Source organism: Carcharodon carcharias, chromosome 14 (assembly GCF_017639515.1).
Source record: "Carcharodon carcharias isolate sCarCar2 chromosome 14, sCarCar2.pri, whole genome shotgun sequence".
Taxonomy (NCBI): domain Eukaryota; kingdom Metazoa; phylum Chordata; class Chondrichthyes; order Lamniformes; family Lamnidae; genus Carcharodon; species Carcharodon carcharias.
In genome coordinates this window covers 143,939,325-144,227,682 of record NC_054480.1, presented here as the reverse complement: position 1 = coordinate 144,227,682, position 288,358 = coordinate 143,939,325, and the positions used below count along the sequence as shown (strand labels likewise).

The following is a 288,358-nucleotide window of genomic DNA, read 5'->3' as shown; positions in this document are numbered from 1 at the left end:
ATGCGCCTGCTGCCCCTGTCCTTACAGGTGCTCGAGATCGCAGGTTTGGGAGGTGCTGTTGAATAAAATCTATAATGTATCAAAACCTTGCCTCAGAAGTTTGTTCACGTCAGCCTGCCAGTGAGAACTGGGTGCTGAAAACATGCCCTGCACTGGAATGGGTAGGCCTGAAGCCTGCATGGTCTGGGTGGGGTGCAGGGGGGGCGTCAGCGGCAAGTTCCTCGGGCCTCATTTAAATCAGACTGGTGAGCTGCAGATGTATTCTGAGAACTCCCGCACATCTTGCCGGCAAATCAACTTTGGATTTTAGGCTGCTGCATCCCCAGCAGTAACTCCCAAACATGTTCTGGGAAGTAAGAGGATGGATCCCATGTAGGGCAAAGTGATTGGGAAGTAGGCCGGTGATTGGGAGCAAGAGAGACAATCAGAGCGTGTTGGAGATTGGGACAGGGCTGAGGGAAGGGCAGTGTCTTCACACTGCTGTGCAGATGATAGAATCACTCCTAGTCATTCCACTTGTGGACTGAGTACATTCATGTTGTGTGGCGCCACCACCATGCTAAATGGGATGGATTTCAGACAGATCTAGCAACTCAAGACTGGGCAACCATAAGGTGCTGTGGGCCATCAGCAGCAGCAGAATTGTACTCAAGCACAATCTGTAACCTCCTGGCCCAACATATGCCCCACTCTACCTTTACCATCAAGCCACGGGATCAACTCTGCTTCAATGAAGAGTGCGGGAGGGTATGCCAGGTGGAGTACCAGGGTTACCTAAAAATGAGGTGTCAACCTGGTGAAGCTACAACACATGAGTACTTGCATGCCAAACAGCCTAAGCAGCAAGTGATAGACAGAGCTAAGCGATTCCACAAACAATGCATCAGTTTAAGCTCTGCAGTCCTGCCACATTCGATCGTGAATGATGGTGGACAATTAAACAACTCACCAGGGGAGGAGGCTCTACAAATATCCCCAACCTCAATAATAGGAAGCCAGACACATCAGTGCAAAAGGTAAGGCTGGAGCATTTGCAACAATCTTCAGCCAGAAATGCTGAGTGGATGATCCATCTTGGCTTCCTCCGAGGTCCCCATCATCACAGATGCCAGTTTTCAGCCAATTCAATTCACTCCACGTGATATCAAGAAATGACTGAAGGCACTGGATACTGCAGAGGCTATGGGTCCTGACAATATTCTGCAATTGTACTGAAGACCTGCACTCCAGAACTTGCCCCACCCATAGCCAAGCTGATCCAGCACAGCTACAACACTGGCAGCTATCCAGCTATGTGGAAAATTGCCCAGGTATTTCCTATACACAAAAAGCAGGACAAATCCAACACGGCCAGTTATCGCCCCTTCTGCCTATTCTCGATCAACAGCAAAGCGATGAAAGGGGTCATCAACAGTGCTTTCAAGCGGCACTTGCTTAGCAATAACCTGCTCACCGATGCCCAGTTTGGGTTCCGGCAGAGCCACTCAGCTCCTGATCTCATTACAGCCTTGGTTCAAGTATGGGCAAAAGAGCTGGACTCCAGAGGTGAGGTGAGAGTCATTTGCCTTGACATCAAGGCTGTGGGAATCAGGGGGAAAACTCTCCACTGATCGGAGTCATACCCAGCACCAAGAAAGATGGTTGTGGTTGTTGGAGGTCAGTCACCTCAGCTCCAGGACATCACTGCAGGAGTTCCTCAGGGTAGTGTCCTAGGCCCAACCATCTTCAGCTGCTTCATCAATGGCCTTCCTTCCATCAAAAGATCAGGAGTGGGGATGTTCACTGATGATTGCACAATGTTCAGCATCATTCACGACTCCTCAGACACTGAAGCAGTCCCTGTCCAAATGAGCAAGACCTGAACAATATCGAGCCTTGGGCTGACAAATGGCAAGTAACATTCTTGCCAAACAAGTGCCAGGTAATGACCATCCCCATCAAGAGAGAATCTAATCATCGCCCATTGGCATTCAATGGCATTACCATCGCTGAGTTCCCCCACTATCAACATCCTGAGGTGTTAGCATTGACCAGAAACTGAATTGGACCAGCCATATAAATATTGTGGCTACAAGAGTAGGTCAGAGGCTAGGAATCTTTCAACAAGTAACTCACCTCCTGACTCCCCATGATCCTGACCTGCCCATAATCTACAAGGCACAGGTCAGGAGTGTGATGGAATACTCTCCACTTGCCTGGATGAGTGCAGCTCCTACAACACTCAAAAAGCTTGACAACATCCAGAACAAAGCAGCCCGCTTGATTGGCACCCCATCCACAAACATTCACTCCCTTCGCCACAGACACATAGTAGCAGCAGTGTGTACCATCTACAAGATGCACTGTAGGGACTCACCAAGGCTCCTTAGGCAGCACCTTCCAAAATCATGACCACTACCATCCAGAGGGACAAGGGCAGCAGACACATGGGAACACCACCACCTGGAAGATCCCCTCCAAGCCACTCACTATCCTGACTTGGAAATGTATCGCTGTCCCTTCACTGTCGCTGGGTCAAAATCCTGGAACTCCCTCCCTCCCTCCCGAACAGCACTGTGGCTGTATCTACACCATGTGGACTGCAGCGGTTCAAGAAGGCAGGTCACCACCACCTTCTCATGGGCAATTAGGGATGCAGAATAAATGCAAGCCTAGCCAACGATGCCCACATCCCATGAATTAAGAACAAAAAGCTTTCAGCTAAGTATTTATTAATAAATTTACCCTTTTGGTGATGTTTTCCAGTGGTCCTTTTGAGCAATGTTCATTAGGCAGAATGCAGACCACGTCCAATTGTCGCGCAGTCTAAATGAACCTGAAGCCTTGAAGGTCTTGGCATCACCTGAATGCAGTAAAAAGTGGATGAGGATTAATGAAAAATATAGATGAAAATGAATAGGTGAATGAGAGAATTAAATTAGAAAGTTTTCTTAGTGGATAAGTTCAATGAAGTTGTTGCGAGTAAAGAAATAAGAAAGTTGTAACTGATTTTCCCACTTTATTTACTGTTATTTAGTTTGGTCCCATGCTGAAATGTGTTTCCAAAAGTTAGCTCACAGGAAAATGTTTGTTAAGCGATGTGGCTCATTAAAGGGCAATCGAGGCAAATTGCAGTTTTTCTCACTTTGGAATAAATACGTTAATTTATGAAGGGAAAGCAAGAGATTAAAGTTTATGTGGGGCACTGGAGATATAAGGCCAATAAAACAATGGATGCAGATATTAAACAAACTTAAGTTGCCAGAGTCAAACTCGCTCTTGATGGCGCATCTCACACTCCAGCGAATGATTTTATTCATTTACCAAGGGCAAAATGCTGCACTTGCTGGAAATCTGAAATATAAACACAAAAAGCTAGTTAAATTCAGCAGGACGGGCACATTTATGGAGGAAGAAAAGCAGAGTTAACATTTCAGGTCTGTGATCTTCTGACAGAACTGGAAAAAGTTAGCGATGTAACAGCTTTTATGCAGATACAGAGGCACAGAAAGTAGGGAGGGGAAAAGAACATTCACATAATCTTTGGTTGTAAAGTACCCTCCTCAAGCACCTTACAACCAATGGGTTACTTTTGTAATTCAGTCACTGTAACATTCGTAAATGTAGCAGCCAATTTGCACACAGCAGGTTTTCACAAACAGCAACTAAATGAAAGGCCAAGTAACCTATTTTGGAAGTTGTTGCTTGCGTCAGGAATGTTGGTCAGGATGCCAGGACTCCCTGTTTTTTTTAAAATGACAAGGGATCAATTGTGCCCACTTAGGCAGGCAGGTTTAACATCACATCTGAAAGATGGCATCTTTGACAATGCAGCATTCTCTCAAAGTAGTGCACTGAAATGCCAGCTTAGTTACAACATTACAACAATCCTTCAAAACAACTTCATTTAGCCGCAAAGCACTTTGGAACATTGTGAAGTTGTGAAAGGCGCTATATAATTGCAAGTCTTTGTTTTTATTTAGATTAGGCACTAAACTCTGGAATACACTTCCTACACTTTGCTGCTCCTCAATCTTACTGGCGTCCTTCAAGACACTTCTTAACAAGTACCTCTTTGACCAAGCTTTTGGTCATCTGAGCTAATTCTCCTTATCTGTTTGATGTCATACTTAGTTTTATAACACTCCTTTAAAGTGCCTTGGAATGTTTAATCATGTTAAAGATAATATATAAATATAAGGAGGTGTTGTTCTTTTTGTTTGATTATGTGCTCAAGCCTGTAGTTGGCTTATAAAGCCACAACTTCTGACTGAGAAGGGATAGTGCTATGAAACGAGCTAGGTTGACACTGCTTTATGTTTTTTTGGTTATCAAGTTTGCTTTGTCCTGCGAACGTGAGTTGTACCCTAGATATTAACACATTGGCTGGTGCTTGATACAATATAGGCAGAGAGATTGATTGGCTGGACAAACACTGGTGGTTTATTGGAACTAAGAACAGAGCACCGACACATTGTGGGCTTTTCAATCACCTCCAGCTCTAGACTTAGTTACCAAAATAGTCCGTGCTGTATAGCAACAGGTCAATGCAGTCATGTGGTCAATCAACTACATTCTCTTAAAGGTACATAGCACTCCACTTTACCACACACTGTTAAGTCTGATATTGTGGTGATGTCAACTGTTATAGAGTTGATTCTATAGGCAACTTTACTTGGTGGAAACATTGAACTTTATTTACAAGACAGCATCAGCAACTATGGGCGGAATTTTGCCGTCGGTGAGCAGGGGGCGGGGCCCACTCGCCGACACACAAACTGATGGGGGATGACGTTGGGGGGAACTCCCGATGTCATCCCACCCCATTTAAATATTCAGGAAGGCGTGGGCGCAGCAAAATCTGCTGTCCGTCCACCAAAATGTCAATGGCCAACTGAGGCCATTGACAGCGTAGTTAAACCAATTAAAGGACCTGCCCGTCCAACCTTAAGGCTGGTGGGCAGACCAGGAGCCCCAGCGGCTTCTGATAATACATGAAACCTCATCCACTGGCGGGATGAGGTTTCATGTCGGTTTTAAAAAACTTCAATAAACTTTTAGTGAAATTTATTAACATGTCCAATCTCGTGTGACATTGTCACATGAGGGGAACACATTAAGGATATTTTTATTTTTCTATTTTTAATGTTTGAACAACTGTCAGCGATCTCACTGAGGCTGCACTTAGCCTCAGGGAGATGTGTGCTTTTTCATGCTCATGCATGAAAGAGCGCACTCTCGCTTTTGGGGAATCCCCCCACCCACACATGGAGCGCATAGCGCTTCCTGTCGGGCGTCACGCTGGGTGGGCCTTAATTGGCCCACCCACTTAAAATGGCGGCGGGGCCCGCTTCTCCCATGGGGATTGGCTCCCTGCCCGCCGGAGATTGGGTTGGGCCTACCATCCCAGTAGGCAGAAAATTCTGTCCTATATGTAGACATCTAACTCTATAACTAAAGAAGAACTCTCCCCTAGATGTTCCCTGCACTGCTAACCCATTGGTTTACACAGATCATGTGATCTTATAACATTGGCTTATTCTTAAAGCTACAGTCCTATGTTTATCCAAGCCATAATTACTACATTCCTCCCCCTTTAACTTTTCTGTACATTTTGTATTTACATTGATATTTATCTCAAGACATTACAATATTTACACAGGTCATGAAGTTACAAGCTCGGTCTTTCAGATGGTTTCCAGATCCTTGTGAAACGTCCTAGCTCCATGACTTCCGATTCTTTGGCATTTTCTGGAACTGCATTTACATCAGGTACCTCCATTAGGCACAGGCAGTTCAGTGTTGTCCACTCTGACAGAGACATGGGCATGTCTATTTTTGGTTGAGCAACTTCAACAGGAACCACAGGTTCAGCCATGGTTACAGGTGGAACATCGTTTTGTTGGGCTAGCTCCCTTCTCTTTAAATGATCCGGGTGATGCTTATGGGTGATCCGGCCCTCTATTTCTATGTGGTACTACAATGGCCCAGTCACAGAGCTTACTTTACCAGCTAACTACTTCAGTCCTCCACCAAAATTCCTTACATATACTGCTTCTGCAACAGTTAATTGTCGCTCACGACTATGCCAATCGTGAGTTGCTTTTTGGCTCCCTTGACTTCTCTCCACCTCCCCTCCAAATTGGGAAGTATCAGATTTAAACAGAAACAGAATTACCTGGAAAAACTCAGCAGGTCTGGCAGCATTGGCGGAGAAGAAAAGAATTGACGTTTCGAGTCTGTTGAAGTGTCAGGAGGACTCGAAACGTCAACTCTTTTCTGCTAGGAAACGAACTAGTTTATTTTCCAACAATTCACCTGTTAACTTTTTCATTCCCGCCTTAAAAGTTTGTACTACTTTTTCCACCAGTCCGTTAGATGACGGATGGTATGGTGCAGTCTTCATGTGGTTGATGCCATTTAGGCTGACAAATCGCTGAAATTCAACACTTGTAAACACAGTACCACTATGGCAATCCATGGGCAGCAAAGCTTTGGCGTAGTTTTTCTATAGTAGCACCTGACATTGGTGACTTAACCTCATAAACATCTAACCACTTGGAATGAGCATCTATAATCAATAGAAACATGGTTCCAAGGAAAGGACCGACATATCTATGTGCAATCTCACCCAGGGTCTACCAGACCATTTCCATGGGTGTAATGGGGCTGCCACCAGCAACTTTTGTAGCTGTTGACATTGCACACAGTGTTTTACCACCTTCTCAATATCACCATCTATTCATGGCCACCAAAGATAAGATAGCACTATCGTCTTCGTTCTGGAGGTTCCCCGATGGGCACTGTGTAACTCTACAAAGAGTGGTTCCCTTCCTTGTGAAGGAACTACTACTTGTGCACCCCATAATAGAATACCACCTTCAGAATCACAGAATCACAGTGCAGAAGAGGCCCTTCGGCCCATCGAGTCTGCACCGACACGTGAGAAACACCTGACCTACCTCCCTAATCCCATTTACCAGCACTTGGCCCATAGCCTTGAATGTTATGACGTGCCAAGTGCTCACCCAGGTACTTTTTAAACGATATGAGGCAACCCGCCTCCACCACCCTCCCAGGCAGCGCATTCTAGACCATCATCACCCTCTAGGTAAAAAAGTTTTTCCTCACATCCCCCCTAAACCCCCGCCCCTCACATTGAACTTGTGACCTTGACTGCTCATTTCGTGTCTTCGATTGAAAAATGGCTTCAGTTCATCAGAGACTGGTTCCGGGAACCATCCGTGTAACACTTGGCCTCTCACTTGAGACGGGACTGGATCATGATTCGTCCAGTTTCCTATCTGTCTGGCATAGATTGGTGAGGAGTCTAAGAAATTCATCATTAATACGAGCTCTTGGGGAATTGGGACATAGTTGTTGGTCTCTTGCAAAGGAAGGTGATTTAGGGCATCGGCATTGACTACATGAATCCCTGGTCTATGCACAAAGGTGTATGCGGACGCCACCAAAACTAGGGCCCACCTTTGTATTCGTGCAGAAGCCAAACAGACCCAAAATTGGTTTGTGGTCTGACACTATCATGAAGTGTCGCCCGTGCATGTGTTGGTGGAATTTTTTTACACCAAAAATAATCAACAGACCTTCCTTTTCAATCTGAGAATATCCTTTATCTGCTGTGGTAAGTGTCCTTCTACACATGGCCTATCAGCTTCTCTGTACTGTCGTCCATCTTGTGTGATAGTACCGCTCCCACTCCATAGGAAGGGCGCATCGCAGAGCACCAATTCTTTTGTTGGGCCGTAGCACACTAACAAATTTGAAGAGTGTAAGAGCTGTTTTACTTTCATGAAGGTTCCTTCTTGGGGTGACTTCCAAGCCCAGCACTGGTTTGTCTTTAGCAGTGAATGTAGTGGGGCTAGAACCGTTGATAATTTGGTAGAAATTGGCCATAATAATTAACCATTCCTAAAAATAATTTAAGTTCAGAGATTTTCTTAAGTGCAGGCGCCTCTCTGATTGCTTTAACCTTCTCTTCAACAGAGTGTAACCCTTGGGCATCTACCCAGAGGCCCAAATAAATGACTTCATTTGCCTGAAAAGTGTATTTTTCCTTCTTTAGGAGCGCTCCCACTTCTAAAACTCATTTCAGGTCTTCCTCTAGATTAGCCTAGTGTTCCTTTTCTATGAATCCAGTTATCAGTACATCCTCCAAGTAGATCACAACCCGAGGTAGTCCGTGTAACGAGCTCTCCATCACTCTCTGAAAAATGGCACAGGCTGAAGAAACGCTGAAGGGCAGCCGTATGTATTGATATAACCCTTTGTGGGTGTTTATGGTCACAAATTCTCAGGAGGCATCATCCAGTTCCAGTTGCTGATGTGTGTGACCCATGTCAAGCTCTGTATATGTTGTCCCCCCTGTTAGTTTGGTATAGAGGTCTTCAATCTTGGGAATAGGATACCTGTCCAGTTTGGCTGCTTTGTTGACCGTTGGTTTATAATCCCCACAGATCTGGACGGTCTGGTCTGGTTTAAAGACAGGAACTGTGGGTGCTGCCCACCCTGAGAACTGAACCACTTTTATGACACCCAGCCTCTCTAGCCGGTTCAACTCAGTGTCAACCTACACTCTCAGGGCGCATGGCACCAGTCTTGCTTTCAAGGAGCAAGGAGTTGCTTCTGGGTCCATGTAAATCTTGGCCTGAAGGCCTTGGATTTTTCCAAGTTCATCCTTGAAGATGGTGTCATATTTTTTGGCAGCTCTGGCAGTCCTCCTGCTCGCAACTGCAAGATTTCGAACCAATTTAACTTAATCTCTTTCAACCAATCACAATCTAGATGGCTTGGTCTTTTACCTTCTACCACCATCACTGGTAGCTGTGCTGTTTGGTGTCTATAATAAACTGTTACTCGGGTGATACCTTTTACCTGGATTTCTTCGCCTGTGTACATTTTCAACTTGGCAGACGTTTGTTCCAAATTTAATTGTTGAGCACCTTTATTTAAATATCTGAAAGTGTGTTCTCCTACTGCAGTGGTAGAAGCACCCGTGTTTATTCCATTCTTAAGGGTTTACCACCCACTTGCAATGTGACGCTAATTGGTTCTGTCTTCCTAACTTTCATGTTGAATAAGGAATAAATGTCAGAGTTGGTTGTTTCTGGCTCTTCCACACTAGATACTTCATTGGACTTCGTTTGTTCCTTGGAAGCCTGTTTTAATCTAATTTGCAATGTTTCAATATGTGTCCGCTTTTGTGGCAAAAATAACACTGCACCTTTTTAAATTGCCAATTGTTAGGAGTATTATTGTTTCCACATCGATAAAAATTAGTTTTCGAATTTGCTGCCAAACTGTTTTCTCTAAATTTTCGGTTAGTGGGGGCTGCTTCCCCCTTCACGGATGAGCCCTGGCTTTTTGCACCACTTTCGGCTGACCTTTCCCATCCAACCAGGAGAACAGTGCCATTTTGTGCACCTTGAATCACTAGTGAATCCCTTACAGCACTTTCCATTGCAAGTGCTATTTCTAACGCTTTCTTAAAATCATGATCCACCTCAGCTAGCAATCTTTGCTGAACAACATCCTCCTGCACGCCACATACCAAACGATCCCTGAGAGTCTCATTCAGGGTTTCTCCAAAATCACAATATTCTGTTAGTTGTTTTAACTTCGCCACGTAGGGAGCAATGGTCTCCCCTGGGGCTCGATTTCATGAACTGATCCTGAACGTCTGCATTGTGACCGAGGGCTTGGGTTAAAAATTTCGCTTAATGAGGCCTACTAGTTCACTGAAGGTCTTCGAATCTGGGGCACTTGTGACTGCGCGTTGACATGTTTCACATCTGCACATAAGTGACCTGCACTTGGCGAGCTGCAATTCGCTCGGGACTTCGAGGTTTGTTTGCCTGTCTTGCTTCAGGCTGCACTCACAGTCATCAGCACCAGGTTCCCAGACAGCACAACAGTGGTTTTAGGGGGACTCAAGGGCAGGTGTCTACCTACCAGACCAACCATAAGGTGGGGGTGGCTTTGTACAGCTGCAGGGCTGGGGTTTGCTTGGGGAAGGGGGAGAAGGGGCCTCAGGCAAGAGAAGAAGCTGCAGGGTGAGGGCTGTACTGGGGAATGGTGGTATCACAGTGTTTTTGTGGGGGCACAAGCTGATCTGTTCAAGTGGCCTCAAGATGATGAGGACTGAGGAGGCAGTCTCCAGAGGAGATGAGGCCAGATGGAGATGTGAGGGTGTGTGTGAGAGAGTGAGTGGTGATGTCCCTTTAACTGGCAGTGAGTGAGATGCCAGTGAATGTGTGATGGTCTTGAGTGTGTGAGTTTAGAGTGATGAGATGGTTGTCTTACCCTGGCGGCACAGATGAGGTCATTCATCCTCTTCCTGCACTGGATGGCCAACCTCTTCTGTGTAACATTGGCACTGACTACCACTGCCTACCAAGCCAAAGTGGTAATGCTGCTGCCCCTCCTGCAGCAGAACAGGGGTAGGGGATATCAGTGCGGGCCTCCACAATGTCCAAAAGGCACTTGAGGGATGTGTCACTAAACCTGGGGGCTGCAGTCCTCTTGCCTTTCGAGGCCATGTCTTATTTGCAGCACTCCTGGGCTAGGACCACTGAGAGGTGTGCGTGCGGCAGTATTTTAAATGTGGCGCCCGGCATAATGAAGCGGCGAGGCAATGGTATGGCAGGCGAATCAGAGCCCACCCACCATGGAAATGGTGTTTCCCGGGAATGCATAATTAATGCGGCGGATTTGGGACAACATAGCATGAGAAGCAGCCATTGAGGCTGAGGGGTAAAATGTCATTTTCCTGCCTGCTACTGCACTTAGTGCAAATCTGGGATGATTCTGCCCTGTACCTCTTGCCACTGACTTGAAAGGCATCAGGGCCAGTTGCGCATACACGCTCGGTGCAACGACCCTCCCAACCGGTGGCAGGAGTTTGGATCTATCAAAACAAGATACTAATGTCATCTCACACTGCATTGGAACCTGCAATGTAAGCATTTCTTATCAGAGTTCCAATGTTAAAATTCAAAACTTGCATCTGTGTATGTTGCCAGTAATACTGCCAGGTAGCATTATAATAGGAGTTCCGCTGTAGCATTTCAGTGTAGCACTGCAGCACATGGAAAAATCTAATTTGCCAGCAGCAATTCATCACAGTTCCCAATCTGTATGGGATTGCAATCTCAATGCGATTTTGGAGGGCTGACTCCTTAAACTAGATCCAGTGTGTTGTGGCATGACTCTTAATCCCTAGGTCTTTGTTTTAAATTCCAGATTGGGTAATAATTTTTTTTTCTTAAATATTTTAGTCAGAATACTTTTCTATTGATTCTTAGCAAATAGCTTTCTTAAACTAAATATCACAAGTAATTCTCTGCATTGGAAGTTGAGAATCTCATTTACTGAAAATTCCTGATGATATATCTTCATCATTTATTGAATCATCTGAAGCATGTATTACAGGAGGAAATGTTGCTAAATGAAAGGTGGACTAGATACAAGAACTTGCAATTGATTTAGGACTGTAACAGACCTAAACGTGGGTAACTTGGACTTTATTGTTAGTCTGTATCAAGCCAACTTGTTTGTTTTAATACACACAGCTGACATTCTGACACTGCATCTGCGCATATGCAGAAAGTGCTGCGCCTAGTGTTGTGGCACAAATAAACAATATGCCAAATGCAATAATAAAAGCAAAATAATGCAGATGCCGGAGATCTGAAATAAAAACAGAACCTGCTGGAAAAACTCAGCTGGTCTGGCAGCATCTGTGGAAAGAGGAACAGAGTTAACATTTTGAGTGTGATATGAATCACATTGGGCTCGAAACCTTAGCAGCCAAATACAAAATAGATTGAACAGAAATATGCACGTACCACATTACATGCAGATTTGTGCTTTGTCATTTTTTTCTCTGTTGTTACTTTTCCTGCTTTATTTTGCAGCAAAGACACCGGCTGGGATTTTATGTGCATTAGCAATCGCAGGGAAATCTCATTCACCAACTTGTTGCCTAACTAAATAATAAAATAAATATTTTCCTTCAAGCATTTTTCTCCCACTGGTCTGGCCCTTTCTCCCAGCTTCTTTAACAGCCGTAAGAGACTCCTGCATTCTGTCACCCTGACAGCGTGCAGCCTTTCTTGAAAAGCCAGTCTCCAAACAATCCACAAATACCATGTGTCAGCAGTAGGAGGCCTGACAAAACTCCATTTAACAATCAATTACAGGCCTATGTCCATTAGCTGTTGTACAATTTTTTTTTTAGCAAAGAGATTAAAAATCAAGCAATTATATCTCATCGTGATTAAAGCCAATGGAAACCTGAACTTAATTTTGGTTTCTTAATTTTAAGATCCTCAGTACAGAATTGCTTGGTGGCTGCGTTTGCTTGCCCCACTTTGTGGCACATGATTTTGGGAAGTAGTTCCATTTTCCCGTAATACACTGGAAATTTGTTTTGGATCAGTGAAAAGCAAAGCTGGGTCATCAAATTGAGTACAGCACGCGCTGGGAATTGGAACAGTTTCCATTTCAGACATCCAGGGATGGATTTTCATCTCCCCATGGAGTTGCAAACCAGGTTGTGAAAGGCTGAAATTAGTTCTTTTTTAACTGGGGAAACAATTTTCCTCTGCCTGCCAGATCCCCACAACATTTTCATATGGGGCCTTTCTGCAGCTTGGGAAGGCCTTGGCTGTAAAATGCACATGCACAGCTTCCGAGATCAGGACCACTGGAAAATTGTATGTCTTCCTGCACACCATTGTCACATTGCTGACGTGGGTTTTGTAAGCCCTAAATGACAGACCTCCTTGGCAAGCCCATGGTCACTGGGGAAAGCCTGCTGAGGGGTGGGGAACATTCTGATAGGTAAGTAGAAATGTTTTCAGACCTTCAAATGTCACCATTAGATACAATATTGTAATTTACATGTGTTTTAATGCAGTTATTCATCATAGGGCTCTGTCCTGCAAAGGTAAGTTGGCCATTACATTAATTACCATTGTGTAAGTGTTGACAAGCATTACAGTACTTTTTCCTTCAGAGAATGAGCCATTATGCATGAAAAATGTAGCAAAATGTGTTGGTAAACTCTTTTTGTCATATTTGTCACTGGGATCTAAATGCACAGAGAGCTCTGACCGTGAAACAAAACATACCCCTGCTTTTGAAAGGTAAAGAAATTCTAAGCACCTGCTTCCCTCCATTGATTGACAGGAAACCTGCTTTGAAATGGAGAAGACACCATTTGTTCTTTCAATTTTAGGCTTTGGAGCTGGAAGCCAATATTTTGATAGCTGGGGCCATTACAAATGCTTGGCAGAGTTCCAAAAGCTACTGGTTTGTTAACACAGCTGCTTGGGGGAATGACTGATAGTTTTACAAGGTTGTAATAACATATTCTGCCTTTGCTGTGGTTTCACAGTATATGGTTCTTTGTTTATATGACTTAATGGCCTCTTAAAGGATTAACTTTTTATTCCATGGAGAAATATTTTTTGCAGCATCAGTGGTAGTTTGTTTGAATGTGAGTTTTATTAGATTGTCACAGGTTTAATTTTTTTCCAACTGCAATTAAAATAATTTCCTTTGCTTACCATGGCTCCTGAGGAATGTACACAGCGGATACTGGGTTTACAGTTATGGAGGATATAGGGTGGGGGGGGGGGCATGGAGGTGACATGAGAGACCTGAGGGGGCATGGGTGCAGTTGGGAGGGGTGAGGGGTGAGGTTTAGGGGGCCATTAAACGATGTTGAGAGCTGGACTGCTTTCTATATGAACAAATAGGCCTTCTAACTGGCCCACCTCTGCATCCACAGTCTTCCCTCATTCCACTGCAGCTCACAAATTGCGATGTGAATCTGAACCCTGTGTGAAAAAACAAAAATCTCAGGCAAAGTCACACAAAGGTCGGGTGTGCAGTTCGGAGGCCACGAAGTGCACAATTGCATTTTCCTGCATTTTACTTACATGAAAATCCAAGCCCCTGTGTCAGCATTTGACTCACTGCTCAGATATAACGCAACAACTTGCATTCTACTCTAACAATCAGCCTCTTCAGAAGAAAGCCATCTCATGCTTCTGTGTAACACTTTCCATTCCAAAATCAGAGCTATGCTTTGCAAGCTGTCATATTAGGGCCAGGACTGTAAGGGTTAATGTAGGACTGGGGAAACCGTGCTCCCACATTATGATGAAGAGATTCACACAGCAGTAGTACAGTGTAGCGGTGAGTATGGTAGAGGTCAACATGAAGAAAACACCTTGGTCAGTACTGTATCCTGTTTACATGTATATAGTTGTGTTATTAATAAACAGTTATTTTTCAACCATACAAGCCTCTAGACCTCTTCATGAGGCAACATACAACATTACAACCCAAGCCCTTGTACATATGGGAGGATGTTGTATGTTGTTACATGAAATCTGCCTCTACAGTACTGTGATATATCCTGACCCAGTCCAGGCTCTTGCGGCTAATTTTAAATCTCTTAGCCCTGTAACCTGACTCTGGTTTTAAATCACTGGCAGCAGCTGAGTTCAAAGTTAGGAGCCAGAAGTGAGAATTGTCACTTAAATGTCACTGTGCTAGAGGAGCAGCAATGGCTCTTCCAGCACTATAATATTTACACGCTAAACCTCCTTTCCCATTTGCAATTTCAGACCTATTTCCTCTGCTGACTTAAAGTCAGACTCAAGTCAGCAGGGGGGATGCAGAGAGAGAAGGTTTCAGAACAGCAGTAGGAGTCAGACATGATGAAAAAAGAGAGACTTACATTTATATAGTGTTTTTCACAACCACAAAATGTCTCAAAGCACTTTAGAGCAAATTAAGTACTTTTTGAAATGTAGCGACTATTGTCATACAGGAAAAGCAGCAGCCAATTTGCACACAGCAAACTCCCACAGACAGCAATGTGATAATGACCTGATAATCTGTATTTGTGATGTTGATTGAGGGATAAATGTTGGCCAGGACCCTGGATATAACACCTCCTCTCTTCTTTGAAATAGTGCCATGGGATCTTTTACATCCACCCACGTAGGCTAATGGGTTCTCAGTTTAACATCTCATCTGAACAGTGCAGCTCTCTCTCAGTATTTCACTGGAGTGTTAGCCTTCTTTGTGCTTAAGCCCTGGAGCGGGAGTTGAAACTGGAACCTTGTGACACAGAGAAGTGGGAAAGGAGAGTGACTATTTAAATATCACAGTGCTTCAGGAGTGGAGAAATAGCTGACAATAAGTTAGCGCTCCAGGAAACAAACATTTTTCTGAAGAAAGCAAAATCATTTTTCCGTTCCCATTGATCAAGTTTTGTGCAGTCCAAATTGAAGTCCAGATTTAGCTTTGCCCCAAACAGAGAATTTCGCAGCCTCTCTGATTAATAATCATAATTAACATTGTTTTTTTTTGTATATAGTCAAAGAGGATCGAGGCTCACAAGTACAAGTCACATTGTAGGCTTATGTTGAAACACAGACAGGATGTTCTCGATTTGAGCTGGATTGAAAGGTCGGTCCCAGAGGTGAAAAACAAGTTGTGTTATTAGATTGTGCCACCTGCACACCTCCGCGCCCCCCGCTCCTGCCGCTTCACCACCCCCCCTCCCCCCCCCCCCCCCCCCCCCACCCCCAGCCTTGCTTTATTTGAATTGAGAGCAATGAGTCTCATACAAATCATCAGTCCCAGAGAGATGACACTCAAGTTGTGTCAGGAGCTGAATTGAATATTATCCTCTGGGGTTTATGAATAGGGCTGCACTGATATAATTCTTCAACAGAAGTTACTGATTTACCCGCCTAGCACATGCATATGTTTTCCCAAGAGACGGTTGCTATTTTATACAATCTGATTTAAATGCTCTGCTTCTTAACCCCAGCCATCTGTGATGTCAAGTGGATGATCTAGCATCAGAATAGATAATTCAACATGATTTATAATTAACCTGTTTCTGCAATTAAGTCACAAATTTGTTACAAAGGAATTACTTCCTTTTCTGAAGGAGACCTGTGTTAAAAACCCCCAAGGGTCCTAAACACATAGAACCCCTGATACAGACAAAAACAAAAACAGAATTACCTGGAAAAACTCAGCAGGTCTGATGCTGCCAGACCTGCTGAGTTTTTCCAGGTAATTCTGTTTTTGTTTTTGTTTTGGATTTCCAGCATCCGCAGTTTTTTTGTTTTTATCCCTGATACAGACGCTTGGAATACATTGATACCATTTTGTTTCAGATTTGCGGCATTATAAGCCCAGAAAACCCTGGGGGCATGATCACCGCAGTTACACGGGATTGTGTCAATTGCTCAAGTTTTCCTTTGATAGCTGATGGGCGTATTTATGGCAACTCTCACCGAAGGCCCCTGGGGCTGGATTTTCGGGTCACCGGGTGGGCACGGTGAGCGGCCAGGAAACGGTCAGCCGCCCGCAATCAGCCCCTGACTGCGATTTCACGCCAGCCGGCCAATCAACGGCCAGTCAGCATGAAAGGCGTGCTGAGAAGCTCAGTGCTGTCGGGGTTGGGGTGGGGGGAGGGGGTGCGGATGTGTGTGTGTGAGGGGGGTAAGGGGTGGGGGGGGGGGGTGGTGGAAGGAGGATGAGCACAAAAGTCTGCGCCCGCGTGGGGGAGCTAAAAGCTCCCTGAAGGCACAGAGCTGCTTCAGGGGGCTGAAGAATTGTACAATCAAGAAGAAAGATTTTAAAAACTGTTACAAACATGCCCTGAATTAGAACTCAGTAACAATGGCGGAAACATAATAAAAATTGTGTCTAAACATTTTTATTCTTTTTCAAATTACTGTTGGAAACCTCACCCACCTGAGGATGAGGTTCCCTGAGAAATCCAAAGGCCACCTGGCTGATTCACCCGAAAAATTGCTTTTAATTAATGGATTAAGGGCCTTAATCAGCCTCTTAATCGTCGGCGGGCATGTTGCTGACTCTCGTGTGTGTCCACCAACCGAGCGAAATATGGCACGAGTGCACAATGACGTCGGGACGCTTGCCCAATGTCATCAACGCGCTATTTTACTCCCGATCAGGTTGGGGGTGCGCCCGCCCGCAAAACGTAAAATTCTGCCCCTGATGTAGGTGGGTGCTGGTCAGCCCAGGATGGAGGAGGGGAGGGGAGGGGAGTGGGGAGTGTTGGGGAGGAGGGATGTTCCAGGCCACACCCCGAAAGTAGCTGATCATTTTGCTCCTGTGTTAAAAAATATTTCCCTCAACCTTGATCTTCAGGGATCCAGACTACCCAAGCGTAGACCCGAAGGTGGGCTCCACATGCCTCAGTTTCTACAAGGTACACCTGGTTAGAACAAACAAAGCTATGCTGTTGTTACAACTGAGTTCTCAACTGAAGGCCGAGGAGCAGGAATTCCCAATTTAGGATGAAAAGTCTTATTCCAGAACACTGTAAGTCACCGCTACTTACTTCCAACCACTGTGAGAAATGCTTTTAATTTCTACTCTCTGTTTCCTCCCATCTAAACATTTGTTAATTCAATTTGCTGCCTTTATCCTGAGAAGTATTCCTGAATCTTCTCCAATAGTCAGTTGTGTGGTACCTTGTCTAATGACTTCTGGAAGTTCATGTACATCGCATCTACTGTGTTTCCTCTGTCCACTAAATCCGTCAGCCTTAAAAACCCTAATCAGTTTTGACAGTCACTTGCATTTCACTTGCTCACTGTCCTTAATTAATCCTTGTTAGTTTTATCCCATAGTATGGATTTAAAAGTTTAGCCATTACTGATGTTTAGTTGACTGCCTTGTAATTATCTGATCCGTCTCTTACGCCCTGCCTGAACAGAAATTCTACATTGGTAACATTTCCGTTTTTTGACATCACTTCCATTTCTAAGCCTGTTTGAAAGACTGGGTTAGAGCAGCTATCGGCTCTGTCTAAAACAATGCATTTAAAAAAAAACACTTATTCTCTTTAAATAAAATCTTCGTGTAAATTCATGATGATCACAAAGTGATGTTATTATCTTATTCAAAACAAAAACAGAAAATGCTGGGAAAACTCAGCATCTGTGGAGAGAAAGACAGAGTTAATGTTTCGAGTCCGTATGACTCTTCTTCAGAGCTAAAAAGAAGTGAAAATGTGATGAAATTTATACTGTTTAAGGGGTGTGGGGATGGTGGTGGGTGGTGGAGCAGGTGAAGCTGGATAGAAGGCCAGTGATAGGTGGAGGCAAAGGAGAGATTGACAAAGATGTCATGAGCGAAAGGACAAAGGAGCGTTAATGGTAGTGGTACTGGCAAAAGGAGGTGCTAATGGTGACGTTAAGGGTAGAAAGCAGAATGTGATAATAGCCAGACAAGGGTAAGAAGCATCCTGGAAAGAACAACATGACAGACGGCCCGAGCGGGGGTGGGGTGGGGAGAGGGGACAGTGGTGGGAGAAAAGATCGAAAATAGGATAAAAGGTGGGGATAAAACAATGGCCAGGATTTTCCCGTCGGTGAGTGGTGGGTGGGGCCCGTTCGCCGACGTGTAAAATGACGCAGAACTCCCGACGTCACCGCGCCCCATTTAAATTTTCAGGAAGGCTTGGACGCAGCAAAATCAGCCGTGAGCTCGCCGACCTGTCAATGTCCAATTGAGGCCATTGGCAGAGTCATTTAAGTGATTAATGGACCTGCCCGTCCAACCTTAAGGTCAGCGAGCAGGCCGGGACCCCTGGCGGGCATTAGAAAAAGCACAAAACCTCATCCACCGGCGGGAAGAGGTTTCATGTAGGTTTTAAAGAATTTAATTAAAGTTTTTTTAAAAAGTTATGGTCCTGTCCCAACCCATATGACAGTGTCCCACTCTTCAACTCCCCCCCACCGCCCCCCAACCCCACCAATGGGGGGGAAATTCTGCTCAATGTATAAAAATGAAAATAAATAAAAATAAAATAACTCCAGCATCCGCAGTCTTTTGCTTTTATCTTAGTTATTATGTTAATGATGCTTTCCCTGGACCGATCAACAGCATTGAAGGTGAAACCCCAACTCTCACTTGTCCTTTCTGACAAAAGGGCAAAGGTCGCCAGGGATAAAAATGGAGAACAGGGAGTATGTGATACCTGATCAGATATTTTCTGTGACGGGCAACAAACTGATTGACTTTGCTGACGTGCTGCAGAGTGTTGAAGCGCAGGTCACTCACCTGTCGCTTCCTCAATTTAAGATGAATCTTCCAAGGGGAGAATGGGTTGTATTTTTAAACCTAAGTACTGACCTTTTGTGTGCAAATTTGTCTACTGCTTTTTGATGCCAAGGTACGCCCCATTACAGGGCTCTTTTCTTGGAGTCTAGCCTAGCAAATTCACTGCGATCTAGTCAGAATTTAATTAATATTTGCCATGTATTCAAACCCTGGGCCTAGGCTTCAGGCTGGAAGAATGGGCTGTATTTCTGAACCCACAGTCATCACGGCTCTTTGAAATAAATCAAGGTCTGGTGCTGTGCTGCTTTCCAATGTGTGTGATAAATAATGATTTAAATACTTGGCTTTACCACAGTGGCATTCACACCTGAGATACTGTTCAGCCCAGGGCTTGAATACATGGTGAATATTAATTAAATTCTGACTGGATTGCAGTGAATTTGCATGGCTAGACTCCAAGAAAAGAGGCCTGTAATGGGGCGTACCTTGACATCAAAAAGCCGTAGACAAGTTTGCACACAAAAGGTCAGTACTTAGGTTTAGAACAACTCATACTAATGGCCACCTTTGTGTGCGGCTGCATCAAGCGGTGCGTAGACCCTTGGTACGCAAACACCAAGTGTCACTACGTGCTGAGGTTCTACCTGTCCCCGGTGTTGTGAAGGATGGGTCTGGCCACGCTGCCGCAGAACGCTCCAAGTAGTTGGACCGTGCAGTACCACCTGTCCCTCGTGGAAAAATTTATGCAGAGAAACACCTTTGACCACAAGTCCATCAGGCAGTGGTCGGCATGTAATGTCCTAGAGGCCCTGACGGAAAAGGAGAGGGTGGATCCTGTGGGATGGTTCCCCGAGCTGACTGTCAAAGCCATTTGGCAGAATGCCTCATCACCAGAACTTTCCAACAAGCACCAAGATATAGCTTGGCCGGTGGTGAGAAAGGACCTCCCTGTCAGATCCTTCCTACACGCCAGGAGTCTTACCCACCCCCCTGCACGTTGCCCTCAAGGTGACTGTGGTGGGGAAGAGACCGTTGTTCACCTCCTTGTGGAATGTTCCTTTGCAAAGAAGGTCTGGAGAGAGACGCAGTGGTTTCTGTCGAGGTTCATCCCAAGCAGTTCTGTGACACAGGACTCTGTGTTCTAAGGGCTGTTCCCAGGGACACACACCGAGACAAACATCAACTGCAGCTGGAGGATCATCAGCTCGGTGAAAGACGCTCTTTGGTCTGCCCGAAACTTGTTGGTCTTCCAGCGCAAAGAGTTGTCCCCAACCGAGTGTTGCAGACTGGCACATTCCAAAGTCCAGGACTAGGTGCTGAGGGATGCACTAATGCTTGGGGCAGCCGCCGCAAAGGCGCAATGGGGAAGGGTCGCTGTCTAAGACCTTTCTGCCATAGTGCACTGGGGGGCTGGGAACTGTTGAGAGCTCCTCAGGCTGTACAGCTCAAAATGAATGTCTGCAGTGAATACTAAGTGTATTATAAATGTACTGAAGCACCTCAGAGTGCAACATGATCTATGTTGATAACTCCAATCCCATTGTCTGATTGTCTACATTGACCATATTGAAACGATTGTAATATTCATTGATTGTATTGATGCACCTTGTGATCCAGGTGTAAAAGTTGAATCCGATTGTACTTTTGTGATTGTGATTTTGAAATGTTTTGGAATGTTCTTCCAGATATTTTATGAATAAAGCATATTTTTCAAAAAAAAATGAGGATCCAAGATAAAACTGGAAAGGATGTGTAAAAAATAGCTGAAGCATAGGAAGTAGCAGGGTCTTGTTAAAAGAGTTATGTCAGCACGTAACAGGGAGGGGGATTGCTGAGTGAATTATCGCAGAGATCAGTGTTGAGAGATTTACATTAATGAAATAAAGTGCATTAGTCTATGACATCGTTTGGCTATCTCCACCTATCACTGGCCCTCTATCCAGCTCTACCTGTCCCACTCCCCCTTAAACTAGCTTATATTTTACCTCTTTTCTATTTTTCCTTAGTTCTGATGAAGAGTCATCTGGACTCGAAACGTTAACTGTATCCCTCTCCGCAGATGCTGTCAGACCTGCTAAGTTTTTCCAGGTATTTCTGTTTTTGTTCCAAAGTGCATTAGTGTTGGTGTCGGTGAAATGCATGCACCCTGATTTCCAAAGCACAGGTTACCAACAGAAACTCCAATATTAACCTCTTAGATTTGTAAAAGCCAACAAGCAGGAAGACTCAGTAAACGCAGGACACCAGCCTTCAAAAAATCTGGCTAATTTATATTGAAGTTGCTGCTATTGTTGGAAACTGGAAGCAAATAGTCCCCTGGCACCTATATAGAAGCAGCTTTAGATTAAAAAATTCAATACAGACTGGTCAATTTGTAAATCATACCAGAGTAGGACGGGCAGTTCAGGAGGCAATCTTGGAATTACAAGATCAGGTGCAAAAACATGGAAATAGAAAATTAGATCATGAAATTTAATAAGGACCCATGCCAATACTACATGTAGGTAGAAAAGAATGGGCAACATGAGTATTGAATTAGCTAAATGTGAAGTTGAAAGAGATCTCTGGCTATTACCAGCTTTGATACTTAATATGTCCAAGCAATAGTAATCAATGAAGCAAATGAATGCTGAATTATATACCATGGGTGACCAAATCGTGGCTCGTGAGCTGCATGTGGTTCTTTAACATGTAAGGAGCAGCTTACTCAGCCTCCGCACACTGTCTGCCTCCACAAGCTACACAAGGTACCGGACAGGACAGGTCTACTATCCCGCCTCATTCACGGAAATATGGGTTTACTTAAAGTAATATACGGTAAATCCCCAGGGCGGGATGATGCTTGACACTGGAAGATCGCAGCCCCAGTTTAACATTGCCCCGCTGTACATTGTTTCACTTTAACATCAGTCAGTTAATGGGGCCTGTGTTCCTGTTCAGCGTTGCGAGATTCCTTTTAACGTTGTTCCCCGATGCTCTGACGTAGGGCCACGCGACCTGATCAGTGCCACTTTGGAGCGGTCTCTCCAGCTCCCTAACTTGCCCTCTTGCTACTGACCCTCCGACTTGCAGCCTCTGTCGCTCCCTGACTCATCCTCTCACCGATCCTTGCTCCCGCCGAACCTCCCGCTCCCTACTCTCCCGCCTGTCGCTTCCTCCTGAACCCTTGCTGCAAGCGAGGGCTGTGGGGATGAGTAGCGGGAGGCAGGAGGAGCAGCTCTGGCTATCAAGGGGTTAAGTTCTCTTCAGGTGGGCTTGTGATCAGCTTCACCCCTTTATGATCGGACATTTCCTGGTAACAGACCCCTGATCCTGACAATGAGACAATGGATTAAATATGCCTGGGACACCAGCAGCACAGCTTAATCCACCTCCGCAAACGCTGTGGATGTGTGTGCCGCTTTAAAACCTGGGCAGGGGTAGAAAGGGAGATTTCTGATCAAAGTATAAGTGGAATTTAAACCCTTCATAAACTTTGTGGATGCAAAAAGCAGTGTCAAATTGTAAGAAATGGAAGCATGAAGAAGAAAGCCACATTTTTAAACAGAAATGGGCGGAAGATTTAGCCGTCTTTGTTAAAGGTGAGAAGCCTATGTTCCTTGTTTGCAATCTTTCACTCAGTCTCTACAAAGTTAGCGAGTTGAAACTTCAGCACAAAATGAACTACAAAAACTTTTCTTCTGAATATCCTCCCAAGTCAGAATTGTGATAAAACAGACTAGCCATGTTGAAATCTTGCCTAAGTGGTCAGCAGACTCTAGTTTGGACTTTCAGTAAGAAAGCTGACTCAGTGACTGAAGCTAGCTTTGCTCCGTCGTGGAGTATGGTTCATGTTAAGCATTCATACTCTGGTGGGGAATCTGTAAAGAAGAACATCAGAAGTTGTTGCAATTTTAGATCTAAATAACACAAAACTTCAGTGACTAATGGCAAATATTCCAATTTTGTGCCACACTGTGGAGAGATGTATTTCCCAGATTAGTGCTGCTGTTGTGAGTAAGATGCAAAACAAACTGAAGCATTTCCTAGCATTCACCTTAGTTCTTGATGAATCCACAACTATACGTGATAATCCACAAAATGTGTTTGTTATATTTCTGCAGAAGCAACTACTAAAGAAGAAATGTTGGACTTAGTATTGCTCAGGAAAACCACTCTCAATATCGACATAAAGAACACACTTGACAAAGCATTGACAGACGACAATGTTCCAGTGAATAAACCTATCAGCGTTTCAATGAATGGAATACCTGCTATGGTGGGAAAAACGATTGACCTTAGCAAGCTCTTGAAAAGTCACCTCAAATTTCCAGACTTTCTCCCTCTTCTTTACATCATCCATCATGATCAGTTAGCAGGCACTTCAAGTACAAAATGTTATGAAAACTGCCCAAGGAAATTGTCAATTTTATCTGTTCAAATTAAAAAAAACACAACAGTTCAGAAATTTCAACAAAGAGCTGGACCTTGAAGACAAACCTAATGATATTTCTTTCCACTGCGATGTGAGGTGGTTATCAGGTTATAGGTTTGTGGAACTATTGGAGCCTATCATTGCTTTCATGGAAGAAAAGTCCATATCCACAACTGAAAGATGACAAATGTATGCAGGATCTGATGTTTTTTATTGATATAATACAACACCTGCAAATTCTCAAGTTGGCACTCCAAGGCAAGGATAAGATTATTTCTGACCTTGCTCACTTTTCTGTTTCCAGAATAAAGTAAAGTTTCTAAGAGACCTACTGTCAAGAAACTTTAGCCACTTTCTCCATCTCGAGGTTAGACTAATCGCATTTCCAAAAATTGAAGTAAATTGTTTCAAACTGGAGGAGTGCAAAGATAAATTGCAAGGACTACTTTATGACTTTTAGTCCAAGTTTGATAATGTGCAGAAGCTGAGATCCTGCTTCCCCTGCTTGTAAACCTGTTCATGGTTGATGTGATCAACGATGGTTGTCTGATTCTCAAACCCTTGGCTACAGAAACACCTACAGTAGAAGTGGAGCTTTTGGAATTAAAGGAGGACCAGGGAGATGATTCATAAAGCCTCACCTACAATAGAGTGCTGGAAGCAAGTGCCAGAAGCGAGGTATCCTCAACTCAAATAAGTGTGTGAATTTTTTTCAATTTTGGAACAAAATTGAGCTATGAATCGCTGTACTCTGTGATGAAGGCCATAAGATCAAAACATCATGAAGCCTTGCAAAAAAAACACCTTCAAACCACCTTGGTAACATATCAGCTAGATTTTTAAAGACTTGTATCCAAGATGGAGACTCACAAGGCCTCTACGTCTAGCAATGATTAGCCCTGATAATTTTGGGCAGAATTTTCCATTTGACCTTTTGGGGGTGGGGGGGGGTGGGACCCACACGCTGACACATAAAATGATGGGCGGTGACATCGGGCGAGTATCCTGACATCACCGCGCGGCATCTCTAAATTTTGGTGGGCGGGCGCACGACGATCTCAATTGTGCGCCCACCGTTAATTAACGGGCCACTTAAGGCCCTTGAGGTTCCAATTGACGGGGATTTTCCAGCGCCTGTGTGATCTTCAGCTCGTCACACGGACAGGCGGGTAGCAGAAATTTGCATGAACCTCATCCATGAGCGGAGGAAGAGGGCTCAGTGGGGCTGTATTTCTACAGATTTAACACTTTGTTGTACAAAACTGAAACTTGCCTGTGTGAGCTGGAAAAGTTCAAAATGTATACCAGCTGCTTGGACTGGTCTCATAACCTTCAGGTCAGCACTCTGCAGTGAGTATTTGTTTTTGGGCCTGTAGGTTTTAGGAAGCCTCCCTCAGCCTGGGAATGAGAGGTGATCTCTCCACTGGAGGCAACTCCTCTGAGGAGGAGGGGAGGGCGAGAAAGGGGAGGAGGCCAGGAGTGTACATTCAGCCTCCAGGCGAGCCACCTTTGGGAGGACAGGCGCAGGCACAAGGGGCGCAGGACCAAGAGGTAGTCCAGGGTGGAAGGGACTGCAGAAGATGCCACTATCCTGCTGCCAGGGTTTACAGGCAGCGACGCAGCTACCTCGATATGTCTGAGGTGCAGTGCCGAAGGAGGCTCCATCTCTCAAGGGAGACAGTCAACTATATCTGTCAGACAATTGGGCCTGAGATCTCCCCTAACTGTGTGGGTGGACACCCCATGCCAGTGGCTCTAAAGGTCACAGTTGCCCTCAACTTCTATGCCTCTGGCTCCTTCCAGGGGTCGATGGGTGATCTTTGTGGTGTCTCCCAATCAGCTGTCCACACTTGTGTCAAGCAGGTTACAGACGCTCTGTTCAGGTGCACATTGACCTTCATCCACTTCCATTGAGACCAGGCAAGCCAGACACAGCGAGCCAGAGGCTTCGCGGCCATTGCTGGCTTCCCCCATGTCCAGGGTGCTATAGACTGTACACATGTGGCCATCAAGGCGCCAGCAGGTGAGCCCGGTGCCTTCATCAACAGGAAGGGCTTCCACTCCATGAACGTGCAGATAGTGTGTGATCACAGGATGCTGATTCTACAAGTCTGTGCAAGGTACCCAGGCAGCTCCCACGACACCTACATCCTCAGACACTCCCAGGTGCCGGGGCTCTTCAGTGTTCCAGCCCGGCTGGATGGATGGCTGCTGGGTGACAAGGGCTATCCCCTCAGAAGGTGGCTCATGACGCCTCTCCACCATCCAAGAACCGAAGCTGAGCAGCGGTACAATAGGAGTCAGGGCACCACAAGGGCTGTGGTGGAGAGAGCCATTGGTCTTCTCAAGATGCGCTTCCGATGCCTGGACCGCTCAGGGGGCGCACTCCAGTACCCCCCAGATCGAGTGTCGATGATAATGGTTACATGCTGCGCTCTCCACAATCTTGCGCTGGAAAGCGGGGGACACAGTGGACGATGAAGACGTTCACAGTGGCTGTGGCTGCACACGATGAGTCCAGCAGTGAGTCCGGGGATGAGCACAGGGAAATGCTGCGGGGGTAGACGCTGACCTGGGCATACTGCAGGGAGGCAGGGACACCCGGGACGCTCTAATCCAAGGAATCTTCAGCTAACACAGCACAGATGGACCTCCAGGACAAACCTGGGCTGCAGCCTCCATCCTGGAGACATTAGTGCCAAATCTGTCAGGATAGGAGCATTGATGATGGGCCCGGTCAATAAATATAAATGACACACAAATCACTCATAACGTCTCAGGAATCCATCCACCAGACCAAGAAAAGAGGAATCCCCAACCATGTTAGACGATCTTAATTTAATACTTTCACAAAAGTCTCTTAAAATAACACAACTAAAGTGGTGTCGCACTGCAAACACAATCAGAAGGAACTCATAGGGGGGCCAACAAAAAAGCTCCAGTGATGAACCCAGGGTGTACCTAAGGTGCCTTAATTTTACGTTTTCGGGAGCTACATCTTTGTGGTGCCCCCTCGCTGGCAGTGGCACCTGAGACAGCCTGATCTCTTTGCTGTCCAGTTGGCCTCGATGACCTTGGCGGACGTCCTCTGGCCCATGGAGCCTGTGATGGACCCGCCTGGGAGGGAGCTGCCCAGTTCCGCAGCTGGCACCTCTCCAGTTGATGCAGCCTCATTGGGTCATTGGCAGAGGGGCAGAGGAGCTGCCGCCCTCATCCGGGAAAGGTGTCAACAGAGACGACAGGCAGCTGCTCCGCCGACGTGAGGTCCGTTCGGCCCTCCCTGCTCACCATAGATGGATGGGCACCAAGGTGAGGTACCTGGTGGCCAAACCACCGCCCACACAGGCACTGACCAGACGAGGTCAATGCCCCTGTGAGGGCGGTAGGTCCGAGCGCAACCCCAGGAACTCCTGATCCTGTCCCTGGAGCTGCCTCTCCATGAGAGTCGCCACTCTCTCCGTGGAGGAAGCTTGGCGCTCAGCCATGAGGCTCAATGCATCGGCCACGGCCCACGTAGACTCCTCCACCACTGACACCAAGCCAAGCAGAGCCTCATGTATCTCCCCTAGATGGTCCTGCACACCCACCCGCATCTCATGAGTTGGCTGCATTGAGGACAACTCCAGAGGCTCATCATCTGCCATGGACTGAGCATGTGCCTGGGCACCTTCAGTCCTCCAACTGCTGGCGCCAGGGGCACTCTCTGTCTCCGCCAGCTCCTCCAGCAACTGTGAGGTGCCCTCACCACTGTGACCCGGGACACTAGCTGAAGATCTATTGCCCAGTGAGGTGCCAGTAGCTGTGCTGGTGTCTGCCTGGCAGAGATGATGTGACGCTTGTGATGTTGACATTTCAGGGCCCTCAGGTGTCAGAGGGGCCCCTGCTGCTCCGGTTCCTGTCCCCTGCGTCGCTGATGCTGAAAGGAAGAGTAAGGAAATTCGATCAGTTAGCGTGTGGAAAACGTCAGCGTACATGCCCGTCCCCCGGCTCATCGTGTGCTCAACATCCCACACGCACTGGGCAAGTCATGTTGGTAACGTCACTCACTCAACAACCGGCACTGCCGTGGATGTTGGCAGACGACTGGGTGACGTGAGTGCTGGTTCCACCTGCCCGTGGAACCCCAGTCTCTCCGGCTCCGGCACACCTGGGCGCGTGCCGCCTCTCCGGGTCGAGGGCGTCCTGCTCGACACGGCTAAGCAGCGCTACAGGGGCTGGCCCACCGCCAATTCTCAGCCACTCGGCGGTGTTGTGAGAATTCTTCTCCTGGAAATGAGAAAAGATCAGTGATAAGTGATACTTGTACCGTGAATCTCCTCGCTGCCGGCCCACCCCAAGCCCAGTTGGCCATTGCAGACGTCCAATGCACCCTTACCCAGCTGCTGCAGGACACTCACACAAATGTGCCAGGTGTGTCCTTCCCCCCCCCCCCCAGCCTTGCCCACATGCTGCCTTCATGATGGGAACACACAGTTGTACCCGCTGTAGTAAGGAGGCACAATGATGTGGAGTGCCGAGGGCAGCAGATCCATCTGTGCCATGCCACCCCTAAGACCCCCCTCGCACCGTGTCATCGCCCTGTCTTCCACACGTCCTGGAGTCCGAGCACTGCGCCAGGGTGCAGGTCCTTCAGGTTGTCCCCGGCACAGTCATGTGGGTCTCAGCGCGCCACATGCTGCGGGTGCAGAACCCATCTCATCACCACCCTCTCAGGCTGACCAACGCATAGGGAATCTCTGCTGGGCTGCCCAGTTAAGGACAAAGGCCGTCAGTGACTCATTGCACTCAGGCAACTCCGACATGGGGGGGGGCGGCGCTGAGGGGTGGGGGGGGCGGAGGGTGGGGGGTGGTGTGGTGAGGGGGGGGAGAAACTTACATGATGGGTGAAGTGGCCAATGCCAACATGGTACTCACCCATCCCGTGCACAGCAGGTCACTGAAGCGCTTACGGCACTGGATCCATGCACGCCGCACCACAACACAGGAGCTCACAGCCTCCGCTATCACCTCCCCTGTGCCCCTGCGCGCTTGGTCAAGTAGGGCGGCCTCCCCCCCCCGCTTCCTCAGCGGGACGAGCACCTCCCTCTGCGCTGCCACCTCCTCGAGGAGGGCAGCAAGGCCCTCGTCCAAAAACCGGGGCGCACTTTGACCACGCGCCCTACCCTCCTGCACGGTCAGCCTGGATCTGCAGTGGCCCCCCAACCTCTGTCCCTGTCCAGCGACCTTGGAGCGGCTGCAGCTTGACCTTTAAACCGGGTGCCGGGTCGCTGTTGGACATGGCGGCGATTGCTGACCTGCTGCCGCCCGCCCACTCCCGCCGTGCCTGGGAGCCGCGAAACACGCTGGGCGGGGCCTTAATTGGCCCGGCCACATAAAATGGCGGCGCGGACCTGATGGGCGGCGCCCACGCCCACTCCTGCTCTGCCCCCCCCCCCCTCCTGATGGGCGGCGCCCACGCCCACTCCTGCTCTGCACCTCCCGCCTCCTGATGGGCGGTGCCCACGCCCACTCCTGCTCTGCACCTCCCGCCTCCTGATGTGCGGCGCCCACGCCCGCTCCTGCTCTGCCCCCCCACCCGAAGGAAAACTCTGCCCTGTAAGTATCATCTTACTCGAGCGATATTATTATTATTATTATTATAGTTTTAAGAGGTGGAGTTTAATCTGAGCCAACATTTTAATTTAAGCAAACCTTCTCAAGGGCCATTAAGGATGGGCAATAAATGCTGGCAATACCCACACATCCCATGAACGAATAAAAAAATTAACATATTGAATACAAGTAAAATATAACAATTTAGAGTTACAGCTGTGGCAAATGTACTTTATGGTTACTGAACTTAAGAGAAAACATAAAGTTAAATTCATACCTTAGTAAACATTCTTGCACATGTATACTTTTTATACTATTTGCACTTTTTGTTAAATATATTTCCTCATAATTTTCTGCTCCCACCAGAAACGGGAATTATGTTGAGCGGAGGGTTGGGGGGGGGGCGCTGGGGGGAGGGGGCAAGGTTTGGCAGGAACCAAAATGCAGTTTCCCGACATCAGGGAATTAGTCCGGAATCCACTTCTCCCGAATTTCACGGCAGCTGAAGGACAGGCTGAGTGTCCCATGGAGTTAGTCGGGAATCCAATTTGCATCCCACGGATACTCGTTAAAAGGCCAACACGCCAGCATCTGGTTCGCCCTTCCAATTGGTGCCGGCCAGTGGGAGAGTAGAACGTTCTGTTCCACGACTGTACATGAGCGGCAGCACCTAGTGAGGTAGACGTCTTCCTGAACTTTCAGGTCAGCCGCTGCTGCTTTCCCCTTCTTGTAGACCGCTTTCGGGTGCCGGTAGCCAAAGCTGCGCCAAGGCTGGAAACGGTACCCTGGAGAAGGGAGGAGCGGAGGTTGGGCAGGGGATGCGGACGAAGGCTGGAAGGGGGGTGGGGTGGGGGGGGGTGCGGGGTTGGTGGGGAGTGGGTGGGGGTGACCTGGAGGTCCTGGCTTGCAGTGAGTGAATGGCTGTCCGGGTGCCATTTAAAAATGGTGTCTTGGATGTTGGAGCCTATGAGGTAATGGCAGGGTGGGCCACTCCCTGCCCCCACCCCACACACACACCCCTCCCCCCCCACCAAACCCGGCCATAAGATTCGCCATGCTCCTGAGCTGAACAGTGCAAGATCTCGCAGAGGTCACTCCAACTTCCGCTCCCACCACCAGGACCAACCAGTCCTCAGGACAGAAAATTCCACTCAATGCGTCTGTAAAGATTGTCCAGGTCTTGCGGCTTTCAAATGTCAAAAGTTTATCTTATGTGGCTGTAAGGTTCAGAAAGTTTGGCCTCTCCTGTTATATAGCTAAAGCAGTGGAGTACCCATGAGAGGAAGCCATACTCGAACCATTCACTGTTCTGGTGAGACCATATCTCGTGTCCAGCGTCCAGTCCTGGTCACTGACATACTGGGAAGGACCCCCACCTCAGAAGTGCAGACAACAATCAGCCTGATTTGCAGTGTCAGAAGACAAAGCAATTAAGAGAGTGAAAGATTTTTTCGCTTTGAAAGGTAGGAATCATTGGCTGCCCCTTATAGGGGTGGATAAGATGTTAAGTGGAATAAAAGCAAAATACTGCAGGTGCTGGAAATCTGAAGCAAAACAGAAAATGCTGGAAAATCTTAACAGGTCGAACAGCATCTGTGGAGAGAAAGACAGGGTTAACATTTCGAGTCTGTATGACTCTTCTTCAAAGCTAAAGAGAAGTAAAAATGTGATGAAATCTATACTGTTTAAGAGGGGGTGGAGCAGGTGAAGCTGGGTCAACGATGGGTGGAGGCAAAGGAGAGGTTGACAAAGATGTCATGAACAAAAGGACAAATGGGGTGTTAATGATAGTGATACTGGCTAAAGGAGCTGCTGATGGTGGCATTAAGGTCAGAAAGCAGAATGTGGTGATAGCAGGACAAGGGTAAGCACTCTACAAGGGTAAGATGTTAAGTGGCATTGGAAATGGAGATCTGGAATACTGCTTCAATATAAACAGCAGCAGTGGAAAAAGTGGAATGTAGTCCCAGGCGGTATAGTGACTCATTTAACCATGATGGGGTAACTGTACGGTCAGGATTGAGAATCTTCTTGATTTTGGATGCTTGTAAGGGCTTTTGGTTCCAGAAAAATATAATGTGAACCAGCACATACTAGCACTGCAATTGCAAGATCATCTGGTTGGGAGGCGAGCAGGTACTGACCTACCCTGATGCCAGCAAGAACAGTAGCTGCCGTTTGTAATGCTGTGGGCAGGTGTGCTAGTTGAAGCATTGGCACAACCACATGAGGAAGAGGTGAGAAGAAAAGTGACAACCTACAAACGAATTTGTGATGTTTTCCCAAGCGGAGGGGTGTGGTAAATTTGGGAGATTAAACCCACCAGCTTCATGAGTCCTGGGATCAGGCCAACTGAACCCCATACCACCACACACAACACCTACACCCCCACCTCCACCTCCCTGGTCAGGAAATGGTATACGGGCCTTGGAAAGTCAAATGAGGTGGGAGGAAGGGATGGGACGCAAAAGAAATGGTTAAACTTAAGCAATAACCATAAATGGCAACTTAGATCAAAATAAAAAAACATAATTGATGGAAATCTAAATTAAAAATGTAAAATGCTTGAAATACCCAGCGGGGTGGAGAGCCTTCATCCAAATGCAAATAGTAACTGTGCCAAAATAATAAAAATGAAATTCAGTACACTATAAATATTGCCACTGTTACACAATCACAATATAACTTGTTTATAATAAATCTCCTATAGCCCAAAGAAGCACAATATAATATTGTTGATTCTTCAAATTATACATGTGGGATGTTCCTAGAAACCTATTTTGATGCTGAGGGCAGAAACTGAAACCACAGTTGTCAATTTGTACTCCTGCTTTGCAATTTTGGATGGGAGCCCAAATCTTGCAACGGCTGCCACAAGTCTGTCGTCCCTCCATTTTAAAGTCGGTGTAACAGCTGTTCAGCTGTCTTTTTTCAAATGGTTTGTCTTGGTGCTATTCAACTGCCAAAGTCAAATCCAGTCCACTCTTATACAAATGTCACATTTGAAATAAATAGTAAGGTCACACTCAGTTCACTGCATTATATTTCCAAGAATAAAAACATGCCGATGTCAGTTTGGAGGACATGAGATTCTGCAGTTGCCAAAAAAAATACAACCCAGCGTGACAAAATGATTCATTGAGATCTCTCAGGATTAATCATACCAGTGACTTAATCAGCATGCACCTAAACCCACAGGCAATTTTCAGACAGTCACGCAAATAAAAGTTTGAAACTCCTTTCTTTGAAAGTTTTAATTAAATATTATGACTATCTGGTTTGCGTATCCTCTCTAATGACTGTTTCACCCCCTTCCTGCCTTTCCTCTCAAAGGTCCTTGAACATCTTGCTGCTTTGCAGTTTCATACTCTTTCCAGAAGTCTTCACTAAGTGCCTTCGGCTGACTTTCCACCCTCCTCCAGCACAGAGGTTGCCACGGTCAAAATCACTAGTGATGTTCTCTGTGTCCGTAAGTGTGGCACTTTGCCCATATTTGTCCTCTTTGATGACTTGAAGGCATTCAATGCAGACAACCAAGTTATCCGAGCAAACCACTATATGTGGTCCTCTGTACCTTCCATCACACCTTCCTCTGTTGGTGATGGACATGGTAGCCCCATGCTTCATGGTATTAACAGCAGCTGGCTTCTAATGACTTGGACTCTGTGAAGACAGTCCCCATGGTCAGTAAGTGCGCCAAGACCTACAGATATTGTGGCTGGGTATAGTCAATTCAATTAGGATGTTGATCACCTTGGCATGGCTCTTTTCATGAAGTGGCAATGAAAGCATGACACCCTGTGGGGTGCATCATAAGGACTATGTAACAGTATAGTTGGTTGGCCTTCACATAATTCAGTGGTACAAGTGGGTCAGTTTGATTTTGAGAGGAGGGGCCTCAGTGTGTTTTAATTACCTGTCAAATTCACATCTGTCTGCAGACATGGCGGGGGGGGTGGCTGGTGGGGGGTGTAAGTACTGACAGGCAGCACAACCTGCCTAGCATTATTTCTTTTGTTCTCACATTCTTAAATTGGACTGGGGAGCTGCAGAGAGGGACCATTGTTTCCCTGGGAGACAAATTTCTTTTACAGCATTATCACAAAGGCCCGTGAGAACCAGTGTCCCAGGAGGAAAAAGACAAAGAGGCTGATATAAACTTTTTATAATGTTATGAGCACTCTCCTTCCATATGCTAACTCCCACCTAACAACCTGGAAACCAATTTCAGACGGACGTGCTTTGCATGTAACATCCTGCATGATGGAACATTAAGCAATAATGTGTAGGATGTCTCCAATCCCAAACCTACTATTTGATTAAAATTTCCACATGTTTGACATGGTGCAGTCAATACCCCTGGTCACACCCTTCAGAAACTTCACTGTGGTGCCAAGTGGGTGCAGTTTTGACAGAATTGAACTGCTGCCTATTTCCTATGGGGAGGGCCACAGTCTAAGGCCTTCCAGCCAGAGTGCACCAAGGGGCTGGTGATCGTGTGGAACCCCTCAGGCTGAATGCTTGTCATTGAATGTATATAATCAATGCAATTGTATTGAGGCATCTCAGAGTGCAACATGCTCAATGGAGAAAAGGTGAATATTACTGCTCCTTCCTTAATGACTGATTTGCCATGTTTTGGAATGCTCCTGTAGATATTTAATGAATAAAGTGCATTTTGAGGAAAGGAAGCTGTTTACTTTCTGCTCCCAGCCACTTTATTTCCGTTGGCAGATTGGGGAGGTCAGGAGTGGAAAATCCAGATGAAACAACGAGAATGCCAAATAAATGGGAACAGTTTACAGGTAATGAGACACATCAGGACTCAGAGTTTTAGTAGAAAACATCCTCAAGGTATCACCACAATGCTCAGCAGTATTAAAATAAAAGATAAAATATGATCCACGGTTTATAGGTTGAGGGATAGCGCACAGGGTGACAGGAATTGGCAGCTAATTTTCAAAAAAGCTCTGCACCACCCCCACCTTGAGTGTTGTGCACTGTTCCCAGCATTGTACCACCTGAGGTCATCCTGGCCTTGGAGATAGTCCAAGGAAGGGCAACAAAGTTGATAAATGTAATTGGGCATCTGAGCTACGAGGCGAGACTAAGGGCATCACGGACGCCTGTTTACAGTGAGAAGAAATATTATAAAGATGGGCTTGTAACCTGCAAAATTGCACCTCCTGGAAAGCCTGTGTGCCTGCACAATGCAGAACTTGTACACACGATAATGTCAAAACTTCAACTCAATGTATAATTTATACCCCAACAATTCAATGTAGAAGATGTATCATGATTGAGTCATTGTAAAATGATTGTTTTGAAGTCAGCAGTTGTGTCATACATGGCACCTTGAGTCAACCCTGTGAGTTTATCAAATGATAAAGCCCACAAATGCAAACAAGTTTTAAAGCCTGAAAATTAGAGTGACCCCCGATGAATTTCTGACACGTTCTCTAATGGGATTACGGGCCCTCTTGAGTCCTTAAATTGCAGACTATATAAACTGTAGGGAGTTACCCCTGCAATTCATTGCCCTGAATAATCATAATGGAAAACAACCTGAGCAATCGGTCTCACATTTCACATCTATGGTGTGGGCGTCAAGTGAGAACATCATAATCACTGTGGGAGTGTTTAATTTAATCAGATCTAATAAAAACAGCAGTTAAGAAAAGCAAAAGATTGAGGTTTAGCCTTCTCTTTAACTCCTAGAACGCCACAAACATAATTTAAACATAATCTGATTTCAGTCATAAGCTCCTTGTCACACAGGTTTACATTGATTTAAAGAAGATTAGTAGTTTGTGTTTTTTAGTGATGTTTTTCAAATTGTCCAATGGTATCAGTCATTCACAATGGGCAGCTCTCTCTGGGTCCAAGTCCCACTTCAGAGAATTGAGCACAAAACCTAGGCTGAGACTTCAGTGCAGTACTGAGGGGGTGCTGCACAGTCTGAGGTGCAATTTTTTTGGGGGGGCTTGGGGGGGGGAAGCAGTAATTTGAGTCTTCGCCTTCCTCCTCAGATAAATGGAAAAGATTTCCTGGCAATAGTTCGAATAAGTACAGGGAAGTTCTCCCTGATTTTCGGGTCAATATTTATCTCTGCACCTACATGACTAAAAACAGATCATCTGGTCAATATCTGGTTGCTTGTGGGACCTTGCTGTGTACAAATTGTTAACAATGACGACACTTCAAAGGTTGTGAAAGACACAATAAAAATGCTAATCTTTGTTTTAATATAACATTTAAGCAATTTCTTTCAACGTTTTATAACACTTAACCACACTGAGATTCATAAACATTGGGCAGAATTGTCCTAGATTTGCACTAAGTACGGTAGTGGATGGGAAAAAGGACAATTAACTGCAATGGCGGCTTTTCAGGCAGTATCGTACTATTCCTGCCTCATTAATTATGCATTCCTGGGAAACACATTGGATCGCTGGCAGAGTGGTAATATTGGCCTTCAGCTTCATTTACAGGCTTCGCAAGTCCTCCCCCCTCATTGACTACCGTGCCCTCCCCACCCCCGCCCCCTACTAGCAGTTCAGCTGCACGCAGTCGGACCAGGAGTGATTCTGGAGGGAGAAGTGTGTGTGTGTGTGTGTGTGTGGTAGGGACTTTCACAGCCTTGTGCCAAACATTCTCCCACACACACGGACCTTTCATCCATCACACTCACCGCACTGTCCCGAGCATTTTCAATGCTGCCTGCTAGGGTTCTCTATCAGTTGTCCATCTGAACCGACCAGCATCTCCGCCCACCCACTGCACTCCCATACTGCACTGGTGCCCGTCCAACACGAGACTCCTCTCACTTTCGATTTAAGAAACATGGTGGTTGTTGAGTATGTTTTCAGCTCCCCCATCCTTTCCCCTCCCCCAGTCACTCATGTCCTTTCCCCCATCATTGTTGACTCAAACTTGGCATCACCTTCCGCCTCCCCACCATCACCTACCAACCAGAACCCTTGTCTATCCAGCATCTCCGGGCAAACATGCACATTCCCTGCCTTCCCAAGCGCCATCTACAATGATCTCCCCGACTTCCTCCTTCCCACCCCCAGGATCCGTGTCTGCCTCCGAGTCCCCACCAACCACCCTCGCCATCCCTTCTACCGCTCCCATTGCACCCTTACCCTCCTACCCTAGCAGCTCACTCTGCCCTCTCTCATACTCACCATACCCTACCATGCCCACCCTCAGTTCACTGCCCAGGAGGCAGTCATCGACTCTAGAGATCCCTCACCTGGACATCCACCCCCCTTACTCCTTCCTCCACCCTTACTCCTTCCTCCACCCTTACTCCCTCCTCCCCCTGGACTCCTTCCTCCCCTAGACTCCTTTCTCCCCCGGGACTCCTTGCCCCCTAAGAACTCATTCCTCCCCCCAGAATCCTGGACCCTTCCAAACTCCCTCCCCCCACGCCAGACTGCTTCCACCCTGTGAGCTCGCTCCTCCTCTCAGACTCCTTCTTACCCCTGGACTCTTCCACCCCTCCAAACTCCTTCCTCTCCCCGAAGTCCTGCCCTCCAGAATTCTTTCCTCCCCCCAAAGTCATGTCCCCCTCCGAACTCCTTCCCCCCTCTGAGCCCCTTCTCTTAAACTTTCCTCCCCCCTTCCACCTACCTCCTCAGTTGCCGTATTCTCCCCCATTAAACCCTTCTTCCCCGTACTCCGTAACCCCCAACATCAACCCCCCAACACCATCATCCCTCCCCTCCCAGCGTTCACCTCCTACACCACCTGATGCACCTTTCTCTCCCAGTCAAACCTGGACCTTCCTCTCCACCCCCTCGATAATCATCCACAGCAGCCCATGGCCAAGACCCTGATGTCCCAAAGCAGGCCCCAGACATCAATGGTCACACTTCCACCATCCGTGAGCTGATTCGTGGCGGAGCCATGTCCATGAAACTTCACCCAGCACGCGATGCACGTGTTCCTCGAGGGTCCTGCATCTTTTGCCCCTCTGATGTCTGTGATGTGTGCAAGGCCCTAATGGTAAGTCCCGACTTCTGCACGTCACACTGTTCAAGACGTGTCCGCCCGCCGACGTGCCTGAATGATCCAGCACAGGGGTATGATTCCAGGGAGCAGAGCTTGTAATTGTATGCAGATGTATTAAAATGATTTGAATTAAAATGAATTCCCGACGTGTGGTAGTGGGAAAGGCGGTCCATCATTGACAGGTGGAGGGGACGATCGCAAACTGGTTTCAGAGCGTCGTAAAACTAATTTTTGGCCTACTCGCCATATTGTCTGCTCCTAACTGCCAAGATGCCCGATACCTATGGCCCGTTGGTTTATTAGGCTTAACCTATAACGTTAGTTGATTTGTTTCCTATGCTTCCTTTTTCATCCCACCTTCACACAGGTGATTTCAGCTGGGAAGATGGGACATTCTGAACGCTTGTTCCGAGACTTCCATCAAATTCATTCTGGCTTAATTTATGCAAGAAATGTCCGATGTGGGGTGGCAGCAATTCTTCAGCTGAGTTTTCCTCCCCCGAGATGTGGCACTTCACTTGCGTGTGGCACACTCATCAACAGCCTCTAGGCATAACTCACTGGCATGAAACAGTTTCTAAGGAAGACAATGGTGGGATTCAGAGCTGGGTTTCCGACAAAGGCTGGGCACAAAACTGCAATTTGTATAGAAGATAAATATTGTGAAATAATATCTCCTGATCTTGGAGATGAGGAAGACCTTAACCCTACAATAACTGACCCAGGAGTACCTGATTTTGAGGCTGAAATTTTCAATTTCCCAGCATCAACATCTCTCACCTTGGTGAATACATGAATTGCAATTTGTTTCTTAGGTTACAGTCAGAAAGTTGCAGATTTAATCAATGGCCACTCATCAATTTAGGTGATCTTGAGTAGGGCTGTGGGGAGATATGCAATGCTTCTAGATTAACCAGAGGGCAAAATCAGCTCTGATTCCCACCCTTATTTGCTTTCCAGTGAATCCTGTTGGTACATGAATGCTGAGTGATGATTGGATTGGACTCAGTTGTGATGCATCAGCTTCCTATAGTCATTGTCTAAGATGAGACACCTCATCTTCCGACTAGGCACTTTACAGCCTTCCGGACTGAATATTGAATTCAACAACTTTAGGTCTTGAGCTCCGTCCCCCATCCCCACCCCCTTTCTGCTTCCCCCTTCCTTTTGTTTTTTTTCCAATAAATTATATAGATTTTTCTTTTCCCACCTATTTCCATTATTTTTAAATATTTTAAAATCTTTTATGCTCCCTCCACCCCCACTAGAGCTATACCTTGAGTGCCCTACCATCCATTCTTAATTAGCACATTCGTTTAGATAATATCACCAACTTTAACACCTACGTGTTCTTTTGTTCTATTGTTGGTGACATCTTTTGATGATCTGCTTCTATCACTGCTTGTTTGTCCCTACAACCACACCAACCCCCTCCACTTCTCTCTCTCTCTCTCTTTCTCCGACCCCCACCCCCCACACATCTTAAACCAGCTTATATTTCAACTCTTTCTTGGACTCGAACTCAAGTTCTGTCGAAGGGTCATGAGGACTCAAAACGTCAACTCTTTTCTTCTCCGCCGATGCTGCCAGACCCGCTGAGTTTTTCCAGGTAATTCTGTCTTTGTTTTACAGTCCCCACTGCTCAGCAGCTTCATCTGCATATGCTATCAGTCATGGTTCAGTTGGTCGCACTTTCACTTCTGAATCAGAAACTTGTGGGTTCATGTCCCGTTTCAGGACTCGAGCACAAAACTTTAGACCAACACTTCAGTACAGCTCTGAAGGAGGGCTGCACTATCAGAGGTGAGATTCTAAATCATGGCTCCATCTACTCCCCTGGTAGGTTAAAAGATCATTTGGCACTATTTTGAAGAAGAGCAGAGGAGGTATACCTGGTGTCTTAGCCAATATTCACCCCTCAATCTAATCTAGAACTGATGACATTGCTGTTTGTGAGAGTTTAGTGTTTGCAATTTACCTGCTGTGTTTCCAACGTGATAATGGTGACAACACTTGTGTTACAATTATGAAGTTTAGAAGATTACAATGGGCTGTAACTTCCTTGGAGTGGCAATCAGTGTTGGATTGCCGCTCCATGTCCAAATACTTACATCGAATTGCCTCCCTTAAACCTGGGATACATCTCATCCAGGCCTGCGGATTTATCTACTTTTAAGGCTGCTAAACCTGCTAGTACCTCCTCTCTCTCTATGTTAATTTCCTCTAATATTTCACAGTCCTCCACCCTGATGTCTATGTCTGCGACGTCCTTTTCCATTGCGAAGACCAACGCAAAGTATTAATTGAGGACTGTACCCATGTCTGCCGGGTCCACACACAGATTACCTCCATGACCCCTAATTGGCCCAACTCTTTCCCTAATTATTCTCTTGCTCTTTATATATCTAAAAAAGCCCTTTAGGTTTTCCGTTATTCTACCCACCAGTGCTTTCTCATGCACTCTCTTACCTTTCCTAATTTCCTTTTTAAGTTCCCCTCTGCACTTTTTATACTCCTGTAAGGACTCTGTTGTATTGAGCCCCCGGTATCTGTCATAAGCTTCTCTTTTTTTCTTAATCCTAACCTTTATGTCCCTTGACATCCAAGGTTCTCTGGATTTGGTCCCCCTCTTTGTCTTTACAGGAACATATTTGCCCTGTACTCTTGCAGTGGGAGGCATTCCTTGAATGCCTCCCACTGCTCTGATACAGTTTTATCCGCAAGTAGCTGCTCCCGGGCCACTTGTGCCAAATCGCAACTCACCTTAGTAAAACTAGCCTATCCCCAGTTTAGAACTTTTATTCCCGGCCCATCCTTATCCTTGTCCATAATTATCCTAAATCTAACTGAGTTATGGTCACTATCTGCAAAATGCTCCCCTACCTGGGCTCATTTCCGAATATTAGGTTCAGAACTGCCCCCTCCTTTGTTGGGTTTTCTACGTACTGGCTAAAAAAGTTCTCCTGGATGCAAATTAAAAATGTTGCTCCCTCCCTACCTTGCACACTAAAACTATCCCAGTTAATATTTGGGTAATTAAAATCCCCTTCTATTACTGCCCTATTATTCTTATACTTCTCTGAAATTTGGTTACATATTTGATCCTCTATCTCTCCCTGACTGTTTAGGAACCTATAGCACACACCCAACAGCGTGTTATCCCCTTTTGTGTTTTTTACTTCTACCCACATGGCCTCATTTGATGTTCCTTCCAAGATATCACCCCTCTTCACTATTATAATTGATTCGTTGATCAACATTGCTACCCCACCTCCTCTTCTATCCCTCTCTCGATCTCATCTGAAGACACTATAACCATGTTGAGCTGCCAATTCTGCCCTTCTTTTAGCCAAGTCTCGGTCATATCTATAATATCGTACTAACATGTGCCTATCTGTGCCCTCAGCTCATCTGTCTTATTTCTCAGGCTCCTTGCATTAAAATATATTCTACTTTTCCTTGCTAAATTCACTTCTTTCTTATTTAGCCTGTGTTCCCTCTGCCTCCAGACTCACTTACTAGCATTTTAACTTCTAATTCTATCTCAGCTTCTCTCCTCTCTGAACTACTTTTCAGGATCCCATCCCCCTGCCAATTTAGTTTAAATCCACCCCAACAGCATTAGCAAACTCCCTGCGAGGATCTTGGTCCTGTTCCTGTTCAGATATAACCCGTCCAACTTTCACAGGTTCCACCTCCCCCAGAAATGGTCCCAATGCCCCAGGAATCTGAAGCTCTCCCTCCTGCACCATTTCTCCAGCCACAGGTTCAGCTGCTCTGTCCTTCTGTTCCTGTACTCACTACTGTGTGGCACCGGGAGTAATCTGGAGATGACTACCTTTGAACTCCTGCTTTTCAATTTCCTACCTAATTCCATAAAGTCTGCTTGCAGGACCTCATTTCTCTTTCTTCCTGTGTCGTTGGTCCCAGCATGGACCACGACCTCTGGCTGTTCACCCTCCCCCTCCAGAATGCCATGTAGCCGTTCCGTAACATCCTTGACCCTGGCACCCAGGAGGCAACATACCATCCTGGAGTCACATCTACGGCCACAGAAGTGCCTGTCTACTTCCCTCACTAACAAATCCCCTACCACTATTGCCCTTCCACACTTCTTCCTCCCATTCTGAGCAGCTGGACCACCCACGACGCCATGGTCTTGGCTCTGATTGGTCTCCACAGAGGAACCGTCACTCTCAGCGTTTTCCAAGGCTGAAAAATGGTTTGCGAGCGAGATGCACTTGGGGGATTCCCTCACTACCTGCCTAGTTCCCTTCTTCTGTCTGGCAGTTACCCATTCCCTGTCTTCTTGCACTTCCTTAAGCTGCGGGGTGACCACATCCTGAAACGTGCTATCCATGAACCTCTCAGCCCCGTGAATGCACCGTAGCCTACCCCCAGATGTTGCGTGAGCTCCAATGCCCAGAGCTCGAGCTGTTCCAGTCAGAGGCTCCTCCTGTACACATGGTCATCCAGACCGCCAGGAGCATCTAGGATTTCCCACATAGCGCAGGATGTGCAAATCACAGGAATAAGCTCCCTAGCCATATCTTAACTAAATAGAATACAGACCCTTGCTTTTATTCGACCCTTATTCCTACTTGAGTATGGACTAGATGCTAGGTCCTCCAGGTAGCCTAGATCCTCTATGTGCTGTTGACTGCCTGCCCCAGGGTCCTTCTCTCGCACTCTCCTCTGTGTATGAAACGCTGTAGGGAATGGCTGCTCCCCTGTAATGTCACACCTTGATTTTTTATTTTGGAATGCGGAAGCAGGTTAGAAGTTTTCCCCGCTGTTCTCGCCAATTCTCGGATTGAACTCCTGCTCTCTCTCTCTCCCACTCTCCCTCTCCTCACTTTTATTCCCCACTGTTCTCGCTCACTCTCAGAGTGAACTCCCGCTCTCTCTCTCTCTCCCTTTCTCTCCGTGTTTTTATTCCCTGCTGTTCTTGCCAACGCTCAGAGTGAACTCTCACTCTCTCTCTCTCCCCGCTTTTATCCCCAACTGTTCTTGCTCATTCTCAGAGTGAACTCCCGCTCTCTCTCCCTCTCTCTCCACACTTTTATCCCCCGCTGTTCTTGTTGACTCTCAGAGTGAACTCCCGCTCTCTCTCTCTTTTCTTGCCTATTGAGCTTGCTGGATTCTTTCACAATGGCTGGGATTTAATGGAGTCTGTCAGAGTGGGCTAGGTGATGGGCAGGCCATAGAAATGAGGAAGATGCTGTGGGACTCATTCCTGTTAGATGGAAAACTGACTCCCATTTAGTCAGTGGGAAGAAGGAGAATCCCACCAGTTGACTAATTAGTCTCATTATTGAACCACTTAAAGGTCATCATTTCTGAGCTCGCCGGGATTTAATGGTAGCTCAGGGGTTCTCCTGAACTCACGTTGGACTCCTGTGCTTCCTGAACGTTGCTCGGCAGACCCTGTTGGGGTTTGCCAGTGGCCTGTGAGGAGGGGGGGATCCCTCTTTCAAAAGCATTTAGTGCTCGATTGAGGAACCCAGCATCAGGAAAGGGGTGCCTGCTGAGAGCCATCTCCCCCCCACCCCCTGCCCTGCATCTGAGACCCCCAACCCACCCCCTTGCCAGCGACCGCCTTGCTGTGACCCCCCCCCAACTCACCCACGCTCACCTGTCTCCAGGAACCTGGTGATGATCCCAAGTGTAGACTCACCGAATCACCAGCAGCAGCCACGACCACCCCCCCACCGCCCCCCCACCCCCCCCCAAACCCCCCCACCCCCCCCACCCCCCCGCCCCCCCACCGCCATGGCACTGCTGGAAAGGAGAACCGCCGACCTCTGATTGGCTCTCAGGGGCCCGAATTTCTGCCCTGCTGGGGACTTAATTCTGTGGGATGCCTGATGCTGCTCACTTGAGTGGCTGAATGCATTGAAATAGCAGCAGGTGCCCCTTGGAGAGGTGACACGGGTTTCCCACCTGTTCCTACACTGGAGGGCTGAACCTGCAAATTAAACAGGCACCAGTCTAGTTCATGGTTGCTTAGCAATCACTCGATTCTTCAGTATTGCTTTGTATTGAGGCATGCAAGCTCGTAAAATCAGTGAGTCCTTTATGTCCCTTCAGTGGTTTATGTTATTGTTTATAATTAGGCATTTTAGAGTGAAACAATGATATTAATGTTCTATTACATTTGATTAGACAAATGGGTTCATTGTTAGCCAATGGTTAATTGGCATCCAGCTCCTGGACTGAGACTCAGGCTTGTCGTGATCCAAGCTCTGATGTCTGAAGAGAATACATTTCTTTTCCATGTCCCTGATAATAATTAATGCTAAATTTTCAATTCTGAGTTCTGCCTTTGGGCACAAGTTCACCAGTTTGGATGTTAAATTCAATTAGAGCCACCTGCTGTCCAGTCCGAATGTGGGGTTAAATTCAGTTTGAAAACTCCACTCAAAGTGAGAACTCAGCATTAAAGTGACTGATTTACTGAAACTATTTTCACGAACTAGATATCCTGATCACTTCTTTGTGTTTTGCCAGTTGCATAATCATTGCCACTGTGCATGTCTTAGGTTCAATTCGTCACGCTGATGTGTTCTCATACAGGCTGCCTGTGGACAATGGGATCTGTCTGAGTCACAATGTGCAAGTTGGCACATTGCATTCAGGGATCGTTCCACATCATGATGCTGCCTCAGCATGAATCATCCTGTTCGGGAGAAAGAAGAAAATTGGATAAAAGAACATTGTGGGTCGTGTACCATGTTGGTTTAGCAATGCTTTGTATCACCGACCTGAAGCATGCAGCTTCATGTCCATGAGTCACCGAGCACTGAGCATACAAACTTACCTAAAATTTGAAGAGGAGGATTGTTGGCTAACTGCCTTTCAGTTGCCTTTGTGATATTCCTAGTAGCTGGTCACAAAAAAGTATCGGTTTGAGAGCAGTTGCCGGCCACTCTCACGGAAGGGAGAAGTGTGCAGTGTGGCAGGACCCAAAAGAGAAAAGAATAAACATGAAGTACAAGGTGGAACCTTTTCCGGACCCAAGCGCAAGTTGGTGATAACACTCTGGCCGGGATTTTCTGGCCTCCTTGGCGTCAAGGCAGGCCAGGGGGGGTGGCAATATGGCGAGAAGACCAAAAATCGGTTTTACGCCTTTGTGAAAACAATTTGTGATCACCAGCTCCACCCGTCAATGGTGGGGCCACGTTTCCTGCTGCCACAAATCAGGAGCGCCCTGTTAATTTGCATTTGCATCGAATTGTAAGCCCTGCTCGATGGAATCATTCCCCCATGTCGAATTTACTGCCCACATCGGCTTGACTTCAGGATGGTGAGCCTCACCACTGCCTTTAAAAGGTGAGCACCTGGTGACCTGAACTTCGAGGGTGTGCAGCGCTCACAGACATCGCCCCTAGGACAGCAAGGAAGAGGCGCCACAGATTCACAGGGGGCACAGGCAAGTCGCTTTTTCCAGGCTGGCTTTCAGTGCGGTGCCAGGGCAAGGGCTCCGGTACAGGTCAGGTTGCGGGGTCAAGTCAGCACAGACTGAGGGAAATACTCAAGCACATGTCGGGGGGGGTGGGTGTGGGTGGTGGTGGTGGTGGTGGTAGTGGTGCTGGAGGGGGGGGTGGGGGGGCTGTTGAGGGAAATGGCCACGCACTTGGAAAAGCTCATCAAAAGTGAGCATTCTTCCACAGCTGAGATCGTTCAACAGCAGCTCCATTGACATGACTGGAGTTCGGCCTCTGAAGCTTTTCTGCCCACTCAAGCAACGCAAAAGCATGAAAGTGCCACCAAGTGCTCCAGAACTTTTCACCCCTCAGGCACAGACTGCAAATTAATGTGTGTTTTTGGGGGCAGCAGAACAATTGGCCGACTGGACAAGTTGTCCAATCCCCTAGTGAAAGACAGCCATGGTGCAGTCACTGCTGGAGGTGCTCACAGCCCCTTGTAATGTCTTTATTAAGGTTTGGACCAGTCTCCCCCATGGTTCAAACTAACAGTGCAGCCTTGCAGTGCGGGTTAGGAGAATGCCTGTGCCTGAGCTGAGGGCACAGTGTGCCGTCCAGTGGGCAAAGCTGCCGCCAATCGGTCGGGTGGAGCGGGGCAGAGGAGGGTGGGGTTTCAGACAGCCAATGAGCGCATTACACACTGACCATCCAAATGGCGGCCAGCACTCTCCTGCATGCATGAAGGGGCCTTCAGACTTAACCAAGAGAGGCTCGTGGTACACCCATGCTAACCCACATGTCTCTCTCTTTGATCCTGCAGAAGGAGAACATCGTGATCGTGGAGCCTGGTGATTTTGCAGTTTGCCACATCGCTTACAGGGAGCAGAGAAGAAGAAGGAGAGAGCAGCAGAGGTACCTGGCTCAGCAAAGGGAGGAGCACCTCCCTCAAGATGAAGGGGTGACAGGGCCTGCTGTACACACAGCTGAAGATCCAAAGCAAGTCGTCACTCATAGGCACCTCACTAGACCCAGGATCTATAGACACCGCCTGTCATTCCTGCAGATGACTAAGAACCAGTGTCGCCAAAGACTGCACATGTCTAAGGAACTGGTTGGTCACATATATGCCACCTGCTGCAGGATTTGGTGCCATGGGGACATGGAGGGTATCTATTGCCAGTGGCTGTGTAAGTGACTGCGGTGCTCAATTTTTACCCCAGTGGCTCCTTCCAGGGCTCCACAGGTGAGCTGTCAAGGATCTCGCAAGCCTCCACGAACAAGTGTATCCAGGAGGTCACGGACAGCATCTTCAAGAAGGCACAGAACCTCGTGCATTTCACATGGATCAGGAAAGCCAGGAAGCAAGAACGCTGGGCTTAGTGCAGATCTCTGGATTTCCACAGGGGCAGGGTGCACTCATGTGGTGCTTAGGTCTCCGTGGCAACAAGTCAACTATGTCAACCACCAGGGCTTCCACCTGCTGAATGTTCGGCTGGCCTACGACCACCACAAACGCATCCTGCAGGTCTGCGCACAGTCCCCAGAGATCGTCCATGACTCCTAAATCCTTAGCAGGTCTCAGGTCCCTGGCATCTTCCAGGGTCCAGAGAGGCTGCAGGGCTGGCTCCTCGGGGACAAGGGCTACCCAGAGGTCGTGGCTGACGACCCCCGTGTGGCAGGCTCAGACTGCAGGAGCGCGACAGTACAACGAGGCTCATACCACAGTCTGGAATTTCACAGAATCACACCAGAATTACAATTTATATGAACGACTTGGATGAAGGGGCTGAAGGAATGGTGGCTAAATTTGCTGATGACACAAAGATAGGTAGGAAAGTAAATTGTGAAGAGGATGTAAGGAGGCTACAAAGTGACATAGATAGGGTAACTGAGTGGGCAAAGACCTGGCAAATGGAGTATAACGTGGGCAAATGTGAAATTGTTCATTTTGGCAGGAAGAATAAAAAGGAAGTTTATTATCTAAATGGTGAGAGATTGCAGAGCTCCTTGGACCAGTCCCATTTCTCTTCTTAACGCTGCATCATCTGAAAACACGTCAGCTTCAAGGCGTTGCTGGTGACACCCAGCTTTACCTCACCTCTAACTGTCCCAATGGCTCCGCTGTGTCTAACCTCTCAGAATGCTTATCCAGCATCCATACTGGAGGAGCAGTAATTTCCTCCAATTAAATATTAGGAAGACTGAAGCCATTGGCCAGGATTTCCTGGCCCTGTTGGTGTTGGGTGTCATGACAGGCAGGCTGGAAGGGATAATATGGCAAGAAGGGCAAAAAATGGTTTTATGCCATCGTGAAACTGGTTTGCAATCGTCCGCTCCACCCATCAGTGGCCGTGTTTCCCACTGTCGCAACTTGGGAACTTAATTTCAGTACTTTAGCATCTCATTATAAGCCCAACTCACTGGAATCATCTCCCGATGGTGGATCATCCGGGCACAGTGACGTGTTTCACAACTGTACACAAGCGACGTGCACCTAATGAGCTGCACTTTGCTCGGGACTTTGAGGTTTGTTTGCCTGCCTTGCTTCAGGCAGCACTCACAGTCATCAGCGCCAGGCTTCCCAGGCAGCACTACATCACTTTTAAGGGGCCTCACAGGCAGGTCCCTACCCACCAGACCAGCCGTAAGGTGGGGGTTGCTTTTCAGCAGCTGCAGGACTAGGGCTTGCTTGGGGAAGAGGGAGAAGTGGCCTCAGGCAATGGAAGTGGCTGCAGGCTGAGGGCTGTACTGGGGAAGGAAGGTAACCCAGGGTGTGCATGGGGCACATGTTGATCTGTGCAAGTGGCCTCAAGTTGGTGAGGGCTGAGGAGGCAGTCTCCAGATGAGATGAGGCCAGATGGAGATGTGAGGGTGTGTGTGAGAGAGTGAGTGGTGATGTCCCTTGAACTGGCAGTGAGTGAGATGCCAGTGAATGTCTGATGGCCTTTGATGGCCTTGTGAGTGTGCGAGTTTAGAGTGATGAGATGGTTGTCTTACCCTGATGACACGGATGAGATCATTCATCATTCATCAATTCTGTACTGGATGGCCAACCTCTTGTGTGCAACATTGGCACCGACCTCCTCTGCCACCACCTCCCCAAGCTGGAGTGGTGGGACTGATGGGCCTCCTGCAGCCAGAGCAGGGGTAGAAGACATTGGAGCAAGCCTCCATGGCATCCAGAAGGCATCCCAGGGACACGTCACTGAATTGGGAGTGGGAGGGGGAGGGTTGCATTCTTCTTGGCTTTTGCGGTCAGGTCCTCACTAGTGCCCTTCTGGGCTGCAAGTATTGAGAAGTGTGTGCGCAGCTGCAGTTTAAAAATGGCGCCCTGTGTGAGGAAGCAGTGAGCTAATGGTGTGACGGGCAAATCAGAGGCCGCTCACCAGTCAAACAGCCTGATTCCTATGGCTGCATAATTAATGATGCGGGAATGGGACAACACAGTGCGAAAACCTGGTAAAATTACTTTCATCCTGCTCACTACTGCACTCTGTGCAAATCTGGGATGATTCTGCCCATTGTCTTCAGACCCTGCCACAAACTCTATTCCCTCACCATCAACTCCATCCCGCTCCCTTGCAACTGTCTCTTACTGAGTCAGGCTGCTTGTAACTTATTTGTCATATTTGACCCCAAGGTGAGCTTGCAACCATATATCTACGCTGTCTCAAAGACCAGATATTTCCACCTCTTTGACATCACCGGTACCCACCAAGCCTCAAGTCTTCTGCTGCCGAAACACTCATGCCTGCCTTTGTTACCTCCGGGTGTTCTTATATTTACAACACACTCCTAGCTGACTTCACACGTCCTACCCTCCATAAACCTGAGGCCATCCAAAACTCTACCATCTGTCACCTGGCTCACAACACATTCTGGTCCCATGTACCCATGTTTGCCGACCTACACTGGCTCCCAGTTAAACAATGCCTCGATTTTAAAATTCTCAACTCGTTCCAAGATATGGCGCCTCCCAGCATCTGCAATTTCTTCCACCCCTTCCTCTGAGATATTAGTGCTCCTCTTATTCTGGTCTCTTGAGCATCCTTGATTTTAATTACTCCAGGCTATTGTGGGTGGTGGTTCCATCAGCTGCCTGGGCTCTAAGCTCTGGAATTCCCTCCGTTAACCGCTTCACCTCTTCAACTTGCTTTCTCCTTTTAAGACACTCCTTAAAACCCATCTCTTTGACCAAGCTTTTGATCATCTGACCTAAGATCATTCTTTTGAGGCTCGGTGTCATGTTTGGTTTTATAATGCTTCTGTGAAGCATCTTGGGTAACTTTATTATGTCAAAGGTGCTATATAAATACAAGTTGTTATTTTCTCTTATCTGTTTATTCATGGGGTGTAGGTGACACTGGCAAGGCCAGTATTTTTGCCTATCCCAAGTTGTCCTCACGAAGGTGACCTTCTTGTACCAATGCAGTCCATGTGGTGAATTCCACAGTGATGTTAAGTAGGGAATTCCAGGATTTTGACCCAGCAGTGATGAGGGAATAGCAACCTATTTCCAAGCCGGGATCTTGTGTGAGTTGGAATGGAATATTTGCTGCACCTTGGCCATCTGATGTGCTTGGGCGTAGAGCCAGGAAAATCTCCCCATAAAAGGCATTAGCAGTTCGCAAATATCTTTGAAATAACTGTTCTGTTCTGAGCGCTGTTTCCAAAGCCAGAAACAGTCTTCCAAAAACATAATAAAATCAAGCGGCCATGAAGCCCTCACTTCATTCATTGTCTTCAAGTTTAAACATGTTTCCTGCAATCCTTTGACATATGAAAGAGGACTGTGTCCATTTGTAATTTTCTAATATAGAATAAAGGAGTGCTCTGTGCCAGAATTTTTTTCTTTAATCAGTTAGAGTGCTACAGCTCCTCATATGGAGGGCAGATCTTCTCTCTCTTATTCCCAGTCTAAGTTTATAGCCCTTCCCAAGTTTTGCAATTTTCTGAAGCATCCGTCAGTTACTTGAATAGTGAGGTTGTCACAGTTGAGGCCTCTGCACTTATATAAGTTGTGTCCTGCTTCTTTATATCCCTGAGCTACATACCCTCTTATAAATCAGCAGGCTATCCCTGTACTCAAAGATTATTGCTCTTACAGTTTTCCTTAGCATGCTGTGCTGGTATCCTTGGGGTATCCCACATGGTTTTCACTGGCAATTCAATTCAATCAGTCCTCTGCATTTTAAATCATAGAACAGCTTGCCAATCAAATAAAAAGAAAAATTGGCCATAGGAGTATGTGCTGGGGCCAACACTGCAGGTCAATCAAGGCTTTTCAGTTCCTGAAGATTTATTTCTGGTACAGATCCTTATGAACTTCTTATGATGTCCGAATAAAGGTTTTCAAACTGATATCGAGAAAAACAGCATAAAGAGATCCAAGATTGGAGGAAAGAGGTACAACCACAGCTCACTAATCATTGGAAGGTAATTCTCATCTTATATAAAAATGTGCAGGTAGAAGTAGAATCGTGCACGTGAATATACAGTAGTCAATAATCCACTATTGTCCATTGTTTGTGGACAACCTGAATATGCACTAAGTCATTTAGTATTGTCAAAACATTAATAAAGGATATTGCTCACAGAAGAGTTATGTTCCAGCAGCAGCAACAAAATGTTTTTATATAGGACTTTTTTTAAAATTAATTCTTTATTGAAAAAAATATTTTAACAGTCATAATGAGTAACCTTACAAAAATAAAAGCTTACAGTGCAGCAATAATTCAAGACACTTACATTTGGGAGAGAAAGAGAAAGAAAGGAAAAGAGAAGTAGGAAGGAGGATGAAAAAGTAAAAGGAAAGAGAAAACAAAAACTCTCCCCAATCCCCTAAAAAATAAATAAGAAGAAAATCAACAACAATTATATTGGATTTTAAAATAGTAAAATGTCCCCAGGCCTTTGACTGGAGCAATTTGCAGACTGAAATTTGACACTAAGTCCCATAAGAAGCTCCTAGGACAGATGGCCAAAATCTTGGACAAAGAGGTAGGATCTAAGGAGCTCTTTAAAGGAGAAAGATGTAGAGAGATGGAAAGATTTAGGGAAGGAATTCCAGAACTTAGGAATTAGGCCGCTGAAGGCACAGCCACCAATGGTGGATCAATTGAAATTGGGAATGCTGAAGAGGTCAGTGTTGGCGGAGTGCAGAGATCTCACAGGGTTGTAGGGTTGGCAGGGGTTGCAGAGATAGAAGCCTGAATTGTCCCCTTGTCGGGCGCGTGCAGTCAGTGGGCCCGGGAGTAGACAGGAAACTGGCCTTCGACCGCGATTTCATGCTGGCCGGACAATTAAGACCCGCCCAACATGGAACGCGCCTTCTGAATAGTTGGGAAGTGCCGGCCGGGGGGGGCAGTGGCCTGTTGGACGCCGGGTCCATTGGTGACCTGGCACCAGCCTCCCTGAAGGCTGCCAGGGGAGAATCATTATTTAGTCCAGAGACTGGAACTGTGGCCTCGCCAGCGGGAGGGCAGGTCAGGTGGGCACTCGGGGCCTCCTGTTTCTCGGATGAGCGGCTCGAGGTTCTCGTGGAGGGGGCGGGTGTCAGGCAGGACACCCTCGTTCCCAGGGATGGCAGGAGGAGGCTACCACACCAGACCAATAAAGCTGGGGAGGACGTGGCAGTCGAGGTCAGCAGCCACAACGTTGTGAGGCGTACGTGTGTGTAGTGCCGCAAAAGGTTCAATGACCTGCTGCGCTCGGCAAGTGTGTATACGTGTTGCCATGGGTCAGTGTGGATCAGTGTTAAGGTCTGGCTGTCCCCCCCATGGAGCTCAGGGGTGCTAGAGTCTGAGTGCCAACTCTCAATGACGCTGGAATTGGCCAAGGGGGTGAGCTCTGGCTGCTTGGACTGAGTGCCTTGCAGCTCGAGGGCCACAAATGTGCTGAGTCCTGTGAGCTGTTACTCAGGTGGGATTGGCCAGGCTGCAATGGTGCTGCAGGTAGAGAGTGGACTAATCAATGCTCCTCTGTCCTTTCAGGAGAAGAGCAGTCATAACAACATGGAGAGGTTAAGGACAAGCAGAGGCCCCTCCAAAGCTGCTAATCATGATGAGGTTTGAATCGGACGCTTTGGAGCCACCTACCTCGATCAGCCAATCGTGGAGAGGCAGAGGCCTCTGACGAAAGTAAGAGTGTAGGGCACAGAGTGAGAGTGTCCGATTGTGCAAACATCCTTGTGTAGTCTCATCATTAATGGGAGCCTCAAAGCCATTGATCATTGAAAGATGATGGCATCATGATACAGATCTCCACTGTCTCACCAGGGTGCCTGGCATGCACAGTGACAGTGTGATAACTTTAACTAATGACGTCATTATTCTCCCTTAGATTCGCCAGCACACACTCAATTGCAGGATCCCGAAGAGCCACCCTTGATGCCAGAGGCCTGCCAGGCTTCAGATACACGGGTATCACACCCGCTCTCTGAACCAGGCACCAGCGCAGATACCAGCACCTCAGTGGGCATTAGTTCATCGGCTACAATGTCAGTGCACAGCAGTGAGGGTACTTTACACTCGCTTGAGGAGCAGGCAGAGGCAGAGAATGCCCAGGGCGCTGGCAGTCGGAGGACTGCTGGAGACCAGGACGATGCTGAGTCGAAGGCTGATGATAAGCCTCTGGGGTCGTCCATTAGGCAGCAGATGTTGGATGTCCAGTGAGATGTGTGGGAGAATCTGGCAGAGATCCATCAGGGTATGTGTGCCATGGTCTCTGTTGTGGAGTCCATGCATAACATTGGCACTGCATTGACCCTCATCGCTGACTGCACTGCCTCCTCCATTGAGAGAGTGAGGACTCTAATGGAGACGCAGCTCCAGGGACAGAATCGCACCAACCTGCAGTCCTTACACAGGCACTAAGCTCAAGTGGTCAGTGTCAGTGTGGGAGATGGATGAGGCACCCAGTATCCCAGCTAGGTGTCTGTCCATCAATGGTGAGCGGGGAGGTCCAGCTTGACATCACGTTGGCGCATGACCTGCTTGTTGTCTCTGCACGCTCCTCTCAGGGCACTCGTCAGGAGCTCCTCTGCCCCTCTTCCAGTGACTGTGGTATCTGATGAGGCTGCAATGTCTGGGGAGATGCCAGCTGTGGCACTGGTCGCTCCCTCCCAGGCGGGGCCAGCACAGGCTCCACTGGCCAGAGGACGGCCGCCAAGGTCATCAAGGCCACAAGACAGCAGAGTGAGCAGGTTGTCTCCAATGGCACTGCCAATGAGGTGGTGGCAGTGGGGGGTACAACAAGACCAGCACTCATAAATGTAAGTTTAAGGCACCATGAGCACAAAAGGGACTGTTTACTGGTGATCTTCTGTTCTGTCATGTTCTGTTAAAATGTTTACTGGTATGGCCATTAACACAAGATATAGTTATGTTCATTTGTTGTGAATGTCAAAATGATATAAATTTTGCTTTTGTCTTAATGGCCTGTGTATGTTTCACCTTTTTTTTGGTGCAGGGTATGCCAGTGTGTAATGCTGGACGTGAGTGACTCTAAACTTTATTGCACAGGCACTGAGTGGACTTTGGGTGCAAATGAAAGGGTCATTTCAGACATCCAGGATGGAGGGGGCAGCCCTGGCATGAGGTGGAAGCAGATCTTTGGCAGCCTAGCTGAAGGAATGTTGGATCAAGGCATCCCTGGTGTCCCTGCCTCCCTGGAGGTTCCCGAGGTCTGCCTCCACACCCTCAGTGTTCCACTCACTGTGCTCCTCTTCTTACTCACCACTGGATTCATCCTCTGTGCCCTGTGGAGCTGCCTCAAGACCCTCTTCCTCCAGTGGATCCCCCCCTGCCGGTGGCAAATTGTGGAGAGCGCAGCATGCAGCAACTATCAGTGACACATGATCTGGAGGGTACTGGAGTGCACCCCCTCAACGGTCCAGGCATCAGAAGTGCATCTTCAGAAGACCTATAGTTTTCTCTATCACTGCCATTGTGAAGGCATGACTCTAGTTATAACACTGCTCTGCCTCTGATCTTGGGTGGCAGAGAGGCGTCATGATCCACCTTCTGAGGGGATAGCCCTTGTCACCCAGCAGCCACCCATCCAGCCGGGCTGGAGCACTGAAGAGCCCCGGCACCTGGGAGTATCTCAGGATGTAAGCGTCACGGGAGCTGCCAGACTTGCAGAATCTGTGTCTTGTGGTCACAAACTATCTGGACGTTCATGGAGTGGAATCCCTTCCTGTTAACAGAGGTACCTGACTGACCCTTGGCGCCTTGATGGCCACATGTGTGCAGCCTATTGCACTCTGGACATGGGGGAACCCAGCAATTGGTGCAAAGCCTCTGGCTCGCTCAGCCTGGTTGGCCTCGTTCGTACGGTAAAGGATAAAGATCAGTACCCGCCTGAACAGAGCTTCTATCACCAGCTTGACACAAGTGTGGACAGCTGATTGGGAGACTCTACACAGATCCCCCACTGACCCCTGGAAAGAGCCGGAGGCATAGAAGTTAACTGCCGCTGTGGCCTTCAGAGCCACTGGCATGGGGTGTCCACCCACACAGCCGGAGCTGATCTCAGACGCAATCATATGACAAATGGAGGTCACTGTCTCCCTGGAGAGGCGGAGCCTCCTTCGGCATTGCACCTCGGACATATTGAGGTAGCTGCATCGCTGCCTGTAAACCCTGGCAGCAGGATAGTGGTGGCTTCTGTGGCCCCTTCTGCCTTGGACTACCTGCTGGCCCTGCCCCCCTTGTGCCTGCACCTCTCCTCCCACAGGTCCCTCCCCTGGAATCTGCATTGGGACACCTGCCTCCTGCCCCTCTGCCCCTCTGCCCCTCTCTTCCTCAGAGAAGGAGGCGCCAACAGTGGAGACCACAATCCCCATGACCAGGGTAACAGAAGGCTGTCTGATACCTGGAAGGGTCCACACGGTCAAAATTCCCTCGGGGCCTTGGAGACACCAATGAGTCCTGAAATGAGATCTGGAAATGCTAAGAACAAAGTTCAGAACAAATTTGAAGCTGTCAAGTTCAAACAAGCAACCAGCAGCAAACTGTCTCCTAAACTCCTCACTGGCAATGCTGCTGACCCTTTTTATCCCGCCCTTGGATGAGGTTGTGTAAAATGTGGGCTGTCCACCTGCCCGATTTGCCCGGGCAATGTAAAATCGTGAACAATTGCCCTTTTAATGGCCTTACGTGGCCTTTTAGTTGATGGTGGGCGTGGCCCCGACACCTGTGCATGCCGCCCTGAAGATTGCTCGCGTGTGGGATGACATCAGGGTGGTCGCCCGTGTCATCTCACACCCGCCCACAAGGCGTAAAATTCTGCCCAGAGAGGGGCAAAGCCAAAGGCATGGAGCAATTTGAAATCAAGGAGCCAGCAAGCGCAGAGCGATGGGCGAATGGAACTTGGTGCAGGTTAAGCTGTGGGCAGAGTTTTCGAAGAGCTTAAGTTTATGGAGTGCGGAAGAAGAGGGGCTGGCCAAGAAAGCATTGGAATAGTCATGTCTAGAGGTAACAAAGATGTGGATGAGGGTTTTATTAGCAGATGAGCTGAGGCAGGAGTGGAGTCAGCACTTTTTATGGAGGTAGACGTAGATGGCCTTTGAGCTGGAGTGGATATGTGGTCAGAAGATTAGTGTCAAATACAACAGCAAAGGCACTAAGGGAATCAAGTGATATGGGGGTAGGTTCAAAAAGTAGAGCTGGTGTAAAAGACAAGCCATGATCTTCTTAAATGATGAAGCAGGCTTGAGGAACTGTATGGTCCTGTTCCTATTCCTCATGTTCTCATAATACATAGTAAGTTATTATAGTGTTAGGTTGCACAAATATGCACAATCACAGGACAAAGATTACACAATTTAATTTTGTTATGGGAACCAAAGCATTATTTTGAACATCATGAGAGAACAACAAAATGTCCTCTTTCAGAACAAAAGGTTAATTCCTAAATAAACACAAGTGCAAAGAAACTGAATATAGTGAATGTTGAAAGAGGTAAGGAATGTTAGGAAATGGGTGAAGAATTAAAATTCCAAGGTAATCAAGGAGGACGATTGTCAACCATTGACCAGTGTTAATCTGGGAATCTAAATAGTTTGACAAAAAAAAATTCTGACGTGAAAATTAAACACACAAAATAAGTTGCGTTATGGCACAGCCGATGGTAAAAGCTGAGCTGCTTAAATCCCAAAGGGAAACTTGAAACAACTTCCGCAACTGTTTTGCAATTTGTATATATTTCGAGATGCAGACTTTGAATTCAGTAAAAAGAACAGCACCAAGTCTTTTAGGTTTCTTACAAAATTAATTAAACCTTTATTAATAGAAGAACTGATTTTAAGCACATACATAGATCTACAAATTACTACTACAAAAACTTCTAAAGCCTCTAATTAACCTAACCCCAGTTACGCCTCCATTAGGGCAACAGTCAGGTGCATAGATTTGAAAAGACGGGCAAAGTAAAACACAATGCCCTAAACAGTCAAGTTCAAAGTGAGTTTTCCTCAGCTTTGGTTCCTTGTAGACAGCAGCTTGAGACTTAGATGCTGGAGGCTTTTCACACCTGTGTTAGATCTTAAAAATCCTTCCTTCCTAAACATAACCTTATCTCCTTTATATGGATTTCCCCTTTGAATGCAAATTCACATTGTTTCACTAAGGGCAGAATTTTTCCCTTGGTGGGCACGCGGGTGCCCCACCTGAACTGGAGAAAAATGGTGCACCACGACATCGGGCAAGCGCCCCGATGGCATTACACACTCTTGAAATATTTTACTCAGTGGGCATGCGTGAGAGGTGGCAGCGTGCCCACCGACAGTTAAGAGGCCCTATTAAGACCCCTAATCAATTAATTAAGTGGAATTTTTCACCGCTGTCCAACCCTCCGGTTGGCAGGCTGGTAAATAGGCCAAGCGGCCTTTGCATTTTTTTCAAAAACCTCATCCACGGGCGGAATAAAGTTTCGACCACTGATTTAAAAAAATAACTTTTAAAGCTCATTTTTAACACGTCCCTGCTCATGTGACAGCAATTACACGTGTGCTTTCAGCTCTAACTTTATCTCTACACTGCCTGCTGAAGTGAAGGATGGTGTGTGATTTGGAGGGGAACCTGCAGGTGCTGGTGTTCCCATGCGTCTGGTTGCCCTTGTCCTTCTAAATGGTAGAGGTCAGGGATTTGGAAGGTGCTTTCGAAGAACCCTTGCCAAATTACAGCAGTGCATCTTGTAGTTGGTACACACTGCTGCTACTGTGCACCAGTGGTAGTGGAAATGAATGTTTATTCCATTACACTTTCAACTTGTGCCTTATTGATAGTGAATAGGCTTTTAAGGGGCAGAAGGTGAGTTGCTGAATGCAAAATTCCCAACCTCTGACCTGCTCTTGTAGCTACAGTATTTATATGGCTTGTCCAGTTAAGTTTCTGGTCAATGGTAACCCCTGGCATGTTGATGGTAGCAGATTCACTCAGCAAAGGTAAAGATGTTGAATATAAAAGGCAGATGCTTAGATTCTCTTTTGTTAGAGATGGTTAATGCCCTTGTATGGCGTGAATGTTACTTGCCACTTATCAACCCAAGCCTGAATGTTGTCCAGGTTTTGCTGCATATGGACATGGACTGCTTCAGTATCTGAAGAGTTGCAAATGGTGCTGAACATTGTGCAATCATCAGTGAACATTTCCAAATCTGACCTTATGATGGAGGGAAGGTCATTGGTGAAGCAGCTGAAGATGGTTGGGCTGTTTAAACAAGGTTGGCAGTTAACTGTCAGTCATCAGCTAACTGGTGCATTCTCCATGGCACCGCATCTACCAATCAGTGCCCACTTTTCAACCAATCAGCAGTCTCATGCAGTTTAAATTGTTGTTCCCTTTACATTTGGTATTTTTGTGAATTACCTTGATGGGTGCAAGAAAAAAGGCTTCGACAACATGTGTCTCTTTTCAACAATACTCAGGTTCCGTACTACCAAACGACTATTTGTAAACCTGTTTGTACTTCTATCTATTTTTCCTTTGCCTAGATACAGGCTAATTTCATTCATAATTAAAGATGCTCAAATTTTCCTTCGCACAAGCTAACCTGCAATTACCTAGATTTGCTTTCCATTCCTCCGACACACATCCACAATCAATTGAACCCTGAAATATAATTTTCATGTGGCCACAGCAACTTCCTTACTCATCTCTCTTAGGACCTATGAGACATTCCATCAGGCCATATTTTCCTTTAGCCAAACGGGCTTATCTACAATATTCCTTTTATCCATCATCCTGACACTCACCTCAACCTCAACCACATCAGGATTCACCTCCTCTCTGATATCCTTCCAGTTAGTAAAATCTGGTGCAAAGTACTTACTAATAACTCCACACGTGCTCACTGTGGGCCGGTTAGCTCAGTTGGCTGTCATGTGGACCAAATTAATGTGGTTCAATCGCTGTTCTGGCTGAGGCAGACTCAGAGTCCAATAGGGTTAAATAGTTAATTAATGGCCTTAACAGGCCTTTGACAGTTTGCCGGGTGTGCACTCGCCGAACTGTAAATCTAAATGACACCAACATCACCCCGCTCTATTTTACACCTTGGCGAGCGGGCCCCAGACCCGCTTGCCAAGCCGAAAATTCTCCCCTATAGCGCCATTAAACCACACCTACCCGGTAGGTTTTTGACAGCACCTTGGAAGTAAGCTAGAAGTGTAGATTACCTTGCACACCTGCTTTAACTGTTGTTTAGCCCACAAGTAATTCAGCCGCTCATTGACATGCTAAGTGTAATTTCCAGGCACATAAATGTAAATGCCCATAAAAATTTGAATAAGTGCAGTGTACCTTTACCACTTTTCTGTGAACAAAAGTTTAACTGGCTTCCAAATATTTTGTCCATATGATTGGGTTTCATAATGGTGAGGAGGTATACTCATGTACAACAGAGATTAGTGAGTCCAGCTCGAAGTCATGTAGTAATTTGTAAAGGGTATTAAAGGAGAATTAGATAGTACAACAATAGCATTAAATGTGAAGTAAATGGGACATTTTCCTGACCCTGAATGGCGATGTGCTGGATCAAATATTGAAAAATCGGGCTGGTTTATTTATAAGAATTTGTTTCTACTTTATTTTAATCCAGAACAAAGGCAGAACAGCTAATGTAGACAAAATTGTTTTAGCTTATTGCTCTCAAATCTTGCTTTTTGTCCTCAATAACATTGATAGTTTCTGGGAAGGGTGAAATTCAAGGTGAAGTAAATTGCTGTAAGATAGATTATTAAAAGAAGATGTTTGGTATTAACGATATAATATGAAGCTAAAAGTATTGTTAGGTTAAAATACTTAGGGCTAAACATTAGTTTGCCTAGTTTACATGCATGGGGTCACATCTCACAACCTGCCCGCACCAGCTCAGTTGGTAGTGGGCAACAGGTAAATTTGGCGCGACCACCTCATTTACCTGGGCCATCGCGTTGGGTGACCAGGTCCTGTCCTGCTGGCTGCCACTTGTCACGAGAATGTACTTTTCAGAAGATATGATTTCTGAATTTTTTCACTGGCTGGATCTTAAAATGGAACCCTACACAGACAGTTGTGTTCTTCATAAAAGAAACAGCCCAGACAGGCTGAGCTGCTACAAAACACAATCTCACGCGTCACAAAGTTGGAACGAGGACAGACAATCAACCTCCTGGGGAGTGTGAAAGACCCCATCGCCTGACTATTCACACCACACTGAGACTTTGCAAATGTTTTTGAGGTGAGACACCAAAATTCAATTACATGTCCTGAAACAATAACTGCAGCAGACATGAACTGATCAAATCCTTCTGGAATATACAACCAGCAAGGTATTTCAAGGGAACCCTGTCAAACAGGAGAGGGAAGGAAAAAAAAGTTAATACTGTACTGAAACAGGCTGTTGGAGCCATGTGCCTTCTCTCTCTTCCCCCTCTGGAAGTACTGCACCCAATTTGTAAAGTGCCCAATTTGTTAACCCATCCCACTTTTTGTTCAACCTAAGAAAACCTGTCGGAGTAATTCTCTACATGTAACATGTAAATAGTGGGGCACGTATAGGATTGGCAAAGCACATACTCTCTAAATTTTTTAAAAATAAAGCAAGCCCTGTTACGGGTCAAATGAGGGATGGGAGTCATTTCAACCCCCCTCACCTGGTGGTTACACTCTGCACTCGGCCGGGAGCCTGAGCAGTATTGTGCTGATAGTGCAGGGTGCAGCTAACCTCCTATTCTTAAAGAGAGTCTGTCCCTCTTAAAAGGAAGCTGCACTGAACTACAGGGGTATGCTGCTACTGAATACTGTTGCTGAATTGGAAAGAAAGAAATGGCACACCGCAGCAGAGAGACGGCTCCAGCACCACTGATGCTGCACTGGGGTCCTTATTTGTGGAGGTGGATGGAAGAAGAGATGGCATGCTACTATTTTAGGGGAGGGGGCGCCAGGAGGCCATCCAAGATGACACCCTGAAGGGATTTGGAGCAGATGGTCAGGGAGTTCCACAAGAAATGTAATGAGCGCTTGGAGGAGGTCAAGATCGGTGAGTGAATCTTCACATGACAGCTCCTAGCCACCACACCATCAACTTCTGATGCTGCTCATTGCACCACACCCCCAGCATTCACCCGTGGGCATTCCCAGCTACTCAGGACTCAGGCCTAACATCCAGGTACTCCACCTCATCCTCATCTACCCAATGCTGTTATCCTCAGTCACACCCACTTTTTGTTGCCTCCATGTACCTCCAGCTATTCAGCTACAGCAGGTACACCATCCTAACAAAGCGCTGCACAAAAATTGACCTTCTTCCCTCTCTTTTGCAGGACAAGGTGGCACACATTAGAAGGGAGCAGAGCAGAGCTGATGGGGAATAAGGACATCTGCACCTCCTCGGCCATATGGAAAAGATGGCTCTCTGGATCATGGGGCCAGCCGTGACAGAATCCTTGGCGTCTGGCGTCATAGAAAACATTGAAGGTAGTGGAAGTTTCCTGCCTTATTTCTCTTAACTCCCACCTCACCCACTTCCTGCTGTCTGGCATGTTAAACAAACTGCAGATGTTGTGACCATGGATCATTTGCTTTCTCACCCCACCCCACTTCCCTCACCCCAACCTTCCCCTTCCGATTTTCTGCTTCCAGACACACAAGAACATTTGCAAGCCCAGTAACAGCACCGATGAAGAGTCCCCGTGCTTGACCTGGCGCTCACAGCCACCAGATACCGGCACCGCACACACCTTGAAGGCTAATACGGAGTTACCATCTGCATTTGGGGAGTCACTGGGCGTGAGTGGGCTGCAACCAGGCCAGGGGTAAAATATGATCTGCTTAGAGGGTGAGGTGGCTCATGAGTTCTGCAACAGGCATCTCAGATGTGAACCCTCGATGGGGCAGCTACAGGACAGCGCTGGTGGGTGTACACACCAAGATGCTGGGTGCATAGTCTGGCTTTCCCAACAGCCTCCTGTCACCGTCAAGGAGCATGAAGGAGGCTGGCTCCAACCTGGTAGAAGGAAATGCACAGAGCTTATCCTCCCTACAGCCTCTGCTCCATCTCCCTGCAATCGGCCCCAGAGGTGCTGCAAGGGCAGCCCCCATATCTGTTGCAGCCTTTGTACGGACAGGTCACCCACCTATAAAGATATAGCAACAGTCCCTGCCAAACCGAGAGACTCACTACCATACCTCCAGAAACATTCCCACAGTCCTAAAATGGTATCAGATTGTCCAGCTATCTGTTCAATGATCTAAGGGTCATAGGGCAGAACGCTCTGGTCGGTGAGCGGGGGTGGGGCCTGGAGCTCCAGAGCGCCTGCCGAACTGTCAAAGGCCAATTACGGCCATTTAGATAGTAATTAATTCAATTAGCTGAGCTGCCCGTCCAACCTTAAGGTTGTCGGTGGGGGGCAGGCGAAGAGCTCAGGCGGCCTTCACATTTTTCATGGACGGGCGGGATGAGGTTTCATGAAGTGTTTTAAAAGTCAATGAAAATTTTTTAAACTAAAATAATTCTTTCACGTGTCCCAGCTCATGTGACAGTGTCACATGAGGGGACATGTTTTAAAAGTTTTTATTTCCCTTTATTTAATTTTACACATGTCAAACCGATCTCCCTGCCTCAGGGAGATCTCTGCGCTCTCTTGCGGGCATGCGCCTTAATTGGCCCACCCACATAAAATGGCGGCTCATCTCCGATCGGGGGTGCCGATTGGGTTTGTGCCCACCCCTGCCTGCTCCCACCAAGCTTCCCCCAATGGGGGGGGAAAACTCAGCCCATAAAATACCCAGTAAAGATGAACCCTGTAAGAACTATGAGAAAGATATGATGCAAAGATATGAAGAAATGTTGACTGCCTTCAAAGTGAGGCAGTGTGAACAGGTTTGGATAAGCAATGCTCAAGATTCCTGTTCAGTTTTTTACACGCAAGCTCTAGGTGTGGGGTTTGTTTGTACTTCTCAGTCTGAAGTATTAAGGTGAATGCTTTGAAACAATAACAAGTGAAGTTCATCAATAGACATATTACTCTCTCCAGCTTTCTGAATTGTGAAAAGGGCTAAGGAAGGAATTGTTCAACAGTGTGCATGCTAACCCATTAAATTCTAATGTACACTGCTCGGTTGACCCATTTCATCTGGGTGCAGACCTAGGAAAATCAGCACTAATAACCTTGATTACTTTTGTGTACGATGTCAGTATCTCACTTATCACTTTAATGACTTCCTTTACAAGCATACGTTGTGTTTTTGTTAGTTGCAGCCTGTGATAACTTTGTCATGTCAGTAAAACGTGTAAAATCAAAACTGTGTGCATCAAAACCCGGCTATTTTAAAATGGGCTTTTGCTGTACCACAAGATGGATGCTGCAGGTCACATGACTCACAAGATTGGCCACCTGATCTAGCAACTTCCAACAGAGTCGACAAGAAGAAAGGAATTCCACTCCCAACCTTGTAGAGTCTCACATCCAAAGGCTGCATTATAATCACAAAACTAGATGACTGACAGACGAACCGGCTATCCCCCAGCTGGGATGATAACAAAGACAGAGACATCGAAATAACTGTTAACAGCCACCATTTTGCTCCAAGGGAAACAATGGATTTTAGCCAGAAGTATAGAAACTGCTTACAATGCTGCAATTAAATCATTAAGGGGCCACACCACATGACCTCATGATTCTAGCCTTTTGGATCATGATAATATTACATTCCTGGCCTCACAGATCAGTCTGCTGATTTAAAACAAACTGGAAAGATGTCCAGCAGTTCCTGGCTGACCAAGCAGCCAGCCACCATCTCTCAATTCCTCAAAGCCTGTTTAATTTTAAATGTCTCTGATCAAGCAGTCTAAGCACAGAAACCCCATTGTACTGCATTGTCACTCACTTCAAGGATTTTCATGAAGGAAATGAAGGAAACACCCTCTGGTCTTTAACTTCTTGGACTCTGGAAATCACATAAATTAATATTCATTTCTGTGGTTCTTTTATTGTTGGTATACGTAGTTGTAAAAACTCCCTTTTTCTATCCCTCCTTGGTGTGCGTGTGTGTGTGTGTGTGTGTGTGTGTATGTGTCTGTGTGTGTCTGTGTGTATCTGTCTGTCTATGTATGTGTGTGTGTGTGTCTGTGTGTGTGTCTGTGTGTGTATGTGTGTGTGTGTGTCTGTGTGTGTGTATGTATGTGTGTGTGTGTCTCTGTGTGTGTCTGTGTGTGTGTCTATGTGTGTGTGTGTGTCTCTGTGTGTGTGTGTGTGTGTGCGTCTCTGTATGTGTCTCTGTGTGTGTGTCTGTGTGTGTGTGTATCTGTGTATGTATGTGTGTGTCTGTGTGTATGTGTCTGTGTATGTATGTGTGCGTGTGTGTTTGTGTCTGTGTGTGTGTGTGTATGTGTGTGTGATTGCAAACAATCCTCCCAGGGTTTTAGTGTAGAATAAGCTAACCCTCTGAGGTAACCAATAAGGGAGTTTGCTGTGTATTAACTATAAAATTTGACCTCAAAATCTGAGGGAAACACACCACAATCTACTTTAAAAATAATTCAAAAACATCTCTCCTTATGGACAGAAGGAGAGAGGTTAAAGAAATTCAGTTTGCTTCTCTCCTGTCCATAACAACTTACATAAAGCTAGTGGAAACTGTGGCCATACATTCACTCCTAATAACTCTAGCTATAGATTTTTACACAATACCTGGTATTATTATGTAGCAATTAAATAATTGAACAAGCAAACAATTTTTACATAGGCTGCAGCAGTTCAACAAGGCAGATCACCACCACCTTCTCAAGGGCAATTAAGGATGGGCAATAAATGCTGGTCTAGCCACACTCCATGAATGAATTAAAAAAAGATTCAATACCCCAAAAGCCAAAAAGCTGTGGGCAGAATCATCCCAGATTTGAACCAAGCACAGTGGTGGGTGTGAAAACAATTGTTTTAAACGGTGGCCACAGTGGTGGGTTTTTATGCTTTATCATTCCATTCCTGCCTCATAAATAATGCAGTCATGGGAAACACGCCAGATCGTTGGCAGGGGGTCTCCGATTGGCCCACAACATCGTTACCTCGCCACTTCCTCAAGCCTGGCGCCACATCTAAACTGCAGTCGAGCACACAGTTCTCAGTGCCTGCAGCCCAGGACTGCTCCAGTGAAGACATGGCCCCAAAAGCCAAGAAGAGTACAGCCCCCCAATTCAGTGACATATACCTGAAACACCTTCTGGACACTGTGGGGGCCCGCTGCGATATTCTCTACCCCCACCCTGGCCACAGGAGGCCCACCAGCCTCACCGCCCCGGCTTGGGTGACAAGGATGGTCAGTGCCAATCCCGTCCAGTGCAGAAAGAGGATGAATGATCTCATCCGTGCTGCCAGGGTAAGTCAACCATCTCATCGATCTCAACTCACCCATCCACAAGCTCATCACACATTCACTGGCATCTCACCCACTGCCAGCTCAAAGGACATCACCACTCACTCTCCCACACTCACCCTCACACCTCCACCTGGCCTCATCTCCTCTGGAGACTGCCTTCTCAGCCCTCACCATCTTGAGGCCACTTACATCGTTCAAGTGTGTCCCCATACACACCCTGGGATACCCCCCCTTCCCCAGTACAGCCTTTGCCCTGCAGTCTCTTCCCTTGCCTGAGATGACTTCTCCCTCTTCCTCAAGTGAGCCATGATGGAGGCTGGCTTTCAGGCTAGAAACCTGCCTGTGAGACCCTCTAACAGTGTTGTGGTGCTGCCTGGGAAGCCTGGCGCTGATGACTGTGAGTGCTGCCTGAAGCAAGGGAGGCAAACAAACCTCAAAGTCCAGAGTGAAGTGCAGCTCACCAAGTGCATGTCGCTAATGTACAGTTGTGAAAGATGTCGGTGTGGTATCACACCAAACTACCCTCATGACCCAGCTTGGGGAGGATGATTCTGCCCAGCAGGACTTATAATGAGATGCTAAAGTATTGAAATTAGGTTCCTGATGTGCAACAGCGGGAAACGCAGACTCCATTGATGGGCGGATCGCAAACTGGTTTCAGGACGGTGTAAAACCAATTTTTGGCCTTCTCCCTAGATTGTCCGCTTCCACCCGCCAAAGTGCCTGCCAGCAACAGGACTGGACATCTCCGCTTTGCAGATGGTTAACCAAACAAAATAACTTCAGCATAAATTCGCGAACTTTGTTGTCAAATTTAAATTACAATTATTGGAAGCTAAAACTAAAATGCGAACATCCATGAATTCAAATTAATGTGCGACAAATTCTGAGCTCGGCATATTTCTTTCTTCTCCATTCCAGCACAGCCCATCTCCATTATTCATAACCATCAGAGCAATCTCTGGGGGGCATGATCAGAATCCTGACACGATTAATTGTCACTGTAGGAGTATTTCTCAGTGGAGTCCCAGATGCTTCTCCACAGGCGGGGTGAATTAATGGAAGGACGACCTCTGGGCCACTCTCACACACGTGTCCCAACATGCACTCCTGTCTTCAGCAACATAGGTGGAGGATTTCTCTCAACGACGGATGGCATGTAGCACACAAACAGGGAAGAGGAGAAAATAATGGACCGGAAATAATGTTCAGCCAGCTCGCGCTGGATAATCTCAACTCCTGCTCCATCTGGCCCCACAAAGAGATGTAAAATCTTACTTTTCAGGGATCTCACATCTTCATCCTCTTCTGGCTTGCTTTAATCTTACAGGAAAACTGTAGTAGTTTCCCTGCTGGAGCCTGAGCTAAAATGCAATCAGACCCCCATTAGCATACTCAAAGAATAATTCAAACGGCTCAAAAGGACAGATTAACATCTGGTCCGACAGGAGCCTGGCAACTTTCTAGAGGGTAGGTGACCCACTGTCTATCCAACCAGTATCTCCAGGCAGGTAGGGTTAAATTGCCTATCAATGGCAAAAAGAAAGGCATGAAGTGCCAGCACAAAAAAGCTTAAATCTCAATGCTTATGTTGTGTTTTACACATAGTTCACTCTTAAAAAGGCAGTTTCTTTGAAACTCCCAATGGAAGGCATCAAATGAAAGAGCAAGTCGGGTTGTCATATGGAACAGATCACATGTGTAATGATATGGTATTAGGATTATGAATGTTTCCTGACTTCAATAAGTGACATTAGGTCTGAAAAATGTGAAGGCTGTTGCTCCAGCCCCATGGAGCAGTGTGTCCTTGAGCAGCGAGGGCTGGGGCACACTCTGTACCTTTTGTCTCTCGGATCCTCCACATTGTATAGACGGTTAATATCCTAGTCTCCAAGTTTACTGAACTGTTGGGACCTTATCATAACGCAGTGGCTGGGAGCAGCACCCATTTGGCTGAATATTTCTTTAAAATCATCCTGCCAGTAGGCCTGTTTCTTTATTTTTAAAGGAGTATTGCTACTCTTGCTTTGTTCCCAAGCAGCTGGTTGTTTCTGCACAGTTTTGGTCCTGTAGTACAAATTTTGTCATTGAAAACTTCCTGATAGATACTTAAATCCGTACTGCATCTTTTGTCACTGATTGTACAATAGTAAGTGTTGGAAAGCTTATTGCCATCTGACTATGGGTGTTTCATTGGACGCAACACTTTATTTACAGGTTCTGGAAGAGGAGAAGTATAAGAGGCGACCTGCCGGGCACATGAGATAGCACTGTAAAATCTCTACTTAGCTACTTCCTTTCATTAGCACACAAGTATATAAGCCCAGGATTACTTAGCTGAACCAGTCAAAATAAACCTGCCTGTGCTGACTAAGGTTCCCACAGGAAGGTATCACTGAACAAAGCGCATTCCTGAAGGTTTGGAGACTAGTTCCAGCACAGAGACAGCTTTCTCATCGAGTCAATGTTACAGCTGCAGAAGGCTCACTCCAGGCCTGTGTAAGAGATCTCAGTGACATCACAACCATTCGGTCCAAAATCACCTCATCAAGTGTGTAACTGCTTGCCAGGGTCAGGGTTTAAATCATTTTTTTTCTGTGAAAAACAGCCAGCAGCAAGAAATAGACCGACACTTTTACCTCCACAGCTGGATTCCCCTGAGTGGAAGGTATAAGAGGTTGCACATTTGGCCATACATGCTCCTCGCTCAAATGCAGCTCCATTCATGAATAGAAAGCTGATTGTTCCACCACAGTGTAGGTGGTCTGTGACCAGAGGAACAAGACCATGATGTGACTACACGTTTCCTTGACAGCTAGGCTGAGTCTCAGTGGTTAGCTGGACCCTCTACTCCCCATGGGCACCAAGAGGAGAAGTAGAAGTGGGACTTGCAGGAAAACACCCTTTGAAAAATAGTTGCGCATGGCAAGGGATTACGCTGAAATTTACACTGTAGTCCTGTATCTGAGGTGGCCAGCTAATGAATAGGTAAGGATACGTGTATTGGAAAAGGAAAGGGTACCGGCAATGAGATTGGGGTAAGCTTCTCAGTTCAGCCACTCGCTCGACTGCCTCCACGATTTCAATGACCCTCGCCTCAGAAAGAATTTTTGTAAATCCCAACCTGTTAACTCTGTTTTATGTGGGTGTTACTAAAACTGCGACCCTCCTCCCGAGGGCAGTGGCATTGAGGATTGTGCTATATGTAGCCTTCTTCTGGAAGCAGATATAGTAATAGAGTTGTTACAGCACAGAGGGAGGCCCCTCAGCTCATCAAGTCCATGTTGGCTTTCTGCAGAACAATTCAGTCAATCCCACACCCTGGCCCTATACACGCGGCCCTGCAAGTTTATTTCCCTCTAGTGTCCACCCAATTCCTTTTGAGATAATTGATTGCCTCTGCTCCTACCACCTTCGGAAGTAGCCATTGCCCCTAACTCTGTAAAAAAAAATTCTTCCTCGCTCCGCTCCTGCATCTCTTGCCCTAAACCTTAGCGTTTTTTTCTCCCCGTTCCTTGTGCTATCAGCTAATGGCAGCAGCTTTCCTTTGTTTACCTGGAGGAAGGTAGGTAGTGGGGCTCCCCAGCGTTCTGTGTTAGGATCCCTGCTCTTCTTGGTGAATGTTAATGGCCTAGATTTGTGCGTACAGGGCACAATTTCAAAGTTTGCAGATGACACAGAACTTTGAATATTGTGAATTGTGAGGAAGATAGTGATGAACTTCAAAGTGACATAGAAAGGCTGGTGGAATAGGTGGACAAGTGGCAGATGAAATTAATGCAGTAAAGTGTGAAGTGGTTCATTTTGGTAGTAAGAAAGAAGAGAGGCAATATTTTTAAAAAAGGTACAATTCTAAAGGGGGTACAGGAACAGAGGGACCTGGGGATATAAATGCAAAAATCATTGAAGTTGGTAGGCAGGTTATAAAAGCGGTTAATAAAGCATTCAGGGTACTGATCTTAATAAAGTAGAACGGAGAGTACAAAAACAAGGAAGCTATGATAAACCATAAAACACTGATTCTGCCTCAACTGGAATATTGCATCCAGTTCTGGACATCACACTTCAGGAAGGATGTGAAGGCATTAGAGAAGATGCAGAAAAGATTCATATGAATGGTTCCAGGGATGAAGAACTTCAGTTACATAGATAGATTGGAGAAGCTGAGGCTCTTCTCCTTGCAGAAGAGAAGATTAAGAGGAGATATGATGGATGTGTTCAAAATCATGAGGAGTCTGGACAGAGAAGATAGGGAGAAACTGTTCTCATTGACAGAAGGATTGAGAACCAGAGGACCCTGATATAGAGTGATTCGGAAAGGAGGTAAAGGCAACATAAGGAAAATCTTTTTTACACAGCAACTGTTAAGGATCCAGAATGCACTGTCTGACAGGGTGGTAGAGGCAGATTCAATCAAGGCATTCAAAAGAGAATGGGATAATTATCTGGAGAAAAAATTTGCAGGGCTACGGGGAAAAGGCAGGGCAGTGGGACTAGGTGAGTTGCTCTTGCACAGAACATGGACACGATGGGGTGAATGGCCTCCTTCATTGCTGTAATCATTTTATAATTCTAAGATTCTTTGTTAAACCTGTCATAACCTTGTATACCTCAAACAAGTCTCTCCTTTATCTCCTTTGGTCTAAGGAAAACAACCCCAGATTCTCCACCTTAACTTTGGAGCTAACACCTCTCATCCCTGGAACCAACCATTCTCGTAAATCTACTCTGGACCTTCACATCCTTCCTAAAGTGTGGTGCACTGGATACAATATTCTAGTTGTGGCCTAACTTTATCAAAATATGTTTATCAATATATATCCTTATAAGGCTTTATAAAGACTCAGCATAGCTTCCCTGCCTTGCACTCAATATCTCTATTCCTGAAGTCCAAGATCCCATATGAATTGCTAATTAGTCTCTCAATATGTCCTGCTCTTTGGATGTGTCAGGAATTTTACTGAAGTGCCTACTTCAACAGCCGCTTGATATGAATGTGTGAACATCCGGCTGTAAGGAACCTTGTGCTGGCATAGGCCCTGCTTAACATCTGGCCCAAATGGCTAGTAGTGCTGGCACTGTGACATGGAAATGTGGCTGAGTGAAACAGAGTGAAATGAGCATGCCTGTGCATTTACAAAAATCAGTAGCTGGCAACGCTCTCTGCGCTCTCCCTCTTTGAGGCAACTTCAGTGAAAAGCAACTTAAAAATCTTGGAACGATGACCTAATGATTTATTCTGTCATCACATGCACGATGACTTATCTTGGAAATGTTGTTGAAGCCATTAAGCTTTGTGTGCTCACCTGCTCCCAAGTTTGGAGCATAAGCGAGACACAGGGACATGCGCCGTCACTTCCTTCCATAGTTCCATGGTAGTTTTTATCTTGATGGGTGGCCCTCTCCCTAGATACAGGCAACTCTCACCACAGAACCCCTGAATGGCATCATTCTACACCAAGTCACTCGTGGTTAATAATTGTGATGTCAAATGATTGTCAACAGCAGTAATCAACTCAGCCTTCGTATAATGGGATTCCCACTTTGTCTGCCTCCTCCTGTGATCAGATCCTGCTAGCTCTGTTGGGATCAGGAGAGCACCTCCCATACGACCTGGATCCTGGCTCTACCCCACTTGTTGCAGCAGAGCTGGAATGAGGAAATTCAGCCCTTGCAGCTTTGTAATTAAAACCTGAGTGCTGCTGCACATTGTGTTTCAAAATCTAAATGGCGTTTTTTGTTTTCTCATTTATACCTGGATTACCTGTTCAGAAATTTGATATAATAGGCAAAAAAGTAACTCCAAAAGTGCATTTTAATTGAATTAATAAACCTTAAAAATTGGCTCAGTAATAGGATTTTTAAAAATTCATTCATGGGATGTGGGCTTCGCTGGCTGGGCCAGCATTTATTGTCCATCCTTAGTTGCCCTTGAGAAGGTGGTGGTGAACTGCCTTCTTAAACCGCTGCAGTCCATGTGGTGTAGGTACACCTACAGTGCTGTTAGGAAGGGAGTTACAGGATCTTGACCCAGTGACAGTGAAGAAATGGCGATATATTTCCAAGTCAGGATGATGAGTGACTTGGAGGGGAACTTCCAGGTGGTGGTGTTGCCACCTATCTGTTGCCGTGATCCTTCTAGATGGTAGTGGTCGTGGGTTTGGAAGGTGCTGTTTGAGGAGCCTTGGTGAATTCCTGCAGAGCATCTTGTAAATGCTACTACTGTGCATTGTGGTTTAGGGAGTGAATACATAAGAACATAAGAAGTAGGAACAGGAGTAGACCATTAAGCCCCTCGAGCCTGCTCTGCCATTTAATAAGATTATGACTGATCTTCCTGTGTTTCGATTTCCACATTCCCATCTAACCCCAATAACCTTTGATTCCCTTGCCTAACAAGAATCTATCTACCTCTGCCTTAAAAATATTCAATGACCCCGCCTCCACCACCTTCTGAGGCAGAGAGTTCCAAAGTTGCACAACCCTCTGAGAGAAAGAATTTCTCCTCATCTCTGTCCTAAAAGGGCGACCCCTAATTTTAAAACAGTGCCCCCTAGTTCTGGACTCACCCAGAAGAGGAAACATCCTTTCCATGTCCACCTTGTCAAGGCCGTTCAGGATCTTGTTTATTTCAATCAAATCACTCCTCACTCTTCTAAACTTCAAGCCCAGTCTGTCCAACCTTTCCTCATAAAACAATCCACTCATTTCAGGTAACAATCTAGTAAACCTCCTTTGAACCGCCTCCAATGCATTTACATCCTTCCTTAAATAAGGAGACAAAAACTGCACACAGTATTCGAGGTGCGGTCTCACCAATGCCCTGTATAACTGAAGCATAACATCCTTACTGTTATGTTCAACCCCTCTCATAATAAAGGACAGCATTCCATTAGCCTTCTTAATTACTTGCTGTACCTGCTTACTAAATTTTTTGTGACTCATGCACTAGAACACCTAGATCCCTCTGCATCTCAAAATTATGCAGCCATTCTCCATTTAAGTGATACTCTGCTTTTTTTTCTTCCTGCCAAAGTGAACAACTTCACATTTTTCCATGTTAAACTCCATTTGCCAGATCTTTGTCCACTCACTCAGCCTATTTATGTCCATCTGCAACCTCTTCATGTCCTCTTCACAACATACTTTCCTACCTATCTTTGTGTCATCTGCAAATTTAGCTACCATGTCGTCACTCCCCTCATCTAAGTCATTGATGTAAATCGTAAAAAGTTGAGGCCCCAGCACAGACCTCTCATGGATACCCAGTATTGAGTTGCTAGATCTGTTTGCAATCTATCCTATTTAGCATGGTGGTAGTGCCACACAACACGAAGGAAGGTATCCTCAATGTGAAGTTCATCTCCACAATGACTGTGTGGTGGTCAAAGAGTTGGGCTTAGAAATTGGATGGAACAAGCTTGTTTTTTGGATGCAAATAGGTGCCTAATCATTCAATATTCTGTAGTTCACAGGTTTTATTCTAACTTCATTTTTATATATAGGAACAACATTAGATGTGTGCTTTTCCTCTGGCACTACCCCCTCTTCTATGGAACTTTTTATATACAAACAAACACCTCTGCTATCTCCTCCCTCCTTCAGTGTACATGGGTGCATACCATCCAGACCTGGGGTTTTATCCTCTTTTAATTTTGCAAGTTTGTCAATTATTTTTTCCTTTTTCTATTCCAACTCTACTAATATTCCCTTTAAGCTCATCCTCTCATGACTTTTTATTTCATCATCTCCTTCAGTGAGAACAGAGACAAAGTAGATATTCAATATTTCTGCCATTTCTCTATCTTTTATCTGGTTCATCCTCTAGTTGCCCTATCCTTAATTTAATTTTCCTTACATAATTTATGCATCTATAAAATACTTTTTATTAATGTTCCTTGATAATTTAAATTGGTAATTTCTCTTTACCTTCTGGATTTTTTAACTTTGCTGCTAAGGTCTCCTTATTCTTTTCTGATCTGTTCATCTATGGTGTCTAAATACTTCTTACACGTCTTTCTCTTTAGATTCAATTTTTGCTTTAGTTCTTTATTCACTCGCAGTGCCCATAATTATCTTGCTTGCGTTTAGTTTTTAGTGGAATGCATTTCTCATGATTGATTACCCTTCTAAACATTCCCACTGTACCTCTGTCCCTTTATTTTTCAAGAATTTTTTCCCAGCTTACTATCTTCTGGTCTACCCTCATTTCTCCCATAATTTGCTCCTTTTCAATCTATTGCCTTAGTCATTCTTGATCCAAATCTTGGCCCTTACAATGTTGTGGTCAGTACAGCTGACTCTTACTTTTACTTTTCCTATTGTTATGATATGACAGGTGGTACTTGCCAGGCTGACCAAATCCACTAGGTAAACTTGGCCAAACGCTCACAACAATTTTGCAATTTGTATTTATTACAAGAAGGTTTGTGCACTGAAATCAGAAGTAATGAGTCCACTACCACCATTAAAGATTTTAAAGATTAAATTAAAACATTTATTAACAAAAGTAGAAAAACTTAAACACACGCAGACAAAATTATAGTTATACAGTTATAACTTCCCAAAATGTCTACTTAACCAGTCTACACACTCCCTTTAAGGCAACAGTCCAAATGGATTCCAAATTTATAAAGTGATCCAGCAGTCATAAAACAAGCCCCCACTGGTCAATGGACTCCCAAAGGCTTTTAATACAACTTTGGCGACTGGAACAGCAAACTTCTGCAGGGTGGCTAGAGGCTTTTACTTCAAGTCTGTTTCACATAGTCATCTTTCAAGATCTCACATGCCCACACCTGACACAGCCTCCCATCCTTCTTTAAAAATATTTCTCCCTTTTTGATCTGTAAATGCCATTGTTTAAACTTGTCTTTAGAAGTTACTTTTCCCAGAATGTAACAATCTTTCATGTTATCATTATGGCCAGCACTTTTGGGAAAAATCAACATAATAGCTTTGCCTTATCGCAAGTTGTAAAAATCTTATTAAAGAACAAAGAACAAAGAAAAGTACAGCACAGGAACAGGCCCTTCCGCCCTCCAAGCCTGTGCTGATCATATTGCCCGTCAACTAAAACATTTTGCACTTCCAGGGTCCATATCCTCTATTCCCATTCTATTCATGTATTTGTCAAGCTGCCTCTTAAACACCACTATCGTACCTGCTTCCACCACCTCCTCTGGCAGCGAATTCCAGACGCTCACTACCCTCTGCGTAAAAAACTTGCCCCACACATCACCTCTATAGTTTTCTCTTGTCACCTTAAATCTATGTCCCCTAGTAATTGACTCTTCCACCCTGGGAAAAAGCTTCTGACTATCTACTCTGTCCATGCCACTCATAATTTTGTAAACTTCTATCAAGTCGCCCCTCAATCTCCATCGCTCTAGTGAGAACAATCTGAGTTTCTCCAACCTCTCCTCATAGCTAATCACCTCCAGACCAGTCAGCATCCTGGTAAACCTCCTCTGCACCCTTTCCAACGCCTCCATATCCTTCTGGTAATGTGGTGACCAGAATTGCACGCAATATTCCAAGTGTGGCCTAACCAAGATTCTATACAGCTGCAGCATGACTTCCCAGCTTTTATACTCAATACCCCTGCCAATGAAGGCAAGCATGTCATATGCCTTCCTGACTACCTTATCCACCTGTGTTGCCACTTTCAGTGACCTGTGGGCCTGTACACCCAGATCCCTCTGCCTGTCAATACACTTAAATGTTCTGCCATTTACTGTATAATTCCTGCCTGTATTAGACTTTCCAAAATGCATTACCTCGCATTTGTCCGGATTAAACTCCATCTGCCATTTCTCCATCCAAGTCTCCAACCGATCTATATCCCGTTGTATCCTTTGACAATCCTCTTCACTGGCTGCAACTCCTCCAACCTTAATGTGCAAACTTACTAGTTAGCCCAGTTACATTTTCCTCCAAATCATTTATGTATACTACAAACAGCAAAGGTCCCAGCACTGGTCCCTGCGAAACTCCACTAGTCACAGCAAAAAATAAAAATGCAAATTTCATTCACACGGGACCTGCTGACCTCACCCTAGCTTTACTCATCTTCATTTCAAACACTTGTTTTACACTTCACTTCTTTGATAATTTAAACCTTGAAGCCTAATCATCTCTAGCTTAATTAAATTAGCCCCCCCCCCCCCCCACACACACACACACACATGCACACACACACATAACCCTGCTTTAAAATATCCCACAATAATATTAGGAAAAATATAACAGTTTCTTGACACTATGTGTCCTGGTTCATCACCCATTACAAGATCTGGCAGTGAATTTCTTCTTGCAGAAAATACTGGAATTAGTCAGCAGGTCAGGCAGCATCTGTGGAGAGAGAACCCAAATTCACATTTCAGGACATCAAAACTGGAAAAAGTTAGCAATGTAACAGGTTTTAAGCATGTGCTGAGATAAGGAAAGGGAAGGAGAGGAAAAAGCATAAGGAGGGTATGTGATGGGGTGGAGAGATTAAATGAAAAAGGGATGATGGTGCAACATGAAAGAGAGTGATAATGGAACAAGATTACAAAAATGATCACTTTCATTTTTCTGGACAGCAGCTGCTGGTAATGATTCTGCGATTGGCATTTATACCCTTCTCTGGACCCAGTTTTTGTTTCTTTGCTTGTCCCAGTGTGTGATTCTTCAGCTATTCATGAATATAAAGCTGACTGTGCAATTACCTGACAGTGGCTTAATATTCCACAATGGCTTGGCTGTCATGAAAATATAACAATGTTCATAATATTATTGTGATTTATTGTAAAGGTGGGTTAATAGTGAGGTTTGGATTAGTTTCTCTTTGTGTATGTGTGTGTGGGGGGAAGGGTAATTGAATTGGAGACAATTGGTCTGGAGTTTTTGAGAAATCAAAAGAGAAGCTAGGTTTGAAATGCTAAATACATTAACAGGTCTGAAATTTTAGAATGTGAGGTGTGAGAAACATTTGCATTTTTAGATAAACCAGAGCAGTTTGAATTTCAAAGAGATGGTAAGATGTTATACCTAGCCACAAGAAGCTAAGCCAAACAATGCGTTTATTTTTCCCAAAGGTCACTGATAAAATTAGTACTATGGAAAGATTTATATCACGAGAAAAGTAAAGTGGCAAAAACATATGGGAACAATGGAATGTGCATTAAAAGGGAGAAACATGTAGAAAGGAGATGAGATTATAATATGTGTAAGGAGACAAGGCATTCTAAGATCTAACACAAGTGTGAAAAGCCCCTAGCCTCTATGCATCAAGTTGCTGTCTACAGGAACCAAAGCTGAGAAAACTCACTTTGTATATCACTGTCCATGATATTGTGTGCTTTGCCTGGGTCTGTTGAAATTGATTTTGATTTACTGTTGCCTTAAAGGAGGTATAACTGGGAGCCAGATTAATTAGAGGAGTTAGGGGTTATTGTAGTAGTAATTTGCAGACCTATGTCTATGTTTAAAATCTTTTCTTTTATTAATAAATGTTTAATTAAGTTAAACCTCTGAGCAAAAAACTGATGAGTCTCAGTGGACTTATTACCACTGAATTCAAGGCACACGTCTCAAAATAAAATACAAATTTCAAAACAGTTGTGGCAGCTGTTTCATGTTCCTCTGGGATTTGAGAAGCTCAGCATTTACCATCCGCTGGTGCCATGACAAAATCGAGGGCTCGTCCAGAATATATTTGAGATTCCTTGATTGGTTTGGAGTTGGTGAATCTTAAAGTTACGAGTACAGGAAGCACATTGAATTCAGGAGTTAGTGTGAGGTCTTTTTAAAGTAGTGAGGCTGCAATATGGCTTTGGCAGTTGCTAAGATTTGTTTGGGAGTTGAAGTTATAACTTTGGTTGGTTTACAAAAAGTAAATGAAGCTAAATTAATGGAATTAGCAGCTAAGTTACAATTAGGATTACCTGCAGGGGTAAGGAAATCAGACATAATTGTAGGTATAGCACAGCATTTGAAGTTAGAAAGGATACTTACCACTAGTGAGTCACAGCTGGAGGTAGTGAGACTTCAGTTAGAAATGAAGAGGCTTGAATTTGAACAAGCAAAGGAACTGAGAAAACTTGAATTGGAGGCAAACAAAAAGGAAAACGAATTGGTAATGGAAACACTGGAACTAGAGGCAGCAGAAAAAGAAAGGCAGGAGAGAGAAATAAAATAGGAAAGGGAATTAGAAATGGTGTGGTTAGAAAAGGAGGAAAGAGAAAAAGAGAGAGGCAGAGATTTCCAGCTTAAAATACTAGCAGTTAAAAAAGAGACACCAGAAGGTACGAAAGGACTTATTTCCAGATCAGGACCCAACGGGGAGATATTTAAATTTGTACAAGTTCTTCCAAAGTTTGAAGAAAGAGATGTTGAAGCATTCTTTATTTCATTTGAGAAGATAGCTAAACAGATGAAACGGCCACAAGAAAACTGGACATTGTTGGTACAATCTAGGTTGATGGGTAGAGCACATGAGGTTTATGCTTCATTGTCAGCAGAAATGTTGATGAACTATGATGTGGTGAAGAAAGCTATTTTGAATGCAAAGAAGTTGGTTCCTGAGGCATACAGGCAGAAATTTAGGAATATGAGACAACAGCCTGGGCAAACTTATATTGAGTTTGAGAGAGTAAAACAAAGTAAGTTTGACCGGTGGATATGGGCATTAAAGATAGAGACAACATTTGCAGCTCTTAGAGAGATAATTCTTTTGGAGGAATTTAAAGATTCAATTCCTTTGGTAGTGAGAACCCATGTGGAGGAACAGAAGGTTGAAATGGTAAGACAAGCAGCTGAGATAGCTGTTAATCATGACTTAGTTCATAGATCTAAACCTTTATCGTCACCCTTTTAAATCACAGGAGGATAGAAAATGGGAAGGTAAAAGCAAGGTAGGTAGTCAGGAAAGAAAAGGAGTAGATGGAAATTCCCAGGAAGGTTTTGCTCAGAATAAAAAGGAAGGTTCTGAGGGTATAAGTGACACTCAAAAATTGAGTTGACGTTTCGAGTCCACATGACCCTGAAGGGTCATGAGGACTCGAAACGTCAACTCTTTTCTTCTCCGCCGATGCTGCCAGACCTGCTGAGTTTTTCCAGGTAATTCTGTTTTTGTTTTTGTTTTGGATTTCCAGCATCCGCAGTTTTTTTGTTTTTATCTCAAAAATTGAGGTGTTTTCATTGTAATAAAGTTGGGCACACAAAGTCAGAGTGTTGGAAATTAAAGGGAAAATCTGTTGGGGTGCAGAAAAGTTCTGGAAGAAAAGTCACTATGGGTTCTGAGGTTCAGGTACAGGAAAAACCAGTGGTTTGTATATAGGTAGAACAGGAGGGATCGGTGATAAGTAAAGAAGTGGGAATGTGTTCACAATTTACCCAAGGGAGCTCCGAGGAGCAGGTTGCAGAGAGGTTTAAAGATTTTGTATGTGAAGGGGAAGTCTTTCCATGTGTATGGGGTGAAGTAGGTAAAGATATTACATTTTTAAGAGACACATGGGCTAGTCAATCCTGTTGTGGGATAGTGATATTTGTTGTTCAGAGATAGTATTGCAGAAACAGTGGGGTTCATGGAGATGCTTAAGCTATTCCATTGTGTAAAGTAAATTTAAAGAGTAAGTGGAAAACAGATGGTTGTTCAATTTATTTTGGTAATGATAAAGCTGGGTCCCAGAAGTGGGTGATGCCTATGGCAGTTGAGCAGCCTGTAGAGGTGTTTTCCACAGAGGCATTGCAAGGAGAGCATCCTGGATTGTTTCCAGATTGTGTGATAACACGATCACAAGCTCACAGGTTGAAACAGGAAGAACAGGAAGTTAAAAGACAGGGAGAAGGTGTGAAAGTCTAATTAGCTGACACTGTCTTTGATAAGATTGTACAGGAAGAAAGAATGGAGGATAATGCAGCTGAGGTATTTAGCTCAAGGCAGCTGGTATAGTTACAGAAAGAGGATAAGCAAATAAGCCAGTTATATCAAACAGCTTACTCAGAAACAGAGGCAGAATATATTCCAGAATGTTATTACCTGAAGGGAAAGGTTTTAATGAGGAAAATGGCAGCCTTATCATGTTTCAGCAAATCAAAGCTGGAGGGAAGTGCATCAGATTGTTACGCCATTTGGATATAGAAATGAGATCCCGAGGATAGCTCATGAAATTCCAAGGGGAGGAGGGGGGGGGGGCAGCATTTATGAATTAGAAAGAAATAGGCAAAAATACAAAAATATTTTTATTGACCTGGATTGCATTAGAGACGTAGTCAAATCCTGTGGAACATGTTACACATGTCAGGTGATAGGGAAACCACAAACAGTGATTAGGTCAGCACCTTTAATTCCATTTCCAGCATTTGAAGAACCTTTTACTAGAGTCATGATTGATTGTGTAGGACCCCTCCCTAAGACTAAAAGTGGAAATCAGTACTTATTGACAATAATGGATGTATCTATAAGGCTTCCTGAGGTGATACCTTTGAGAACTGTTACAACAAAGAGAATTGTGGAAGAGTTGACTAATATTTTTTACAATATATTGTTTACCAAAAGAAATACAATCAAATCAGTGTTCAAATTTCATGTCACAGCTGTTTAAGGAAGTAATGAGCAGTTTGGGAAGGGAACAATTTAAGTCAACAGCTTACCATCCTGAGTCACAAGGGGCTTTAGAGAGATGGCATCAAACACACACACACACACACACACACACACACACACACCTGCTTTAAAATATCCCATAATAATAACATTCCTCCAACAAAATAATGCAACTCATTTAAGCCAATCCTAGCCTGGGTATCATTTTGCTCACTCACATTTGTACTTTCTCCGGGTCTCAGATATCTCCCGCCGCTTTTAGGGACAAAAACAGGATGCAAATATTTGTACAGCCTGGGCATAGAGTTCTTGTGGGGTTTTTTTTGTGCTATCCTCACACTTCAATGTAAAACTCAATGTGGCCTCCCATTGTCTCATCATACTGCTTGTAAGCCTTCAGTGATTTGAATATCTCCATCATATTCTTCCTTGGTCTTCTCTTCCTCAGTGAGAAATGTCCCAGTTCGCTGAGTCTATCCTGCATTTTATTTTCTGGTCGATTAGCCTTCTAGTAGCTCATGTGTGCACCTTTCAAACTCAGCTAAATCCTTCTTGCAGTGAGAGTTCCAGTAGTGCATACATAACTCCAGGTGTGACCTAGATTCTATCATTCCGTGGGACAATGTGACAATACATCAACCCACTGTACATTCTTAAGTTCTTGTACTTATTCCATTGAACTTCGCATGATAATTACAAATCTCATCACAGCCTCCTTGATAACAGGATTTGTTGTGCCAATTTAAGTATGGCAATCAGTTAAGTGATTTGTAACTAGGAAGTTAAGGAGGGTTGGAGAAATTGTGTGATTTGAGACTGAAAATGGTAACTGGGTCATGCTGGTATATTACTACCTTTAGGGTAAAAACCAAAGAATGTAATCAGCAACTTCATATATTTACAAATGTTACCTGCACACAATGACAGCGGAAGTTTTGACTGTAGATTTAAATATGGTATTTCTACAACACAGTCAACCACGGATCTGCCTGAACTATGTAAGTAGAGATTTGAATTATCAATTTATCAAAGTCAATTAATCTTCACCCAATGCATGTACTGTATGTTCCTTGTTAATGTTTCAGAAAATTATTGAAAAAGCAATTTCTGAGGGAAGGAAAGGTGATAATTAAACCATAGTGTATTTTTTGGTGCTGATGTCACTTTATGTTTAAACTACACTGTTGTATTACAATCTGCTTGGAATACATATGGAGGAGAGCTTGTTGAAAAACTGCTTATTTAGGGACATAAGAACATAAGAAATAGGAATAGGAGTAGATCATTCGTCCCCCTGAGTCTGCTCCGCCATTCAATAAGACCATGACAAGAAAATCAAAACTATGCAAGACAGAAAGAATCTATAACCTGACGCTTCCTGGCAATAATTTTGTGGCCAACTTGAACTCTTTCAGTCTGAAGAATAAGCAGCTAAATACAGGACAGGAAATCTGTTCCATTTGATGGTATCAAGTAGAATGGGGGAAGGGAAATTAGATTTCACTATAGCATTAATCAAAACCAGAGCTATAATAGTCAAACATAGCAGACAATGAAGAAAGCATGATGTGAATGTAAACAACACCAGTATCCTAATAAGAAGCTTGTGAGTGATGATCTGAGAATGAAAGCAATGTGACTGCTGCCTGGGAAGCTGGTATTGCCTTGCCTAATCTAGAAATCCTGGTTGCTGACAAACACAACAACTTTGTCAATTAATGTAGTCCATGGCATTGTGCCTAGGAGCCCATAAGACCACAAGGTATCACTAAAGACTCCATGGATTTTTGAGAATCCAGAAATTCAATTAAATTGACCAGGAAATGAAATTGTTGATCTTTCTCAACAATGCATCAGCTACCTATCTCATACACCTATGGATAGCAAATTGGTTGATCTGTTATTGTTGGGTTGTCTCGAAGGACATTGGGTGTCTTACTCCAGGATGGTGTGTTGCCTCCCTGGTGCTAGGGTCCAGGATGTCACTGAATGTCTGTAGGGCATCCTGAAGGGGGAGGGTGATAAGGCAGAGGTCATGGTACATGTTGGTACCAATGACATAGGTAGAAAGAGGGATGAGGTCTTGTATCAAGAATTCAGGGAGTTAGGCAGTAGACTAAAAAGGAAGGCCTCTCGGGTTGTAATCTCTGGATTACTCCCAGTGCCACGTGCTAGCGAGCTCAGAAATAGGAGAATACCGCAAGTTGGTGCAGGAGGGAGGGTTTTAGATTCCTGGATCACTGGGGCCGTTTCTGGGGAAGGTGGGACCTGTACAAGTGGGACGGTCTACATCTGAACCAGAGCAGGACTAATATCCTTGCGGGCCGGTTTGCTAGTGCTGTTAGGGGGAGTTTAAACTAGTTCAGCAGGAGGAGGGGACACAGAATGTTAGCAGAATAGGGATACATCATAATACAGTAAAACAATCAAGTCAGAGGGAGTACAGCTGCATTAAGTTTCAAGGGAGTAAGGCAAGGCTGGATGGCCTCTACTTTAATGCCAGGAGTATTACAGGTAAAAAGGATGAGTTAAGGGTGAGGATTGACACATGGATTTGTGATATAGTAGCCATCACTGAGACGCAGTTGAGGGAGGGGCAGGATTGGCAGCTCAACATTCCAGGATATAAAATCTTCAGGCCAGACAGGGGAGGGGGTAAAAGAGGAGGAGGCATTGCATTATTAGTTAAGGAGTCAGTTACTGCAGTAAGGAGAGATGATATCTTGGAGGGGACATCGAATGAAGCTTTGTGGTTAGAGATTAGGAATAAAAAACACATTGTTAGGTGTTTATTATAGACCCCCAGGTAGTCAGTGGGAAATTGAGGAGCAAATATGTGCACAATTTGCAGCGGTGTGTAAGAACAATAACAATAGGGTAATTATATTATGTGATTTCAACTTTCCCAACATTAATTGGGATACACATAGTGTTAAGGGCTTGGATGGAGTGGATTTCTTGAAATGTGTACAGGAGAATTTGTTAGGTCAATATGTAGAGGGTCCAACAAGGGACGGTGCATTGCTGGGCCTAATTCTGGGGAATGAAGCCAGACAGGTGGCTGAGGCGGTGGTGGGGGAGCATTTTAGCGATTGCGACCACAATATGGTACAGTTTAAGTTTGTTATGGACAAAGAAATAGACAAGTTGCAAAAAAATGTTTTGGATTGGGGGAGAGTGGATTTTAGTAAAATAAGGCAGGATCTGGCCACGGTAGACTGTTAACAGCTACTTGTAGGGAAATCTAGAGAAGAGCAGTGGGGGCTTTCAAAAAGGAAATGGGGAGGGTACAGGCTCAACATGTTCCCTCTAGGGCAATAGGAAAGAGTAACAAACCCAGAGAACCATGGATGACCAGAGATATTCAGGTTACAATGAGAAGGAAAAGAGAGGCTTTTAGCAGGTACAAGGGAAGCAAATCAGCGGAGGCATTAGTGGAGTACAAGAAGTGCAGGGTGGAGCTTAAGAAAGCAATTAGGAGAGCAAAGAGGGGATATGAGAAAGTTCTGGCTGGTAAAAGTAGGGAAAATCCAAGATATTCTATAAGTATATCAATGGGAAGAGGATAACCAGGGAAAGAGTAGGGCCCATAAGGGACCAAGGGGACAATCTATAGGTGGAGCCAAAGGACATCGCTAGAGTTTTGAATGAATACTTCACATCAGTCTTCACCCAAGAGAATGAGGATGAAGGTATCGAACTCAGGGAGAGACACTGCGAGGTTCTTAAGCAAATTGATATAGGGAATGACAAGGTATTGGGAGGTGTTGGCAGACTTAAAAGAGGACAAATCTCTAGGTCCAGATGATTTGGGTCCCAGACTGCTAAGGGAGGAGATTGCAGGGGCTCTGACCCAAATTTTTAATTCCTCTCTGGCCACGGGGGAGGTGCCAGGGGACTGGAGAACAGCTAAAGTGGTTCCACTATTTAAGAAGGGTTGTAGAGATGGGCCAGGGAACTACAGACCAGTGAGTCTCATGTCAGTAACAGGGAAACTATTGGAGAAAATTCTGAAGGAGAGAATCTATCTCCACTTGGAGAGGCAAGGTTTGATCAGGGATAGTCAGCATGACTTTGTTAGAGGGAGGTCATGCCTAACAAATGTGATTGAATGTTTTGAGGAGGTGACCAGGTGTGTAGATGAGGGTAGTGCAGTTGATGTAGTTTATATGGATTTCAGCAAAGCCTTTGACAAGGTCCCACATGGGAGACTTATAAAGAAGGCAAATGCACATTGGATACAGGATAATTTGATAAGGTGAATTCAAAATTGACTTAGTTGTAGGAGACAGAGGGTGATGACAGAAGGCTGCTTTAGTGACTGGAAGCCAGTGGTCCCCTATTATTTGTCATTTATATAAACGACATAGATGAGTATGTGGAGGGTAGGATTAATAAGATTGCGGATGACACAAAGATTGGCCGGGTGGTTAATAGTGAGGTTGAGTGTCTTGGGCTACAGGAAGATAGAGATGGGATGGCCACATGGGCAGGTAAGTGGCAGATGGAATTTAACCCTGAAAAGTGTGAGGTGATACACTTTGGAAGGAGTAATTTGACAAGGAAGTATTCAATGAACAGCACCAAGCAATTCTGAGGAACAAAGGGACCTTGGCGTGTGTGTCCATAGAGCTCTGAAGGCAGAGGGACATGTTAGTGAGGTGGTGAAAAAGGCATATGGGACACTTGCGTTTATCAATCGAGGCATAGATTACAAAAGTAGGGAGGTCATGTTGGAATTGTTTGGAACCTTGGTGAGGCAACAGCTGGAGTACTGTGTGCAGTTCTGGTCACAACTTTATAGGAAGGATGTGATTGCACTGGAGGGGGTGCAGAGGAGATTCACCAAGATGTTGTCTGGGATGAAACATTTAAGTTATGAAGAGAGGTTGGATAGACTTGGGTTGTTTTCGTTGGAGCAGAGAAGACTGAAGGGCGACCTGATCGAGATGTACAAGATTATGGGGGACATGGACAGGGTGGATAGGGAGCAGCTGTTCCCCTTTGTTGAAGGGTCAGTCAGAAAGGGACATAAGTTCAAGGTGAGGGGGCAGGATGTTTAGGGGGGACGTGAGGAAAAACGTTTTTACCCAGAGGGTGGTGACAGTTTGGAATGTGCTGCCTGGGAGGGTGGTGGAGGCGGGTTGCCTCACATCCTTTAAAAAGTACCTGGATGAGCACTTGGCACGTCATAACATTCAAGGCTATGGGCCAAGTGCTGGTAAATGGGGTTAGGTAGGTAGGTCAGGTGTTTCTCACGTGTCGGTGCAGACTCGATGGGCTGAAGGGCCTCTTCTGCGTTGTGTGTTTCTGTGATTCTGTGATAATCCTGAGTGGTGGGAATTCTGTTATTGCTTTTGAATTCTGCGGTGATTCCTGCTGCCTTTATAATATGGCCTCAGAACTCTATTGTGGGTTTGGTAAACTCACACTGCTTATCGAGTGTTAAGCCAGCATTCTTAAGTGTTCTTAGTACTTCTCTTACTCTTTTTTTCATGTTCTTTCTTTGCTGGGCATGGATTAAAACATCATCCATGTTGCATATGACGCCTTCCATACTTTCTACAATGTTGGACATAGTCCTTTGGAAAATTTCCGATGCGGATGTGTTGAAACAGTAACATCCAAAAGGGTGTTATGAAGGTATTTTGAAGTTATGACTCCTGATCCAGTAGCAATTGCCAGAATCTGCTGTTCGCATCAAGCTTGGTAATGCTGGTACTTTTTGCAAGTTTGGCTAGGTTCTCAGCTACTGATGCCATTGGATGTGTTTCTCATTCCAATTCCTTGTTCAGTTGCATCGGGTCAATGCAGATTCGGATGGAGCCATTTGGTTTGGGAACTGGTACCATTCCAGAGCATCACCTGGTTGGGTTGGTGACTGGTGGAATAGCCCCCTGTTGGAATATCGCCTCAATCTCACTCTTTACCCATTTTAGAAGCAAGTGTGGGACCTTCCTGGGTGTAAATAGACAAGTGGGGTTTGCATCTGCCTCAAGTATGATGTGGTACACAGTTTTCAATTTTCCTAAGCCCCTAAAGAGTATTGGAAATTCTCCTCTAAAATTGTTGTCTTCTTCTTGTTCGTTGACTTCAACAACCTTAAGGATTAGGTTCATACTATAAAGGCTGTTCTGCTCAACAAAGAGCATTCCTGGACCTGAATGTCATAGTGTCTCAGAGATTTTTCCATCTTTGTATTTTAATGTTAGACCAAGCTGGCCTTTGAAATTTAGCTTGATTCATCCTGGACCTTGGAGTTGGATTGATGAAAGCTGCAGAGTAATTTTTTGCAGTCATTAACTTCTATCAGGTAAAACTGAAACTGCAGCTCCTGTAGCCAATTTAAATTCTGTATGATATCCTTTAACTTCAACATTAATGCTCCAGTATTGGCTTTTGTCTTCTTTTATTTCCCCTAGGGAGGTGATTTCCTGGTTGCCTGGTTCCTGTATTTCTTGTATAAAGCTTCTTTGAGAAGACTTCTCTTTGTGTTTTGCAAACACAGGCTGCTTTGAACAGCATACTGTTTTAAAGTGACCAACCATGCTGTACCCATGGCAATGTGTGGTTTGGGTGAGACATTCTTTTCACCTGTGGACCTTCTTCCTGTCACAGCGAGGACATTGGAAAATGGTGGATGGTGCCCTTTCAGCGCAGTTCCCTGTTGCTGCCGCAGCAAACTGAATGGCTTTATCAGGCTGTTCTCTCTCACACCTTACATATACTCAATTTTGCCATCGCTTTTCAGCTTGCCTAGCCAGTCGTATAGCTTTACTTCGTGTAAAATCTTCCCAAGATTATAGAAAGCCTGGCAGAATTTCTTCTAAACACTGACCACTATTCTGTCTCTTATCAAGTTGTCTTTTAATGTTCCATACTCATATTTGTTAGCCAAACGGTAGAGATCATTTTTTTTTTATTCATTCACGGGGTATGGGTTTCGCTGGCAGGGCCAGCATTTATTGCCCATCCCTAATTGACCTTGAGAAGGTGGTGGTGAGCTGCCTTCTTGAACCGCTACAGTCCATCTGGTGTAGGTCCACCCACAGAGCTATTAGGAAGGGAGTTCCAGGATTTTGACCCAGTGACTGTGAAGGAACGGCGATATATTTTTAAATCAGGATGGTGAGTGGCTTGGAGGCGAACTTCCAGGTGGTGGTATTCCCATGTGCCTGCTGCCCTTGTCCTTCTAGATGGTAGTGGGTGTCGTATGTTTGGAATGTGCTGTCGAAGAAGCCTTTGTGAAGTCCTGCAGTGCATCTTGTAGATGGTACACAATGCTGCTGCTGTACATCAGTGATGGAAGGAGTGAATGTTTGTGGATGTGGTGCCAATCAAGCGGGCTGCTTTGTCCTGGATGGTGTCAAGCTTCTTGAGTGATGAGGGAGCTGCACTCATCGAGGCAAGTGGGGAGTATTCTATCACACTGCTGACTTGTGCCTTGTAGATGTTTTACAGGCTTTGGGGAGTCAGGAGGTGGGTTACTCCTCACACTATTCCTAGCCTCTGACCTGCTCTTGTAGCCATAGTATTTATATGGCTAGTCCAGTTCAGTTTCTGGTCAATGGTAACCCCCAGGATGTTGATAGCAGGGGATTCAGTGATGGCATTGAACATCAAGGGGTGATGGTTAGATTCTCCCTGGTTGGAGATCATCACTGCCTGACACTTATGTGAGGCAAATGTTATTTGCCACTTGTCAGCCCAAGCCTGGATATTGTTCAGGTCTTGCTGCATTTGGACATGGACTGCTTCAGTATCTGAGGAGTCGTGAATGGTGCTGAACATTGTGCAATCATCAGCGAACATCCCCACTTCTGACCTTATGATGGAAGGAAGGTCATTGATGAAGCAGCTGAAGATGGTTGGGTCGAGGACACTACCCTGAGGAACTCCTGCAGCGGTGCCCTGGAGCTGAGATGACTGACCTCCAACAACCACAACCATCTTCCTTTGTGCTAGGTATGACTCCAAGCAGCAGAAAGAATTCCCCCTGATTCCCAATGACTCCAGTTTTGCTCGGGCTCCTTGATGCTACACTTGGTCAAATGCTGCCTTGATGTCAAGGGCAGTCACTCTCACCTCACCTCGTGAGTTCAGCTCTTTTGTCCATGTTTGAACCAAGGCTGTAATGAGGTCAGGAGCTGAGTGACCCTGGCGGTATCCAAACTGGCTCTCAGTGATCAGGTTATTGCTAAGCAAGTGCCACTTGATAGCATCGTTGATGACCTCTTCCATTACTTTACTGATGATTGAGAGTAAACTGATGGGCCGGTAATTGGCCAGTTTGGATTTGTCCTGCTTTTTGTGGACAGTACATACCTGGGCAATTTTCCACATAGTCAGGTAGATACCAGTGTTGTAGCTGTACTGGAACAGCTTGGCTAGGGGCATGGCAAGTTCTAGAACACAAGTCTTCAGTACTATTTCTGGAATATTGTCAGAGCCCATAGCCTCTGCAGTGTCCTGTGCTTTCAACCATTTCTTGAGTTCACGTGGAGTGAATCAAATTGGCTGAATGAATTTATTCTTTTACCTTCATTGATTAAATTTTGCCCACTCTATTACTATGTTTCAACAGAAACTAGAGTATGAGTCAAAGGCTCCAATGACATCCTCTAGGAGGTTGTCTCTTTGTTTACCCCTTGCCTGGCCAGCATGTCATCTGCAATGCTACCAGCAGCATATAACAAGGTGCTAACCTGGTCCTTGTTATTCCTGCTCACAAGACCCAAAGCCAAGAGAAGCACCTTCTCTAGTTTTGTCATTTCTCAGCCTATCTACATTCTGGAACGATCCTGGGAGAGATGGGGTAGGCACCATTGCTCACCCTGGATTCATGCTCCCATTTCCAGCATTGCTTTCCATGCTACTTGCTGGGCTGCCCTTGTCATTTCCCTCTCAGATCTGTCTACTGGGCTGGTCTCAAAGTCCTTCACCCACTGTTCCCTGCTGCTGAGTTTCTCTTCGGGCTGTTTCCCACCATTTTTACTATTGCTCTGTTGGTGTAGTCACTGCTGCCACCATCCATTATTGCTAGGCAGTCTCGAAGGACATTGGGTGTCTTACTGTAGTAAGAGATCTGGCTGGAGGCAAAGATCCTTCCTTAAAAGAACTTTTATTACAGAACTAACTATATGCAAGGTAACAGCATGACAACGGGAATATACTGCTCCTATTTTATGTTCTTCTCACTCATCTCTCTCTGAGTCACAACATTATGACATCGGTCCTTTTGCACATGTTCAGTAGCTATTATTAGGGTAGTGTTAAAGTTATCCTTTCTACTGTTGATACAGCAGATATAGCCTGCATTAGCCTAGAGATGGAGCTAAAGGCATAATGTTTGAGGGAGAAACTGATCTTAATTGCCATTGCCCTCCTGCTGTCACTGATGTTAAGCTGTCTCTTGTTATCCTTATAGCAGATAGCACAACGCTGCTGTAAAAACCTTTAAGTAACCTTTGGTGATTCAGGAAACTTTGGGTAAGATTGAGGGTGGACCTGCAATCTCATGTCACCTGCTTGGCCTGGAATTTCTTGAAACTTTTCCAGCAAGTGCAAATGGTCCTTTGCTTGAAGTAACTGCAGGTCCACAGTATCAATTTTATTTAGACAGGAGGGGCCATTCTTGCCCTCCTTTCTTATTCGGTATCCCAGCAGAGGGGGCAATTAGAGAAAGGTGGTGCAAAGAGTTGCAATGATGCAATCCAAAGAATCTGCAATTGTCCTGGGGAGCATAAAAACATAAGAAATAGGAGCAGGAGTAGACCATTCGGACTTTGAGCCTGCTCATTCAATAAGGTCCGCTTGCGTTTCGAATCACACATTCCAGTCTAACCCCGATAACCTTTGATCCCCTTGCCTAACAAGAATCTATCTACCTCCGCCTTAAAAATATTCAGTGACCCCGCCTCCACCACCTTCTGAGGCAGAGAGTTCCAAAGTCATACAACCCTCTGAGAGAAAACTTTCTCCTCATCTCTGTCCTAAAAGGGTGACCCCTAATTTTAAAACAGTGCCCACTAGTTCCGGACTCACCCACAAGAGGAAACATCCTTTCCACATCCACCTTGTTAATACCATTCAGAATCTTGTAAACTTCAATCAAGTCACCCCTCACTCTTCTAAACTCCAGTGGAAACAAGCCCAGTCTGTCCAGCCTTTCCTCATAAGACAACCCACTCATTCCAGGTATCAATCTAGTAAACCTCCTCTGAACCGTCTCCAACACATTTACATCCTTCCTTAAATAAGGAGACCAAAATTGCCCTCGGTATTTGAGATACAGTCTTATCAATGCCCCGTATAAATGAAGCACAACATCCTCACTTTTATAATAAAAGCAAAATACTGCAGATGCTGGAAACCTGAAACAAAAACAAAAATAGCTGGAAAAACTCAGCAGGTCTGACAGCATCTGCGGAGAGGGATACAGTTAACATTTTGAGTCCGCGTGACTCTTCATCAGAACTTATTTTTATGTTCAATTCCTCTCATAATAAAGGATACCATTCCATTAGCCTCCTTAATTACTTGCTGTACCTGCATAGTAACTTTTTGTGACTCATGTACTAGAATATCTATATCCCTCTAAAACTCAATTTCAAGAATTTCTTTCCATTCCCTCCATTGCCTGCACCAAGCAACCCCCTCCCTTCATCCCTACCCCCAACCTCCCGTGAAGCAGGTGGGGCTTTCTGGCTGCTGGTCTTCTGGGGTAAGGTGAGAGTTCCAAACACAAAGGCTAAGAGTGCAGCGGCATACATCTGAAAGGCCTGAATGAGCACACTTTCTGTCTTTTTTTTTAGGTGTGAGTCTTGTTCAGGGACTATAGGCCTGCAGCTAGTTTCCCTCTATGCCTTTCACATAATCCCAGGAAAAATGTGAGCAGGTTCCCACCCTCACAGGTGTCCATAGTGACAACAGTGACGATACTTCAAAAGCTTTCTGGGACTTTATTCTTTTATGGGTTTGGGTATCACTGGCAAGGCCGGCATTTGTTGCCTATCCCTAATTGCCATTGATCTGCCATTTCAGATTCAACCACATTGCCGTGGGTCTGGAGTCACATGTAAGCTAGACCAGGAAAGGATGGCAGATTTTCTTCCTTGAAGGGCGTTAGAGAACCAGATAGGTTTTTAATAACAATCGATGATAGCTTCATGGTCACCATCACATTTTTTATTAATTGAATTTAAGTTCCACCAACTGCTCTGTGGGATTTGAACCCGTGCCCCCAGAACATTAGCTTGAATTTCTGGCCGATTAATTCAGTGACATCACTGCTACATCACCATCTTCCTCTTTTATGAAGTCATGAAAGGCACACCTTAAATGCAAGTTCTTTCTCCTTCCTTAATTTGGTCGGTGTACAGTATAAAGAGAGAACTTCAAAATTTTACTCTTATTTCAATCAGCATTCCAGCTCCACAGTAGATTTGCCACAAAAAACATTCCAGTGGCTATTACTCAGAGTTATTGCAAGATGCCATCAATGCCAAAGTAAATATTCTGGGCTTTTCTCTGCCACTGCACTGTTACTTTCATAGCAATTCTCAAAACTATGTGAAAGTTCTAACCTTTGAACTCAATAAAAATGCAACATATAGCAATGTCAAGACAATGACTAATACATCTGAAGATTATTTTCTCCACTTACTCCATATTAAGTCCTTTTTTAGATGCCAGCAATGAATGTTGATGTCTGGAACGCCATTAGATAACCTCCTCTGCAGTAAGTGTGACAGAAAATTTGAATGTTCTATTCAGCTTAGAAAAGAGATGCATCTGAGGCTGTTTTACAGTCGCTGTTCACCCTGCAATAAAGGGCAGGATTTCACACTCGAAGTGTGGGCGCGCACCCAACATGCCTGAGCATAAAATAGCGCGCAATGATGTCAGGCAAGCGTCCCGATGTCATCGCGCACTCGCACGATATTTCGGTCGGCGGGCTTGTGCAAGAGTCGGCAGCGCGCCCACCGACAATTAAGGGGCCTATTAAGGCCATTAATGTATTAATGAACCTGGATTTTTCGCTGCCCGTCCAATGTTACAGTTGGTGGGCAGGCAAATCGACCAGGCAGCCTTTGGATTTTTGAGGAAACCTCATCCAAGGGCGGGATGAGGTTTCCAATGTTAATTTTGTTTTTTAAATAAAAATGTTTCAGCAGAATTTTTATAATCTGTACGTTTAGGTGAGTGAGTCCAATATAGGGACACTTTTTATCGCAATTTAAAATCTACGTTTGATGGTTTCAAATTTGTCAGCTCCCCGAGGCAGCTCTCTGCCTTCAGGGAGCTTTCATTCTGTGCTCCCCCACGCCTGCGCTCACCTCAGCGCTCACCCTCCTCACGCCTCCATCCCGGCAGCGCTGAGTCTTTCAGCGCGCGATTTGTGCTGGCTAGCCATTAACTGGCCAGCTAGCGTGAAATCGTGGCCGGGGGCCAATCGTGGGTGGCGACCTGTTTCCTGGCTGCTCTCAGACCCGCCCACAGCATCCGCCCGACTACCTCAAAATTCAGCCCAACATAATTCAGCCCAGTGTCTTCTTGTAAAAGGGACAAGTGGATAATTAGGGCCAGGTCAATGGAGTTACTCAGGTGTCTCCCAATAGTTGAGATATTTTTACATTTTCCATACATTATTAGGGAAGCGATTTCTAGGTTCGTGAACACTGATTGACCTGATGAATGGAGGAACATTGAGAGGTTTCCATTCCAGTGATGCAGTCTGACCTACCTGATTTTTCTAGAGTATCATGGGATTATACAGCGGAGCGATAGAGTTGTGGTGCAGATCAACCATGAGCTAAATGAGCAGCGGAACAGATTTGAGGAGCTGAATGGCCCATTGGTTTTCCTGTGCTATTATGACAGGGGTCCCCCTGCCGAATACAGATGGTGGAACCCAGGGCTGCATTTTACAACCAATGAAGCTAATCAGAGATCTGTCAGCTCAGCAGCAATTTAAAAATCCCGACCAAAACTGAAAGTCTGTTGAAGTCAGTGCTGACCAGATAAAATAAATACAGCACTCCCTTTAGAATATTTCAGCCAATAACATCGTCACCCAACCAAAATCTGACAGAGCACGTACTGAAGTAGTTACGCAATTTTTCAAATAGTAGTGAGCTATTTTCTCTCTATCACAGAGTTACTATTATGTAATAATAGATTTCTAATATACAATATTAAGGCTATGTCAAACATTGTACAATTAATAACATTTATAAAGCTGTTGTGTAAATAGACATGTTGGCCATTTAGATCGAAATTTACACAAAATAAATGTTTTCTCTTAAGCTTGATCAGTCTGTAGTTTAAATTTTAGAGTTATAAGTCTAGTGATAAGGTGGATCAGATGGAGTTTAGTTGTTTCAACATAATGGGCTTTGATATTTGCTGAGTAGACTGAATGGTGTGCAGCTTCCTGACATATGAAAGAATGAATTAATATATGCTCCAAACAACAGACAATATTCTCATCATCAAAACCATGCTGTGCTTTGGGGAGGAAAGGTAGAATGCACATGACAAGACCATGCATTCAACAATCATCAGGCACTCATGCAATATTTTCATTTCAGCATATTTATTGTTACTATGATAATGGAACTTAAATTTATGAATGTAAACAGATATCAGAATTTGATATTGACAAAAAGCTACGAAAATTTTTAAAACTGTTGATGGTTCACTCAATTTTTAAATCTTCCATTTTATTGCAAGTTAATCTAATGGAAATAATACATGGCCCAATGTTCTCCATGTGCATGCCAGCATACCTAACATGAGCACAAAACATCTCCATAGCTGACATAAATGTACATCTACCTCTGCACACTTCATAATGATCACAAAGCGGCTTTATCGTGCCACACTACAGGTGAAGGCTTCAGTCCAATTATTTTATTTCTTCATTTTGGTCTACTTGGGTTAGTATAGATTTTATAGATCAGTATGGATCTGAGTCATCAATCAATTGTCCAGCCTCTCATCGACTGGTCTCTTGACAAATATTCATCAAATGTAACTATCATTGCAAAATTCATTGTAATACCATCAAACAATTTGAAATATTTCAAAGTTTGCATTTAAAATCTTTTTTATAATTAGAATACCGTAATTATATATTTAAAAATTAATAATTTTACTTCTATAAATTGCTTAGATATCCATATTTGAACAGGTTTTTCTGGTCACCAGGAGTAAATACATATATTGCACATATTTCAATGAAGTCTTATCAATAGTTTAGAATACCCCAGCCAGAAACGTTTTTGACCAAGGGAGGATTCAGATCTGTGCTTACTTAGCTGACCTGAGATGAGGTCATGGTTGAGGTGCTTCAATTGCCGTCAACATTCCTGGGCTAGGGAAGGAAAATAAAAATCAACGAGGGTTCACACTCTGGATCAATACCCAGTAACTCTTCCTGGGAAGTGCATGTGTGTGGATGTTGGTTGAGGATAATAGCATGGAAAACAATGTGGCATCCCTGTTGTCAAAAGGCCTGCTAACACTCATTAAACAGGTTTGCAAATTAAGATTGCGCAGTTGGATAAGGAACCAGAGACTGAGTGACAACCATTCAACCACAGCCAATGTCTGGAACTGCTTTCAGGAGAAGAGAAAATGGAGGAAAAAAAATAACTTGCTGCTCTTGAAAGAAGAAAGAAAGAAATTTTCTTTAAAGCGATTTTCATCACCTCAGGACATCTCGCGGTGTTTTACAGCCGGCGAAGTGCAGTAGTCATAGTAATGTAGAGAAACACAGCTGTCAATTTGCTCACAATGTCCCACAAAGAACAATGAGACAAAATGCATCCCGTCAAGACTCACCTTCATTGGTGACTATTACGAGCAGCTCAGCCTTCCCAACATGGCCCAGCCGGTAAACTCTGTGCTAATGAGCCATACCGTCCAAAAGGTGGCAGGGATGCCTCCCAATCTTCAGTTCAGTTGGTTGCTCTCTGTCGACTTGACAGTAAGACAACCTGGCATCGAATTGCCATACGAGTTCTCCTGATCTCCTGCTGTAACTTTGCTGCAAGACCTGAGGAAAGTTTCCTCTGGGTTTCTGCTGGTCTTCTGCCAAAGTCACACCAGGAGCTTGGGAGGATGCATGAAAAAATTCTACATCCGTGTCTCTTTGCAGACGCTGATCTGAAATATAATTGCAATTTTTAATCAATGTTTTTTCAGATTCCTATTATTTGCAGATCTTTATCTTAAGCTGAGCTGGCAATAGAAGCATCAGTGATAGGGAGGGAAATTTCAGCCATGAATAGAAAACAGGCTGATGAGCCACAATCTTAATGACTTTTAACTATGAACTTTCACACGTGTACAAATTACTCATCTAAGGAGATGACTAGCATAAACTCTAAATTTGTTTAAACCACACATGTGGTATTATGTTTCGATTGCCTAAATTGCATTTTCAGAAAAGCTTTCTTATTCAATAGTGATTCTATCTTGTGTTCTATTGTCCCAGCCTACTTTTGCTTTTGTTCTTTTGTCATTGAGTGTTTACGCTGTTATGGAAGGGTGTTACTATAATTAGGTAACAATGGAACTCAAACCAGCGAATTGTGAGCTCAAATCCCACTTTCAATTGACAGTCAAGACCTCTTGGCCTTTATTGAGCAGTTTTTGCAGGTTGTTGGCTGATTAGTGTGGCAACAGAAAACTTAACCTGGAGGCTTGAAAAGAAAAACTGTCACAACTTGTTGATCCCCACAGATACAAAAGGTCCTGCCAGCTAACTGTTAAAAGGCACTGGGAAAGACAGCATAGCAGGTGAGGTGGCAATGGGATCAAACTCCAGCAAGCAACAAGCGAAAGGAAGCAATAATACATGTTGAATTTGATTTATAACTTTTGATTGCTATTGGCAAACAAATGAGCAAAGAATAAAGTGAAATAAAAATGCATCAGTGCAGTTGAACCAGTGGTAAATAATGTTTGCTGCCCTCTAGTGAACTGAATAAATTCAGAGCCTCCTTCATGAAAGTTCTTGCAAATACTGCATATCTGGTATCAAGAACATGTTCATCAGAACTCGCCTTCACTGGATCAGCCATGTGGATCACATGGAAGATTTTGACATACCAGGATGGTATTCTACAGCCAGCTAAGCATGGAAACCTGGACTATAGGTTGTCCAAAACTTAGATACAAGACATTCTGGAAGCCAATCTCAAAACCCGTAAGTTAGACCCCACTACATCAGAAAAAACAACATGGACAGATCCAAATGGATGAGTCTCTACCACCAAGCAATCTCAACCTTTAAGGAGAATAGAGTCTGGTCCCTTCAGGACAAGCAAGCATGCCACATAGCCATGCCTCCTATGTAATATTTGCAATCTGATCTGCAAATCAAGATTTGGTTTAACAGCCGTATGAGATGAGAATAACCTAGATGGTGAACAACTGGTCATCTTGATGAACAATCATCCATCGAAGCGATGAGAGAATCCATCATCAGTGAAATGAATGACTGCAGTTTCTTGCATTGACATTAAAATTTCTCTCCGTCCCTCAGTGGTCCCACAAGTCCACACTGAATGGAGTAACATGGCAGTCAGTGCTTCACATCTTTAATGTCAGCTTTTCAACTCTGTTTCCATACTATGGTTTCTATAGTGCGGGAGGTCATCACAATTGGTTAAGACAATGAAGACACTGCCAATAGTGAATTTCACTGGAAGTATGAATTAATGCAAATATTTGAAGGAACAAGGATTTCAACAGGCAATTGTGCTCCCAAGTGGCAGGAAAATGTTTTCAATGATTCCATAGGTCTTTGTCTGGACTCTGCAGAACAAGCTGACATTTGGATGCAAAGCTACTGTGGACAGCGTAGTGGCAATAATTTAATCCATTTGCATCAAATCAGTACCACCTTTTTGTTAACACCTCTGGAGACCATCCAAGAGGAGGGTAGTTGGTATTATGATAATTCAACAGGCATAACCTTGCAATTGTGTCAGTCACATCCTGCACTGGGGCATAAATACACAAAAATGTGAGCAAAGTGTGATACCCAAGACTGTGCTTCAATAGGGATGCCGTTGAGTTCCTTTATAATATGCACTTCAGTATTGCTTATGTAGGATCCTCTGAGTGGGAGGATGCATATAATCACTGGACGCATATTAATTATTTCAAGGTTTTGCTAAAGTTCCATGACATGGCATGTTGTTTTCTTCATTAACAGTTACTATGTTGCAGGATATTGCTCTTACGCTTGTGCAGAACAAGCCTTTTAGGGGAACCATCTGTAGCAAGCTGAAGCAAATAGATTTGAATCATCCATCATTAGCCTCTTGTGGTTTTCTGTAATCATTGACCTACTATTACTGTATTTTCCTCTTCCTGTGGCTATAATGAAGAACATTCACGACAATTATTGTATTGCTTTCCTGGGGTTTTTGATGCTTGCGTTTCAGAACATTTTGTGGGAATGTGTCAGTATTTGCAGAAGGTTCTACTCACAACCAATGTTCCTAGGTGCACAGCCATGCAGCAGCCTGGAAGGTACCACACTGGCCTTGTTTTGTGATTAAATACTGGGTGTACACAACGTAGTTGTGGGAAAGGGATCGTGTACTGTTAAAACTCTTCACACTCACTTAAATTTTAAAGGGAACATTGCTGTCAACTGAGATGTGCAAAATTGGAAGCTACATTGTCCATTATAACAGAGAGGAATCACCACTTAGAGAGAAATAGAAATTGGTGGATTATCAAGAATCTCCAAAATTTGGTTTTGTACTGTAGATGCTCAAGAACAGGGACAAAATTAACAAGAATAACAAAAGACACATGCTGCTGATTCATTTACAAAGAAAAGGAAATGAAATGGTGTGGCCATTCACAGCGAGAGAGTGTGAGAGAAACAGCGTGGTCATTTACAGCGAGAGAGTGAGAGAGAAACAGCGTGGTCAATTACAGGGAGTGAATGTGAGAGAAGCAGCGTGATCATTTACAACAAGAGAGTTTGAGAGAAACAATGTGGTCATTTGCAGCGAGGGAGTGAGAGAGAAACAGCATGGTCATTTACAGCGAGAGAGTGAGAGAGAAACAGTGGGTCATTTACAGGGGACGAGTGTGTGAGAAGCAGCATGATCATTTACTGGGAGCGAGTGTGAGAGGAGCGGGGCCTTTAACAGTGAGAGAGTGAGAGTAAGAGAAGAGTGTGAGACCATTAAAGAACACGAGATGAAAAAGAGCGTTGAGAGCAGCTGATTGGTGAGTAGAATTGGTGAGTATTTATAGTCTTTAAAGCAAAGTAAGGGCTTTAGTTTGTGTTTAGGTCTCTAGTCTTTTTTTCTCTTTTTCTTAAAGCTAGCTTGTTAAGTATAAGATCAATTCTGGTGTGTATAAACATAATTATAATAAAGAGCAAAGATGAATTAATTAATTGAATAAAATACGATAGTGATAGCAGGACAGGTGATGTGTTGCTGTTGCAGCAGGTGGGAGCTGCTGGACACCAAGATGATCCAGAGCAAACTACATCTATACCAAGTGTTTGCAGCTCGAGGAACTTCAGATTTGAGTTAAAGAGCAGGGTGGTGAGCTGCACCACATCAGGGACGGGGAAGGTTACCTGGACACTTTGCTCCAGGAGGTGGTCATGCCCCTCAGATTAGGTCATTCAAATTTGGTTTGTGATCAGGGACAGGAGGGGGTGACTGCAGGTGAAGCAGGTTTGGGAACCCAGGGGGTAGCGTTCGACGAGCCTCGGCCCCTGCAACTACCCAACAGTTACAAGATTCTTGCAACTGAGAACGGGGACTGCAGGGAGGGTGAGTGAACTGACCATGGGGGCCATTCAAGTGAGGGGAGGAAATGGGAACGTAGTACTGGTAGGGGACAGTATAATTAGGGAGATAGATACTGTTCTCTGCAGCCGTGAGCATGAGTCCCGAAGGCTGTGTTGCCTGCCTGGTGCCAGGGTTAAGGACATCTCCTCAGAGCTGGAGAGGAACTTGGAGTGGGAGGGGAGGGATCCGGTTGTCATCGTCCAGGTTGGTACCGACGACATTGATAGGAATAGAAAGGAGGTTCTGCTGAAAGTATTTGAACAATTAAGAGTTAAATTACAAAGCAGAACCTCCAAGGTAATAATCTCGGGATTGCTACCTGAGCCATGGGCAAACTGGCATAGGGTAAATAAAGTCAAGGAGTTGAATGTGTGGCTCAGAGACTGGCGCAGGAGGAATGGGTTTCAGTTCATGGGGCACTGGCACCAGTACGGGGCTAGAAGGGAGCTGTTCCGGTGGGACGAGCTTCACTTGAACTGTCCTGGGACCAGTGTCCTGGTGAACTGAATAACTAGGGCTGTAGGGAGGGCTTTAAACTAAACAGAGGGGTGGAGGGTTCTGCAAAATGCATATATAGGCTTACAAAGCAAAAGGACATGGTAGCCTTGCAGGGCAGCTATTAGGTAATGATACCCAGAGTGTGACAAGAAGAGACAGAGTGTACAAACATTAAAAAACAGCAGCAAATAGGGTCAAAAGGGAAAAAAATGGTTAAAAAAAAGCTAAATTAATGGCTCTTTACTTAAATGTATATAGTATTTGGAACAAAATAAATGAATTAATGGCACAAATAGAGGTTAATGATCTTATATGTATGATCTTATAGCCATTAGAGAGACATGGTTACAAGGAGGTCAATGCTGAGAACTAAATATTCAGGAATATGTGACTTTTCGAAAGGATGGGCAGGAAGGAAAGGGTGGTGGGGCATCTTTGTTAGTACGAGATGGAATCAGTACGATAGCAAGAAAGGATCTTGGATCAGAAGATGTAGAATTCATATGGGTGGAGGTAAGAAATAACAAGGGGAAGAAGACACTGGTGGGAGTAGTCTATAGGCCCCCTGACAGTAGCCATACTGTAGGACAGAGAATAAATCAGGAGATAATGAGGGCATGTAAAAAAGGCAGTACATTAATCATGGGTGACTTTAATCTTCATGTAGATTGGAAAAATTAAATTGGCCTAAGTAGACACGGGCAAGAATTCATAGAGTGTATTCAGGATAGTTTCTTAGAACAATATGTTGTGACTCCAACCAGGGATCAGGCTATTTTGGATCTGGTAATGTGTAATGAGGCAGGTTTAATAAATGATCTCAGAGTAAAGGATCCCCTAGGAAACAGTGACCATAATATGGTAGAATTTAGCATTCAGTTTGAGAGCGAGAAACTTGGGTTAGAATCAACTGTGCTAAACTTAAATAAGGATAATTACAATGGAATGAGGGCAGAATTGGCTGGAGAAGACTGGGAAAGTAGCTTAGCAGAAAAGATGGTTGATGAACAATGGCAGACATTTAAGAAAATAGTCCATGACTCTCAACAACAATATATCCCAGTAAGGAAGAATGATTCAAGGAAGGGAATAAACCGACCATGGTTAACCAAGGAAGTTAAGGACAGTATCAAATTGAAAGAAAAACCATACAATGTGGCAAAGATTAATTGTAAGCCAGAGGATTGGGAAAGCTTCAAAAAAAACCCAACAAAAGATGACCATAAAATAATAAAAAGAATGAAAATAATCTTTGAGGGTAAATTAGCAAGTAATATAAAAACAGACAGTAAGAGCTTCTTTAAATATATAAAAAGGATGAGAGAGGCAAACATAGGCCCTTCAGAGAATGAGGCTGGGGAAATAATAATGGGGAAACAGAAAATAGCAGGGGAGTTGAATAAATACTTTGCTTCAGTCTTCATGGTAGAAGATACTAATAGCATTCCAAAAATACTAAATAATCAAGGGGCAAAAGGTCGGGGGTAGGAAATAAATACAATAACTATCACTACAGAAAAAGCACATGGGAAATTAATGGGGCTAAAATCCAGTAAGTCCCCTGGATCTGATAGGTTGCATCCTAGGATATTAAAGGAAGTAATTACAGAGATAGTGGATGGACTGGTAGTAATCTTCCAAGAATCCTTAGATTCTGGAAAAGTCCTAGAGGATAGGAGAACGGCCAATGTAACACCCTTATTCAAAAAGGGAGGGAGACAAAAAACAGGTAACTGTAGGCCAGTTAGCTTAACATCTGTCATTGGGAAAATATTGGAGTCTATTATAAAGGATGTAATAGCAGAGCATTTAGAAATAAATAATCTAGTCAAACAGAGTCAGCATGGCTTCATGAAGGGGAAATCATGCCTGATAAATTTATTAGAATTCCTTGAGGAGGTAACAAGCAGGATAGATAAAGGGGAACAAGTAGATATAATATATTTGGATTTCCAAAAGACATTCAATAAGGTACCACACATAAGGCTACTTAATAAGATAAGAGCCCATGGTGTTGGGGGTAGTATATTAGCAAGTATAGAGGATTAGCTAACTAATAGAAGACAGAGAGTTGGGATAAGGGATGCATTTTCAGGCTGGCAACCTGTAACTAGTGGAGTGCCACAGGGATCAGTGCTGGGGCCACAATTATTCACAATATTTATTAATGACTTAGATGAGGGAAGTGAATGTGCTTTCGCCAAGTTTGCGGATGACACAAAACTAGTGGGAAGGCAAGTGGTAAGGCTGACACAAGAAGTCTACAGAGGGATATAGACAGGTTAAGTGAATGGGCAAAAACTTGGCAGATGGAATATAATGTGGGCAAATGTAAGGTTATGCACTTTGATAGGAAGAATAGAGGAGCTGAATATTATTTAAATGGAGAAAGACTGCAGAAGGCTGCAGCACAGAGGGATTTGGGGGTCCTCGTGCATGAATCCCAAAAAGCTAACATACAAGTTCAACAGGTAACAGGAAGGCAAGGGAATGGAGTATAAAAATAGGGAAGTCTTGCTAAAACTATACAAGGCACTAGTTAGACCACACCTAGAATACTGTGAACAATTTTGGTTCCCTTATCTAAGGAAAGATATAATGGCATTGGAGGCAGTCTAGAGAAGGTTCACTAGGTTGAGGGATTTTCTTATGAGAAGAGGTTGAGTAGTTTGGGCCTGTACTCATTGGAATTTAGAAGAATGAGAGGTGACCTTATTGAAACATGGAAGATTCTTAAGGGGCTTGACAGGGTAGATGCTGAGAGGTTGTGGGAGAGTCTTGTGGGAGAGTCTAGGACCAGAGGGCATAATCTCAGAGTAATGATTTGCCCATTTAAAACAGAGATGAGGAGGAATTTCTTCTCTCAGAGGGTAGTCAATCTGTGGAATTCTTTATCACAGAGGGCTGTAGAGGCTGGGTTGTTAAGTATATTCAAGGCTGAGATAGACAGGTTTTTAATCAGTAAGGGAATCAAGAGTTATGGGGAAGAGGCAGGAAAGTGGAGTTGAGGATTATCAGATCAGCCGTGATCCCATTGAATGGCGGAGCAGACTCGATGGTCTGAATGGCCTACTTCTGCTCCTACGTCTTATGATCTAAAAGGAAATAATAAAGGGAACACAAGTGCACAGTGCGGTTCCACCTTGCTCGAGATTTTGCCCTGGAGAAATCCCGGCAAATAAAGCCTTTTCACATGCAAGATGCTTTCACAGCTTAATACTAAAGTTAGTTTGTGAACACCAGAGGGCAATATTTACATAAAAGAAAGAGATTGTGTTTATGTCACGTTTCTCATGACCCCCCCCCCCCCCCGCCAACAAACCCCTGTCAGACGATTCTAAAGCATCAACCCATGAAGTACTTTTTCAAGTGCACTGATGTAATGTGGCTAACAATATAAACATGGTAATACCCACAAACATCAATGTGATAATGACCAGATAATCTGTTTTTGTGAAGTTGATTGAGAGATAAATAGACACACTGATAACTCCACTGCTCTTCTTTAAAATAGTGCCATGGGATGGTTTATATTGACCCGAGCAGGCAGATGGGGCCCCGATTAACATCTCATCTGAAAGACGGCACCTCCAATCGTGCAAGTACGGCACCTGAACACCAGCATTGATTTTCATATTTAAACCCTTAAATAGGGCTTGAACCCAAAAATCCTGTGACTTCGGAGCTACTGTTATACAAACTGAGCCATGGTTGGTAGTCATGAGAGGATATGTTTGTTGTTTGGAAAACAAAAAAAAAAAGCCTAGTGTAAAGCTTAAACAAATTGCTGTGATTTTTGCATTTGAGTAGTTTGCCTTTAAGGTGCCCTGTGTTTTTCCCAACTTCTCCTCCAGTGCACCGTAACTTTTTAAGTATTACTTTGTATATAGAGCAGTATTTACAAGTTCTGAAGTGGACGAATGAATGAACATAATGGGGTAGACTTTCTGTTTTGGGCACGACCAGCGAGCTGGTGAAAATTGAGCCCAAAATTGGGATAGCTTTGAACAAGTGTCTTTTTACCTTAAAGTTTCTGCTCTAACCTATTTGCATAACACCAAACACAGGGCAGGACACCACCCCCCCAACCCCCGATGGGGGAGAAGTCGAAGAGAGGGCGCGTGGAGGTGCACCTCCGATCGGCGCCCCCAATCGGGGCCATGCTGCCATTTTACATGGACAGGCCAATGAAGGCCCACCCTGCGTGACAGAAGCGCTATGTGCTCCCTGTGCAGGTGGGGGGGGGGGCGGCGATGGGGGTGGAATCCCTAAACCTGAGAGTGCGCTCTTTCGAGCATGCACACAAAAGAGCGCATTCATCTCCCTGAGGCTAAGTACTGTCTCAGGGAGATCGGATCTACTGTCAAAAATATTAAAAATAGAAAAAAAAATTCCCCTGACATGTCCCCTCATGTGACACTGTCACGTGAGTTGGGACATGTCCAAAAATTTTTTTTAAACTTTAACTAAATTTTTAAAAACTTACATGAAACTTCATCCCGCCCGTGGATGAGGTTTCAGGCTTTTTCTGTTCCCCACCAGGACTCCTGGCCTGCCCAACAACCTTAAGGTTGGACGGGCAGGTCCATTAATTAGTTTAATGACTCTGTCAATGGTCTCAGTTGGGCATTGACAGGTCGGCAGGCACACAGCTGATTTTGCTGAGCCCCCGCCTTCCTGAAAATTTAAATGGGGCGCGGTGACATTGGTAGTTCCGCCCCCCTGTCACCATGCATCATTTTATGTGTCGGCGAGTGGGCCCCACCGCTGCTCACTGATGGTAAAATCCTGCCCACAGACTCTCAACATGAACCAGAGCAGCTGGGCAGCCTTTTAGAACGCAATTTTGAAAAAAAGTTTTGTCCTTGAAAAATATTCCTGGTATATTTAAGAGTGATGACTAGTTACAATTTGCTGAATACAGCCGAAAGTGGGTTTATCATTAAAAAAAATGATCATTTTTAATCGCAATCCTAACCTGTGAGTAAACCAATTTTAAATAACTGAAAAATAATTTGTTGATTATATTGGAGCACAGTAGTCAGTCCCGTAGTCAATTTAAAAAACAGAAGCTTTTATAATATGCCTATTAGTGTCCTTGTGCCAAAAAAATAGCTTAACTTGTGCCTCCTCAAAGGCTTGCAAACTGGTACAATAAGCAGAAACTGGCAATGGTGACTAATGCCAGCTGGGATTGTGGTCAATGCTGTGAGTAGGGCCGGCTCTTGGCACGATACTTTTTAAACAAACCCAAAAGAATGTGGAAACTCAAGTTGTGCTGAACCTAAACCACACCTTCAATTGTGTGATGTTTTACACTGATTTGGTCAATTTCAGATGAACTGTGCCAAAAAAAACATCAGCGCAACTGAACGGAAACTCCAGACCATTCTCCTAATGAGGGATTAGTTACATGCCAAATCTTGGGGAGGAAGAGAATTCCTGGAGTTGAATATTCTGACTGTGATGTTACTTATTTTTTATAGATCTGTCTGTCTGCTTGTCATCCACAATGTCACTTTTTACACCTTGTTCACTTTCTTTAACAGTCTTTCAATTTTTTCTGCCTCTCTTTCTATGGTTGGCACACTTTCCCTAATTTTTGTTTCAGTGGGTCGATGACACTTTTTCTCTCTCTTTGCTTTTCTAATCTCTCTTTGCTTTTTTCTGTACATTATGCTCCTAACTCTCTCTGCCCTCCACACTTTCTCCCTACATGTCTTTGCTGCTCTATTTCTGTATGGGCAACAAGCTGGATGTTGTCATACACTCTCCCTTTCTCTCCCTGTTTTCTATGTCTCACGCTCTGTCCTTTTCCTTTGACCTGTCAGGAGATCTGAAGGCTGAATTTGAGATCTGAATTTGGCCTCCAAATCCATGATGAACACAGAAGAAACACTGTGGACTAGACTCTCGTCCTCTGTTGGCACTTGTTATTCTTCTGCCCTCCTTATTTCGAGAAGAGGGGTCAGCTGTCTAATTGCCCTGCTGTAGAAAAATGATGGCAGGTGTTGGAGGCCAGAGAAACCTCAACAGATTCATTGGCTACCCACTGAGATACTGCTGCCCTCAGGCACCAAATAGAAGAAATTCCTGGCTGGCAGAGCAGCAAGGTTCCTTTTGGTGGCCATATTGGAGAGAGAGAGAGAGAGGGTCTGATAGTGGCCACATCTCCCACTCTTGTGCCCCCGGATCTCCAGCAAGTGTCCCAGAGCCACAAATTTAAAAATAAACCTTTGGCTTCTGTCCCCTTTGATTGTTCCTGCATTTCTTTCTGGTGCTGCACCAGGTGGCCTGCTGAAGTGGCAGTGAGCTTTCTCTGCTGTGGCAATGGCAGGCTTCCTGTCTGTCTTGTACCAGTTGGGCAGCCCTTTCAAAGACTCAGTACAGGCATGATGGGCCGAATGGCCATCCTCTGTGTTACAGGATTCTTTGAGAAGTCTATAGGTAGGAATAGCCCGCCAGCACTGTCTGGGCGCATGCATGAAGAATGGGCAGGTTCTGTAATATTGAGTGCCCATGGAATCATAAGCCAGAAAGATTCAGCAGCATCCTGGATGGAAAGGAGGAGGGCTGAGTGAGCTTTTAACATCAAAGTAAATTGTCTGATTGATTTTATGTACGAAATTACAGTGGTACTTTAAAATGCACATCTTTGTATGTTTTCTATTTGGCCTGAAAAAAAGCTCCAGGTAAGAGAGCCATTTAGTATTTTATATTATGTTATTTGTTTGTCTTAAGGTGCTCCATAAGGTGCTTTTATTTCAGTTCCATGGTTATTCATGATCTGACCTTGCCAGCTTCAATTCCTTTCCTCTGATCCAGCTGCTTTACGATGGGTACATGGTTTATTTGGTGGGCAGGTGAGACTCTGATAGCAGTGATGGGAGAGGTATGTAAGTGATCAGTAGTGTGGTGTTTAATCAACGTAAGGCTAAAGGGTTGGTTTTATGGGGGGGGTGGAAGAAAATTGCAGGGCTACGGACAAGAGGCAGAAAGGCACTCGGGCCTGAATTTTTTGCTCGTCGAGCTTTGAGTGATCAGCCGACACAGGAGCAGACGGGAAACAGGCCCCCCCCCGATCACGATCAGCCCCTGACCGTAATTTCACACCGGCCGGGCCAATTAACACGCGCTGGGAAAGGCTCAGCGCTGCCGGTGGGGGCGGGGAGAGGGTGGGCATCAACATCACCGCGGGCGCAGGTGAACGCTTGCGCCGAGCTCCCCGAAGGCAGACAGGGAGCTCCTCAGGGAGCTGCAGACCACCACAGAATGAACGAAACAACAACAATGCTGCAAAATGTGTCCTTGCAGCACAATCGAGCACCTGAAAGCACACCTCATAAAAAGAAGTCCCCCAGGTATCTCTTTTCATTTTATTGTCCCCACAGAGATTTCATCCCGCCCTGGATCGAGGTTTGAGTAAAATTGTAGAGGCTGCCTGGCCGATTGGCCCGTCCGTCAACCGTGAAAGTGGGCAGGCCACAAAAAGTTGCTTTCAAGTGCCTCCTTTAATGGGCTTAGCTGCCCGTTTAATTGTCGGTGGGCCCACTACACACTGCTGCGCGCACCTGCCAAGTGAGATATTGAGTGAATGCACAATGGTGTCGGGACACTCGCCCAGCGTCGTCTTGCGCTATTTTGTGGCCGGACTGGTTGGGTGTGCCCCGGGATCAAAAATCCTGGTCTGAGTGAATTGCTCCTTCAGAGAGCCAGCACTGACGTGATGAGCTGAATGGCCTCCTTCTGTGCTGTAACCATTCCACGATTCTATGGCCAACCTAGCAAAATAGATGGGGTAGCAGGGAGTGGATGACTTATCCCTCGAAGACAAGTTAGCCTTTTTCTGAGAGGTTACTCCCTCCTCTCTGCTTTCATTTGTCTCTCTTCCCATTTGATTTCCATCTCTTCCTGCAATTCTGACCCTCTTTTCTAATTCCTTGCGTTCTTTATATTGTCTACTTCACCCTCTTATCTCTCTCATCCTTCAGTTTTGTCTCACTTCCCTCTGGTTCTACCTTATTCCCCCACTCCTCCCATTCCATCATTCACGCTCTGTCCTTCTGTTCCTCTCATCTCCTGGCCCTCTCCCTTGTTTCTCCCTTTCCCCTCTTTCTTGTATTGTTCCTTTTTCCTTTGTCTTAGCAATAACGTTTGCCCCTGTTTTTTGCCACATTCATATTGTTGCTTATATAAAATTGAGGTGGGGAGTGGACTGGGCAGCTGAAGCAATGGAAAGACCAGGAAAATGTTCTGAGATTTAATTGAACAAGTGGAGAATGATCCATAGTTTGGTTTCTAACTCCCTGATCTGACCAGCGAAACGCCTTCACAACAAAACAGCACAACTGTATCCTTACCAAAAACAGAAATACCTGGAAAAACTCAGCAGGTCTGGCAGCATCGGCGGAGAAGAACAAAGTTGATGTTTCGAGTCCTCATGACCCTTCAACAGAACTAAGTAAAAATAGGAGAGGGTGAAATATAAGCTGGTTTCAACTGTACAACTGTATCCTTACCATGGCTACTTTCTTCTGCCTGGCAACTGTCTCAGGTTGAACCAGTTTGTTCATAACCTCAGCTGACTATTTCATTCAAGTTGAGCTTCTCACCTATTACAAAGATATCTCACCTTACCTCAGCCCATCTGCTACTGATAACCTCATCCATGCCCTTGGCATCTTCAGATTTACTTACTTCAATGATCTCTTGGCTGCTCTCTCATCTTCCACCACCCATAATCTTTCAAAAACTGATTCCTTTGCTGCCTCCTTGTGTTCTACCATGACTCTACCAGAAGATCGGGGTGCTCACAGGATAACTAGATGAAAAGAGAGTTACAGTGGAAGACTGAACCCCTATGGAATTTCAGGGCTAATATCACCTCGTTAAAGCTATTCTGAATTTTGATGAGCTTTATTATTGTAATATTGATACTACTTTTAGCACTATTGTGTGTGAGCTGAAAATAAACAAAATCACAGGGAGACTAGAACAGGAACTCTCTGCAGTTTAAGTGTTAAGCTGCTGCTATATTTGTCGCAGTACTGTGAATCCCTCAGCATTTCAGAAATTTTGTTATCTCTTTGTGCAATGCTAGCCAGGATCTTCCAAACAACTGCTGGATTCAATAACAAAACCAAATTACATTCCTGTATTTGATTTACAATTTCATTGATACAAACCGTTCAAACTTTAAAAAGTGGACTTGCAAGTGAATTATGTATCTTTCTTTTCACTCCTTACCATCAGTCATGTTCATCCGTGTAGGTCAAGTTTCTGATTTCCATCCCTTACAGCAATAAGTTTCAATAATTCAAGCAAACCTCTCATTGGGTGTCTTAATTTACCACAGGCGTAAATTAACATGCAGTGGATTGAGACAGGCAAAGTTACTGGCTTTCCTGTAATTATATGTGGTTACTACTGGAAGGCTGTCAAAAGGGCATTTACCTCCAACAGTCTGAAAAGTGGAAAGCAAAACGCTGCGGATACTGGAAACCTGAAGTAAAAACAGAAAATGCTGGAAATATTCAGCAGGTCAGGCAGCATCAGTGGAGCGAGAAACAGAGTAAATGTTTTAGGTTGATGATACAGATGCTGCTGGGCCCTGCTGGTTGTGAAAACAGGGCCTCTTTAAACTCTGCTCTGTGCAGCTCAGCTTTTCACTTTGTAATGTTTAAGATGTTTCTATGCAACACAAGTAAAGTGTGGCAGCTGCAACATATTTTTAGTTTTAATTATCACTTCTGTAAACTGTTGTAACCAGGACTTGCAAAGTCACAATCAGTATCATCTTCAAATGAGTTCAAGCTGTGCATATATTTTCACTGGGTTTACAGAAATCTTTTAAATTAGAAATTATTATAAATGAAGATTGTGCACTGTAAGGTGTTTAAAATCTAACCTTTCACCAGTACAAACAAGCTTCATTTCCTCTCTATCTAATCGTGTTTCATTTCTGCTCTATGCCTTTTCCTCCTTCTCCCCTTCCTTTGGCTTATTCCTAACATTCCCTCTTCTCTCCTTTTATTTCTGGTCAACGGTACATACCATCCTGCTTCCTGTCTCCCCTCTGATGACTTATCCTTCAGCCATCATGATCCCTTAATTAAATTTCTCTCCCTAAATATCAAAGCCCTGTTTCTCCTTGTGCCCCCACAAAAGGCATCCATTCAACAACACATATGGTCATCTCCTTTAGGACTTTGAATGTCCCTCTGTGTCCAACCCATCCCTCTGTGGATTATCATTTATAAAAATTCATTCACGGGATGTGTGCGCCGCTGGCTAGGGGCAACATATGTTGACCATGCCTAATTGCCCTTGAGAAGTTGGGGGTGAGCTGCCTTCTTGAACCACTGCAGTCCATGAGGTGTAGTCCATGGAGGGAGTAACAGGATCTTGACACACAGCGGTGAAGGAACGGTTAATATTTCTAAGTAAGGATGGTGCGCGACTTGGAGGGGAACTTGCGGGTGCTGGCGTTCCCATATGTCTGCTGCTTTTGTTGTTGTAGTTGCAGTAAAGGTGGTGGGTTTAGGAGAGACCGATGATAATGCAATTGAGCATCAAGGGGAAAATGGCTAGATTTCCCTTTGTTGGAGATGGTCATGGTCTGGCACTTGTGTGGCATGAATCTTACCTTGGATGTTTTTCTAAATTAACCAATGTGTAAGTGGCATCAGGAATACTTTTGACTTTGAGTGGTACTGCAAACCAGGTGATATAATTTTGTGATACTGTCAACCTTTGTACATCTCAATGAAAGTAAAAATCAGGAGAGATTTATGACAGGTTCACTTTCAGCCATTTTACAACTATTGCTCAAAGTCAAAATATTCCATTGAGTTTGAATGCATGCCAGAATGAGAGGATAAATATAATTTCCCATCGCTAATATTAATGTTGTGAGGCTGGGTAATTTCAGCCCTGTCTTTGTAGCTGCAGGTTCACAGCTCAGTATTATTTTGTGACGATGTTAGCAGTAAAATGTAAATATCACACTGGTTCATTTAAGATTGGCCTTAAAGCCATTTATTGGCAGTATTGTGGAAGTTTACTCTGCATCCAACCTGTGCTGCACCTGACCTGTGAGTGCAAAATGGCAAATCACAGAATCACAGGATTGTTACTGTGTAGAAGGAGGCCATTCAGCACATCATGTCTGCACCAGCTCTCTGAGCATTTAAAATTAGTGCCAATCTCCTGTCTTTTCCCCGTAACCCTGCACATTGTTTTTATTTAAATAATCATTCTATGCCCTCTTGAATGCCTCAACTGAACCTGCCTCCACCACACTTCCAGGCAGTGCATTCCAAACTCTAACTATGCACTGGATGAAAAAGTTTTTTCTTACCTCACATTTGCTTCTTTTGGAAAACACTTTAGAACTGTGGCCTCTGGTTCTCCAACCATTTACAAGAGGGAACAGTTTTTCCCTATCTACTCTGCCCAAACCCCTCATGATTTTGAAAACTTCTATCAAGTCTCCTCTTAGCCTTCTCCACTCCAAGGAAAACAGTCCCAACTTCTCCAATGTTTCCTCATAACTGAAGTGTCTCATCCCTGGAATCATTCTCGTAAACCTCTTCTGTGCTCTCTCCAGTGCGTTCACATCCTTCCTATAGTGTGGCGCCCAGAACAGTACACAATACTCCAGCTGAGGTCTAACCAGTATCTTATATATGTTCATCATAACCTCCCTGCTCTTGTACTCCATGCCCCTATTAATGAAGCCTAGAATACTGTATGTTTTAGTAACAGCTCTCTCCAACTGTCCTGTCACCTTTAATGACTTATGTACATATACGCCCAGGTCTCTCTGCTCCTGCACAACCTTTAGAATAGTATCCTTTATATTATACTGAATTCCATGCTCTTTGGACTGAGGTGTATCGCCTCACACGTCTCTGCATTGAACTTCATCTGCCACCTACCTGTCCACTCCACCAATGTGTCAATGTCCTTTGGAAGTTCGACACTGTCCCCTCACAGTTTACAATTCTCTCAAGCTTTGTGTTGTCTGCAAACTTTGAAACTGTCCCCTGCACACCAAGATCTAAATAACTTATATATTTCAGGAAAAACAAGAGTCTCAATACCAAACCCTGGGAAACTCCACTACAAACCTTCTTCCAGCCTGAAAAATACCCATTAACCATTACTCTCTGGTTCCTATCCCTCAGACAATTTTGCATCATTTTGCTCCTGTCCCTTTTATTCCATAACCTATAACTTTCCTCACAAGTCTGTTGTGTGGCACTGTATTGAACACCTTTTGGAAGTCCATATACACCACATCAATGGCTTTGCCTTCATCAACCATCTTTGCTATCTCTTCAAAAAAACTCCAGCAAGTTAGTTAGACAGGATTTTCCTTTAACAAATCCATGCTAACTCTTTCGGATCAATCCACATTTTGCCATGTGACTATTAATTCTATCCTGGATAATTGTTTCTAGAATTTTCCCCACCACCAAAGTTAAACTGACTGATCTGTAATTGCAAGGCAGATCTTTACAACCTTTTTTGAACAAGGGCATAATGTTTGTAATTCTTCAGTGGTCCAGCACCTCCACCGAATCCAGGGAATCCAGGGAACATTGAAAGATTATTGCCAGTGCTTCTGCAATTCCAACTCTCACTTCCTTCAATATACTCGGATGCATCTCATCCGGTCCCTGTGCCTTAGCAACTTTAAGTACCTCCTCCTTATCAATTTTAAACCTTTCCAGTGTCTGAGTTTCCTGCTCTGTCACCATGGCCTGGGCAGTATCTCCCTCGTAGTTAAAGACAGATGCAAAGTATTCATTTAACACCTCAGCCATGCCTCTTGCCTCTATGTGTAGATCCCCTATTAGGTCCCTAACAGACCCTATTCCTCCATTTATCATTTTTACTATCGATGTGCTTGTGGAATACTTTGCGATTTCCTTTTATATTATCTGCCAGTCTTTTCTCATAATCCCTCTTTGCTTCTCATATTTGCTTTTTCACATCCCTTCTGTACTCCTCTTGGTTCTCAATTGTATTTGCTACCTGACACCTGTCGTAAGCACACTTTTTCTTCTTTAACTTAATTTCAATCTCCTTTGTCATCCACGGAGCTATGGATTTGTTTGTCCTACCCTTCCCTTTTGAGGGAACGTACCTTGACTGTGCACAAACCATCTCCTCTTTGAAGATAGCCCATTGTTCAGCTACTGTTTTTCCCATCAACATTTGATTCCAGTCTATCCAACCCAGCTCCGTTCTTGCCCCATTGAAGTCAATGCTCTGCCATTTGATTATTCTTACTCTGGATTGACCAATGGCATTTTCCAATGTCACCCTAAACCTTATGATACAATGATCACTGTCCCCTAAATGTTCCCCCACTGTCACTTGATCTACTTGGCCCACCTCCTTCCCAAGAACTAGGTCTAGCAGTGCTTGTTGGACTGGACACATACTGCTGTAGGAAATTCTCCTGAACACAATCTAGGAACACTTGTCCCTCACTGCCACTACCACTATCCCAGTCTATATATGGGTAATTAAAGTTCCCCATTATAACTACTCAATGGTGCTTGATTTCACAGTGTTTTCTTTTTCCCAGAGTACAAATTTTCCCTTCACCAGTTCCTTTCTCAATGAAAGCTCACCACAACATAGTGACAACCTTGAGCAGAAATTTAATCCTGAGAGTTTTCTGTATACGAGGCGAGAATGGCAGCAAATGTTAAATCCATTTGTTTAACCTCACAGGAATGTGGTATTTGCCTCTTTCTGTGTAAGGACAACTGTCCAAAAGCCCAATTTAGTTTTCCTTCTGAGTCACTCAGACGAATACTATGAAACTGCAGGGGTCAAATGCAAAGGTTAAATCCTGTTCTCAGTGCCTTCGGACATTTCAATGGGCTGAATTGTGCCCTCAGCGAGCAGGGGGTGGGGCCCGCTCGCCGATGCGCAAAGTAACACTGGATGATATCGGGGGGGAGCCCCCAACGTCATCCCCCCCCATTTAAATTTTTAGGAAGGCGGGGGTGCAGCAAAATCAGCTGTGGGCCCGCCGACCTGTCAATGGCCAATTGAGGCCATTGGCAGGATCATTGAAACAATTAAAGGACCTGCCCCGTCCAACCTTAAGGTTAAGCGCTTTGCCTCAGAGAGATGTGTGCTCTGTCGTGCACACTCTCACATTTGGGGAATCCCCCCTCCCCCCGCCCACATAGGAAGCGCTCCGGCCGGGTGTCACGCTGGGTGGGCCTTAATTGGCCCGCCCACTTAAAATGGCGGCGGGGCCCGTTTCTCTGGCGGGGATCGGCTCCCCACCCACCGGAGATTGGGTCAGGCCCACCTGACAGGCAGAAAATTCTGCCCCTTATGTTAAAGATGTTTTATAAATATAAGTTATTGTTGTTGTTAATGTTAAGAACAGATCAAAGTGTTTTGGCTTCGCATTTACCCACCAATGAAAATATAAATTTGATAAATGCCCATTCCAAACCACATGGCCCACAAAATGGACTAAATTAGAAGTTTAAGCATAAATTGGATTACGTTGCTTGATCTTTGGAGGCCAAAATAACATGTAACCTTAGGTTACAGTTATGTCAGCACTGGACTATGTCACACCATCAAATACAAACCGTAACACTGCAGGTTAATAAATCTGAGCTCAAATTTAGATATTTGACAAATAAAAACAAATCTGGCAGCGTGTACTTCAAAATTTAGGCAGCCAAAAAAAAAAAATCAAGAAATCCTGGAAGTAGAAAGATTTATGTTGCATAAAAAGTATAAAAATAGTATTAAACCAAATCTGATATCACACAAATCCCTCCTAAACTGGGGGAGACAAGGAGCTGACCCTGGAAAACCTTCTCCTTGAGTATTTTAATATTGTAAAGATTCAGCTGCATTCCCAGAACAAAATGATGCTCATATCCACCAGATTTCTGACCTTAGACTTTCCTTCTCTTATCTCAGCTTCCAAAATCTCCAGTGTCATTAAAGCCTATCCCTATAAATATGATGAAGATGTTGGTTTAGATTGGAAGACAACCACCTTTCTATTGAAGTACATATTTTACAAAACACCATGCAGTGTATAATGCCAGACCACAAATCTGCTGTCTAGATTAGCCTATTTAGAAACCAGGATATTCTCTTCCTGCAAAAACTCAGCAGGTCTGGCAGCATTGGTGGAGAAGAAAAGAGTTGACGTTTCGAGTCCTCATGACCCTTCGACAGAACTTAGTTCTGTCGAAGGGTCATGAGGACTCGAAACGTCAACTCTTTTCTTCCCTGCCGATGATGCCAGACCTGCTGAGTTTTTCCAGGTAATTCTGTTTCTGTTTTTGTTTTGGATTTCCAGCATCCGCAGTTTTTTTTGTTTTTATTCTCTTCCTGCGTCTGCTGTCATCCTCCCCTCCCGCAGTGAGATTGGTGAGTGTTGCGACGCTAATGTGTACCAGCAAAGGTGTTCCTAGGGCTAAAAAAACAGAATTACCTGGAAAAACTCAGCAGGTCTGGCAGCATCGGCGGAGAAGAAAAGAGTTGGCGTTTCGAGTCCTCATGACCCTTCGACAGAACTTGAGTTCGAGTCCAAGAAAGAGTTGAAATATAAGCTGGTTTAAGGTGTGTGTGTGGGGGGGCGGAGAGAGAGAGAGAGAGAGAGAGAGAGGTGGAAGGGGGGGTGTGGTTGTAGGGACAAACAAGCAGTGATAGAAGCAGATCATCAAAAGATGTCAGCAACAATGGTACAAAAGAACACATAGGTGTTAAATTTAAAGTTGGTGATATTATCTAAACGAATGTGCTAATTAAGAATGGATGGTAGGGCACTCAAGGTATAGCTCTAGTGGGGGTGTTTTTTTTTAAAAAAATAATGGAAATAGGTGGGAAAAGGAAAATCTTTATAATTTATTGGAAAAAAAAAGGAAGGGGGAAACAGAAAGGGGGCGGGGATGGGGGAGGGAGCTCACGACCTAAAGTTGTTGAATTCAATATTCAGTCCGGAAGGTTGTAAAGTGCCTAGTCGGAAGATGAGGTGTTGTTCCTCCAGTTTGCGTTGGGCTTCACTGGAACAATGCAGCAAGCCAAGGACAGACATGTGGGCAAGAGAGCAGGGTGGAGTGTTAAAATGGCAAGCGACAGGCAGGTTTGGGTCATTCTTGCGGACAGACCGCAGGTGTTCTGCAAAGCGGTCGCCCAGTTTACGTTTGGTCTCTCCAATGTAGAGGAGACCGCATTGGGAGCAACGAATGCAGTAGACTAAGTTGGGGGAAATGCAAGTGAAACGCTGCTTCACTTGAAAGGAGTGTTTGGGCCCTTGGACGGTGAGGAGAGAGGAAGTGAAGGGGCAGGTGTTGCATCTTTTGCATGGGCATGGGGTAGTGCCATAGGAGGGGGTTGAGGAGTAGGGGGTGATGGAGGAGTGGACCAGGGTGTCCCGGATGGTGCGATCCCTACGGAATGCCGATAGGGGGGGTGAAGGGAAGATGTGTTTGGTGGTGGCATCATGCTGGAGTTGGCGGAAATGGCGGAGGATGATCCTTTGAATGCGGAGGCTGGTGGGGTGATAAGTGAGGACAAGGGGGACCCTATCATGTTTCTGGGAGGGAGGAGAAGGCGTGAGGGCGGATGCGCGGGAGATGGGCCGGACACGGTTGAGGGCCCTGTCAACGACCGTGGGTGGAAAACCTCGGTTAAGGAAGAAGGAGGACATGTCAGAGGAAATGTTTTTGAAGGTAGCATCATTGGAAAAGATGCGACGGAGGCGAAGGAACTGAGAGAATGGGATGGAGTCCTTACAGGAAGCGGGGTGTGAGGAGCTGTAGTCGAGATAGCTGTGGGAGTCGGTGGGTTTGTAATGGATATTGGTGGACAGTCTATCACCAGAGATTGAGACAGAGAGGTCAAGGAAGGGAAGGGAAGTGTCAGAGATGGACCACGTGAAAATGATGGAGGGGTGGAGATTGGAAGCAAAATTAATAAATTTTTCCAAGTCCCGACGAGAGCATGAAGCGGCACCGAAGTAATCATCGATGTACCGGAGAAAGAGCTGTGGAAGGGGGCCGGAGTAGGACTGGAACAATGAATGTTCCACATACCCCATAAAGAGACAGGCATAGCTGGGGCTATGGGGCTAAAAAAAAAACACCCCCACTAGAGCTATACCTTGAGTGCCCTACCATCCATTCTTAATTAGCACATTCGTTTAGATAATATCACCAACTTTAACTTTAACACCTATGTGTTCTTTTGTACCATTGTTGCTGACATCTTTTGATGATCTGCTTCTATCACTGCTTGTTTGTCCCTACAACCACACCCCCCCCTCCACCTCTCTCTCTCTCTCCGCCCCCCACACACACACCTTAAACCAGCTTATATTTCAACTCTTTCTTGGACTCGAACTCAAGTTCTGTCGAAGGGTCATGAGGACTCGAAACGTCAACTCTTTTCTTCTCCGCCGATGCTGCCAGACCTGCTGAGTTTTTCCAGGTAATTCTGTTTTTGTTTTTGTTTTGGATTTCCAGCATCCGCAGTTTTTTTGTTTTCATCTCTGTGTTCCTAGGGCTGCTGCACTTACCACAAAGTTTAAATATCTATTGGCACAAACTTTATGGGTGGCATTTTCCAGTCCCGCCGGTGGTGGGATTCGTCCTGGGTGGGATGGAAAATTTAACAGACCAGCTAAATGTTCACTGACTTTGGGCAGGAAATTCCAGTCCTGTGACAGGTTGGGCCGGAAGATCCTAGTCTGTGTTATCTCCTAGAAAGCCTGTCAATGAAGGAACCTTTCTTTACATACTTTTATTAACATTTATTTACAGATTTACACATTCCAAGCATACACCTCCTAACCCAACAACTCTCATTTCAGCCTGTGCCTATTTATAGGAGCACAAGTAAATCTCCAGTTATTTCTCACCGCCTGCATACAATATACAATGAGCACACTATGGCCTACACCGCATGGGAGGCCAACAGTTTCTACTTGCGTTGTCAGGGCTTCTTACATTGACTGGCCTGACTTAACAATTACCCACCATAATTAGTATTGAGTGGATACTTGGAACTGGTGATAAATGCAATACAATGTGATCTGGACTCCCCTCCCTAGCTTTACCAATACCATTAAATCCTCCCAGCTGAAACTGTGCATGGGAAAATATAAATATAAATATAATCCTTATTATAATAAAATCATGGGGTTGACTTCAACTTCCTCCTACCATCAGCCAGGCAGAAACCAGTCAAGTTAACATTTAGTGTGAGGACTGGCCACCTCCTTAGCTGCTCTGATCTGGCAGACTGCAATTTTAAATTGCTAGTTGAAAGGGCTTCCATTGTAAACCTGCAGGGTCCTCTTTAACTATACATTGGGATCTGATGAAGTAGCTTCCCTGCAAGCTGTTCTGCGTTTTTGCCCAGGAGTTAAAATTGAGTCTTTGATTTTGCCTATTGACTGAAACATATATGAAAACCCTTCCTACTTGCTTTTTATTTTGATAATATAGCTTTTCTTTCAAAAAAAAAATCATTGTTCAGAAAGACTTCCCTTGGCTTTTCCTCCACTTTTTCTAATTTCTGCCAAAATTGTGAGAACATACGTGTCAATAAATAAAAAGGAAAATTCAGTTACATTTTCAGAATTCCATACTGGTGATATCAAGATGACCTCACTGTTATACTAGTATTAAACTTTTCTCACAATCACATTTACTCTGATACAGCAACATTTAGAGTTGGGTTTTATATGCATTTGGTGTGCTATACATAATATATGCAAGTAACATCTGCTTCACAAATACTGCAAAATAAGAGAGGGAGGAGATTGAAAAATTATCCAGCCTGTGGAATTGATATGTTAAGTTCTAATTATATCCTTTTATTCAGAAAGACAATGCCTGAGCAGAGTTGGGATCTGCAGATGGATGCTTACTGACCTACATACCATGTCAAAATTCATACCGATTTACAAACCCATTCTGCTGTGCCACCTGCATTAAAAATGGATGCCCACATTTTTATGAGTGCACTCACCCTCAGGCTTTTCTCCCACTTGTCTCTGCTTGTGTCTCCCTGGTCCATGAACTAGCTATGACCAAGAGGATGAGCAAATGGTTCTCAGGTCTCATGTAGGCCTGCTCCAAACCTGAGGTGCCAGGAGTGTCCAAGAAATGGCTCTTTCAAGTTTCTTTACTGGCTTCTGCTTATCAACTTTTTTTTAAAGCAATAAGTGACATGATAAACACATTGGAATCAAATAGCAGAGTTAAAGGCCACTCCTCTGTGTTGGAAAAGTTGGTCTTCCTACACCAGCTGTTATTTTCTATGCTACAAAAAATGTTGCATCTGTGCAGATGGATGTGCTCTTCTGTGATTGGAGCAGAGGTGTTTTTTTATGGGGCAGAGCAGGAGAAGATTTGCTCAGCGCCTGATCGAGTCTGAGAATGCTTGATGCCAATGAAATGTTCCATTCCCCAGGACTGGTGTTCTTTGTTTTAAAGAATTACAAGAAATAATAAAAGTTGGCTGTATTTAAGCAGTTCCCTTAAATAAATAATACAATCTGCTCCCTAAGAAGGTGACTGGCTAGACCATTTTTGTCAGCCATTAGATCATGAATTCAAGCCCCACTCCAAAGACTTCAGCACATAAGTTCACTCTTCAGCACAGTTACTGAGTAAGGTTTTCCATGTCAAAGCTGTCACCTTTTGGATGTGACATTAAACCAAGGCAATGTCTGCCATCTGAGGCGATCATATAAGATCCAGTGGCAGTATTTTACGTAAGGAAGAACAGGGCAGTTCTCCCTGCATCCTGGACACCATTTATCCTTCGACCAACATCAGTAAAACAGATGATCTGGTTGTTATCTGAATGCAAATTGCTGCTGCTGGTCTATATTACTATAGTGACCAAACTCGAAAAATATAAATTGACTCTAAAGCACCTTGAGTTGCCCTCAGGTCATGAAAGGCGATATATAAACGCAAGTTCCATCCGCCTTTCTTTTGTCTTGTAGGTAGATCTGCTAATCACCATGGGTTGTATATCATCCATGTTACGTAGATGTAAATAAGGTGCTATTTTCATTGTCCAGCTTTTGATATATTTCCTTGGTGTTTCGGTGACGATCAGTCACTGGGGATGAACACTAGATCAAATGCTCTTTCCTCTCATTTTTCAAATAGAGTTTCTTTTTCCTAAGAATAAAATTAGTCAAGGATGATGATTTGGCATTTTGTTTTCCAGTGGGTATTGAACTGCTCCTCAGGTCTATCTTCTGTACAAATTAAGTCCATGTATACTGTTCTGGTATCAGCATACCACTGCCCCAAAACTTCCGATCAGGACTGGAGCCCCTGTGTCCCACTCTAGTCAGGCAGAACCTACCCACTTACCTGCAGAAGTTGAAAAGGCCCCGACTTCCGATGGGGGATCCTGCAGGACTCTCTCAGGGAGCAGCAAAGAGAATCTGCTCAGAAGTCACAACTGCTTTTTACGGCACTAGCTGTCTTACTCCAGTAAGTATTTTAACATCCCCAGTGAGTTAGTGAATGAATGTGTTAGTAAGCGTGTTAGTGAATGGGTGAGTGTGCAGTTGTGTAAGTGGTAGGTGGTTAGATAAGTGGGTTGGGTGGGGTGGTAGGTGGGTTGGGTAGTAGGGGGGTGAGTTGGGGTAGGTAGGGCAGCTGAGTGAGTAGGTAGGTCAGGGGTAGTCAGGTCAGGTCAGGAGAGGTTGTTGGTGGGGGTCGGGGGAGGAGTCAGATGCTGGGGCCTAGTCAGGTTGGGTCAGGGGGAGTTGGAAGTCAGAGGTAGTCAGCTGATGGGGGTTACTCAGGTCATGTCGGGGCAGAGTTGGCGGTGGGGGGGGTGGGGTCAGGTGGTGGGGGCTAGTCAGGTTAGGTCATGGGGGAGTCAGAGTCGGGGCACAGCTGGAGGTTCGGGGTAATAGTTTGGGTGTCAAGGGGGAGCCAGGCTGTCAATTGTATAGCTACCCAGAAGTTACTCAATGGGCGGAATTTTCCGGTCCAGGCCTGAGTTCCGTGCTGGGGGTGGGTGGGAAGCGAGAGTCCTTACAGCCATGGAGGCCAGTGGGAAATGGCACCGAATCGACTGATGCTGGGCTCATTAATTATGCAGCCAGGGGTTTTCCAACATTTCTCACAGCGGAGCCGGCAGGATGTTCTGCCCGCCCACCATCATATCCGGGCGCCATGTTTAAAAGGTGCTTGTATAGGCAGCTACTGTTATTTCGCTCTTTACAATGGATCAGGACATGACAGGGAGAAGCCAAGGAGCACAGACCCCAGATTCAGCAATGCATCGCCCAAAGTACTGCTGCAAGCAGTGGAGGAAAGGAGGGACACCCTTTACCCGAGGGATGGGAGGAGGAGGCTTACCTGTCTTACCACCCCTGTATTGGAGGCAGTCACCAGGGTGGTGAGTGCCAACCCCCCCTCACTGGAGGACCACCCTGCAATGCAGGAAAGGGATGAATGACCGCATCCTCACTGCCAGGGTAAGTGAACCCTCTATTCCCCGTACTCACCTCACTGAATAGAAACTGACATGGGCCTCAGTGGCAAGGCCACCATCTGCGCTGCCCATGCGTAGAGGCGAGTCAGAGCGTGCTGCGGTGATGCATCATTGTCCCATTGCAGTCCATCTAGTCTTCAGGTAGGGAGGTGACTGCAGGTCTCTGACCCTGCCACACCGAGAGCTCAAATTTTGGCAGGGAGGGGGTGGTTGGCGTAGAGGACAACGGCATTCACTGCTGATGCCATGCCTCTGTTGGCCTTGTCCTTCTAGCTGCAGGAGCTCGCCGCTCTGGAGGGTGCTGCCTCCTCCATCTGAAACTCTCACCTCTGTGCACCGCACTCTTACCTTCGTCTGACTCCCCAGCCTCTCCGTGGCCAGTTGATGGAGGTGCAGGGCGTCTCTCCAGCTCCAAGGCATTCTGCTCCAATCTGGATAGGATGAGGAGGTTTTGGGGGCCTTTGCCTGTCCGGGACCTCTCAATGTTGTTATGGGCCCTCTTCTCCTGAAAGGACAGAGGAGCATTGATGAGTCCACTCTCTACCTGCAGCACCATTGCAGCCTGGCCAACCCCAGCTGAAGAACAGCTCGCAGGGCACAACCGAGCGGTGGCCCTCGAGCCGCAAAGAACTTAGGCCGAGCAGCCAGGGCTCACCCCCTTGACCAGCTCTGGCGTCATTGAGAGTTGGTACTCAGACTCTAGCACCCCTGAGCTCCACAGGGGGACAGCCAGACCTTAGCACTTCACCACACTGATCCATGCCTGCACGGTACTCAACCTTCCCGAGCGCAGCAGGTCATTAAACCTTTTGCGGCACTGGACACATGCACAACGTCGTGGCTGCTGACCTGTGCTGCCACCTCCTCCCAAGCTCTTTTTGTGAGGTGCGGTGGTCTCCTCCTTCTATCTCTGGGGATAAGGGTGTCCCTCCTGGCAGCCACCTCCTCCAGGAGGACAGCGAGACATTCATCCAAAAACCGGGGGCCGAGTGCCCACCCAACCTGCCCTCCCGCCTGCCGTCTCCAGCCGCACTTGAGGCCATGACTTTGGTGTTCACAACACTGCAAATATGTTCTTCCCTGGCAGCCTTCAAGGAGCTGCCTGGGCTATTTTTAAATCAGCCACCGGGTCACCATTGGATCCGGCGGCCAACAGACCCCTGCCCCCACCCTCCCCTCCCCGACCATTGGGAAGACGTGTTTCACACTGGGTGGGCCTTAATTGGCCCGTCAGTGTGAAACTGCACTTGGGGGTCGATCGCAGGCAGCGGCCCCTTTCCCAACTGGTCAAGGACCCACCGATTGGACCCACCCGCCAAGGGTAAAATTCAGGCCAGTGTTTCGTCAATAGTGCTTTTAGTCCTTTGCTATGGTAAACATCTTAAAATGTGAAATCTTGACGTGTCACTCTTTCAGCTATTAACTGGAAGTTCAAATTTCTTTTTGAAAGTTATTGGCCTCTATGGGAATTGTAACACCCTCTTCCCCTGCAGAGCTTAATAACTCCACTTGAACCATCTGTAGGTGGAATTTGTCATATGTCTGTGGAGCCACTGACATTTCATTTTTGAATATCTGAATAGACAATCTTTAATATAAACCAAGGGTACCTGGATCAGATGATTCTTCTGCAAAGAAGTGTTCAAATGTTGGTTGTTAATAACAGGGTTTTATAAGCATGAAAACCTATTTAGCAAGAGATTGAAAACTTTCTTGCTATTGAAATACTCTAAATATCTTACAATGTATAATACTGCTGTTACCAGAATAAAATGAAACAATAACTCAATCAGATGGACTTTCTCTGTGCTCCCATTGCATTATTTAAAAAAATATGGAACACCATATCGTTTTCATTGGCAAAAAACAATAAAGTGTAAAACTATGATTGATTGATATAGCATCCAGCTGTCAAAATAAGATCTATATCGCTAGCAGTGTGTTTATAGAAATAATACTCAACCAGGTCTGAAACTGCACAATTGCCACACTGCAAGCTCAAACTCCAACTCCTAGCAGGCTTTTCATATAATCAAGATGTCCAGATTTAAACTGTAAATCAGAATATTTGGACCTCAGAGATCTCACTGTATTCAATGATGCAAAACCAGTTTTGCCTATATGGAGAGCGACGCTTGAGGTTGGAACGACGCCAAATTATTAAATTCTTGACAAAGGACCAAATCATTGCTGAATCCTCAAAGAGCACCACCAGCTAACAAAGCGCACCAATTGACTCAGGGCCTCACTAAGTACCAGGCACCCATGAAATCCCGTTGCCCCTACTGGAAAACACTCCACACCGCACAAACTGACGACAGCCCCACCTCTCGATGGCGCAGCCTGGTAACTGACCCTTGTGGTGAAGTCCAAGGTTTCAACCTTCTACAGAAAATCTGGACAATCCTGTCCTTGAGGACAGGCCAGGGAAGATGTGGCCACTTGCTCCACAAGTGGAATGTGAAGTGCAGCTCAAATTGTGACTGTGGCAAAGTCAGACCTTTGCCCATATACAGAACTTCTACCCTGAGAGATCCATCCCTGGTGGCATCACAACCATTCACACTGCATTAGCTGAAGCTGTCGAATGGATTGTTAACCCCGACATTGAACTATAATTGCTTCCCCAGCCAAAAAACTGCTGATTTTACAGGCACAAAGTTCGCTCTTTATTTTCTGCCACTTAAGAAAGAAAATGACCCCTGATTTTAAACTAACCTTGGAGGATCAGGTCAGATGATGGTTTTAAACCCTGTCTGAATTTGGTTATCCATTGTCTCGAATGGAGAGTAAAATCTGCTTTCTTAAAATGTATTTGTTCATGGATGTGGGTGTTGCTGCTAGACCAGCATTTATTGCCCACCCCTAATTGCCCTTGAGAAGGTGGTGGTGAACCGCTGCAGCCCATGTGGTGTAGGTACACCCACAGTGCTGTTAGGGAGGGAGTTCCAGGATTTTGACTCAGCGACAGTGAAGGAACAGTGATATGGTTCCAAGTCAGGGTGGTGTGCGACTTGAAGGGGAATTTCCAGGTGTTGGTGTTCTTGTGCAGCTGCTGCCCTTGTCCTTCTAGATGGTAGAGGTTGTGGGTGTTGAAGGTACTAGCCTTGGTGATATGCTGCAGTGCATCTTGTGGATGGTACACCTTGCTGTCAAGGTGATGGAGGGAGCGAATGTTGAAAGGTGGATGGGGTGCCATTCAAGTGGACTGCTTTGCTGGGATGTATAATGGAAGACTAATTTGAGCCTCCACTGTAATCTCTGGACAGTCAGATAAAATCAGGGCTCCATGTTTCCCTTTCTCATTCCCTTCCCTGTATGTAGATGGTACTTTCTGCCCAAGTACACTGCAACTACAAGCATAAACACTCAGAGATATCTTTTGTGCTTCTCTTTTGCCTTGTTTTTAATCCAGTTGCAATTCCTGAAATGAGTCTACTGTACATCATGTATAGGGTTTGTTTGCTAGGCAGCCCTAAGGGGAAAATCCCCACCTTTTCTCACCCCATTGTGTCCTTTAATCCTCCCTTCGTCATTCTGGCAGGTGTGGTACCAATTCTTAACCACTTTAGAACTGACTTTTACCAGCAGACAGAAGTTATGCCCTATGTCCATGAGAAAACAGACAAGGTGTTGTTAGATGTTATAATGGGGAACCTTGCTGACTTTGTTTGGAACATGACTTGTGAGTTACAGTTAAGTTTTATAATCTAGTGCATTCTGGTGTGTTTCCTGTTAATTCTGTTGCACTACCAACCATTGAATGGGAATGGGTGCTGAGCTGCTCTGTAACTTGCCTGCAGACATCATTACCTGCACATTTCTGAGACAGATCAATGGTTCTTCATAACAAGCACCTGCTGAAACACTAAATTAAGCAGCAATTTTGCGAAACTCCATTGGCATAAAGCAACACACTTCCACGGAAAATACTGCTTCCATTCTCCACGTTACAGCAGCACCATGCGTATAACATATCATTCCCCAAGCCACATAGAGCACTTTCCATTAGTCACCATTAGTCTCACTTAAATTATGTTACTGCAAATTCTTGGAGCAAACTTGATGTATGCTTCGTGATGTGGACCAAAAAGCAATTAGTGATAGTTGCTCTGTGGGTTGGATTATATTCAAATGTGGATGTGATTCATCTTACAGCCAGATTTTAAACACCCCAGCAATAAACAATTCTATTCTCTATGATCACTGAGCCAGGAGGGGAATCCAATATAGCAGCAAAATTTGGTCTGAGGAAACTTATCAAGGAAATTCATTAATACCTTCATTCACAAGGTGTAAAGTCTCACATTTCATTGCAATATCTGAATCAGATGGATTTTGATAAACTCTCATTGTTTTAAAAAGGAAAAAGGTTGTAATTTGAAAGGAATATCAATAAAAGCTCTTTAAAGAGTTTCTTTTGAACTACTTGGGAAGACTGGAACGTGGACACTCCACATACTTTATTCTATTAGGTTACTAACAGTGAAAGCACTCTCTTGTAGCCATTTGTGCACGTGTGCATATCAGCAAACCAGAATAAACCAGTTTTAGTGGGGTTCTTGAACTCCACATGCATGCACCAGTCTCTTTTTGTCCTGCAAAGATATCACTGTCTGGTGATGAGGATAGGACTACAGATTCACTAGCCAAATAAATTAGGCTGGAGAGGCTTCCAGCAAACCAGCAGAGGAACTGTGAGTTTTTGTTTTGCTGAGAAATAAATTAAAAACCAAATCTTAGAGAAAAGCTGTGTGTACACCGGGTACACCTTTGAAGGTGACTGCATCAACAAATATTATTTGGATGACTGGGAGAGTATAATCATGACCAAGAGTCTCTCAGTGCTTATGTGGAGTGGCTCGAGATGTTTTTCACTGCTAATAAGGTCCTTGAGATCCTGATAATCCAACTGTTAATCAGGCAGTGGGGGAAAAGAAAAGTGCGATATTTGTATCTCAAGGATTTGCTCATCCCTGTTAAGCGAAAAGACATGCTGCAGTTGGGCATTTTGTCTAACCTTAAGCAGCCCTGCAGCCCCAAGCCGTTGGAGATCGCTGAAAGCTTTTGGGATGGAAGAAGGAATCCCACTGACGACATTCCATTGGTGAGTTTATCACAGCTTTGAAAAAGCTGTCCATTCATTGTAATTTTTGAGAACTTCAGGAGAGAGCATTTCGGGACAGATTTGTGTGTGGTTTAAAAAGTGAACACATTTGCAGTGAGTTGCTGACATTGCCAAAGTTAACTTTCAACATAGCTTCCTAAACAACATTGTCCATGGACATGGAGGAATATGACTCGGGAGAAATCAGAGTTAACAACTGCCAGTCATCTGCTGAAGTAGCAAAGGTACTAACAAGTCCTGTTACCGGTGCTTAAGCCAACATTGAGCACAGAATTGTCCATTTGTGAAGGCAGAGTGCTACATCTACAAGAAGAAAGATCACCTTGTCAAGGCATGTTGAAAGAATGTGAACGATGAAAACGCTGGCTGGAGGAAATGACAGTCACAGCACATGGTTATTAAACAGCACCAGGTCGATGAGGGGTCAGTTGAGACCCATACAATCCGAAACACAAGGGTATCCGGTAGAAATTTGCAAGGTATCATAGTCCAAGTAGCGTTGGAAGGAGCTTCGGTAAACATGGAAGTCGACACAGGAGTATAAGTTAGCATGATTCCTGAATTGCTACACCATGAAAAATTGAGTTCAGCTGGAGAAACCATGCATATTATGGAGGAGAGAAAATCTCCATAATTTGAAGTGTGTCAGTTCCAGCCATATGCAGGGAGCAATGTGCAAAATTGCCCATGATTGAAGTGAAGAGATTGTTAGGAAGAAACTGGCTGCGTTAAACTGGAATGAGCTTCTTCGCATGGAAATGAAATTCGCAAGCAAGATGACGTGATCCAAAGTACCCTCAGGTGTTTAATTAAACGGAAAACCAATTCAAAAATATAAGCCCAACCTATGAGTTCAGAGGAACACAAGACCAGTTTACTGCCGACTTCATCCAGTGACCTATACTCTAAGAGAGAAAGTAGAGCAAAAGCTGAAAAAAACTTGAGAACATTATCTCTAAAGTAGAGCAGAGTAATTAGGCTAATCCCATAGTGGGTACTACCAAAGTCAGATGGTAGGATAAGATATGTGGTGATTGCAAGGTAACTGTAAATCAGGTACTAGAATGTAATCCACCTGATACTTTGCCAAATGTGGATTATCCGTTCACAATGTTGTCAGGAGGCTAGGTTTCTTTCAAAGTTAGATTGGACAAATACCTGTCTACAACTTGAGTGAGATGATGAGCCTAAGTCATATTTGGCTATTGATAGACCGTTATGCGGATGTGTTTTCTTATAGAGGTAGATACAATCTCTAACACCTTTTTTCACCCTGACTGGATTTTTAATAAACTGTAATCCGACTAAGACAACAAAAACACTGCCAGCCAGTCAAATATACAACTTGCATTCCATATCAAGCCGGATAAAAAGGAACAGACTCTCAGCTCCACACACTAAGACACCCAGTCCCCCCTCCCCCACCCCTGGGAGCGTGAAAGACCCCATCTCCTGTTGAGGTTTACACTGCTACTCTTCAAAGGTTTCTGAGATGAGACATCAAAAAATGTTCTACAACACAATAGGCAACATTTTCCCCCCGTCGGTGGTGGGGGGGAAGAGTGCGGCAGAGGCCAGGTTCCCAATCGGTGCCCCCGGTCAGGGGTGCACCACCATTTTACGTGGGTGGGCCAATTAAGGCCCGCTCAGCATGATGACCACCAGGAAGTACTATGCACTCCCTATGTGGGCGGGTGGGATTCCCTCAACCGGGAGTCCGTTCTTTCACACATGTGCACGAAAGGGTGCACAGATCTCCCTGAGGCAGCAATTTGCTCAGATTTGAAATATTAAATAAAGATAAGCAAAAAAATTCCCTGCCATGTCCCCCCGTCACATGAGTTGGGACATGTCCATAAATTTTATTAGAAAATATTCTGAAATTTTTAATTCCCTCATGAAACCTCATCCCGCCCGTGGATGAGGTTTCATGTTTTTTTTCAGAAGCCTGCCAGGTCTCCCGGCCTGGACCAGTAATGATCTCAGTTACTTTAGTAATGGTCTTAATAGGCTGCGTGCCCACCGACCTGAAAATGTAAATGACGCGGGATGACATCAGGACATTCACCCGACGTCACCCCGCATCATTTTATGCGTCGGCAAGTGGGCCCCACCCCCCCACGCACCGACCGGAAGATGCAGCCCAATGACGACAGTAGACATGGTTATTAAATTCCTCTGGAATATACAGCCAGTTAGGCTTTTTAACAACTTTTTTTTTTACCATGTCAGGGCAGAGATCAGAAGGATATACTGAAAGGCTGCAGGAGCTGGGTCTCTCTCTCTCTCGGAAGTATTGTGCATGGATATTGCAGAGTAACCATGCCAAGAAGAGGAATCTACTGCAAGCCAAGATCTTTTGGGGATAAAATTTTGAAATCTTCCCCGTACAGCTACACCAGGAAGACAACTGAACAAAATGGCCACAAAGCGGAGTCACCGAATCAACACCAGCCAGGGGACAGTTTGTTTCTTTGATTGTTTATCTTCTTCATGAACTGTAAAACTTCTTTAAGCCTATCCTTGTATTCTATCATCTGTACTAGAGTGTGTGTGGGGCCCAGGTAATGTATGTGACGTATGAATGAGGGTTATGATTTACCTAACATTTTTTTAAATTCAGCAAGCGGGGTCAATAAACTTACCTTGTTCTTTGATTTAAACTCAGAAAATCTGTCTGGCTAATTCGTTATAATCTGAAAGCGTACACAGTGGGACTCCTGCAGTATTGGCAGAGCACATCCTTGCTAACTTCACAATTAAACCCTGTTACAGCCAGACCTGGAGTGGTAAATAAAGGGAGTCAATTTTTACCCCTCCTCACATGGCCATAACGACACACATGGGTCTATTTCAGCTTGATTGGCTGTTCTTTTGTGTTTCTTCAGCCCCTGGGATTTTCCAAGGGATAATGGCCAAATTTATTGAGTTCAGGGAATTCAGGGTGTAGTGTGGCGTGGTACTTGTATGACACACTTATTTCAGCTCCAAACAGGCAGACCCATGATTACAGCCTGAAAAAGGTGCTCCAACGTTTGGAAAAGCATTGAGTTCAGGCAAAGGCACACAAATGTGAAATGTTTCAAAACTTTGTAGAGCACACTCTATAAGGCCACAGGTTGGACAACGGTGGGTTATGTCCTACCAAGAGTAAAGTTCAAACAGTAAGAAATGCACCACAACCTGAGAATATCTCTGAGTTTTGATCTTGTTAGGATTAGTGAATTACAACAGTAAATTCATATCAAATTTGGCAACCTTATTGCATCCATTGAATAAGCTCTTGAGAAAGGGTTTTCTGTGGAATTGGGAGTGTGCAACAAGGCATTCCAGTTGTGTACAAGTAAATTGGTTGATGGTACAATGTTTATACATTATGATGTATCCAAAAAGATTAAGCTAGCACGCGCTATCTCTCCAGACGGACTAGGTGCTATGATCACTCACGTGTTGCATAGTGGTGAGGAGGACCAATTGCATTTCCCTCATGCTAGTGAGTGAAATTACACTCAGATAGAAAGTGAAGCCTTGTCTTTGGTTTTTGGAGTAAGAAGGTTTCATAAATATCTGTATGGTCGTAGTTTAATGATTGAAACTTATCACAAGACACTGACGGCTATTTTGAATCCAAAATCTCCACTTTAGCTGCAACCCGAATGCTTTGATTTTGTCTGCTTATCGGTATAACATTAAGTACAGACGTTCGCAAGATCATTGTAATGCTGATGTAATGTCTAGATTAGTATCCCCATCAAAGCCCAACAGGGAAGATGTCTTTTCCCTTTCGCACATGGAGGAGTTGCCAGTCGCAGCAGATGATAGGACACCTCACAGGAACCCAGTATTGGCAAAAGTATACAACTATGGGCAGAATTTTTCATATGAAGGACAGGGTGGACGGGAACGGGCGAGGGCAGGCGCAGAGCCAGTCGACGCCCGCGATTGGCTCCACACCGCCATTTTACGCAGGCGGGCCAATTAAGACCCACCTACCGTAATACGCGACCGGTAGAGCTCGGCGCTACTTGTGCGGGCTGGGGGAGGAGGGAGAGTCGAGTCCAGCGCTCTTTTGCGCATGTGTGCGAATGAGCGCAACAATCTCCCTGAGGCACGGAGCTATCTCAGGGAGATTGAATGGATATTAAAATAAATAATTAAATTATTTAAAAATGTATTTAAACATGCCCCCTCATATGACTGTGTCACTTGAGATAGGACTTGTTTTTATTTTTATGAAAACTTTTATTTATTTAATAAAAGCTTTAGGAAACCTCATCCCACTCATGGATGACGTTCCCTATAAAACGTGAAGGCCGCTTGGGCTTTTCACCTGCTCGACATCCTTAATTACATGAAGGGCAACAGCTATTCATTGTGATAGATAGTCATTCAAAGTGGGTTGAGGAGTTTCCGATGAATTGAACATAAACTAGCAAAACTCTATATGTTTTGCATAGGTCGTTTGCTGCTTGTGGATTCCTGGGGAAAAGAGTGTCTGACAACGTACCTCTGCTTTGTTCAGAAGAATTTATAAAAATTCTTGAGAATAAATGGGGTAAAACATATTAGTGTTCCACCGTATCACCCTGCTTCAAACAGACGTGTCCAATGAAGTGGAAATTTCAGCTGAAGGTCAAAGAAAAAATCAGTCTTTGTTGGAAAAAACTTCTCCTCAGACTGAGGTCCAGATGGTTCAAGGTTCTTCCTCAAGATCTGAAAGTGTGGGTCAAGCAAGGGGGTATCCTCTTAGGAATATGAAATCAATGATTACACTGGATTTGTAAATAATTGAAAAACAAGAAATGTATATAAGTTGCATGGGTTTTGAAGTTTGTGGAACTTTTCCTTTAAGGAGGGAGGGGTTTAGTAGCACCTTCTTGTGGCCATTTTTGTGTGTATAAGCAAAGCAGAATAAACTAGTTTTTAGTTGGGTACTTGAACTGACTCCATGTGCATGCACCAGTCTCTTTCTGTCCTGCAATAATATCACACAAACCAGAATACTAATTGTTAAAATCTAACTTTATCAGAAATTAACATGACTTTATTAGGTACACTCCTTGGTAGTATAATAAAGTGGGGAAACCTAGTAATAGGGCACAGTATAAGAAAGATGCCACGGTATTGGGATCATGGAAAATCATATCAAGGTTTATAAAGAGTTTACTCGCAGCAAAAAGCCAAGAGCTTGAGAATTTCTGTGGGAATTGCTTGTACATGTGAAAACACAGAATTGGAATGTCCAGGCCCATCTTGGAGAGAAGACATTGGAGCCTTGAGATAAGAGACAATTAAACACGGATGGATGTGAAAACATTATATAATCGTGTGATGCTCACCTGAAAGATACCTGCTTGGTCAAAGGAAGTATGCTCACACATGGAGCCGAAGGTGATTGGGGTGAGGGGAGGGTGAATTCAATCTGAGCCTGGGTATCAGATTCATGCAGTAGAGAAATGTAGAAAACAAGCCAAGAGCAAACAAGAGAAGAGACAAGGGAAAGTGACAGAGAGAAACAGAAAAGAAGAACTGGAAGACCAAAAGCTGAACAAAGAGTAGTCATCGCATGCTCCCCATCCAGTCATAATAATGTAAGTATATAGCCCATGTTAGACTGTAAATCACTGCCTGAGTTTATTGCTAGTTTACCTGAAAACTTAACAAGCTTGCTCCAACTTATCTCATTAAAATAGCCTTATGACTGACGTTTTTACCAGTCCATTCCCATAACAGTTAGCGGCTCAAAAACGGGTCTTTTTCTGAATGGCAGGCAATGACTAGTGGGGTACCACTGGGATCGGTGCTGGGACCACAGTTATTCACAACATATATTAATGATTTAGATGAGGGAATTAAATGTAATATCTCCAAATTTGCAGATGACACAAAGCTGGGTGGGAGGGTGAGCTGTGAGGAGGATGCAGAGATGCTTCAGTGTGATTTGGACAAGCTGAGTGAGTGGGCAAATGCATGGCAGATGCAGCATAATGTGGATAAATGTGAAGTTATCCACCTTGGTAGCAAAAACAGGAAGGCAGATTATTATCTGAATGGCTATAAATTGAGAGAGGGGAATGTGCAACGAGACCTGGGTGTCCTTGTACACCAGTCGCTGAAGGTAAGCATGCAGGTGCAGCGGTGGTAAAGAAGGTAAATGGTTTGGTGGCCTTCATAGCGAGAGAATTCGAGTACAGGAACAGGGATGTCCTGCTGCAGTTGTACAGGGCTTTGGTGAGACCACACCTGGAATATTGTGTGCAGTTTTGGTCTCCTTATCTAAGGAAGGATGTATTTGCTTTGGAGGGAGTGCGGCGAAGGTTTAGCTGACTGATTCCTGAGATGGCGGGACTGACTTTTGAGGAGAGATTGAGTCGGTTAGGATTATATTCGCTGGAGTCCAGGAGAATAAGGGGGATCTCATAGAAACATACAAAATTCTAACAGGACTAGACAGGGTAGATGAAGGAAGGATGTTCCCGTTAGTGGGGGAGTCCAGAACCAGGGGTTACAGTCTGAGAATATGGGGTATGCCATTTAGGACTGAGATGAGGAGAAATATCTTCACCCAGAGAGAGGTGAGCCTGTGGAATTCACTACCACAGAAAGTAGTTGAGACCAAAACATTGTATGTTTTCAAGAAGGAGTAAGATTTGGTTCTTGGGGCGAAAGGGATCAAAGAATATGGGAGAAAGCGGGAGCAGGCTATTGAGTTGGATGATCAGCCATGATCATAATGAATGGCGGAGCAGGCTCTAAGGGCCGAATGGCCTACTCCTGCTCCTAGTTTCTATGTTTAAATCAACCCTGCAGAAGCTCTCTTTCTTCAGGTTCTATGCACTAAAACGGCATTGGTGACCATGGATTTCCATTTGATTTATGTTGCTCCATGATTATGCAATGCTTTGCCATTGCTTTCTGTAGTATGGCTAACTAGGATACTCTCCTGCTCTTACCATCTGCCATATTGGAAGGATTTATAGGTTGATAATCAACCTGTTTGGTCGGGAACATACCTTGCTTGGCTATCAAGTCCTGGGGTGGGACTCAAACCCAGAGTTTCTGGCTTAGAGGCAGGAATGCTACCCACTGTGCCAAAGACCTCCTTCTGTCAAAGCTCTACTTTTTTTTCTTTCAGTTGCAAAGGAACACAAGCTCCAACAACTCATCAACACCAACACCCATCTAGGACTCTCCACTCTTGCCTGTCCCTCTGTCCCCATCCCGTCTTCCAATCCCAGCCCCAGCCGTGTATTCACCATACCTCCTGACCTTCCCCTCTCCGATTCTGAACATTCAGTGCTCAGCAAAGGACTTAGTTTCAAACCCTTACGCCCTCATCTCAATGAATTTCGGGCTCAGCACGATGCTGAACTCTTCTTCCGCCGCCTTCGTCTCCGTGCTCACTTCTTTGGGCAGGAGTCCTCTCCCCATTCAATGGATCCTTTTACCCACCTCCAATATTCTCCCTCCACCTGGACCCCTCCCTCTGGATTCTTACCTTCTCTTTATCTTTTCATTGAGAACTGTTGGCATGACATTAGTCGTCTCAATTTCTCTGCTCCTCTCACCCACTCTAACCTGTCTCTCTCTGAACTCGCTGCATTCCGTTCTCTCAGGTCCGAATCTAACGTTGTCATCAAACCCGCTGACAAGGGTGGTGCTGTTGTTGTCTGGCGCACTGACCTCTACCTCGTAGAGGCTGAGCATCAACTCACAGACACTTCCTCCTACCTCTCCCTGGACCATGACCCCACCACTGAACATCAAGCCATTGTTTCCAGGACTGTCACTGACCTCATCTTCTCTGGAGATCTTCCTCCCACAGCTTCCAACCTGATAGTCCCCCAACCTCGGACGGCCCGCTTCTACCTCCTACCCAAAATCCACAAACAGGACTGTCCCAGCAGACTGATCGTGTCAGCCTGTTTCTGCCTCATGGAACTCATTTCTTGTTATCTTGACTCCATTCTCTCTCCTCTTGTCCAGTCCCTTCCCACCTACATCCGTGATTCCTCTGACACCCTACATCATATCAACAATTTCCAGTTCCCTGGCCCCAGCTGCCTCCTCTTCATCATGGACGTCCAATCCCTCTACACCTCCATCCCCCACCGGGATGGTCTGAGGGCCCTTTGCTTCTTCCTCGAACAGAGGCCCGAACAATCCCCATCCACCACTACTCTCCTCCGTCTGGCTGAACTTGTTCTCACACTGAACAATTTCTCCTTAAACTCCTCTCACTTCCTCCAAATAAAAGCTGTGGCTATGGGTACCCACATGGGCCCCAGCTATGCCTGTCTCTTGATGGGCACATGTGGTACATTCCTTGTTCTACTCTTACTCCGGGCCCCTCCCACAACTCTTTCTCCGGTACATCGATGATTACTTCGGTGCTGCTTCATGCTCTCATCTGGACCTGGAAAAATTTATTAATTTTGCTTCCAATTTCCACCCCTCCATCATTTTCACATGGTCCATCTCTGACACTTCCCTTCCTTTCCTTGACCTCTCTGTCTCAATTTCTGGTGATAGACTGTCCACCAATATTCATTATAGGCCTACTGACTCCCACAGCTACCTCAACTACAGCTCCTCACACCCCGCTTCCTGTAAGGACTCCATCCCATTCTCTCAGTTCCTTCACCTCCGTCGCATCTGTTCTGATGATGCTACTTTCAAAAACAGTTCCTCTGACAGGTCTTTCTTCTTCCTTAACCGAGGTTTTCCACCCACAGTGATTGACAGGGCCCTCAACCGTGTCCGGTCCATCTCCCGCGCATCCACCCTCACACCTTTCTCTCCCTCCCAGAAACATGATAGGGTCCACCTTGTCCTCAGTTATCACCCCACCAGCCTCCGCATTCAAAGGATCATCTTCCGCCATTTCCGCCAACTCCAGCATGATGCCACCACCAAACACATCTTCCCTTCACCCATCCTGGCAGCATTCTGTAGGGATTGTTCCCTCCGGGACACCCTGGTCCACTCCTCCATCACCCCCTACACCTCAACCCCCTCCCATGGCACCTTCCCATGCAACCGCAGAAGGTGCAACACCTGCCCCTTTACTTCTCCTCTCCTCAATGTCCAAGGGCTTAAACACTCCTTTCAAGTGAAGCAGCATTTCACTTGCTCTTCCCTCAATTTAGTCTACTGCATTCGTTGCCCCAATGCAGTTTCCTCTACATTGGAGAGACCAAACACAGACTGGGTGACCGCTTTGCAGAACACCTTCGGTCTGTCTGCAAGTATTACCCAGACCTCCCTGTCGCTTGCCATTTCAACACTCCACCCTGCTCTCATGCCCACATGTCCGTCCTTGGCCTGCTGCATTGTTCCAGTGAAGCTCAACGCAAATGGGAGGAACAGCACCTCATCTTCTGACTAGGCACTTTACAGCCTTCCGGACTGAATATTGAGTTCAATTTTAGATCATGAACTCTCTCCACCATCCCCACCCCCTTTCCAATCCCCCTCCTTTTTTTCCGATAATTTATATAGATTTTTTTTTTCCCCCCATTTCCATTATTTTTAAATGTATTTCCATCTATTGTTTTATCTCTACCTTTTAGCCTTTTCGATTCCTTCACCCCACCCCCACTAGGGTTATCTGTACCTTGCTTGTCCTACTTTCTACCCTTAATTAGCACATTCCTTAGATAATATCACCACCTTCAACACCTCTTTGTCCTTTTGTCTATGACATCTTTTGGCTATCTCCACCTATCACTGGCCCTCTATCCAGCTCTACTTGTCCCAACCACCCCCCCCCGCCAAAACCAGCTTATATTTCACCTCAGTTCTGTTTTTACTTAGTTCTGTTGAAGAGTCATACGGACTCAAAACGTTAACTGTGTTCCTCTCCACAGATGCTGCCAGACCTGCTGAGTTTTTCCAGGTATTTTTTTTTCTGTTTCTACTTTTTTTTAATTAATTCACAGGATGTGAATGTCGCTGGCTGGGCCAGCATTTATTGCCCACCCCTAGTTGCCCTTGAAAAGGAGTGGTGAGCTGGTGTTTTTAAGTTCTTAAGGTTAGATTTACTACCTTCCTTTGCACATTAATGACTAAAATATCCCAAATATTGGCAAGTAGGATGATGTGTTCTAGAATAATAGAACATTTATGTCACAGAAGGAGCCCATCTGGCCCATTCTCCCCATGCTGGCCAAAATGAGCTATCCAGCCTAATCTCACTTTCCAGTTCTTGGTCGGTGGCCCTATAAGTTATGGCACTTCAAATGCATTTCCAAGTTCTGCCTCTACCACCCATACAAGCAGTAGGTTCCAGTTACCCCACCATCCAATGGATGAAAAACCTTTCTCTCAAATCACCTCTAATCTTTCTGCCAATTACTTTAAATCTCTGTGTAGGCTTCTCATAATCATGTACGCCTTAATTAAGTCTCCCCACAGCCTCCTCTGTTCCAAATGAAACGACCTAGCCTTTCCAAACTTTCATCATCGTTACAATTTTCTCATTCTGGCAACACGCTCATTTATCTCTTCTATGATCATCTCCTTCCTCTAATGAGGTGACCAGAAATGTATGCAATACTCTAGCTGTGGCCTATTTAGTGTTTTATTCAGTTGCAGTGTAACATCCCTGCTCTCAAATTCTATGGCTTGGCTAATAAAGGAATGTATCCTGTAAGGCTTCTGAACCACCTAATGGAACTGTCCTTCTACCTTCAGAAATCTATAGACACGTACTTCAAAGTCCCTCTGTTCGACTACACTTCTTGATTTCCTACCATTTATTGTGTAGTCCCTTGCCTTATTTGCCATTCCCAAATGCAATACCCCACACTTCTCCAGCTTGAACTCCATTTGTCACTTTTTTGTCCACCTGACCGTCATGTTGCTATCTTCCTGCAATCTACAGTTCTCGTCCTCACTAACAACCATATGGCCATTTCCTGTATCATCTGCTAATTTTATAATCATGGCCTATACTGTTGAATCTAAATCATTGATATATACTATAAAAAGGGAAGGAACCTGGCACTGAGCCCTGTGTTTGTTTAACTTGAGTGCTAACTTTCTGCATTCTGCACATCCAAATCTTTTGAATATCAACACTTACAAGTTTCTCACTTTTTAAAAAATATTCTGCTTGTCTATTCTTTCAACCAAAGTGAATAACTTTACACTCCCCTATATTACACTCCATCTGCCATCTTGTTGCCCACTCATTTAACTTGTCTATATCTCTTTGTAGCCTTTCCATGTCTTCACCACAGCTTACCTTTCCACCTAGCTTTGTATCATCAGCAAACTTAGATACATTACTCTCTGTCTCTTCAACAAAGTCATTAATATAGATTGCAAATAGCTGAGGGCACAGCAACGATCCCTGCAGCTCTCCACTATTCACTAGCGGCCAACTTGAAAATATTCCATTTATGCCCACTCTCTGCTTCCTGTCCATTAACCTATCCTGTATCTATGCTAAAATATTACCCCAAACTCCATGAGCCATTATTGTGTCTATTGACCTTTTGTGTGGCACCTTATCAAATGCCTTTTGGAAATCCAGTTATACTGCACCTACTGGTTCCCTTTATCTACCCTACTCGTTACATGCTTAAAAGACTCATAAATTTTCAAACAGGATTTCTCTTTAGTAAAACCATGTCTACTTGTTCTAATCACGTCATGCTTTTCTAAGTGCATTGTTAAGACTTCCTTAATCATAGATTCAAAGTTTTCCCAATTAACTGATGTTAGATTAACTGTTTTCTCTCCCTCTTTTCATGAAAAGCGGTGTAACATTTGCCAACTTCCAATCTGATGGGACTGTTCCCAAATCGAAGGAATTTTGGCAAATCGTAGCTAGTGCACCCAGCATCTCCTCAGTTTTCTCTTTTAGAACCCTAGAGTGTAGGCTATCAGGTCCCAGGGATTTGTCGGATCTTAGTCCCTTATGTTTCTCCAATACAAAATCTGCTGATATTAACTTCCTTATTTTCATCACTCTTTTTAGCCCCAGGTTACTGTCAATGTTTGATATGAAATTTGTATCTTCTACTGTGAAGACAGACACAAAATATTTGTTCAATACCTCAGCCATTTCCTCATTCCCATGATAACTTCCCTTGCCCCTGCTTCTAAGGGACCAAAATTTACTTTAGCTACTCTCCTCCTTTTTATATACTGATATAACCTGTTTTTATATTTCTGGCTAGTTTACTCATATTCTATTTTTTTCCATTTTTATCAACTTTTTCGTGGCCCTCTGCTGGTTTCTAAAATGCTCCCAATCCTCAGACTTGCTACTTCTTTTTCAAAGATTGTAAGCCTCCCTTTTCAGTCTAATACTGTGCCTAACTTCCTGAGTGAGCTACGGGTGGATCTTTCTTGCTGAGATTTTGTTTTTCAATGGAATGTGTTTTTGTTGAACATTTTGAATCATTTCTTTAAATGTCTCCTACTGTTCATTTATCGCCATACCTTTTAGCCTATTAACCCAATTAACCTTAGCCAGTTCTCCTCTCATACCTATGCAATTGGCTTTGTTTAAGTTTTAGATTCTTGTTTGTTATTGGAGAATGTCACTTTCAAATTTAATATTGAATTCAATGATATTATGATCACTATTTCCAAGTGGATCTTTTACCATGAATTACTACTTAACCATGCTTCATTGCACAATATTAGATCAAAGATATCTTTATCCTTAGTAGGTCCCACAATGTATTGCTCCAAGAAACTGTCATGGAAACATACTACAAACTCATCTTCTGGACCACGCTTGCCATTTTGATTGTCCCAGTCTATATGAGGATTAAAGTCCTCCATAATTATCATATTGCCTTGGTTACAAGCTCTAATAATTTCTAGTTTAATACTCTGTCCAATGGTATAACTACTGTTGGGAGGGGGTGGTTATAAATTACTCCCATCAGTGTTTTCTAACTCTTGCTATTCCTAATTTCCACCCATACTCATTCTACTTCATGGTCTTCCAAGGTCAGATCCTTCCTCACTAATATCCTTGTATCATCTAATTTGGTCAGGGCTATCCCTCCTCTTTTGTCATTCCATCTTCCTTTCCGAAATATTTTGTACCCTGGAATTTTCATTTCACAATCTTGATCCCCTTGTAACCATGTTTCTGTAATGGCGATTAGATAGAAATCATTCACCTCTATTTGTGCCACTGGTTCATCCATTTAATTGCAGATGCTTCGTACATTCAGATAAAGGACCTTCAGTTTCATTTTTTTTACTTCTATTCCTTGCAATGGTCTTATACACTGATGTACAAATTTGTTAACTTTCTTTCCCTTCCTGTCTCATCCTGCTTGCCTTTACCCACATGGCTATACCATTCTGATGCCTCGATCTTTCTTTTTGGATATCTAAGTCTCCCTTCACCCAAACCCTGCCCCTACCATCCCCTAACCCTGCACCCTTAGTTAGTTTAAAGCCCTGCCATAGCCCTAGTTATAAAATTGGCCAGGACACTGGTCCCAGCCAGTTTAAGTGAATTCCTTCCCTGCGTACTGATACCAGTGTCCCATGAATCAAAACCCCTTCTTCTGCCACCACTCTTTGAGCTACAGGTTTAATTCTCTAATCTGCTTTACCCTATGCAATTGGCACATGGATCAGGTAACACTCCAGAGATCATTACCTTTGATGTTCTGTATTTTAATTTGGCCCCTAACTCCTCAAATTCTCTCAGCAGAACATCACTCCCAGTTCTACTTACGTCGGTTGTTCCCACATGGACAAAGCAACTGAATCCTCCCCCACCCGCTCCAAGTTCCTCTGCAGCAGCAAGAAGATGTCCTTAACCTTGGCACCAACACAGCCTTCGGAGCTATTGATTACGGCTGCAGAGAACAGGAACTATCCCCCCTCCCACCGCCACAGCCCCCCCCCCCCCCCCCCCCGATTCTACTGTCTCTTATCACTACTACATTCGTCTATGCTCCTGACACTTGAATGGCATCCTTCCCCAGGGTGCCATGGTCAGTCTGCTCATCCACCTTGCAGTCCTTCTCCACTTACCTGTTGGACAAAGTCAGGAGCTGATGGTCCTCCATCACTACATGCTGATTCCTCATATCTGCCTGACTCACGGTCATACCCTCCTGTCCCTGACTATTGAACAACTCTAAAGTTCTGCCTAAGGTATGTGGCCATAGTGCCTTCACTGCCTGGCTTCATGGAATAGAACAATTAGCAGCAGTTTTGAGTTTAACATATAAAATTATCTGCTATAAACTCCACCTTCATGTACAATATGGAACAATTAAAATTTCTTGTGGCTCAGAAGATATTAATATACATTGACATATATACTCTATTGTAACATATCTAGTCTGTCTCTGACCTTCGATAAGTATCTCACTTTGCAAGGTGAGTTTAACAGGTAGTTGTAAGCTAGTTGATCAGTCTCACTTGTAGAAATACTTATTAAGTGACAAAGCAGACCATAATATATTGCTAAAGGGCATCACTTTCATGATGTGTTTGACAAATCTTTTCAGGTGGATCATATTAGAACAATGTTGCTTCAATAGGTGTGTGATGGCACAACATTATAATTTTATTCTTTTAATGCTAGATATTAGCAAGAAATAAGCTGCTCTACTTAGTGTCTGTGTAATGATGATAGCTGCTTTCATCATTCAGATCAGCTGCTGAGGCGTTCAGCTTGTGTGGGTGCTCTCATGGATCAGGAGGCTGATACATAAATTACAGCTTAACTCACACGTCATATAGTTAGAGCCAGAGCTGGTTATATTGATTTTTTGAGAACTCTTGTCAATTTTTGCACCTTGTGTTCGCTGATTTTTCAGAGTGTTGGATCTTCTGTCACTGAACAATACACTAGTTTGCATGCAATGATTTCCCAGGAGCTTGAGATGCCACAATTCTTAAGGTTTTTTTTTTTCTCTGTGTCCTTTTCACATTTACGTTGCCCTATTACTTTTCTTTAAACTGGGAATAAGGCACATCCTTGGGTATGCTTCCTCTCTAATGAGAAAGCTTTTATTATTTATTAATGAAGTAGAAAGGAGAAGGGAAGAAGCAGGCTTGCCAAGTGTAACCTCTTTTGGTAGCTGTTATTCTAAGGAACAGAGACAGAAAGACAAATGGACCAAGTCTAGGGAGATTATTGAGATTTTCTCAACAGTAGAACCCCAGGAAATAACTGTGTTGCACGGTACATCCATTAAGAATGGAGATTAACAATTTGACATATTCTTACAATAGTTGAATCAAGGTGGAAAAGTAGACAACAATCACCAATTAAATTTAATGTTTGGAGAGACCAATCCAATTAAAGCAGACTACAGTCCAGTTTCTACAGTTTTCTTTCCTGTCTTTCTGACATTGACTCCAACATGCTCCCATGGGTACCAGCAGTACTGCTGTATAACACAGAAATCATAGCTTTTCATGTGAGAGTCTCGGCACTGAGCATGACAGATTATCTGTCTATGGAAGATTTCACAGCTGAGTCTGATCCTATCCTCACCTGATATCCAAGCAGCAACAACTTGCATTTATGTAGCATCTTTAATGTAGGGGAAAATGCTTTTTCCTACAAGGGTTTCTTAATAGGAGGTGGAAGAAGAAATCTTGGATGATTATGGCAAATTTTGAGCCATGGCTTGCAGTGTCCAATTGGCATATCTCCATGAGTAAAAATCTTATTTCTTACAGAGTTGAAGAAATTTATGTCCTACTTGTCAAGATGCTAATATTATGACACAGCCGATGGTAAAGGCTGTGTTGTTCAAATCCCAGAGGGAAACTTGAAACAACTGCATAACCCATTTTTGTAATTTGTATGTTTTGAGATACAGGCTTTGAATTCAGTAGTAATAGACCACCAAGTCTCAAGAGGTTTTTAATAAAATAAAATTAAACATTTATTAACACATGAAAGATTGTAAGCACATACATTTGTCTACAAAATTACTACTATAATCACTACAAAAATCCCTACAAAAGTTAACCTGACTCTCAGTTAGACCCCTGGTAAGGCACCAATAAAACGCATAGATTTAAACAGACCCCTGGCAAAGCACATCCTGAACAGTTGCATTCAAAATGAGTTTCTTTCATCTCTGGGTCCTTGCAGACAGACTTGAGGCTTATAGGCTGGAGGCTTTAGGTCTTAACCCTCCTTCTTTTACCAACAGCCTTCTCTTCTTTTACATATATTTTCCTCTTTGAATGTAAATTCTCATTGTCACTAGGTTTTTTTAAAACTTTAAATCTTCTAACAATAAAACTCTTTCATAATACCCACTTTACAAGTAAGCTTTTAAAAAAATAAACAAATTGTTTCTGAGCTTCACCTGGTTAGGTGAAATATTTCACCTGCTCTTTTGAATGACCTATTTAAAAATGTAAATTGCCCCCTTTACACCTCACCATCTATTTCCCTATGTCTATCTAATTACCATTTCAAACCTACTTCTCTTCTATACATCAAAGCCTTTAGACCCCCTGGCTTTAATCCAATTAAGACACACACACACACACACACACACACCCATTAAACTTTATTTTTAAATAATTTCCAATAAAATTATAGACATTTTTATATCTTCTTGACATTAAACATACTATTCTCTAAAATTCATCAGCAACAGCCATCATGGGCCTGTTGAGAGAAAATATTAGCATGTGTTTGTGTTTTCTTCCCATTGTGCAACAAGTAGTTCACTGCGATGCTGAGGAAAGGTATCCCAAAACTGCTGCCTTCCTCCGATGTTTGCAATCTATGTCATTCTTGTTGATTGAAGATCAAGGCCGGCAAAAGTGAGGAAATGTTGAGTCAAATTCATGTTAATAAAAAAATACATAGACCCATAAGCTTAATTGTGTTTACTTTTAAGAAGCTATACTGCCTTTTTAGGCTCTCAGCAGATATTTCTTTTGCACCAAACATGGGAACAATATGGAGAAAAATAACCCTAGACAGATCCAAATGGTGAGGTTTCTGACATCAAGCAGTCTGAACATTTGAGGAGAACAGAGCCAAGTCCCTACAGGACAATTGAGCACGCCGCAAAAGATAGTAACTTCACCCACAGTGGCTTCAGATGTAATATTTGCAATCCAACCTGCAAACCAAGATTTGGTTTATCATCACATATGAGACAACATCAACCTAGATGGTGAAAAATTGGTCTCCTCTGCTGAACACTCATCTGTCAAAGCGACAGGAGAATCCATCATCATCATCATCATCATCATCATCATCACCAAACATCATTTCCACAAACCAGATTGGGACTTTACAATGTGACACACAATGTGTGTTTTGCAATATTGTGCAAGAATTGTACAGAAACCCTTGTTACTGAAAGTGACATGAATCCTTTTGTCTTCAGATAGCAGGTAATAACTACCCTGCCACACTATATCTCTTATGCTATAAACAATGAAGCAGCTTTATTAATGGTTAAACAGTAATATAAAATCACCCAGTACACACGATTAAATAATTTCTAACATATTCCTCTTAACATTCATAATGTAACTCATACATCAGCACAGAATTTCCATCATCTATCTTGATAGGCTCTGAAAGATTGGGAAAATCTACCTAGGATATCTGTCTCATTCTCAGTGAAGTCCAAAACTGGGATGAAGGACATTATAATCTTTGCAAAAGTGATAGCCTGTTGACCTCCTTCTAGATGCTCAACTCAAACCTAGTCACATGTCCTAACAAATCTGTTACTTAAACTGATTCAGGACAAAGAAATAATTGGTAAAATTTAATGCCTTCCCCCATGGCATGTTTGGTGGTGGGGTGGGGGGGGGAGGGTAACAGGTGGGTGTAGTATAAGGGTGTTTGGGCAGGGCAAGTGTTATTGTGGAACTGGAGAACATTACTGCTCATGGTATGATCTAGAGAGGCACATGGTAGTGGACTGTGTGTACAGTGGAGTCTGGAAGAAGCCAGTATGCAGACAGCAACCATGTAGAGCTGTACCTTGGAACTGTATATAGTTACCATTAAACAGTTTATGTTCTACTATACAAGCCTCCAGAACTCTAAATGAGACACCAAACAATTTTACAACTTGGTGGCAGTGAAGGGTGGACCCTGAAATCCCAGAGAAGCTGAAGAAGGAGCACAGGATCTCAAAGCATGAAAAACTAAAGAAAATGAAACCTGACTTGAGCAAAGTGCGCCTACACTGAAGACACTGCTGGAGGTCACGTAAAAAAAATCACCATTACAGATGTGGAGGTTGAAGGACTCCACTAGGGTATTTGGAGTCCATTGCCAGGCCTGATCTAATGCACAGTGAAGGGACCCAGCTAGATCACAAAATGCTGAGCAATAAATTAGATAGATACTTGGATGGGAGAGGTCTGGAGGGTTATGGACTGGGTGCAGGTCAATGGGATTAGCGGAATAATATTTCGGCACAGACTAGAAGGGCCGAATGGCCTGTTTTCTGAGCTGTAGTGTTCTATGGTTCTATGGTTGTATAGCAGGCAGACCTAAAATATTGCCTTCTATTTGACTCCCAAGCTGAGAAAAGCACCTAGGTAGCCCAGACCTTGTGTTTTGAAGGTTTCCAGCAGAGTTAATGAGTTGATAAAAGAAACGGCCCCTTCAGAGCAATGGGAGTCCACCAAAACTGAAAAGTGTGGGAAGAACAAAGAGAAGAAAGTAAAGGTTACCGTGCAGCCATTTTTAAAAGGGCATAAAATTTAAAGCTATACTCCCCTGCGTAGGAAAAACAGCCAAGGATAGCAAAGTAACCAGATCAATTTAGGCTAAGGCAAGAGCAAAACCAGGCCCAAAGTTAGACGTCATGGAGAATAAAATATTTAGATTACAGGATTAAGTCAGGAATCAGAAAAAATACAAGCTAATGTGTTTTTATACTTGTTTGGTGCATTTGCTGATTAAGTAATCCTAATGAAGACATTGAGGAATCCTCAGCTAGCTTTGATGGGATATTATGAGGCTTTGACAAATAATTTAATCTCTAAATTGTGGACAGTGCAGACCTTAAAAAGGTGTAAAACACCCCCAATAAAGCACCAAAGGCACAAACAGACCCCAGGGTGAGGGCGACAGGTGACCCCAGGCTGAGGGAGACAATACCTAAATAAACCACAAGATGGTCACAGACCATGTCAGCACAATGAAATGCACAAGCCAAAGAGTTCAGTGCAGAGGAAAGAAGAGGCTGAAAATCAGCCGATAGGCTTCAAAATAGAGCTTTTTGAAAATGCTAACATGTTACCCAATTTGCAACAGCAGGTGGCAGTGCGGGGCAAGCAGATGGCTGTGAATGAAGAAAAGCTATCTGGGGTAACCCAAAATAAACAAAATCTGCAAAAAGGAAATGAAGCTGTTTCACAGGAACATGTTTGTATCATAGCTGAATTGGAAGAATTCAACCAGAAGTACAGCCAGGCATAGCAGCAGGCATAAAAGATACTCAAAGAAGTCACTGTCCTGTAAGACTCTTTGAAGAATCAATACGTAGCCCTGGAAAACATTAGGAGATAAAAAAGGATGTTGAATACCACATCAGAAAAAGCTGCATTGGAACTATCAGTGGCAACAAAGCAATGCACTGAAGCACAGCATGAGTTGGTAAGATGTCAACAAGAAAATGAACAGTTAAAAGAACAGCTAATTGTCCTTCAAGATCAAATGCAAATGAAGTATATAACCTTTAGCAGCATGAAGACGTGAAGACTAACTTGAACAGCAGAATTGAAGAACAGCAGAGAAAGTCAAAGAGACTCTGTTGAATTACAAGAAACTCAAGACAAAGCAATTGAGCTTCACAAAGGAAAGGAAAACCTGTTGAAGGACCTTCACACGTTACAAGGATCCCTCAAGTCAAAGTTTGTTCCTCTGGAAAATTAAGAAGTAAGGCAAAATGAATTCAATGTCACTCTGAATGAACTAAAGAATCAGTTGGCAGAAAAGACTCAGCAATGTTCAATATTCCAGGACAAAGCCAAGAGTTACAAAAAAGAGACTGAAGTTCTGAAGAACCAGCTGAATGGAAGAGGCATTGAAAGGAAAAGCCGTAGAATTTTCCAAGCTGTGAGCAGATAATGAAGCCATGAGTAGCACAATTTCTGAACTGAAACAAGTTAAGACGTGGCTGGAGACAGACCTGGCCAACAGTGAAAACAAAATGAAGGACAAGGACAAAACCCTGCTGCAGACAGAGAAAGAAATTAAGAGATAGAAATAACATCGGATAAGGTGTAAAGCTGACGCCAAAGCTCAAGGAACTAGAAGAAAAATCACTGGATGTCTCAAATGTACTGAGAACCATTGAATTGTTGAAAAATGAAATGACTGAAATGAAACTCAAGGACATATAATGTCAACAAAAAGTTGAACAGTTGCAAAAGAACATAGATATTTTCAGAAAGGTGCATGAAGAGTCTCAGAAAAATTAATGAAAGGAAAACTCAGAAATGACAAGATTCAAATTAACACAAACAGCATGAAGTTAATGCTGGAACAGGAAAAGGAATTGTTGATGAATCAGAACAGTTGGTTAAATGCAGAATTAACAACCAAATGTTGAAATTCTTGAACTTCAATCCAAACTGAAAAAAAGAAAGATGGGATGCGCCTTATAGAAAAGCAAATCCTGACTTTAAAAACAGATAACTCTGAAACAAAGACAACTGAACTCACCAGCATGATTGCTGGGCTTAATGAAAACAGTCATAAGCTTGAGTATTGCTGAAAAAGACATTTTTGGCCCTGAAATGTGCCCATTCTACCTCAGATTACCCTGAGTTATCTCAAAAATTTGAGCAACAGATGAAACTAGCTGTTTCACACTGCTTTTCAAGAAGGAGTTAGATATAGCTCTTGGGGTGAAAGGGATCAAAGGGTATGGGGAGAAAGCGGGAGCAGGCAATTGAGTTGGATGATCAGCCATGATCATAATGAATGGCGGAGCAGGCTCGAAGGGCCGAATGGCCTACTCCTGCTCCTATTTTCTATGCTTCTATTATGCAGTAGCAACACGAGTGGTATTCACCACAAACAGGATGCTGCTGTCAAACCAAAAAGACGTTCTGCCTATCACACAAATGAGTAATAGGGTATATGAATTTCAGTACCAGTGTAGTGCTAGGCATGTAGGTTGTATGTCCCAAAGGCTGGTGGATCTTATCAAACAGCATGACCCAGCCACTGTCCACAATGGGCAAGGTACAGACTGTACGCAGCCAGCCCATGCTTGCAAAACTCAAAGTACAGTGTCCAACATTAGATGTGATTCCGCAACTGAACAACATTTGCTAAATAATCCTTAGTGTGGTAAGAATTAAGCTGACGACCAATTTAAGATTGCCAGTCAGACTTGCAATGTGGCACATTTGCGCGTACTGGAAGCTACATATATTAATACACAGGGCCCCATTCTTTGCAGACAGAAAGAACATGTACACAATTTGTGCCTGTTTCAGCTAAACAAAATAATTGACAGCCATTCACTGGTTCATTGCTCAGGACAATGCCTTGCCCAATCAGAATCAAGTTGCCTGGTTTAATTTTCAAACAATGCTTCACAGTTAACTGTTAGTGCATTCTCCATGGAAACGATTCTACCGATCAGAATCCGTTTGCCAACCAATCAGCACTCTCTTCTCATACAGTATAAAATTTTTGCTACCCCTGACATTGGTAATCTTGTAATTGTCCTGATGAGTCTTTTTTTCAGGAATACTCAAGTTCGTGCTACCAAACAAATGTTCATAAGCTTGAAAAAGGATTGGAAAATAAGAGAGTAAACATATATTTGGTTAAAATTGCAAAACAAGTGGAAATGATGGTTCCATTTTTGAAATGTCAACGTCCAGCAAGATCATGGCAGACCCCACGGAAAAAGAAAATCCAAGCCCACTCCAGGAATGAAGGGAGCGAAGATTCCCTTACAGTGTCCGAGAAAAGCAGGTCAGTTGTCCATAAAGAGAAATTCAACTCGAAGGAGTGCAAAAAGCGTATCAAATGGAGGCAACCAGGTGACAGAAACACAGAGTTCTACAATTTCAATGCCAAACCGACAAAGTCAACCCAAAGCAACTGAGACTACCATTGCTCAAAGTGACAAGAGTGGGATCTGGAAGAATTGCCCAGCCTTCAGACCGTCTGAATTTTTAAAGTCAGAGACTTGAGGGGGGTTGAAGGGGTAGCAAGTAAAGAATTTATTGCAAGTAAATTTGGGTAAGGACTTGGGGGAGGTGTAGTATAAGTGTGTTTGGGCATAGCAAGGGTTACTGTGGGACTGGAAGTATGATGTAGAGAGTCACATGATAGTGGTCTGAGTGTATAGTGGAGTCTGGATAAAGCCAGCATGGGGACAGCACCAATGCAGAGGATACATTTGAGGCACCCAAAGATTTTTTTTCTAGTTCCTTGAGCTTTGGCATTGGATTTACATCTTCTAATCTTATTTCTGTCTTTTCTTTCTCTGCCCGCGGCAGAGATTTGTCCTTGTCCTTCATTTTGGTTTAACTGTTGGCCAGATCCGTCTCCAGCAAAGTTTTAACTTTTTTCAGTTCTGTAACCATGTTACTCGTGACTTCGTTATCCTCTCACAGCTTGGAATGCTCCATGACTTTTCCTTTCGATACCTCCTCTTTTCCATTCAGCTGGTTCTTCAGTTCTTCGGTCTCTTTCTTGTACTTCTTGGCTTCCTCCTGGAATATTGAACATTGCTGAATCTTCTCTGCCAACTGGTTCTTCAGTTCATTCAGAGTGACATTAAATTCATTTTGCTTCACTTTGTAATCTTCCAGAGGAACAAACTTTGACCTGAGGGATCCTTGAATTGTGTGAAGGTGCTTCAACCTTGGAGATGTATATAATAATGGGCTATGTTAAATGTTTTATGTTCAACCATACAAGCTTCCATACATCTTAGTGAGACACCAAAAATCTTACAACAGTAGGGACCCCACCACCTTCCTGTCCACACCAATTAAATTAGTGGCAGGGTGGCCTTCCCGCCCTGTCACCAATTGAGGCCCTTATGTGGGCAATTAATACCCACTTAAGGCCCTCAGCCCACTGCTGCAGGTATTAACCTAGCAGCGGATAACATCTTGCCATGTGGAGAACATGACAAGCAAATCTTTGCATGGTTGCTTGCCAGCTCCCAGGGGAACCTGTCATTGAAAGACATTCAATACCTGATTGAGGGACCCAGCAGAGGAGTGGTCCACTGAGAGCCTCCCCGTTGCTCTTGCTGTCAACACCCGTAATGCCCCCCACCCACCTCCACTCCCCTTGAACACCCTCCCACTATCACTCACCTGCAACAGGATTCCTCGGTAATTCTGGGCCTCAGGTGAGTATTGTGCTGGCAGCAGTCACCGTCTCCCTGCTGGTACTGCCGAGTACAGAAAAGCTGCTGGCCTATGATTGGCTGACAATGTTTGGTGGGTGGAACTTCAGGCCCTGGGGGTCCTTGTTCCTGGGGGAAGTCCTGCCGCTGGCCTGTCAAGTGTCTGACTCGCACTTAATTCAGCAGGCCTTCCCTACAAGAGGCAACACGGGGCTCTCACCAGCTCTCCAGCCAGAGGGCAAGATGGCCCATCTTCTCCATAAAATCCAGCCCATGTGTCTGGTCAGTAGCTTACATCTGTATTTGCAATCAAAATATATTTGAACGAATGCATTCCCTTCAACTATAGCAAGTTAACAGAGACACACAAGTGCCTGAGAAATTCTCTCCCAGTGTGCAGTACAAGATTTAAAGTCACTAAAGTCTTGTAAAAGAACTATTGGCACATTTTGTGGTGAGTGGCAAAATGATGACAATTGTCACTGACCTCAATGTAAGATGCCCACAAAGATCCAGCAGTTTCTGTGACATGGATTTTGATGTTAGTTTGAATTTGACTCCAAGTCAAGGGGATCTCCAGGTGTCTAGCAACAGTGGTGGTATCAAGAAAGGTCACCAACCAATTACATTGAAATATTCTTACAGAGAGCAAACCAGGAAATAAAATGCACTAATTATCTTTCACTTTTTGTAAACTTTTCAGAGAGTGAAATAAATGATTGGCACATAATATGTGTTAGAAGCTAAAATATCATAAACAAACTTAAATCAATTAAAAACTTGGAATTTTATGGAAACCGTTAATACTAGACAAATATGAAATTAGTTTTCCAAGGCCAGAGTGGTTGTTCAGCAATAGTTCAGCATTAAAAACTCAGTTACACCTCATCAACAAGGGTAATTTTTTTTTTCTGGGGGGGGGCGGGGTGGGGTGTGGTGGTGGAATTTAACAGTAACCATACAGCTTAAAAGAGAAAGATCTTGTCTGAGCAGTGATTTCTAATTGCAAGGACTTCAACAACACACCCTAGCAAAATGCTTAGAATCACTGACAGTAACTTTTGCATTTCCACGTTAACTCTACATGTACCTCCACAAGAGGTTCCTTTTGGTTTCAGAGGTGTAATAAGGGCAAATGCTTCTTCGCTGTCATTACTCCCACAAAACCTGGGTCGATGAGAAACGCGAGACTTTAAGATTTGAGAATCAGTGTGTGATACACTTGACCGGTTCATCATAAATCTCAGTCCCAGCACATTGATCAACTGTCCCAGCTCAGTTTGGCATGTCCCAATTTAGCGCCACAAACCAAGCCCAAGAAAAAGATAAAGCAGAAAAAAGAACCAACACAGGGACCTCATGTGGCCAATGTAAGAAAGGAAGCTTGGAGAGAAAGGAAGATTGTGTGTGAAGGTAAACAAATAATAATGAAAAAGTGGGTGGGCAATTAGGCTCTCAGGGTGCTCTGTGCTGATGGATGAGGGAGTCTGGCCCCATCCCCTCCCCCTCCCTGTATCCCATTCTCCTCCCCCTCTCACTCCTCCCATTCCCCTCCCTGTATCCCATTCCCTCTCCCCCACCCCTCTCCCCCTCCCCATATTCCCTCCCCCCTCCCTCTCCTGTTCCCCATCCCCTTCCCCTCTCCTCCCCCTCCCCATATCCATCCCTCCCCCATCTCCTCCCCCTCCCCATCTCCATCCCTCCCCCATCTCCTCCCCCTCCCCATCTCCATCCCTCCCCCATCTCCATCCCTCCCCCATCTCCTCCCCCTCCCCTCCTCCCCCTCCCCTCCCCTCCCCTCATCTCCTCCCCCTCCCCTCATCTCCTCCCCCTCCCCTCATCTCCTCCCCCTCCCCTCATCTCCTCCCCTCTCCTCATCTCCTCCCCCTCCCCTCATCTCCTCCCCTCTCCTCATCTCCTCCCCCTCCCCTCCCCTCATCTCCTCCCCCTCCCCTCATCTCCTCCCCTCTCCTCATCTCCTCCCCTCTCCTCATCTCCTCCCCCTCCCCTCCCCTCATCTCCTCCCCCTCCCCTCCCCTCATCTCCTCCCCCTCCCCATCTCCATCCCTCCCCCTCCCCTCCTCCCCCTCCCCTCCCCTCCCCTCATCTCCTCCCCCTCCCCTCCCCTCATCTCCTCCCCCTCCCCTCATCTCCTCCCCCTCCCCATCTCCATCCCTCCCCCTCCCCTCCTCCCCCTCCCCTCCCCTCATCTCCTCCCCCTCCCCATCTCCATCCCTCCCCCTCCCCTCCTCCCCCTCCCCTCCCCTCATCTCCTCCCCCTCCCCTCCCCTCATCTCCTCCCCCTCCCCTCCCCTCATCTCCTCCCCCTCCCCATCTCCATCCCTCCCCCTCCCCTCCTCCCCCTCCCCTCCCCTCCCCTCATCTCCTCCCCCTCCCCTCATCTCCTCCCCCTCCCCTCATCTCCTCCCCTCTCCTCATCTCCTCCCCCTCCCCTCATCTCCTCCCCTCTCCTCATCTCCTCCCCTCCCCTCCACTCATCTCCTCCCCCTCCCCTCATCTCCTCCCCTCTCCTCATCTCCTCCCCTCTCCTCATCTCCTCCCCCTCCCCTCCCCTCATCTCCTCCCCCTCCCCTCCCCTCATCTCCTCCCCCTCCCCATCTCCATCCCTCCCCCTCCCCTCCTCCCCCTCCCCTCCCCTCCCCTCATCTCCTCCCCCTCCCCTCCCCTCATCTCCTCCCCCTCCCCTCATCTCCTCCCCCTCCCCATCTCCATCCCTCCCCCTCCCCTCCCCTCATCTCCTCCCCCTCCCCATCTCCATCCCTCCCCCTCCCCTCCTCCCCCTCCCCTCCCCTCATCTCCTCCCCCTCCCCTCCTCCCCCTCCCCTCCTCCCCCTCCCCTCCCCTCATCTCCTCCCCCTCCCTTCCTCCCCCTCCCCTCCCCTCATCTCCTCCCCCTCCCCATCTCCTCCCCCTCCCCTCATCTCCTCCCCTCCCCTCATCTCCTCCCCCTCCCCTCCCCTCATCTCCTCCCCCTCCCCTCATCTCCTCCCCCTCCCCATCTCCATCCCTCCCCCTCCCCTCCCCTCATCTCCTCCCCCTCCCCATCTCCATCCCTCCCCCTCCCCTCCTCCCCCTCCCCTCCCCTCATCTCCTCCCCCTCCCCTCCTCCCCCTCCCCTCCCCTCATCTCCTCCCCCTCCCTTCCTCCCCCTCCCCTCCCCTCATCCCCTCCCCATCTCCTCCCCCTCCCCTCATCTCCTCCCCTCATCTCCTCCCCCTCCCCTCCCCTCATCTCCTCCCCCTCCCCTCATCTCCTCCCCCTCCCCCTCCCCTCCTCCCCTCCCCTCCCCTCCCCTCATCTCCTCCCCTCCCCTCATCTCCTCCCCCTCCCCTCCCCTCATCTCCTCCCCCTCCCCTCCCCTCATCTCCTCCCCCTCCCCTCATCTCCTCCCCCTCCCCCTCCCCTCCTCCCCCTCCCCTCCCCTCCTCCCCCTCCCCTCCCCTCATCTCCTCCCCCTCCCCTCCCCTCCCCTCATCTCCTCCCCCTCATCTCCTCCCCCTCCCCTCCCCTCCCCCTCCCCTCCCCTCCCCTCATCTCCTCCCCCTCATCTCCTCCCCCTCCCCTCCCCTCATCTCCTCCCCCTCCCCATCTCCATCCCTCCCCCTCCCCATCTCCATCCCTCCCCCTCCCCTCCTCCCCCTCCCCTCCCCTCATCTCCTCCCCCTCCCCTCCTCCCCCTCCCCTCCCCTCATCTCCTCCCCCTCCCCTCCCCTCATCTCCTCCCCCTCCCCCTCCCCTCCTCCCCTCCCCTCCCCTCCCCTCATCTCCTCCCCTCCCCTCATCTCCTCCCCCTCCCCTCCCCTCATCTCCTCCCCCTCCCCTCCCCTCATCTCCTCCCCCTCCCCTCATCTCCTCCCCCTCCCCTCCCCTCCTCCCCCTCCCCTCCCCTCATCTCCTCCCCCTCCCCTCCCCTCCCCTCATCTCCTCCCCCTCATCTCCTCCCCCTCCCCTCCCCTCCCCTCATCTCCTCCCCCTCATCTCCTCCCCCCCCCCTCCCCTCCCCTCATCTCCTCCCCCTCCCCATCTCCATCCCTCCCCCCTCCCCATCTCCATCCCTCCCCCTCCCCTCCTCCCCCTCCCCTCCCCTCCCCTCATCTCCTCCCCCTCCCCTCCTCCCCCTCCCCTCCCCTCATCTCCTCCCCCTCCCCTCCTCCCCCTCCCCTCCCCTCATCTCCTCCCCCTCCCCTCCCCTCATCTCCTCCCCTCCCCTCATCTCCTCCCCCTCCCCATATCCCACATCCCATTCCCTCCCCCTCCCAGTCCCGCAGTCGGTCACCTGACTCCAGCCCGGCCACCGCCGCTGCCGCCGCCGCCGCCATTTTCTCTGGTTACCCGGAGCCTGTGAGGAGGTGAAGAGCGGGCCCCGGGGGCGCGGGACAGGACGGGACAGGACGGGACGGGACAGCGCACGGCCCCCACCCCCACCCCCACCCCTTTTATTCTCCTCCCTCCCTCCCTCAGAAACGCAGCTATTGAGGAAGAAGCTGGCATGTTTCGCAGCGTCGGCGGCCGGTGAAAGGGAGACGGATTTATAACACACACACTCTTTATATATAAAAGCAGGAGGGAGGCGGCCCGAACATGGCTCTGAAAATCGTGAAGGGCAGCATTGACCGAATGTTCGACAAGAATTTGCAGGATCTTGTACGTGGCATCAGGAACCACAAGGATGACGAGGTGAGTTTTTCGTCCCCCCCCTTTCGAGCTTTGCTGCGGCCATCACCGCATCTCCCCCCCCTCTCCCCCATCCCCCCCCTTCCCCCTCTCCCCCATCCCCCCCCCTCCCCCTTCCCCCCTTCCCCCTCTCCCCCATCCCCCCCCCTCCCCCTCCTTCCCCCTCTCCCCCATCCCCCCCCCCTCCCCCTCCTTCCCCATCTCCCCCATCCCCCCCTTCCCCCTTCCCCCTCTCCCCCTTCCCCCTCTCCCCCATCCCCCCCTTCCCCCTCTCCCCCATCCCCCCCCTCTCCCCCATCCCCCCCCTCTCCCCCATCCCCCCCCTCTCCCCCATCCCCCCCCTCTCCCCCATCCCCCCCCTTCCCCCTCTCCCCCATCCCCCCCACTTCCCCCCTCCCCCTTCCCCCCCTTCCCCCTCTCCCCCATCCCCCCCTCTCCCCCATCCCCCCCCTTCCCCCCCCTTCCCCCCTCCCCCTTCCCCCTCCCCCATCTCCCCCTCTCCCCCATCCCCCCCTTCCCCCCTCCCCCTTCCCCCCTCCCCCTTCCCCCCCCTTCCCCCTCTCCCCCATCCCCCCCCCTTCCCCCTCTCCCCCATCCCCCCCCCTTCCCCCTCTCCCCCATCCCCCCCTCCCCCTTCCCCCCCTTCCCCCCTCCCCCTTCCCCCTCTCCCCCATCCCCACCCCCTCCAACCCCTCCACCTCCAACCCCCCCATCCCCCACTTCCCCCTCTCCCCCATCCCCCCTCTCCCCCATCCCCCCTCTCCCCCATCCCCCCCTTCCCCCTCTCCCCATCCCCACCCCCTCCAACCCCCCCACCTCCAACCCCCCCATCCCCCACTTCCCCCTCTCCCCCACTTCCCCTCTCCCCCACTTCCCCCTCTCCCCCACTTCCCCCTCTCCCCCATCCCCCCTCTCCCCCATCCCCCCTCTCCCCCATCCCCCCTCTCCCCCATCCCCCCTCTCCCCCATCCCCACCCCCTCCAACCCCTCCAACCCCCCCACCTCCAACCCCCCCATCCCCCCTTCCCCATCCCCCCCCTTCCCCCTCTCCCCCATCGCCCCCCTTCCCCTCTCCCCCCATCCCCCCCTTCCCCTCTCCCCCATCCCCCCCTTCCCCTCTCCCCCATCCCCCCCTTCCCCCTCTCCCCCATCCCCCACCTTCCCCCTCTCCCCCATCCCCCACCTTCCCCCTCTCCCCCTTCCCCTCTCCCCCTTCCCCCTCTCCTCCATCCCCACCCCCTCCAACCCCCCCCTCCCCCTCTCCTCCAACCCCTCCACCCTCTCCTCCAACCCCCCCATCCCCCCCTTCCCCCTCTCCCCCCCTTCCCCCCCTCTCCCCCCCTTCCCCCCCCTCTCCCCCCTTCCCCCCCTCTCCCCCCTCTCCCCCCTCTCCCCCCTTCCCCCTCTCCCCCTTCCCCCCTCTCCCCCTTCCCCCCTCTCCCCCCTTCCCCCGTCTCCCCCCTTCCCCCTCTCCCCCTTCCCCCTCTCCCCCTTCCCCCTCTCCCCCTTCCCCTCTCCCCCTTCCCCCTTCCCCCATCCCCCTTCCCCCCTTCCCCCATCCCCCATCCCCCCCTCTCCCCCATCCCCCCCTCTCCCCCATCCCCCCCTCTCCCCCATCCCCCCCCTCTCCCCCATCCCCCCCCTCTCCCCCATCCCCCCCCTCTCCCCCATCCCCCCCCTCTCCCCCATCCCCCCCGTCTCCCCCTTCCCCCCTCCCGTCTCCCCCATCCCCCCTCCCGTCTCCCCCTCTCCCCCTTCCCCCTCTCCCCCATCCCCCCCTTCCCCCTCTCCCCCATCCCCCCCTTCCCCCTCTCCCCCATCCCCCCTTCCCCCTTTCCCCCATCCCCCCTTCCCTCTCTCCCCCATCCCCCCCTTCCCTCTCTCCCCCATCCCCCCCTTCCCTCTCTCCTCCATCCCCCCCTTCCCTCTCTCCCCCATCCCCCTCTTCCCTCTCTCCCCCATCCCCCCACCACACCCCCCCAACCTCCACATCCCCCCCTTCCCCCCTCAACCTCCCCCCCTTCCCTCTCTCCCCCATCCCTCCCCACCACACACCCCCACAACCTCCCCCCTTCCCTCTCTCCCCCAGCCCACCCCCCCCCTCACCACATCCCCACCCCCCCTCACCACATCCCCACCCCCCCTCACCACATCCCCACCCCCCCTCACCACATCCCCACCCCCCCTCACCACATCCCCACCCCCCCTCACCACATCCCCACCCCCCCTCACCACATCCCCACCCCCCCTCACCACATCCCCACCCCCCCTCACCACATCCCCACCCCCCCTCTCCCCCATCCCCACCCCCCCTCACCACATCCCCACCCCCCTCACCATCCCCACCCCTCTCCCCCATCCCCACCACCCCCCCCCTCAACCTCCGCCCCCCCCCCCCCCCCGGTCCAGGAGTGGCGGGGGGGGGGGCGGGCAAAGAAACACCAGAAAAGTCACAGCAAATTAAACCCGCATCCAGCCGAGGCCTAACCGTGAGAGCCACGGGGCGAACCGGCCTCTCCCTCCGAGATAGTTAGTTTCCGCCTGGAAACTGGGCCGGCTGCTGCTGTCAGGGACTCTGTTCCTGGTCTTCATTCCTCTCCTTAGCCCGCCTTTCCTCTTTTTTTGCTTTGGCACTCATTTACTTTCCTTATCAAAATATAAATTCTCTCTTTTTTCTTTTGGAAAATGCACAAGGCGATTGTTTTTTTAAAAAAAATACTCGCCCATTCTCTCTCTCTCTCTCTCTCTCTTCACTCCCTCCCCGAAAGTAATATTCATTTTTTATATATATATATATATGGCAGCTGACAACTCAGGGTCCAAGTGTGTTTTGGTCTATCAGCTGATGCACTGGGGCGCTTGGTAAGCTGATAGTCAAGGGACATGTGTGTTCAACTTCTGACTTCGCTCTCAAGCTCATTGCTTACCCAGTAATGCAAGTATGTGTGCTTTGGGTTTGCAGTACTTTCCATGTGTAAATAGGATGTTGAAGAGCATCCAAGTCATGGTGAATTGTTGTAATCTTGAGTTTTTGTGCATGCATTTCAATTTGCTTTTTTTTTCTGTTGACAGTGTTGAGTATAATAATAAAAATGAATACTCTCCAGAATATAGTTCATTTGATAGAGTTGTAAAGCCCTTACTGATATCCTGGTTACAGACTGGTGGATAAGCATGAAATGAGTATTTACTGGTCCCACAAGTGAAATTATTTGAATTGCTCATGTTTATTCCTTGTATCCTGGTACTATACCTGCCCCTGTTCTTTTTTGCATTCCTCCGGCCAACAGTCAGATTAATCTGGTTAAAAACAAAAAACTGCAGATGCTGGAAATCCAAAACAAAAACAGAATTACCTAGAAAAACTCAGAAGGTCTGGCAGCATCGGCGGAGAAGAAAAGAGTTGACGTTTCGAGTCCTCATGACCCTTCAACAGAACTGAGTGAACTCCCTCCTCCATCCCCACCCCCTTTCTGTTTCTTCCCCCTTCCTTTTGTTTTCCAATAATTTATATAGATTTTTCTTTTCCCACCTATTTCCATTATTTTTAAATCTTTTATGCTCCCCCACCCCCACTAGAGCTATACTTTGAGTGCCCTACCATCCATTCTTAATTAGCACATTCATTTAGATAATATCACCAACTTCAACACCTCTGTGTTCTTTTGTTCTTTTGTCTGTGACATCTTTTGATGATCTGCTCCTATCCTAACACCCCCCTCCACTTCTCCTCTCCCCCCCCCCCCCCCCCCCCCCCCCCCCCCCCCCCACCCCACCTTAAACCAGCTTATATTTCACCCCTCTCCTTGGATTCACCTAGTTCTGTTGAAGGGTCATGAGGACTCGAAACGTCAACTCTTTTCTTCTCCGCCGATGCTGCCAGACCTGCTGAGTTTTTCCAGGTAATTCTGAGATTAATCTGGTTATTCACTTTATACTGCAGCAGACAATGGAATGGCTATTAAAATAAACTTTCTGTACCTGCCTAAAAACACCCACTTCAAACAATGAGCTGCTGTTCACCTGAGCTCAATGAAGTAAGTTGAGCACAGCTATACTTGAGCTACCTTGTGCTCACTCTACCATTACTGAGTTTGTATTTCAGTTTTAAGATCAAATGTTTTGTTGTTTTGAAAATAGTGAATGGAATATTTTAAAATTTTAAGCCTTTGTGCCATTTGACAAAAGCACACAAATTTCAAAGAATATAATCTATTCACACTCATTGTATGTCGAGTTCAAAATTTTTTAAAATTAGAACAGTGTAGCTATGATTGAACCTATCTATTCTTTAAGAAATGCTAATTGGTTTCAGCCTTTTAGAACAAGTTCCCATAGTTTTCCCATACTTTTTTCTCCCTAGATTGTGTGAGAGGGATGTAGAGGGAGGGATGGGATCGGTTTAATGGTGTGCATGTTGGGATTGGACAAGCTTGCTTGCTGGTGTTTTTTTTGTCTTGTATGTTTATACAGTGCCAGCCATTGTTCAGTTGGTACCTCTCTCAGAAGATGCCTCAGAAGATTCAGGGTTCAAGTCCCATTCCAGAATTTGAGCACAAAAATCAAGGTTGACACTCCATTGTCATACTGAGGTAGTACTGTGCTATTGGAAGCCCCATCTTTCAGATGTGATGTTAAACAGAGGTCCCATCTGTCTGCTTGGGTGGCATTAGAAAAGCTGGAAGGGAGGGAGGGGGTGATGGGATGTTTACCCCTGGTGCCCTGGCCAATATTTATCCCTCAATCAACATCATAGTTGTCAATTCATTGTCACATTGTTTGTGGGAGCTTACTGTGCACAAATTGGCTGTCGCATTTACAATAGTAACAGCACTTCTAAAGTACTTCGTTGGCTGTAAAGCACTTTAAAATATCTGGTGGTTGTGCAAGATGCTATAATATTCCGTACTAGTGCAAGGAAATCCTATTTGGGAGTTAGGGATTTGTGAATTTATTTAGAGTTTGAGAAAAGATATGTGAATGCTAAAAAGAGCGCGCATTTAGCAGCATATAGGTAATGAAGTTTGTTGGAAAGTGCAAGAGAAAGAATAGTGGACTTTTGGTCTTTCCAGAGTTGCTGTTTATGTTAATTTATTAAATAGCAGAACAACAATCATTTGCAGGCAATATAATACAATTGGATAGCTCAAGTCAGAATACATTAATACAAAATGTTTTAGGAAAATCAATATGTTGTAGTCCAAATTAAAATTGAATTGTCAACAATAATTTGATATATAAATTTCCAATCATAACTCCTGATGAAATTGCTTTGTATTTTGAGTAGTTAAGTTCATCTCAGTGGTTGCATAATCCAGAAGTGGTAAAGTCACCTGCAGCAGGGTTATTCAGCTGCAGCTTTTGAGCCTCAAGTCCTGCTTACCCAGCATGAAGTCTAAGCAATTCAATCCTAATAGCACTTACTTGCTGGTGTATCCTGTTTCAAATTTGTGGCCCTGAGGTTTGGAAAGAGCTGCTTTTGGTGTGTTTACCTCATTTTGTGAATATATGCCACAAATTGAAATAGGCAAATTATTGGGACTATGCATTTAAACTTTGTAAAGTTCCATGGACCCATGGGTTCTATGAAGCAGATGGAATTACAAGGATAATGAGAAAGGAAAGGGCCGTGGAATTGGTTTTGGATTGCTCCGGCAAAGCTCAAACTCTGTGGAACTCCACTGGTGAAATTCTGTGGTTCTATGGTCCTTTGCAGACTGCATATCACCAACTGTAGCACGAAATTCTACTCTGAACAGGGAGTGTGCAATTGCATCATCTTACATTATATTGCCAACCATTTAAACTTAATTGACATGACTCCCAGTGTTGTCTGCAAGTATTGTTTATTGATATATTCTAGGGCTGCAGTTATGCTACAGTTTCTGTAGTTGCAAAAGTGGTAATAGCCAGATTGGCGCTCTCATTCATCAAATGCATTTTAAATCTGAGTAGTACAGTTCTTTCCCTTAGATGGTTTCATGTCCCCTTTGCTGTACACCATCTACAGTAATCTGCTACCCTTTGAGTGCAGGACAGCAGGTGTATCCCGAGAACTGTATTGACTGGTCTGTGTTTTTAAAAAAAAAAACTGCAATGCAGGTTACTGAGTGATCAGAATCTGTCCCACTTAAGCAGAGGAAACACCTAATGTTGAATGCTGGTTAACTTCAAAATTGAGGCTGAAGAAACTTCTGCTGGTGTATCAAAACCCTAATTGTGATTTGGAATACCTGAAAAACCTGTGGCTGTGAAAACCCATCCCTGTTCATGAAAAGATTTGGGAAGGAATTCTGCTTAAAAAGATCTGTTTCGAACTTGTGATCTGCAATTTTAACACACAAGGCAAAGGAGTTCAGTAACACCTCTCTTATTTAGTTGTTCTGATGTCTGAACAACCAAACTTTCACACTGATGTGATGACCTGATATATTTAGAGTTCAATGTTAGATTTCTAAAGCAAATCCAGTGCCCTTGTGTGCTGAATTTTCATATTGATTACAGATTAACCTCTAAAATTATACTTATGTATGAAGTCTTCTGTGTTTTCTGGTGTGTTCTATATTTTCTTTGTGGGTAAGGCAATTTATTATTTTGCAATTTGGCTCCAACGCCAGGCCTATTGTGGTTGAGTCTTGCTCCAGAATGACAATGTGATTTCTGCTGAGCAACTTTCTGGGATTCCATTTTCTGAAACCTAGTGTACTCAAAACTAGGGAAGTAAAACTTGGAAGTAGAAGTGAAAGAAACGGTAGTCAGTTAGCTTTGAGATTCAGTGCTATTTGTGTGTGTGTGTGTGTGTGTATATATGTATAGTTTTGTTGGACAGACTCTTTTTTGTGAAAGCTTTTCATTTTGCAAACATCAGGACAATTTGCAAGAATACCAAATGTAAAGGAAAAAGCAATGTATACTGTATGAGAAGAGTGCATATTGGTTGGCAAGTGGTCTCTGATGGACACGTTGCCATGGAGAATGCACTGATTGATTGTGACTGACAGTTAACTGCCGAACATTATTTGAAATTTAAACCAGACAGTTTGACTCTGGTTCTTTTCCTCCGGACAGTGCCTTGACCAGCAAAGGGCTGTCACTTATTTTGTTTACCTGAAACAGGCAGTGTGTGTACATACATGTTCTTTCTGTCTGCAAAGAGCTGGGCCCAGTGTATGAATATATGTAGCTTTCAGCACATGTAAATGTGCCACACTGAGCCCGCCTGACTATCTTAAATTGGTTATCAGCGTAATTCATGGTACACTGAGGAATAATTAGCAAGTGCTGTCCAATCACAGAATAACATCTAATGTTGGACACTGTTTTGAGCTTTGTAAGCATAGCCTGGTTGGGTATAGCCTGTAGCATGACCATTGTGAACAGTGGAAGAGACGTGCTGTTTGATACAATCCTCAGTCTTTGAGATGTATGGCCTACATACCTAGCATCTCACCGGCACTGAAATTCATATACCACCTTACTCATTTGTGCGACAGGCAGAACATCTTTTTGGTTTGATGGCAGCATCCTGTTAGTGGTGAATACCACTTGCGTTGCTACTGGAAAGTAGCAGTGTGGAACAGCTAGTTTCACCCGTTACTCGGTTTTTGAGATACCTTGCTCTTCCAAAGTAATGAGGTAGACTGGGCACTTTTCAGGGCTGAAAGTGACGGCCTTAGGCCTGTTGATGAGTTTGCGTGATATACAGTAAGAAATGATCTGATAATGGTAGCCATAATCTCGCAAAATGCCTTTGTCCCCTATTCAGCATCAAGCTTGCATGGTGAGCAAATGGCTTGGGTCCTATTTATGAAGTTGCCAAAATAGCCATTTGCTGCCCTGTGTGCAGTTCATATCACACAAACTCATAAACGGGCCTGAGGCTGTCACTTTCGCCCCTGAAGAGTGACCAGTCTACCTCTGATTACTCTGGAAGGGCAAGGTGTCGTGAAAATTTGAGCAACAGATAACTGTTGCACACTGCTACTACGCAGTAGCAACATGAGTGGTATTCGCCACTAATGGGATGCTGCTGTCAAGCCAAAAAGATGTTCTACCCATCTCACAAATGAATAATGCGTTATATGAATTTTAGTGCTAGTGTGATGTTATGTATGTAGGCCATACAATCTGCCGCTCTTTGGGATGTTTCAAATAGCTTGCCCCTTCCACTGTTCGCAACGAGCAAGATACAGACCGTACCCAACTAGCCTATGCTTGCAAAACTCAAAACAGCGGTTACAACATTTAGATATGATTCTGTGATTGGACAGCACTTGCTAAATAATCCTCAGCGTGCTAAGAATTACGCCGATGACCAATTTAAAATAGTCAATCGGGTTCGCAGCGTTGCGCATTTGTGTACTGGAAGGTACACACAATACACTGGGCCCTGTTCTTTGGAGACAAAGAACATGTACACACATTGCACCTGTTTCAGCTAAACAAAATAAGTGACAGCCATTTGCTGATCAAGGCATAGCCTTGAGGAATGAGCCAGTCAGTCAAGTTGCCTGGTTTAAATCGCAAACAATGCTTGGCAGTTAATTGTCAGTCACAATCAACTGGTGTATTTCCATGGCAATGTCTCTACCAATCAGCACTCTGCTCTCATACAGTATAAATTGTTGCCTTTACATTTGGTATTCTTGTGGATTGTCCTGATGAGTGCAAGACAAAAAGATTTGACAAAATACCTCTTTTTGCTCATCAATACTCAAGTTCTATGCTACCAAATGACTATTTGAATGTATAGTTGCCTAAAATTTAAGTTTTAGCATATTATTTTGAAAGAAGTTTTGTATTTTCTGCAATCATGGCTTGTTTTGTTGGCATAGACATCAAAATATTGATGGTCATTCTAAATAGTGCCATAATAATAGTAACTTGACTATTCTTGCTATTTTTCAGTTGCACTTTAACCTTTTTCTTATTACCGAGTGAGATCACAGAGACTGGACCGTTGCATCAGGGTTATAAATGCAAACTGTTTTTGATAGTCACTTCAATTTCAAGTATAGAAATACAGTATGCATGAAATATTGCACCCAAAATATCTGAACTAGTGTCAACATTTTCTCAATGTCGTATGATGTCCATTATGTGCTGTTTGTTTTTATTGTAATGTGCAAGCCTTACGGTGAAATACTTGAAGAAATTTTACTCTATTTTGTAAAGAGAATTAACAACCATTAAAAGCATTTGAAGAATGAGTTTTTCTGCAATCATCTGCATGGAGATCAATGGTCAGTGCAGCCTATGGGGGAAAAAATAATTTCATCAATTTGTATTTAGTTTGCATTCAGCACTACAACATTTTTTACCTCGTTCAATATTAATGACAAGTCTGCAAGTGGCTGTATATGTGACCAGCAGTATTAGAAAAACACACAGAACCAGATATGCCAAATTCCAGAAGTGCATTTCAGTGAGGTGACTCATTCTTTTCTGCCAACATGAAAATAGCTACTGCGAGTGGGTTTTACAGGTATTATTGGATGATAAATGTACAACTCTGAATTTTCACATAATTTTCTTAATGTGACATAACAGCTGAGATTTTGTTAAAAGCTTTTTTTTAGACTTGGAATTTTCCTGGAAACTTGCGATATCAGGCCTTAACTGATGCAGAGGAATAACATAGTTTAGTCCGATTTTTGAATTTTTGTTTAAAGAATTGTGTATGATGGTGTAGACAACTTAATCGACTTGGATATTTTGGCATTTTAGCACGTCACATTCACTTTCCCCGTTCACGGTCAAGATTTGTGTTGCCCAACCACTTCCATGATTGTCTCTGTTCTCTCTCTCAGCCTTAGTCTCACACATTTTCACCTTTTCCCTTCAACTTAGTTTTTTTTTAAGTTGAGAACCTGTTAAACATTTCTGGAGACTGTTGAATCGGACAAAAACATGTTGAATAAGGACATATGAGTCGGGGAAGAATTCATTTACTCTGTACCTTTGAGGCCCTTTTCAGTTATAAGCGTGAGAAGATTATTGCAAAGTACATTATAAATTCCCAGCTCCATCCTGTGTTGCTGTGATTCGAGCATTAAGAATGTATGGAAATGTTGAAGTTACGACATTAAACAGACTATTTGGTTCCACTAGTTGATGTTGGCATTTGCCTTCCACATGAGCAAGTGGTTTTAACAAGTCTCCTGCTGAAAGTTTTTTGTGTGGCATTAAAGGATGTGTGAAAATTTTCTTGGATGCAAGTTAAGCTTGACTTAGACATGAAGCAGTTTTATACTTTGACCTTTCAATTTCTTTTTAAGGATATAAAAGTTTGTTATATAAATCGGGTGTAGATTTTTATAATAATGTTAAGATATTTCTTGATTTAAACTGCTGCAATGTCAATTGTAAACTTGAGTTTTGGTATGCAGTAAAAACACAGAGTAACACCAAACTCCACCCCCCCCGGGCAAATAAGTAACACTGAGAAACTGAAATTTTTGGGCTACAAATTTATAGATCAGATTTATTGGGTGAAAGAGAAGTAAAACTGAACACCTTATTTGCTTAGCTTCTGAAAGCCTCATATAACTTCAGTACCTTGCAAACTGAAAAAGTAAGATAAAAGCAAAAAACTGCAGATGCTGGAAATCCAAAGTAAAAATACCTGGAAAAACTCAGCAGGTCTGGCAGCATCTGCGGAGAGGAACACAGTTAACGTTTTGAGTCCGTATAACTCTTCAACAGAACTAAGTAAAAATAGAAAAGAGGTGAAATATAAGCTGGTTTAAGGTGGGGGGGCGGTGGGACAGGGGGAGCTGGATAGAGGGCCAGTGATAGGTGGAGATAACCAAAAGATGTCATAGACAAAAGGACAAAGAGGTGTTGAAGGTGGTGATATTATCTAAGGAATGTGCTAATTAAGGGTAGAAAGCAGGACGAGCAAGGTACAGATAACCCTGGTGGGGTGAAGGGAAGGGATCGAAATAGGCTAAAAGGTAGAGATAAAACAATGGATGGAAATACATTTAAAAATAATGGAAATAGGTGGGAAAAGAAAAATCTATATAAGTTATTGGGGGGGAAAAAAGGGGGGATCAGAAAGGGGGTGGGGATGGAGGAGAGAATTCATGATCTAAAATTGTTGAACTCAATATTCAGTCCGGAAGGCTGTAAAGTGCCCAGTCGGAAGATGAGGTACTGTTCCTCCAGTTTGCGTTGAGCTTCACTGGAACAATGCAGCAGGCCAAGGATGGACATGTGGTCATGAGAGCAGGGTGGAGTGTTGAAATGGCAAGCGACAGGGAAGTCTGGGTCATGCTTGCAGACAGACTGAAGGTGTTCTGCAAAGCGGTCACCCAGTCTGCGTTTGGTCTCTCCAACATAGTCTGCTGCATTCGTTGCTCCCAATGCAGTTTCCTCTAAGTTGAGGGAAGTGCAAGTGAAATGCTGCTTCACTTGAAAGGAGTGTTTGGGCCCTTGGACAGTGAGGAGAGGGGAAGCAAAGGGGCAGGTGTTGCACCTTCTGAGGTTGCATGGGAAGGTGCGGTGAGAGGGGGTTGAGGTGTAGGGGGCGATGGAGGAGTGGACCAGGGTGTCCCAGAGGGAACGATCCCTGCGGAATGCTGCCGGGGGGGTGAAGGGAAGATGTGTTTGGTGGTGGCATCATGCTGGAATTGGCGAAAATGGTGGAGGATGATCTTTTGAATGCGGAGGCTGGTGGGGTGATAAGTGAGGACAAGGGGGACCTTATCATGTTTCTGGGAGGGACAGGAAGGTGTGAGGGCAGATGCGCGGGAGATGGGCCGGACACGATTGAGAGCCCTGTCAACCGCTGTTGAAAACGGTGAAAAACTAAAGTAAACTGGTAGCAGTGAAAAATGTGCCATCATTCTGCCTAGATTGAGTAGCTTCTGACTGTAATGTTATTGCTCAAAATAGTTACAGGCACAGTTTGATTAGTTTTCCTGATATATTTATAATTGTAGAACAAAGCACATCTTGCTCAAAAATGATAGCTTTCCCCAGTAGTTCAGTAATCCTGAATGATGAGCTCTGGCTTATTCCCACAGCTTAGTATTCAAATCAATTTAACAGATTTCCCCCAAAAACAGCCTGTCAAACAGCGGCTACAAAATTGATGTGCTATAGACTTATAAGGAGAGTCTACTTTTTAATATTACTTCATTATGATGCACAATAATCCTCAGATGACATTAGGTGCTGACAGCTTTGAATTTCACACCATTTTATTCTAATAAAAGCCTAGGATCTACATCATGAGGAAAACTTGATATCTAAATTACTGCTGCCTTCTATTGTAATACTAGCCACTCCTGATCAAGGGCAGAAGATTAAGTTCAGTGGGACCAAATGATGTTATTTAGTAGATGTTTTGAGAAAAATAACAGTTACTATTGTGCGTAGTTATGCTAAAATTTAATGCAAAAGAAGGATATTATAGCAGTGTCCATTAACAAGCTTGATGTAAACTTTCTGGTTTGAAAACTAGTCTCTTACTGTCTGGGCCCATTTGTGCGTACTGAAATAATGTATTTAAGTGATAAGTTAACAAATCTAATATTGTGTGGGACTGATAATTATAATGGCAAAGAGAGCAAGGCTGTCGCCATTATGCACCCTAGATTTTACATATCAGAATAAGTACATCATGGTGTTATCTATTTCCTTTTAGCTATTGTGAAGAGTTTCCACGGGGCTTCTGAAGATAATGAGCCTTATTGGTTCAGAGAAGGGCAATTCTTTACTATCCATTATGACTGAAGCTCACATTTTCAAACTAATGGAGAATATTGAACCTAATTTTGAGAAGGTTGAGAGCTAGATACAGCTTAGAGTAAAACTTGGTTCAGTAGTGTCCACTAGAGAAAAAAGTTGAAAACATAGAAATGATCTTGCGTTTTGACAACTCAAAATTAAGCAAAAGATCAATTCAAGAGAAATAGTTGTTTAGCGAAATTATTTAATGATAAAACCGGCGCATCTTAATTTGTCTTAACTGAATCTATTTTAGATTGGGAGCTGTTTATCTATCTGTACCTTTTTTGGGGAGTGGTCAGGTAATCAAAGCCACTGAAATAAGCAAGAAGTGATCTGAACCAAAATGCTCGCAGTCTTGGTGTTAGATCTTTCATTGACTTTATCACAAAACAGCACCTATTTCCACCACCATATCCTCCTCCAAATTCTCTACACCTGCTATTGAAAGTATATTTTCATGCTTTTGTCCCCTTCCATGTCAACTACTAGCCTCTGCAAACTCATGTCCTGCCTTGCTCACCAACTTACCCCATCTTCACTGAGCTACATTTTTGACTTCGTCTCCCAGCAGCACAAATTTAATATTATCAGCCCTAAGTCCCCTCTCCACCCCAGTAACATTCTCCAGCACTACAGCCTTGCCTGAATTTTGTAACCCTGATTTTAGACTCTTTTGTAACATGTCTTCCTTTGTGCTATCATTAATTATCCCTTCAGGCGTCTTGATTCCATAGTGTGGAATTCCATGACTAAACCCCTACACCTCCTTCTACTCTGTTTAACACTTGCCTTAAAACCTCCTCAATTTGCCAAGACCTAATATTCCCTTTGATCTAGCATCAGTTATATTTCTTGAGCCCACTGAAGAACCAGGAATGTTTTTCTCTGTGGATAGTTGCAATATAAATACTGGTTGTTAAATTGGCTTAAAAAACAATCTGGAGTGATGCAGATGTTATCACAAACACTTCCCCTTTGATTATATACATAAGATTTGTGATTTATTGACACTGAAATGCATTTGTAGTAAATAGTAGAGGAGATTTTCCTCAGTTTGGTGAATGAGAGTAGCTTAACAATCACAGTTTTATTCTAAAGTTTCAAATCTCTTAGTAAAATTCATTTGACTTTTTTGTCCCTTAACTGTTTTATTAAGAATCCTTTTTATATCGTAAATTCCTGCTCTGCTCTGATCACAAAACAAAAATTAGCAGGAGATAAGCATGCTAACCAAATTGGATAAAATATACAAGATAAATATTAAAATTGTAGAGATTTAAGGTACCATCTGTTGTGGTTTTAAGAAAGAGATACCGATCTCTGGGTTTCACAGTTGAGTCAGTCCTCATTGCATGTTGTCACCCATACTGTGCACGGCAAATTTTCTGTTTGAAGTTGAAGCCCAGTATTACACAGCAATTTGGTAATCAGCAATTTCAACCTGACAAAGAATTGAATCCAAAATCTTACCTTGAATCTTCTGTTAGACAATATTGAGTTTTTGTTAAATTGTATTGAATAAAGTGAAGTGTCAGTGGTGGATGATGACGCATTCATGTCTTAGCATCAAGTGCAGCAGGTGTCTTTGTCGAAAATTAAAATCTGCAACAGCGTAGTCACTGGCTTTCTTCATCAAATTTTGTCTTGGGAGGCAGGTATGTCTGTGTGGGTCCGACGCATGTCTTTGAGGCAGCAACATCTGGTTATTACCAGCATCATTGATCATCTTTTTTCTTTATCTTTCTGTCCTACCCAAGATCTGTGAATTTTCCAGTAAGAATGGGATATATAAACTGTATTGGCTAAGGAAATGAATTTTTATCCGAAAGGTATATTAAAAATGTGGCAGAATAATATCTGGAGAAAATCTTGTGATCTCATCTGAGGAAGCTGAATTCCTGCCTGCTGATATCACAATTTACTTTGTTGTATTGAGTTTGACAATACAGTTGGATGAATTCAAACTCAGGAGAAAAACCTTGAATTTCTGAGTACACTTTTTTTCTTTTAGGGCATTGAGCTAGTAAATTCATCCTGTTTTTGTTAGGAGGAACACATATTGTCTTTGTCCCATTCGTGACACCTTGGATGAATTCCATTTCTTAGCTGTTTGTGTGGGTAGATACCATAATTGCAGACATCTGTCACATCCATTCCATCCTTTTTTTTTGGAGATATGAGGACAGATTCCTGTCTCTCTTGTGACTATTTGATGGCATAATCACAACCAGATTCCTTCCATAGGGGGAATGGTTATGGTGAACCAACATCCTTTCATACCTGGCATGTTGCCATTCTGTATATATGCCATGGATCTTTCAAATCATGCAGTGTCAGCACAAACTCAGCTTCCAGAAGAGACAATTGGTGCAAGACCCCAGAAAAACTGCTATCAAAATGCAATAAATAAAGAAAATGCTGGAAAAACTCATGTCTGGAAGCATCTGTGGAGAAATAAGCAGAGTTAACATTTCGAGTCAGATATGCCTCATAGAAGTACAGCACTTGGTTCCAAAGGAGAGTCATATTGGACTCAAAGTTAACTTTGCTTCTGTTTCCCATGGATGCTGCTAGACCTCTTTTTCAAGCATTTTCTGTTTTTGTTTCAGATTTCCAGCATCTGCACTATTTTGATTTTATTTTTATGCTATCAATATGGGTTAGTTGGTTTGTCTTTGATAGGTCTGTGAGATGGAGCTTTTTTACCTGGAGGGGAGAAAAGGAATTGAAGGTATAGGCAAGGTTTAACAATTATTTTTTCATTAGGTATAGAGGGAATTTGTGTGGCTTTCATGTTATGTTGAAGAAAACAATAATTTGCATTGTCTTAACTTTGTCTTGGAGAGAGCAGAAATCAAATGTTTGGTTTTCAAACTTGCAGCATAAAATTATCTTAATTTGTGAAAACCTGTTGCAAGTTTTTGTCTTTATGCCTCTCCCAATTTTTTTTGTTAAATGTTGGAATTTTAAACTGGATCAATTGACTGGATCATCAATGACTGACTGTACAGGAATTATCTAAAAATAGGGCCCTGACAAAACGGAGACTTGGAATGCAACTATATTTTAACTCAAGCATTCATTTGATAAATTGGTACTGTTCAAAGTAGAACTTCAGTAGTGTGAAAAAAGCCCCAATGTAGAGGATCCTTTCCTAGCTTATTGGAAACCTGTTGTTGCAGATAATATTTAGTGAAAATAATGTAAAGGCAATGTTAAGATTCAGTGCAAGACTTGAGGGCTCTCTGGATTTTATTTAGACCAACAGAGAGATCAATTCTTCAGGGCATTTTTTTTGTTTGTCAATGTCCAACAGTGCTGCGCTAGTGCATGTAGGTAAAACAAATGAATATCATTGTGTAGACAATTGGGTTAAAAGATCCATTAGGAAACCTTCGATTGCCATAATTTTCTTCCTGTTTTCTTATTGAAATGCTGCCATTGAAGTGCTTGGTTGAGTTTCTGCTAGAATGAAGTCTGGATGCTCTATTAGATTGCTATAATCCAATTTGAGCACTGGGGTTTACATAGTAATACAGCACAAGCAGTTTGTGTATTCCTCTAGGATATGTGGCTCTTTTGCATGGTGAATTTTATAAATATTCACTTAGTTCTTGACCTGCAATGTAACAATTAACTTTTTTGTACATTGTTGGTATTGTTTTAAGCAACTTGGGTCATCTAAATCACCCAAATTAAGTCTCAAATAGAGAGACCTTCTTAGCTGGCTGCTGAATAAGTTGCTTTGCTCAGCACCTATCAGTGCTTCCTCAATGCAATGTCCTTTGTATCTCTCAGTCTACCCAACTAGGAGTTCTTTAGGATAGGAACACTTGGCTGTGTTGCTGTGTAGTACCATTGTGCCTAGAGTTATATAATTATACATGATTCTTGCTGCACATTCATCTGCAAGTATTACAAAATCTGCAACATAGCATGTACTCTTAATTGTTACAAAATTTGTGTGCCAAAGAACAATAAGTAGAAATGATCCTGTTTTTCATTATCAAATGTTTTCTGAATTTTGAAAGGTTAATAATGTTGCCTTTGTTTGAGTTGTAATAAATGTCTGAAACGTGACCTGCCTTACATTTGAAAAGACATGGGTAGCTCACAATATGTCTCTGAATTTCACAGGGGTTTAAATGCCATGGTTACACCTCCATGCAACTGCAACATGAGCTTTTTTGTTGCCTTGGCTCATGCTAATGTTACTGTAGTATCCATTTCGTTTCACAGCAATGGTTATGAGAGAGATTTGAAGTAAAGCTGTCACTTAATTTTGAAAGTCGGCCTCTTGTTTGACCATCCATCAACATAAATGAAAGCTCCATAAGACAGAAGAGGAAAAGAAATGCTTATTTTACTTAACTGGCTTGAGCAGGAGCCAACATTAATGGTTCATTTTATCTTGAAGGATTTCTGCAATTATGCTTTTGTGTTGTGGTTTGATTTGATGAGCTGTTCAGGGTTTAAATATTATGCACAAGCTGAATTCTTGAAACTTGGGCATATCTCACTATATATCTTTGCGATGGTGGTGTGCTCGGGGACCATGTTTTTATAAAAGCTTATTAGTAATATATTTTCTCTTGCAATGCAGTTAAATGTTTAACTGGAGTAATCAGGACTGAAACTATTTCTATGACACAAATTTAGACTCCAATAGTTTTACTTGATTTGCCTTCAGGGAAATGGGGTGTCGAAGTTGTCCACATATAACAACGTGACTTGTATAATTTAAAGGTTCTGACTGAATTGTTCACAGATACACATGGGATGGCAGAAATCTAACCCTTGCAATGGAAAAGATCATCATAGTGCTGCATTGCACACACTGGTACTTGAAGTGCCTACGTATCAAGTTTCAGGTGTCGGAACTTGTAGCAGGGTGGGTGCTCTTCGTGCTGCTGTTGCAGGATAGGTGTGCAGCTGGAATTGCTTCAATTTGAGGAAATGCAAAAATAATTTATGTAGTGTGCTTAAAATTGATTATTGCCACCAAAACACATTCTGCTTAGTCTGAAGTGCTAAAGGAAAGGATTATTTGTGAACCATTGGCTTCTCCAAGGCCCAGTTTGTTCTATTGAATTGAAAGGGGGATTAGAAACATAAAGAGCAGGCTATTTGGCCCCTAGACCATGCTCCACCCCTCAACTAGGTCATGGCTGATCTATTTCAAAGCCATTCTTCCACACTATCCCCATATCCCCTGAAGCTTTTAATATCCAAACTTCTGTCTGTTTCTGTCTTGAGCATGACTCAATGACTGAGCCTCCATAGCCCTTTGGGGTAAAGAATTCCAAAGGTTCACCAGCCTCCTGAGTGAAAAAATTCCCTCTCATTTAAATCCTAAATTGTCTACCCCTTGTTCTGAGACTCTGTCCCCTGGTTCTAGATGCTGCCCCCCCCCCCTCCAAAAAAAAAACCCCAAGCCAGGGCAAACGTCCTTCCTGCATTTACCCTGTCGAGCTCTGTAAGAATGTTTGAATGAGATCACATCTCATTCTCTAAACTCGAGAACACAGGCCCATTTTTATAAATCTCTCCTCATTGGACAGTCCTGCCATCCCAGCAATCAGTCTGAACCTTTTGTTGTACTCCCTCTATGGGAAGTCTGTCCTTCCTTAGGTAAGGGGACCAAAACTGTACATAATACTCAAGGTGCCATTTCATCAAGGCTCAAATTGGAGCAAGACCTCTCTTTTCATGTTCTCAAATCCTCTTGCGAATGAAGGCTTATGTGGTTTCATTTATTTGAGGAAGGAGGTGGTGGGGAGTCAGTAACTATTCGGAACTGTCAATGTAGATTTACGACCTAAGTTCTTGTCTTGCTAGTCAGATGGAATTTTTATTGCAAGGTTCTAGTGTGTGTGTGTGTCTGTGTGTGTGTGTGTGTCTGTGTGTGTGTGTCTGTGTGTGTGTGTCTGTGTGTGTGTGTCTGTGTGTGTGTGTCTGTGTGTGTGTGTCTGTGTGTGTGTGTCTGTGTGTGTGTGTCTGTGTGTGTGTGTCTGTGTGTGTGTGTCTGTGTGTGTGTGTCTGTGTGTACATACGTACGTACTCTTAAGCAGTATATTATGAGTGAATCTGAGTGGGGGATTTTTGAGTTGTGTTCCGTAAGCGTCTGTATTAGTGTCATTGTGGACATTAATAGTTTAGTTGAGCATATTGTTGATTTATTTCATAAGTTTGCTCATGCCACAAACCTCCAGGTGGGTTTAGTGATTCAGACCAAACCAGTAGGTTGTAGGCCTATTTAGTAAGGAAATGGATTGAAGTAAGGCCAGTGTCTTTGAGGGAAAAAAGCAGAATCATGCTGTTGTGGTTAAGAAACTCGAGCATGTGTGCCTTGCACAGGTTTCTGATTAAAATTGATGAATTAATAAGTTGTGTAGGGGGAAGCTTACCAAAAGTAGAAGATCAAGGAAGAGACCAGGTTGATAGTTGATTCCTCCTTTTAAGAGGTGTGAAAGCGGTGCGGTGCATGTATAGAAAGGTAGTGGGAATTGTTATATTCCACCACCATTAAGTTTAAAAAAAACAAATAACGCTTTTGAGTCCTGTGTTCAGTTTTGGTCCCTGCATGTACAGAAGCATAGTGTGCAGAGGGCAATAATAATACCTAGTTTTAGATATGATGCTAACCCCAAGGGTTAATTTACTTTCAGGAAAGCAAGCTTGGAAGGTATATGATTCGAGGTTTTCAAAATGATGAAACGATTGGATCCGTTCTGATTTAATGTCTTATTTGAGACTGGGAATTTTAGAACTTGGACAAACGAATACATTTTTCATTATTTGTTCATGGGATGTGGGTGTTGCTGACCAGGCTGGTATTTATTGTCCATCTCTAATTGCCATTAAGGTGGTGGTGAGCTGCCTTCATGAACTAAGGTAGCCTGTGGTCTGGATGCACCCGCCTTGCTGTTCAGAAGGAAGTTTTGTAGTGAAAGATTCCAGGTCAGTATAGAAAATGCACTCTGTCCTGCCAATGCAAGGTGGCCACCAATACCTGATTGCACATGCGCAGAAATGCAATGATGTCACTCCGTTGTGCCATGATAGGTTCCTGAGACATGATTTCATGTGATAGAAGTTAATTTTATCACCTTATTCATCACTGTAAACTGTAAATGTATTAGATTACTTTCTACATACAGTTCCACATCAAGGTGCAGCACCACTAAAAGCTGTAGTTTTTTTGTTGCTTCACAAGTTGTAAATCTCTGGCTAACAGCTCAACATCCGCACAAATGTTTCAGTTGTTCTAAAATGTAAATATTTTAAAAGTCATCCTTTACTGTCTCTGACAGCCAATAGGGCTCCACTTTTTTCCCCTTTTAGAGAAATTTCTTCCATTGTTACAGAAATAGCTCTAAACCTGTACAGGTTAGGCCAATGCCTACTCTGTGGCTCGCAGTGACGTAATGGAGTAAAACACTAGAGCTGTGCATGCACAGAGTTGACAACAAATGCTGCCCAGAGATATTAATTAGTCTGTTGGAAGAATGGAGGATGTCGTGCAGTGGGGTGAGAAATTGTACTAGCTCAAAGGGAAGTTCCTAAGGTTCCTGAACAGGGAATATTTGATGGTAAACTGAGACCCTGTCTGCCTGCAAGTAGATCTAAAAGATCCCGTGGCACTATTTCAGAAGAGCTGGGGAGTTAACCCCAATGTTCTGGCTAATATTTGTCCCTCAATCAACATCTCAAAAGCAATTAATCTGGTCATTGTCACATTGCTATTTGTGGAAGTTTGCTGTGTGCAAATTGTCTACCATGTTTTCCTGATTACACCAGTGACTACACTTAAATGTACTTCATTGACTGTAAAGTGCTTTGGAATGTCCTGTGCAAAGTGCTGTATAATGCTTTTTATTTAACATTATGAAGACCAGTGGAGGATATGATTTATATCAAACATTGGCATGACGATTCAGTTGTGAAAAATCTGAAATTCAAAGATGGCATTTAATTAGCCAAAATTTTTTACTTAGGCAGTGTAAATAACCCATCAAATTGGGAGTTTAATGCTAAATTATTTTAATTAAGTGATTTTGAGGTTTTATTTAAACATAATTAATCTTGTCTCTTAAACCATTAAATTAGTGGCTCTGGATTTTCTTAGCAACATAACTTTCCCCTTTGTATTCAGTTATATATTTAAGTGTCATGCATAATTCTTGAAGATCACCTGAAGCTGCTGCTTGCTGGGAGGCACAGTTGCAGTTATACAGTGCAAGGACAAATGTCTCCTGTATTTAGTAAATGTTTCAGGTGTGTTTTTGATGGTAGTGGAGATCTGCCCAAGGGGAGGTCCTCTGCTGTTTCTCTCCACACTTCGTGGTTTTTTGCTTTCCTCTTGATTTGCTTGAGAGAGCCTTCCATTTTCAACGCAGTGAACAATATGACAAGGGAAAAGAGTACATGAGTTGGTTTCCTGCTGCCTTCCTCATTATGCTTAAAGAAAACGCACGTCCTCTTCCTGAAAGATCCTCCGTCCATAAGTAGCCATCGTCCCTGAAGGTTCTACTTTTCTGCCATCAGCACTGAAACTTCACTGGTTTCACCATTGGCCATGGCTCATAACCTGATCATGGGACAATTACCTGGGCAGGGCACCACCCATTGAGGCTCAAATGACCCTGCTTGATTCCTTAATCTTTTTGCATCATACACAGTGAATGTGTAAGAAAAGCTTAGTTTTGAATGAATGCTATCAAACTCATTTAACAACCTAACAAGAGAGAGTCAAAATTAATTGGGGTGTTCATTTTCTTTGCTTAAGAAAGAAGACAGCTTATGAAATCACATTCACGGTATGTCAATTAGGACTTACATAAGAGTGCATTGGGGTGGCTTACAGATGGAAAAGTTGGAATGAGGGAGCAGGGTAATTTCATGAAGGTCCCTTGGTTTGACTGGGTCAGATGTGATCAAAGCAGTTGTAAATTTATGGTAACGGGCCATGTAGGATTAGGAGATTATCTGTTACATCTGTAGCATGATTATTTCAGATCAGTTAACACAGCCTCAAAGGATCTTGAGCTTGAGACCTAGGAAGGAAAAGTGGAAAGTATGGAAGCCAAACCATCAAAAGCAGAATGTGCAAGGGCAGCACAAGATAATATTTAAAACCTACTGAACTTCATATTTAGTCCAAACTTGAACAATCCTTTAAAGTTACAGTTTGTTTATATGAATTTGCCTATCTCCCATCATTTATCCAGTGGGCATTTTTTTTCCTTTCAATCTTTTAACATGCCTTTGGCTGGCAGCGATTTGACTGAATTGATCAACTGTCAACATCCTGGGGGTTACCATTGACCAGAAACTGAACTGGACCAGCCATATAAATACTGTGGCTGCAAGAATAGGTCAAAGGCAGGGAATTCCTGACTCCCCAAAGCCAGTCCACTAGGCACAAGTCAAGACTGTGATGGAATGCACCCCACTTGCCTGGGTGAGTGTAGCTCCAATGACATGTGAATCTTGACACATCAGGACAAAGCAGCTCACTCGATTGGCACCCCAACCACCACCTTCAATGTTCACTGCCTCCACCACCAGTGTACAGTGGCAGCACTGTGTACCATCAGGAGGCACTGGAGCAACTCACCAAGACTCCTTCAACAGCACCTTCCAAACCCATGACTTCCACCACCTCGAAGGACAAGGACAGCAGATGCATGGGAACGCCAAGCCCCCCCCCCCCCCCACCCACCCACCCACCACCACCCCAAACTATACACCAACGTGGCTTAGAACTATATCACTGTTCATTCACTATCACTGAGTCAAAATCCTGGAACTCACTAACAGAACTGTGGGTGTACCTACACCACATGTACTGCAGCAGTTTAAGAAGGCAGCTCACCACCACCTTCTCAAGGGCAATTGGGGGTGGGCAATAAATTCTGGCCTGGCCAATGATGCCCACACCCCGAGAGAATTTTTTTTTAAAACCTCCTGAAGGATCTACAATAGAATTTCTCTCGTTTAAGCAAAAAAATGCAGGTGTTAAAGGTGAGGTTTTATTTTAGTTCAGTTGCTTGGGCAGTTGAAATGTGAACTTAATTTGTAACATACCGCCCAAACTGAATATTTTTAAGCTGCCTAGTCAAAAGGATCCTCATGGTGACTGTTGGAAATTTTGTCTTACACTACATGATGCCTGGATTCAATGTAATTGTTCACTTCTGGAAGTGGACCTAGCAGTCCTTGTGAACTAGGGAGTTTATCGCATGATTTCTAACTAAAGGATCATTAAACCTTGGGCCATCAGAATAAGACGTGTGTGTACAGGATGCTGTGAGCCATGTGGCCCTGTGGATTTCTTTTCTCTTTGCAAGTGGGACTGATGAGCACTCTAGTGACATAAGGCTAATTGTGATCGAAGAAATTGATCACAAGAATTTTAGCATGCAGAAAGTAAAAATAAAGTGAAATTCTAATGAGAATTTGCTGTAATGTTCTCAATATAAAAGGTAATGAAACTTGCTTAGCTTGTCACACAATTAATTCCCTATATTATCTCCTAGAATTTTCAGGAAACACATATTGCTATATAAGTGCACATTATTACTTGAATGTTTATGTATCTTTATGTTCCAGAGAACATAGCTAAATCTGAGGGGGAAAAGATCTATTTGAAACTGTTGATTGGTATCCTTGGGTAATTTTTTCTATGTACAAAGAAAAGGCATTAGGGAAGGAGACAGAACACTAGCTCAAATGAGAATACCTCCTTAATCTTAGAATACTGAAGTAATTTTCACTCTGTTGCATTAACGTTCCTAGGATAAAGCTATTCCTTGAAATGATTCATTATCCCCATTGCTATCTAACTTTTTTTAAACTTGGTGAGTCATCTTGTACGAAAGATTATTTTAGGCATGGTGTGCAGCAGTAATGGAGTCATAGCAGTTTTAGATTTTCACCATTAATGAATGGTCCTCACAGTAACAGTGGATTGAGGATGCTGTGGTACAGATGACATAAAACAAATCAGGAGGGGAGGGAGTGGTCGGTCTTGTTTTCTTAGTGGCTTGTGTATCCTGTAAATTCAATTTGAAAGTGAAAATCCTAAAATGAGGAACCCTACTTAATAGAGAAAACTATTGCTCAGAGGAAACTTCATCTAGTGTAGAAATAACTTTCTCAAATTTCTATCTTTAAAAGCATTTCCAGATGCAAACATAGATTAACTATGTTAGTCCCTTGCATTCACTTCAAATGGGGTTTTATCTTCTTCCCTCTGCCCACCCACCCCAGCCTCCTGTGTGTGATCCACTGTGCATTTATCCCCTGAGCGATGGACGTCTGACTAGCATGTTTGTCAGAAGTCAGCAGTGCACACTTCAGTTTGTTACCTCGTCCCTGTGCCCCTTCTTGTTTCAACTGAAATCAAAAGAGGAAAAATTGCAAATAAGATTTTGTTTTCCAGTTCACAGAAATTGATGGACTAGGTTGCTTTTTTCAAATAAGATGACCTTTTTCTTTTGACCAGGCAAGTTCTAAGTTGAATTTGAATTATGTAAACTTGTATTCAGAATGTAAATTAAATGGTGAGAATTTGCCCTCTACCTAACATTTTCCCAATTTTTTTTTGTCGTCACAGCTATGCAATTAGCCTTGTGATGTGACAGTAGTTTTGGATCTTGAATGCGAATTACAGAAATTGAGTATTCATGAACTGATCTTTTAACTGTTGTATCTCAACAACAATTTGTATTTATATAGTGCTTTTAACAAAATGTCCTAAAGTTGTTCACAGGAGCATTATGAATCAAATTTGAACATTAGGACTCATGGGGTGATACAAGGGCGCTTGGCCAAAGTGATAGATTTTAAGGAGCATCTTAAAGGAGGAAAGAGAGGTGGAGATGCTTAGAGGGAATTCCAGGCCTAGGCAGCTGAAAGCATGGCCACTAATGAAGGAATAATTGAGGCAAGAATTCGATGAGCGCAGATATCTAAGGGTTGTAGGACTGGAGATTAGAGGAAGGGAGGCACTTGAAAATAAGGATGGGAATTTTAAAATTGAGTTGTCACTTGATTTAATGCCATTGTAAATCAGTGAGAACCGGGTGATGGGTGAGTGGACTTGGTGTGAGGTAGGACATGGGCAGAAAGTCTTGGATAATATTGATTTGACAGTGGATAGAATGTGGGAGGCCTGCCAGGAGTGCATTGAAGTAGTCAAGTAGAGAGATAAGGTCATGGATGAGAGTTTCAGCAACAAATGAGCTGAGGCAGGAACAAAGTCGAGCAATGTTACAAAGACTGGAATAGGCAACTTTAGTGATGGTGAGATAGTGATTGGCAGCTCATCTCAGGGACAAATATGACTCCATGGTTGTGAGCGGTCAGGTTCAGCCTAAGACTATTGCCAGGAAGAGGAATTGAGTCAGAAGCTAAGGAGCAGGGATTGAAGACTATGGTTTTAGTCTTCCCAGTATTTAGGAGGAAAATTCTGCTCATCCAGTACTGGATGTCAGATAAACAATCTGATAATTTAGTGACACTGGAAGAAATGACTAAAATAAATTTCACCTGCAGGTGACCTTGAGAGCACTGTTAAACATTATGACAGTGACTTCAGTAACTAGTGGCTGCCATATAATTATTTCATCATGTTTTCCCTCAGTTTTTTTAAAATCTGTTAGTTTGGTCTCCTGTCCTTTTTCAGGGGAGGCAGTTGGGATCTTTGGTTGTGCACTTATATAGCACAAGTAGTATTGGATGGTTTTTGACACATGATGGCCAGTGCAAATAAGTGATTTTATAATCTTCACACTTCAAATAATCACAATTGGTAGCTTTTCCTGGTGAATTTTCAAAATACTATCCTTTGAGTAGTCATACAAAGCTGTTAATGTGGTTGCTGATGTTTCTTAATTGCTTTCAGGCCAAATACATTTCACAGTGTATTGATGAAATAAAACAGGAGCTGAAGCAGGATAATATTGCAGTCAAGGCCAATGCAGTCATCAAGCTTGCATACGTAAGTATCATATGTCACACTTGAGAAATGTCCTACTTAAATAAAATTTCATAAATTGTGCAGAGAGCTTGGCATTCTATATTTGTTCAGTTAAACTCGATGCAACTGGAGTAAATGTCCTTCAGTAGGATGTACATTTGTGTGCAATTTCTAAGATTATTATATCATAGTTATTTTATGTTCTCTACATCCTTCAATTCTTGTTCTTGAAGTGCAATTAACATGATCCATTAATCATTCCATTAATAATTGAAATTGTTCTCTTAACCCCAATCCCCCACTCGTCAAGTACTAAATATTACCCAAGCAGACCATGTCATCTTCAGCTTTCATGAAATGTTGGGAATTTTGCTTTGTACCGTCACTAATTATAGTATAAATGCACCTTGAACTAGATTTAGGACTTAAATGTGACAATGAAGCAGAGTAGGAGGAGGGAGCCTTGGTTTTTTTGCTTTGGAGTCACTTCAAGCCTTGACACCTAATTTACAGTGAACAAGTTTAATTTTGATGCAAAGCTGACATCATCGCTAAGCTTGTAGTGTTAAGTGCATCATAATGAGAGTTAGGACTCTGCGCGGGAACCTTGTTGGCAGACTAGTATTTGGTATTATTTGGTCTTGTTTTTCTTTTTCAAGAAAAAAATTGGTGGGGAATCTAAAAGAATTGAAATATATTCAAAGTATCCTCTTGATTCCTCCTTTCATATAATTGTTTTGAATACCTATCAGAACTGTACAACAATTACCTTATCTGTGATACTTTTAACTTTTTTCCCCACAACAGCTACAGATGCTGGGTTATGACATCAGCTGGGCTGCCTTCAACATTATAGAAGTAATGAGTTCATCTAAGTTTACATTCAAGGTAGAGATTCTTTTCTAATCTGTATGGTGGTTTGATATATTAATGTGCAATGTATATAATGTAGTAATATAAATTGCCAATTAGACAACTGCAAACCACCAGAATATTATATTAGCATGTACTTTTTTTGCTGGGAATTCAGCTGGAGATTTACTGATACATTTCACTATTTGCCAGTATGTACTCTGCCAAATGTATTTTAACTTTCCTCTCATGTCTCATTATACATAACTGGGAAAGTAGTTCAAAAAGTTTATTACCAATTCCTTATTCCTGAAAGTCCAATTATTTTCCTCTCCATCTGTTAGCATTAATACAGGTGTTGCGTTCCTATTTGGAAGTGTAGTCTAGGTTGTTTCTGTTGTTAAATCACCTTGTAAAGGTTTGCGTTATCCCCATCTTAGTTTGGGTAAGCTTTGAGATTGACCTAAACGCCAAGGTAGTGGATCTCCCCTGTGAGCACAATCATCAATTCAGGTGCACATTGCGCTCAACATGGAAGTTCCTCCATGAAGTTAGAGTTCAGATTTCTGCTGAAATGTATTTACATACAAGCATAAAATTTTCCACGAGCTAGCTCAATCAGACAGTATTTTGGAATGTAATTGTTTATTTTTTCCCTTGCATAAAAAGGTTTTTTTTTTCGTTTGTTTGGTAACTTGATGCAGTTTTATTATTACAGCTGAAAATGGGTTTATCAGAGTAAAGCATTTTTAAAAAGCATCATCCTCCCAATGGGTAGCCCAATTTTAAATAACTGAAAATTACTTTAATAATTAGGTAAGCATTTCAAATTTCATTGTAGACTGGTTGTTTTTTCATAAATATATTTCAATATTTAAAAACTTTTAAAAGAGGACTGTTCATGTTCTTGCACTAAAATAATGTTAAGACCCTCTTTGAAGAGTCACAAACCCAATTAGTAGAAGCTTGCCACACTTATCAATTATGGGCATGACCAATTTTGTGGTCAGGGCTGGCTTCTAGCACGATTGATTTAAAGAAAATAATGTGAAAGATTACCAAAACTCAACTTGTGCTTGAAATTCCTTCACCTTTTGAACTGGTTTCAGTGAATTGGCACAAATTACACTGCTAACCAGCATAGTGGAAACTGTACCTTCACATCTCTAATATATTTAAAGTCTTACCTGTTGCATGAATATCCTGTACTTAAAGCAAGTAATTGTTCCTGTCGTGTCATTGCTGGCTTTCACCGCATGTATTTTAAATTTCCTGAATTAAATCACCAAAGTAAATGGCGCTCTGCTCCACCAGACTGAGGCTTACTAAACTAGTGACTATTGTTTCTTGAAACTCCCTCCAGAGTTACAGGCTGTTCTAAGTTTTAATTAAATTTGTATTTCTTCGCAGTTACTTGAAATTAAGCATACAGCATGGTGCCCTAGGCCCTGTCTGCTGTCTTGGCTTGATCAGTGTCTGCCTGTGCTGTTTTGGTGCCTGCAGCCTTGGCTGGATCCCCTCCTATGCCCCAGTACCAGCTTGCAGCTGAGACCCTCCCTCAACCTAAAGGATCAAAATATAGAAAGAAGTAGAGCAGGAGAGGGAGGAAAGCAGAAGAGGATGAACACTGAAAAGGGGGAGAGAAAGAAAATAATGAGACAGAAGGGAAGGATGTGAGGAAGACAGTGAGACTAGATGGTGACTATGGTAGCTGGTCCAAGGCTGTGGGCAAGATCAAACCTCATTCCCATATGTAATAGAGGATTAAGAGAGCAAAGACACAGGAAAGTTGCGACAGAACTAGAACTGGTATGGCACAGCGGATGATAAATGCTAAGCTGCTTAAATCCCAGAGGGAAACTTGAAACAATTGTCACAACTGTTTTGCAATTTATATTTCTATTTTGAGATGCATGCCTTGAATTCAGTAGAAATAAGTAATAAAAGGGTTTTTATTAATAAAAGAAACAATTTTAAGCACATACATCTACAAATTACCATTATAACTCCTAGCTCCCCTAATTAATCTGACTCCCAGTTACACCCCCTGTTAAGGCAACAGCAAAAACAAAATAGATTTTAACGGACCAGGCAAAGCACAGGATAACCTGGATAGGATATTGTCAGTGAATTCTCTTAGCTTTGGTTCCTATAGGTAGCAGCTTAGTACATAGAGGCTGGAGGCTTTTCACACCTTGGTAGATCTTAACATGCCTTCCCCTTAAACAACTTCATTTCCTTTATACATGTTTCTCCCTTTTTTAATGTAAATCCCATTGTTTCAATATGCCTTTGGACTTTACCCATCTAATAATACAAATCTTTCATAGTACCAATTTTATCAGTAAGCTTTGCGATACATAAACACACTGTTTGTCGTCTTCCGGCTAAGTGTAACATTTCACCCTCTCTTTTGAAGTTCAAACTACTCTGGCTTATCTAAAAATGCAAATTTTCCGTTACACCTCACATTTTAAAACTCCAGCCATGTTTACTTTATTTAGCATTTCAAACCTAGCTTCTCTTCTGATACATCAAAGCCTTCAGTCCAGCTGTCTTTAATTCGATTAAGTCCCCCATGCACAAACAGACTATCCACACACACGCACACACTATCCAGACCCCACTATTCCTACTTAACAATAAACCCCAATAACATTATGAAAATTATTATATTTTCATGACACTCCTCCCCCATTGAAAAATGAACCATCATAATTTAAAAAGATGGCTTCATTTTCTCAACCTATCTTACATTATCTCTTATACTTATTACACTATTACATTACCAGATGCATGCATTAACTTAATATGTACAAATCCTTCTTATCAACAGAAATCAGTCCAGACCACTGCCCAGGTTTTAAATGTCCAGTTTTCCCTTTAAGCTTCAAACTCTTGACAATGCATCTGCAATCAGATTTTCCCATCCAGCCACGTGTATAAATTATAGATTAAATGGTTGCCGTAATAAACTCCATCTGAATAGCCTTGCACTTTTGCCTCAATTTGACCAGAAACTCTAAAGGACTGTGGCCTGTCTAAACAATTGTCTGTGGTGATTGGTTGCAACATAAATCTCAAAATGCTGCACTGCTAATACCAGACCCAAAGTCTCCTTCTCGATCATAGAATATCTTCTCTGTACATTCAACTTTCGTGAAAAATATCCTATCAGTTTCTCAATTCCAGTGTCGTCGCCTTGTAACAATATGGCCCCAATGCCTTTATCGCTTACGTCAACAGCCAACTTAAATTTCTTGGGATAATTGGGTACTGTCAAAACTGGTGGTGTAGTTGATACAATTTTTGAACTGTCAAATGGCTTCTGACACTCCAGCATCTGTTGAAACTTCTTGTTCTTTTTTAATAGTTCAGTCAATGGAGCAACCACACTACTAAAATTTGGTACAGATTTCAGATAAAACCCATTCATCCCTAAAAATCTCAAGAGTTCTTGTTTGTTGTAGGCACAGGGAAATCCATGATAGCCATGACTGTCACATCTCTTGGAACCAGCTTACCATGCCTAGATATGTAACTTGCGCTTTGCAAATTCATTTTCGCCAAGTTCATCACCAAATGAGCTTCCTGTAATCAAGAAAAAGACTCTTCCACATTTTGACAGAAAACTATCAAGCTGTCATTATAAACAGCACAATTGCTCGGTCCTGCAATTACTTTATTTGCCAGGCTTTGAAATGTTGCAGGTGCGTTTTTCATACCAAATGGCATGACTTTAAACTGATATAGTCCATCTGGCAAAGCCAATGTTTCCTTTGCTCTCTCTGGTAAAGGTACTTGCCAATATCCTCTTAGCAATTCAATCTTTGTGATAAATTTTGATTGAGCCACTTTCTCAATGCAATATTCCAAACGTGGTATAGGATATGAATCTGCTTTTGTCACTGCATTTATCTTTCGATAGTCCACAAGCTGTCTTTGTTCCATCCGGTTTCAGTACCAGCACAATGACGAACGCCAGTTACTGCATCTAGACTCGAATTTATGCTTCAAAATGATATCAATTTCTTTCTGTACTTGATAACTCTGCTGGACTATAAGGATGTTGCCTTACCAAAGATGAAACTTTAAAACATACATCAAATATAACTAAATTTGTCCTCCCCAGCTTATTACCACAAATAACTTTGACTGCAATAGCTTCTCCAAATCACTTTGACACTTGTCTGGAATAAACCCAATATTACATTTAAATTTTCAAGTACCCTCTCATTATCCAAGTTGATTAGAGGAAAATCAATTTCAGAATCCTGTACTTATACGTCTTTTACCTACCGCCACTAACACCTCCTTTTGGCCCTCTTCCCTGTGAAAGTACTTTTTAAGCACATTTACATGACACGCCCTCTGCTTCTCTCTTCTGTCTGGAGTATTTATTAAATAATTTATTTCACTCAGTTTCTTTTTAATCCTGTAAGGCTCACTAAACCTTGCCTTTAATAAGTCACCCAGCACTTGTAACAGAACTAGCACATTTTCCCCAGCAATAAAACCACGAGCTGTCTTCACTTTCATCATTTGCTGCGATATTTTTGAATGTCGCCTAGCTAACTCACAATCTCTCTCTGAAGTTTGGTACATAATCCAGGAGAATAGTTTCTCAGTTTAGACTCATCCTTTCTCATGGATCAATTTCAGTGGCCCCCTCACCTCATGACCATAAGTTAGTCCAAGAGGACTAAAACCAGCCAGAGTAATGGAGGATGGGGAAAGAAAAATACAGCTGACGACCAGGAATCAATAACATTGTGGGTTGGGGTGACTATTTATGGCAAGGACTAGTCAAATTGGAAAGCAAGCAATGGATCACATTCTCTTGCTTGGTCTTCAAGTCACTCCAGTACCTTTATCCATTACCACCATTTTCTGTCTTGTTCCCCTCTGGGTTCTGTCATAGTTTTCATAATATTATTAGGGCTAGCATCCCTAATATCAAACAACAAGAATATAATTCCAATGGATGGATCCCAATCCTGTGGATAATCCTGACTATAGGGCCTCTCATAGTTTTTAAAGTTTGATGCCATCGTCCCAAGCCCCTTGTGACTGAGGATGATAAGCTGTTGACTTAAACTGTTTTATCCCCAAACTGTTCGTTACTTCCTTAAACAGCTATGACATGAAATTTGAACCCTGATCTGATTGTATTTCTGATATCTTGTAAAGGAAAAATTAGTCAACTATTCCACCATTCTCTTTGTTGTAATATTTCTCAAAGGTATCACTTCAGGAAACCTTGTAGACACATCCATTATTGTCAGTAAGTACTGATTTCCACTTTAATCTTAGGGATGGGTCCTACACAATCAATCATGACTCTAGTAAAACATTCCCCAAATGCTAGAATTGACATCAAAGGCATCGGCTTAACCACTACTTGTGGTTTCCCTATCACCTGACATGTGACATGTTCTAGGAATTTGATTACCTCTCTATGCAATCCAGGCATAAATAAATCCCAATAATATTATGAAAACTATGACAGAACCCAGAGGGGAACAAGACAGAAAATGGTGGTAATGGATAAAGGTACTGGAGTGACTTGAAGACCAAGCAAGAGAATGTGATCCATTGCTTGCTTTCCAATTTGACTAGTCCTTGCCATAAATAGTCACCCCAACCCACAATGTTATTGATTCCTGGTCATCAGCTGTATTTTTCTTTCCCCATCCTCCATTACTCTGGCTAGAAAGCAATTTTAAATGCAAAACTAATTTTAAGTACTGTACTTTAACAGCTTTTCTCCCCATCCCACTGCTCTGGGGCTCCTTCCCCAGACTCTGCTTGTTTGGGAATTTTCCTTTGGTCCATAACCTGAATGTTCCGGTTCCAAATGCTAACAGCTTTGCTCAGTTCCCTACCTCCTGCCAAAAATTAATGATTATAAGGGGAACGTGTTATCATTTAAGAATAGCTTAGTTATAAAGTGCAATTAACAAAACACAGTAAAACATCTGAAAGCGTTTTAAAGGAGTGCTGTCAAACAAAATTTGATACCCGACCACATGAGATGTTAGGGCAGTTGACCAAAATTCTCATCAATGAGTAGGTTTTAAGAAGCCTCCTAAAGCAGGAAAGAGATGGAGAGATTTAGGGAAGGAATTCGAGAGCTTGGGTCCTTGTCAGCTGACGGTACAGCTGCCAATGGTGGAACAATTAAAATCAGGGATGTTTAAAGGTCAGAATTGATGAGTGCTGAAATCTCAAAGGGCATTGGACTGGAGGAGGTTAAAGTTAGTGATTGGTGAAGCCATAGGTTGGAAAAGAGGATGAGAATTTTAACATTGAGGTGTTGCTTATCTGGAGGCCAACATAGGTTAGCAAGCACAGGGACGAATGGACCTGGTGTGAGTAAGGACTATGGCTCACATGGAGGATAAACACACACAAACTGGTTAATTGAATAGTTTGCTGCTATTTGTGTAATGGCCCTGGTAATCACATGTTGTGTTGCATCCACTTTACTCCACCTTCTCCCAGTATTAACTGAAGAGATACTTGGGTATTTATTTTAAAACGCTACTTTCTTCTCTCCTGACTGTAGAAACTGGGAATTTAACTTATTTGTTCATTTGTTTCTAGTTTCTATATTCAAAGTAAAATTTGCTATTTATCATTCAAGTATTTCTTATTATATGATATATGATAGGATAATACATTTTGCATTTCATCAGATATATTCCTCCTGATACAGCAGCATGTATGACTCCTATTGGCAGACCTCAGTCTTGTTCTTGGTTCGAAACCCCGGTAAAATACTTGATATTGCACAAATTAGCAACTCCCCAGTCATGTTAAGCTGCAGGTTTGGGCACTTGCTGTCAGGGTGGCAGTGGCTGCTCAACTTAACAGTGGGCAATCTGTGTAATAGGCCTTGGTGCTGTTTTTTATGAGTCATGGTGGAAATGGGACCTGTATCTTATAAGATATGGTCTATTTTAAAATTTGTAATCTTAAGTTTTCAGTAATTATTAAGCATAAAGATGCAAGTGTTGGCTTTGCACTTAAAAAGTTCTGCCCAGTGCCCTTTTTAAGTGGATATTTTTCAACCAGACCTATGAGGCTAGAGTTTACTTCTGAACAGGCTATAAGGTGTGTTGTTTTCTGGCAACTCCGCTTCCCAATTTCAGTTCAACTTGCATCCATGCCAGTGGTTGCTGTTGTTTCAGCACAGTCAGTAGTGGCTCAGTGGTGGGTCTATTGTAGTTATCTGCCAGTTGGACAACATAGCTTGCAGAAGAAATTTACAATTATGCAATTTTTAAAAATCTCTAAATGAAAACTATTTTGGTCAGCAGGATTAGCAATATTTTAATAAGTTGTCTTATTCTGAGCCTTTATATTGATCTGTATGTTGCTTCTCACTGGATTTCTATTTCAGATTGACTTTTTCTTGGAGGAAATCACGTTCTATGCTGACCTTCTAAACTGATATAAATAGATGGAGAATGAGTTAGTTGATGATTTGAACATGGGTACACTGAAAAAATACTGATTTATACTGCTGTGAAACACACTGAAATCTTGGCTGATTGTGATGCTGTAAATTATCTGTTTTTCCATTATTGCAGCGAATAGGATATCTGGCTGCTTCACAGTGTTTTTATGAAGGAACTGATGTAATCATGTTGACAACTAATCAGATTCGTAAGGTAAGTTGAGAAATGATTGATAACTTTTATTGTTTTGATTTAAAATATGTGTTTCAATATCAAAATAAAACTATACAGTTTTTATTTGATCATGTCACCTATTAATTGTAACAGAGTTTTTACTGTGTACACAGGATCTCAGCAGCCCAAATCAATATGATACTGGCGTTGCTTTGACTGGTTTATCATGTTTTGTTACCCCAGATCTTGCCAGGGATTTGGCAAATGACATTATGACACTGGTGAGTTGTTTTGGATTTGCTTGCACTTAATAGGAATTCCTTGTTGGATCTCTGTCGTTATACTTGTACACTAACAGCATGCACTACTTTGGTCCACAGATGTCTCATACAAAGCCTTACATTAGAAAGAAAGCTGTGCTTATTATGTACAAGGTATTCCTCAAATACCCAGAATCCCTACGACCCGCCTTCCCACGTCTTAAAGAGAAGCTGGAGGATCCAGATTCTGGTGAGTTTATCATCTCTTTACACAGGACCAAACAGTGCCTCCAAAATTGTGCAAATTATTTGAAGATTTTCCCCTCATATAGCAATATTTTACATTCCAACAATGTAGATAAATAAATTAATAGCAGTACAACTGTACTGTGTAATTTTAAAATTGCTAGAATAGTATTTTAAGACACTATTTTAGCAGCTGCTACTTATCTAACTGTCTGAAGGAAGGAATGTACTGGTTCTATTTTAGTTTAGTTCCAACGTTGACTTCAATTTGGAACAGTAACTTTAGTTCAGCACTTCATAAAATTTACTTCAACCTATTCAAGATGGGAAAAAATTTAAGATGTTTGCATTGATTAGCAATACCTCAATTATGCAGTTCTTGTAGCAGTCCCAAGTGTTAGTTGGCATATGGAAGTAATTTTTCAGCACAGTTTTAGATATTTTAAATGTCACAGTAAATACTTCATTATTCCCTTTTTATATTTAAACAAAGGTGAGTGCTGCACAAAGCCACAAACCATTGAGTTAGTACAGGAGTGGAGCATATTCTGAGGGAGAGGTTAAAAGTGATGCAAATCAGAATTGGCAACTGTTGAAGTTGTTGCCTGCAGTGGTCACTCAGTATACCATTAACTCTGTCTGTCTTGTAGGTGTTCAGTCTGCTGCTGTGAATGTCATCTGTGAGCTTGCCCGACGCAATCCAAAGAATTATCTTTCCCTTGCTCCATTGTTCTTCAAGTTAATGACATCATCAACTAATAACTGGGTCCTCATTAAAATAATCAAACTGGTAAGTCTCAATGAACTGTTCATCAAAAAAAGTTGTAGGAAATGGATTAGGAGAAATAGTGCAGCCCACTCTTATTCTTAAAGGTTTTCCCATAGAGTGTGATAGACTATTTGTTTATTGTGATGAAACATGGTTGTTTGACCCTATTTTGGTAGTTAAAAAATGGATCTGACACAAATGTAAACATGGATTGGGACTACTGTATTGAGCTTGTGATTGCATCCTATAATGTATTAGTTCAGTATTGATACAGTAAAGTATAATCTATTAATTTATAGTACAAGTCATATTAGGCATATTAATTTTTGTGTATTGTACTTGCCAAACTATTAGAACTAAATGCAGAAATTGTTTTGTTGTAATCAGCTATGGTATTTCTTGACTAGGTTGGAATTTTTTTTGCGGACTAAATAACATTGAACTTTTAAAAAGTTCATTTGCTGAAAGCTTTAGAAAAACTTTGAGTTATTGCAATTTAGTTAAATGCAAGATCTCGTTAATCTAGTGAGTTTGAGACTGGTTTCAGATTCTAGTAAAATGTAGAGAGGGCATGCGTTCCTGATATTTTGCTTCACAGATTGTATACAGCTTCAAGAAAGAAAGGCTTGCGTTTATATGGTGTTTTCCTCAACCATGGGGCATCTCAAAACACTTTACAGCCAATAAAGCACTTTTTGAAGTACAGTCAGTGTTGCAATGTAGGAAATGCAGCTGCTTCAAGCAATTTATGACTTATTTTCTGTTCATTTAAAAGCAGTTGAGATGTTAAAGTTGTAATTTATGATTATGGCAACTCTAGCATTTGGCTCACCTTTGGGATTTACTGAAGCAGGGCTTTCACTTGGATAGTTAGGAGCATTGCCCCCCCCCCCCCCCCCCCCCCCCCCCCCCGCCAAATGACTTATCTCACAATTCTGATGAACTTTTTTTAAAAAGTGGGGAATGTCAGCCTGCTGTAGAAAATATTTCCTGTCCAGTTTTCTGAATTCAATTTCGCATTCTGAAAATGTGGAGTTGAAAATAATATTTAGTCGCAGATGGGTTCTGCGACCTGACACCCAGGTCGGTGTCATACTGATTACACAGTAATTCCAAGAGTTTATTTTGGGAAATGTGCAGGGAGGCTCTGGATCAATCAGCTATGATGCAGCAGGATCTGTAGGTTGAATTGGAATGCTGCAGTAAAAACTGCTGCCTTTCATGCAGCTCCTGCAAGGTCTCTTGTGGCAAAATATGAATAAGATAGACTTCCTCAACTAGAGGGCACCTGATGGCATCAAATGGTTAAAATAGCAGTAAATGGAGAAAATACCAGCAAATCAGGTTCTGCAAGGCAAGTTGAAAATAATTTCGAAGGAATTATGCTGACTCTTTAGTTCCTTCAGCAATCACTTCCTAATTCACCAGATTTTAAAATTTTGTATGCAATAATTTATGTACTGTTAACTCTTTGGGTTGGTTATATTGGTAATATTGAGATTTGTGGAAATTAAACCAACTGGACTATAAAGTTTTAGTATTTGCTTAAGGCAGCACCCAGTACAAGATTTTGTTAGATGCTCAAATTGTTTCTGATTTTAAGCGACATTTTGCTGATTATATATACATGAGCTTGTCACTTGTGCTAACACCTACTTTTCTGTTAGTTCGGAGCCCTTACCCCGCTTGAGCCACGGCTGGGGAAAAAGCTTATCGAACCACTGACAAATTTAATACACAGGTTAGTAGTTGCATTTCTGGTCACCTTTTTTTGTTCCATTTTGGTGGTTAAGTATCCACCCAATAGTGTGTACAGATAAGTTGCATACTTATTTTAAGTCCCATGATAAACAGAAGACTAAAGTGGCATTGTTCAGCCTGCTTGCCAAATTTGCTCTATATTAATTATTAACTTGAGTTCAGCAAGATCAAGTCTTGCAGTAATACATGGATTAACAAAATCTTGAGTATAATTTATAAACATCAATTTTTTGTTTGTGGTGAGTGCTGAATTCTAAAGTAACTTTGTATTGCAATTAGATCTCTGAAGATGTTCTGAAGGAATTCTTTCCAGAAAGGACAGTGCAGCCTGAAGTTGACAAGATTGCTTAAATGCCGTGCCTATCTTTCAGAATTAGATTTAGTCATGTGATGTTGGAAAACCACCATAATAAAAAGCTAGTTGTACTGTAGAAATGCAGCTTAATTCGAGGATAAGATTTGCACAAAATATTCAACTTGTTGACAGTTGTCATTTTCTGATTTCGACAACTTATTTTTGCATAAAAGCTCTATTCCAAATACTTCCTTCTACTTCTTTATTTGAAGCATTTTGTTATTTTAGTAATGTTTGTCATACTCAGTAACATGGCCGCAAGCTTGCGTTTATTATGTAGCAATTTACCTTAATCTGATTCAGAACTTCATTCACCTTCCCCTCCCCAGCAGAAAATGTTGATGCTTTCTTGACTTGAAAATTGTTTTTGGTTTGATGGAAGCAAGTCTAAGTTACTGGTTGCTAGGTTTCCTCGAGTGAATTTTATTTTTAATATGGCTAGCGAAGAGGTAGCGTTTCATGTGGACAGTGATTAGTCATTGCTACTTCCAGTGTTATCACCTTCGGGAATTACTGCAAAACGTTGCTGATTTATGGCTGGGAAGGTGTAATATTAATCTGGTTATTAAAAATAACTTTATATAAGGAGGAGCATTTGCTCTCCATTTTGAAGGTGAAATCTGTAGTTCTTTTTCAGTAACAGCTTTCTAAATTTACTTCACCTTGTATTGTAACCCAGAAGATGGATGGAAGAACTGGTATGTGGTGGTACAGGCAGAGTGGGGCCTAGAAAGGGATGAAAGTAAATAAAGAAATTTTGAAAATTTGAATGGCCTGTTACAAATATCCATTTGTGTGTGAATTCTCCTGATATCCACCCACTGTGTGCAATGTCATTTAATTGTTTCAACTTGACACAGCACTTAGGTGGTGGTGCAGCACTTGGGCTGAGGAGAGAACAGGGGTGGGGGTGGGGGTGGGTGTAACATCCAGCCAGTCTGATATTGTGACAGGAGGAAGGAAGGACTGAAATTGAAAGGTTGGATTGCAGAAGTAGTAATATGAAACTTGTAAGAGGGCCATCTATGATGAGGAAATTGGAGAGGACAAATAGTACCAACTTGGAACTTGAAAATAAGGGGCAGTAACTTGCCAAATCATTAAAAGAATAAACCTGCACTGTCTCAAATCCATGGTCTTAAATTTGGGCTTCAGGCGGTATGCTGCGAAATTGAGTACATGAAGGAAAAAACTTCAGACACCTCGTTGTAGTTGATATAACATTGTAATTGCAACAAAAATGCGTAATGATTCTACTTGTATGAATTCCAAACTGATGTCAAGTCTTCCATATATTAAGTGAAGAAAATAATTTATTTTCTTTGCAGCACCTCAGCCATGTCCCTTTTGTATGAATGTGTGAACACCGTGATAGCAGGTAATAAATGCATTCTCTGCTGACCTGGAGTGCTTTAGCTTTGCAGTGTCAAATGTTGTTACGTAAGCAATTTTGATGGTGATCCAATAATAAATCAGATGGCTACGTGTATATTTGGTTGTTACGCCATAAGCATTTATGTAGCCTAATTTCACTTTGTACCTATTTCCACTTTGAACTTAGAAAGTACAGTGTTCTATCCTTTTTAAATAGTGAAAAGCTAGAAACAGTATAGTCCAAAGAGGCTTGAGGGGGCCCAAGTACACTAAAATATCATGGACAGGTACAAAATTAATTGGTTGAAAAGGCTAATGGAATGCTGGTCCTTAGAGCTAGAAGGCCACACCTATAGTACTGTACTCTACTGGACACCACACCTTCAGGAGGAATTTGTTGGCCTTAGAGGAAGTGTACTTACATTTGCCAGAATGAGACCTTGACTCCAAGCCTTAAGAGGATAAATTATACAAACTAGGGTTGTATTCCCTGGAACAAGGTTATGAGGTGATTTGATCAAAGTTTTCAAGATATTAAGCGGGAACGGGTAGCAGAAATAAGGTACATGGAATCTGTTTGGAGAGCCTGGAGCTGGGGGGGTGGGGGCGCTTAGTGTACATAAAAAAAAAATTAGAACCTGCCCTTTTAGGAGTGAAATTGGGAAACACTTCTACAAACAACAGGTGGTGGAAAATTGTAACTTGATTCCACTAACTGAAGATGATTACTTGAATTTTAGACTGATGTTCATAGAGTTTTGTTATCCAAAGGTACCAAGAGATATGGAGTTAGTTAGCAGACCAGCCATGATGTCATTGAATGGTGAGAACAGGCTCAAAGGGCTCAATGACTTATGTATAAGATTTTTTAAGCTTTTAATGTATTTTGAAATGCTGCATCATGGTCAAAACACTGAGCCATGGAGAAACACCCTGTAAGTTAAGAAAGCAAATGTATACTGGAAAATGGGGAACTTTAACATTTATGAAGAAAGCATAAAAACTTAGGGAGAATTGTACTAAGCAGAAAATACACTAAACAAAAATACATATGGAGAAAGTTAGATGAGTCAAATTTAAGAATTAAGCCAAACACATCATGGTGTAACAGGTTGAAAAATGTGTTATTTCAAAAAGATTGTTTCTCTAATTTGTTTTAAATTTGTGGAAGTCCCTTATTTAGTTGACTTTGTTATGATTTTGCTTAAACAGATGAATGTGGATTTAAGGTATATGGTTACAGCTGTGGAGTACTTTAGCAGAAGTGGGAAGGCATTTTGCAGAACTCCATATTAGCTTGGTCCAGTGTTTGCTGCATCTCTGAGGCCCTGTAATGAGGTCCAACTCCAGGGCTTAAGCGCACTTCAATCATTGCAACCCAGGTCAGCTCATTAGAAGTGCTGTCTTTTGTGTATGGTGTTAAATCAAGATCCTTTCCACCTGTTGAGATGGACTCAGACGATCTCATGGCATTATTTGAAGAGTAGCAGGGGAATTCTCCTGACTAGCAAGTATTCCTCATCCAACTCCACCAAAATACATTCTGTTCATTCATCTCATTGCTGTTCATGGGACCTTGATGCATACAAATTGGCTGCCTTATTTGCTTATATAAATGATCAGACATTGAACCTCAAGGGTGTAAAAAAAAAAAAAAAATGGTTATTTTCTCCTCTACCAACCATCTTAGCTTTCCTTGACACCTCAACTCCAGCAAGTGTGATGAACTCATGGACTTCATCGGCATTAAGATGGAGACCGTCTCTTTAGCTGCCTGTGCTGCATCTCCACCTTCCCCTTGCCTCCTAGGTCAACCAGCTCCAAGCAATTCCATGCCCTTGTCTTGAATCAGCCTTTCTCTAATTTCACTTCTGTCTTTGTGGGCTTTTCAAGCTCTTGCACATGAAACCTGCTCTCTTGATTCCATTCCTTCTAAATTGCTGACCATATGACCTCCTTACCTGACCCTTATTCCAGCTAACAGTGTAATGATTCCATCTCCTTGGATTGTTCCCTATTCTTTTCAAAACCACCGTTATCACCCCTATCCAGAAAAATCCACCCTGAATCCTCTGTCCTTAAGCCACCATCCATCTCCAACCTTTTCTTTTGTTGCCAAGGTTCTTAGGCTTGGGAAATGGCAACCGTATAAGTCTGTCCAATCAGCTTTCAGCCAGCTCCACAGCACTGAAGTCACAATTGATGTCATTTGGCATTGGTGAGACCACATCTCCAATATTGTGTGCAGTTTTGGTCTCTTAAGGAGGGATGTAAGTGCATTGGAGGCAGCTCAGAAGAGGTTTACTAGATTGATACCTGGAATGAGCAGGTTGTCATATGAGGACAGGCTGCGCTTGTTTCACTGGATTTTAGAAAATGGGAGCAGAGTAGGTCATTCGGCCCTTAGAGCATGCTCCGCCATTCAATATGATCATGGCTGATCATCCAACTCAATAGCCTGCACCTGCTTTCTTGCCATACCCTTTGATCCCTTTCGCCCCAAGAGCTATATCTAATTTCTCCTTCTTGAAAACATACAATGTTTTGGTCTCAACTACTTTCTGTGGCAGCGAATTCCACAGGCTCACCACTCTCTGGGTGAAGAAATTTCTCCTCATCTCAGTCCTAAATGGTCTACCCCATATCCTCAGACTGTGACCCCTGATTCTGGACTCCCCCACCATCGGGAACATCCTTCCTGCATCTACCCTGTCTAGTTCTGTTAGAATTTTATAGGTTTCTGAGATACCCCCCTCATTCTCCTGAACTCCAGTGAATATAATCCTAATCGACTCAATCTCCCCTCATATGTCAGTCCCGTCATCCCAGGAATCAGTCTAGTGAACCTTCGCTGCACTCCCTCTATAGCAAGTACATCCTTCCTCGGATAAGGAGACCAAAACTGCGCACAATATTCCAGGTGTGGTCTCACCAAGCCCTGTACAACTGCAGCAAGACATCCCTGCTCCTGTACTCGAATCCTCTAGCTATGAAGGCCAACAAACCATTTGCCTTCTTTACTACCGCTGCACCTGCATGCTTATGTTCAGCGACTGGTGTACGAGGACACCCAGGTCTCGTTGCACATTTTCCCCCCCCTCTCAATTTATAGCCATTCAAATAACCTACCTTCCTGCTTTTGCTACCAAAGTGGATAACCTCACATTTATCCACATTATGCTGCATCTGCCATGCATTTGCCCACTGACTCAGCTTATCCAAATCACACTGAAGCATCTCTGCATCCTCCTCACAGCTCACCCTCCCACCCAGCTTTGTGTCATCTGCAAATTTGGAGATATTACATTTAATTCCCTCATCTAAATCATTAATATATGTTGTGAATAACTGTGGTCCCAGCACCGATTCCTGCGGTACCCCACTAGTCACTGCCTGCCATTCAGAAAAAGACCCGTTTATACCTGTTTGTTTCATGTCTGCCAACCAGTTTTCTATACATCTCAATGCACTACCCCCTATTCCATGCGCTTTATTTTTACACGCCAATCTCTTATGTGGGACTTTGTCAAAAGCCTCATCAGCTCTACTAGTTACATCCTCAAAAAATTCCAGTAGATTTGTCAAGCATAATTTCCCTTTCATAAATCCATGCTGACTCTGTCTGATTCTGCCACTGTTTTCCAAGTGCTCAGCTATTAAATCTTTTATAATGGACTCTAAGATTTTCCCCACTACTAACATTAGGCTGACTGGTCTATAATTCCCTGTTTTCTCTCTGCCTCCCTTTTTAAATAGTGGGGTTACATTAGCTACCCTCCAATCTGTAGGAACTGTTCCAGAGTCTATAGAATCTCAGAAGATGACCACCACTGCGTCCACTATTTCTAGGGCCACTTCCTTAAGTACTCCAGGATGTAGATTATCAGGCCCTGGGGATTTATCGGCCTTCAATCCCATCAATTTCCCAACACCATTTCCCTACTAATACTGATTTCTTTCAGTCCGTCCCTCTCACTAAACCCTGTGCCCCCAACATTTCTGGTATGTTATTAGTGTCCTCCTTTGTGAAGACAACCAAAGTATGTTTCGACGAGGAGCTGGGCAAGCGCAGTTCTCTTCATGGGGACTCGAAACGTCAACTCTTTTCTTCTCCGCCGATGCTGCCAGACCTGCTGAGTTTTTCCAGGTAATTCTGTTTTTGTTTTGGATTTCCAGCATCCGCAGTTTTTTTGTTTTTATAAAGTATGTTTCTAGTTGGTCAGCCATTTCCTTGTTCCCCATTACAAATTCCCCTGTTTTTTACTGTAAGGGACCTACATTTGTCTTCAATCTTTTTCCCTTCACGTACCTATAGAAACTTTTACAGTCAGTTTTTTTTTTTGTTCCCTGCAAGCTTACTCTCGTACTCTATTTTCCCCTTAATCAATCCCTTGGTCCTCCTTTGCTGAATTCTAAAGTGTTCCCAATCCTCAGGTCTGTTGTTTTTTTTCTGGCCACTTTGTATGCCCCCTCCTTGCATCTAATGCTATCTCTAATTTCCCTTGTAAGCCATGGTTTGGCCACCTTTCCTGTTTTACTTTTGTGCCAGACAGGAATAAACAATTATAAAAACAAAAAACTGAGGATGCTGGAAATCCAAAACAGAATTACCTGGAAAAACTCAGCAGGTCTGGCAGCAGTTCTGTTGAAGGGTCATGAGGACTCAAAATGTCAACTCTTTTCTTCTCCGCCAATGCTGCCAGACCTGCTGAGTTTTTCCAGGTAATTCCGTTTTTGTTTAGGAATAAACAATTGTTGCAGTTCACCCATGCGCTCTTTAAATGTTTGCCATTACCTATCCACCGTCATCCCTTTAAGTAACATTTCCCAATCCATTATAGCCAACTTGCACCTCATACCATCGTAGTTTCCTTTATTAAGATTCAGGACCCAAGTCTCAGAATCAAATATGTCACTCTCCATCTTGATGAAGAAGACTGAGTGGTGATTTGATTTGAAGTATGCAAGATCCTGAATGGTATTGACAAGGTGGATATGGAAAGGCTGTTTCCTGGTGTGGGTGAGTGTAGAACCCGGGGGCACTGTTTTAAAATTAGAGATTGCCCTTTTAGGTCAGAGGTGAGGAGAAAATTTTTGTGTTGTGCAACTTTGGAACTCTGCCTCAGAAGGTGGTGGAGGTGTGGCCATTAAATACTTTTAAGGCGAAGTTAGATACTTGTTAGGCCAGGGAATTGAAGGTTATCGGGGATGGATGGGAATGTGGAATTTGAATCCGGTCAGTCATGATCTTATTGAATGGTAGAACAGGCTTAAGGGGCTGAATGGCCTACTACTTTTATTTCCTATGTTTGTTTGTATGTATATGTATGTATGTACGTATGTCCTTGTTACTGATGCAGTATATTGCCTTTCTGCATTCTTTAAGTGGTGAACAATACCATCCTCCTATAACTCAGCTTAGTGGAGTTGTACTCAGTTCCACTATTAGCTACCCAATTACAACAGAGCATCTCCAGCAATGGCTCCTCTTTCTATGCCTGTATCACCACCACCACCAGGATTCCACTAGAATCTAACCTTGGCCTCTCCTCTTTGGTACCATTATCCAAAGATCATTATCCATATACATGTGATAACAGCACGGTCTACATTTCCACCACCTCTTTCAACCCTTATCTTTTGCAACATTACTTGTCCAACATCCAGTCCTGAATCAGCAACAATTTTCTCCAGTCAAAAACAGGGGCAATCAAAGCCCCATTTTGGCCACCGCCATAAACTGCATAACTTTGCCAATGATTCCATTCTTCTATTTACTGTCTGGGGTTGAGCCAGACTGTTCATAAACCTCACTTCTTTTTTGACCACTGAGCTTCTAATCTGTATTCTGTCCGACATTATGATCGCCTGCCTACACCACCCCATGGAATCATATAAGATCTTCTGTTTTATAAATTGGGTGAAAGTAAAGAAGCAGTGCCACAGGTAGAATGGTGCCCAGATTTGGACACTTGAAGTGTATCAAAGCTATGGCAAGCTGATGATTATCAAAGGCATTAAATATGAAGGGACTGAAGAAACTGGGGCTTTTTTCATTGAAACAGAGATAATTAAGAGGATAAATGGTCTCCTTGTAAAAAAAAAAAAGAGAGAACTGTTCCCACTGGTCAGCAAGTCTATAACTGCAGGGCACAAGTTTTAAAGAACTAACAAAAGAATGTGGGGTAAAGGTTAGAAAAGTGTAACTATCTGTACACATTGTGTTGTTAGGGTATGGAATGCATTATCTGTTATAGTTTTTGAGGGAATTGGATAAATATATGAAAAGAGAATTCAAAGGAGTGTGGGGAAAAGGCAGTCGGAAGAGGTAGCAGGTCGCTCTGTCATTGGGCCAGCTGAACTTCTTTGGTATAGAACTTTCCATTTCATAACGTTTTTGGCACCCTGAGGTTCATGATTCATATTTGGCCTGAATTGAGACAGTCTCATCTTTCATTCTAATGCTTTGTTCTCAATTGTGTAATCAGTACCTGTACAAATAATTTCACACTATTTGAAGCAGGTGTCTTGGCTCAACGTTTTTTCCTATATAAGGCATTAAAAATAACTCCATTGGGCTGTTGAACTTTGTTTATGGAAAAAATGTTTGCCAGGTTCAGGCTTCTATTTTATTTCTTTTCATAGTTCTCATCTCTCTATCTACTGGAATGCCGAATCACAGTGCAAGCATCCAGGTAATAATTTCTATCAAAACATCCTCTGTCAAATACATACTTTTGTGTATGCACATGTATGTAATTCTTAAACCAATAATTTATTCATTCTATAATTTTTAATTTAAAGCTTGTTTTCCCAAGTGCCATTTGACTTGGTGCATTTAAGATCAGAGGTTGAATTACAATTCAATAAATTAGTTTCACTTTCCTTTGTGATTTTACATTGAAACAGTACCAGTTAACATTTAAAAGTTGAAGTTCTTGCAAAATTTTAAAGACAACTTTCTATAGAGAAATTTAAATAAATAAAATGTGCTGCTGATCGGATTGCAATGCGTTATAGCAAACTTAATATTGTAGGTTCTGGGTTTTTTTTTTTTGCTGCATCATTCTATTTGACAGTTCCAGATTACTGATTGTATGCCTCTTATTACTGTCAACTTGACACACTTTTTTCTGTTCAGCTTTGTGTGCAGAAATTGCGAATTCTCATTGAAGATTCTGACCAAAACTGTGAGTGGGTAGTTATATTATACCATTATATTTTGTTTCTTTATTTGGATTTTCAAATATTCCACCTTTTGAATCCTTGTCGATCTGTGTCCTTCAGCTGAGCTGAAAAAGGCTGCTGAAACTACACACCTCTCAGACCATAGGCTTCACCACCAAGCCATGGTTGGGCAACATTCAAGTTACTTTGGTGTTGACACCTTTACAGTGGAGATAAGATGCTTTGCCATCAATGTGCTCCTGCCTCCTGTTCCAGGCTTGAAGGCAGATGTAACCCACTGCGGGTGATGAATTTTAAATTATGGTCGAGGCTTGGTTCTGAGATTTGGTCACTTAAGATAGTGGTCTGCAAACTCTTTTGGTAAAGGAGGCCTTTTCAAACAGATTAGTTATCAAGGGCTCAAAGTGGAAATGCTTTTTATGTAAATAGTGGTTTACTCTCACTTTTGAGAAAACAGTGCTCCCAGTAGCAATTTGTGGACTGTCTCACTGATGTTGTAATGAGCCAGTTTGCAGAAGCCAGAGATAAAGGGTAAATGCTGCCCTCGCATTCTAGTGATGCCAACTGAACTGCTGTAATGTGGTTAAAGAATTCCCTTTATTGGCACACGTACCCAATCAATTTACATATCACATCTGGTGCAATCTGCTAATGGCCAAATCAGTAACAAGTTTTTCACCCCGGCTCAAAACTGGTTATTTTAATTTTTTTTTTTTAAATCTCCCATAAACATAGTAGAAATGGAGTGAAGGAAATTCTTGAGTGCTCACGCCTGCTGAAGAGACTATTTCACAGACCTCAGTTTGAGAACTGCTACCTTAACAGAAACCTAATGCTCTTCAGATAAAGCTTCAGATCCTGGATTTGAGTAACTGTTTAAAAACTTCTTGTTATTATCAGTAACATTTAATTTTTTTCCCCCTAAGTATCTATTTATATGGTAATGACTGTATCCAGTTGTCATGGATTCTGAACTGTCTTGCAGTAAAGTACCTGGGTTTGCTGGCCATGTCGAAAATTTTGAAGACTCACCCGAAGTCTGTACAATCCCACAAGGATCTTATTTTACAGTGCTTGGATGACAAAGACGAATCTATACGACTCCGAGCTTTAGATCTTCTATATGGAATGGTAATTTAATATCATCCTTTACTGATCAGATGTGTTACTGTCGAGCTTTTAATGAACCAAATGGAAATGTCTGATTTTAAAAACCAAAATACTGCAGGAGCTGAAATTCTGAAATAAAAAAAGAACATGCTTGAAATCATTACAGGTTAGGTAGCATCAGTGGAGCGAGGAACATAATTAACGTTCAGGTCAATGACCATTCATCAGAACTGAATAATGTGAAGAGATGTAGCTGATTTTAAGCCTGTGCAGGGAGGTGGGGTGGGGGAAGAATAACAAAAGGGAAGGCCTGTGATGGATAGAAGACAAGAGCGATTAAATGGTGAAAAGGTTAATGGTACAAGACAAAAGGAGATGGTAATGGAACAAGTAAAGAAACATAATATGGGTTTAGAGGAGGTGTAAATGGGAATAGCACAATCATTAACAGATATTGCCTGAAAAAATTTGGGCAGAATTTAAAATCTGAAATTGTTGAATTCATGTCACTTTAAGAGTTCTTTTACAGACAACATTTTCATATTAGTATGATGTAGTGGTATATTTTAAATGGGGCAGTTCTGTGATTACGAATTTATATGGAAAAGGGTCCTTCATCAAAAAAAAGACACATGTTCAGTGAGGTGCCCCTGGGCCAACCGGGTTGGGGATGGAGGTGCAGATGGATTGGGGGGTTTGTGGGGAATAAGAAGATGGTTAGGGTCTGACAACGTAAGAGTTGGAGGGTGTTGGATGAGTTGTGGATGTAGGTGAGAAGAGACAAGGGAAGAGAAAATAAGTTGAGATGGGAAGAGATTAGTGGGATGAGACCAGGTTGGATCACAGAGCAGTCCTCTCTGTAGATCTTGGAAGGGAGATGGAAGTGGGCTTTACAGGATAACGGAACTGAAACTGGAGAGATGATCTCCAGAAGACATGAGGTCAGTGACAGTCTTGAAAATAGCTTTATGTTTGATCATGGGGTCATAGTTCAAGTGGATGTAGAAGTAGGTGTTCAACTCTACAAGGTAGTGGTCGATTCATCAAGTAATGACAACGTCACCCTTGTTAGCAGATTTTTTTGACCATGTTAGGGCTGAACCAAATGCAAGCTCAGAGAGAAGTAGGTCAGGATGAGTGAGTAGAGCAGAGAAATTGAAATGGCGAATATTACAGCATTTCACAATGAAAAGATCTAGAGAGGGTAAGAGGCCAAAGTGAAGCATCCAGATGAAATGAGAATTCTGAAGATGGGAGAAAGGATCCGTTGTATGGGGCTAAAACCCCTGACCAAACAAGTGGGTGTGGAGGTGAAGCTGACTGAAGAAGAAATAATATCAAAGTGCTGGAAAAATTCAGGTCTGGCAGCATCTATGGAGGGAGAAATAGTTAACGGTTTGAGTCCAATCTGACTCTTCTCAAAATATTAACTCTCTTTCTCCACAGATGCTGCCAGATTTATTTCAGACCTCCAGACACTGCAGTATTTTGCTTTTATTATCTGACTGAAGAAGAGCTCAGCATTGTGCTCTTTGGGATGGGGGCATAAGGGGATGAAGCTGAGACTTTTGCTGAGGTTTGAGGGCAGAGGAGATTGTGAAAACGAAGCAAAGGAGGAGATTGGAAGAACGAATGGGTTCAGAAGGGGAAGAAAGATCCAGAGGGGCATTGGCATCCAAGGTTGTTGAAGCCTGTTAATATGTTTGACCTTGTTAGTAGTAAGTTTGTTGATTTTTAAAATATTCACATAGATTGAGCTTAAAAACTGTAAGACAGTCATTCAATCATAGTCCAATACTCCATCCAGACACACGTTGTAGGCTCACAAATGAAAAATGGCCACTTGTATGATGTATCAGGAAGTCCCAACACCTGTTGAACTGTATGGCAGCACAAATTGGAACTTTCAAGAGGAGAGCAAACCAGAGGCAATTGGGACTTAAAATAATTGTTGGGGCAAGGTGCAGTTGGAACATGTTGAATTGCATTTTCCTAGAATCCCAAGTGTTACGTGGGAAAATATCTACATATTTCATGATGCACTTCAGTCACCTTGTAATGGCTTCATGCATACGTGCAGGTGATTAAAGGCAACCTTGCATGCAGTCTTGTGGAACACTGCTTTATCTCCCATCCTGTGGGGTTGGGCATCTTGTGAATACTGCATACAGCCAGTTGGAGTAATGGAAGGTTTGCATCCTCGATTCCTTGCTGAAATATATTTGCAAGTCAAATGATATTTCAGTGTTGTTCATCACAGGGATAGTGTGCAGTTATTCACTTCAATCAGGCTTACTTGCAACCCACACAGCCATGGACTCTCCTACACCTAATATATTTGTTGAAAATAATCAGTGTGAATTAAATTATCATTTCTTTTCCAATTGTTGAATACCATAGCTGTTTTCATATCTAATCCAGTGAAAGTTTATTGTGTGTTTTTTAAAAGAAAATCTCTGTATTCCTCTATAAATATTGCAGGTACATCATTTAAAACCAACATTTTATTCCTCTAACATTATTTTAAGCTGTACAAATATACAAGTATGATTCTATATTTGCATGCTAGTTGTTTTCAGTAGTGGCTCTTCAAAATCATACCATGCATATTAAATTTATTAATTTCAACTGCAAACAGTATAACTTTGAATACCCCATTTACTGAAGACATTAATCAACCTCTACACGTATCATTCCTACATTCCTTAATTTCAGGACTGCCATCTGTAATCAGTTGTGGATATACGCAAATCATTGAAAATTACTGTCTGTAATTCGAGAAAAACTAATGTTGGCTGTCTTGAGCCTTTATATATATTTTCTGTTTAATAATCTTTTAGTTATTAATCTTGGATGTGCTAAATTAATTTTAGCACAATTTTTAACGAGCAACAGGTCAAGTGTGTCTTTTTTTCCTTCTAAATTGCAAATTTATCATTTTTTAATAGCTAGTTTTAGGTGAGGAAGCAGGTTTAGCATAGAAGAAAAGTAAAAATCAGACTTTGGACTTAATCAGTTCTGGATTAGAAATGAAAATGGAATGTAGTTTTAATTTCAAAACATTTTATTTTGGTACCACATTGTTCACTACTGGGTCTATATTGTGATTAAAAATTGTGAAACACTCAATGATTTCTAATTTGTTTACACTTTCTTATTGACTCAAATATTGGTAGGTTTCCAAGAAGAACTTGATGGAAATAGTTAAGAAATTAATGATTCACGTAGATAAAGCAGAGGGCACAACATACAGGGATGAACTCCTCACAAAAATCATAGACATTTGCAGCCAGTCCAACTATCAGTACATCACCAATTTTGAATGGTGAGTTCTCTAAAAAGACTATTTACATTGCTGATCTCTAAGTAGAATATCCTTAAGTTTGATCCATTTTCTTAAACTGCCGTAAGTTTCTGTTATTGAACCAAGTTTTTCTCTAAGATAACTTTTTGACATGATTCATAATTTTTAAAACACAGGTATATTAGCATCCTGGTGGAATTGACTCGGCTGGAAGGAACACGACATGGCCACCTAATTGCCGCACAGATGCTTGATGTAGCTATCCGCGTGAAGGCTATCAGGGCATTTGCAGTGTCGCAGATGGCAATGCTGTTAGATAATGGCCACCTGCTTGCCGGCAATATGCAAAGAAATGGCATCTGTGAAGTTCTGTATGCTGCTGCCTGGATCTGTGGTGAATTCTCAGAGTATGTACTACCTAAAATACTTTTTAAAAAGCAAATTTCAAGGCTGGTTTACCATAGTTCCGTTTATTTCTGTTCCCCTTTAAGGATTTTGCTACTGGAAATTGGAGCACTTTGCATTTCAGGCCCTTCATAATCCATGTTGTGCATTCCAAGATCAGGTTGCACAAACCAGCCCAAGTTTCTTTGTGCTGTGCAGCAACAAAATTCTTCAGTTCCAACCTTAGGGTCCACTGCATTTGATTGAAACATATAAGATCATGAGGGGACTTGACAAGGTGGATGTAGAAAGAATGTTTTCTCTTGTGGGAGAATCTAGAACTCTGGGTCACTGTTTTAAAGATAAGGGGCTGCCTATTTAAGACAGGGATGAGGAAACATTTCTTCTGAGGGTTGAGAGACTTTGCAATTCTCTTCCTCCAGAAGGTAGTTGAATTAGAGCCTTTGGATACTTTTAAGGCAAAGGTAAATAGATTCTTGATAGGCAAAGGGGTGAAAGGTTATTGGGGGTAGATGGGAATGTGAATTTAACATTGAAATTAGATCAGCCATGATCTTCAATGGTGGAGCAGGCTTGAGGGACCAAATGGCCTACTCATTCGTATGTTTGCATTTTAGCATTTTCCACACGAGCCATCGTTAGGCCTGTCTCATGGCATTGCTGATTTTTGGGCTAGTTTTGTCCTATAAGCCCACGACCTTTAGGAACTGCACATAATCAACTTATTAAAGTTGTGCAAGATTTTAGAATTGGAATCTGGTTGATTTTGTAAACTGAAAACTTTGGAAAAGTTGCCTTAACCAGAACTGAGTCACAACAGGAGTAGGCTATCCAGCTACTTGAGCTTGTTCCACCATTCAGTTTGATCTTCACCTTTGTTCCATATCGTTCAATACCTTTACCTAACTATCTTTGACCTCGTTCAGAAAACATTCCTTTTAACACTACTGTCTATCCAACCAATTAACAACCAGTTTCAGAAATGAAGTGTACATACAGTTCTAACTTGTGTTTTTTCCAGATATCTTCAAGAGCCTAATCAAACATTAGAAGCTATGCTTAAACCCAAAGTCACTACACTGCCAGGACATATCCAGGCAGTTTATGTGCAGAATGCTGGAAAGTTGTATGCATCAGTATTGCAACAAAACGAGCAAGCTGGTGACAAGGAAGCTGCTCAGGAAATAACACAAATGTTGATTGACAAGCTACCCCAATTTGTTCAGAATGCAGACCTTGAAGTGCAGGAGCGGGTATGTGAACAGCCTTTACTTTCACCACAGATGATGTAATAATTTTACTTGGTCCATCACTATGTTGTCTTTGATATATTTTTCCCTTACTATTGTAAGTTTGCTTCAAAAGTTATAGCTTTGCATGGGTTGTTTTCCCCCAACCCAGAAGCAAAATACCAATCCATTGCATACATGTACGTTCTTTTCTCTTGTCAGTTTTACCCATTTATTTTGAAAATATTGATGCGAGTTAGATTTGTGGGAACTAGTCATCATCTGGTATACTGCTTGAACTGATATTCCCGTATGATTCTTAACCAATTAACCATGATCGTTGAGAGACTATTCAGTCAATGTTGACACTATAGCCAAGCATTACTTTCTTCCTCTTGACACCCACACTTACCTCCAGCAAAGGTTGCTGGTCAGTTGGAATCCTGGATGAAATTTTCTCAATTAATTGAGGCAGTTATTATGTGTGGCATCGCTATCATTCGCTTGGCTAACTGGACACTGAACCTCAGACTTTATGATAGCTAGCTGCATTTGGTTTAGTGATTAATCTTCACTATTTGTTCACTCATCCTGAATGTAACCATGGTAGGGTAGACAATCTTGCAGAAAATCACTGGGACAGTTGCCTTTTTGAAGAAGCTGTTGTACTTCATCCTGTGGATTTGGTATTTGATTGTAAAAATTCTGTTTCTATTCTTCCTAATAGCACTTATTAAATCTCTGTTTTGCATGGCTGAAATGTATTCTTGATTATTTTAATAAAGTATAAATGTATCTTTAGCTTTAAGAATTAAATATTTAAATTCTTCAGCAAACAGCTATTAGTTCTTCTGCTACAGTGGCATGCATGTTCTTGAAGCTGCTGTATATATTTAATCAACTACAGAACATGGGAAGATCAGATTATAGCCATTCCACCGTGTCCTGTCTGAAAGCCCATTCTTTTTTCTCTTCTGCCACTCCCCTGTCACGAATTATCTGTCCCTGTCAAGGTTAACCAGGTTCCTGCATTGGATGGATTGAGATCTTTAATCCATGAGTTTAAATCCCTCTTGGGCCTTGCCCCATCCACCATGTTTGATTGTACTCAATGAATCTGATTATACTTAATGAATCAATGTAATTCATATCTTAATTAAAGGAATCATTTCCCATTTATGGAGCTTTTATGTTTCAAGACACTGGCTCAGCACATAACATGAGAAATTCATGAAATTAGCTGCCTGTTCCTAGCAGTAATGCACTTGATAGTTTCAGAAATGCGCACTGCTAAATCAATAGATTTTAACATGTATTTCACCTGAATGGTAGTGAAGTCATTTTTGTTTCTGGTAGGAACTCAGGCAGACTTGTGAAGCCGTTTATGATAGCGCTTGCTTTGACCTGAAAACTTAGTTATTTTGAGCTATGTTCTTTTTAGAGAGATGCACTTTAGTTTTGTCTGGTTGTGCTTCACAAGTAGCAGTCTCTGCTTTGGTACCTTACTGTTAGTTGCCAGACAACATTCAAATCTATTTGCTTGCGAATTCCCCACAATTGGTGGTTCAAATCTTTCGTCTTGCATATGCAAGTTATTTGATAAATGAACATGAATCAAAAGGCATCTGTCATACAAATATCCTCCTAAGTCTCACATGTTTGACTTTTATTTTCCAGGCTTCCTGTATTCTTCAGCTGATAAAATACATACAAAAGCTTCAAGCTAAAGATGTCCCTGTAGCGGAAGAAGTGCTGGCTTTGTTTGCTGGTGAACTTAACCCTGTTGCTCCTAAAGCACAGAAGAAAGTCCCATTGCCAGATGGGTGAGACCTTCTATTTCCAGCATTTCAAAAGCATTTAATGGTGTCATTGCACATTTAAAGAACTGAGCATTTTATAGTTATGATCTTTCCTGTGACCTAAACAAATAGCTGCCCAAAGTTGAAGAACTAAACTTAATTATGATTGGGGAAAAAAATATTGCTGTTACTTACTAAGTAAGGAAAGCATGAATGTTTTCACCTCCTGGTTCATCCCATTGTCTTGGTCCCCTACTAATTTCCAAATATAGAATGTTAAATAATTGAGTTTTATAGTTTTTCATTGTTAAATACTGTAGTTGCTCTCCAGACCCAGTGGATCAAGACCAGTAAAATGGTAAACCAAACAGGTTAGCAAATTTCTAGGTTCAATTTTTAGTCTCCACTGAGTTAACTGATTTCATTCAGGATTATGATTGGAGCATTCCCGTGCTATGAGGGAAAGAGTTAAACTTTTGATAACTGTTTGTGACTCCTGTTAAAGAGAATGCACGTTTGGGCATAAGTGATGGTAGACTGTTCTTAGCTTTGATATCCCCATAGTTAAATAGCAGATGACGCCCTCCGCATCTAGGCTTATACATGAGAAATGGTCTCTTGGGTGAAAGTACTGGAGATGGCCAGTGTCCACAGAACTGTAACCCAGCATCTTAAGAGGAGAAAATGTAGTTGTGGATAGAGTGGGGATAAGCCTTCTGTATATAATGGCAATTACATTTGGACCCCTTCATTTATTTTAGTTGTCCAATGAACTGGCACTAATATTCGCTGATTATAGGTGGTTACTTTGGTACAAACAAAATTTTCCCCTTCATTTAAAAACTGCCATAGTTGCCTCCCTCCTCCAAAAGGCAGGCTTGACTAAGCTTTCTTTCAAACGAAGCTCTCTTACCTCAGTTTTTTCTTTAAAGGTCCTTAGTTTGACTTTTGACCACCTAACTCTCCTTGTCTGCAGATTGGTAAAAGAGAGTAATTAAACAAGTTTTTCTGCCCCTTCCCAGAGCAGAGAGCTTAATATGGTATGCATTAGTTAAGTCTCCCTAATGCATTCATATGCGAAGCGACCATTAGATGTCAGAATGTGCCAATGATTCACCAGTTGTCCAACTTGTTGATACTATTACATTCCATGCCTGACCTATTAACTTCCTAAGTATACCAACTTCTTCTTGCTCTTTCGTGCTTTCCTCGATCAAATAAAGAAAAGGATGATTAACCTTAAAGAATTATATTCTAGAATCCTAAATCTGACATTTAGATTATAAACATAAAACTTAAATCAAAAAAACATTTCTGAGCCAAATTGATGAAAATCCCTAACATGACAGATGGTATTCAATTTGGGGTAATTCAAGAGACTTCTAAATAGGTTGTCAGTATACAGAGAGACATGAGTGTAAAGTCCTGAGACTGGGAAGAGTAGAATGAGTAAAGTTGTGTTGAGGTCTTCAAGGTTATGTAGGTGTTGGTCCAGCAAAATTTTTCTTTTGGCACAGCATTCTATGACTAAGGTACACAGTTTATCATTAGGAATATCAAAAGAAAATAGGAAATTTAGGCAATTATTTTAGTAAAAGGATGAGAAGATTGAAGTTTACTGGCAAGGGTGGTTTTTAAAACAGATGGAGGGTTGAATTTGCATTAGGAAAGGTAATATGGTGTGATCAGCTACAGAATCACTAAAAAGACTGTTTGTAGATGGCCAATATGCAGAAGGTTTGCTTGAATTTGGTCAGTTCTTTTTTTAGATAAAAGATGGAAAATGACTACCTGAAAGGCAGATTTGGAGGCCATCTTGCTTTTTCTCAAATTGAGATCCATGTATCAGGGACTGAGCTGGGAGAGAAGTTGTGCTGGACTCTTAACTGCTCTCCAGGACAATTAGGCTTGGGCAACAAATGCGGCCTTGCCAGTGAAGCCCACACCACATGAATGAATTTTTAAAAAGTAGTACTAAATCTGGGGTCAGTTCCAAGGCCACAGTTAGTCTGAAAAGTCTATGGCCTGAAGAAACTATTGTGTTGCACAAGTGCAGCCAAATCATGATCCTCGTTATCATCATTGTCCTCCAGAGTTGCTAGGCAAAGATGTCAATGGTTGCTGCAGGTGGCCTTGTGAGCATCCCTGGATTTTGACTTGGAGACTTTAGAATAAAACACATTAAATTCACCCTTACTTTTCAGGTGAGTAAATCAACCATTCCTTGAATTCAGCACAGGAATGTTGCCAGTATTTTGTTTCCTCAAGGAGTAATCAGAAGATGCCTTTGTTAACTTGCATTTTCGCAGTTTACTTGCATTCTCCCAGTCTAGAATTTCTATGCACTTGGGTTCTTTCTACAGGAGAGATTAAAATCAAGTCCATTTTATATAGTGCCTCCTACAGGGCATGTAGAACCTCAAATCCGATGAGCCTTGTGACCAGACTGAAGTTGAGAAATCTTCTTTGCTTTTCAGAAGCCAAAGCCTCCTTCCTTACTGGAAAAAAAATATTAGCATCTTGAACAATTCTTGACAAAGCAAGGTCCTAGGGATATGTATGTACTCCAGGGAAGTTTCTAAGGAGTTCCACATCATACAGAGTATCCACAGAATAACATGAAGGGTGGTAGATGTTCAAGCTAATTCAGAACTTGACAGTTCATTGTGGTAGTATTTACGTGAATTACAGTGGTCTTCCAAATTGAAGTAAGCCTCCAAGATGCCAATTATGTATACCTATCAGACAAGAATGGCTTAAAACAAAGCCAAAACATGGATTTTATACATATACTGGAGCTAGATGAAAATGACTTTTATTTCACCTCTCTCCTTCAGGCTGGATCTTGATGCCTGGATCAACGATGCACCTTCAGAAAGCTCTTCAGATGATGAGACACCTAAGAAAATGATCTTTCAAGAGGAGGAGCAAAGAAATGCCAGATGTAGACAGCCAGAAATGGATGAAGATGAGCTTGCTAGGGTAACTTCTGCATTTGCATTCTTCCAAAAAGAAAACAGAAACCTTTGATCTCTCTGTCCTGTCCAACTGCGCACTATCTCTACCTTTCCTGCTTCGCAAATCATGGAAAGCATCGGTGCCCGTTTAGTGTCCCTCACTCCCATCAATCTGGACTCTGCCCCACCTACAATACAGTGAATTCGTGCTTAAGAGCAGCAATGACATTCTTTTGCATCACCAACAGACAGTGGTAACCCTTGACCTTAATCGATTATTCAGCCCTTTCCAGCATTTCTCGTTTTATGGTCTACTTCTGTGACACCTAACTCCTTTACTTGTCTCCTTAGCACCTTCCAAACCCATGACCACTACCATCTAGAAGGACAAGGGCAGCAGAGAAGTGGGAACACCACCAGCTGGAAGTTCCCATCCAAGTCACTCACCATCCTGACTTGGAAATATATCGCAGTTCCTTCACTGTCACTGGGTCAACATCCCGGAACTCCCTCCCTAACAGCGCTTTGGGTGTATCTACACCACATGGACTGCAGCGGTTCAAGAAGGCAGCTCACCACCACCTTCTTGAGGGCAATTAGGGATGGGCAATAAATGCTGGCCCAGCCAGTGACGTGCATACCCCGTGAATGAATAAAGTTAAAATGTTGCCTTGGCACCTTTTACACATATGCTGACGACATTCATACTTACTTACCTGCTGCTGCTGTTTACCCCTGAACCATCAATACTGTTGAACTGTCTAGCAATTATCAAGTCCAAAATAAGTACGAATTTATTTCAGCTCCACACTTACAAACCAAAAGCCATCTAAATGCCACACCTTGCCACCTGATTTCTTAATTTGCTGATAGTTTCTTCAGACCAGTCCCCTTGGTGGTTAATCTTGGTGTCTGTTTGACCTTGAACCAAGATTGCCTGTGCCTACCTCTGCCTTTACCTCGGTGTGCATCGCCTGTAGCCTCAATTATTTTAATACTCTCCTTATCGGCCTCCTGAGTTTTGCCCTTTCTCAAATGGCAGCTTCAACATAAGTCGTGCACTAAGGCATATTATCTTCTACTCTTCAAAGGCTACCTGCCGATGTCAATTTCTCAATTCTTCTATCTGCAGATCCCCTCAATGCTTGTCCCTCCATTTTTCTGCAACCTCATTTGGCCCTGTGTTTGTTGACAAACCTTCTGTTGTTCCAACACTAACCTCCTTATGAAGTTTCCTTTTTTTAATCACTCCATTGCACTTTCAAGGGCAGAGCATTAAGCCAATTAGACTCCTATTCTTTGGAATATTGTAACCAGACCTTGCCACCACAGTCGCCCTCTTCCCTCTGTCAAAATCTACTTTGAGCACCAAAGCTATCCTCTCCCACCTTCTTGTTTCTGATTGTTTTCATCTCTGTAAATTGCTATCAGATATTTAATATTAAGCTGCCATATATGAAGACTAAATTGTTTTGTGGAAATCCGCTTTGACTGAAAAGTTCATTGTTATCCCGTTGACCCAAGATGTGTATTTTCCTTCGTTGCTGTTTTTAGATCCAGTGCTAGCATATCCACAATCTGTTTTTAAAAAGCACATAATCAGTCTGAAGACAGTTTTACCAATACTGTAAATTAAATTGCCAGAAGTGGGAAACGAATTTAATGTTGAGTACATTTGTTTACTTTTGCACCTTAACGTTATTTAATTGTGATTTTTATTTATACTTTCAAGTTTAATTTCTAAAGAAAAATGTTCCATAAATGGTCTATTTTTGTCCCTGTATGTTACCTGTTTTCTGCTGAAACACTCATTTGAGTGTTTACGATCCAAGCTTGACTGCTCCAGAGTTCTTTGCAGCCTCTTGAACTCCACATCCAAATCATCCAAAACTATGTTATGCACAATCCTATTCCATGCCAGTTTCAACTTGCCTATCATCAGCCCCTTTCCTGCTGACCTTGATTTGATTTTCCATCCCCCTACATTGACTTCAAAATGCTCATTCTCATTTAAAAACCCCATCATAGCATTGCCCAACCCAGCATCCAAGTTCACACCCTCATTTTCCAAATCTAGTTTACTGCCCCTCACCCTTCCTTTGGCATAGCTTGGTGTTTGACCTCTCCATTAAGCTCTTAATATGTTAAGTACTTTGTCTCTCTGCTTTTTTTTCTTCTTGTGTGAATATATGACTTGTTATGTGAGTGTCTTTTTCATATTGACGATTTCCCTTCCCTCATATTCCTCCTGACTACTTTGCTGTGCTTAATCACTTTCATGGGAAATATAAATTTAGAGCCTTTTAAGTTGATGTCAAGCTTCAAGTGAAAAGTAATTTGGCATGTCTAAAATTTGTTCGCTTCCTAGCGGCGAGAAGTAAGAAAACAAGAACAGGCAAACAATCCATTCTACATCAAGAGTTCTCCATCTCCTCAGAAGGTGGGTTGGCCCCATGTAATTTTATACCTGATTCTTGTTGTATTTTCTCATTTCAGTATTGTGACATCCTGATCCCTTCCTTGGTTGAGGGGATATGTGGTGAAGAGGATGCTGCCTTTAAATTCAGACTGGGCATGGTATATGTGACTTGCTCAGGTGTTTGACTTGGCTGACCAGCAAAAAATGTGAGAGCTTGTAGATAAAACAAGAGTCTTTCCCTAATGTCTTGATAGGATGCAACATGGCCAAGTGTTAGCCTAAGCCATATAGATTTGAAGCCTCAAAGATTCCTTGGCTCTTCTCAGCTAGAGTAACATTTTGGGGTATCACAGTTGACATTGCTGTCTTTGAGCTAAAAGGGAGGGAAGAAATCAGCTAGGATTTCCACTCCAATTTCTGTTAATGAGTAGATGGAAAATGCACAAATACGATTGTTGGCTATGAACTTGCACTTGCATCTTCAATAATGACTGACATGCACAGCGGCAAACAATTGCTACCTGGCCTCTGACATGAAGAATATGAACCTGGACAAGTTGCTGAAGGCTTACCAGTGCCTGCGGAATCATTCTTCAACAAGCATCAATGTCTGTAGAAGGAAAGGGTAGAAAGTTGGAATAGGGGAGCAGCCAAGATAGTAAATGCAGACATTTTGTTTTAGTCCTGCACAATGTTTGGTTTCAAAAGGAAATTGGACACTTCAGGGAAATAAGCTTGCAGGGCTTCAGAGATATTGGAAAAATGAAACTAATTAGATTACCCTACAGAGAGCCGGAATAGGCTCGATAGGCTGGCCACCTCCTCTGTCACAATGACTCTGATTCTAAATGTTTTCAACAGTAAGTCAATGAAGTATTGATACTTGTTTTCAGCTATTGGAAATAAATTCTTAGTTAAAGGATAAAGATGCCAACTGTGCTTTAATTAGTAAAACTTGTTCTTGAAGCAATTCGAGTAATAACTACATGGGGAAAACAGAGAAATATGTTACATTTGATGGGCATATGAAGCTTTTCCGTTAATGCTGGTATTTTAAAAGACAGCAACTAATTCTAAACCAAGAATGAGTGATTCATTTGATGAACAGCCACTATTTTATTTAATTCCAGAATTACCAAGATGCTAGTGGCGTCGATCACATACCTGTGGTGCAAATCGATCTTACAGTACCATTGAGAGTACCAGGTAATTGAGGCAACTATTGCCGTGCTCTCACTTCCATTTATTGCATGTAAAAATTATTTGCTATACGTTACCTTGATTGTTTTTTAACCCAAGTATGTTGGCCACACAAAGCCAAAATGGAAGAGTCCCAGTTAAGCTGTTTTCCCTTAAATCTAGTTTTCCACAATAAATGAGCAATGAGCCGACATTGCTAATGTGATGTGCTGACTACATTTGTTTACCAGGGGAAAACATTGTTGTTTTGACTCTGCCACAAAATTACTCTGCACTGCCAGGTATGAATAATGGTGTCAGAACTTGCTGTCACCAAATAAGAAAGGGATTTTTAAAGCACACGGTCAGTGAGTGAGACAAAGACCAAATGAATATATTTGGGAATTTGGTCCAAAGTGGGAATTCAGTACATAGGGGAAAAGAGGTGCTTTAGGTAAGGTTTACTGCAGGAAGTAAAGTGTGCTGATTGGGGAGTTCAGTGAAGCACTGGGAAAAAGTGCTTTTTTCTATTTTTCAGCCCCCATTATTTGATTTCCACTTTGCAGCAGAAGGAGCAGGTAAAACTGGTGTTATTAGTTTTGTCAGTATTGTAAGTACTGTATTGTTTTATCAGTGTTGTAAAGTGGAGGCAGCTCGGTGGCACTGTGGTTAGCTCCAAGGACCTGGGTCCAATCCTGACCTCGAGTCTGTGTGGAGTTTGCATGTTCTACCCATGTCTGCTTGTGCTTTCTTCAGGTGCTCTGATTTCCTCTCACTGCCCAAAGATATGCTGGTTAGGTGGATTGGCTATGGTAAATTGTCCCCCACTGTGTGCCCTGTGATGGATTGACGTACCATCTTGGGTGTACCGCACCTAGTGCCCATTGCCTGTTGGGATAGGCTCCAACCCGTTGCGACCCTGATTTGGAAGTAGCGGTTCTGGAAACATGAGTGAGTATTGTAAAGTTTACTCGCAGTGCCAAGAGATGTAGGCTTCATTTATTTTAGCAATCAATTAATTAACACATTGAAGATGGCAGGGCAGGTGATGTGCTACAATTGCAAGATGTGGGAGCTTTTGGATGCCAATGTGATCTAGGGCGCAAGCATCTGCAATAAGCGTTTGCGGCTGCAGGAACTTTGCCTCCGAGCTATTGAGCTGGATGCCGAGCTGCAGACACTGCGGAGGGGGAAAGTTACCTAGACACTTTATTCCAGGAGGCGGCCACATCCCTTAGGATAGGATCTTCTGATTGGTCAGTGTCAGAGACAGGTGGGTGTGACTGTAAGTGAGGCAGGTAAGGGGACCCAAAGTGCAGGAGCCTGCACCCTTGCAATTGTCCAACAGGTTTGAGGTTTTTTTAGCTTGTTTGGATGAGTGGGGGCTGCTGAGTGGATGAGCTGACTTGCATGGCACTGTGGTTCAGGAAGTCATTCAAGGAGCGGGGAATTATAAGGAATGTAGTGGTAGTAGGGGATAGTATAGTAAGGGGGATTGACACTGTTCTCTGTAACAAAAGCGAGAGTTCAGGCAGCTTTGTTGCCTGCCCGGTGCCAGGGCTCAGGGTATCTGCTCGAGGCTGGAGAGGAACTTGCAGTGGGAGAGGGAGGACCCAGTTATCGTCATCCATGTTGGTACCAACGAAATAGGACAAAGAAGGAGGTTCTGCTTTCAGCCTGAGGAGCTTGGCACCAAATTAAGAAGCAGAACTTCAAAGGTCATAATCTCCAGGTTATTTCCTGAGCCACGTGCAAATTGGCATTGCACAAATAAGATTAGAGAGATGAATGTGTGGCTCAAAGACTGGTGTGGGAGAAGTGGGTTTTGGTTCGTGAGGCACTGGCACCAGTACTGGGGAAAGTGGGATCTGTACCAATGGGACCCGTCTACACTGGAACCGTGCTGGACTGGTGTTCTTGCGAACACTGGTATAACTAGCGAAGCAGAGAGGATTTTAAACTAAGCAGTGGGCACAAGGGATCAAATTTGGAAAGATGTGGTAAACCAAAGAGCAGAGACAAGGCAAAAGAGAGAGGTATTTTTACAGGAAAAGAAAAACAGACCGTGAAAGAAGGGATAGAATAAAAATCTAACAAATCAACAGATGAGACGAGAGGTTTTAAAAAGAAAGGATAAAACTAAAGGCTCTACCTGAATTTCAAAATTCCATTCGAAACAAAGCAGATGAACTGAGAGTACACACAGTAATAAATAAACACAATACAATATAAAAAAACAAAACAAAAACAGAATTACCTGGAAAAACTCAGCAGGTCTGGCAGCATCGGCGGAGAAAAAGAGAGTTGACGTTTCGAGTCCTCATGACCCTTCAACAGAACTAGGTGAATCCAAGGAAGGGGTGAAATATAAGCTGGTTTAAGGTGGGGGGGGTGGGGGCGGTGGGTGTGGGGAGTGGAGGGGGGTGGTGTGGTTGTAGAGACAAGCAAGCAGTGATAGAAGCAGATCATCAAAAGATGTCACAGACAAAAGAACACATAGGTGTTGAAGTTAGTGATATTATCTAAACGAATGTGCTAATTAAGAATGGATGGTAGGGCACTCAAGGTTTGGCTCTAGTGGGGGTGGGGGGAGCATAAAAGATTTAAAAATACTTAGAAATAATGGAAATAGGTGGGAAAAGAAAAATCTATATAATTTATTGGAAAAAACAAAAGGAATGGGGAAGAAACAAAAAGGGGGTGGGGATGGGGGAGGGAGTTCAAGACCTAAAGTTGTTGAATTCAATATTCAGTCCGGAAGGCTGTAAAGTGCCTAGTCAGAAGATGAGGTGCTGTTCCTCCAATTTGCGTTGGGCTTCACTGGAACAATGCAGCAGGCCAAGGACAGACGTGGGCAAGAGAGCAGGGTGGAGTGTTAAAATGGCAAGCGACAGGGAGGTTTGGGTCATTCTTGCGGATAGACTGCAAGTGTTCTGCAAAGCGGTCGCCCAGTTTACGTTTGGTCTCTCCAATGTAGAGGAGACCGCATTGGGAGCAACGAATGCAGTAGACTAAGTTGGGGGAAATGCAAGTGAAATGCTGCTTCACTTGAAAGGAGTGTTTGGGCCTTTGGACGGTGAGGAGAGAGGAAGTGAAGGGGCAGGTGTTGCATCTTTTGCGTGGGCATGAGGAGGTGCCATAGGAGGGGTTTGAGGAGTAGGGGGTGATGGAGGATTGGACCAGGGTGTCCCGGAGGGAACGATCCCTACGGAATGCCGCCGGGGGTGGGTGAAGGGAAGATGTGTTTGGTGGTGGCATCATGCTGGAGTTGGCAGAAATGGCGGAGGATGATCCTTTGAATGCGGAGGCTGGTGGGGTGATAAGTGAGGACAAGGGGGACCCTATGATGTTTCTGGGAGGGAGGAGAAGGCGTGAGGGCGGATGCGCGGGAGGTGGGCCGGACATGGTTGAGGTTCTATAATAGCCCTTACAGAGACATGGCTAAAGGAGGACATGGATTGGGTTCTGAATATTAAAGGGTATAGGACATGTAGGAAGGACAGGAAGTGAGGAAAAGTTTGTGGGGGGGGCCGGGGGGTGGGGGGGGCGGGGGGAGGCGGATGGCTCTGTTAGCTAATGATAGGTTGTCCCCCTTTATTGTGCTAATACTAAGTTCAGGAAACCAGGATGTGGAAACAGTTTGGGTAGAGATGAGAAATGCTAAAGGCAAGAAGACACTTGTGGGAGTTGTATAAGCCCCCTAACAGTAATCACATGGTAGGGCGAAGCATAAAGGAAGAAATAATAGGAGCTTGTCAAAAGGCACTGCAATAATCTAGGAGATTTTAATCTACATATAGACTGGAAACGTCAGATGGTCAAAGATAGCCTGGATGAGTTAACGATGTTTCCGGGATAGTTTCTTAGAACAGCATGTTCTGGAGCCAGCCAGAGAACAGGCTTTACTAGACCTGGTATTATGCAATGAGATGGGATTAATTAATAAGCGCATAACGAGGGCACCCCTAGATAACAGCAACCATAATTTGATTGAGTTTTACGTTGTATTTGAGGGAGAGAGGAGTAGGGGTCCAAAACTGTTTTTAAACTTAAATGAGGACAATTGTGAGGTGAAAGCAGAGCTGGCTAAAGTGAATTGGCAAATTATGTTAAGGGATAGGTCAATAGCGATGCAATGGCAAACATTTAAGGGGATATTTCAGAAGTGGTTAACTAATAAGGTTAAAGATAGTATCAGACTTAAAAGAAAAAGCATATAATTGTGTGAAGATTGGTGGAAGGTTGGACAGAATATAAATAACAGCAAAGGATGACTAAAAGATTAATGGAGGGGGGGAAATTAGAGTACGGGATAAAGCTAGCCAGAAGTATAAAAACAGTTTCTATAAATATTTTTAAAAGAACCAAGTTAACAAAGTGAGTTTTGAGCCTCTAGAAAGTAAGTCTTGGGAATTAATAATGGAAAATAAGGAGATGGCAGATGAATTGGACAGTTATTTAGCATCGGCATTCACTATAAAGGTTACAAGTAACATCTCAGCAGCTATAAATCAGGAAATAGAAGGGAGGGAGGAACTCAAGAAAATTACAATCACCAGGGAAGTGATACTGAGTAAGTTATTGGAACTGTGGGTTGACAAGTGCCCGGGTCCTGATGGGCTTCATTCTAGGACCTTAAAAGAAGTGGCTAGTGAGATAGTTGATGCATTGATTTTAATTTTCCAAAACTCCCTAGATTCGGGGAAGGTCCCATTAGATTGGGAGATAGGAAATGTAACTCCATTATTCAAAAAGGGAGGGAGACAGAAAGCGGGAAACTACAGGCCAGTTAGCTTAACATCTGTCACAGGGAAAATGTTAGCTATTATTGAAGCAGCTATAGCAGGGTACTTGCATAAGTTCAATAAGGTAATCAGGCAGAGTCAACATGGTTTTGTGAAAGGGAAATCCTGTTTAACCAACTTATTGGAGTTCTTTGAGGAAGTAACGTGCTGTGGATAAAGGGGAACCGGTGGATGTACTGTACTTAGATTTCCGGAGAGCATTTGATAAAGTGCCACACGAAATGTTATTGCGTAAAATAAAAGCTCATGGTATAGCGGGGTAACACATTGGCATGGATAGAAGATTGGCTGTCTAACAGGAAGCAGAGAGTAGGCATAAATAGGTCCTTTTCAGGTTGATGTAATGAGTGGCTTGCCACAGGGATCAACGCTGGGATCTCAACTGTTTACAATTTATATAAATGACTTGAAGGGATGGATGGGATGGTTGCCAATTTTGCTGATGACACAAAGATAGGTAGGAAAGTAAGTTGTGAAGAGGACAAAAAGAGGCTACAAAAAGATATACATTAAGTGAGTGAGCAAAGACCTGGCAAATGGAGTATAATGATGGGGAAATGTGATATAGTCCATTTTGGCAGGAAGAATGAAAGAGAAGCATATCTAAATGGTGAGAGATTGCCGAGCTTTGAAATACAGGGGGTCTTAGTGCATGAATCGCAAAAAGCTAGTATGCAGGTACAGCAAGTAATCAGGAAAGCTAATAGAATGTTATTATTGCGAGGGGAATGAATACATAAGTAGGGAGGTTATGCAGAATAGTCATGATGTGCTGTGTTCAGGATTGGTCATCTTATTTAAGGCAGAATGTGAATGCGTTGGAAGTAGTTCAGAGAAGGTTTACCAGACTAAATGTAGAATGGGAGGGTTGCTTCATGAGAAAAGGTTGGACAGGCTAGGCATCTATCTGCTGAGTTTAGAAGAGTAAAGAGGTGACTTGATTGAAACATAGATCCTGAGGGGTCTTGACAGGGTGGATGTGAAGAGGGTGTTTCCTCTTGTGGGAGAATCTAGAACTAGCGATCACTGTTTAAAAATAAAGAGTCACCCATTTAAAACAGAAATGAGGCGAGATTTTTTTCTGAGGGTCATGAGTCTTTGGAACACTCTTCCTGAAAAGGTGGTGGAAGCAGAGTCTTTGAATTTTTAAGGCAAAGGTGGATAGATCTTAAAACGCAAGGGAGTGATAGGTTATTGGAGGTAGGTGGGATTCAGTTTTCAGGTTAATTTCAGATCAGCCATAATATTAAAGGGTGGAGTAGGCTCGAGGGGCTGAATGGACTACTCCACTTGTTCATATGTAGAAGAATGTGTGCAAGATCACAAGGATTGTTGGGGGAGGTAGTGACAGCAGAGAATGGGAGTGATGAATCTTCAGCTGTTGACCAGAATATTATGTATTATATCTTATTAACTCAACCAATCATCCATATACTATTTGGGAGTTTTGGAGCAAATGGTTAGTTGCTCCCAAAATCTTTCAAATGGGGTGCATTAAAGCTGGCAATTTTCTGATTTACAAAATTGTGGGCTAATTCCTCAAAAATTTAATTTTCTTCAACCTTGATTACAGTTGAGTTTTTAAAATTCAGCCTAGTGCCAAGATTTCACCTAGATGACTAATGAGTGTGAAACAGCTTAAAAACTATCATGGTGCAGAAGATTTATGCAGTTGCCCTTTTTGTTGAGTTTCTCTAAATGTTTATAGTCATGTGTAATGTTACGATATGGCAGGTGGCATCTGCCAGGCTGACCAAATTCCAAAGGAAAACTTGGCCACGCTATCAAAACAATTTTGCAATTTTTATTTATTACGAGAAGGTTTGTGCACTGAAGTCAGAAGTAATGAGCCCACTACCACTTTAAGAGATTTTAAAGATTAAAACGCTTATTAACAAAAGAAAAAGTTAAACACACCCACGATTATAGTCACTATTATTTAGTCTTAACAGTTCCCAAAATTTTTACTTAACTGGATTCTCAACTACACACCCCTTTCGGGCAACAGTCCAAAATAGATTCTTAATCTATAAAACATGCAGCACAATTACCACAAGCACACACTCCCTCCTATAAGGGAGCTATTTCAGTTTATTTCGCCCCTCACTCAACAGTGAAACTCCAAAGGGTTTTAACACAACTCTGGTTACTGGAACAGCGAACTTCCCCAGAGTGGCTAGAGGCTGCTTTTCACAGTGCACCTTTCAAGATCTCACATGACCACCTCTTCCATCCTTCTTTAAATATTTTTCTTCCTTTTTGATCTGTAAATTCCATTATTTCTACCTGCCTTTGGAAGTCAGTTATCCCAGAATATAAAAATCTTTCATGTTGTCATTAGGGTCAGCACTTTTGGGGAAAAATAAAAGTAATAACTTTACAACTGGCAAGATTATTACGCCTAACATCTTACCATGCCCCTTTTGAAAAGCCAACAACCCCTCCCTTGTCTAAAAACACAAATTCCATTTTATTTAGCTTTTCTATTAACATTTCAAATACCTGTTTTTTTACATTTAACCCCTTTGATGATTCAAACCTTGCAGTCGAACAGTCTGTGGTTTATTTAAATTGTTCTCACACACAAACATAAGCATAAGCCTGCTTTAAAGTATCCCACAGTAATATCAGGAAAAATATGATATTCTTTTACAGTAGGTTGTTCCAATGCAGTGATCTATGTAGTATTGGTTACACAGGAATGCCTTTGTCAGATCAGTATCTTAAGCTGGAAGAAGAACGCAGGCAACAGCAGAAGCAGGATAGACAGAAAAAGAAGAAAAAACAAAAGAAAGACAAGAAAGGCAAACGTCGTCATGATTCACTTCATACTGAAAGTGATGAGGACATTGCTCCGGTTCATCATGTTGATATTATCACAGAAGAAATGCCTGAGGTTAGTAGCTAATTTTACCTTTATCATCCTGTGCTACTAAAATCAAATTAATTTGTGATTGAAGATCGATTTAACGGATGATTGGGGGAAAAAAAAATTGAGTTATGTGCATTAGATAGGTCATTAAAACTCCCACTAAAGCAATTTGAATGCCGTTGAAAGTTCATCATAACCCTGGATGTATCTGATAATATTGATATGGTTTAAGCAAATTGACAGGGCAAATAGGGTGATTATAGGCAGCCCATGATCACTATTAATTCCAGTTTTGCATATTGGAGGGATCAAGTTACTGCAGCTTTGAGAAATTATTGCACTACTCCATCTTTGGATAAGATGTTAATCCAAGGTAGCCTCTGCAAGCTGATGTGTAAGATCACATTCTCCTTTTCAAAGAGTAAGGAGTTTGTGTGTTTCAGCCAACCTTGATCCAGCAAGAGAGGTTTTGACTGTAGAAATGGTCATTTATTGCAGTTGTATTTGGGAGAATCGTGATGGGTACAGATTAGCTACCTTAAGTCCACTGCATATCAGCATACTTTTTTGGATGATGTATATTGACTCAAATTTCTCAAAATGATATATGAAGGCAGGACTTTTTTCTCTCTCAGCTGCTCTTGATCTCAATTTTGACCTGGATTTCCCATCACTTTTTTTTCCTTTTTTGCCTTCTTGCTATATGTCAATTTCTATATCTCATCATCACAAGTGCACTCTGTCAAGCGTGCATTCGCTCTTGCATGTACTCTCTCTGGTTCTCTTTCATTGTCATGTATATGCACTTTTTTCCCTCAGGTTATATCATTTATGTTCTCTCATGCTTATGCTGTTGTGCTCGTGCTCTCTCAATGTGAAATTTAGCAATGTTTAAGGAAGCTTTTTACAATTTCCAAATTGCCTTTTCTAAATACCAAAATATTAGCATTTTTGGTTAGTCTTCGTTCAAAGTCAACATGTATTTTACAGTGTGAGTTCTCTCAACTAGAAAGCTGAAGGAGTACTGGATAAATACAGGTCCACGCTGATCCAGACAAATGTTTTGTCAAAGTCAAATTATGGCATGCATCTTTTTCTCACTTTATTAATGTACTCAAAAGTATTTCCATAACTTGCATAAATTGTAACTCCTTAGGTTGAGGTTATTATCTTAATTCTTGCAGATCCCCCCCCCCCTTCTTGGTTTCATTATAATGGATTTTTTCACAGTGGATGCCAAATTAATGAACACAACATTCCAAAATTGTGCCTCAGTCTCTTTTTTAACTGGTAACTTTTCTGGTACTGTCTTCATCAACAGGACATTTTCAAAATTTCCTCTACTGAATTCCATCTCCCTTTTATTTCTCTGTCTAATGACTACCTTCATATCACGTCTGTAAATTAATTCGTATTGTTTTAACATAATATTTGGTTAGACCCCAACTAGTACACTGATACTCATGTTGAAGTGAAATGAATAGTTGTGGAGGAGAGTGGAATTAGTGGAAAAAATGATTGGTGAAGAGGTATGTTTTGTTTTTTTTTTTAAAACACTTATTGATAATGCAGCCACTACAATGGTTTCTTCATCACCAGTGAAAAGTGACCTTTAATACTCCACTTCTTTTAATAAGGCTTTTCAAACTGAACTTTACCAACGCACTGTTTATTGTTTTTGGGTTTTGTTCAGAATGCCTTACCTAGTGATGATGATGATAAAGATCCAAATGATCCGTACAAAGCGCTGGATATTGACTTGGATAAGTAAGTATACATTTGTTTGTCACAAAGTCAAGAAGCTACTTTTTTAGATAACTATTAGCATTTATTCTGTTTGCAGCTGACATTTACAAAAGGTGCTTATAACAAATTTATTATTGGTTCTGGTAAACGTTCAAGTGATTTCTAAAGCAGTGAGCTGCGGCTCAGTTAGTCAGCACTCTTGCATCTAAGTTAAAGATTTTGGGTTCAAGTCTCACTCCAAGACTTGAGCACAAAAATCAAGAATGACGGTCCATTGCCAGGCTTACTGAGTGCCACAGTGTTGGTGGTGCCATCTTTTGGATGAGACATTAAATCTTGGCCGCATTTGCTCCTCAGCAACATGTAAAAGGTCCATTTACTCTATTTTAAAGAACAACAGAAGTTATTCCTATATCCTTTAGCAAAGACAAAGATTATCTGGTCATTATCACATTGCTGTTTGTGGAGTTTGCTGTGTGCAAATTGGCAGCCACGCTTCATACTTTGCACTCCAAAAAGCATTTTGTTGACCCTAAAGCGCTTTGAGATGCCCTGCAGCCATGTAAGACTCTGGATAATTGCAGTCTTTCTTTTACGTATATGATCGCAAGGATTATTCTCTCATACTGGTGCTCACTATTGTTTAGTTTTCTAGAATAAACATTTTGTGTGTTAACAATGTTTAATCAATTTTTGTGCATTGATTAATAATTACACGTTTTTTTTTCACAGATAATCTGAGTCTTTCCCCTGTGTTTATGCACTTTTAAACAAATGATTGGAATTTGTACTTTCATTTAGTATATCAAGTTTGGATGCTTCAGGAAAAGCTATAATTTTAGATCTATTCCTCCTATATTTTGAGTATCTTCTGCCGCTCTTTAGATTTAGTTCTTTCTCTTCCTTTCCTTGCCATTTTATCACTTCCAATAGAATTTTGACTGCCCCCAGAGCTGTATGTCTGGCTTGCATTAACTGAGCCACGTGAGCTGACTTTCTCTTTTCGTTTTGTCTTCTCTTTTTGCCCTCACCCCCCAATCTCTTGCATTGCATCTCCCTCGGTAGCCCAGTCATGAACAAATGTTTACCATATGGGAAATTGCAAAGCACACAAACAGTGTGAAGTGGCATATCTATATCAAGTCTTTACCAATTTAAACAGATTCTAATTGACAAAAAGAATGGCAAAATTATTAAATGGGTATAAGATTGCATATACAAACAGCGTATAATTCAGCCAACTAAAGATTTTTTTTAAAGGTGTGGTCGTGTTTTTAAATGCATAATATTGAATGAATTACTGTACTTTTGAACAGGAGTAAAGTTAACATATATGCACATACAGGATTTGAGAGACACACTAAACTTCCACTCTACTTGCCAACCCCATCTTATTACAGAATCACAATTGGAGTAATTTTACATCTCTGGGCACATAACTCCATGAAAACTTTTGATTCCAGATGTAACTACAGAAGTAGCAAAATTTGTCATGCTAACACAGCTAATTTTAATATCAGTGCTTAGTGAATTTTATAATTGCTCCAAAATGAGTATCACTAATCTTGGGCTGTTTAATTAGTTCTGTGACTCTCTCTTTTTCTCTCCTTCCACACTTAATATGCCACTCCATTTTTTTTTTCTGTCGTTCTTTCTTTTCTGTCTTTCTTTCTACTGCTCGCACAACCATCATCTTTGTGTCCCAACAAAAGTCTAAATCCCATGAAAAAAGCAAGGTATGTAAAGTGTAATGCTTTATTTTTAAAATTTATTTGTGATCTTCTATAAATTTGACTTGGAGATGGGTGTTTGTTTTTAAGGATTTAACCCTTTGATATCCATTCATTAAACTACATTTTTCTAAATATGATAAAATGTTATGCAACTTAGTATTTTGTATTTAAATTTGCAATTTCAGCCATCAAAGGGTTAAACTCTGTCATAAACCATACAGTCACTGGTGTTTAGTAAAAACCACATCAATGAGTTACATTAGAAAACTGTGGAAAGGTTGAAATTCTGCTTTTGATGAGTCTCCCAATATCACAAAATAGGCAGTTTATTGTGATTATATCTATTAACCCCAAGTCATGACTTGCCTTACATTTGTTGTTGGGATACTTGATAAAGGCTTCTTCACTTGCAATTCTGTTCTTTGTCAAATTGGTATGATATTCTGAGTGTGTTTCTCAAGTACCGACTTATTTACGGACTAAACCAGTGCGCTCGGATTTTCTGTTTGGTAAACTTCCCTTGGCGTTCTGACCTTTTTGAAATTTGTAAATGCTTTTCACAGTTTATTTGATTGTGTGCATTAACTAGCTGCCTGTTGCTTTCTGATCTTAACCAGCTTTTTCATGTTCTGAAGTTTCTCTCAAAAACTGGCCATTCATTTAAAATACCTGTCAGTAATTTTTAAATGCTTTATCCCTTCCCTTCATCCTCCAATGTTTCCTAATAACTACACCCAGAAGCACCAGTGCTCCATTTTATAATTGATCAATGATTCAAATTGAGCAAATCTATTTTTTAAATTACCTGATTTCAGAATTTTGGATTGGTCTTTAAAAATAGAGGGTTGGAATTCTGTGTTGACTAGGAAAACATTCAATTCTCGCTGTCAAAATTACATATATTGGTCAGACTTGATGAGTAACATGTTTTCAGCAGGTTCAAGGTTTCTTCCAAATGTGGATGTGCTGAGAACTCTGTATCAGACTGTCTTGCGAGTGTTACCTAGGATTTTCCTAGTTGTGTTCACCTCAATCCACCTGGGCTGTTCTGTGTATGAATTGTAGAAACATTGTTTTAATGTACTGGTTTGGTGAGACTAAGATTATGGAGCAGTGAATGGAATCCAAAACTTGTCCTTACCATAATTTTATTGAACCTAATAGCCACTTAATTGTACAATTTTATTCCTATGCTATTTTAAAGGCCTTTGGCAGATAATGAAAAACTGCCTGTCAGGACACACCGAGTAATTGAAAAGAAATCACCGGAAGTTGAAGCTGCCCCAGAAGAGGAAAAAAGCAAAAAAACTAAGAAAGCAAAGAAAGAAAAAGATAAAAAGAAGGACAAAGAGAAAAGGGTAAACTAAACCATTTTGAATTTTTAATAGTTTGTGGAATTGTGTTGGCCCCGGTGCTGTTTAAAGTAGCTTAATTTAGAACAATGCGGACTATTATCTAAATGATGGATAAATAAGGTCTAAACATTGGATGGCATCTCATGACAGAGTCACCAAATATTCTCTAAATTTTAGGGATCAGTTTCCGACCCAGCCTGGACTACTTGGTGCATGTGTGGCAGTAAAATACCTCAAACTAGTCCTAATTGAGTGCAAAACTATAACACAAACTTAACAGAACTTAATTACGATGAACTGTCCATTTGATTCTCATTGGCTGAAATAGTTGATAGCCAAATTACATTGTTGTGGTGGGATGTTGTTCTGAAGTTGAAGTTCAGGCACATTATTGGAGGAGTACAGTAGGGAAGACCTTTACTCAACACCTAGCCTGTTAATGACCTGAATTTATATTTGGTGAACAAAATAATGTGAAACCGTCAGCAAAATCACAGCCTATTTTAAAGCTATGTTCCAGCATAAAATTGTTTCAGTTATTAATATGATTATTTGCTGAAGACTGGATGTATCATTTCAGTTATTTCAAAAGCAGTTACAGATCTTGAACATGTAAATGAATTATAATGGTTTCATTGGGCATTCCTGGTTGCTGTGTTAGTCATTAAATAAGCTTAATAAAGCATGAGATGCAGTAATGTACTCTTAAAATACTCAATGTTCACATTTCCTTTTACCCATGTCGGAGAACTCATTATTGTTGATGATGCATGTTATCATTAGAACAGTAAGATTCTATTCTTAGTTTTTAAACTGTTGGTCTAATTATTACCCCTTTTAATAATACCATGTGTCGTAGGAATGTGTTACTATTCAAGAGCTGTTCATCCTTGCTATTTCACTTCTTGAAAACTTGGTGCATCTCTTTCCTTGTGGTTGCTTTGGTGAAAGTTGTTGTACCAAGGGAAATGTTTTTCTATCATGAGGGAATCTAACCATCTCCTCCTGACATTCAGCAGTATTGCTATTGCTGAATCTCCCAGTAACAACATCCTGGGAGTTACCATTGATCAGAAACTTAACTGGATTAGCCATATAAATACTGTGGCTGAGAGCTGGTCAGAGACTGGGCATTTTGCGGCAAGTAACTCCCCAAAGCCTATCCATCATCTGCAAGGCGCAATGTAGGTGTTGAAGCACTCCCCACTTGCTTGGATGAATGCAGCTCCAACAACATTCAAGAAGCTCAACAGCATCCAGGACAAAGCAGCTGCTTGATTGGCACCCCATCCCACCACCTTAAACGTTCACTCCCTCCGACACCAGTGCATTGTACCATATACAAGATGTATTGCAGCAAATTGGCAAAGCCTCCTTCGACAGTACCTTCCAAACCCACACAAATGGCCATCTTGAAGGACAAGACAGCAGACAAATGGGGATACCACCACCTGCAAGTTCTCCTACAAGTCACATCATCCTGACCTGGAACTATATCGCACTTCCTTCACTCTTGTTAGGTCAAACACCTGGAACTCTTTCCCTAACAGTACTATGTTTGTACCAACACCAGACGGACTGTAGCAGTTCAAAAGGTGGCTCATTACGACCTTCAATGCTGGCCTTGCCAATGGCACATTCATCCCATGAAGGAAAAAATTATTGGCAGCACACTTAATTTTCTAAGTGCCATAATTTGCAATAACTACCCTTGACATGCACTGGTGAATTAGTTATTTTTAGATTTTTAAAAAATAAATGATTGGAATATATTTACTATCTGGAAGTCACCAGCTTTTGTTGAGTATGTTTCTCTTGATTAAATACTTATGTTTGATTCTGTAGCGCTGTAACTATCCAGTTCTTGCAGTAGGCTTGCAGTAAGATAGACTGTGCAAGAGGGCACTTCTTGCTAAGTTGGAATCATGTTGGCAGCCCTTGCCTGCTGTCTGAGGAGAATTAAGTTATATTCTTCACAAATATGATTGCTTTATGTTTCTGTGCTATCTGTTCTCTTGGTACAGAAAAGTAAAGAAAAAGTTAGCAAAAAGCATAAGAAGTCTTCTGAAAATGCAGAGAATGAACATGCTGCACCTGAAGAAATGATTACAGCTACATCCAAAGAGGAAGAAAATGAAAAGCCCACAGGAGAGGTCAGTACTGTATATTTGACAAAAAAATCCCTCATTTAATAATTAAGTAAATTGTTGGTCAAAGATGGTCATTATCGAAGATGGTCATTTCTTGCGTGCATTGAGTCATCTGTTGTGCATTCTAATGTGGAGCCCAATTGCAGACCTGCATGGCTTTCCACTGTGCAGGCAAGGATAAATTCTGATTTTTGTTAGGACTGCCCAGTCTTTCTTGCTTGCCTTTTGTCCTTTGCTGTTTCTATTTTCTCACCTGCAATATACTGTAATGTGGGGGTGAATACTGAAGGAGTGCATTTCTGATACAATGAGAAGTGTGTGGAGTTGTGAGGTGTGCACACAAGAAACAGTTGCCTGTGAGTTGATTGCATTGGAGATGGGATCACGCTTGGCCAGCCCCCCACACCCAGTCTTACCTCCCCTAGAACAGGTCTCAATGTCCCAGGAACCTGAAACCTTCCCCCTCACACCATCTCTTCAGCCATGTATTCATCTGATATATCCTGCTATTTCTACTCTGACTAGCATGTGGCACTTGTGGTAATCCTGAGATCACTACCTTTTTGAGGTCCTACTTTTCAACTTACTTCCTAACTCCCTATATTCTGCTTTTAGGGCCTCATGCCTTTTTTAACCTATGTCATTTGTACCAATGTGTACCACGACCACTGGCTGTTCACCCTCCCCCTTCAGAATGACCTGTAGCCGCTCTGAGACATCCTTGACCCTAGCATCAGGGAGGCAACATACCATCCTGGAGTCTTGTTTGTGGCCACAGAAACGCCAATCTATTCCCCTTACAATTGAATCCCCTATACCTATTGCATTCCCACACTTTTTACTCCTTCCCTGTGCAGCAGAGGCAATTGTGGTGCAACGAATTTGGTTGTTGCTGCTTTCCCCTGAGGGGCCATTCCCCTCAACAGTATCCAAAGTGGTATATCTGTTTTGCAGAGGAATAGCCCACAGGAGATTCCTGCACGCCTGCCGAGTCCTCTTGCTCTGCCTGGTGGTCACCCATTCCCTTCCTGCCTGTGGACCCTTAGCCTGCGATGTGACCACCTCTCTATATGTGCTATAGAGATACTATACTCTCCGCCTCGCGGACGCTCCACAGTGTCCCCAGCCACCGCTCCAACTCCAAAGCCCAGGCTTCCAGGAGCTGCAGCTGGAGACATTTCCCGCACACACACTGGATCCAGGCACTGGGCATGTTCCTGGCTTCCCACATAGAACAGGAGGAGCACACTGCAGGTCTGAGCTCTCCTGCCATGACTTACCCCTTTAAATTAAATTAAACCTTTTGGAAGATAATTAATATCAAATAATATCAATTATTCTAGGACCCTTCTTCCCTGCTGCTTGTTGTTACAGAATAGAGCCCTTAACAAACGATGAGCCACAAAATAAGAGCTTAAAAAGTATAAGCGATAAAAGTAGTAAATACTTACTTGACCATACTCAAAGGATCACCTTCATTCCCTCCTCACTGAACTCCCAAAGCAGCACTCCAGTGCAGACTGTGATGCTGACTGCAGGACACTCATCCCAGACTGCTTCACAGCAATGTCCTGCAGTCAGCATGGCTGTGAAGCAGTCTGGGAAGAGTATCCTGCAGTCAGCGTCATACTCTGCACTGGAGTGCTGCTTTGGGAGTTCGGTGAGGAGGGGATGACACGCTTCGCAGACATTTTACACGCAAACTTGCAAATGGGCCTAAGGCTGCCACAATCAGACCTGAAAAGTGCCTGCTCGGCTTCAAATTACCTGGAAAGGCAAAGAAGCTCAAAAATTTGAGCAACCGGATAAGCAAGCCATTTTGTGCCGCTGCTATGCCATGGCGATGTAGATGGTATTCTCCACTAATAGGGTGTTACCATCAGTCCAGAAAGACATTCTGCCAACCACGCATTTGAGCAATGTCAGTGCTGGCGTGATGCCAGGTACGTAGGCCATACATCCCAACGGAGTGGCCGATTTGAGTCGGCCAGTGTTCCTTTTAGCAGTTCATAATAGACAGAGTACAGACAGCACTTGACCAGGCCATAATTGCAAAATCCAATATAAAACATTTACTGTTGAATGCGATTCCATGATTGGGCAGTACCTGCTGAACAATCCTAAGCGTGCCAATAGCTCCATTAGCAAACAGTTTGACATGATCAGCCAAGCTCATAATGTGCCTCATTTATACTTGCTAAAAGCATACGTTCATACGCAAGGACCTGCTCTCTGCAAACAAAAGGAGTATGTTCAACCCTTGCGCCTTCTTTTGAATTGCCCAGAAACTTGGGGAGCTTGTAGCTTCCTGCTGTTTCCTCCATGGCATCACCTTGGCCAATCAGTCGACTTAACAACCAACCAGTACCATTTTCTCCTGTGTGAATTGTTGTGATAGTTTGAAATGTGGCATCTTGATTTTGTCCTGATGACTGCAAGACAAATTTCAGCAATGTGCCTCTTTCCAGCAAAACACTAAAAACACCATTGACTAAACGTTATCTTTTGTAGACAACTTATCACAGAATCACAGTGCAGAAGAGGCCCTTCGGCCCATCGAGTCTGCGCCGACATGAGAGACACCTGACCTACCTACCTAATCCCATTTAAATCAGCACTTGGCCCATAGCCTTGAATGTTGTGACGTGCCAAGTGCTCATCCAGGTACTTTTTAAAGGATGTGAGGCAACCCGCTTCCACCACCCTCCCAGGCAGCGCATTCCGGACCGTCACCACCCTCTGGGTAAAAAAGTTTTTCCTCACATCCCCCCTAAACCTCCTGCCCCTCACCTTGAACTTATGCCCCTTTGTGACTGACCGTTCAACTAAGGGGAACAGCTGCTCCCTATCCACCCTGTCCATGTCCCTCATAATCTTGTACACCTCGATCAGGTCGCCCCTTAGTCTTCTCTGCTCCAATGAAAACAACCCAAGTCTATCCAACCTCGCTTCATAACTTAAATGTTTCATCCCAGGCAACATCCTGGTGAATCTCCTCTGCACCCCCTCCAGTGCAATCACATCCTTCCTGCTGATTCTGTGATCCCAACTCTCTCATCTTGGAAGTAAATGGACAGTTTAAAGCACAGCTGTTTATAGCCCCACATTCGCGATACTTTTTTCTGGGACTTTGGAGACTTGCAGTCCATTCACTGTTAGCACTGGCTGCTGCCATTGTCTTCAGTTGTAAATATCTTGCATCACCTTCCAAGTAAAACAATCTGGCCCTCTAGCAATCAGATCACCCAGTCTGCTGTCAGGCAGACTTCAGAACAGCACATGATCCCTTTCATTTTATCTTAAAGAGACAATCCCAAAATGTCACCATTGAGCTTTAAAAGACTATTATAAGTGAAAGTGAGCAGGGTATAGATGAGGGTTTCAGCACCTGACTTGGGACTGGGGCCAGGTTATGTTATGGAAGTGGAAGCAGGCAGTCGGTATAATGGAGAGGATGTGGAGTCAAAAACTCAGCTCCGGTCTAATAGGATGCCAAAGCTGCAAACACTGTGTTTCAGCCTGAAACACTGACTTGGGAAAGGGATGGAATGGGTGCTGAAGTTATCGAGTTGGTGGTAGGGGTCAAAGATCATAGTTTTGGCCACCAATGTTTAGCGAAGTGAAATTACAGGGCTGGACGAGAAGTCTCAAAATAGAGGTACTGGAACAGTAATGGACAGGGAAAGCTGGGTGCCTTCAGCATACATGTGGAAGCTGATCTCATGTTTGCCTATGACTCTGGGGGCCAGCATGTACATGAGGAAGAGGGAAGATCAAAGATTGATCCTTGGGCAGTTGTGGAGGTAATGGAAGTAAGGGATTGAGGAAAGTGGAGTTGAAGCCATTACTAGAGATGCTGTGGCTGTGATTGCATATTTAAGTAAAAGTAAGCAAAGACAATACCACTGAGCTGGACAGCATAAGAGAGACATTGGTGCAGGATGAAGTAGTCCACCTTGTCAAAGGCTACAGATGCGTCAGTTGGAAAAATTATTTGCGCCCACAGCCACACAACAGTTCATTTGTGAATTTGATTAGGTTGTATGTGCTATGGCAGAGACAGAAAACTGATTCAAACAGCAATTTGCATCAAAGTTCCTCTGTCCATTTGTCTTTTTTATTCTCTACAACTTTGTGTAATTTTTACTCCATGTTCCATAATCAGAAATTTTGTATATAATCTTGCTGGAATTTTTTGTTTTTCTTGTTCAGGTATCAGATCTGGACTTCTGGTTATCTAATGCTCCAGTACAAAGCAAACCACAGGTCAGTATACTTGGAGGTCCATTCACCCATTATCAGCTACTTATTTTAGATCGTGGTCCCTAAGCTGGATAGTTTGTAAAGGATGCAGCTTACAAACAATTTCTCAAAAACAGCTAGCTTTTTTTTAATTTATAGAAATTTCAGGAATGGAAATAGTGGTGTGTGTGGTGTTTATTATACAATGTTTGAAGTTCTTGAGAGAACAATATTTAAATTTACTGACAATGCCAAATACAGCCAGTGCAACTTGTAATGTGAAAGGCTGCAGAAGAACACAGGCTAGCAGAATGGACAGACAAGTGGCAGACACAATTCAGAGTAGAAACATATTAAGTAATTGCATTTTGGAAATAAGAATCAAGCTAGGAAATTCACTTTTCATTTAAAATCTTAAAATTTAGTGAGGGAATGGAAGAACCTTAATGGATCAATAAAACACTTATCCTCAATAAATATGGCTATAAGAAAGGCAAGGGAAGCCATTATTTTGTAACTAGAATATGTAAATAGATGGTTAGAGCTTAATTAGGCTGAAGTTAAGAGTATTCTCTGTAGGGAATTTGATTAATAGGAAGATATAAAACAATGAACGATAATTCACTAACTTTGCTAGGAATGAGGAGTTACAAATTTGTAAAGATGCCTTAGAAGTTGGGGATTGCTTTCCACTAGGGCTGGAAGGTTTAGAGAAACTTGATAGAGGTATTCAAATTTATGCAACTTTGTTATGGTAAATAACGATGGAATGTTCCCACTTTTCATCAAGTAACAAGGGCATAAATTTTTAGATAATCGCAAGGGCATAAATGTTAAGATAACAGCAAAAATCCATTGAAGTGAAGGTTAAAATATTTCTCCGCATAAATGGTAGGAATCTGCAATAAACCATTAAAGCCGAATTCCTGTCAAAATGAATCAATTTCTGGAAAAGCTATGAAAGGATGGGCAGAAAACAAGATAGTAGGATTAGACAATGTGGCTAATGGAGAGGAACAGTGCAGGGGCAGGGACTTGACAGATCTCTCTTTGAGCTATAGGGCCCTAACTTCCTCGGGGTAGCAATCAGTGTTGGATTGCCACTCCGTGCCCACTTAGCTATGCCAAATTTATTCGGTGCCTGGCTTTCTGACTCAGGCCGGATGCGATCCAAACAGCGCGGCTCTCTCCGAAGCCCAGTGCCGCAGTCCAGCAGAGTCAAATGCGAGACACGCCCCCTTTTTTTTTTTACAACACTAGCTGCCGTAAATCAGGTATGTTTTTAAAGGTCTGATTGAAATTGACAGACCAGGGGGAAGGTAAGTGTCTACGGTAATTGGGGGGGAATGGGGGGGCCAGGTGGGGATATGGGGGGAGGAATCTGACATCGGTGGGTGGGAGTCAGACATTTGGGGTGGGGGAGTGAGAATTGAGCCCGTGTTGGTGGGGGAGTGAGGAGTCTCATGAGACTTGGATTCCCCTCACGGGATTCCTCCCCTTGGGGAGCAAAGGGCAGTTGGGCGGGGGGGTGGGATCGCTCTGGGTCTTTACAATAGTTACCCAGAAGTTGAGGTTTTAATTCTTATTTTTTCCTAAGTAACAATTGGAGGTAACCCTGTCGGAACCATCCGAAGTTTGCAACTTAAATCGTGTTTTCGGATGGTTCGCAGCACAGAGTAATTGCCCAAGGGATTTTGCACTTCCAGGCAATTGCTGAGCAAATGATTAACTGTGAAGTTCCGAGATGGATTCCGCAGCACACCTTTTGGGCTGTGCACCACCACTACTACCCCCCCCCCCCCCCCCCCCCCCCCCCCCCCCCCCCCAGTAATCTACTGCTGGGAGCTCGGAAGTTACGGCCCAAGTTTGGCTAACCCTTCCAAATGTAGGTAATAAGAATGACAATTTGCCTATTACTACTTGTACTTTTTGAAGTACAAAGTTAATGACTCGTTTGAATTTTTTATATGTTTATATAATAAATGAAAACTATAGCCAAGAATTTTGCTGCCAGTATTTTGGCGAAGTTTGCTAGCCTTTGCTGATTGATCTATGCTGAAGTATTTGTGTCAGAACTGCTAATACGTTGAACGTCCTTGTGCTCCTTAAATTATGTAACTGCATGCAAGTGGAGGATTTATACTCTGGAATTAACATTTCTGGTGCAGTATGCAGTGGTGTATTAGTTGTAGTACTGAGCTAGCAGCTCTGAGATTGAGAGTTGTGAAATTGAATTCTATAAATCAAACAGCTATTCTAATGTCAGGGGAAAAAATACCATGAAAGCTGTCTGGTTGTGGCAACAGCCCAAATTATTTAATCCTGTCCTTCAAGGGCAGGATCCTACCAGCCTAGCAAGCAATAGCAGGGGCATCCAAGGATGGGCAATAGATGTAGCTTTGCAGGTATCTCCCACAATCTGAGAGCAAATATCTTACTACTGTGTTGGCATTAATAATATGATGATATAGTTGGTAGTTTTTCGTTGTACTAGTTGATTTTCAGTGAGAAATGAAATCAAGTGAAGAAAATTCTTGTCATGTGGATGGCATTCAGTTGAAAAATGTGATTTTTTTTGCAGCCAGAAGCACCAAGGAATGAAGTGGCTTCTGAACCAGAAGAGACATTAAAAGACAAGGATAAGGAAGAGGATGCAGTAAGTTCCCACTCTACAGAGACTGATTTGGCAACTGGCTGTTTTAAAAAAAAAAAAAGTTTAAGCACAAAATTTCCATGAGGGAATCCTACATTTTCATTCTACTCATTCAAGTTTGAATACTTGCTGCATAAGTTAAATACTTCATCCAATTCATCAAACTTGGTTAACAGCCACCCTGGGAGTCTTTTGATAACGTTGCGGTTTGTCATTCTGTCCTCAAAGGTTGTTTAAGTAAAAATTATTGTTTTTCACACACGAGGTTACGTTTTGTTATCAGGTTTTGTTCCTTTTGAAAATCATTTCTTGGAAATGGTTGTTGCTGAAGGTGTAAGCTCTTCATTATTAAATAACTTGAAGTATTAAAACACAATTAGAAATTAGTGCGTGTGCAATATTAAATTCAACATAACACTTGCGTTGCTGTGACGTTTTTCAAAAAATGCTAAATATTATGAAATGTGAGTGATTAATTATTGGAGAATTTGTGAATAAGTACATGTTTGCCATGAATGTATGGCATCCTAGCTTTATTGTAGAAGATCAAGGGGGCGAATTCATTGATAACCAATGTTCCCTCTAATGTACCTTCGCTGTGTACAGGCCCATTATTTGCACTGCTTTAGTCCCTCATAAGGTTGTTGCGTGTGCACATCTTAAATGGACTATTGTTTGTTCCCTATCCAGCATGTTCCTGATTGCTTTGTGGCCATGCAACAATGCAGTTTAGGGGGTAAGCTGGTCATAAACCATCCATGTTTTGGTAATTAAACAAGCACAAACAACTTGTGATGCTTTTCCTTCACAAGCACAAGGTGCTTTATGGAGGCTTGACCAGAAAATTAAAGCTGAAATCAAAGAAGATAATAGCATTGACCAAAGGTTTAGTTTAGAATGGTGATATAGTTCTAAGCCAGACTTTGCAAGTAGATTATGGCTTGTACAATAATCATGAACCTTATCATTACGGGTGGGACCTAAATTAAGATTTTTTGATTGCTGTGCCACTACTGCTTTAGAAATCATCAAAGCACAAGAAGAAGAAACATAAGAAAGATAAGACAAAAGAAGAAAAGAAATCAAAGAAAAAGAAACACCACAGTGACGAAGAGGCTCAGGAATCTGTTCAGAATGGTGGCTTGGACGAAGAGCCCTTACCGGTATGTGAATTTGTACACAAACAGGTTCTGAGGTTCAGGATGATGGTGATCCCTTTACATAAGAGGTATCAGAATACATATGATTGAATCAGTATTGTGGATATTCATGTTATGTTTTTGTTATTCCCATGCTGTGAAGTCTTGCGATACTCATTTCTGTAAGGAAATGAGTAATTAGGAAACAGTTCTTAAAATATTTAAATTTGCAGGCCATAATGAATAACAGTTGAATTGTCGAGCAAGTACCCTTCAGGGTCATAAGCTAATTTTTAAGTTATTTTTAGGCCTACCCCTCTTTCCTGCTTATTGTGTCTGTTTGAAACAAATGCACTTTTGTGTGCGCGCACGCGCGCACACACACACACACACTTGAGGAGTTGGGAGTAATAACTCATTCTCTTGCATTCTTTACTTGCCATTAAGTCTGGCCTACTAATGATTTTTCAACCTATTTAATGCCTGACTTGAGCCACAAAATATGTATATGTGGGACGTGTGAAAGAATATACAATAGCCTGTTTAAATCTAGCAAACCTAACCCAAAAAAAAAGAGAAACCATCTTTATCATTTTAAGTCACACTTCTGTTATTGTTACATCATATTCCCACGCAGCTTGTAGCTCACCAATCTTATTCATCACACTTGGTTCATTTATTCTAAACTTATCTTTGTGTTCATCATAGTTCTTCTTCTTAGTCTGTTCCATCTAATTTGGTACTACTTCCCTCTCTTACTATCCAACACACTCACTTTATGCACTTTATTCCACTCTTCTACTTCTATATGCTAGTGCCGACCTCCTTACCAATTTAGTTCTGGTGAACCATTATTAAAATCTTCCCACTGAAGTCTAATTTGTAAGGTGTACAGCAACCAGATTTCAAACATATATGGCTTAGTTGAATATTTTGTTCTGAGTATGCTTTGAAATTTGGCAATTGTATATAATTCCCAGAAATAGTAATTTTTTAAAAAAGAAAATACTGCAGATGTTGGAAATCTGAAATAAAAACAAAATGCTGGAAACTTAGCAGGTCAGGAAGCATCTGTGCCAAGAGAGTTATTGTTTCAAATCGATGACTTGTTGCCAGAACTAGAAAAAAGTTTGAGATGTAACAGATTTTAAACAAGAATGGGAATTGAGGGAGGAGAAGAATAACAAAAGGGAAGGTATGGAGTGGAAGGCAGGAGGGTTTAAATGACAAAAGGGATAATGATGCAAGGCAAAAGGAGTTGATATAGGACGAGGAGAGAAACAAAAGATAGATCTAGAGGAGGCCTAAACAGATAGAATCAGTACTGACAAAAGCTGTACAAGTAACTGGATCTCTATACTTGGAAACGTGTAGATGTAAGGTGATTAAATTGAGATGTATAAAATAGTGGAGGGTCTAGATTGTGCTGATGTAATCCTGTTATTTCAACAGAGGTCAAGCTTTTGAGTTATGTAAAGCAGAAGTAGGTTGGATGTTAGGCAGTTCTTAGAATAGTGCACCAGTGAAATAGGTTGCCAGCTTGTGCCAGGAATTATGGTTTACTGTGTTCCTTCAAGTGAGACCTGGGACTCACTTGTGGGGGGGCTAGATATCCTGTAATGTAAAGGAGAGTCATTGTGAACTCCTGGACTTCAATTACCTAAGGCAAGTGGAGCGGAATTTTGCTGTTTCTGTCCTCCGCCCAATCCCATTGCTCCCAAATTGGCGTGTGTTTTCACCCCCCACCCCCCATCCTGGAGATTGCAGAACTGAACATTTCAATTGTGTTGGACAGGCCGGATGGACTAATGGGTCTTTACCTGCCTGTCATTTTGTATTTTTGTAAGTTCCATTGATGTTTTTAATATTTTGCAGCCGATGTCCAACTACTGCCTCCTAGCAGAAAATTCTTATGTTAAGATGGTGAGTACAATAATACTTCAGTCTATATTGTTTTACAAGCTGCATTTTATATGAAGCATTTTACATATTTTGAAATAGCTCTAGCATAATATTTCTTTTTTTTCCTACATTATTTCATCCCTCATACCTGTTTGCGTTTCCTGCAGGTGACATAACTACATAGTTTAGGCTGTGGCTTGTTCTGCACATCTGTGGTCAGATTTCATTCAATTGCAACTAGCAGATTACTTTTTTAAATGCACATGATCCTATTATAATCTTTCAGAGTATAACACACGCAAAGGATTGTGATGCACTGTAATACAAACTGGCCCAATAGTTTAGAGTTACACAGGTGATTATAGCTAGGTCGTATATGACCATCTATTTGCAAACAATGTGCAATTGATTTTTGTACCACCCCAGAATTATTATTATAGAGGCATATAAATCAACAATGCCAAACATACATGAAAGATTCCTAAAGCTAGAGAGCATCATGTCTAGATGTACTTGTATGTCTCTTTATATAGTGCACATTGAGAAGGAGCCATAGCAGAGAAAAAGGTTGCTTCATAGATTTGCGCCCTTTTGATTGGAGTACAAGAATGTCAGGCAAAGGATTTGTTCCTCAACTGCATAGCAAGACAAAACAGGCCCTTAGTCATTCACTTCTGATTTATTTTCCCTTGAACCACAGCATGTTTTGTCAGTCACCAACTGTCCAAGATGTTTGTTCAGGGAAATTATTAATGATTTTGAAAGGGAGCTTTGTATACTCTTAGCTTGATAGATAAATTCACATTTATTGGTTCATTTTTGTGTATTTTTTTTAAAAGTGCTGACAGCTACCTGTAGTGCCAGTTGTGCCTATAGGTGGTGCTGTGATGGCCCTTTTCAGCATTAAATGCCTGCCCTATAATGTCAGGAGTGTTTGGTTTTGGCAGTGAAGCTTGCTTCATAGCTCCATAACAAAGAACAGCATTTTCAAGAGTGCTGTGCTTTATGCAGTCTTGCTTCAATCAAGTCTGTTCCAGTGGGGCTGACCAGTTTAAAAAGAGCTCTTTTTGCTAATGTGCCAGATCAGAAAACCCCTGTACTCTTTACCTGAGAAAGCAAGGTCCAAACTTATTACTGGAATTTTAAATGTGTCGTATTCATCATCACTCTCAGCCCTTACTGCCCCAGACGCAAAAACTCCCGTTGATGCAAAGTTCTGACTAACAGAACCTCAAATTTTACCAGCATTCATAGGCAAGCTAGACACTTCTGCCACCCACCCACTACATGCACCACCAAACACCCCTGGGGCATGTAGAAAACTCAACTCCAAAGGACAAGTTCACACGCCTAATTAGAATAGCAAATTATTCTTACCCATTGATTGGGAAGTTCAGTAATTTCCTTTTCCCACCCTACCCACAGCAGCACAAAGTCATCCCTCTGGTAATTCAATAAGCCTAATGCAAATTCCCCACACTTAATCACCATGTAATACTGAGTTGGAGAGTTGAATGAAGCTTATGCAAGGTTTCCAACATAAATCTGAAAGAGGTTCAAAGGCTGACAACTCTCCTTTGCCACCTACACCCGGCCCAACCACCTGTCGAGAAACTACATGCTTAGCAATGACTATTCTAAGAATGTTTGCTGTTGCTGCTTTTCTCTGTCCTGCCCTGTCTTAATTTCTTTCTCTTTCCTCTTCCACTGTTCTTCCCCGCACTGTTCCTCCTTGAACCACATACTCTACTTGGCCTTTATTCTCCATGTGCAATACCATGGGAGATTGACTGTTGTACTAAGTATATTGAATGTTTTTGTAACAAAATGATTATTTAAGTTTATCTTTTTTGAACTATTTACTAGATGTATGATATTCAAGGAAATCTTCAGGATGGAAGTCAAGTTGTTGTATCAGTTATCTTTGAAAATCAAAGTAGTGGTTACCTGAAATCAATGGAGTTCAATGTTTTAGACTCTCTCAACACTAAATTGGTTCGACCAGAAGGGTCCTCTATACACGATGGTATATCAGTTCCTTTCCAGCTTCCACCAGGTGAGACATTTCATTGACATGGTGTGATCAGTAATTTTAGTTGCTTCTAGGATTATACTTGGAGATAACTCCTAACTATTTGAGCAGTGCTCCAGAAGTTGGTTTTAAACTTCTTCTTGTACAACAAGTTATAAGCCTGAAGAATGAACACAATGATATACAACTTAAAAAAAAAAACTGCAGTTGCCAGAAATCAGAGATAAAAACAAAAAGTTGACGACAAGCCAGCCTAGCCAGCATCAGTGAAAGAGAAAGGGCTGCTTAATGTTTTGGGTCATTAGCTTAATGGATTTTGACTGTCCTGTGCATTTCTCCCATTTTCTGGTTTCATTTCACAATATCCCAACAGAGTTGTGGCCTGTCACCATTTAGTATTGTTTTCTTCTCTGAAATATCAGTGAAGGAGTCTATACACAGGAGAAAAGGGGTAGCATTTCTTACGACCGCTAACAGTGGAATTATGTGCAGGCTGGAAGGTTGCAACACAGCCATTTTTTTCTTCTTTGTTCATAGGATGTGGGTGGCATTTATTTCCCATCCCTAGTTTTCCTTGAGGCAGTGGTGGTGAACCACTGTCTTGAACTGCTCTAGTCTGTGTGGTGTAAGGGAGCTGTTAAGGGGTTCCAGGATTTTGACCAAATGACGGTGAAGGAACAGCGATATATTTCCAATTTGATGGGGAACTTGCAGGATTCTTGGGGTGTGGTGAAATTCCGAAATCATTTGAGCATTGTACATTTCTTTGTCCATCAATTCACGGCTAATGAATTATGTTTAACTGCCATGTTTCTTAGAAAACTGACCTGCTGAATTGCATTTTATTTCTCTAGAAGTTTCCAATGAAGCTCGGTTTGTGTTTACTGTGGAAAGCATAGTCATGCCACAGAAGCTGAAAGGAACCCTTACATTTATAGTAAAAGTAAGTTCAAGCATTGGCTAGGTTTTCTGTTTATGTATTTTCCTTGCATTGTATTCAGCCTTTCATAATCCTATTTTTTTTCCCCAGACAGATGATGGATCTTCTCATGAAAAACTTGATTTTAAGTTGCACTTCACTTGCACTTCGTACATGATCACGACGCCTTGTTATAGGTTTGTTTTCAAGTTCTTCTGTTTTACTAGGAAAGTTCTGCTTTATGAAAACATCAGCAGATCCCAAAACACTTCAAATAAAAAATGATACTTCATTACATGATCATGAAGTCATTGAAATAAGAATAGAAAAGTCAGCTGTATGGTCAGGCTTGCAGTACTTTGCATTACACGCTAACCTGATTTTTAAAATATATTCATTCATGGGATGTAGGCTTTGCTGACTAGCACGGCATCTATTGCCCATCCTAATTGTCCTTGAGAAGGTGGTGGTGAGTTGCCGCCTTAACTGTTGCAGTCCATCTGGTATAGGTACACCCATAGTGTTATTAGGGATGGAGTTCCAGGATTTTGACCCAGCAGTAGTGAAGGAACAGTGATATATTTCCAAGACAGGATGGTGGTGGTGTTCCTATGCGTCTGCTGCCCTTGTTCTTCTAGATGCTAGTGGTTATGGGTTTGGGATTGTTCGATGGTCTTGGGTAGATGTGCATCTATTCTGTTCTCAGTTATTTGCAACAGTGTATTTAAACAATTGAATATGCATACTTCATCTTTAAATCCTCTGGTGGACAGCATGATGATACTTCAGCTTTACTGGTAAATGAATGAAGCAGCCAGTGGTTTTTTGTTCTTGTAGAAAGCTATGCGTTTGAAGTCCACAATCCTTCATTTGGGACATGTGGTTCTTCCTCATTTCTATCTTTTCAGTTTTAATCCCTGGCATTTGTATCTGGAATAATAGCTCAACATTGTAATGCTATTGGCTTGGGGTGTCTGCAGCAATAGAATAGCTCCAACATTTATTGTACGGAGCCACCTCAGTGTTTGAGAGATGTTGCAAGTTTTTTTTAAAATATATTGGACAACACTGATTAATTTTGCAGGAATTGAAAGGTCTTGCTAAAAGTCTGTTAATTAAAAACTGAAGAAACAGGGTCATGCAATGCCAACCTCGATCAGGATCTCCTGTTTTAGTCCTGGAGTAATACTTTTGACATGACATTAATATGACTAATAATATAAACCTGCTTTTACCTCCTTTCTGAAACCTATAAACAGGACTGCCCTGGTTGTCCCATCATTTCAGCATTTTCCTGCCCCACTGAACTAACTTCCTATCTTCACTCTTTTTCCTCTCCTTGTCCAGTCTTTTCCCACCTATACCTGTGACTCTTCTGTCATTTCAACAATTTGCAGTTTCCCAGCCCTATCAGTCTCTTCTTTACTATGGACTTCCAATCTCTCTACCAGCCCTGACCAGGATAGCCTGAGGGCTTTCCACTTCTTCCTTGAACAGAGGCTCATCAAGTCCCCATCCTCCACCACTTTCTGTCTGCCTGGCTGAACTTGTTCTCTCATTGAGCAATTTCTCCTTTGTCTTGATTCACTTCCTCCAAATAAAAGCAAGTAGCTTTGGATACCAGTGTGGGTCCTAGTTATGCCTGTATTTTTATGGGATATGTAGAACATTGCTTGTTCCAGTCCCACTCAAGCACCCTCCTCAACTTTTTTTCTGGTACGTTAATGACTATTGCTACTGTTTCCTGCTCTCGCCCAGAACTGGAAACTACTTCAACTTGCTTCCAATTTTCATCCTTTTCTCACCCTTACATGGTCCAACTCTAAAACTTCCCTTCCTCAACTTTTTTACCTCCATTTCTAAGCATAAGCTGTCTACTAATGTTCATAAGCCCACCAACTCCCACAGCTACTTTGACTACACTTCCTCAAATGCTGCCTCCTGTAAGGACTCCATTCCATTTTCCCAGTTTCTCTTGTCACATGTTCTGATGATGCAACCTTCCACAACAGTGCTTCTGATATGCCTTCCTTTTCCTTCAGTTGAGAATTTCACCCCCCCCTCCCCCCCAATGTGGTTGACAGGGTCCTCAACTGTATCTGACCCATTTCCTGCACTCAGCCTTTCCTTCCCTCCCCAAACACCTGTAGGGTCCCCCTTGTCCTCACTTTCCACCCTACCAGCCTCCATATTCAAATGATCATCCTCCACCATTTTTGTTGCCACCTAGCATGATGCCATCACCAAATACATTTTCCCCCCCTCCTGTCAGCATTCTGAAGGGACGGTTGCCTCCATGATACCATGGTCCATCCCTCAATCACCCCCAATACCTCACCCCCTTCCCCTGCAAGCACAGGGAATGTAACACCTGCTATTTCACCTTTTCTCTCTTCCCATCCAGGCCCCAAACACACTTTCCAGATGAAACAGCAATTTACTTGTGCTTCTTTCCATTCAGTATACTGTATTTACTGCTCACAATGCTGTTTCCTCTACATTGGGGAAACCAAACACAGATTGGGTGACCGCTTTGTGTACCATCTCCACACAGTCTGCCGCTATGACCCCAAGCATCCAGTTGCTTGTCATTTTAATTCACCACCTTGCACTCATGCCCACTGTTGCCTTCAGCCTACTGTTGTGTTCCAGTGAAGCTGAATGCAGGCTCTAGGAACAGCACCTCATCTTCCATATAGGCACTTTACATCCTCTGGGCTCAACATTGCGTTCAACAATTTCCGACAATGAACTCTGTCCCCATTTTGACTTTTTTTTTGCAATGTGCCGGTTTTAATCTTGTTTTTCATGTTCTTGCTTTTGGACAGAGTTCCTATTCTGCCATTCGCATTCACTCTGGATGAATGCTTTGTTTCTTTATTGCAACCATTGCCGCTCTCTTTACTTTCTTTGTCATCTAATCTCTCCTGCCCTCTCCCCTATCCCACATCTTTCCTTTTCTTTTTCTTCCCCCTCCCACCTTTCAACTGCTTAAAACCATCACATTTCCATTTTCCTTCAGTTCTGTCGATTCAAGATGTTAACTCTGTTTTTCTCTCCATAGGTGCTACCATACCTGCTGAGTATTTCCAGCACTTTGTTTCTATTTAATACAAATCACGTAACTTGCTGAACTTAAGTCCAGTAAAAGCAGATGTGATGTATACTAACTGGGGTATGCAAGCCAATGCAGCATTATAATTTAATGGTTATGATACTGGGCATGCACCCTCTGACAAGTTATAACTTCAATAAATTTGTTAATTTGTGGACAGACAAGTGAAGAAAGTTGCATGAAAGCTTTTTTATAAACCTAACAGGTTCACTAAAATCCTTATGGAAGGGAGCCTGATGACTCTTTTCTGGCCTGGCCTAAATGTGACTCCAGTTGTGCTGGCCTAAATAGCCAAGTGGTTATGGTACTGGGCTTGGAACCCCAAGATCAAGAGTTCAAATCTCACAATGACAAACTATGAAACAATGTTAACTTCATCTGAATAGGAACAGATGGAAATGTGTTTGTACTCGAAAGAGTTACATATTTAACTCTTCCTAGCCAATTAATTGGCTTGCAGGCTTCTCGGTTGTTAACTATTACTTCTTGAAAATGACCACTATCTTGAGGGGAAAAAAGGATGGGGGTGATAAACATGGCCTTGCCAGCTACTGAGAAAACAGCTGTAACTGTTTCATGTTTATGTTCTTCTGGTGCATGGCAAGAATTCACTGGCTACAAATGTATGGGATAGGTAATGGCAAATTGATAAGTACAGGTAAACTTTTTAAAGAAAAGTTTTCTCCCACTGAGGCTAGTTTTGGGGAATTTTATTCATTCTCTGTGTAAACTCAAGTTGTGTTGCTTTTTGATGTATTGACATTCTCTGCCTTACAGATTTAGCCCTTTCTTCCTTTTACTCTAATGAAGTAAATGAAATTTGCTCAATTTCATTTCTAAATGCTTCCTCTTTATTTTTGCAGTGACGCATTTGCAAAATTGCTAGAATCTGGTGAACTAAAGATGTGTTCAATAAAAGTAGATGGAATAAGCATTTCTTTCCAGCTTCTTCTGGCAAAGATTTGCTTTCATCACCACTTCTCAGGTACTCCTTTCTATACACACACAATTGTTTTGCTGTATTCACACTGATTCCTTTGAATGTTGATGGCCTGTATACAGCTGACATTGTACTTTAAGTGTTGGTTGCAAATAGACTGGAGATCACAGCTCTACTAAGTGCCAGTTGATCAATTCAGAGCCATTGTGGAACGCTCAAAGCCCATAGAAAATGTACTTGGTCTTTCACATGTGAGCGTTATAGCGGAAGCTGAAAGTAATAAGTATAATAGTGGCTGAATGCAATTTTCTGCCATCAGCTTGTTTCATGTAGACAAAATGTTCTGGAATACCAATGGCACCAGCTGTTTTTTGTCCACCGCAAAGTATCCTTACTGGCAATTTGTCTTCAACAATGCATGTTTACTTGACACATTCAATTTCCTACGTATGTAATGTTTGTACGTACTTCTTCCAAACTCTGGCTCCCTCTGAAACTGGCTGAATCCAGCACATCTTTTGTGTAGTATGCTTGACACTAGCACTAATTTTCCGTGATGCATTCCCAACATAACCTGGCGCTTACCACGTAGAAATGCATCATCAGAGTTAACCTCACACTAAGCAATTGTAACCGTCACAGTAGCGTTCCCTGTACATTGAATTAAGGATTGTTAGCTCCTGTTTGCCTGAGACTGATGCACTGCATATCTGTGAAATTGAGGGGTCATTCTTGCCAAAATAGGAGCGAGAAGCTGCTGTGCCAGTTTGAATGATAGTGATGCATTTACAATCAGCAATGTGCATGAATTACTAATATGCATTAAATATATCCAGGATGCATGAGACCAGTATTATGTTCAATCCATTCAATTTATATGATGTGTGCGCTCCATTTGCATTAGTTACCCTGACATTTTTGTTTTTTAAAACAAAACAATGGACCAGTTTTTAAGTTCTCATTGACTTTAAAGGCTGCCTCAAAATTCTGATTAGAACATGCTTCATTCTGGCACAGGTTACACAAATCAGACCTGAAGTAGGTTATTACTTTTGGGCTGAGTACAAAATTAACTCATCTTCTGAACCTGACTCCCAAATGCACGTATGTTAAGAGATCCATCATTCAGTGAAAGGGATAACAGGCCTTCTGCTGGAACTTGACTTCAGCACTCAAGCTTTGGCCATTCCATCTGTGCTTCTCAGCCTACACAGTGTTAAACTAATGCTTTTGTCAATTATCAGCATATCGAATAAGGGGGTTCCTAGAAAATGCATGTGCTAATATCAACATATGCTAATTTGACAAAGGTATTGTAGGAAAAGAGACCAATTGGAGTAGATCATATGTCTTCAGACAACCAAAAAGCCTGTAGCAAAATATTTTATTTTCCTGGTTGGTGCCCTCTTATCTACTAATGCAGAGAGTCTCCTGAAGAATGCAGCATTTTGATTGAAGCTCTATTTGTGAAAGTTTAGATTATTATGTGAAAATAGCCGTTTCTCTCCTAGTCCCAATCTAGGAATATTCATTCCCGAGTGCTTTCTCAGCACCTTGTGCTTTGTTAGAAAACTCTGCAAAATAGTTTCTTAACATTTATAGATCTTTTACTTTAAACTTTTAGTACTGTCCATATCTTGTAAGCCTTTTTAAAATAAGTGCAGCGATTGAAACTACATTTTAAAAAATGTAAAATTTTGCTTCTGTAGAAAATGTCATGTTAGTGATTTTGAAATTATACATTGTGACAGTGTGTTCTTTCTATCCTCTCAGTTGTGGAACGAATTAATTCATGTGCATCTATGTATAGCCGTTCTATCCAGGGTCATCACATGTGTCTTTTGGTGAAAATGGTGAGTTTAAGAATATAAGTAGAATGTTGCGATGTATCCTTGTCAGAATCCTTTACTTGTGTATTATCCTGGACCTCCCATCAGCTTCTGAAAGCCAGGACGTGACTCCCATCAATAGAATTTGGTCAAGTATTGTAAGTTGACTTGTCTGATCAGACTATTAATATTAAGACCTGGAAATGGTTGAAGTTGTCTGTACATCCTTTTTGTGTGCTTCATTTATCTCACGCACTTCTTGTTTGGTTGACTGCTGTAGAATGCAGCATTATCTTCATTGCTTCTTTGAAAGGGAGGAATCTGAAGATTTATTCTGGTTCTAAAGTTGCTACAGAGTAAAATCTTAGCTAACATTTCTTCAGAAACCCTGTAGCACTATATATAACTGTTAATGCTTTAAAATGGGCTGGTTTGTTTTAGGATCAAGAGGACAGTGTAAACTGAGTAGAATTAATACATTCAGTCACCAAATTGATTTGAAAATTTTCAGTTGCCTGGAAATGACAGTTTTAAGGGTGCTCAGTGTATGTTTATGGAAGTCTGGAGTACCCAATTCAAATCCTAACTTTGAAGTTTGTGTAATACTTTGTAAGTATTCTTCCGTATGTTCCATTGCAATTGATCTGTATGTTCATTCTGCTATTGGCAGATATCACCATCTTGCCCATGACTGGAATCTGTAAGAGACTAGCAGCACGTTGGGCCTCGTATTCATGAGAGCTATCCTGTAAATGTAGGCAGTGAGCTTGCCAGTAAAAGGCTTTATTATGAGAGCAAGGATCAATGTTCCACTATGCCCACTATTATGTAATTTTTCTGATATTCTCCCCTCTTCTGAATCATGCTGGCATAAAGTTCCAAAAATGTCAGCAGCCCAATTGGATATCATTATAAGACACAACAGTTGAATTTTACGAATTTCGATCACTAAAGACATTACAGCTGAAAAAATACATCAATCAGTAGTGCTGGGGCTGGCTGTAGTACCCTGCCATTGCCCCAGCACAAATGATAAACAAAAACAAAAATACCTGGAAAAACTCAGCAGGTCTGACAGCAGTTCTGGTAAAGAGTCATACGGACTTGAAACGTTAACTGTATAATAACTGTATTCCTCTCCGCAGATGCTGTCAGACCTGCTGAGTTTTTCCACGTATCTGTTTTTGTTTTGGATTTCCAGCATCCACAGTTTTTTGCTTTTATACAAATGATAAACCTTTTGTCTTAATGCCCAGTGTGACCCTGAGCTATTGTATTTGCCAACTTAATTAGGGGAGCTCAAGATTTCACCATGTTTTTCAAACTAAAATATTAAATATGAAGGTAAACTTTGTCAAGTTTAAAGCTTATCTTAGGAAGTGTGAACTGACCTCTCTGTATTTACACTAAGTGTGAAGCATTACAATTTTATTTTAAATAGGGTGATAGCTCCGTCTCTGTGGATGGGAAATGCAGCGATTCTACCCTTCTTGGGAATCTACTTGATGAATTAAAGCAGACGTTGACAGAGAAGTGCTGAGCCGTTGTAAATCGCACTAGAACTGTATTATGTTTTCCCCTGAAAGCATGAGCTACTTAACACAAGGCATGTGAATTATTTATCTTCACAGTCATTTGCAGTTAGACATCCTAATCTCGTGTTCATGTTTTTTTTTGTTTTCTTTGGCCGCCACTCCACATACCGTTTCACCACAATCTCATAATGCAACCATGTGTATTATACTGGTTACTGAGACCAGCTGCCGTTCAAATATCCAGACTCTTAGAGTGTATTGAACTGGTTTGTGTATTTCAAATTGATACTGCATTCCTGAAGAATTGAACTGTAGTGATGCTGTGCAAGCAGCTGTGAACCCAAAGTAGTCTGCCACTGTCAGAGACTGAACATTTACTTTAAATTTGTCTTAATTAAATGTTTATTCCAAAAATAGTGGTGTTTTGTTTGATGGTCAAAACTGTCAATTTAGCATGTAGAGTTCTCTCATAGAATCCTGTGTGTTAATTCTAGGATTTTGAACAATGTGTTTAAAATTATTTACTATCAACATTCCCTCTTGGAGGTTAAAAAAAAATAATGACAAGCTGCTGTATCTTGTGTCGATAAATCAATAAAAATGTAAAACCTTCTGTTGACTTGCTCTCTTAAAAGAAACACCTTTTCCCCCATTTATTTTTCACCCTATTGCAGCAGGTGCTTCCTACCTCACCTCATTTGTCATACAATCAAGCAAATGTTTTTGAATTTTTTGCATAATTTCTTGGCGTCAACCAGCATACACACTGTCCATTGGATTCCAGGAGCACATCGCTTTTCTTCCCTTTCGTATGAAACAGTTAACGGAAGTTGGAAGACCACACAGGATTTATTTGACTGTCTACTTAGTGTAGAATACACACTCCCTTACTACAAATCTTGGATCGTTTTGTCACTGATAAATTTGCTGTGTGTCAGTCACTATGTGACCACTATGTGTGGTGTAAATTTCTGAAGTAACTCGACTCTTGCCATTGTATATTTTTTTTAAAAAAGCATAACTTCATAAATTCATGGGCAGCATCACCGATAGATTATTTGTATCAAGAGTTATCCCAGTACATAAGAATTATTTCAAATTCAACACTTGGAAAGAATGGAACAAAAGTTGGCCAAATTGGAAGCATTCAAAAAGGGAAAAGTGGAATAGAAAAATGCAGGGAACGGTAAGTAATTGAATTGGAAAAGATGAGTTAGAATTGGACACATTTTATATAGCATCTTGTACTGTAATAGCACACCACACACAAGCGCGCGCGCACACGCACAATTATTTTTGAAGCCCAGTAACTTATGTGGGCAACGAAAGCAATCATTCTGTGGCAGCAACATCTCATAAGTAGCTGTGAAATCAATGACCAGTTAAATCTTTTTAACATTTGCCTGGGATGCCAGGAGAAATCCATGAACCTCTTCAAATAGTGCCTTGAAATCCACTGAGGGATGCAGATGGCACCTGAGTTTAAAGTGTCCAGACAATGTAGCACTCCTTTAGAACTGAATTGGGAATGTCAACCCATGTTATGTGCTGAAGGCAGTGTTTTCTTTGTTCACGAGCAGTGTCAATAAGAGAGTGACTGACTGCAATGGTTTTTAAACTTTTCTGTGAGGCGTGCTATGCAAATATTGACACATTTCCAGAGGCCCCATATCCTGCATTTCAGAAGAGCCTGTCCTCCAACCAAAGGAGCAAATGCTTTAACGCGCCATAAGACATAGGAGCAGAAATTAGGCCAATTGGCCTATCGAGTCTGCGCCGCCATTCAATCATGGCTGATAAGTTTCTCAACCCCATTCTCCCGCCTTCTCCCTGTAACCTTTGATCCCCTTACCAATCAAGAACCTATCTATCTCAGTCTTAAATACACAACCTGGCCTCCACAGCCTTCTGTGGCAATGAATTCCATAGATTCACTACTCTCTGGCTAAAGAAGTTTCTCCTCATCTCTGTTCTAAAAGGTCTTCCCTTTACTCTGAGGCTGTGCCCTCGGGTCCTAGTCTCTCCTACTAATGGAAACATCTTCCCCACGTCCACTCTATCCAGGCCTTTCAGTATTCTGTAAATTTCAATCAGATCCCCCCTCATCCTTCTAAACTCCATCGAGTATAGACCCTGAGTCCTCAAACGTTCCTCATGTGTTAATCTTTTCGTTCCTGGGATCGTTCTCGTGAACCTTTTCTGGACCCTCTCCTGAGATACGGGGCCCAAAATTGCTCACAATATTCTGAATGTGGTCTGACCAGAGCCTTATAAAGCCTCAGCAGCACATCCCTGCTTTTATACTCCAGTCCTCTCGAAATAAATGCCAACATTGCATTTGCCTTCCTAACTACCGACTCAACCTGCAAGTTAACATTAAGAGAATCCTGGACTAGGACTCCCAAAGTCCCTTTGCACTCCAGATTTCTGAATTCTATATAGAAAATAGTCTATGCCTCTATTCTTCCTACCATAGTGCATGACCTCGCACTTCCCCACATTGTATTCCATCTGCCACTTTGCCCATTCTCCTAACCTGTCCAAATCCTTCTGCAGCCTCCCCGCCTCCTTAATGCTACCTGTCCCTCCATCTATCTTTGTATCATCTGCAAACTTAGCCAGAATGCCCTCAGTTCCTTCATCTAGATCATTAATGTATAAAGTGAAAAGTTGTGGTCCCAACACTGACCCCTGCGGAACTCCACTAGTCACCGGCCGCCATCCTGAGAAGGACCCCTTTATCCCCACTCTCTGCCTCCTGCCAGACAGCCAATCTTCTATCCATGCTAGTACCTTGCCTCTAACACCGTGGGCTCTTATCTTACTGAGCAGCCTCCTGTGCTGCACCTTGTCAAAGGCCTTCTGGAAGTCCAAGTAGATAACATCCATTGGCTGTCCTTTGTCTAACCTACTTGTTACCTCCTCAAAGAATTCTAACAGATTTGTCAGGCATGACCTCCCCTTGATAGAAGCAATGCACTAGTAAATAGAAAGCATAGAAATGCTATGACTTCAAGGAGCCACGAGGGTCTGGTGTTCCCATTTTAAAACATGATGGTACTCAATGAATAATATTAGAAAGACCAGAAATAAGATAGGATCAAATCTTTTGGGAAGTATCCAGCTTCAATTCTCTGTCTATGTGGAAACAGGAGTAAACAGTTCAGTCCAAGGTCACCACTGATTTGTACCTTGACTTCATTTACCTGCTTCTGATCAATTTACCTTGCTACTCTTGCCTTACCATAATCTCTAGAACCTTCTTGGAAAATTTCAATTGACCCAGCAGCATCCACAGCCTGTTTAAAATGTCTGTCAATTCTTTAGTCCTGCAATTGGATATCCTCTACTGGGCTAGGCTGTCAGAATGACAAAGGTTGTCGTATTGCAGACAATAATGGCTTCTTCGCAAATAACCCAGACATAGAAAATGAAAGAATTATGACTGCTGTCTGGAAAGCAGGCATTCACCTCCATTCTCAATCCAGTAGTCAGATTATTCTTCTTATCGTGTCCACGGACAGCCTATACATGGCCCAGGCAGAACTGAACACATTTTTGCACCTTGTTGAATTCGGCAAGATCTGCAACAGTGCAGGGTTCCTCTAGCGATAGGCATTGCAGGAGATGTTGTATAGTCTGTGGCTCAGTTCCACATTCACAAGTTGTCAGGCTGGTTGTATATCCCCAATTGCTTAGTGATACCTTTGAACGACCTACACCAGTCCTAAATCTGTTAAGGCACTTCCAGGTTAAGAACATAGAGTGCATAATGAAATGTTCTGCAATTTAGTTTTTATGAATTCAAGTCCTGAATAGATGAGGGTATGTCATCCTTTTACTACCCATTTTATTTCAAAAATTGTGCTTGGCCTTATCTCTGTAATTCTGCATACATTATGATAAAATTAGGCTAATGAATACACAAGTACACGTTAGTTAAAAGGCCAGTTGGAAAATTCAACAAGTTTTTACAGCAGAAGTAAATGTGAGTTTATTGTACCACATGACCTAATTCCCCATCAGTTAATAGGGAATCAAAGAATAAGTCCGGAAGTGATTTTCTACATTGCAACGGTGGCTACGCTTAAACCACTTAATTGGCTGTAAAGTGTTTTGGGATGCCCTAAGATCATAACATTATTTAAATAGAAGTCTTGACTCTTAATTTTACGATCTTTCTCACTACTAAACACATCTCCATCTTAAACATAGACACAATGAATGACGTCAGTGAGATTTTAACAGTTGATTTATTTTAATTCCAGCCTGCATAAGAGAATTTTACAAGAATTGCAATTTAAGAGCAATTTAAGGAATGATGACAACTAACCTCTTTCTGGAGGATGTTAGTCATTAAAATTTAAATTGAAAACCTGCTGTAGTTATGGAAAGATCATATTCCGTGTTACCAACTGATGATCCAATTATATTCTGTTTTATTGGTGTTTTTTAAGAAGACCACTTCCTGCTAATGAGCAGCAAAATATTGTTTCCTTCCACCCTCTGGTTTGAACGGAAAACAAGGCAATGCTTGTAAGGGCTGCTTTAGTGGATATAATATTTGCTTTAAAGAATTTATATTGAAAGCAGCACTTTGAACACAACTTGGGATGAATCGTCAATGCCCTTGGCACATAGCGGTGCTTCTTAGGGCATTTTTGTTAATTGCTTGGTGGTTGTCCACAGTACAAGGTAGGAATATTTATAAGTGTGTAAGTTATTGAATTTTTAACTCCAAGCAATATGAAAGATATTTTTATAAAGAGGTTATCAAAACTAGAATCATGAATATTTCTTGTATGGAAGGTCACCTAACCCTTCATCCCCATGCTTGTACAAGCTCCACGTTGTAACTTCGGCCCTTCTGGTCAGTGTTAAAATAATCTTTGCTAATACATGATCTTGTTTTGTGGCACTAAAACAACTATGTACAATTATTTTGTATGAATGATTAATGAAAACTAATTGATTAAGCTATCATATTTTGTGTTTTATTGGTTTACAGAAGATATTGCAACTGTTTCATTTTGTGGTTGTTTCCTCCTAAATATTATTAAAGACGAGTCTCAAAGTTTCTAACAAATGAACCTACATTATGAAAAGTTGAATCAAAGCTTATGCTCCACTGAAGTATCTAAAGTTGTAGAATCATAGAATATAAAACAGAAGAAGGCCATCTGGCCAATTATACCCATACGGATTCTCTCTAAGAGCTGTATAACCCGCTCCCTTTCCTGTTTCCAATGCCCTCCTAAAATTTTCTATTACATCAAGGTATTCACCTGCTTAATGTGAACTCTTATGCTTCTAAGGGCCTTTCTCTTTTCTAAAACCTAAGTTTATTTTTTTTTTGCCAGCCTCTCTCGTGGTGATTATCAAAACCTTAAATAAGTTTTGCCACCTACAGAACTTCTCAAACTGTGGGCCCTGACAGTAGTAATGAAGACTTGTGCTCCAGAACGCACCGTGCCCATAGCCAAGCTGTTCCAGTACAGCTACAACACCGGCATCTACCTGGCCAATTATCGCCCCATCAGCCTACTCTTGGCTATCAGTAAAGTAATGGAAGGGGTGATCAACTGCGCTATCAAGCAGCACTTGCTTAGCAATAACCTGCTCACTGGTGTCCAGTTTGGGTTCTGCCAGGACCACTCAGCTCCTGACCTCACTACAGCCTTGGTTCAAACATGGTCAAAAAAATCTGAAGTCCCGAGGTGAGGTGAGAGTGACTGCCCCTGACATCAAGGCTGTGTTCGACAGTGTGTGGCATCAAGGAGCCCTAGCAAAACTGGAGTCAATGAGAATCAGGGGAAAACTCTCTGCTGGTTGGAGTCAATGGGAATCGGGAGAACTCTCCACTGGTTGGAGTCGTACCTAGCACAAAGGAAGATGGTTGTGGTTGTTGGAGGTCAGTCATCTCGGCTCCAGGACATCACTGCAGGAGTTTCTCAGGGTAGTGTCCCAGGCCCAACCATCTTCAGCTGCTTCATCAATGACCTTACACCATAAGGTCAGAAATGGAGATGTTCACTGATGATTGCACAATGTTCAGCAACATTCCCAACCACTCAGATGCTGAAGCAGTCCATGTCCAAATGCAGCAAGATCTGGACAATATCCAGGCTTGGGCTGACAAGTAATATTTGCGCCACACAACTGCCAGGCAATGACCATCTCCAACAAGAGAGAATCTAACCATCGCCCCTTGATGTTCAATGGCATTACCATTACCTAAATCCCATTATCAATATCCTGGGGGTTATCATTGATCAGAAACTGAACTGGGCTAGCCATATAATGGCTACAAGAGCAGGTCGGAGGCTCAGAATTCTGTGACGTGTAACTCCACCTGACTCCCCAAAACCTGTCCACCATCTACAAGGCACAAGTCAGGAGTGTGATGGAATACTTCCCTCTTTCCTGGATGAGTGCAGCTCCTGCGATATTCAAGAAGCTTGACACCATGCAGGACAAAGCAGCCCACTTGATTGGCACCACATCCACAAATATTCACTGCCTCCACCATCGACACACAGTAGCAGCAGTGTGTACCATCTACAAGATGCACCGCAGGAATTCACCAAGGATCCTTAGAAAGCACTCTCAAAGATTTGTACTTCTGAATCCATAAATTTCTGCTTCTCTGCTTGTTTTAAATTTTTGCAGTATATTTCCTCTCATTCATCTTCCCGAAATACATCAATGCTCCCAATTTCTTTGGAGATCTATCTGTCCACTCTACCTCCCCACCACCCCCCCCCCCCCCGTATGTCTTTCTGAAGTTGTTTTATAGTTAAGTACACTTTTTTCTGATGTCTACAATTATTTTCATTGTGGTCCCATACTCGAACCCAGACCATATATTGATAGAGAACTGACCCAAAAGGGCACCACTATTTACATCTCTCCTCTAGTAATAAATCTTTCTTTTAAGCTTTTAATTGTCCAGTAGGTTAAAACCAAAACCATTGTGTTTCAGTAATAAAACAAAAACAGAATTACCTGGAAAAACTCAGCAGGTCTGGCAGCATCGGCAGAGAAGAAAAGAGTTGACATTTCGAGTCCTCATGACCTTTCGACAGAACTTGAGTTCGAGTCCAAGAAAGAGTTGAAATATAAGCTGGTTTAAGGTGTGTGTGTGTGTGTGTGTGTGTGTGGGGCGGGTGCGCAGCGGCGGAGAGAGAAAGAGATGCTGCCAGACCTGCTGAGTTTTTCCAGGTAATTCTCTTTTTGTTTTGGATTTCCAGCATCCGCAGTTTTTTTGTTTTTATCTCTGTGTTTCAGTAATAGTTTATTTTGAGAAGTAAAACAATACATGCAGGTATTTATGCAGTAATTAACAAAACAATGCAAAAAAAAAACCTGATCTGATTTAGGCAGTGGCCGTGAATATGAATGCCTATTGCTTCTTCCCGCCTGTGACTGTATTCTTCATCTGGTGAATGTCGCTATGCTAACAGAATCTCAAAACAAACAATTGTCCAATTGCAGACAATTCCTTGTTGTCCCATTTTATCTCTTTCAGCGTCAACACCATGTTTGTCTATTCCTACATCGATGACTAGCAGAACTTCAAAGATAACAATAGCTCTCTAAGAAACTTCTGTTTCAACATCGTTTCTCATATTCTAATGAGTATAATAAAAGTATATTCTAACAACTGAATACTAAACTGCAATCTATTAAAGCTTAACATTTATAGTAATAAAAGATCTAACAGTCTTAAAATTGTCCCTTGACCACTACTTTGTTTTCTATCTACCAGTCAATTTTCTATCCTTGCTGCACCAATATAAAAGCAAAATCCTCCGGATGCTGGAAATCCATCCTCTTTGCCTCATTCACTTTAATGCCACATAGTCATTTGGTGGTACAGAACTTGAGTATTGTTGAAAACAAACATTTTTGTCACAGCTCAGGGTAATTTGCAAGGAAATACCAATTATCAGGGGAAACAACATATTTAGACTATGTGGGAAAAGAGTGCTCGTTGGTTGGCAAGTAGACTCCGATTGGTAGAGGTGTTGCCATGGAGAATGCACCAGCTGATGGTGATTGCCAGTTAACTCTCATGCATTGTTTGAAATTTAAACCAGACAGCTTGACTCTAGTCAAAACATTGCTCTGGGGAATGAACCAGCAAACGGTTGTCACTTATTTTGTTTAGCTGAAACAGGCACAATGTTCTTTCCGTCTGCAAAGAACAGGGCCCTGTGTATTGATATATGTAGTTTCCAGTACACGTAAATGCACCACACTGCGTGCCCGACAACCAGTAAGGACTGACAATCTTTATTGGTTGTCAGTGTAACTCTTAGCACACTGAGGATTATTTAGCAAATATTGTCCAATCGTGGAATCACATCAAACGTAGGGCACTGTGTTTTGAGTGTTGCAAGGACAGCCTGTACCCTACCCATTGCAAACAGTGCCTGGGACATGCTATTTGATACGATCCACCAGTCATTTGGACATACAGCCTACATACCTAGCACCACACGGGCACTGAAATTCATGCACCACTCATTTGCGTGATAGGCAGAACATCTTTTTGGCTTGATGGCAGCATCCTGCTAATGGCAAATACCACTCGTTGTTTCTGCATAGTAGCAGCGTGAAACAACTAGCTTCACCTGTTGCTCAAATTTTTGAGATACCTTGCTATTCCAAGTAATCTGAGGTAGACTGGGCACTTTTCAGGGCTGAAAGTGATGGTCTTAAGTCTGTTCATGAGCTTGCGTGATTTACCGTATGAAATGATCTGACCAGGGTAGCCATTATCCCACTGGATGTCTTTGATGTGCCCGATTTCAGCATCAAGCTTGCATGGTGAGCAGACAGCTCAGGCCCTATTTACAAGGTTATCTATAAGGCCAATTTAAGATCGTCAGTCGGGCTCAGTGTGGCACAGGTACATGTGCCTAAAGCTACATATATTAATACACGGGGCCCTGTTCTTTGCAGATAGAACATGTACACACATTGCGCCTGTTTCACCTGAACAAAATAAGTGACAGCCATTGGCTGGTTCATTCCCCGGGGCAATGTCTTGACCAATCAGAGTCAAACTGCATGGTTTAAATTTCAAACAATGCTAGGCAATTAATTGTCTCACCATTAACTGGTGCATTCTCCATGGTAATGCTTCTACCAATCAGCATTCACTTCTCATGCAGTATAAACATGTTTCCTGAAGTTAGTATTTTCTTCCGAATTGTCCTGATGAGTGCAAAACGAAAAACTTTGACAAGAAATATCTTTTTCAGCAATACTTAATGCCACATGTAGTAATTTTGCCAAATTGCATTCTTTATCAACTCCACTTGAAAATCCATGCACACAGCATCCATTGTGTTTCCTTTATCAATTCGCACCATTAATATCTCAAAAGAGCTCAATGCTTGACATGTCCAATGAAAAAAATCTACCCAATAATATTGCAACTAATTAGCTCTCACCCAATAATTTATATTTCACAAAGCATCCAACAAATATGTAATCATTTTTATTAATGCTTTTTCTCCTCAATTTTAGGACACAATCAAAACCGGTGCCAATTAAAACTCTCCTATTCAAAAGCTACAGTCTATGTTGTAGAAGGCTCCGTGTTTTCTCTCTCATGCACCGCTAGCTACTGTGAGAACAATTCCTCTGTGCCAGAATTAAACTGGTGTAAGCAGACATCAGAAGGTTGTACATTGCTGTCTCAGCTGGATGAATTTGTCAATGGAGCCACATACGACTCACATTTTGGGCCCAGTACGATGACTTCTATTCTTTGGATTTCCCCTGCTCACATTAACCACCACGGAGTCTATCAGTGTCAGGGCCATCTCCCCAGCCTCAGCTCAGCCACTGTGATGGGCCACATGATAACAGTTTTGGTAGTGGGTAAGTATTGAAAATAAGGAATAATTTTAATAAAAGCAAACTACTGCAGATGCTAGAGATCCAAAATAAAAACGGAAAGTGCTGGAAAAACTCAGCAGGTCTGGCAGCATCTGTGGAGAGAGAAACAGAATTAATGGTTCAAGTCCAATATGACTCTTCTTCGGAATAATTTTAAGCTAATTTGCAAGTGTTTTAATACAACATAGTATTTCAAAATTACAAGACATGTTCAGGGCTAGAAATCTACCCCCTGAACAATTTCCTTCAAACGTTTGGTGATGACTGTTACAATTTTCAACCAAGAATATATAGTGCAATACAATCTTAGTTAATCACTTTCATATATGAAACAGTCAGGCATGCCTCCTGCACACATTAGCTATGTAACCACCACAACAGATGTGTCCATGTTTAGGAGCTTTTCTGGCAATGGAAGAGCCTATGTTTCTCCATTCAGCTGGTAGCAACTGAGTATGTGGCTTAATCTCCTGTACATTATTTTAGAAATGGCATTCAGGTGTCATGTGATGCATCTGTGAAGTGAATAGGACAGTTGTATTGCAAAACCTATAGCATGATTAATTAAGTTATAGATGAGCCACACCTAAATAAGAAAGCAAAAGTGGATGTTGGAAACCTGAAAGAACAGGCAAAACTGAAGAGGGAAGAAAGTTAACTTTCTATCTTTCATCAGAAGTTAGAGATGTAACAGTTTTTAAGCCAGTTCAGAGATAATAAAAGCAGGAGAGAAATGAAGGGGAAGGCCTGATGGGGTGGAAGGCAAGAGAGATTAAATTACCAAAAGGTATAATGGTGCAAGGCAAGAGGAGATGGTAATTGAACAAAGAAGCAAACGATAGGTTTACAGGAGGTGTCAATGGAAATAGCAGAATTGTTACTAACAGCTGCTGTCTGAAAAAATGTGAGCGGTGATTATGATATGAAATTGTTGAACACAATTTTGATCCTAGAAGGTTGTAAAGTGCCTATTTTGAAAGATGTTATGCTGTTTCTTGAGCTTCCATTGAGTATCATTGGAATAGTGTAGGAGGCCCAGGACAGAGGTCAGAGTAGAAGCAGCATGGAGAATTAAAACGACAAAGGACTGAAAGTTCTGGCAAACTGGATGGGGGTGTTTACTAAAACAGTCACGCAATCTGAGTTTGATCTCTCGAGCAGAGAATACAGCATAATACAGTGAAAGGATTACAAGCAACTCGTTTCCCCTGGAAGGAGTGTTTGGAATCTTGGACAATGGGAAGGAAAGAAGTGAAAGGCCAGGTGTTGCATCTCTTATATCAAGATGTTATGGAAAGAGAAGTGGGGTGTTGGGAGTGTTTGAAAAGTGGACAGTGTCGTACGGAGGGAAAGGTCCCTTCAGAATGCTGAAGGGGAAGGGTAATAACATGTTGGAGCGGACAAAAATGATGATGAATGATCTGTTAAATGTGGAGGTTGGTAGGTGGAAGTTAAGGATAAGTGGAACCTTATCATAGCTCTGGGAAAGGAGTGAGTGCAGAAGTACCAGAAATGAGATGGACACGATTGAGGGCCCTGTCAACCAGTGTGGAGGGGAACCCTCAGTTGAGGGGAAAGGAAGACAACCTGGTGTGCAAGATGGCATGGTCAGAACAGATGCAACAGAGATGAGACAGAGAAGTTGGTATTGTCCTTACAGGATGCAATCTGGGAGGAGGTGTAATCAAGGTAGTCATGGGACTCAGCGGGGCTGAGAGTAGATATTGTTGACCGCCTATCCCCAGATAAAAGAGATAGAAAAGTTGACAAAGAGAAGAGGCCATGTGAAGGAGAGGGAATAGGGTGGCCAACTAATTAAATGTATTCCTAAAGCTTTCATCACATGATTTACCCACACGCTCCAGCCATTCCTTGGCCAACACATCTATCCTTGTGACACAGTACCTTCCTAGGCCAATTGGAAAGCAAAAAGACTCATTATCAAATTGGGTGGTGCTTGACTATCAACCAAAACAGCCTTTTTTTCCTACTTTCATTCTTTTTATATCTGGTAATGACAATTGTTCATAAAAAATTACAAAAAAATACAACCTTGGCTCGATGATTTTTCTCCGGGGTTGCACACAGCAGTGTCCTGGAGATTAGTCTTCAATTCCTGGAGACTCCATGCCAATCCTGGAGGGTTGGCAATCCTAAGGGGGAGGGGTGAAAAATGAAAGCAAAGTTCATGAACTTTTCCAGTGTGCAGCAAAAGCACTAACTGATACTGGTCAACGTACTAGAAAAAGAGCAGCAGGAGCCAACCAGATAAGGCCTGGAACAAAGAATGCTTGACAAATCACAAAAATAGACAGTCATTTGGATTCCCTCGGCAAGCCATGTTATTTGAAGGAAGTGAGTGGAGGCAAAATGTAACAAGTTCAGCTAGATGAAGAGTGCTGGTGGATGGGCCTCCATCCTAGGGAGTAGGGGGTCTGCAGGTAATCCCAGTGGGAGACGAGGGGTAGAGGGATTGGAAGTAAATAGTGCAAAGGAGATGATTAAGGCCAAGAAACTGAAAGTTGTTATAGGGCTAACCCTGGTATCCTGAGTTGGTGTTTGTTAACTTCATCTGACCATGACTTCAAACACCACTGAAACACTGCCTGTTATCTTCTGTACCTCTCCACAACACTGTTGAGACCCTGATCAATGTATCTATCACCTTGAAGTTTGTCTGCCCCAGTGTTCTCCTTGCTAGTTTCCTAAACTCCAGAGGCCCAGGCTGATGTTTTGGGGACTTGGGTTCAAATCCCACCATGGCAGCTGGTGGAATTTAATTCATTTAATAAAAATAAAGCTGGTCTCAGTGATGGTGACCATGAAACTACCATCGATTGTTGTAAAAACCCATCTGGTTCAATGTGACTCCAGATCCATAGCAATGTGAGTGACTCTTAACTGTCCTCTGCAATGGCTGAGCAAGCCATTCAGTTCAAGGGCAAATAGGGTTGGGCAACAAATGCTGGCCTTGCCAGTGATGCCCACATCCCATGAAAGAATAAAGAAAAAACCCTGCACTAACTGCAACTTATCCAGATTACTGCCTCCCATATCCATTCAATAATGATTTCTAGCTTTCCCATCACTATCATTCTTGCAAAGTCTCATTGTCTTCGTGCCCTAGCACAATTCTCATTCTCATTTTCAAATACTTAATGGCTTTGCCCCACCCTATGCCTGTGACATCCTTTGGTTTAACATTCCTGCAAGTACCCTAAGATTCCTCAATATTAACATCAGGAACTGTTCTTTCAGCCATGCTCCCCCTGTCTATTGGAACTACTTCCCAGAACCCTCCACCTTGCTACTTTCATTCACCTTCTTGAACCATTCTCTTTGCCAGAGTTTCATTCCCATCCAGCTTCTATTCTCCCCTTTTCCTCCCTTTCATGACAAGTACTCCAAGACATTTTCTATGTAAGAGACACGACAGAAATATATTAAATTCAATAATTGAATATTGTTTCCAATGCTTAGCTAATGTGCATAACCTCATGTTATCAGACACAAATTATGCACCTTATTTAATCTTATGATCGCAAACAGTTTTATTTTTGAATCCTAAGAATTCAAGATGATTATTCCCAATTCCAAAATGAGAGGACAAAGAGGGGGTTTCCTAAGGCTTCAGTGCATTGTGAAATTCGATAAGAATTTGAATAACACACTGACAGTATTTTGGACAAAGGATAATGAAAACTGTAGCCAGCCAATGCCAACAAACAGAGGTGGTATCAGCAACCAAACAACGGCAACAGACAGACGTACTTTTACACTGACTCTATCCAACCTCCAAAATGAAGATGCTGGAGTTTACTACTGCTGTGCTGCTCCATATTTATCATCGCAAATCATTGCAATGCGTTCGATAAATGTGCAAGTCCATGGTAAGCTGCATTCATTTTACTCGCATTTTAAAAATACATACCTTCCACATATTAATATTATACTGATGCCAGCCATTCAGGTATCTGTGCTGTCAGTTATGATTTCAGTGTACAAGAAGCATCATGTCTTATCTAATTTCACATCTTATTTTGTTATGCTATCACCTCTATGTGACTGTCATTTAGAATATAGAAAAATGCTGCCTTCTCTGTGGGTACATTTTATATTGATTTTTTTTGTGTAGTTAATTTTATAGCATAGATTTGAATGATGGCGAAACAAATTTTATTACATGAAGAAAGTATAATAGCACCAGCTACAGAAACATAAGCATACGCAGTGTGAAATAATTGAATAGGATTAGAAGTTTATTTAGAAGCAGAGGCCCAGCTGGGAACAGCAGCTTGGTTTTACTGATTGACACCCAGAATGTCACCTACAGTTTAGGGGGAATGATGGCAAATCAAAAAATGGCACTCCAAATCACTGAGCAAAGTCACTTGACAATTGAGTGAAGCAGAGAAGCAAAATATTTGTGCTTGGAGCTGTGATGATTTGGAGATAGGCAACAAATGGGATACTTCCTGGAGCAGCGCTGGGCTGATTGATATTTATACTGTGCATATTACTTGGCTGAAGTGAGGGAGCAATATAAAGGAGGTAGAAATACACAATCTTGATATGATGCAAGGTTCAATAGTATTACTAAGATTTCTAAAAAGTTGACTAGGGAAGAGAATGGCGCCAATGGCAAAGAAATAGAGTTTGTGGGGAGGGCTGAAAACACTGGCTTCAGTCTTCTCAATGTTCAGTTGGAGGAAGTTGAGACTTATCCATGACTTAACATCAAACAGGTAGTCTGTCACTATGGAAGTGGTCATGGTCTCAAGAAAAGAGGAGAGATACAGCTGGATGTTATCAGCATGCTTATGGAACCTGTCACCAAAGAATAGCATGTAGATGAGGAAAAGGATGGGGGCCAAGAATGGATCCTTGAATGACTCCAAAGGTGACAGTTCAATTGTAGGAGGAGAAACCATTACTGCAGAAGTACTGTTTGCATTCAGATAAGTAAGAGTGGAACCATACAAGAGCTTCTCATAGTGCTGGACAATGGAGAAGAACAATGTATTCCACAGTGTCAACCCTTAAGGTGAGATTGGAGACAGCAAGGATAAATAATACACTATGGTCACCGCCATAGAGAATTAACAGCTTTGACCACGCAATTTTGGTCCTATCTGTAGGGTGGAAGTTAATTTGGAGGAATCCATTGTATTTTGGGACAGATGGACATGGAACTTGGAAGTAATAAACACAATCAAGGGTCTTACAGAGGAATTGGTGCTTAGCAATGGAGAAATGGTTGGAGAGTACAAATGAGTTAATATTTGTTTTTGTAGGGAGGAGTAAAAATGGTGCTTTTAAAAGGATAAGGATGGTGCTTAAGAAAAGGAAACCAATATTAACTAGGCATGGGTTTAAGGTAATATATAAGTAGTCAGAGATTGACTGAGGAGGGACTTAAGGAACAGAAGCGGGGTCTCAGTGGAAGATCTAAGTGTAGGAAAGGCACGGGGAAATGGATGAGTAATGCAGTGCAATGTGGAGTCAGGCCTGGGAGTTAGGGAAATGTCAGAAGCAGGAAAAAGAGGGTGGGAAAAAGTCACATTGGAAGATGCATAGTTGGTCTTGATGTTGGAAACAGAGGAACCCATGAGCTTTTCCTTTGATATTGGAGGTAAGGATCGAGTGGCAGAGCATGGAGATTTGAGGAGGGAGTTGATCTTATCGAAAGAAGCCTTGGATTGTCAATGCCCTCCAGGAAGATCCTAGAGTAGTTGGCAATTTTGACTGAGGAGAGCAAAGCACGTTGATGCTTAATGTGGTCAAGCCAGATGTGACTATGAATGATCAGACCAATTCTGTGCTGGACATGCTAAAGATTACAGTCCATTGACTTGAGGGAGCAAAGATGAGGATAGTTTGGTGGAATGTCAGAAATGGAGGTTATGGCTGGAATTTTACCAGCCCTTGTTAGATGGGCTGGGAGGAGGACGGGATAGTAAAATGCTGGTGGAAGGCATTGGGAGGGAATACTGACATATTCCTGCCATTTGAGGATATTCCCAGTGGTGATATTCCTATTGATGGCCATTTTACCAGTCTAGGATTTTATGGACATTAGAATGCCACCCTCGCCACTTGGTGAGTCTGCATTGGGGCAGCCTTACAGCGACTTCCCGGGGTGGGGTTGGGGGGGGAGGGGTGGCTTTCCTTTCTGGAGGATCCACGGCCCAAGGAGGGGATCCACAGCAGCCACGGCTGCCCCGAGGTTCTGACGCTGCCGTTGGAGAGTTCTAACCTCCAATCGCCGGGGCCTGCAGGCCTGGGCCTGGCTTAGAACCAAGACCCTCACTGGCCCTTCAACCATGGCAACGCTGTCTCCTTCTCCTTGCCACCAGCTCCAGCAGAGGTGTTGCCCAGGCTGTAGAGCTGCCAGAACTCTAATTGTGCTGGCAGTGCAGAGAGGTAGCCCATTCTGGCTACAACCCTACTAATTGGCCACCACCGGTGAAATAGTTCCGGTTGTCCCATCGCCCACCCGGGTGGACTCGGGTGGAATTGTTTCAAAAATCACATCATCTTTAAGAATCCTCTGTAGCAGGCATGTCCAGATCTATGTGCTAAAACAAGTCAGTGGCCCATGTCTGATTATACAACTTCTGTAAATTGTTGGGCTATGGAGGACTGTGGAGGTCCAGTCATTGAGTATGTTTAAAGTAGAGATTGACAGATTCCTAAATGCCAATGGCATAAAGGGACCTGGGGATAGTGTGAGAACAAGGCATTGAAGTGGATGATCAGCCATGATCATATTTAGCGGCGGAGCAGGCTGGATGGGCTGAATGGCCTACACCTGTGCCTATGTTCCTATGCCATTTCCATTTTTTCCACTTCAGCCTCGCTTAACTCCATTTCTGTTCCCCATGACCTTAGATCAGGTTTCACTCAGTTAGAGCTAGAGTTGCCAACTCTGCTCAGAAGTATTCCTGGAGGTTTCATCACATGACTCCCTGATGCCACCCACCCCCACCCCCACCCCCACCCCCACCCCCATGCTTCGACTATTGGTTGCCTGGCATGTATCATCTTCCCACGCCAATTCAGAAATAAGCAGGCTCACTGCCCACAAATCTCAGGCAAATAGCCTTTTTTTCCTACATCTCCAGGATGTTTGTAATTAAAGGGCCAATGACACTTTTTTTTAATGCTCCATTCCTTGGGCTGCTCTCTGCAGTGTCTCGAGATTAATCTTCAGTTCCTGGAGACCTCAGGTGAATCCTGGAGGGTTGGCAACCCTAACCTCAGGCCCAGCGTGGTAAGAGGCTGCAACTCCCCTCCCATTCCACAGAGTCAGTGGGCATGACAAAGGGAAAATCTATTTGTTTGTGCCTTCAAATACATGGAGATAAAAATGACACTGGACGTTTATACCAAGACTTGCATGAAATTGTAAACCATGCTAATCCTCAAGGTTTGAAATATTTTTATAGGTTATTTTCAGCTTAACATCATGACTATTTTTTAAATTTTTTCAGCATTCAACAGTGTCCTGTTGAGCTTTATTCTGCTCATTATCTGCAAAGCTGTTACCTTGGTGATTCTTATGGCGGTTGGCCAAACTTGGGCTTGTAAACAGAAATGGTAAGAGCAATACCGCATGTGGTATTTCTTAGGGGGTTCACAACTGTCAAAGGGACTGAGCCTGTAATTGTTCTATTTACAAGAAAAAGCACTCAGACTTTTATAGCACCTTTCGAAACCACAGGATGTCCAAAAGCACTTCATAACTAGTTTTTAAACTGTGGCCATTGTTGGAAGTTAAGCAAACACAGCTGGCAATTTGCACACAGCAAGAACTGACAAACAGCGATTAAATAAACGATTAAATACTCTGGTGATGACTGAGAACTAAATGTTGGACCAGGACAACTACCCTGCTCTTCCACCAAATGGTGCTTCAGAATTTTTATATCTGCCTGACCTTGGTTCTACTTCTCATCCAGAAAGCAGAACCTCTGACAGTGCAGCACCCTTGAGCTAGAGTGTCAATATACGTGTTCAAATTTCTGAAATGGGGTTTGAACTCACAAGCTACTGATGCTGAGGCAAGTGAGCATCCACGAATCCAAGGCTGACAATGTTGCAACCTGAGAGGAAGCTGTTTTATGTGTAAGTTATGGTGGTCTATTTCTCAAATGGATTTCAATCTCTTTTCTAAAATTTCAAATGGTTGTTCAAAGAAATTTTGTCCAATTTAAATCTGATCCACAACCATGTCAACTTGACGTTTATAAAGTGTCAAAGCATCACTGCCTTGGCAATTTATTAATTCCTTGATGAGATGACTTGTTTGTGGGGTAAAAAAAGGTATTATTCACATACCCTGGCATTTAATTAAAAGCTTTTGAAAAATTCTATCCTGTTTTCAAAACAGAGAGCTAAGGATTCAAGAGAACTTATATCAATGCACTTGCAGTAGTTTTTACTGAAGTTCATCAGTAAGAAAATTGATCATTTGTAGAGGTTGTACTATACATGTACAAAGTAATGGTTATTTGAAAATGCTGTTACTGAGTACATGGATAATTCAATTTTCAACCTGTCTCATACAAACATGTTACCATGAGGTACACTGTGCCAGATTTTTGCACCTGCTTGTCCTGCCCTGTTTTGCAGTGACATATACAAGGCATTTAATTTTATCTTGAAAGCTTCATTGCCTTTATTTGCTGCTGAACTGGGACTCAACTCTCAGCTATGGGCAAACTGAAGATGGGAAATGAGTTCATTCGGATCTTATCTGCGCCCAATGACCCAAATCTGGCAATTATGTATAGCAGAAAAAGAAGAGACAGGTGCATTCCTATTGAGGCAGCTATGGAACATAATTATACATTTTTAACAGCAGCCATCACTTTTTAAAAATCTGAAATGAACAAGATTCTTAGGCAGTGAACTTGCTCTGATTTCTTCCATTCTGTAGAATCCTGTGTGAGGAAGTAATAATACAATTGGCCTCAAGCAGATTACAACATTAAATTGTGGACAGCCTTAATACCAGTGCATACCCGATGCATGAGCACACAGATGGCTTCATGACTTCTTTAAAACAAGTTTTGTAATCAAGCTTTGATATATAGAAGTGTTATTGTGCACATCATGCTCATGAATCCATTTTAATTTTTAAAAACATTGTTAGCAATCAATATATTTTTGTAATAACCTGATGTTTCAAAAATCTTACAATTAAATGGAGAAAGGGAATGAAATATATTCATTTGTTTCAGACAATGGTAGAAATCTGAATATGCAACACTGGAGAAGAAAATGAATGAAAACCTTGTCAAATAGAAATGCTGCAACACTTGGACTTTTGGATCGTGTATATGCTGCTTCACACATTCACTTTTATGCTTGTGTTTTATGTCCTGTGATCTGCTGTAAATCACTTTCCAGCCATTACTGGAATATTCTTAATAGGTCACAAGATCACACGATAAACACAGATGAAGGAGGCCATACCTCTCCCACTTCAATGGAAAGGAAAATCTGTCTGGGTGCAAAACATGCTGCCCATTTGCTGCTACCTATTTTCCACCACCCCCATAAATTACAATGACCATTAAACCTCAAAAATATAAATGTGTGCGTCCCGATTAGTTTTGCAGGCAAAATAATGTATCAAGTATAAGGAGAATGTCACTCTAATTATTAAACAATCTGCCTTTGCAGTGAATAATAACACAATATATACACAAAGTTATATATTTTCTTCCTTTCCCAGACCACTGCCGTTTGTTCCCATGCCGCATGTCATGACAACAGTCCTGAGATGATTTCCCACTTTGGGAGGGGCCGATGACTACTAGGACCCCCTTGTCAGCAGTGAAGCTGTGTTCAGCCATAGCTCAGTTGGTAGCACTCGCTGCTGAGTCAAAAGGCTTTGCGCTCAAGCCCCACTTGTGACTTAAACGTGCTATCTAGGCTGCCACTCCATGCAGTACTGATTGAGAGAGTGCTACAAGATTGGAGGTACCATCTTTTGGATGTGGCTGTGGCATTTAGCCGAGGCCCCATTTGCCCACTCATGTGGACTTAAAAGATCCCAACGCATTATTCGAAGAAGGGCACGGAGGTTCTCCCCTGTGCCCTGTCCAATATTTATCTCTCAAACAACGTAACTTAAAATCAGACTCTCTAGTCATGATCACATTGCTGTTTGTGGGACCTTGTTGAGTGCAAATTGGCTGCCATAGCTTCTACATTGCAACATTGACTGCACTTCAAAAGGGCTTTACTGGCTGAAATGCACTTCAGGATGTCCTAAGGGCATGGGAAGCACCATAAAAATGCAAGCCTTTCTTTCATTCAGCAGCATTCAGATTTAAGCCTGTACCCCACCCTGTTATAGCTTTGTACATGGGTACTGTGACATACAATACTGCTTAACATTCTTTTTTGCTTTTATTCCTATTTTAAGGTTGATGTGTATGCTGATTAAATAAGGCCATGTCAATAATAATGAAACATTCTGGAAGTTTGCAAACCCACTGCATTATGGTACAGCAAAGTAAATGCGATGTTAAATTCAACGTTACTGGATCTTTCATGATTCTGAAGAGTGAAATTGAATCTATGTTTCTCTGTTAATATTGAATTCCTGGAACTAATGCCTATTTAGAACAAGCTTGTTTATGTCTAGTGCTTATTAATGCAGCTATTATCTGCCAGTGGTCGCTACATACAAAAGACAAGTTCAAATAAATCTGAGGCTTGCAGCAAAGGTGGTCATCCTTTTGTTTTGTATTTGTCCATGGGCATTTATTACCCATCCCTGATTGCCCTCATAAAGGTAATGGTCAGCCACTGCCTTGAACTGTTTGCAGTCCATGCTGTGTAGTGCTGTTAGGTAGGGAGTCCTAGGATTTTGACCCAATGACAATGGAAGAAAGTCAAAGTATTTCCAAGTCAGGATAGTGTTTAACTTGAAGGGAAACTTACAAGTAGTGTTATTTCCATGCATCTGCTGACCTTTTCCTTCTAGATTCCAGCAGTTGCAGGTTTGGGACCTGCTGGTCAAAGAAACCTTGGCAAGTTGCTGGAGTACATCTTGCAGATGGGACACACAGCTGCTTCTGTGCGCCGATGAAGGAAGGTGTAAATGTTTAAAATAGTGGATGGGGTGCCAGTCAAGAGGGTTGCTTTGTTCTGGATGTTATCGAGCTTCTTGAGCGTTCGAGTTGCACGTATCCAGGCAAGCAGAAAGAAATACATCACACTCTTGTCATGTAGATGGTGAAAAGACTTTGGGGAGGTGAGTTGCTCACTGCTCTTGTAGCCCCAATATTTATATGGCCGGTTCAATTAAATATCAGTAATGTCTTGGAATGTCAAAGTGAGGTGGGGTTGGACAGTATTTAGTTGGGGATGGTCATTGCTTGACCCTTGAGTGGTGCAAATCTTACTTTCATTCATCACCCCAAGCCCAGGTACAGCTGGATGCGGGTACAGACTTGCTTCTGTGTCTGAGAAGTTGTGAATGGAACAGGAAATTATACAATCATCAGTGAACATCCCCGCTTCTGACCTTATGACACAGGGAAGGTCATTGATGAAGGAAGTGAAGGTGGTTGGGCCTAGGACACTACCCAGAGGAACTCCTGCGGTGATTGGTCTCCAACAACCACAACCATTTTTTTATGCTAGGCATGCCTCCAGCCAGTGGAGAACTTTCCACCTTCGATTTTATTTAAATGCATTGATGCCATGCTCAGTCAATTGTTGCCTTGATGTCAAGGGTAGTCATTCTCACCTTAATTCTGGACTTCAGCTCTTTTGTCCATGTCTGGTCCAAGGCTGTAGTGAGGTCTGGAGCTGAGAGGTTCTGGTGGAACCAAAAGTGAGTATGTGACCAGGTTACAGCTGAGTATGTGCCCCTTGATAGCACTGTCAATGATGCCCTTCTTACATGCACAAGGCCAATTAAAATAATCTAACCACAGAATAACATGCTGCTTAGATTTGGCAGATGGAATTTCAGGCATCCAGGTAACAGTAGGGAAAAGGAAGATTGGTGGTAAGGTTTTTGCCTAATTGGTAAGCGCATTACCAAAATACTAGCATCGCAGCACTGGATTCCCAGCAAGGAATTGTGATTGTAAGGTATGACCCTGGACGTTTTTTCCCATTTCAACCATGGTGATATGAACTGATAATGGAACAGACTACAACAGCCTTTGCTGACACACAGCATCCTTCAGCCTTTGTGGGTCACACATCTAAGTCAGGAAAAATAATTCAATTTTCAAGCCACTGTAATGCAATTATTATTATGATGGCCAAACCTGCAATGTGAGCCAAACTGGTATTTAGCCTTAAGATAAAATCAAAATACTGCAGATGCTGGAAATCTGAAACAAAAACAGAAAATGCTAGAAAAACTCAACAGGTCTAACAGCATCTGTGGAGAGAAAACCAGAGTTGGCTCACTGCAAAAACATGTTACATCGTGCAATGTCTCAAAGAATATACATGTTTTTATTTGTTCACGGGATCTGAGCTTCACTGGCAAGGCCATTTATTGCCCATCCCTAGGTGCACTTGAGAAGGTGGTGGTGAGCTGCTTTCTTGAACCACTGCAGTCCATGTGGTGCAGGTACAACCACAGTGCTGTTAGGAAGGGAGTTCCAGGATTTTGACCCAGCGACAGTGAAGGAACAGTTCTTGTTCCAAGTGTGTGACTTGGAGGGGAATTTGCATCTTCCCATGTGTTTGTTTTCCTTGGTCATCTAGGTGGTGAAGCTGATGGTTTGAAATTTTCTGTAAAAGGAGCCTTGGCAAGTTGCTGCAGTGATGCTTGTAGATGGTACACACTGCTGTTACTGTGCATAGGTGGTGGATGGGCTGCTGATCAAGTGGGCTGCTTGGATGATGTTAAGCTTCTTGAGTGTTGTTGGAGGCACTTCTGCAGTGATACCCTGCAGTTGAGATGAGTGGCCCCCAGCAATCACAACCATCTTCCTTTACACTAGGTCTGATGACAACTAGTGAAGAGTTTTCTCCCTGATTCCCATTGACTTCAGTTTTGCTAGGGTACCTTGGTCTGATGCTGCCTTGATGTCAAGGGCTGTCTCTCTTACCTCACCTGTGGTATTCAGCTCTTCTGTCCATGTTTGGGCCAAGGCTGCAATGAGGTCTGGAGCCAAGTGGACCTGTCAGAACTCATTGGTCAGCATGTTATTGCTGAGTAAGTGCTGCTTGATAGCACTGTCAATGACACCTTCCATCACTTTGCTGATAATCGAGAGCAAACTTAACATATGGAAAAAAAATCCTTTAAAGATTAATCAAGCTAAGGAAAGTAAGGATCGAGAGTTGTAAATAAAATTCAGGAGTCAGAGAGTTAATTGAGAAATCCTTAAACTTCTTGACACTGAGCAACTTATTGGCAAAAGTCAAAAAGCAGAGCAAACATGTGCAAATTTAACTGGGGAGTGGTGTAAACTGTAAAGTAGGTCAAAACTGTTAAGTTGGACCTCTAGTATGTAATGATGCCAGAGATAAGACATGCATTTGGCCTCTGGGGAATGGGGACAGCAAAGTGAGAATTAGCAACATATCTGTGGTCTACAATCAACCGCAGGGTATTGCCCATCAGGCGCTGAGGTTATAACCCAGCTTGCAAGTGCAGAGATCTCACTGTAAAAATGACAGTTTTAATCAGGTTAATGGCAGATAAGTAGGTCAAAATGATCTTTGTAATTTGTGCCTACACCGTTGCATTTTCACCCCAAAATATCATGCCTGGCAGTAAAATTACAACTGAGTTGTTCCAGTTTCCAGAGCTCTGCAATCTCTGCATTGGTGGGTCTATAGTATACTGAGTTTATAGCGTCCCGCTCAGAAGTATAAGTTCTTGGTCTGAATAGGCCATAGAACAATGTACTCATTGAATGCAAGTCTAGGACTGACTGGTTATTAAGCAGCTTTTTAGGCATCACTGTTTTTTGTTAGTAATCATGGAAAGGAGTATAATTTTTTTTCTAAATATAACCTACTAATCTTTAGAAGCTTCTGAACACCAACATGTTCTTAAATGGAGGATCTGTTTGCATTTTCTTAGAATGTGCTTTTTTTCTGGATTCTTTCAGAAAGAGTAGCTTATTCATTTAAAATGATGTTTGTTTTCTGCAATGAACTATATACAGCTTTTCTGGAGATTGAATTTGTCGCCAGTCCTTATGGATAGTGTGCAGGAAGGAGAACACAGATGTACAAGGCCTTGACAAAATAGATATATGCATAGAATACCTTATATTGCTGAGATCAAATACCAAGCCAGAGAAGAGAAATTGTTCATTTATAATTAACCATATTGTATTTAATTATTTGAAGTGTTATACGTGGGTGATATAAAGTACAAATGCTGAGACCCAAAATCAATGGGAGCAGAATCTTGCAATTAGTGTCAGGATGTTCCTGCAGGGAACATTCAGCGATAACTCTGGCAGAGTCTTCAGGATCAGGGAGAGGTTTCCGAATTTTAAACAATCAAGGCAGATGCTGCTGAATGTGGGGCACATCTCAAGTACCTGCAATGGTGGACAAACAGCAAAATGTGGCTTTGGATGCCAGGTTAGGAAGCAACCACAAAACTGTCTCCTGTACAGGGGTCCAGGTCACATCCCAGGTCTGTAACTCCAGATGGGACTGACTTCTGCCAGTTGATGGGCTGGTACCCTGGGTCTCCACGCAGAATCTTGACCATCAGCGATTCCTCTGCTGTTTTATAACCTGTCAATGTGGAAACTTTGGGCTGAACGTTCGCTCGCCCTCCCTGCCATTGCCACCCCCATGATTGGGGTTGGTGGAGGTTCCCAGTCCATCCGGGAACTTTGGCAGCAAGCTGAGGCCCAACCTACACTGGCCCAATTTTCCTCCCAACCCGTCCTAATGCACTCCTACTGGGATTACAGCAAGTGTCACCCAGAAGGATTGCAGGTCATTGGTACCAATAACAAAAAGATCAATGTTAATTTCTTTCTTCCGATGGTTCTTAAATCATGCAGATGTTCCTGTGCAGCGGCCTCAATAGTGACCTTTTATTGTACTAGCATTTATTAGCATCATACTTCTTTCATGGGGAAACTGCATTCAAAAAACACATGCTTCAGTTAAAGGCCACTTATCTAAGATTTAGGCATTTTCTTTATGTGATATAGCAAAATAATTAAATTAAACAACAAAACTAGATTTCAATGTAAACATTTTATTATTGTTCACTTTTTCACTATATAAAACGTGTGGGATCCACAAATTCAGTGGTTAATACAAAGGTTCTTTAGTATTGGAGGTTAAGACCTAGCAAATTCGTTTTTTGCTTGGTATATCGCAGGCTCCCCATGCTACTGGGCTTTGGGATCAAGTCTGACAATTTATGGGAGTGGTGAATGAGTGAGGAAGGACAAGCATCTAGAGTATGGGAAACCCTCTGGTAGTATGAGGGGTACAGGGCAGGTGCCTGATTAACATTCAGGTTTGGAGCACAGATTCCATAGTGGGAGTCCGGCAGAAGAACACTTGCCAAAGCCATGTGACGCTGAATTTGCTCTTGTAGATCTGCACTATGTTGTGGCAGAGTGGAACATTCTGGTACCTGAATGTTGATGTTTTCATCAATTAATCCAACCTTTTCAATGGGACCTGCAAGAAACATATTATTTAGAGGATAAGATTATTTTTTAAAAAGACAAAGAATCAAAGTGCAGGCAATCGAAACATTCCCTGTTCTGGAGATAGTTGCATGGAAAGATTCCAAGTGAAAACCACACATTTCGGCATTGTTATTGAATAATGAATTGAAACAGTGAAGTATTCTAGGCTTCTCTTGCAGACCTCCTTGGATAATGCCAGTCTCTAACCTGACCTCATTGCTGAGGAAGGTACATAGTTCTTTTTAAAAGGAAAGGAGTTAAAAACAAACAGCCAGGGTTCCCACTCCTGCTTTCTGTTTACTGGTATTTAACAGGAAATACACTTGTGAATTTTGACTGAGGACATGTTCAAATATTGCAATGATGCCCTCTACTGTTTAGTAATCTGCCAACAAAACTCAGTTTAGGTGTGATGTAAGGTAGACATTTTTTTTAAAAAAAAGGGGGACCCATAGAATAATAAGGCCACCTTGCAAGGTTTTTAAGTTTGCGCGTTCTATAAACTTCAGTCGAGTTTAACTTCAATGTTATTGTGCTCATTGTGCAGGCAAATGGGTGCAATGATAACTAATTTAGCAGCGCAGAGGCCTCTATCCAATCTGCACTGACGTTCAGGCCACCTCTAAGTTTGTCGGAGCCCCTTGCTTTTAGGTGATTCTGGCAGCTGTTTGAAATGAGATTTCACAGACTGCCCGCTTGTCAAAATTGCTTCATGTTCGTGAGCTGACAGTAAATTTAGAAACGAAACTTAACTGAATTTTTTGGCCTGGTCTGAGTAGAAGCACTTGTTTTCTCTCTGTTAACTGACAAAGCTTGCACACGGCTCCTTGGCCTACTTCAGGGAGGATGCGCAATATTGCAGATAGCAACAAAATGTTGACTCGGATTGTCGAAAAATAATAGCGTAATAAAGAGTCCTACATTCCTACAAGTATCGAGTGTGACCCCTAACCTGAGCTAGAATTTTTGTAGTCATCTCAGGGTCTGACTTATTCTTTGTTTTTGTAATTTTAACATTTTTTTTTAAGTTAGAAGACTTGCCTTTTATTAGCCCCTGAAGCATCCTGAGCCAGGCAGGTCCAACAGCTGTCCCACTCATCACAGGCCAATTTCAGTAAGATAGCCTAAAGCAGACATGACATATGTAGGAGGCCCACTGTGTGTTATAGGCAGCCATCAGGAACGCCTGATAAATTAGTCTGACTCCATTTCAAGTGGGACATTTTTCAGACGTCCTTATGGCACAGGTTGTTGGTCCCCAAAAATTGAGCCTTATACGCCCATAAAACAGGCACAGGATCCAATTACTACCCCACTGAGCCCAACAGGAGATCCACAACAGATCCAAAATTGTTTAGCAGCAGTTTTCGAGCCTCTCTCATCGCTTTTGGCTCACGCGTTCCCTAACAGTTCTGATTTACTAGTACCTTTACAGGTAACTGACAACATGTGAGAACAAGAGCAGCGAAACATTGAGGCAAAAGTATAACTGAAAATCACGATAACAGGAAGCTTGATGAATATATCCAGAAATTACATGCTGTACACAAACATTTCATTTAAGGATACAGGTTGTACACACAAGAACGAACCTGAAGAGAGAATCTGAAACCACCCAGTTTTCAGCTTCTTACCTATGTTTGCTGTAAAAATATGTTTTGCTGGCTTTTCTCTGCCTGGCTGTTGTGCAGCCCGAGTTGTGCTTCTAATTACAGATGTTGATGTGTTGTCTATGGAGCCACAAAATTCTGAGTCTTTTTGTTGGATGTGATATTTGCCTTTTTCCAATTTGATTTTTCTTTCCCCCCTGTCACTTTTCTTCATCCATTGACTTTCTTCCATCAGAAATTCATCTCTTTCTGAACTGCGCTGATGCTTACGATACTTGGCTCGTCTATTCTTGAACCAGACCTAAATTAGGTGGATAATTAGTATTTTTGTTTAATGATATAGACTTATTCAATAGATGGTTTAGGATCTTCCAATAATCATTTTGGATCCGTGAAGCACATTTGTGTCAAAATTTAGAAACAGCCACAAACCCACATTGCTAGTGAATCAGGAAAAAATTCAATTCCTTTTTCAAGGGCGGAATAATATTTCGGCACAGACTAGAAGGGCCTGTTTTCTGTGCTGTAGTGTTCTATGGTTTTTATGGCAGCACTGTACACTGTACAAGCAAACGATCTGCTCCTTAAGGCCATGGCTTAGAGCAAGAGGAATTTGTTTCCTTGTGTTAAGTTTCCTCAGTTCAGAATTAGATTCTCCAAGCCTGGATTTGCAATGACTTCACCTGGGCTCACACTCCTGCCAAAACTCTCATCAACACATGCACTGCCTCTGGTTTCAACTTCACTAATGTCTCCAAAGCCTTGCAATTCCAATGTATCCAAAACTCTGCTACTCGCACAGAGTCCTGCATCAGCTTATACCCAGCAGACACCCGAAGACCCTAAAATAAAAGCAGAAAGTGCTGGAAAAACTCAGGGTCTGGCCACATTCGTAGAGAGATAGTTAAGATCGGTGGAGAGAGAGAGAGAGAGAGAGAGAGTTAAGGTTCCAAGTCCAACATGACTCTTCTTTGGAACCGTCAGGAACCTAGCTGCCTTTTGTATCAGGTTCAGGATCATCATCCTTATTTGCATTAATAATCAGAGCCTTCCCTGGGGTCCGGCGAATCCGAGCGTCCGCCCCAGGACCCCACACTTGGGCGTCACGGTGTCAGAGGGAAGCGACTGAAAGCACCGTCTGTTACACTCGGACACAGCAGCGCTGACCCTCGGCAGCAGTGGCGGAGCCGATTTTATTCCAACTCTCATCTATCGCAGCCCCCATCCCCCGCCAAACTCCCCCAACCCCCAACCCCCATGCCAGGGCTGATGAGCTGTTGAAATTTCCATTCACATCAGCGAGACCAGAAGACCCCCGGGGGAAAATTCCGGCCTTAAAGTTTTCTCCAGTTGGGGTGTCAGTAAAAATGTTCTAACAGAATCCCATGGATTTCTCCCTAACAAAAAGGAGAGCCAACAGTTATGCTCAGCTTTGGAAGTGGGGTGTAGTTTGACATGCGGCACAGTTAACACAGTCAGTAGAGCAGTACAGGCTTGTGACCGAGGGCTCAGTAACTGGGACAATGCTGATGCTCTTTTACACACACACACACACACACACACATACACACATGAACAGGCACCAACACACACACTCACACACACACACACACACACACACACACACACACACACACACTCAGGGACCCAGCCATCAGAGGAAACTTGTATAAAAATGTTACGGGGGGCCCCACACAGGGTGATTGGCCCCACACCCCCCACACCCCTCCTCGGGATGCCCCTGTTAATAATAATTAAGTTTATGAGAGGAGCATTATTTTTTCCATGAATTTAAGCGACGTATAACCAAGTGAGTTTTAATTAAAGTGCATAATGGTAATGAGCGTGGGGCCAGCCTCCCCCAGAAGTTCCAGATTCAAGTCACACTCCAAACGCTGATGGCCACAGAAGATGCTTTCATAACATGGCCAAACAGTTTGATTATCAATCTGAAAATCCTTCCAATACACCTATAGCAGGCGGTAAAAGAGGGACAGTCTCCTGGTCAGCCAGAACCTGCAGAACGCAATGACAAACCACAACCATGGACCAACACATGGAAGTGCATGGTCACCAATGCTCTCACATGGCATGGTACCTGAAGAGAGAGAGAGAGAGAGATAGAATGATAATGGGCAATGCATTTTGTACGATCATGTGTGGATGAGGATTACAAATCCTGGGAAAAATTTTCAGAAACTCTGCACCTACACACGACAGGTCGCTTATCAGAAAATCACAGATGCACAGACCACGATTTGTCTAAATTATTGGATTTCAAACAATAAGTAATAATCTTTATGCATAATTCAAATCAAACATAGTTAGGCCCTAGCGATTTATGGAGACTGGAAAAATTCCATTTTAATTAGATAAGATTCAGGGATTTTTGCCAAAGTTTTGAAATTGCATTCTGTCTATTTCCAGTTCACTGACTAAAAGTGACCTAAATTTTCAAGTTCCATTTTTCAATTACTTGTGTTTCCAATAATTTTGGTTGTGTTCTGGGAATCAGATTAAGTCCATTTTTCTGCAAAATCTATAAATGCATAATATTTTTCTTTAAATCATGAGTTCTGTTGACATCATTGTAGCAACTGGCTTGGAAGAGCCCAAGGGAGGTAAATTTACAAACGCAGTTAAACCTGCAAAATTATTGTAGCAACCTGGGTTCACCATGAGGAATCTCACACCTTCAGTTTCCAAAGTATTTTAACATGCCAGCAGAATTTCATGGATAAAATATAGAATGGTTACAGCACAGAAGAGGCTATTCAGCCCATCGTATCCATGCCAGCTCTCTGCAAGAGAACTCAGCTTGTTCCATTCCCTTACCCTTTCCCTGTAGCTATGCTAATTTTTTCTCTTCAAATAATTACCCAACTTCCTTTTGAAAGCCACAGTCGACTCTTCCTCTGCCATACTCTCAGGCAGGATATTCCGGATCCTAATCACAAGCTACATGAAAAAGTCTTTCCTCAGGTCACTGTTGGTACTTTTGCCATTCACCTTAAATTGGTGTCCCCTGGTTCTTGATACTTCCTCCAATGGGAATAATTTCTCCCTATCTACTCTGCCTAGATTAGATCCCTCATGATTTTGAACACTTCTATCAAATCTCCTCTCAGCCTTCTCTAAAGAGAATAGCAAACTTCTCCAATCTATCCATGTAACTGAAGTCCACCATCCCTGAGCCCATTTTCATAAACTTTTCTGCACCCTCTCTAGTGCCTTCATCTCCATCCTGAAGCGTGATGCCTACAATTGGACACAATACTCCAAATTGAGGCAGAGCCAGTGTTTTATTAATGTTCACGATAACTTCCTGCTTTTGTGTGCCTCTATTTAAAAAGTCCATGATCTCACATGCCTTATAAATCATGTACTCAACCTGCCCTGTCACCTTCAATGAACATACAAATGTTGAGAGATTGAGTCGGTTAGGATTATATTCGCTGGAGTTCAGAAGAATGAGTGGGGATCTCATAGAAACCCATAAAATTCTAACAGGACTAGACAGTGTAGATGCAGGAAGGGTGTTCCCGATGGTGGGGGAGTCCAGAACCAGGGGTCACAGTCTGAGGATATAGGGTAGACCATTTAGGACTGAGATGAGGAGAAATATCTTCACCCAGAGAGTGGTGAGCCTGTGAAATTCATTACCACAGAAAGTAGTTGAGGCCAAAACATTTAAGAAGGAGTTAGATATAACTTTTGGGGCAAAAGGGATCAAAGGGTATGGGGAGAAAGTGGGAATAGGCTATTGAGTTGGATGATCAGCCATGATCATAATGAATGGCGGAGCAGGCTCGAAGGGCCTCCTCCTCCTCCTAGTTTCTATGTTTCTACGTACAAACGTATGAAATAGGAGCAGAAGTAGGCCATTCGGCCCCTTGGGTCAGCTCTGCCATTCAATAAGGTCATGGCTGATCTGTTTGTGTTTGGAGTTCCACATTCCCATTTACCCCTGATAACCCTTGATTCCCTCGCCTAACAAGAATCTATCAACATCCACCTTAAAAATATTCGATGGCCCAGCCTCCCCCACCTTCTGAGGCAGAGAGTTCCAAAGTCACACAACCCACAGAAAAAAATCTCCTCATTTCCATCCTAAAAAGGGTGGCCCCTAGTTTTAAAACAGTGCCCACTAGTTCTGGACTCATCTACAAGAGGAAACATCCTTTCCACCACCACCTTGTTGAGACTGTTCAGGATTTTATATATTTCAGTCAAGTCACCCCTCACTCTTCTAAACTTCAGTGGAAACAAGCCCAGACTTCCTCATAAGACAACCCATTCATTCCAGATATCAATCTAGTAAACCTCCTCTGAAACACCTCCAACACATTTACATCCTTCCTTAAATAAGGAGACAAAAATTGCACACACTGTTCGAGATGCAGTATCACCAATGCTCCGTATAACTGAAGCATATTTATGAGCAATTCCTCTCATAATAAGGAATAGCACTCCATTAGCCTTATATGTACAATTTGTGCACATATACTTGTACGTATCACTGTTCCTGCATCCGCTTTAGAATTGTACCCTTTAGGTTTTATTGTCTCTGCTCATTCTTCCTACCAAAATGTATCTATTTGCACTTCCCTGCATTAAATTGCATCTGCCACCTACCCACTCATCTCACCAGCCTATGTCTTGAAGTCTATCACCATCCTCCACACAGTTCACAATATTTCTTGGCTTCATGTCATCTACAAATTTTGAAATTGTGCCCTGCACACCCAAGTCTAGCGCATTATTATAGATCAAGAAAAGCAGTGGCCCTGGTACCGATCCCTGAGACCTTTCCCCAAACCCTTTCCCCAGTCCAAAAAACAACTGTCCACCCTCTTTGCTTCCTGTCACTCAGCCAACTTAATATCGATGCTGCCACCATCTGTTATTCCATGGGCTTTAACCTTGCTGACAAGCCTGTTATGTAGCACTTAATCAAATGGAAGTCTATCAACCACATGATCCTCATCAACGGTCTCTCTTAGATCGTCAAAAAAACTCAATCCACTTAGTTAAACACTATTTGTCTTTAGGAAATATGTGCTGGCTTTCCTTAATTAATCCACCTTTGTCCAAGTAACTGTTAATTCTGTCCTGGAATATTGTTTCTAAAAGCTTTCCCAGCACTGAAGTTCAATCGACTGGCCTGAAATTGCTGGGCTTATCTTTACCTGCTTTTTTTGAACAAGGGTGTAACATTTCTAATTCTCGACTCCTCTGGCACCATCCCTGTACCTAAGGAAGACTGGAAGATTATGACCAACCAGTGCCTCTACAATTTCCACTCTTACTTCTCTCAGCATTCTCAGATGCATCCCAAATTAGGGGTCGCCTTTTTTAGGACAGAGATGAGAAAAAAATTCTTTCTCAGAGGGTTGTGTGACTTTGGAACTCTCTGCCTCAGAAGGTGGTGGAGGCGGGGTCATTAGGCAGAGGTAAATAGATTCTTGTTAGGCCAAGGAATCAAAGGTTATCGGGGTTAGATGGGAATGTGGAAATTGAAACACAAGAAGATCAGCCATGATCTTATTGAATATTGGAGCAGGCTCGAGGGGCCGAATGGTCTTCTCCTGCTCCTATTTCTTATGTTTTTATGATCCTGCTGACTTACCATCCTCAAGTACAACCAGCTCTCTAAGACCTCCTCTCTATCGATTTTTAGCCCATCCAACATCTCAACCACTTCCTCTTTCACCGTGACTTTAACAGCATTTTATTCCTTGGTAAAGGCAGATGCAAAGTCCTCATTTTGTACCTCAGGCATGCCCTCTCCTTCCATGCGTAAATCCCTTTCTTAGTCCCTAGTCAGCTCCATCCCTCCTTTTCCTAACAGCATTATCATAATTATTTGCAACTCTTCCTCAAATTTGAATAAGATCTAATTTATCTAATTTATCTAATTTAAGATATGTTTTATCAATTTCCCTTTATAAAAAACAAAAGTGGAAACTATTTGTTTCACAAAATATGTTAAAATAATTTCTCAGTTTCATTTAGCTGGAAGGTCCATCATTGTTAGATGTGACATTTTCCACAGTGATCAATAGAGTTCTCTAATTGGCTAACAGGGGTGCATTTTCATTGAAAGGATGGGGACAATGTTACATTTTCCTTTCAATCCACGCCATTGATAATAAAGAGCTGCCCTATAATATAACTACCTATAGAGAATATAGCTATCTATCTGGTATTGAACTGACAATGTTCTCACCAAACAACGGCCAGCTTCAGTAATGGGCAATCTTGGTATTCAGATGTAGTCATCTGTCCAGGAGGTTGACCCATAGGAATTATATCAGGTATACTGTACTCTCTGACCCACCCCTGAATTTACCTGAATTCTTGCCTCTGGAAGATCGACATACATTGCAAGCCTCTCCCTCATCTCCACATCAGGATAGTGTGTTTTCTGAAAAGCTCGCTCCAGTGCCTCCAGTTGCTGGGTTGTAAAGGCTGTTCTGCTCCGTCTCTGTTTCTGATGACAGGTGCCGTATCTCGCTTCTAGGATTATTTCTGCCAAACATCAATAAACATCTGTTTAAGTAAAATAAAGTCTGAAAAATTTTGTCTTCCTAAGTAAGGTAGGCACTACCTTTCACACCTTTGAAGAACAACAATAATACTTTTAACACTTCTTTAAAAATTGTGGGTGTGGATGACTTTGATATTTATTGTCTTCCCCCAGCTGCCAAGTGTAGGTGGGAGTGATCCACTTTCTAGCCATCCTTTTCCTTTACATTTAAGTGGCTGCCGAGCCATTCCAAATGTCATTAAAAGTCACCAACTTGGTCTGAACTAGAATTACGTACAGGCCAGACCAGATAAGAATGGGAGGTGCTTTTCTGAGGTCACTGGTGAACCAGATTGGTTTTACAACAAGCTAACAGATTCCGTGGTGATTTTTCTGATGCCAGCCAGAAAAGAGACCAAATTTATTGAATTAAATTCAACTGTGATGAGAGTTGAATTCATGTCCTCTAGGCTTCTAGTGTAGTATTGTTACAGTACCATACCCAAATATTACACATGGTACAACATAAGGGCACATTTAATTTGTGCCCAATGTCTGCATCTTTATGAAGTCCCCAGATCACTCCACAGTGCCAGAGGAAGTCAGCAACAGAGTTTGGGTACTTGCACCTTGATGGGTGGGGATGGAACAAGAGGGATGCTGCTGAGGGTCACCCTGAAAAGAGAGAGACAGAAAGTAAACTTTTGAATACGAAAGAAATTAAAATGAGATACAGGAGTCAAAGGAAAATCAGACAGAAAAGGCAAGACCCCAGCAACACAGAAACAGTGATAAAGTCTAAGATTCCATTTGAATATCCAAAATCTGTCCTTCAAAAGTTTGACCTATGTAATTATTTGCTTATAGAAACTTTTAGGAAATATGATGTCGAAAAGGGAAGGAAAAAAATTACTGAAAATACAAAGTGGCTGTAAAACTACCATGGCAGATCTGCTTTCTCTCATTCTCCCAGTTCCTTCGCCTCCATCGCATCTGTTCTGATGATGCCACTTTCAAAAACAGTTCCTCTGACATGTCCTCCTTCTTCCTTAACCGAGGTTTTCTACCCACGGTGGTTGACAGGGCCCTCAACCGTGTCCAGCCCGTCTCCCACGCATCCGCCCTCACACCTTCTCCTCCCTCCCAGAAACATGATAGGGTCCACCTTGTCCTCACTTATCACCCCACCAGCCTCCGCATTCAAAGGATCATCCTCCGCTATTTCTGTCAACTCCAGTATGATGCCACCACCAACCACATCTTCCCTTCACCCCCCCCGGCGGCATTCTGTAGGGATCGTTCCCTCCGGGACACCCTGGTCCACTCCCCATCACCCCCTACTCCTCAACCCCCTCCCACGGCACCCTCCCATACAACGCAGAAGATGCAACACCTGCCCCTTTACTTCCCCTCTCCTCACCGTCCAAGGGCCCAAACGCTCCTTTCAAGTGAAGCAGCATTTCACTTGCACTTCCCTTAACTTAGTCTACTGCATTCGTTGCTCCCAATGCGGTTTCCTCTACGTTGGAGAGACCAAACGCAGACTGGGTGACCGCTTTTCAGAACACCTTCGGTCTGTCCGCAAGCATTACCCAGACCTCTCTGTCGCTTGCCATTTCAACACACCACCCTGCTCTCATGCCCACATGTCCATCCTTGGCCTGCTGCATTGTTCCACTGAAGCTCAACGCAAACTGGAGGAACAGCACCTCATCTTCCGACTAGGCACTTTACAGCCTTCCGGACTGAATATTGAGTTCAACAATTTTAGATCATGACCTCTCTCCTCCATCCCCAGCCCCTTTCCGATTTTTCCCCTCCTTTTTGTTTTTTCCAATAATTTATATAGATTTTTCTTTTCCCACCTACTTCCATTATTTTTAAGTGTATATCCATCCATTGTTTTATCTCTACCTTTTAGCCTATTTCGATCCCTTCCCCCCCACCCCACGCCCACTAGGGCTATCTGTACCTTGCTCGTCCTGCTTTCTACCCTTAATTAGCACATTCCTTTAGATAATATCACCACCTTCAACACCTCTTTGTCCTTTTGTCTGTGACACCTTTTGGTTATCTCCACCTATCACTGGCCCTCTATCCAGCTCTACTTGTCTCACCCCACTCCCTTAAACCAACTTATATTTCACCTTCCCTCTATTTCACTTAGTTCTGTTGAAGGGTCATATGGACTCGAAACGTTCACTGTGTTCCTCTCTGCAGATGCTCCAGACCTGCTGAGCTTTTCCAGGTATTTTTGTTTTTGTTATGGCAGATCTCCCGTTCATTATAGAAAATACCCAATTTTAACTTGTAATAAAATCAACGGAAATGGCAATGCATATGAGAGAGTGGTGGTTATGTTACTGGACTAGTAATCCCAGATTCTGTTAAGAATGTGTGCAAATGTACCCTTCATTACCAGCAAGTTTTGACTGGGAAGCTCAAGTGACATCACTTGAAGCAAAAGCTGATCATTTGAAGTTGCAAAACATGAGTCTTAATAAAACATTTGAATGGCAGTTATCATTTCCAATCTCGCTGCCTTTTGTTTTACTCGGTGCCAGAATAATGAATACTCACCAGCTAAGTGTTCAGCCACTGTAAGGGTTTGAATAACTGGCGGCTGCCCTCCCGTCCGTGTTTGCTGCAATTGGTCATTCAGCTGTTGGTGCAAGTAAAACCCTGTAGCCAATGAATTCATGCTCTGCAGATGATGGCTGTTCCCTCTGTAATAATACACTGTGTTCATCTTCTTTAGGAAACGTTGCTATGCAGAGAGGTGAACTTTACTCTTTATAGTTTTTGAACTAATACCTAAAGAGAAAAAAATGTGAAATTACTTTTCGGGATATATTAAGTTAAAAAATGTAAACATATTCTTGTTTGTTATCTTCTCACCCCCTTCTTGTGCCTTCACTGGTTAGAGAGGGGACAGAAATGATCATTCTTTATTGTACCGGCGACTGTTGAAAAAGTTAGCAATTGACAGCGTATTCAGTAGCAGGCATGAACTTTATACTTCTTAGATCATAATTCAATGGTAACACTCTCACCCAAGTCACAAGGTCATGAGTCAAGTCTCACTCCAGAGACTTGACAGCATAATCCAGGCTGACGCTCCAGTGTACTGAGGGAGTACTAAACTGTTCAAGGTGCCATCCTTCAGATTAAGAATTAAACTGGCTTTGCCTGCTCTCTTGGGTCAGTGTAAAGGATCCCATGGCGGAATTGTATTTGAACTCTCCCAGTGTCCTTTTCCAATATCTATCCCCAAGCAATATTGCTAAACATATTGCTTTGTCATTAGTCTATGAGGCCTTACTATGTACAAATTGGCTGCAACATTTCCCTGCAGTACAACAGCAAAATTGTGAAATATACCATATTAATGTAATGTCTTTCTTTTAATGTTAATTGAGTAACTCATAATATCAGGAGGCATCATTTTGTAACTACAATCACATCCATTTCTATCCAATACAGATTAATGCAAATCCATTTATAAACAAGGGTTTTCTGAATCCAGTCTTCTCTATTCCTTTTGAAGATACTCTAGCCCATTTTAATAAAAACTCTTCAATGTGACATTTGGACAAATAAGACAACACCTGAGAAAGGTCATGGGGGAGGGGTCCATTAAATAGGTAAATTCGTAAACCCCAACACCAACCTGTCACAAATCATACTACTCTGGAGATGTAGATTATGATTACAACATATAAATGAGTCTCACCTCCTCGCATTTTGGGAAACATTTTAATTTAATAGCTGCCTGCCAGATTTCCAAGGGTCAGAAACCCAGGCACTAAGGGGAGGTGGGGACTGGGGGATACACAGATAACCACTCTTTTGGAGCAGTGCTTGTGGTCCAAGAGGAGCAGGAGTGATTCTCTACATCTTCAGGTAAATCTTCTGCCAAATCTCTCCTCCTTTGATGACTCCACACCCAGGATCCACAGAATAATGAGATCAGTGCAGCTTCCAGACTCTTAGTAAAGGACACAACTAGTATGTTGAGGGTGCACTTCAGATGCCTGTATACCCGAGGGAAGAACTACAATATAATCCTCCTATGGTCTTGAGAATTAAGGCTGTGTGCTGCTCGCTTATGACTTTGCCATAGAAAGAAGGCTTATAAATGCCACAGAAGAGAAAGGCTTCCCAGAACAGCAGAACAAAATTCAGCAGATGAATAGTGGCAGCTTTGTGAGAATGCAGAGGAAAATCTATTGCATTCACATTCCTCTCAAACAGAAGACCTCCTCTTGCCTAACAATTATAGTCACTGCATTGATAGTCCAGCCTTCATCTTTGCCCTAAAAGATGCAATAAGCTAAAAGCCTTCTCTATGCTGCGAAACTTACCATGCTCCCATTCATGCTGTTTTAGGAAAGCAACTTCTACACAAATAACTTTAACAACACAATCATTTTATTGACAATCTATACTGAGTGTGTGGTACTCATGACGTGCAATAGCAGCCAGATATCTACAGCTGTGTCATAATAAGAAATATGACAGGCGAATGTAACAAGCAACTATACACCATGAAAGACTTTTAATGGAGTAAAAACACATGAGGTTGTGAGTGAGGAACATGCCCGAGTGGACGCTATGGATCTAAGGGTTGCTGACACACAAAATAGGAAACATCTCTTTCTCAGCAATCGGAAATGCTTTATGATTTTTGCTTTCTAAATAAGTTACATAACTTGTCTCAGTCAGACCAAGATTACAGGTATGAAGCAGTCCATACTGATTTCTTTCTGAATAAATAAACTGTTGGTGGAACAGTATCGCACTGCCAAACATCTGATATTGCACCCTTCAATTTGAGCTTCACCACCACTGGCCTTCATCACGTTTCCTTGACTTTCCAAATTACAATGAAAATGGTCAAAGCGTAATACTGTTTAACAATAAAGTCCCAGGGTTTCCTGATCTTGGCCCATGCTGCATGATGGGTTCAGAGAGCTGGGCTGGTGAGGGAAGAATGCAGCCAGAGTTTCTGGTTCTGATTTCAATTCGATGACCCTGGCTGGAAAGGGTGCATACCTGAATGGCAACTTGGTGTCAACTGAGATGCCCCAATGGTTGAAAGTTGTGCGTATCCTCACTACCTCTGCCTGTGTATGAAGAACAAACAAGTAGGCAAGTCACCAAGGGACAGGCAGCACCAAAGAACGGTGCTGCAATATCAGGGGTAGAAAGCACCTATTAAACTGAGCCACAAAAACAAGTAATTCAAGTTGAGTGGAGGCAGATTCAGAAATAGGTGCAGCCTTGCTGATGTTTTTTAAAGTAATGTAAATCCCTTGAATGCATTAATCTGGCATCTAACTCTTATGCATTTATTATTTCATGCATTTATATGGAATTATAATTAATTTAATATTATTAGTACTCGGTCCTAGTTTCTAATTATTTTCACTCATAAATATATTCAATGTTACTTCTTCCTGTTGAATACAGATGAAATATTTTGTTGAAAGGTATCTAGGGCCCAACTTTCTTAATCCCTGTCTTGAATGTGAAGATGCCTTCTGGGACTGATAATCTAACAACATTATATATTATTGCATGAAAATATGCACCTCTGGTTCTGAAATATAACACAATTAACCGAGCTGTAATGTTTTATACCAGATACTTGTAATACTCAGAAAAGCTAGGGACAGTGTAGGTCCAAAAAGGCTTTGGGTCCATGTACACAGATTACTAAAACGTAACCAGGTCCAAAAAAGGATGCACTCTCTCCATTAGAAATAGACAATTGGCTATGTGGTTTGAGGAGCACCACTCCACATGTGTGGGGTAAACAGGAAGACAAGTCTCCTTGAATTACCATAGTCAATACAAACATTAAACCTGTGCATTACACGCTAGCCATCTAGCTGAGCGGGCTAACCAAACCCCTCAGTCCCTTTAGGGAGAGTTGGGCATAGATTCACTAGGGGTCCAACTATTCAATTATGTGAAGATGTGATGTAAACTTAACTTGCATTCCACAGAATGCAGAAGGTTA

At 43.0% G+C, this 288,358-nt stretch overlaps 3 protein-coding genes and 1 long non-coding RNA gene across 7 annotated transcripts in view; 2 read left to right on the top strand and 2 right to left on the bottom strand.

Moving 5' to 3' along the window:
• LOC121287489 overlaps nt 1-93,994 on the bottom strand; it is a 114,540-nt gene extending 20,546 nt beyond the window's left edge. The window contains exons 1-2 of the long non-coding RNA XR_005945197.1: nt 93,886-93,994; nt 2,725-2,842 (exon numbers count right to left, since the gene is read on the bottom strand). This is a non-coding gene — a long non-coding RNA (uncharacterized LOC121287489). The remainder of the gene's footprint in view (nt 1-2,724; nt 2,843-93,885) is intronic.
• Nucleotides 93,995-152,624: 58,630 nt separating this feature from the next.
• ap3d1 (adaptor related protein complex 3 subunit delta 1) lies at nt 152,625-249,223 on the top strand. 4 transcript variants are annotated; one of them, XM_041204684.1, is made up of 35 exons: nt 152,625-152,752; nt 152,967-153,080; nt 178,726-178,821; nt 179,608-179,688; nt 187,248-187,328; nt 187,463-187,570; nt 187,670-187,799; nt 188,446-188,585; nt 190,232-190,305; nt 192,009-192,058; nt 198,700-198,749; nt 199,196-199,244; nt 200,228-200,373; nt 203,529-203,677; nt 203,833-204,063; nt 205,083-205,314; nt 206,968-207,113; nt 209,927-210,071; nt 212,415-212,486; nt 213,596-213,671; nt 221,149-221,345; nt 223,015-223,088; nt 224,780-224,803; nt 226,005-226,158; nt 228,180-228,308; nt 232,518-232,571; nt 235,129-235,203; nt 236,223-236,363; nt 238,215-238,262; nt 240,108-240,297; nt 241,128-241,216; nt 241,304-241,389; nt 245,171-245,292; nt 247,021-247,100; nt 248,518-249,223. In XM_041204684.1, the coding sequence occupies exons 2-35, from the start codon at nt 152,985-152,987 to the stop codon at nt 248,614-248,616; spliced, it is 3,714 nt and encodes a 1,237-aa protein (XP_041060618.1). In that variant the 5' UTR covers nt 152,625-152,752; nt 152,967-152,984; the 3' UTR covers nt 248,617-249,223. The 4 variants fall into 4 exon arrangements, with proteins under 4 accessions (XP_041060618.1, XP_041060617.1, XP_041060619.1 ...); XM_041204683.1 differs by having other exon boundaries at nt 152,964-153,080; XM_041204686.1 differs by lacking the exon at nt 152,625-152,752 and adding an exon at nt 172,681-172,775 and having other exon boundaries at nt 152,987-153,080.
• Nucleotides 249,224-253,001: 3,778 nt separating this feature from the next.
• LOC121287328 lies at nt 253,002-269,162 on the top strand. Its single transcript, XM_041205108.1, has 5 exons — nt 253,002-253,306; nt 258,149-258,505; nt 262,093-262,413; nt 266,017-266,122; nt 267,769-269,162. Coding segments are annotated over exons 1-5 (867 nt in total). The 5' UTR covers nt 253,002-253,224; the 3' UTR covers nt 267,770-269,162.
• A 4,627-nt stretch (nt 269,163-273,789) lies between these two features.
• Nucleotides 273,790-285,141, bottom strand: LOC121287631 (diencephalon/mesencephalon homeobox protein 1-like). The gene is made up of 4 exons (XM_041205564.1): nt 284,914-285,141; nt 282,157-282,335; nt 275,829-276,105; nt 273,790-274,183 (listed from the first exon to the last, which is right to left on the bottom strand). Exons 1-4 carry the CDS (start codon nt 285,080-285,082, stop codon nt 273,822-273,824), a joined length of 987 nt encoding a protein of 328 aa, XP_041061498.1. The 5' UTR covers nt 285,083-285,141; the 3' UTR covers nt 273,790-273,821.
• Between the last annotated feature and the right edge of the window lie 3,217 nt (nt 285,142-288,358).

What these genes read in the sequence shown, in the direction of transcription:
- LOC121287328 (XM_041205108.1), top strand. Translation starts at nt 253,225, where the DNA reads ATGAATCGTCAATGCCCTTGGCACATAGCGGTGCTTCTTAGGGCATTT. An exon ending in GTGGTTGTCCACAGTACAAG is followed by an intron (nt 253,307 to 258,148) that starts GTAGGAATATTT and finishes CCTCAATTTTAG; the next exon opens with GACACAATCAAAACCGGTGC. An exon ending in GATAAATGTGCAAGTCCATG is followed by an intron (nt 262,414 to 266,016) that starts GTAAGCTGCATT and finishes AAATTTTTTCAG; the next exon opens with CATTCAACAGTGTCCTGTTG.
- ap3d1 (XM_041204684.1), top strand. Translation starts at nt 152,985, where the DNA reads ATGGCTCTGAAAATCGTGAAGGGCAGCATTGACCGAATGTTCGACAAG. An exon ending in AGGATAAGGAAGAGGATGCA is followed by an intron (nt 235,204 to 236,222) that starts GTAAGTTCCCAC and finishes CTACTGCTTTAG; the next exon opens with AAATCATCAAAGCACAAGAA. An exon ending in CTTTCATCACCACTTCTCAG is followed by an intron (nt 245,293 to 247,020) that starts GTACTCCTTTCT and finishes CTATCCTCTCAG; the next exon opens with TTGTGGAACGAATTAATTCA.
- LOC121287631 (XM_041205564.1), bottom strand. Translation starts at nt 285,082, where the DNA reads ATGAACACAGTGTATTATTACAGAGGGAACAGCCATCATCTGCAGAGC. An exon ending in TTCCAGAGGCAAGAATTCAG is followed by an intron (nt 276,106 to 282,156) that starts GTAAATTCAGGG and finishes CACCTAATTTAG; the next exon opens with GTCTGGTTCAAGAATAGACG. An exon ending in TATTTTTACAGCAAACATAG is followed by an intron (nt 274,184 to 275,828) that starts GTAAGAAGCTGA and finishes TGTTTCTTGCAG; the next exon opens with GTCCCATTGAAAAGGTTGGA.